The 288,358-nt window shown below is 37.6% G+C and overlaps 1 protein-coding gene across 9 annotated transcripts; it reads left to right on the top strand.

Moving 5' to 3' along the window:
• The first annotated feature begins 50,313 nt into the window (after nucleotides 1-50,313).
• Nucleotides 50,314-277,106, top strand: CFAP20DC (CFAP20 domain containing). 9 transcript variants are annotated; one of them, XM_058562089.1, is made up of 17 exons: nucleotides 50,314-50,634; nucleotides 53,045-53,134; nucleotides 55,872-55,965; nucleotides 63,407-63,479; nucleotides 134,299-134,413; nucleotides 154,161-154,317; nucleotides 170,823-170,987; nucleotides 184,873-185,009; nucleotides 185,687-185,849; nucleotides 187,234-187,350; nucleotides 188,505-188,627; nucleotides 191,268-191,602; nucleotides 201,513-201,890; nucleotides 219,051-219,254; nucleotides 228,664-228,725; nucleotides 264,068-264,162; nucleotides 275,949-277,106. In XM_058562089.1, exons 1-17 carry the CDS (start codon nucleotides 50,614-50,616, stop codon nucleotides 276,059-276,061), a joined length of 2,442 nt encoding a protein of 813 aa, XP_058418072.1. In that variant the 5' UTR covers nucleotides 50,314-50,613; the 3' UTR covers nucleotides 276,062-277,106. The 9 variants fall into 9 exon arrangements, with proteins under 9 accessions (XP_058418072.1, XP_058418078.1, XP_058418083.1 ...); XM_058562095.1 differs by lacking the exon at nucleotides 187,234-187,350; XM_058562100.1 differs by lacking the exon at nucleotides 188,505-188,627.
• Nucleotides 277,107-288,358: the final 11,252 nt, after the last annotated feature.

The raw sequence follows: 288,358 nt of genomic DNA, 5'->3' as shown, positions 1-288,358 counted from the left end.
AAATTTCCACAAGTGTCTGTCTCCTTTTCTATCGGTCTCTCTTTCTTTTCCCCTCCACTTTTTTCTTATAGTTTTTCTGTTAGAATCAAGATTCAAATAAGGTCAATACATTGCAATTGGTTGATATGTGCCCCTTCTTATCTCTTTTTTGTTCCTTGCAATTTATTTGTTTAAGACGTGTTTTTTACTCTCCTGTGGAGTATCCCACAGTATGGCTTTTGCCGATTGCATCCCCGTGGTGTAATTCAACATGTTCCTCTGCTTCTCGCATTGCCTGTAAATTGGTTGTTAGGTCTGGAGGCTTTTTAATTTCTTGGCAAGGATATCTCATAAGTGATGTCATGTTCTTCCATTAGGGGACACATAATGCGTGTTTGATTCTTTATATGGGATGTCAGCAACCATTGATGATCATTGCTGAGATCCATTAATTTATCAGGATTGCAAAATAGTGATACTCTAATTCTACCTTCTTCATTTATTAGCTAGAATACTCCTATAAATACACATTTCCCTTCATCAAATATTTGGATACCCAGGGATACAGTTTGAATAGGAAAAGAAGAATAAATGCTTAACACTTTCTCTTTATTAGCTATGTCTTCAGAAAAATGAGTTGATTACCTAGAATTCTCCAAAAGTGACCAATGATTTCTTTACTATCATTATGAACTCACGGATTTAAACCTATTTGATGTGCTCCAAATCACTGCAATTCTTTTCCTAGAGATGTTCAAAGTGTCTCGTATTTTGTCCAAAAAGAATCTGTTGAAGAGGGCTCTGCATCCTTTTGTCACAACGTTAGTTGTCTTTGATATTTATCTTACTTTCTGGTATAACAAGATGTTCCAGGCTTATCTTGTAAATTCTGAAATCTGCCATTTCTTCAAGCTCTGATTCCTTTTAATAGGAATTGATATACAGACCACAATCAGGACACTAGAGATATTCTTTGCTATGGAATCATCGTTGTTTTTCTGCCCATTTTAGTGGAAAGGGCTAGAAAGTACTTTTCTTAAAATGATAGAGTAGAGTATGTGTTCATATTGATAATTTCAATTCAAATTCAGGACTACAGGACTTTTATTAACCTCATCAATCTTATTATCTATATCTCTTTTCTCCTATGCAAAATATCCCAGCTCTCAATATCCCATTATTATATTATATCACATTTACTTTATCCCCCAATACACACTCCTCAGTCTCAGAACAGCATCTACATTACCACCAACAATATGATTACCAAAAACAGTTTAAGATTACTTTGTCTTGTCTGTTTTTTCCTTTGGATATAATTCACTAGGGATATACAGCCAATTTTAATTTAATTAACTATAATATAAATTTAATTGAAATAATTCCCTTATTTGCGGTTGTGCCACCAACTCAATACATTTAGATTTATCTATTTTATTTTGCTTCTGGTTTTTAGGGTTATTTTTAATTTCAATTTGTTTATAATTACATAAAATATTTATATTGCTACAAAGTCAAATCTGTAAATCATGTTCAGACAAGTCTAGCTTCTGTTTATCTCCTTCACGCTGTTTCCTCTCTCTCCCAAATAATAATCAAATTTTTGTTTATTTTTTCACTAAATATATACACACACACATACGTGTGTATTCCTATATTCTCCCCTTAAAAAAATGTAACATACAATGCACACTTTTCTCCACCTTACTTTTTTTTCGTTTATACTATATGTACTGGAGATCCTCCATGGAAGATATATCTCATTTTCTGTTACAGCTGCATGATAATTTATTGTGCAGCTGTAACGGAGATTATTCAACAAGTGCCCTGCTGATGAACATTTGGAAATTATCAGTCTTTGCTATCACAAATAATGCTGGAATGAAGAGCTTTTTGCGTATACTTTTTGTATTTTTGCTACTATACTGCATTTTGCTACTGTACCTTCTAGAGCTCTCTATAAGTCAGATTGCTGGATCAAGGTATAAACGTATATGCAATTTTGCTAGATATTGACAAATTCCCTTCCAAATTATTGTATTATTTTGATTCCTATGAGCAATTTATGAAAACATCCATTTTCCCATAGCTTCACCAATAGTGCAGGTTGTCAAACTTAGATTTTTGCCAAAATGATAGGTGAGAATTTTGTTTCAGTGTATTTTAATTTGCGTTTCTCGTATTACAAATGAGGTTGAGCATCATTTTTACAGGTAAGGACCATTTGCAGTTCTTTTCATGCACTGACTATTCGAGTTACCAGCTCATTTTTCTATAGAGTTGTTGGTCTTTTTTCTTTTGCATTTCAGAAGCTCTTTATATATTAATACTTGGTCTATGATAAAAGTTGCAATTTTTTAATTTGTCTTTTGTCTTTTTACAAGACAAATTAAAAAATTAATTTACAAAAAAGACAAAAGACATATGGTAAACATATTTCTTTTGTCTTGATGCAAAAGTTCTTTCTTTTTATTAGATTAAACTATATTTTCCCTTTTGAATTTCATGAGGATTTCACTCATTTTTTTTCTTCCACTACTCATATGATTTCTTTTGTTTTTTAACGTTTAAATCTCTAGTCTATTTGAAATTAGTCCTAATGTTCAATATGAGGAATAGTAATAATGACACATAATGACATTTTGGTCAATGACAGATCATATATACAACTATGGTCCCATGTAGCCTAGGCATGTAGTAGACTATGCCAGCTAGGTTTGTGTAAGTACATTCTATGATGTTTGCACAACAACAAAATTGCCTAATGATGCATTTCTCAGAACTCATCCCTGTTGTTAAGCAATGCATGACTTTATTCAATTTTATGTATTTCCACATAACTATTCAGTTTCCCACTGATTTGGAATGCAGCCTTTATAATGTATATGACAACATATAGTGTTGCCGTATGAAGTTAGGTCTACTTGTGGATTTTCCATCCTATTTCATTTTCTGTCTGTCTATTCAGGCACTATCATCACAATGTTGTAATTATGTTTTAATATATAGTAGGTCTTTCTCATCCCCATTGCTCTCTTTTCCAGTGATTTTCTACATATATTTGATTATTTATTTATTTAAATGAACTTTATAATCAACTTTTCTATCTCTGTGGAAAAAAAATCTGATAGTAGTTTTATTGGGATTGTATTAAATTTATTAGTTAACTTAGGGAAAATTGACATCTTTATAAGGTTTCTACTTTCTATCCAAGTATATGGTACATTTTTCCATGTGTTCAAGTTAATTTTTGTGTCTTTTAGGACTGTTTTATAGTTTTCTTCATTATATCTTTTGGATATCTCTTAATTTTGTGCTTAGTTATTTTATTTTGGCTTTAATAAATGAGGGCTTCTCTTCCATTACATCTTCTAAACAGTTTCTTTCTCTACATAATTAGGCTATTGTTTTCAATGTTGATTTTATAACCTACTACTTTACTAAATTCACTTATTACTTGTATTAGTTTTTCCACCAATGCTTTGGGCTTTCTGGATACAAAATAATATCGTTTGAAAATAGAGATCATTTTTCTTTTTTCAAATTCTTATGATTCCAATTTTTTTCTCTTATCTAAGTGCATTGGTTAATATCTCAACACAATGTAAAATAATTAGTGTGCTTAGGGTTGCCAGATAAAATACAGGATGCTCAATTAAATTTGAATTTCACATAAACAATTACTAATTTTTTAGTATAAACATGTCCAAAACATTGCCTTTTTATCTATAAGAATGTTATTCTGCTCATTATACTGTTTTTTTCTCTTGTAATAACTGTAGTCCTTTTTGGGTACTCATATTTAAGTGAAATGAGTTTTCCTACACTCAGTGAGGAGGGTGGGTCAGGATATTAATACGCAATTGTAAAGTAAAATTTAAGAAATAATACTAATAACCAAAGTATCAAAAAGCATAAAATATTTAGAAGTAAAATTAACAAAACATGTACAAGACTTCCACCTTGAGAATTACAAACACTGTTGTAGGAAATTAGAGAAAACTTGAGTAAATGGGGAGATATGCCATATTCATGATTGAGAGAAAATACTCTGTATGATACCATAATGCTGGATACATGTCATTATACATTTGTCCAAATCCATAGAACGTATAACATCAAGAGTGAATCCTAAGGTAAACTATGAACTTTTGGGTTATTATGATGTGTCAAAGTAAGTTCATCAATTGTAACAAATGTACCACTCTGGTGGGGGATGTTGATAATAGGAGAGGCTTAGCATATGCGAGGGCAGGGAGAATATGGGAAATCTCTGTACTTTCTGCTCAATATTGCTGTGAATTTACAACTGCTGTAAAAAAATTGTCTTAAAAAATTTATATGGAAATCTCAAGGATCTCAAATAGTGAAAACTATTTTTAAAAAATCAAAGGATTTTTGGAGGATTTACACCATCTGATTTCAAGACTTAATATAAAGCTATAGTAGTCAAGACAGTGCAGTATGGCATAAAGATAGACATATAGATCAATAATACAGTCCACAAATTGACCCACACAAATCTGATCAACAGATTTTTGGAAAACGTGCCAAGATAATTCAATGGTGAAATTATAGTTCTTTCAATAAATGGAGGTAGAACTAGATATCTGTATAGAAAAAAAAAAAAAACTCAAAAGATTCATACACACAAATTTAAAAGTTAAAACTATAAAACTTTAAGGAGAAAAAAAAGAGAAAAACTTTATATTTTCTGGATCAGAAGATATTTCATAAATTAAACACAAAAATCCCCAACTATAAAAGAAAAAAATGATAAATTGGACTCCATAAAAGTAAAAACTTCCACTCTTCAAAACACACAATCAAGAAAGTGAAACTGCTAACCACAGACTAAGAGAAAACATTCAAAATAAAAAATAAGAAAATACTCAAATAAATATATCAAAGATTTTGTATCCAGAATACATAAGGAACACTTACAACTCAATAAGACTAGCAACCAATAAAAATGAAGTTGATTTTATTAAAGAATTCAGTGAGACCTGTACCCTACACTCTTATGGACTGGTACCAAAATTGATCCCATGACCAGCTATTAGCTTAGCTGGACTTCTGACTGCTTGATACTGCCTAGAAGGCAAAGTATCCAGTTTCAGGAATATTGCTGAATTTGTTTCAATTCAACCTTTCACACACAGGAATCAGGAAAGGAAAATGAAAGTGGTTGCCTCGGGGGATGAGTTAGAAGACTGTTTTTTCATTTAAAATATTGCAGAACTATTTGAATCTTTAAGCTGCACGCATATATAACTTTGAAAATAATGAAATTAAATTTAAAATAATAAATTAGACAAATACATCAAGACAAAATAAGATAATGCCATATTCTATTTCTTGCTTATCTGAATTTATAAACTAAGATTCCTATCCACTTTTCATGTATTCACTCAACAAATATTTCTTTATTGAATACCACTATGTACCAGACAAAATTCTGGGTGCTGGGGATACAGTAGATAAAAATAGACCAAAAATAAATCCCTGCCCTAATGGAATTCAGATATATGAGGAAATGGGGCCCACAGGCCCCCCCCCAAAAAAAACATAAAATAGTTCCAGGTCACAAAGCTGGCAAATGGTTAAGGCAGGATTTGAAATAAGGCAGTATGATTCTAGAGCTCACTGATTTTTATTTTAATTATGAACAGATTGCGACCAGGGCAGAAAATGTCTAAAAGGAATCTGGAGTATCCTGTAATGCCAGAAAGTAAGAAAGTGCTCCAAAAAAGAAGGAACTCTATAAATGGGTGTATGTTAAAGGAACATAGGAGCCAACTGAAAGAGCTTACAATGGCCCAAGCTATAACAATTCGAGAAACAAAATAAACAAAGTAGTATTGGATTACAGCCCAAAGTATAAACTAAATATCCACAAGTTCGTGCTGACAGATATAAATAAATAAATAGGAGAGGAAAGACACATTTCCCATGAAGCAGAATTCCAAATAATTTATACAGCTACCCCACCCTCAAGGGAGGGGGAGCATAACTCCCCACTCCTTAAGTGTGGGCTATGAATAGTGACTTCCTTCCAAAGAGTGCAGTATGAAAAGGGGGGATAAAAAGAGTAACTTTACAGTGGAGAAACCTGACGAACACTACCTCAGCTAGGTGATCAGGGTCAACATCAACAGTGATAAAGCGCGTTGATAGTATTTACCGTTGATACGATGTGATGAAAATGGTACTTTATTTTTGTGGTCTTCCTACCAAAAACTCATAACTCCAGGCTAATCAGGAGAAAAACATAAAAATATCCCAACTGAAAGACATTCTACAAAATATATGACCAGTACTCCTCAAAACTGCTAAAGTCATCACAAACAAGGAAACTTGGAGAAACTGTCACATCCAAGAGGAGTCTAAGGAGGATGTGACTACTAAATATAACCTAGTATCCTGGATGGGATTCTGGAAGAAAGAAAGGCCATTAGGTAAAAACTGAGGAAACCTGAATAAAGTGTGAACTTTAGTTATTAATTATATATCAATATTAGTTCATTAATTGTAACAAACATACCATAGTAATGTAAGATGCTAATAGAGGAAATTGGGTACAGGATACATGGGAACTCTCTGTACTATCTTTGCCATTTTTCTGTGAATCTAAAACTGTTTTTAAAAATAAGGTTTATTTTAAAAATATTTGAACAAATGAAAAATATATGGACAGATTGGCAATTTGGTTCTGTTCAGTTTTGCAAAAATAACAACATAGACGGTAGGTGGCTAAGTCTACTTATTATGTGCTTTATGAAACAGCCTGTCTATAAGCCAGGGTTATGAATTCCAAATTGAATATTCTATTAAAAAAATGTGTTAAAAGGACATATACCTATCAAAAGTTGTTCTCTCCAGAGCGAGATCACAGGCTACCTTTCTGTGTTTTCCAAGTTACCTGCAGTGAGCATATATTACACATATAATTTCAAAAAGGAACATAATATTAACAAGAGAAAAGAAATGTGCTTTTTGGTAAAAATTGTAATTAAACAGCTTAAATAAGCTCATGTGCTGCAGAGGGCACCTTAGAAGAAGAGAAAGGAAGAACAATTACCCTGCAAATTCTAGATGCTAGTCACTGGGCAGGACACTTAGCATATATTATTTCATTTAGGTGTGTAAAGTACGAATGTCCTTGAATTGAATCACATTTGGAGAGTAATTTTACGTTTAGGAAGCCATTGTAAGTTTAAAGCAAAAGTGCTAAAGCATACCTTTTAGATTCTGATCGGGTATTTTTTGCTCTTACACTGAAATCACAATTAGTTACCTACCACCTAACATGTCAACTGTATTTTTTTCTTGTCACACACTTTTACTTGATCCACTTCTGAAGAGAAGCCAATACACCATGTCCTACCTGTATATGAATCTCTTAAACTAATTTTATGTCTCATTGTAAAATAATTGATTTGTGATTCACAGGACATTAATTAACTCATATAAACGTTTAATAGTAAGTAAATAATGAAGTTTAGAAAATGACAGCATGTAATTGTGTCTATAGGGATTCTTTTCCACAGTTTTTGTTTGTTTGCTTTTTATATTATATAAAATAAAGATGGACAAAACTTTTAATCACAAAAATTAAGATCACAAATTTCATATATATGTCAATATCTTTACGTAGGGCCCATTTTCTGTGAAATCATATCTCAAAATCAAAACTACAATCAATAATCAATATATATTGTTCTTACAAGTGATTGCAGAAAATGGATGCTCAGTAAATTTGTGTATTTGTGGACTGTTTTCTCTAAAGATTTCCAACAAACATAGAAAAACTGTTTCTTCCCCTGATACCTTTTTCTGGAGGTGATTGCTAAATTTCAGATAGTGACAATACTGTAATTATTGAATGCTGGCTCAGCATTTTGTCGTACATAGTCTGATTTAATCCCTATAATAACCTGTGATATAGGTATTATTATCCTCAACTTACAGGAATTTCTCCAAAGTCACACAGTAGGAGGTAGAAGAGCTATGTTTCAAACCTAGTTATGTCTGATTCCAAAGCCCGAAGTCTTAAGCATCCTGCTGCACTGCTTCTAAGCATCGGTTCCTGTCTGAGACTGAATTAGCTTTGGCTCCTCCACCTACTCAGCTCCTGCTGAGCAGTTAACTGACACTAGTTCTGTGCCACAGTGTCGAAACCACCCTCATCTCTCACCCCGACTACTGCAGTAGCCTCCTACTTATGGATCTTTAGGTCTTCCTAATCCTTTCTTTGTGTCTTCCCTCCATCCCCTCCTCCAGCCTCAGTCCCTCCTCCACACTATAACCACAATGATTTTTCTCAAACCATGTGGCCTACAAGCCATTACCTGTTTGTTACGTGACTCCCCCCCTTCATCTTGCACAATGCTACCTCTCACCCTCCGGGCTCCTGCCACGTTAGTCCTCTTTACATGTGAATATATACCATACTCCTTCCTACCACAGGGCCATTGTATATGCTGTTCCCTCTTCCTGGATCACTCTTTGCCTAGTTAACTCCTACTCACCCTTCACATAACAACTCACAATCATACCATCAGGAAGCCTTCCTTGACCTTCACCTCCATATCAAGACATAACTGCTCCTATTATAACACTCCAGCAACATGCATCTCTGTTACATTACATGCTGCCTTTACAATGTTACATTTGTTTTTGTGATTACTTGATTAATGTCTGATCTAAGCCCCTGTGCCCTATTGTGCAGTGGATTGTAAGCTCAGTGAGGGCAAGGACTCTTTTTTGCTTTTGCTCACCATGTTGTGGTTTTGCACACAGTAAGCTTTCAACAAATGCCTATAGATGAGTGACTGTTCCCACTGTCTACCACCATCATCATCTAGGGAAGACTACTCTTGCCTATAGGAAGAACGTTTCCTGCCCCTCCACAAGGTCAAAGGCAGAAGTAAAAACAGGGCAAGGAGGAAAGGGAAATATAATGGTGGTAGTGGCTGCAGAATAAACCTTCTGGGGTCTATGGACAAGAATTTCAACAGCCACTTTAAATTCTAGATGTTGGTTTCAAATGTACATCTCCAGCTTTCAATTATCCCCTGAACTACAAATTTCTATAAATGTCTATTCAGCATCTCCGCTTGAATTTCTAATAGGCGTTTCAAATTTAACATGCCTCATCCTGAGCTATTTTGATTTCTCCTCTAAACTCATTCCTCCCTAGTTTTCCCCACCTCAACAAATGGCATCACCATGCATCCAATTGCTCAGGTCAAAAACCTAGGAATCATGCCCGTTTCTCCTCTTTCAGAACATATACCCTAATCTAAATTCAAATCTGTCCCCTATTCAAAACCCTCCAATGGCTCCCCACCATACTTAGGATAAAATCCAAAATCTTTGTTTGACCTTAAAACCCTTCATAATGTGGCCCCTCATCACCTCTTTGATCACAGTTGCTCCATTGTTCCCATCCTCACATGAGTTCAACATCATTGGCTTCCTTGCTGTTCCTCAAAGATGCACATGACAACCTCATAATCTTTGTACTTGCTTCCCTATGCCTAGAAAGGCACATACCCCAGATATCTGCCCAGCTCACTCTCTCACTTCCTTCAGGGCAATGCTCACATGTTCCCTTACTGAGAGTCTTCCTTCATCACCCTCTTTGTTGCTCTATAGCTCTCTTTTTCCCTTTTCTTAATAGCACTTATCACTACTGATATTAAATTCTGTATTTGTGTGTTTATTCATTTGTGCCTCCACCACTATTTTGTAAACCCCTCAAGTGTTGTCTATCTTGGTAAGCATCTAGAAGCTTAATAATTATCCCATGAATAAATGAACATGATTGTCAACATCCAACTATTTTGAATTTTCTAACAGTTTGAATTTTTCATGTCAACTAGACTTTGAATAGGAAATAAATGAACTATTTAATAACTATGTTAAAAAGGACAGCAAAGCAAAATATAATGTTTTAATGGTTAGCTAAGAATGATTACAAATCTGTACAAACCAATTGCAAAAAAATAAAAGCTTTATTGTAGTGGTTTCTTAATTGGTTTAGGAAACTGTAGGATCAGACAAGTTATTTCCTTTATTGTTTCCCTTTAGCCTTCCTCTGCAAAGTGTGTCATCAACCTCTACTCATGACAGTATTATGACGCACATAATACTGTGTGTCAATGCAAAGATAATGTAATTTATAAGGAAAAAGACAATAATGTTCAAAGTAGTAAAATCATTAAATGGCTTACCCCATGATTACTCAGTAAGTAAAGCTTAAGACATATGGACAGAAGCTCACTGTTGATTTTTTTCTTCGTATTATCCTACCACTAGCACCAAAGAATTACAAATTTCTGATTCAGGCAAAAAAGAAAAAATGACAGGAAAATTAACACTGTATTTTCTGTTCTAGATGACAGATACTTCACCCTAAAATTGCCAGCATGCCAGAGGAGAACTAAGAGAACTCTTAAAAGGCCTCACATCCACTTATTTAAGCAGGTCAGAAAAGCTGCGAGTCAGCCTGGACGCTCCTCTACCCCATGCTCCATGCTATCCTCCCCCACTATCTAATCAATCACCAAGTTCTATCAGTTTTATCTACTAAATACGTCTCAAAGTCGTCAGTTTAGGGCTTTACGTAGTAGCCACTGCCCTAACCCTCTCACTTGGATTACAAAATAGCTTCCTGAAAGGTCTCCCCATATTCACCCTTTTTCCTTCAGATCCATTCTCCAGTCTGTAGTTGAGTGATATTTTAATAGGCAAATCCAATAATGTCCCTCTGTTCCTTAAAAACAGACAGTGGCCTCTCTTTGCTCTTAGGGGGAGAATTCTGGTCCTTAGAGTGACCTAAAGGCTGTACATGTTTTGGCCTCTGCCCAGTTCCTCAACCTCATTTTGAACCACTCTTGCCTTTACTCTTTCCATTAGAGCCACACTATCTTCTTGTTAATTCCTTGAAAGTGCCAAACTTCTTTTTGCCTCAGAGCCCCCTCTGAGGCATCATTCTGATTTCAGATCAAAGGTCGCTTCCTTGGGGGAAGTCTCCCAGCCCCTCCAGACTAGGAGAGGTTCTCCTGTTATAAATCCTCATAGTTCTCTGCACTTTTCCATCCCAACATGTGTCATAATTACACATTTAATTAATTTATTTGTTTAATATTTCTCTTCTAGTTTACACTGTAAGCACACGAAAGCAGGAACCATAGTAGTGTTGCTCACTATTATATCCTAACACCTAGCATAAAACCTAGTATATAGTGGAAATTCAGTAAATATTTATTGCATGATAACAGCATCAGATGAGAAGAAACAATCAAATGTTAGCATAGGGGGCCGGCCCCATGGCTTAGTGGTTAAGTGCTCGCGCTCCGCTGCTGGCAGCGTGGGTTCGGATCCCGGGCGCACACCAACACACTGCTTCTCTGGCCATGCTGAGGCCGCATCCCACATACAGCAACTAGAAGGATGTGCAGCTATGACATACAACTATCCACTGGGGCTTTGGGGGGAAAATAAATAAATAAAATCTTAAAAAAAATGTTAGCATAGGAAATTTCGGCTACATTTAAGAGCATTTTCTGAGCATCAATGAGTAATGGAATGGGGTCCCCAAAAAAGGTTGAAGAATGTGGAGACTCTTAAAAACAGGATATATTTATATATGTGTAGAGCCGCACTGTCTAACATGGTAGCCACTAGCCACATGCGGCTATTGAGTTCTTGGAATGTGACTAGTCCTAATTGAGATACGCTATAAATATAAAATGTGTAAATGCATAATGTAAATGTATAAATACATAAGTATAAAATGCATACCGGATTTCAGAAACCTGACCCAAACAAAAGTAAAATACCTCATTAATAATGTTTATATTGATTACATGTTGAAATAATATTTCAAATATATTGGGTTGAATAAAATATATTGTTAAACTTAATTTCACCCCTTTCTTTTTACCTTTTTTAATGTGATTACTAGGAAATTTAAAATATATTTTAATTTTATATTACCTTACATTATCTTTCTATTAGACCATGATGGTCTTTGTTATTTCCGGATGATACTGCCTGAAGATAGGCACAACATAGTGAGACAAGCTGTTGACATGGATTTGAATACTGTAAGAAGTCATGAAGAATCTTCTTGTGTTAGCAATCTGTTTCTGTTTCCCAATACCACTCAGCCCCACTTGGCTGTGCCTGTGCTACTTCACCACACATCCAAATATTTGTTCAATATATTGCCCTACTTGTTCAAATAATCTTTATAAACTGAATTTCCAAGACCTTCCTCATGCTTTTATTTAATCAGTATCCTAAAGGCTGACATAAAGTTTGCAAAGTTCAGCTTTCTTACTTCACTGAATTCTAAATGGTCAGTTTGTTGACAGAGGGCTTGTGACAAACTTTGGCATGATGAGTCATTTCTACCCAAGGTAACTAGGAACCAAACATTGCAAGCAGCAGCTCTGCTTAGAACTGTAGACACGAGGTTTTATGGATTCTCTTCATACCTCTGAAAGCTTTACCCCTCCTTGGAGTTTTCTTTGTATTCCTATGGCAGTTTGCCCATGTCATTTTCACATGCTGTCTTCCTTATAAGATCCTGAGGCAAGTGAACATGTAGATTTATCTTGGTCCCTAGCATCTAACCTAGCACAGTGCCTGGCACAAAGCAGGCACTCAATAAATCTTTTCTAGAATGTTTTCAACAAATGAACTTTTCCTAATTCTAATCATTCCTTGACTCTAACCTGAGCACTGACTACAGATTCAATTTATGGGCTTATACTTAAAGAACCATCATGCAGGGATTGTTTTAGGACAATTTCATGAGTATGCGTTTGGTGCGGCTAAATCAAAGACAGAGTCTTGAACCTCTTTGTAATGCCTAGGGCTATGCCTAAGCATTTCACAGGTTCAATATACACTAACTGGCCAACAAATTGTAATCCTTAGACCAAACACTACTCCCACATACAGGTGAAGGGCCAGACCAATGATTGCACTTAGCCTACCCTACTTCCTGCAACAGGCTAAGCTTAGGTATAAAATTATTGTTCACACAACTTAGCGAACGTACTTCCAAAATGTAAGCTACAGCTTAGGATAAGCTACTACCCCTGAAATATGAAAGCCAAGTGATTCCTTTTGAATGCAAACTCTACAGGACATAAAGATGATTGAAAAATACATCAGGAGTGTGAACCAAAAAATTTATCTTAGGCGATTAGGTCTGGTGAGTAGAGCAACAAAGTAGTTGTATGTACATAATGGACTAATATATACAATCTTCATGTTTGACCAGCCGCAACCAAGGCCTTGCTTCTGCACAAGGATGCTGAAAGGCACAGCAGTACGCCTGTTGACTGCCAGCAATCAACACAAGGAGACAGATAACCTTGGTACCTGGCAGCCCAAGAGAGTTGCTTTGTTTCAGCAAAAGCATCAGGCAGCATCACTAGGTGAAGGACAACGCAGCAAATATACATAGTTTTAGAAATTTTTGCTAATCAGAGGGCAGTCCAAGTGTACTCTTGGGCTGAGTCCAACATATGAATGAAATCTGAACATTAACCACTCAGGTATAAGTAAATTAGAAATTCAGTTTTGGAGATCTGAACTGGATGATTCTCAAGGCAGAAGAGATTTTGCATCACTGCAGGTTTTTCTTCCACATTGGTAGCCCAGGCAGCAGTACTATCACACGACGATTTTTAATTGTAAAAGGGGTGTGTGCGTGTGTGTGTGTGTAGACTCCTCCAAGTTTTGTAAACCTGAATAACCAACATATATACATATAAATGGCTGACTTGGCCTATATCCAGGCCATTATTACTTTTATGCTTGGTGACTATCACTGTTTTAGCAATGGTCTTAGAGAAAATGTATACGGAGAAATTGCAATGCCATTGCAGTAATTGATAGATAGTAGGTCATATGCATTGTGGCAGTCACAACTTCTAGCCATTCCATTTTTCCATAAACAAAGGAATAATCTATTGATGTAAATTCAACTAGGAGCATAAACATTATCTGTGCCAACACATTCACCTCTTGCTAAGAACTGCAATTTGCCATTTCCCAAAAAATCAGTGTTGCAAAGAGGTCCCATACAAACTCATAATAGCCTATTTAACCTATTATGTGGTTAAGATACCATGGAAGAAGAAAATGAGAGATACATAGGAAAAGGGTAGGAAGGAAAAATGGAATTCCATAGAGCAATGATAACACATAGGAAAATTCCAAGGCAAATTTTAAATTAATTTAAACTGTATTATGAATTAATTAGGATATTGGATTATCTGAGAACCCAACTATCATTTGTAATAAAGTTTCCACGAGGAATATGTCTGAAATGATTTTCTGAAATGGAATCTGCTTTATATCACTTTTTAACTAGAAAAAGATTAAATGAAGAGTAGTAAAAGGGTAGTTATAGCTAATAAAAAAGTCAAAGAGATTCATTCCTTCTCCTCTACTTATTGAGGATACAGGCAAGTAAACAAAGCATTTGGTGTGCTACGTGCTTTAATAGGATGTAGGGTGCCATGGAGCACAAAGGAGGGGCATCTAACCAATGTTGATAAAGGTACAGAGGTGGTCAAGGAAGGTGTTGGAGGAATAATTTGAGAGAATTGAAAGAAAGTAAAAGGCAGACAAGAGACTCTAGTCAAAATAATAATAATAATAATACTTCTGGAGTCAAGAGAAACAAAAGAGTCAAGGAAGACTCCAAAGATTCTGGTTTTAGCTCCAGGGAGATAGTGGTACCATTCATCAAGAGAAGGAACAAAGAGAAAGTCAAGCTTGAGGAGGAAGATGTAGAGTTTAGTTTTGAATGTGTAAACCTGAGGTACCTAAGGAACATAAGTGGTAATATCTAGGGGTCAGGTAGATATCTGGAGCTGAGGCTCATGAGAGATTTCTGGGCTGGAGGCACAGATCTTTAAGCCAAGGGATAGTAATTGGAAGCTTTGCAGAGGACAAGTCCCCCCCAGGAGCATACTGATGTGAGAAGGGACCTAGACCAGAACTCCAAAAAATAGGTTAACAAGAGAAATGGCCAGAACAATTGGAAGAAAAACAAAAGATGCCGCTGAGGCAAAATAAAAGGAGGACTTCAAGAAGGAAAGAGTGATCAACAAGGATGATCAAGTAAGTTGAGGATTGATAAGTGTCCACTGGATTTAGTTACATGGGGGCCACTGGCAACACTGGTAAGAGCAATACGGTGGAATAGTGCAGGAGGACAGAAACTGAATTGTGGTGAACTAAGAAGTAGAGGCAGGTAGGTGACAATTCTCAAAAAGTGCACCTGTCAAGCGGAAAATAAAAGTATGGATGTACTGGGAGGGTAACATGGGCTTGAAAGAGGGCTTTTGTTTCATTTTGCTTTGTTCACATACTCAAGTAGAGGAGTCAACAAGAGAAAGGAAGAATTTGAAGATACAAGAGGTAGAGGGATAATCAAGAAACTGAAAAAATTGTAAAGGAGGGGGAAAAAAATGGGATTCAGAGCCCAGGTGGAAGGCATCTGCCTTAGATAGGAAGAGCACCATATCCTTCATGGGAGGAGCAAGAGAAAGAGGAAAATGTAACAGTAGGATAAGTTAGAAAATAAGTTTGTTGGCTGGAGTCGAGGGCATTCTTTTTGACGATTTCTATTGTCTCTGTGCAGCATGAAATGAACTCATCGGATGACGAGAGGTGGGAGTAAGAAGGTATAGAGTGACTGCTTTGAGGAGAGTGGAGAGTGGGAGAGAGAGCTGATTTTACACACACGGAAAGCTTGCCAAACACTGCCAAGAGCCTAATAATGTTGTGCTGTTTTCATGCGCAACGGGTTGAAGTGTTGGCTCATGAGCTCTAAGCTCTAAGATTTATGGACTGGGAGAAAATAGAGAAGTGAAGAGACTGGAAGCTCCTACGAGATCAAAGAATAATTGTTAGGGGAAGAAATTGAGAGATCTGGAAGAATGAAACATTAAAATTTATTATGAAGGTAGAGAAATTCCAGGTGATGGCAAGATTCAGAGCTTGGCCACTGGAGTAGGTGGCTGAAGTTGAGTGGAGATAAGGATCACGGGAGTTGATAAAGTCACAGACTCGAGATAGTACTGCTGTTGGATAAGTTGTTCACACAGCCATGGAAGTCACTCAGGACAATGGTACAAATTGCAACAGGAAAAAAACAATGAACAGATTGTCTTTAATTAATGAATAGAAAATCTGTGATGAATGCCATAATTGAAGTGCTTAAAAAAAAAAAATAGACAGAAGAGGGAGATATCATAAAGACATAAAAACCAACTTGAAAAATTTCCAACGGCAAAGCCTTTTGAGCAACAAAACAACAATAGCTTCGGATTATAGCACAAAAAATAAAGTAAATATCCATGAGTTTATATTGATATAAATAGGTGATTAAATAAATAACTAGGGGAGAAGGGACAAATTTTTCATACAGAATAATTCTAAATAATAAATGTACAAGGAATGAGGAAAACAGAAAATCAGCACAGCAATATTTGCTTTAGGCAAGATCCACAGATGAATGCTAAAAGCAGCTGCCAAAACATTAAGGAGAGATAGAATATTTACATAGCCTCAAACTATCTTCCCCAATATATTCATTAATTACCATGGTGGTTTTAACATATGTCCAGAAAGTTTTCCATATTCCTCCTTCCAGGAGCTGGAGCTTAGTTTTCCTTCCTTTAAGAGTGAGCTAGACTTAGTGACTCACTTCTACTCAACAGAGTATGAACAGGGAAAAAAATAGTAACTTCACAATGGAGAAACCTGGCAGACACCACCTTAACCAAGTGATCCTGGTTTACATCACCAGCACTGAGTCATGATGACATCATACACCCACTAATACAATGTGATGGGAAGCGTACTTCACTTTTGTGGTAGTCTTCCTCAGAATTCGTAACAACAGCCTAATCATGAGAAAATATCAACCAAACTCAAATTGAGGGACATTTCACAAAACGTCTGACCTGTAATCTTCAGAAGTGTCAAAGTCATAAGAAATAAGGAAAGACAGATTAGAGGAGACTAAGGGGACATGACAACTAAGTGCAATGTGGTACTGGATTGGATCTTGGAAAAAGGACACTTGTGGAAAAACTGGTGAAATCCAAATAAAGTCTGTTGTTTAGTTAATAATGTTGTGCCAATGCTAATTTCTTAAAAGTTTTGATAAACTTGCCACAGTTAGATAAGAGGTTAATATCAGGGGAAGCTGGCTGAAATGTATATGGGGACTCTGTGCATTTCTTTACAACTCTTTTGTAAACATGAATTCTGTCAAAATAAAAAGTTTAAGAGAAAAGCTTTCATGAATAAATCAGTATATAGGAAACCAGTATATTATCAGTAAAAGATAGAGGGCGTAATGAGTATCAAAGCTGAATGGTATTAGGTTCAGTGGATTAGGAGGTTTTACAGAAAGGTGAAGAAGGAATTTTTTTTTTTTAATAATTTATTTACTTATTTCCCCCAAAGCCCCAGTAGATAGTTGTATGTCATAGTCGCACATCCTTCTAGTTGCTGTATGCGGGACGTGGCCTCAGCACGGCCGGAGAAGCAGTGCGTCCGTGCGCGCCCGGGATCCGAACCCGGGCTGCCAGCAGCCGAGCGCACGCACTTAACCGCTAAGCCACGGGGCCAGCCCCGAAGAAGGAATGTTTTGAAACAGTATTATGGGGTGAGGAGTACAGGCCAGATGATCAACTCTGCATTAGAACCTAACATTCATTTGTCTTGAAATGAATATAGCTGTTGCTACGTCTGGAGTTCAAATAAGAATTGAAAAGTGTTCACTACATTTGGTAATTATCTGATCCAAGTCTTATGTGGACCACTGGTCCTGACTGGAAAGGCCATCCTCCTTGAAATCTGTCAATATCAGTCAGCTACCTTCCATTATCCATAGCAGATCTATGCTATTTCCTGCTTCAAAGTTTACAGCCCCCCATGCCAAAGATTTATAAGTGATCTGAGGAATGCCTCAAGTCTTAAGTTGTTTTGCGTAATAGAGATGATTGACATATTTGGAACCTAGTAAATGATCAAGTTCTCTGCTCGTATTTCCAGCTTTTCTCACCTTTGACTGCCTGCTACAAGGGAGAGGTTTTTCTACAAAGTGTTTTAAACAGTAGGTCAAACCAGCAAAAAATTTAATAAGGAAAGGTATTTTAAAAAATACAACTAAAGTTTGTTGAGTGCCTGTAAAGTGTTCAAACTAGTAATAGATGGTTTTACACAAATTATCTCAATCAGGGATAATTTAAAAATGTGAATAAAAACATGTAAAATTAGAGAAGCTGGTAAATACTATTCACTGTACTAATTGGAAAAAATAAATAATGTACACTATTCTAAATGTAAGATTTAGGAAAAACAGGGGTCAAAAGAATGGGAAGGAAAAAGTTTTAAGGTACTGACAGTTGGACTCTTACACAATAGCTTTAGATATCTTTTCATCCAACCCCTGGTTTATTTATCATCGTTAAAGGCCAGCTCTCAACCATGGCAGAGTCACAACTGCAAACTGAGAGCCATGCAACAAAGGAGACCGGCAAAGGTACACAGAGTAAACACTGTTCATCACAACCAGCCAAACAACCCAACTCTGCATTAATATTCATCACAAAGTCCCAAAAAGAAAAAAATAAGAACTCCCAACTTTTCAGAAGGGTTTTACTTGATTTAGATCAGTCTGATAAATACAACTAGATTTAAAATGTAATGATGATAGATAAATGAAAGATATATAACAGATTAGATAGACACAGAGACAGATAAGATAAAATGATAATAAATGTGTTCTAGGAACCAGACCTGAAACTCCAGTTAATAAAAAGAAAAAAGACCTTTTATAAGACTAGCAATATTGGAGTGCTTAAATAAACAATAGAAAAACAACTGCAATAAAACAACATTACAGTTTTTTCAGCGCTTGACTTCTGAGAAGCTTAAAGTGCTTTATACGTAATGTCAGTTCCACTCCCAGAGAATTAACTTGGAATCAACATCATGAATAAATAAACTAATCTATTCAAAAGCACATAGCAAAAATGACTGGCCCAAATCAAATCCTAGTAGAGTGTATTATGCAGCATAGAAGAGTCACAGTGAAAACTTGGAAAGGCATGTTGAGATTGTCCTAAAAGTAACTTAAAGATTTTTTTTCAGTAGTAAAATATCGCAAGCTAGAAACAAAAGAAAATGAAGAATTTGAACAGATGAGGGACCTGTAAGTTTTTTTTTAGATAGTCTCTGACTAATAAAAGATACTTCGATCACCATCACATTCAGATTTCCCTAGTAATTGTCTCTGAAATAAATGCAGTATTCTCACACAACTCAAAATTTAAGTAAAATTTGATACATGCACTAGGCCATATAATTTATTGGGATAGGGAACATATAATATCTACATTTTAAATTATTCTAGCTAAATCACTAAAAATGTTCAGATAATTTTATGCAGTTTTGACATTGCAATAACCAGGATTTTAAAAAACTTTTTATTGAAATACACATATAGAGAAGCCCACATCTCTTTTTTTGTTTGTTTTGTTTTTAATAGACTTTATTTTTTAGAGCAGTTTCATGTTCACAGAAATATTGAGCAGAAGGTACAGAGATTTTCCATATTATCCCTGTCCCCACACATGTATAGCCCCTCTTCCTCCTTAATATCCCCCACCAGAGAGGTACATTGGTTACAACAGATGAGCCCACACTGACAAATCATTATCACCCAAAGTCCATAGTTTACATTAGGGTTCACTCTTCATGAATAAACATACCATGGATTTGGACAAATGTATAATGACATGTATCCATCATTCCAGTAACATGGAGCCCTTGTATAAAGAGAAAAGTGCCCCATTCTCTGGAAGACTTGGGGAGGTGGAGAGGAACTAGGCTGAATTTCGACCCCCACTGCTTCATCTTTGTTGAAAGCATAAGAGGTACAACCCTGGCTCAACCTGTAAGGATGAAGAATAATTATTTAAAAAGGAGCAAAAATCAGAACTTTTTTGCTATTTTGTTTTGTGTAATCATTTCGCTCAGGCCAGATTCTATTAATAAATGATATAATTAATAGTTGTAAAAACCACCTAATAGAATGTATTAAAATGTTAAAAATTCAGATTTCTCTCAAATTGTTTTTCAACCTATTCTTTCTTATCAATATGATTTTTCCTGAAGGCCAAGTGAGATAAAATCGTTAAAAGGATCATACATATGTAATATAACATGGTGACGAAAACTTTCTAGTGTAATCTAATGGAATTCTTTCCAATTAAAATGTTATTGCTACCCCGAAGATTAATTTTTTACTTCTCCTTTTGCATCAGTGAAGGTTATTTTGATTTCTTTCGCCTATAACTTCCCAATGGCTATTGTGATCAACTAAAGTCCCCCATTCTAATTCTAGGAGTCGGGATACACTCAGAGCAAGGAAAATGGGAAACCAGTGATGGAGAATGGTAATGGAATCTATTTTACCCTGAAGCAATAACAAAACGAATTCAATTTGCACAAAAGGATTCTGATTTGCAGCCAAAGGACTAAAAAGATCCTTCTGTTTACTTTTCATTAGGCAAGTATGCACGCCTCGTTCTTTCCTGGGTATCTTATAGCCGTGACACGAGCTTGCTCCTCCCAGCTGTGAGGCTTTTGCGAGCTGAGGCTTGTTCTGCACGTTGAAATGGGAAAAGCAGACTGTGAGCCAGGAGATCGAGTTTTGAGTTTCAGCTTTTGAACAACTCGTCTTACTCTTGGCAAATCACTGAATCTCTCCGTTTTCTTAGCTGTAAGATGGGGGATTGGGCCAAATAGGTGATTACGCTAACAATAAACTTTATTGACAGCCTGCTATGCACCTACCACCGGGTGAGCACTTGCAACTACATTACCTCACTTAACTCTTAGAAGTCCAGTAAAGTGAGTGATTTCACAGGAGAGACGCTGAAGCTCAGATGGGTTAAGTAACCTACCAGGGCCCTAGAGCTGTAGGTATCAGAGCCAGGATATGACCAGAGGTCTCACCTAAAAGTCTATCTTGAATTGCTTCTTGCATATTTACATGCTAACTGAAAAGCAATCTATGACACGAATCTCAGACGAGAGCTCTCTGCGGTTTTCTTTTTTTCACATCTCTAAGCTTATGAACTCCACAAGCATATGCTGAGTTTTCCAAACATGTTAGTGAAAAAGAAACACAACTGCGCTCTTAATGAGCATGCTAAGGGTGGCTCTCTGCAGACTTTGGGAATGTAAATTGTCACTGCCGAATCCACTGCTGTGTCAGATCATCAGGTGTTTACATGTCTCATACTGCAGGTTCAGATTTCATTTTGCACAACTCATATTTTTCTTAAGACTTGATATGATGCAAACAAAATGCCACAGGTTGTAAAGCCAATTCCAAAGGAAGAATTCTATAAACATTTTGAAAAAGATACCATCATGAAACAACGGGGTAGTTTCTAAAGTGGCTGCTCTAGCTGGGATAGGGTCTTTAAGTGGGTAGGTTTAGGCATTTTTGTTTTTTTTAAATCTATCACATGACTTCAAAGACAAATGGATATATGGTGAGTGTTTATTTATTCACTCATTCACTCAACAGAATGTATGCAGTATTTATTGTTCTGGGCACTAGACATACAACAGCAACCAAGATGCAAATGTTCCCTGACCTCATGGAACATGGAAAGACAGAAAATGAACAAGCAAATAAATACACAAAGTAACTACAGATTGGGATAAGTGCTGCAAAGGAAATAGGATGTTCTTCTAGAGAAAAATGAATGGAGGAGGCATCTACTTTAGCTGGGGTAGTCAGGAAAAGTTTTTCTGAAATTTGAAGGATGAGAAGAAGCCAAACATGAGAAGGACCATATTTGCAAAGGCCCTGAGATAGGAAAGTTTGGCAAGTTCTGGAGACTGCGTGTTGTTGGTGCATAAGAAACTAGAGGTAAAAACCCACAGCTAACATCACACTTACGGGTAAAAGACTCTTTTTTACTTTTTTGGTAGCTCTATGAGATAATGGATGTTAACTAAAATCATTGAAGTGATCATTTCACAACATATGTAAGTCAAATCATTATGTGGCATACCTTAAACTTATACAATGCTGTATGTTAATTATATCTCAATAAAACTGAGAGAGAGAGACAAATATTGTATGATTCCACTAAAAAAAATGGTGAAAGACTGAAAGCTTTCCTCCTAAGAACAGCAGAAAGACAAAGATTTTGGCTCTCACCACTTTTATCCAACATAGATTCTTAGGTTAGAAAACAATAAAATGCATCTGGATTGAAAGGGAAGAAGTAAAACTATCTCTGCAGATGACATGATCTTAGACATAGAAAATCCTAAGGTGTCCACAAAAAAAACTATTTGAGCTAATAAATAAGTATAGGAAAGTTGCAGGATACAAGACCAATATACAAAAATCAACTGTATTTCTATATACTTAGAATGAACAACGTGAAAATGAAATTAAAAAAACATTTATTTACAAAAGCACCAAAAGAAATAAAATGTTTAGGAATAAACTTAGCAAAGAAATGCAAGACTTGTACACTAAAAACTATAAAATATCACCGAAAGAAACTAAAGAAGATCTAAATAAATGGAAACACAGCCCATGTTGCAAGACTTAACATTATTGGAAGACCTAATATTGTTAAGATGGCAGTACTCCCCAAAATGATGGACAGAGTCAAGACAATTCCTACTAAAATCTTAGCTGCCTTTGCAGACATTGGCAAGTTGATCTAACAATTCATATAGAAATGCAAAGGAACCAGAATAGCCAAAACAATCTTGAAAAAGAAGAGCAAAGTAGGAGGACTCCCACTTCCCAATTTCAAAATTTACTACAAAGCCACAGTAATCAAGGTAGTGTGGCACTGACATAAGGATAGACTCACAGATTAATGGAATAGATTTGAGAAATAAACCCATGTGTGCATGATCAACTGATTTTTGACAAAGGCCAAGACCACTGAATGGGGCAAGAGTAGTCTTTTCAACAAATGGTGCTGGGATAACTGTATACCCACATGCAAAAGAATAAAGTTGAGCCCCCTCTTCATAACATATACAAATATTAACTCAAAATGGATCAAAGAGCTAAATGTAGGAACTAAACAATAAAACTCTTAGAAGAAAACACACGTTTAAATCTCCATGATCTTGGATTGGGCAATGGTTTCTTGGATATGACACCAAAAGCACAAGCCACAAAAGAAAAAGTAAATTGATCACCAAAACTACAAACATTTGGTCCTCAAAGGAATCTATCAAGAAAGGAAAAAGACAATCCACAGAATGGGAGAAAATATTTGAAAATCATTTATCTGATAAGAAACTTATATCTAGAACATATAAAGAACTCTTATGACTCATTAATAAAAAGGTAATCCAATTTTTTAAATTGGCAGAGGTTCTGAATTGACATTTCTCCTAAGAAGATATACAAATGGCCAATAAGCACGTGAAAAGATATTCAACATCATTCACCATCGGAGAAATGCAAATTAAACCCACAATAAGATACCATTTCCCACTAAGATGGCTATGATAAAAAAGACAGGTAGTGACAAGTGTTGGCAAGGATGTGGAGAAATTGGAACCCTCATACACAGCTGGTGGGAATATAAAATGGTGCAGCTGCTTTGGGAAACAATTTGGCAGTTCCTCAAAAGATTAACCACAGAACTACCATATGCACCAGTAATTAAACTCCTAGGTAGTATACATCAAAGAGAAATGAAAAGATATGTCCACACAAAAACTTGTACATGAATGTTCATAGCAGCATTATTCATAATAGCCAAACACTGGAGACAACGCAAATATCCATCAACTGGTGAATGGATACATAACATGTGATATATCTACACAATGGAGGTTTAAATTAATATTGAAATAAACTATAGTTACTTTTACAAATAATTTTGTTAAATACGTTTCTTAATTCATTTTTATCTTTATATGTAAAGAAAGTAAATTGTCAATGAAGTCAGGAATCAGTTTCTTCTCTATTAGATAAACTGACCATCCATGAAAAGTTTACATGGCTACTAGCAAAAATTTATAACTGAATTTAGACCAAAAAGAATGAATCAGATGTCTAGCAACTACAGCAACAGCACATTTATCTGGAAATGCTGAGGAATGAATTATGCCGTGCAAATAAATTTCACAAATAACCTTCTGTTATAATCAATTCATGGAGACTTTTTGTCTTAAACCATTTTTCACTAAAATCTCTCTAAATCTGCCTAAGGTACCACAGACTTCACTATCACAGCAAATAGATGAACATAATTTAAAAGTTGTTGATGAATCAGCATCATGATTTAAAACTTCCATACAATGATGCTAGTGAAGTGAATAAAAGTTAGCTTACTCACCCATTAAATATTTCCATAGACAACAGGTTTGATGGATTTAATTGCCACATTAGGTCCCCATAGAGGTGGTCTCATTTCGTTTTAGAAAGCCTCAAGGAAAAACTTTTGTGCCCCAATTATTTCAAAACTCTTCATCCTGATCTACTCTTTAGGTATACTCTCCTCAGGTTCATTGCAAAAATATTCTATCTATGAAAAGGGCATCTTCCTTGTACCGGAGATTCTCCTTTGACTCAGTCAAGGCTTTTAGTTGCAAGCAACAGAAACTAACTACAGCCAATTAATCAGAAGTAGTTCATAAAGAGATACGGGGAACTCATAGAATTGCTAGGAGGACTAGTGACTAGGACTAGGAGGACTAGGTTTAAGATCAAGATTCTAGAATAAAGGACTAAAACCACTATGCAAAACTGACATGAAAAACTAGCACTGCCGCTGCTACCCTACCAGTGTCATTACATACTCCAATATTCCCATACTTTCCAGCCAGAGCAGGGTTTTTTACATTTTGATATCACAGCATCAAACATATAGTAAATATTCAATACATGTTTATTCATTCAACAAATATGTATTGAACACCTATTATGTTTCTTGAATTAAAAATCCTTTAACATCCTTATGTATATGAGGAGATTCTACACAATTTATTAATGTATACTACATGTTCAAGCACAAAGTACTAAACTGACACCAACCGTGTAGGACTCTCGTGTTCCTTATGAACTAAAGAATTGAACTGAATTTGACAACAAGTAACCCAGCCTGAAATCAATGTACATCTGGATTGCATGAATCAGCTGTATCTTAAAATTAACTACCTAAGGGAGTAGGAATAAAATTACAATGTGGGTTACTATAAGGCCCAGTTTAAACTAATGAGAGAATCCTTGTAAGTACCCTACACCTGTTATGCATGAGTAGTTTCACTCAGATTGAAAGAGGTTGGTGCATAGCTACATTTTATGCTTGGTTAATGCTAAACTCAGTTAATTGTTCTGGATAAAAACGGATGTACAAGTGTTGATAGAGACTCATTCATTACTTTTCACCTTGAACTTGAGCTGTTTATTTCAAAGTTATATTATTTTGCAAACAATGAAGGCTTAAGATCTTCATACATACAAATCACTCGGATCCAAGTTGAAAAACCTGAAATGGACCCGGATATGAAACACTTGAAGGCCTGAACAGAGAATGAGTGCCTAGGTGAGAAGCCCTGGGAATAGGAGCTCAGATCGAATCAGCTGCTGTTATGGCAGAAAAAAAGGCAAGTCATTATCCTGTCCCCATCAGTGCCCTTGTCCTTTGGCCAGAGGTTTCTGGCCAAATTCCTGATCTTGCTGTACAACATAAGGAAACACATTTTTCCTTTTGCCTCAGGCTCCACTATGGCTTGGCACATCACTGCCTGGTTCATCATACTCTCCAACTCAACAGGGAAACAGACTATAGGTTGAACTACATGAAATTAATGTTTTTGTAGATCCAAAATGGCCAATTATCAGTAATTTCATATGGTTCAATCTAATATTTATACCTCAGATCCATTGGATTTAATCAATGCTAGTATTTCATAAAATTATAATTATCGTGCCTGACATTGGATCATAGAAGTGTACTTTTAATAATGTGAAAAATGAAGCCCAGGAAAATTAAAGTGCCAGGTGGTAGGTTAAAACTAAGACCAGAACTCAAGTCTTCTGATGGCCAGTTCCATGGGCTTCTCAGGATACTAGGATGCTTTATGATAGAACTCCTAATGCTTTGTTTGGCCAATATTATGTTTTAAAATTTTTTGAATAATTAGCCAACATATTTCAATGTGAGATTTCACAATAAATCTGGACTGTCAGCTTCTCTTTAAAAAGGGGGAAATTTGTCTTGGGTATAGGGCCAGGATTAGGGTGAGGCAAATGAGGTACTCTGCGGATATAAAATTTCAAGGGGTGCCAAAAAACTCAGTAATGAAGATAAATAATATTTTAATGCAATCTTTAAAGAATCAAAATTAATGCCAAAAATCCATGATGAACAAAATATCAAAATGTTAAATGAAGATAGGCTGTTGTTTGTTTGTTTTACAGCCCTCCATTATTGTACAATAGAAATAGTAATTTCCAATCAGCCCTCTGTTCTAGGGTCACTTGCCCGTCAAGTCATCCCACTGGGCAGATTTATGAGGGTTGACAATTATATGCAAACAGATTGAGCAACAAAGAGCTTTATATACAGTCATTTTTTTTGATTGTAGAGCCTTTTAAAACTTTTTACACTTAGTTCATAATATGGGAAGATATTTTGATAAGTGTATATAGAGATACACATTTTTCCTTTTACCTCAGGCTCCAATACGGCTTCACATGGTGGCAACAAACAGGTGTAGCTGAGTAGCAGGAAAGCCTTCGGCCAGAGATGTACTTTTCCGGCAGCATAGTCTCCATTCAACTCTCTTCACTCATTTGGCCTCCTTTGCTCTTCCTCTGCTATCTTTTAAATGTTGGTAAGCCCCAGACTTCAGAGCTGAGCCCTTTGCTCTTGCCCACGTAATCTCATCCAGAGATTGAAATTATGGCTTTCAATGCCATGTGTGTGCCAGTAACCCTCAGATATATGTGTCCAATCATGTGACCTTTCCTCTGAGCTCCGGATTTAAATATACAGCTGACTACTTGATATTCTACTAGGATGATGAATAGGATCATAAATTTGACCTATTCAAAACAGAAAAACTTTCGATTTTTTTCTTCCCAAACATGTTTCTCCTCCAATCTTCCCCATCTCAGTAAATGATACCACCATCCTCCCGGTTCTTGCGATCAAACATCTAAAAGTCCTGTTTGATTTATCTTATCTCCCCATCCTATACCTTTAACCCACTAAGAAGCACTATAACTCTAACTTTAAAAAAAAATTTTCAAATCTATTCATCTTTTTCCAACTCTACTGCGACTTTCATGGTCCAAGATACTACCATGTCTTTTCCTGACTATTGCAAAATCCTAATCAGTCTTTCTGTTTTAACTTTCCACTCCGTCTCCCTCCCCACTACATTTTCCATTTAACAGCCAAACTGATCTATCTAAAATATAAATCAGATTATCTTACCCTTCTTAAAAACCCTACAGTGTCTTTGTTGCAATTAGACAAAATCCATACTCCTTGCTATAACCTACAAAACATATGACTCCTGCATCATCACTTTAAACTACACTGGCTTCTATATTCACAGAAACACTCCAGGCACAATCTCTCCTAGAGGTCTTTTCTTTTATATTCTCTTGGCATGAAATGCTTTTTCCACAGATCTTCAAAGGGCTGGTTTCTTCTCATCATTCAGATCCTTGCTCACCTATCACTTCCCCACAGAGGTTTCTCTAACTAGTCTGTCTATAATAGGTCCTTTGGCCACTCTCTCTTGAATCACCTCCTGTCTTGTGAAATTACCCTGTTTGTTTCCTTGTTTATTTTTTTCTTTCCTCAAGTGGAGTTCACTGATATATTCTAGGTATCTAGCTTAGTGTTAGGTAAGAACAGAAGCTTAACAAATATTTGCTGGGTGAATGCCTAAGTCCATGAACAAGTAAATGAGACCAACTAAATCTCAAGCAAAAGACCTTAATAGGAGTATTAGCTATTATAAACGATCTAATAAGCCATCCAAATTAATTTTCTCTCCAGAAACACAATGCTTTGTTTTTTGTTTTCTTTTTTTTCTGTGAATGTCTTTGAGTTTATTTGTATGTGCCCTCATGCCCGTGTCCCTGCTCTTATCATCCTGTCAATTATCACTTCTTTTTTCAATTTTTTAAAATTAAGGTATAATTGACATATAACATTATGTTAGTTTCAGGTGTACAACATAATGATTTGATATTTGTATAGAGAAATGATCACCACAATAAGTCTAGTTGACATTTGTCACCTTTCATAGTTAACAAAAAAAATTTGTTTTCTTCTTGTGATGAGAACTTTTAAGATTTACTCCCTTAGCAATTTCCAAATATGCAATACAGTACTATTAACTATAGTCACCACAACGCTTTGTTTTTAAAATGGTTATCTCCATAAGCTTACTTCAGAGCAAAATATTTCAATTCAGAGAATATGCAAATACTTACTGGGAGACAATATCCGCGTCACAGAAAATGACCCTAGGGAAAATTAGAGTCAACGACAAGCACATGAAACTATGTGAATTATAAAGTAATGGACAAAATGAAGACCTAAAGAGATTTAGAAAATGGTAGCAGCTGGTGAAACTTTTGGAAGATAAAAAGATGCCCTTATACTGGCCCAGTGGCACAGCAGTTAAGTGTGCACTCTGCTTCGGCGGCCCGGGGCTCACAGGTTCAGAACCCAGGTGTGCACCGACACACCACTTGTCAAGCCATACTGTGGCGGCGTCCCATATAAAGTAGAGGAAAGATGGGCACAGATGTTAGCCCAGGGCCAATTTTCTTCAGCAAAAAAGAGGAGGATTGGCATCGGATGTTAGCTCAGGGCTGGTCTTCCTCTCAAGAAAAGAAAAGAAAGAAAGAAAGATGCCCTTATAGCATTTTTTTCTGTCACTTTCATTTTTCAATATATTCAGACAGCATCAGTCCCTGTGCACATTTATGGTTCCTAAATGACAAAGGCTATCCAGTCACCATGAAATCTGGCCACCAAAGACAGAAACACAGCATCGAAAGAGAAATTATTTTTAATCAGTTTGGTCTCATCTCATTGTTGTGATCCCTCTAAATTGGCAGCAAACTCAAGATACCATTTTTAATTGTTTTGTCTCCATTTCCTTGCTGAGTTTTGGCACATCACCATGTGTGTTTTTTAAAAACAGCTTTATTGGCATAAGGAAACTATATCATAAAATTCACCCATGTTAAGTGTACAATTTAAATGATTTTTAGCAGGTTTACTGAGAGGTGCAAACTTCACCATAAATCAGTTCTAGAACATTTTGATTCCCCTAATAAGATCCCCCATACTCATTTACAGTTAATCCAGATTCCCACTCCCTGACCCAGGCAATCACTAATCTACTTTCTATCTCTATAAATTTGTCTTTTCTGGACATATCATATAAATGGAATCATACAGCATGCGTTCACAATCATACAATGCATGCTTCTTTCACCTTATATTTTTGAGGTTTATCCATGATATAGAATGTGTAAGTAGTTCATTATTTTTATTGCTGAGTAATATTCAATTATATGGCTATATCATATTTTGTCTATTTATTAACTAATTGATGGACATTTGGGTTGTTTCCAGTTCTTGGCTGTTATAAAAAATGCTGCTATGAACATTCACATGCAAGTTTTTGTGTGGACATATGTTTTCACTTCTCTTGGTTAGATACCTAGGAGTGGATCTGCTGGTTTATTTGGTAATTTTATGCTTAACTTTTAGAGAGTGGCTACAGCATTTTACGTTCCCATCAGAAACATATGAGTGTTGCTATTTCTCTACATCCTCACAAACATTTGTTATTGTCTTATTTATTATAGCTATTCTAGTGGGTGTGAAATGGTGTCTCATTGTGGTTTTAATTTGCATTTCTTTAATGACTAATGCTACTGAGCATCTTTTCATGTGCTCAATAGCCATTCCTACATATTCTTCGATGAAATGTCTGTTCACATCTTTAGCTCATTTTTTGATTGGCTTGTTTTACTATTGAGTTTTAAGAGTTCTTTTCAAATTCCGGATGCAAGTCCTTCATCAGATACGTGTTTTCTCCCAGATTATTGCTTATCTTTCATTTTCTTTTTTTTTTCTTTTTTTTTTTTTTTTTTGGTGAGGAGGACCAGCCCTGAGCTAACATCCAATGCCAATTCTCCTCTTTCTTTGCTGAGGAAGACTGGCCCTGGGCTAACATCCATGCCCATCTTCCTCTACTTTATATGGGACGCCGCCACAGCATGGCTTAACAAGCGGTGCGTCGGTGCGCACCCGGGATCCGAACCGGCGAACCCCGGGCCGCCGCAGCGGAACGTGCGCACTTAACCGCTTGCGCCACCGGGCCGGCCCCTATCTTTCATTTTCTTAATGGAGACTTTTGAAGTGAAAAGTTTTGAATTTTGATGAAGTTCAATTTATCAATTTTTTCTTTTATGGGCTGGCTTTTGGTGTAGCTAAGAAATCTTTGCCTAACCCAAGATCTTCAAGATTTTCTCCTATGTTTTATTCTAAAAGCCTTATTGTTTTAGCTTACATTTAAGACTATGATTTTATGTATGGCATGAAGTAAGGGTATAAATTCATCTTTTTGCATGCTGGTATCCAGTTGTCCCAACACCATTTGTTGAAAAGATTATACTTTTCCCAATGAATTTCCTTGGCATATTGGTCAAAAATCAATTGACTAGGGCCGGCCCCGTGGCTTGGCGGTTAAGTGCACGCGCTCTGATGCTGGCGGCCTGGGTTCGGATCCCAGGCGCGCACCGACGCACCGCTTCTCCAGCCATGCTGAGGCCGAGTCCCACATACAGCAACTAGAAGGGTGTGCAACTATGACGTACAGCTATCTACTGGGGCTTTGGGGGGATAAATAAATAAATAAACTTTAAAAAAAAAAAAATTAAAAAAAAATACAGACAAAAGCTTATTTTCAAAAAAAAAAAAAATCAATTGACTATAAATGTAAAGATTTATTTCTGGATTCTCAATTGTACTCCATTCATCTATATGTCTATCCTCATGTCAGTACCACATGATAACTGTATATTTATAGCAAGTTCTGAAATGGAGAAGTAAAAGTCCTCCAACTTTTTCTTTTTCAAAATTATTTTGGCTATTGTAGGTGCTTTGCACTTCCATATAAATTTTAGGATCTGCTTGTCAATTTATGCAAAAAAGAGATTATATGGAATTTCCATCTTAACAACATTGAATCTTCCAATCCACAAACATGGAATGCCTCTCCATTTACTTAGATCTTCTTTAATTGCTCTCAACAAAATTTTTTAAAATTTTCTGTGTGTAAGTCTTGCACTTCTTTTGTTAAACTTATTCTGAAAATATTTTACTCTTTTTGATGATATTTTGAATAGAAAACTATTTTCTATTTTCTGATTTGTCACTGTATAGAAATACAATTGACTTTTTTTCAGTTTGCAAACATAGCGCTGCCTTTTTTTGTTTTATAGGTATATAATTCATATACCACAAAAATCCATTCTTTTAAAATTTATAATCCAGTGGTTTTTAGTATATTCAGAGTTGTGTAACCATCACAACTATCTAATTCCAGAATATTTTCACCATCCCCAAAAGAAACCCTGTGCCCATTAGCAGTCATTCCCCAGCCCCTGGCAACCATTAAACTAATTTTTGTCTCTATCGACTTGCCTACCCTAGGCATTTCATATAAATGGAAACATACAATATGTGGCCTTTCGTGTCTGGCTTCTTCCACTTAGCATTTTGTTTTCAAGTTTCATCCATATTGTAGCATGTATAAATACTTCATTCCTTTCTATGGCTGAATAATATTCCATTATATGGATATATCACGTTTATCCATTAAATAATTGTTGGATATTTGGTTTGTTTCCACTTTTTGGTTACTATGAATATTGCTGCTATGAACATTCATGTACAAGTTTTTGTGTGGACATAGGTTTTCATTTCTCTCGGTTATACATTTAGGAGTGGAATTGCTGGGTCATATGGTAACTCTACATTTAATCTTTAGAGGAACTACCAAACTGTTTTTCAAAGCAGCTGCACCATTTTACATTCCCACCAGCTGTGTCTGAGGGTTCTAATTTCTCCACATCCTCACCAACACTTGTCTTTTTTATTCTAGCCATCTTAGTGGGTGTGAAGTGATATATCACTACAGGTTTGATTTTTCTCTGGTGGCCAATGATGTTGAACATCTTTTCATGTGCATATTGGCCATTTGTACATCTTATTTGAATAAATGTCTATTCAGATCCTTTCCTTACTTTCAAATTGGGTTATTTATCTTTTTATTATTGATTTGTAATAATATTTTATATATTCTAGATATAAGTCCCTTATCAGATAAATGATTTGCAAATATTTTCTCTCATTCTTTTGATTGTCTTTTTATTTCTGGATTATGTTCTTTTTTGTTGTTGTTGAGGAAGATTGGCCTTGAGCTAACATCCACTGCCAATCTTCCTCTTTTTGCTGAGGAAGATTAGCCCTGAGCTAACATCTGTGCCCATCTTCCTCTATTTTGTATATGGGGCACCACTACAGCATGGCTTGAAGAGCAGTGCATAGGTCCACGCCTGCAATCCAAACCCAGGAACCCCGGGCCGCTGAAGCAGAGCACGTGATCTTAACCACTACACCATCAGGCCGGCCCCAATTATGTTTTTTGAAGCACAAAAATTTTTCACTTTGATGTTCTAATTATCTATTTTTTTTCTTTTGTGGCTTGTGCTTTTGGTGATATATCTAACCAATCGTTGCTTAATCCAGGGTCACAATGATTTACACACATGATTTCTTGTAAAAATTTGGTAGTTTTAGCTATTACATTTAGGTCTTTGGTCCATTGTGAGTTAATTTTTGAATATGGTGTGGTGTGAGATAGGGCTGCAACTTCATTCTTTTGCATGTGGATATCCAGTAGTCCCAGGATCATTTGTTCAAAAGATTATTCTTTCCCTATTGAATGACCTTCACACCATTGTAATCGATATCATGAGTCTTAAATAATAAAACATCGTTAGGATGTAATAATGGTAGTACTATATCACATTTGTTTCTGATAATTAAAAGTCTTTGAATAATCTTGTCATATTTTAGAGTAATACTTGAAAAGAATTTCAGAGGCAGTTTCCATTTTAGACTGTCTTAATAATCAATTTGATGCAGTCGTGGTCCAGCCTGAAGAAACTTCTTTGTCAGCGTTCTATTCGTATTACGGAAGAATTTGATACTAGATTTTTATAAATTAGAATGCTTTCTGCTGCATGTAAAAGAAACCTCAATCACATCGGCTTAAACAAAAATGAAATTTATTATCTCATATAAAATGAAGTCCAGAATAGGGCAGGCCCTTGAGTTAGTAGACTTAGTAGCAGGCTGAGGAAGGTGGACAGCCCCCAGGGAAGGCATATTCTCCAGTGCCCTCTTCAGGTGTGTCCAGGAACAATAATGAAAAAGAAGGTGGTCCAAAAGCCACGGAAAAAAATGTACTGAGGAGCTACTCCTGGAAAGCAGAAACAGTGACTAATCAAGGGATATTCCTCATGCCCGGGGCAAGAGGCCCTTGTGAAGTCTGTAGGATTTCAGAATATAATGACATAGCTATTGAGTGCTATTTCTCCCATTATTCCCCTTTTAGGAATAGGAGTACTTACTACAGTTTATTGCAGTTACCCATCCCTTTTTCTTCTTTGTCTATTGGATGTATGGTAAGTAAATAATTTACCTTGTTTAGTTCATAACTCTCTGGATTAAGAGTCACATCCATGCTTTACAGAGAAACTACCATAATATCTTGAAATTTGAGCCTGTTTCTGTGATTGGATGTGACTACTGAGTGGTCTACCTTGGGTATGGAATGATATTTTGCATGTAGAAGGGAAGGAAGGGAATATTTGTGACCAAGAGGGTGGAGTATGGTAGATTATATTGTATTATTATTCAAAATATGTGCTGCTTCTCCCTGAGGGATGATTATATATCCCTGTCCACTGACATCAGGCTTTGCCATGCGACTTCCTGTGGCCAATAAAATATGAGAAGCCACATAGCAGAAGTAGAAGCTTTAAGAGCCATTGCGTGATTCTACTACGTTCTTCATTTTCCTTTACCATGAGACCAGCAATGTTCTAGGTAGGGGCTGCTCCCTCAGCGTGGGTTCCAGAATGAAGACAACGTCAAGCTAAGCTGCAGCTAACCAATGTAAGAAATGTAACAAGATCAGGAAATAAACCTTTGCTGTTTTAAGATTCTGAGATTTTGGAATTGTTCTGTTACAGCAGCATAAATAACCTCAACTGACTAAAACGTGACTATTTTACAATTATTTCTGACCTTTTGATTCTTTAAATACATCTAATGAGGCCATAATATACAGAAGAACACTTTGTTTCCTTAATTAGACTTACTTGCAAAGTCTAAAAAATTAGAAAAAGACTTCTTTTTAGTCAAGGCCTGGCACAACTCATCTCTACCAATCTAAATCTACATAAATTAGTATCACCTTTCCTACTTAAACATCCGTAAGGTTCTAACATCTGAATAAATGATGCTATTATCCCAATATTCAACTAGAGAACTTGCAGTTCCCAATAAACTCAAACATTCAAAATTTACATTATAACACACAAGCCCTGTATACTATACATATTCATATTTGCATAAATGTTCCCAAATTAAAATAATTTGTTATAGATAAAAAGCCAAAATGCATCCATGGGGTTTCTTATACAGAAATGGTTTTTAATATACACTAAATATTTTTTATATACCAAAGAATCTTCTAAATTAAAGCTATTTAGTCCTCAGCATGTTGCAACTAAGTTCAACTACTTGAAATAGAAAGAGGAAACAGGTTACCTATAGCAATCTACATTTGGTTGAATACTGCAGCAAAAGGAAGTGGCTTGTTGAAGCAGCAACAGCATATTTATTGGTATATTCCAACCTGAAATGAAAATCATAATGTGTAAATTTCATATTTTCTTGGATTAGCATTATTTATGACAATACCTAGATGTTCTTATAGATTGAAAAGTTTACCTAAGATTAAGACATGTTATAGTTTTTTTAAAAATTCATAATTCCAACTGGTTCTACTGCTTATAAACAGGTTTACTTTCTGGCAACCTAACAAACTATTTCCTAAACAAGTACGTAAACAGAAAACAAAGCTACAAAAGTCCCTTTGCAGATTACGTTTTTCTATTTAGTGTTTACATTTTAGCCTAATGGAATTAGAAGGAATATTATTGTGAAAAATATAAGGATTGGGAAAAGCCCAAACAAGCCAACCAAGGAGATAAATAAATGGGGCAAAGAAGTGGGGAGAGAAAACCAAAAAGCTAAAACAATTCAATAAATATTAAGTAACTTAATTCTAATCCTATATCAGAAGAATAGCAGATTCCCTACGAAATATTACACAGAGATTAAATTTTTGTTCTATAGAAATGAGCCCTATTTTTAATAGAACCATTTTATTATCTAAATATAGCTATAATTAATTTTAATTTAGCTGAGTGCATTATCCATGATTATTCATTTGAAAGATTATCTTTAGCAACCTGTCAGGCCAAGAGAGAAAGAGTAGGACTGGGAAGAGACCAATGACAGCAGTGGACAGTACCCATTTGTAAATGTGGATATGCATTTTCAACCATGCACCCCAGCAAATACAACATAGCATTACTCACTTGAACTTTTTAGGATCTGAATTATAAAATATTTTTAAAATAATCTTGCTTTGTAGTTTTAGATATATAAAATAAAGCTAATGGATGACAGCAGTAACCAAAAAGAGACATGATTTTGTTTTGAGTAAATATGTTTCAATACTTGGCATATTATGTGCAAATGTACATCTTTTACTCTGCACTGTCCTCCCCATGCTCATATCCACATTTACAAATTTCATCCATTCTACAAGAGATGTCACTTCCTCCAAGAAAGCCCAACTTATACCTCTTTTATGGCATTTTTCAGAATAGTATAGGCAGCTTCTCATGGGTTTACATTTTACTGTACGACTTTGAGCAAGTTGTTTACCCTCTCTCTGCCCCACTCTGCTCATCTGTAAAATAGGGATTAAATTAACACCTACGTCTTAGGATTGTTGTGAGGATTACTAGAAAGAATACACATAAGGCACTTATAATAGGACCTGACACACACATTAAATTCTCAGTTAATTTTTGTTATTTTAAGCATAGGCAAGCAGAAGATAACTGAGCTGTTGTCTGTTATATCCCATACCTAACACAGTGCTTGGCACCTAGTAGTTCTCAAATATCTACTTTTTTTTTTGTGAGGAAGATCAGCCCTGAGCTAACATCCGTGCTAATCCTCTTCTTTTTGCTGAGGAAGACCGGCTCTCAGCTAACATCTATTGCCAACCCTCCTTCTTTTTTTCCCCAAAGCCCCAGTAGATAGTTGTATGTCATAGCTGCACATCCTTCTAGTTGCTGTACGTGGGACGCAGCCTCAGCATGGCCGGAGAAACGGTGCGTCGGTGCGCCCCCGGGATCCGAACCCGGGCCGCCGGTAGCAGAGCGCACGCTCTTAACCGCTAAGCCATGGGGCCGGCCCTCAAATATCTACTTTTGAATGAATAAAGAACTCTTCTTTGAGAAGTACTTCTAATTAAAGAGCAAGAGGAGGAAGAGCCAGCAAAGGAGTTGAAGGCAGAGGTGAGCAACAACAGTTTTTAAAACTGAAGGATGTTCAAACAGTGTGAGGACTAGGGAAAAAAGGCACTGGGTTCTATAGTCAATGCATTAAAGTAACTTGTGTCCCCCCAGGGAGTATATTAGGTATTTTATTAGGAAAAATGGGTCATAGTAATAAAATATAAACAGATCCCAAATCTCTAGTTAAATTTGATTGATTAATACAAATTTTAAATCAGAAAAGAGTAGCAAATTTATACAACCATAAAGTGTTGTTGTGTAATAAATATGGCTAGTATATACTTTAGATATACCTAAGACCATTTTTAAAATGCTTTTACAAAAAGTTTGTAAAACTTCACAGTCTTTTCAAGAAAGATTGTCTTAACCAAATCATCAGTGAAGAAACCTTTATCTTGTGTGTTTGCTTTGAAATTTTCTCCATTTTTCAAGGGCTTTTCAATCTATTAAGGTATATTTAAAGACTATGATTATGTTTATGTGTGTACACATGCATTATGCATGCACTATAAGCACATGCATGGAAGTCTATGAACTGAAATAAACATAACTTTTAACTTATCAAAAACATAACTATTAACTTATAGAAAACACACAAAGATATTAAATATCAGAAGACCATGCAAGATGAGTATCCTGGAGGCCTTTTCACTGCCTTTGACCCTCTTCTCTTGTCTTCTCTCTTTTTTGTGGACTTTTTTACCACTCTGAACTCTCTCCATGGTCCCAGCTCCATTCTAGAACAGTAACTCAAGAAGAATAAATAGCTCATTCTAAATTCTACCCCTGCCTCCATGCTGGTGGTCATGGCAAGTCATCCCGTGTCAATAGAAGGGAGGTGAAAGTTCTTTAGATTCTTCAGATTGGATCTTTTATGAGACAAACAAACTTTTCTCTTTATATTATCAACTAACTACACACCCATTGGAGCCCAGATGCTTTGGTCAATGAAGTTAGACAACTTCCTTTTCCATGTGTGTCAATTCTGTATTAGGATTAGATGTTTTGGAGTACTGGAGTGGAGTAAATTCCTTCATACATGTATCTATTTGCATCCTGTGTTTGCCCTGGGGCCAAGAGCCTTCCAGGAGAAAAATAATTAAACTCTATCCACTAGTGAGGTTCAGATATACCTAACTGACAGAGAATTGGGGGCCCTAATGGCAGTCAGAATTCAGGAAGGGATTCGCCAGAAAAGAATTCACCATAAGGGAAGAATATACAATGAGTTAGACCAGTAAAAGCACCTGAAATGATAGGAGAATATTGGTTATGGGTACGGCAAATAGCCAAACTTGTCCCAACCTAACCACCCTAGTGGAATAAGTCTGTGAGAGAGTGTGTGTGTGTGTGTGTGTGTGTGTGTGTGTGTGTGTGTGTGTGTGAATTTCTAAAATTATAGCACTTTGGAAATCAGTCAACTTCACTGTGGGGCCCTCCCTACACCCAACACCTTTTCTTACCTTGAAAAGACATTTTTGCCTGGGCGAATAAATAAAGACCTATATGAAAAAATCAGCTTCAACAGTGATGGAGGCAGGCAGTGTAAGTGGTACTCGGTGCAAGAGAATGTAGGTGACTCTATTGAAATAGTTCCATTTGGGGCCTTTGCTTCAAACTTAGGACTTGACTAGCTTCAGCATTTGAGTGAAAAAGCTTTATTGCTAGCCAACGAACAGTGAGACTCAAGTAACTTTCTGGAAGACTCTTTACCTCCAATTCTGGCAATTGAGTGGAATTTACAATAAACATTCTATTTGTTTCCTAAGAATGAAAACACAGAGCTCTATATTTATTGATGTTAATGCTCACCAGCCAAAGAACATCAGGAACATACCAGTAGTTGAACAAGTTGGGTTTATTGCTCGTTGCAACAAGAGAAAAAACACACCACTGGGGAACCATGGGTATCTCAGTAAGAGGATGTTAGAGCTCATTACAGGATTTTGGCTCATGTTTGCTGATTTAGGGGAGAGTATAGGGAAGTCTGGCTTCGCTCTAGATTGAATTCTATCAGGAAGCACGGGTAATTGAGCAATTTGGAATATTAATAAATCTTATGTATATGACAGGAGGAATGAAGTAAGGCTTAGCTATAATTGGTAAAGAAAGAGCAGTCATTCATATTAGCCAGGATAGGAAAATATTTGGTCATTTTTGCAGTTTAGACAAGGTTCATGTTTTTCTCTGTATTCAGACACACTATGGAATGGTCTTGTTTTTGTCTTGATTCATCACGGTCACAGAATGGCCTGTCTGATGTTGATATTCTGTGAAATTGTTCGTGCACAACAACAAGAACTCACCAAGGCCTAACTGCGAGTGGTAGGCCAGCTCCCAGATGTCTCTTTTTTATTGGTGACAACATTAACTAAAGTAGTTACATTCTAATTTCAACAACTTCAAATATGGCACATACTCATTGACAATAGTAGCAAGAGTGGCAACCAAGTGGAATCTTTCATAAAAATGTAGGATCTAAGGAAAAATGCAGCCAAGTAATCACTTCCAAAGTAATTCCTGGATACCTAGTATTTCCTTAAAGATCCTAGGAAATACATGGGCATCCAATAACATTTTGGATTTCCTGTGCCTATGCAGGTGGGGTCTTAGAGAATCTAAGAGTAGTGTGAAACCTGAAATAATTAAATGGGTGGTGACCTTTATGATATTTAGATTAAATATATGTACATTGAACCATTTAAAGAATGTTAGAGAACGTTTCTTTTTATTAAATTCTTCATTATTGTTGGAATAAAAAAATTTGTCTGTTTTTTCTAAAAAATCATATGCATGATGATGCTATAGTGGATATCTGCTTTTGGCTGCCCAACATTCACCCTCCTCCTTCCTTGTAAGAGGACCCAAAGTTTCCTTTGGGAAACAATCCCTCCCCATTCCCAGTCTGGGTTTAGGTGGGACCCCATTCCCAGTCAATCAACATATCTCATCTCCTTGGTTGCAGGGATTGGTTTAAAAATAGACACAATCCAGCCTTAAGCCAATTAGGACGCACATTTATCTGACCATAGTGATTGGTTCAGGAACAGGCATCTGACGTCAGCTGATGCAAACAAAGGTGAACTTCAGGACTTTGGCTCAAAATGCTCTACTTGGTTATATAAAGATATGAGATTGAGAATGCTGCAGCCATTTTGTGAGCCCAAGTAGAGCCAGCCTAGCAACTGTGCCATCCTAGAGAAAGGAGTATGGAGAAAGAAACCTCGGCAATGCTTTTTGAGGTCTGGATACAGCTGGATCTACTCTAGGTGGTTAAGTTATATGGACCAATTAATAATCAACTATCTATTGTTTGAGCCAGTTTCAGTTTAGTACTCAATCACTTTAAACACAAAGAGTGCTGATAGAACAAACATGCAAGTTAATAATTTCTGATTTGGAAAACTTACTCAAATAAGAGAAAAATTTCTATTATACAAAATAGTGATATAATAGCAAAATAATAACACCAAATCAGTTCAAACACCATCAAGGATGCCATAATCTGTTGTATGTTTGTTTTTTAACATTATGATCTAGTTCATTAGTAAACCATCTTCATAAAAGGGTGCTGATGCAACTTTCTCTCCAATACTAACAATGATTGAATTACTTTTAAAAGTATACAATAATCTGTTTTATAAGACAGTAAAATAGACTATTTTTAAACTGTGTAGGTTTAAAGTTTTTTGACAAAGTATGAAAAAGATAAGTTTCCTGAGAGAATTTACAATAAATAAATTTTATCCTCTGTCCTTTTGATTTTTAGATTAACCTGTTGCATAGTTTTGACCCTTCAAAAGTTCTTGCACTAAGCTTTTTAACTTCAATTGTAAATTTCCCTGTAGTTTTACAAAACTATGACAGAGGAACATTTCTTTAAAGATCAGCATATACATTTCTATACCTATCCTTGAACAAAAAGAGCCATTACAGTCTATAAAATGAGTCTTTAATACTCAATCAAACCACATTAATTTAAGGCTCTCATACAAAAGATTTTATTTTGTTTTTGTTCCTATTTTTGGAAAAAAGTATATTCTGATTGTAGCCTTCAAAAGACCCTCATACTAAAATTTTATTCAAGAATATAAAATTAAATTTCAAATAATCCCACAGGAAAATGTACTAAGAGTCCACATGCTAGTTTATCTACGAATTATACATTGTCTTTCATTAAAATGGATCATACACTCTTCCTCTAAGAATAATCTAAGTATAATCCTTCCATCTGTGCTCTAAGTCTCATTCACTTCTTCCTTTTCAGGGATCTCACAGTGATTATTCTCTCTCTGGTCTATATCTTCAAAATCCAAGTCTCTCCCATTAGGAACAAATAATAATTAAAAACTCTCTGTAAACTGCCTAACACTCTAGCTATTGGAGTTTCTCTCTCTCACTGTCAAATTTCTTGAGTATTGTCTTCCTTTGCTGTCACCACTTGCTAAACACTCCTCAATCTACTGGAATCGCGCTTCTACATGAATGGCTCTACTAAAGTAGTAATCTTATAGAGGTCGTTGTTGACTTCTGCGTTACTTTTCAAGCTTTATCTTACCTGACATCTTAGAAGCACAGACATTTGCTGACCTATCGCTCTTTCTTGAAAGACTCTTTTATACCGTTGGTACGAGAGTCACCAAATACACATAGTCTTTCTCCTACATTTTTGACTGCTCCCTTTTGACACTTTACCCATCAGTAACATGCCATTTCTGCCCAAGCCTTCTTTTCTTCTTACTCTGTACAGTCTCTTTAGTTTTTCTCCTCCACTATCTCCAAGTCTTTAACTACCATCTATATTTTGATAACTCTTAATTCTATATCTCTAACCCAAATCTCCATCTTGGGCTTTAGAGCCATATACCCAACTGCCTATTGAATAGCTCCAATTGTATGTACCACAGGCACCTCAAATTTAATCCATCTGAATTTAACTCATAATCTGTTCTGCCTCATGAATGACGCCACCATTCACCCAGTTATCTGAGTAATAAACTGGGACATGATGCTTGAATCCTCCCTTTTCCTTCTCTCTCACATCCAATCAACCACAAGTACGCCCATGCGAGTCAAGCCTTTGTCTTAGTAGCAGTAAGAAATCACTGAACGGCATTAAGCAGTGGACGGACAAGATCATATTTGTGTATTAGGAAGATCACTCTACATTATGGAAGATGGAGTGGACATAATCACAGGAAATTATTTTGACCTGAACTGAGGTAGAAGCCATAGGAGAAATGACACTTTAATGAATGTTACATGTCAAATATAAAAATAAACACATTGAGGGAAAGTGTTTTTTTTAAATCGTGTTAAATTAAATATACTAGAAATGACACATTTTTCTTCCTGCTACATCATCCCTTTAGAGAATCGGCTCCCTTATAGCCTTGTTTACACCCTATAACCACCCTGTACCATTCCCCCTTTGCCCTACCCTCAGCTGATTGGATCAGCTGTGGATACCTGACTTCAGAAAAACCTTATCATAGACTGAGTTAAGCCAGTTAAGACTTTTTATACTAGGTGCAGGGAATGGGGATAGTCAGTCTCTACTGGGTTCTTAAAGTAATTTGCTTATTCTGTTGAAACATTACACTCTTTACATTTGATGAGGAATTTTTGAGTACTATATACCCAACTAAAATCTCAGAGAGAATATAATATCAGAAAATGTGAAACAATCCTTGAAAAGTTAATACCTTTTAATCAAACAATTGACTTTTTAGAAATCCTACAGAAACAGTTTTTTAAAAATAGGGCAAAGATTTGAAATGGGGCAATGATGTTCACTACCAGGTTATTTACAATAGCAAAAAGTTGGAATAATTATTCAATAACAGAAGATTGCTAAAGGATATACATAAAAACATTAACAATGCTTATTTCTGTATGGTGAAATTATAGTGATTTTATTCTCTTTTGCGTTTTTCAAGTTTTCTGAAGTAAGCATGTATGCCTTTTCTAATTAGAAGCAAATAAAAAACATTAATAGAAAAGTCTACTCTCCACTTTAATTAACCAAGTAATCAATCTCGACATCACAATAATGGGACAAACTGACATTACGTATCTCCAAAATGGACGCATTACAACGCTTATGTGGTGTTTTTTGCCCTAAATGTTTAATTTAGTCATGAGGAAACAATTAGACAAATCCATATTGAGGGACATTCTTCAAACCAACCAGCCTGAACTCTCCAAAATGTCAATGTCTTGAAAGACCTCAATTGTTCTGGATTAAAGGAGACTAAAATGACATTACAACTAAATTTGAAGTATGATCCTTAATTGATCCTGTATGGTAAAAAAAATTACTAGGAGAACTAGAGGAATCTGAATATAGACTGTATACCAGAATATATTATTGTTCAATATTAAGTTTCTTGAGTGTGGTAATGATATTGAGGTATGGTATACATGTAGTGTTACGGTATATAATGGTATGTAGGAGATTATCCTTGTTCTTAGGAGATACATGCTGTTATACCATGTACTTAGCAGTAAAGTGTCATGATGCCTGCACACTACCTTTAAACAGTTGAGCTAAAATACACACACACACACGTATACTAGTGTTTCACAAACTGTTTCTAAGGATCCCTTTTTAGACATTTTTTTCCTAATTAGCTCCCCTTTCCCCATAAAATTTTTTTCAATTGTGGTAAAAAACACAAAAAATTCCCCATCTTAAGCATTTTTAAGTGTACAGTTCAGTATTGTTAAGCATATTCACATTGTTGTGCAATCAATCTCTGGAACTTTTTCATCTTACAAAACTGAAACTCTATACCCATTAAGCAACAACTCCCATTTGTCCCTCCCCCACTCATTCCCTGGCAACTACCACTCTACTTTCCAATTCTATGATTTTGACTGCTCTAGACACCTCATATAAGTAAAATCACACAGTACTCGTTTTTTTGGTGATTGGCTTATTTCACTTCACATGATGTCCTCAAGGTTCATCCATGCTGTGGCACGTGTCAGAATTTCCTTCCTTTTTAAGGCAGAATAATATTCCATTGTTTGTATATGCCACATTTTGTTTATCCATTCATCCATCCACGGACACTTGAGTTGCTTCCACCTTTTGACTATTGCGAATAATGCTGCTAAAAACATGGGTGTACAAATACCTCTTCAAGACCTCGCTTCCAATTTTTTTGGATATAAACCCAGAAATGGAATTGCTGCATCATATGGTAATCTATTTTAATTTCCTGAAGAACTGCCATACTGTTTTCCACAGCTGCGGCACCATTTTACATTGCCACCAACAGTGCACAAGGGGTCCAATTTCTCCACTTCCTCACCAACACTTATTATTTTCCATGTTTTTGATAGTAGCCATCCTAACAGTTGTGAGGTGATAGTTCACTGAGATTTTGATTTGCATTTCCCTAATGATTAGTGATGCTGAGCAATTTTTTGTGTGCTTATTGACCATTTGTATATCTTGTTTGGAGAAATGTCTCTTCATGTCCTTTGCCCATTTTTAATTGGGTTGTTTTTTTGTTGTTGTTGAGTTGTAGAAGTTCTTTGTATATTCTGAATATATACATTATCAGATATACGATTCCCATTCCATAGGTTGCCTTTTCACTCTGTTGATCATGTCCTTTGATGCATGGAAGTTTTAAATTTTGATGTAGTCTAATTTGTCTTTTTTTACTTTTGTTGCCTGTGCCTTTAGTTGTTATATCCAAGAAATAGTTGTCAAATCCAATGTCATGAAGCTTTTCCCCTATGTTTTCTTCTAAAAGTTTTATAGTTTTACGTTTAGGTCTTTGATCCATTTTGAGTTAATTTTTAAATATAGTATAAGGTAAGGATACAACTTCATTCTTTTGCACATGGATATCAAGTTTTCTATACCCTCCTTATCATGAATCAACACTAATTGGCTTTAAGTTAGGGATAATTATGTAAGAAAAACTTGCCACTTAGATTTAACTTAACTTTTTCTGATGAGGAGCATTTATGTCATTTAAAATAAACTGGTATTAAATATTAACTCACTTCATTTAATCTTTACAAAGATGCATTTTACAAATAGGTTCATTTTTCTAAACCTAAGAGCTTGCTATATAAACCATTTAGGGAAGTATTCATACCTAAATTCTCAACTACTAGAACAGTTTTTTTCCTAAGAAAATCTTTAACTAGTAGCTGGTTTTGGAAATTTCAAGTTTGTGAATAAAGTTTGAAGTATTTGGTCATCTAAAGGTACAGGCAGAAAATAGTCACTATAAAATCTCATAGACCAGAGGAAAAAAAATTTGAGGAGAAAATCTACAAACAGTAAACCCCTCAAAAACCTTCCTCATTCCACATCTTCTTAAAAAAAAGAAAACATCAATACTCTCAAATCAAAAGTCAAATGGATGACTCAGGTATCACTAATGTTTCTCAACTTGCTTAAAACTACAGTTTTTAAATTATTCTATCAACCTGGCATTATTGTCATTCATAAAATTATTCCATAATGTGCAAAAAGAATAAAACAACCTCCAAGTATTAAACATTTCTAAATTATTGTGTATCAAAACGAATTCTGAATCTTCTGATCTGATCATCAAACCAATATCTTTTTTCTCTTCTCATTATGCCAAATATTTTGATTATGAATTGCAACCAAAATATAAACTACAACTACATTGTAGTAAATACTGTACATCCTTAGTTCAAAAGAATACTATTTCTTGTCAAATTGATAATCATATCATCTACTTTGAATGATTACATTGGCATATAAAGACTCCGCCACCTTTTAAAAACTGTTTCTAGTCTATTTCATTTTAAATACCATCCAATATCCTTTAATAATATTAATACATCACCAAATTACTTTCTTTGTAGAACAAAGACAAGCACTTTAAAGCTTGCAAAGTGACTAATTCTTAATGTTGTCAAATTAAGTTAAGCAATTTAAGGCAATTACTAAATGTACCGACTTCTTTAAAAATTGTAGCAATTAGAGAAACTGTTTCACTGTCTTTTATAATGTACATAAATAACTTGGCTTAAGCAAAGTTGTTTGGGCAGGCTGGCTTTTTTTGGGGAAGGGGGCTGCTGAATTCTGGTAGCCATTCTTGAGCTCATAGCCAAATCCAAGTTGTTGGTCATAGCTTGCATTCATCCAAATCGAACAAGAGCATTTGCTATTATAAAATCAGATCTCTTCCTATCTCTGGTTTTGAGTTCACATTGTTAAAGAAGTGCACATTCTTATTTTGCTGTATAGCCACAACTGTCACAGACCAAACAACTCTGATCTGAGTGTTGGATAACCTTTAGAATTGCCCATTGCCTAGACAGGCCCTATACCACACTTGCTAATGAAAGTCCAACTATAAGCCTCCTGAACTTGTTAGGAGTTGGGAGGGTTAGATGACCAAACCCTTGGACAACTGGGCCTTGGACAATTACTTTCTCTCAAGGGAATAAGAAGATTGAAGTAGATGATACTGGTTCCTTCCAGCCTTAAAATGAGCAAACGGGTGATGAAAACAAAAACATCTATGTTATGAGACTTACTTATATACTGTGATTAATCATTTCAACTCTGTAACTAGTTTTTCCACCAATAAATTGAGGTTATTAATTCATCCTTTTGCCTTAATGTATTTTCACTTGCTTTCTCCTTGTTTTCTCAACACCAAAGTCTATGGCTGTCTTTTAAGAATATATTCAAACTTCACCTCCTCCTTCCCTCATTCCCTCATTCATTCAATTACTATTCTATTATACCAGGTACAAGATTGAACTAGTATACCAGGCACTAGGGATTTAAGGGTAAACAAAACAGACATAGTCCTTACTTTCTTGAAATCTACAGTCCAATAGAGATGGCCAATATTACAAACACATATAAAATTTCAATAATTATTTCAACAATACTAAGTACTAAGATGCTATGAGAGCCTATAAATAGGAGGATCTGATCAAGTCAGGGAGATCAAAGAGAGTGCCCCTGAGAAAGGGATCCTCCATCTAAACTCTCTATTTATAAGATAAGCGGGCCTTAACCAAAGAAAGGAGGGAGCAAAATAATCTATGCAAGAGAACAACAGAAAGGCCCTACAATGGAAGCAAATACGTTGAACACGAAGAATTGAAAGAAACCTCAATATGATTGAAATGAAGGGGGCTGCATAAGGTACAATGGAACTGGAGAGGAAGACAGACTCCATAGTCATGAAAGGGTTAGAAGCAGGGGACTGATATGACTGGACTTGTGTTTTATAAAGATGACTCTGACTGCAATGTGGAGATGGATTTGAAAGGGGGTCAATGTGGGGTATGAATTAGGAGTAGTTCAGGGAAGAGAAGATCATAGGTAAATCAGAGTATAGGCTACAGTGGAGGGAAAGTAGATAGATTCTAGAAGTATTTAGATAAAATGAACAGGTTTGGGTGATGGATTGGGTACAGGATGTGTATTAATTATCTATTGCTGTTTTAAAAAATTACCCTAAAACTCAGTAGTTTACAACAAATATCTCATAATTTCTGTGGGTCAGGAATCACGGTACAACTTAGCTGGGTGCCTCTGACCCAGGCTCAGTCGTAAGGCTGCAATCAAGGTCTTGACCAAGGATACAGTCACCTCAAGTCTTGACCAGGGATGGATTCACTTTCAAGCCCACTCATGCAGCTGTTGACAGGCCTCCAGTCCTATTCGCCTGTTGGTCAGAGACATGAGTTCCTTGCCACGTGGACCTCTCCAGGAGGCTACTCACAACATAGCAACTTGCTTTCTTCAGAGTGAGGACAGAGTAGGGGAGGGGAATCAGAGCAAGGGAGTGAAAGAAGGCAAGCAAGAAGGCAATCAAGTCTTGTTGTAACCTAATCTTGGAAATGACCTCTCAGTACTTTTGACATATTGTATTCATTAGAAGTGAGTCACTAGGTCAGTCCACACACAAGCAGAGAAGATTACCGAACAGGCACGCATACCAGAAGGTGGAGATCATTGGAGGCCACTTTAGAGGCTGCCCACCCTGAGGGAGTGAGGAAGCAGGAGGCATTGTGGTATTAGTGAGATTGGAAAGGATGGAAAAGGCCCAGGTGTGGAGAAGTTTTGTTTTGGACATGGTGAGTTTGAAAGGACAAGGTGCCTTTAATTCAATCAACAAATATGTGTTTATAAAATACCCACTACGTGCCAGGCACTACTCTATGAGATGGGATATAATGATGAACACAGAAAAAGTCCTTGCCCTCACGGAACTTACCTTCTAATAGCTGAAGATAGATGATAAACATTTAAACAAATAAATTCAGATAATGATAAGGGGTAGAAAGAAAACATAGCACAAAGTTGTGGGTTTCTCTTCAACTATGGTGTCAAAATATACTTTTCAGATATCCAAGTAGATTGTTAAAAGCCTTAAGATGTTCCCCTAGATTCCTCCTGTACTCTCATTGTACTTTTTGCCTCTCTCATAGCATTTATCAAAAACTGCTTTGTATTACAGTGCAAGTTACCCTTTGTGTTAGGTGAAAAAATTCCCCCATCCTCACCACTCCCAAGATATCTACATCTACTTCCTGGCATGTGTGAGTGTTTTCTTACTTGGAAAAAGGGTCTTGCAATAAGTAGAATACCTTGAACTAGCCAAGTGGGCCCTAAATGCCATCACAATTGTCCTTATAAGAGACACACACGGAAGAGGAAGAGGAAGTGTGACCATGGAGGCAGAGATTGGAGAGGCGCAGCCACAAGTCAAGGAATGCCAACAGCCACCAGAAGCCACAAGAGGGAAAGAGCAGATTCTTCTCTAAAGCCTCAAAGGGAGTGCTGCTGACACCCTGATTATGGACTTCTGGCCTCCAGAACTGTGACAGAATAAATTTCTGTTGTTTTAAGCCACCCAGTTTGTGGTCATTTGTTACAACAGACACAGGAAACTAATATACCCTTTCAATGCTATTACCTATCACTGGATTCATGGCATTTATCACAAGCTGTATTTATTTGTTTGTTCACTTATTTATTGTGTCTCATCCCATTAATATTCAAGCTCCAGGAAGATGGGGACTTCCCTGTACACCTAGCTCTTGGCATAGTGTCTAAAAAATACTGCATTTCTAGGAATTCTGTTAAATGAATGGATAAATGTCCCCCATGAGATAACAAGTCTTGTAAGTGAGAAAGCATGTCTATAGACCAGGATTCCCAAGCCCCCAGCACAGAGCCTTGCCAAAAACTGTTGTTGAACTTGGTTTGAGCTGCAGGAATCAGGAAGTCTGGATTCTAGAGATTGCACTACAATTTACAGCTGTGTGATAGCCCCACCTCTACCTTGTACACATCTAGTATTAGATTTAATGTATTCAATTAAGTTTGTTCCTTATCTGCTCTTCTTAGCCCTGACAAGGAGCACACCCAGATTGCATTCATTTTCTCATTCTGTACACGATCCAAGGTGCTTGGCATATTGTAGGGACAAGAAATATTTCAGACTTTTGGGTGAATTAAAATAACATCAGGCTCAGCCATAACCAAAAGTCAACACCGCATCCTTGAGTAAATTCCTAATCAACTCGGAACCTCAATGTTCTCAACTGAAAGAAGACTAACCCCTACCTCACAGAGGTATGAACCTGTGAACCTCTTGGCCTATGGTAGAGGCTCCATTAGCGATACCTAATCATTAATAACCCTATTCCACTGACCTAACCCAGCATCAGACAAGAGCTCCAAACCAGCACCATCACTTCTTGGCCATGTGATCCTTGGCAAGCTATTTCACCTCTCCAAGCCACAGTTCCTTGGCCCAAAGTTGACAATAATACCTACCTTGTAAGAGTGGTTCTGACAAAGAAACTAAATGAAGTAATCGAATAGTTCAACTTAGAGTGCTTGGCTCAATCACATATGTAGTTATTTGAGCAAAAATACTTGGCATTTTAATGCGTGCAGTGATCTTGAGTAAATAATCCTACTTCCTTGGGCCTTCTGAAATAACGAAAGGGCTAGAAGACCCTATTACTGCCTCGACGAACCCAAGTTTGGAAACCTTCGAACTAAAGGCCACGTCAGGGTTCCATGATTCTATGACTCTTTCTTCAGCAACCTACCCGTTATCAGTGTTTACAACGAAGAGAGACCAAGCCAACGTGACAGGTTTTCTAGAAGAGTGCAGCACCTCTGGCAGCTCTTAACCCAGCCTAAATTTAGGCATTTTCACAGATACAGGTCACGACCTAAGGAAAGTCCTGGCCCCTGCTTGGGCGGTTCACCACCTCCCGGAGCGTCCCCTGGTTGCCTGGGCAACGATGACGTCACCGCGTAGCCTCACGTGTTCGTCGCCACAGGCCCACGCAACGCAACGCACAGGAGCCTCGTGGGAGCCAATGGGCGCCGCCGGAACGTCGGCGCCGCTCGGCCCCGCCCTTGTCCGATCGGATGCGAGGGCGGGGCGGGGCGGCAGCGGGAGCGCGCCCGTCTTTCCCGGGCGAGCGGGCGGTTGTCCGTGGCTCCGTGACAGGGCGCCCCGTTACGTAGGTTACGCACACAATCACTGCCCCGGGGTCGCCCGGAGCCCGCCGAGGCAGCTGCGCCCTTCCAGACACGGGCACCCCGGAGGCGGGGGCCGCGATGGTGCGGGTCGGGGGCCCGAGGTGGAGCTGACCAGGCGCTGAGAAGAGCCTGGCCGAGTCCGGGCCAAGCACGGAGCCCTTCCCCGCCCATCGGGCTCTGGGGTTCCCGCCTGCCGATTTCCAGTCGTCAGGCTCACGCTTCTCGCTGGAAGCCCTGAACTCCCGGGCCCCCTGCGGGAATGTTCAAAAATGAGTACCAGGTAACCCGAAACGGCTCTCCAACCTGTGTGTAGCATTCTCCTCTTGGGTGAGGTAGGGTGTGTTAAGGGTGAAGACCAAGCTCCTTCCTCCCCACCCCCCAATAATACGGTCTTTTTCGAGGAGAAAAGGAATTAATGAATGAGTGGTCTTGACCCAAAAAGAAAAAAAAACAAAGCAACGACAGTCTGGGCACATGATTTGGCTTTTGTTCTATCTCCAGCTCAGTGCTTCTCAAAGCTTATGGATTGCCTGCGATTCTGATTAAAATGCGGATCTCAAACCCCAACCAGACCTTCTGAATCAGAATCTTGCAGGCAGGGCCCATAAATCTTCAGTTTTAACTAGCGCCTTGGGTACTCACTATCGGTGCTCACTGGTATGTCAGAAGCTGTTTAGAAGAGTGAATGAGTGAATGCATGAATGGGTTAAACCAAGAAAGAAAAGAAGCGTTTTGGCTGTGCTATTTTCTTTTGCCCCAAAACTGGGGGTCAGTGACTCTCAAACGCTGGGGTGCATTAGGATCACTTGGGATACTTCTAAAAATGCAGATTTCTGACCCTCACCCCAGATCTAGTGAATCACAATCTGTAGATGGGGCTAGTTAATTTACCTTTGTGACGACTTCCACCAGTGGATTCTGATGTAGATGGTCCGAAGATCACACTGGGGAAACTGCTTCTGGATCTTCCGCAGTCATCTTGAGTATCCTACATTGTCTACAGTGTGTGACCTGCTTTCCTGACCTCACTGGGCATCTCCCTTCCTGCTGTTCCTTGGCCCTAGCCTCTATCTGAGGTTACATTCTCTATTTACAATCTATTACCATCCTAGTCCTGCTATTATGATGAACAGTTTCATCCCCGTGCTGGAATAGTCCTCCACTGGTCACCTCTTTGTTGCTTCTACCTTTTCACCAATGCTACCTGCCTTCTAAGTGTCCTTGGAATATTCTGCAGTTCTCTTTCTTCTATTCCATTTGATATCATTAAATGTGTTAGAACAATTTTAGAGAGTTTCTCTCACTTAATATAGATAAAATATATTGTTATAAAAAGCCTATGCCCACTGTGGGAAATGTGGAAAGCAAGAGAAAGCAGAAAGAAATGGGGTGGGGTGGGGGTGGGATTCTATCTCATCAGGTATAAGGATTTTTCCCTTAAAAAGAAAAGGCTGCCACAAATTAAAATTCGTGGTGATAGATGACCTGACCCTGGAAGCTATTGTAATTCTGTCCCACACACAGTTTGCACATAATACTGCCTAACGAAGACGAAATTAAATGTCTTAATGGAAAGTGATTATGTGTTAAATATCAGAAGCAAAGGTATCTTTACATTATTGAGAAAAATTAAAAGCTGGAAGTTCTTTACAAACATCAGATGGGTTTGCTCACGTGCTGCTTATAATTCAAACAGGCCATAAAAGAAAACCATATTTAGTCTTCATTTCAGATTCTCAATTTCTTGCAATAAACAGTTTCTCAGAGATAATCATCTTGTTTAATTCTTCTCTTTTATAATTAAAGCTTTTGGATATTCAGTAATGTGTTTAGTGTTTTTACATAAGCATGTTCCTCCATGTTCTTCTCGGGTTGATAGCAGGGAACACGTAGCATGTCTATAGAAATGATTCTCTTTTTTCTTGTACAGATTTTATAGATCTCCAAATTAATTTGTGTTAAATATATAAAAAGATCTTATAGGAATGCTCAAAATAAGAACCACTCTCCCCCCCCATTCCCTCTCAACCTTTTTTATTGACCTTTTTTATTGACCTTTTATTAAGCTATTCAATTTGCCTCTTTTTTGAATAATCATTGCTGGCACGATTGAGCCCTTGTCATGTGCAAGGTATTGTGCTTGATGATTTATGTTTCCTAGCCTATGTAATCCAGCAGCCCATTTTACAGATGGAGAATCAAGAAGTTAAATAACTCTCAAATTCAGATAGTTAATAAATGTCAAAGCTAGTATTGGAGCTCAAGTCAATATGATTAGAAAGCTCATAGCCAGAGATAATTATCAGAATTTACTAGCCTGGCTCAAGAGTTTAGTTTAAATCCTTTGGTCAAGATTGAATAGAATGTTTTATAAGCATGTTCTATACATGTCAAGTAAATGAACTCCACATTGAGAGATTGTAAAGTTTGTGTGGCACAATTTATTTAATATTTATCATGCTTTAAAAAAAGTCCTTAAACCATTAATCCAAGGTGACCCAAATCAGAACAGTTGTGGCTTAGATACAATCAAGGTATAAAGTAGGAGTAATAACAGGGATAATGTTTCCTCCCAGATCTACTTAACTGACAGGTGCCTGGAACAGTGGTTATAGACTATGTGGTGGATAGTATTTCCTCCTCAGCATTGTCTTTCATTTTAATTTAAATATTTCGTTTTTGTTTGCTAGGGAGGTGCATTTGTTGAAATCTTCAGTGCCCAGGGAAAAAATCCTGGAGCGAAATGGAAGATCCTTGGCAGTCCATCTGTGATTTGGAAAGTAAGTATTAGAAATTAGAGCCACCTGGGCCGGCCCTGTGGCTTGGTGGTTAAGTGCGCGCGCTGCGATGCTGGTGGCCCCGGTTCGGATCCCGGTTGCGCATCGAGGCACCACTTCTCCGTCCATCCTGGGGCTGAGTCCCACGTGCAGCAACTGGAAGGATGTGCAGCTGTGACATACAGCTATCTACTGGGGCTTTGGGGGGAAAAAATAAATAAATAAATAAAATCTTTAAAAAAAAAAAAAGAAATTAGAGCCACCTAAATTCTGGATAGAAATGAGAAGGAAGGTTACAACAAAAAGGGCTTGATAAGATTTCAGCATTGTTTTTCCTGTTCATTCACTCCAAAACCCTTTCCTGACATTGTTAGCTGCAGCCCCCTATAGTCCTCAGTCCTTTAAGACTTTGGCACACGACTCATAACCCTTCTCTGTGTGCCAAGTCCTGCTGTTGTTTTAGGTGACGTCAGTATCTGTAAGGAAAATCTCTCCAAACCCTGGGCTTGTCAGTTTCTTGATTTCTTCATCTCCAGTGACCTCTTCCATTCCACTTCAGCACCCTGTCCCACTGTCACACCCTGTACCTTAGCACCACACACTGCGGGGCCTCTGAAATTACTAATTGAGACGTTGAGGCATCCCTTTCTGACCCCAGTCTTCAATTCTTAAGGCTGCTTGCCTAGTTGCTCCCATTATATTTATTCTTCAACCTAATTGAGACCCTCAGGCCGTTGACCATTCTACTGTCCCCTTTGTTTAGTTTTATGATTTATTTATTTTCTCTGTCGTCATGTCCTTTTCTCTCCAGCCCAGAGTCCACAGTCCATAATTTCAGTCACTTGCCAGTCAAGACCTTGAATGCCCTGCTCCTTGTCCTTTCGTTATGCCCACCTGGCAAACGCCACCCGTTTCTGAATCTCCGGTTGTCTGTGTTTTCTCTGCCTGCACCTGGGCTTCTCAGTGCCTTTGGAGGAAATATCCACAGCTCTAAGGTTGATAATACTATAAATTCAACCTGAGCAGCCCAGGAAATTCTCCTCTTCTGTTCTCTTAGTCTCTAAAATGATTATTTGTCCATTATCTACCAACTCCCTACCCCCACACCCAGGATAGGCCCCCTTCACTCACTCGCCAGAAGACCTCATGCCCCATTTCACGGGGAAATCCAATTTCATCAGGTAGAAACTACCTCGGCTTGCTGCCGCCAGACCTAAAAACCTGTATCCGTTCCTATCGTTTTCTGTTTCTCTTCTTCTCTCCTGTATAATCAAGAGAAAAATGCCTTTCTAGGGACCTTGTTCTATGGATAACTTTTTAAAGCTACTAGTAATTGAGTGCTTATTGTTTGCCAAGCACAGCATTTAAGCACATTACATATGTTACGTAGTCTAAACAATAGCCTTGTGAGATAGGTAACTTTGTGCCCTTTTTATAGACAATAAAACTGAGGCATGGAGAGGATAAGCGACTTGCTCAAAATCATATAGCTCTTACTATGAATGAGAGATAAATGGTGCTGTGAAAGTATATAGCAGGGAGGTTAGGAAAGGCTTCTCCAAGGAAATGACATTTGATCTCTAAGAGCTAACTAGGCACCAGGTGGGGTACATGTAGAGAAGAGTGTTTCAGGCAAAGGGAAAAGCATGTACAAAGTTCTTGTGTCCTGAGACAGCTTAGAATTTTTAAGAAACTGCAAGATGGCTACTAAGGCTAGGATGCAGAGAGAAGAGAGAATGCAAGGTAGGAAATGAGGTTTGAAAAACTGGGCAGGGACCAGACTATACAGAGGTTTATGGACCAGGTTGAAGATTCTAGGAAGCTATTGAAAGGTTTTAAGTATATGCCCAACTTGTGTGTAGATGGAATAAATAATCCACTTGGTGTATATATGTTCATTTCAAATACATAAGAGATGCTATCGTGATGGATATAATGCAAACTTATTTAAATGTTACTTAATTCTTAGCAGGCATTACTTATGTTTCTTAATATATACAAAAAGGAAGAGTGGGAGGATCTGTAAAATATTTTAATGTAAAGAAGGCCTCTTTATACTCAAAGATTGGGAATTTGCTCCAAGATAAAAAAATAACCGGTTACTTTACCACTTTGACTCATATAAATCGGACCCTCATGTATAACATGTTTTTCGTTTCCAGGTTTGTTTTGTTTTGTTTTCTGTTTCTCCTACCTTAGTTCTTTAGGTCACCTTAATTGTAACACTTTAATTCGTACTGATTTTAAGTAAATGATATATAGAACTTCAGGTTCCAGCACTAGTAAAGTAAGACCATGATTAATTCTGTAGGAACCATGGCCTGAAATCAAGGAACTTCCAGACTGGGTACAATATAGGTTAGATGATGTATTGTTCTGTACCAGGGAGTGATGTTCGGCCTGTGCTGTTAGACAGAAATACCTAGATTAAAGGAGAGGAAGGGTAACTAAACTCTGGAAACTCTAAATTAGTAACTTGGGAATCCCTGAAGTTGCAGAACTTCTTCTATTTGGAGGAAAAGTATCTTGATATAATAAGAGGATTCCCCCAGTGGCTTAGTGTGGCTTCTGTGTTCCGGTTCCCAGTGAGTCTCAGGGTAAGAGTATCATCGAGGCCTGAGCCTACTTTTAAGTCATTTGAATCTGGGACTTGTTTCCTGTGGGTTTGCAGCTCCAGTTTTATAACAGAAGCCAAATAAAATATGCTTCAGTTACTATCGTTTTTATTTTTATTCCATAGGAGTTTGACAAAGAAGTTAAAAGTTTTGTGTTTGTCCTGGAAGGCAGCAGCCAAACAAACAAAATTCAGTTACCAAAGGACAGTAAGCAGATCCGTAAGTAAGATTTTTAATATTGAAGCTTAACGTTTGATACTTAAAGTTATGCCGTTGTCTCATGAGCAGACGTGTTAGTTTGACTTTTACTCGCATCTGTTGACATAAAGTGATAAGATTTTTTTTAATATAGAAAGTGACTTTATGCCAGGCTTTTAAAAATACATTCTGCTTCATTGTTTATTAGAAATCTACTAGTATTTTTAAGAAGATTTGGAAGATTATTTAATAGCCATTAATTATAACAGTAATGGTATTTATAGCACACTTACTGTGTGCCAATGACTTTCTAAGCATTTCACATTTATTCTCTCTCTTATTCCTCACAATAGCTCTTTTACAGATGAACACACTGAGGTTGATTCCATCAAGAAATCAGGTAGTTAAGGCTTAGCTTTGAAATAAACTCAGGAGTTCCTAAATAATAGGAAATTAGTTTGTGAGAAAAAAATTTATGTAAAATACTATATAAGGCATTATTTAGTGACATATCAACTTATATACCTTTAGACATATTAATATCTAATAAGTATAGACATCAATGTGTGATTTAACAAAAGCATAGAGTAGATTTCAGTTCTTATTTACTTTGGAAATTAGGATCAGCATTGTAAAGCAGAAGAAACCCTGAGAGATCACCTAAAGTTTTGAACAGAAGCCCAGTTATTGGCAGAAGTGGGTTAAAATTCAAAGCTCTAGGCCGGCCCCCGTGGCTTGGCGGTTAAGTGCGCGTGCTCCGCTGCGGGCGGCCCCGGTTTGGATCCCAGGCCCGCACCACCGCACTGCTTCTCCGGCCATGCTGAGGCCGTGTCCCATATACAGCAACTAGAAGGATGTACAACTATGACATACAACTATCTACTGGGGCTTTGGGGCGGGGGGGGAAGGGAGGAGGATTGGCAATAGATGTTAGCTGAGAGCCCGTCTTGCTCAGCAAAAAGAGGAGGATTAGCACGGATGTTAGCTCAGGGCTGATCTTCCTCACAAAAAAAAAAAAAAAAGAGAAAATTCAAGGCTTTGCCACAAATTAGGCCTTGCTTAAACTGATATGATTTAAGAAATAGAATTTATCAAAATGATTAATCAGATTTTCATCAGCTTTGTCCTATTTTTTACCTATAGACTTCAGATGATTTAGCAAATATAAGTAGCCAGTTATATTTTACATTCATCTTTTGCTTATTCCTTCCTTTATTCATTAAGAACATTTATTGAATACCTACTGTATACCAGGTACTGTGAAAAGACCTGTTCTTGGTGTCTGATTTTCTCTTTTTCAATTAATTTTCTAAACTTTCTTAGGCTCTGTGCTTTATTCAAGCTACTGTGTGCATATTTTAGATTTCTAAGTAAACCAAGCCATAGAAATTATAGATGGAAGACGATTTATTTTAAAGTGATTTGCTAGTGTTTCTTTCTAAATAAAATAAGAAACAGAACCTCAGAGAGAAGGGATAATCATTGTTAGAAGAATTTTTATTAATTTACCACCATTTTAAAATCATGATTTCCTCATAGTTTCTGTTTGTTTGCTTTTTTAATAGCAGAGGGTTTTTTTTCATTTCCGCATAAATTTATACTTATAAATGAGGTGAACCAAGATGAGCCAGGGAAACATGTCTGAAACTGTAGGTTATTCTTCTTACAAGGGACGTGGTCCATCTTTTTTAAGGATGTTGACTTTGTGCGATAGATTACACTTGATTTGCAGGAACATGATTTTGTTCTAAAACAGTGTTCTTTTGTTTTTTTCTTTTTCTTGGCCTGTTCTTCCATGTAATGCCCTCAGCATCTATGCACGTGACCTCCTTATTGACAAAATCAAATCACTTCTGGTAACCTGTCTCAGTTGGCTCTGAGAAAGATTTCTCTTCTGCTCAGTGATTAAAGACAGCTCCCCTTTCCTACTTTTATCTAAAATCTTTTTTAGAAATAAAAAAAAATTAATGTGTTATAATTGCTTTTTAAATGGAAATATGATAGTTTTAATTGGAAGAAACAGTAGACTCTTTTAATGTATTTCTTGTACAATGCCCTGTGATTAAAAATTAACCTGGCTTTTCTGTAGCAAGTGCAGCATCATAGCAAATGAAACAGCTTTTGTAGTCTGCCGTATACTAATGCCTTTAAGATTCATTATTTGTAATTTTTGATAACAGAACTTGGTAGTTATTTTTACTTGTATAAAATGACCTTCTGTGTGAAGTTCTTATGGTTAAATTTAAATTAAATGGAATGCCTTGAAGAGAGAATTGGCTTTCAATTAACATTTATAAATTTATTTCAATTATTATTATGTATTCCTATTTTAAGAGTAAACATCCACTTTATTTATGCAAACTTGACGTTAAGTATCCCATATGTGTTTCTTACTATACTAGGTACTTATGAAGAAAGTTTAATAATGAAATTAAGTATGTTTAACTTTTCATTTTAAATAGTAATTTTTATGAATTATATTTGAGCATCTCTAAATATGTCCAAGTTTTTTTTTACTCAGCATCTTATTGAATAAAGGAAAGTATGGTATTGATTATCAGGTTGTACACTTCTCAAGGGCAGGAATCTTGCATCATCTACTTTGTACCTTGACTTAGTGTATTGTCTATAGTTGGTGTTTAATAAGTTTGTTAAATTTGCCATATTAAGAAACTATAAGAGTTTGTGTTGTAATTTCTAATTGTAACCAGCTGACGTTGATAATAAGACTTGAGTAAATCATTAGCCAGCTAAATAAATTAATCCATGCTACTCTTCACACTGGAACATGTTATGTAGAGTTGCCCATATGAGAAGCAGCTCTGTTGCACGTAAACATCTATCATTTGGATGGTCTGCCCCAGGACTTTCTGTTTGAGACTCATGTTAAAACCATTGTTTTCTCTGCCTGTGGCATCTGAATCCAATGGTGTGTCTCTTGGGATCAGCATCCCTTAAGCCTGTGTTAATCTGAGTTTTAGCTGCTCTGGAGGATGAGGTCATCTTTATAAGGCTCACCCCAGGCATCCCCATTGCCCCCACTTTGGTATTCTTTTTAAAATAAATTTCATTATGACTTCCTCATAATGAAATTTGAGGAAGGGTTCAAAACCCTTTAATGGCTTTGACCTCACCACTCTACTGATAGTGCTCTTGTCAAGGTCACTAGTGATCTCTGTATTTCTGAATTAAATGGCCAGTTTTCAGCCCTCTTCTCACGTAACGTATCAGCAACATTTGACAAAGTTCACATCCTCCTCCTTTATGTATATTCTTCATTCATCTTCCAGAATATTCACACTTGTAGTTTTCTTTCTACTTCACTGGTCTTCCTTCTTAGTTTCCTTCCATGGTTCTTCTCTTCTCCCCAACCCAACTTAATGTTGCAGTGCCCCTGGACCCAGTCCTTGGCTCTCTACATTTACTCCCTTGGTTATCGGCTCTAGTCTCATTACTTTAAATACCATCCTTGTCTTACTCCAGCATACATTTCCAGCTCAGACTTCTCGCCCAAACTCCAGGCTTGTATAGTCAATTGCTTACTTGACATTTCTACTTGGACAGCTTTACCCTAGAAATTCCTCCTCTTCTTCCTGCAGACAACCTCATCTCAGTTGCTAACAACTTGTCTTTTCAATTGCTCAGACCAAAAACTCTTAAATAAGCCTGATTTTTCTTCTCTTCATTCTCTTCATCAGGAAGATCTTGTTGGTTCTGTTTTTAAATTAGATTCAGAGTGACTACTCCTTGACTTCTCCAATGCTACCACACTGGTCCACACCACCATTATCTCGTGCTTGGATTATTGGGGTTGTCTTCACTTGGCCTCCCTGTTTCTGATTTGCTTCTCTACAGTCTGTTGTCAGCGGAGCAATACTTTTAAATGTAAGGTACTCCTCTGCTGAAAATGCCCCATTTCTCTCAGAGTAAAAACCAAAGATCTATAGGACCCTGGTGCCCTCTTACCTCTCTTACCTTGTCTTCTGTTACTCTGTCCCTTGTTCACTCTGCTCCAGCCATACAGGTCTTGCTGTTTTCAAGCATAGCCGGGTATCCTATCACCTTAGTGCCTGTGCACAAGCTGTACCCTATACCTAGAGCTTTCTTTTCCCAAATAGCTATGTGGCTCACTCTGTCTCCTTCTTCAGGCCTTTACTAAAATGTCACTTCTCAGTGGAGCCCGCCCTGACCTGTGCTTTATATATGCCTTCTGCACTCTTGATCCCTTTTACCTTGCTTTACTTTTTCCCATAGTACTTATCAGGATTTAACATGCTATTTATTTATTATGTCTTTCTACTGTTTTTCTCATCATTACCAGAAAGTAAGCCTTCTCAGCACAGAAATTTAGTCTATTTTGTTCACCTAGAACAGTGCCTGGCACATAGTAGACATTCAGTAAATCTTTGTTGACTAAATGAATGAATGTATAAGTGGCTTCCCATTGATTTTAGGATGATCTATAGCCTTCAGATAGCCTTCAAGACCCTATATGATTGAGTTTCTAGTTATTTGCCAGACTTACCTCCTACTGCTTTTCCCCTTCTGTCTCTTCTACCAGCCCTTTAGGCCTTTAAGTTCATCCAGTGTACTATGGCCTTTTCCATTACATAATGGAGTAGTTCCTCTCCCTATAATATTTGTTCTTCCTTCCTACTTCCATCTTCCTACTTATTCTTCCCTGCCGAATGCCAATTTTATTTCTTCAAGAAAACCTTCATTCATCATCCTCTTCCCTGCAAGGACCCAGGATTAGACGTTTTCATAGCATCCTGACCTTCTCCTTCATGAAACTAGAATATAAGTTCCGAGAGGGCAGAGACCATGTCTGTCTTATTCACTACAAAAACTTCAGCATTGAGTCTTGCACATAGTAGATGCTCAATAAATCTTTATTGAATGATAGATCTAATTTAGTCCATACAAATAATCCTGTGAGGTGTAAATCCAAGTTATTAACGCAATTTTACACCACAAAGGTAAAAGAGCCCATACAGGTTTTCTGATTTGCCCGAGGTATATGGAATAATGAAGGCATAACTGTTTCCTGTTTTTTATGCTAAGGTGAGAGAGGTGCACTTTAGTGTGCTGTTTGTGCCAGGGCTGCAGTAGGAACCAGGAAATAACTTCAGTCATGATTTATCAGGGTGCTTGTAAAGGATGACTGTACCTGATCTAGTCCCAACTCTTTGGACAATGCAACACTTGTAAAATGTATATGAGATGCACAGCTGTCATTTGCTATAATGAAACAACCGTAAAACCACTGTTTAAAAATCTAATGGTGTTTTACCAGTTAAATGTGTTTTAAATTATTCAAAAGAAAAAAGGACTGATCCCTTAAAAAATAGAGGTAGTTTGTCTCAGGCAGAGAACAGATTATAAAACTGCAGAAACCTGCATATTTCAGTGAAAAGACTAAATTTTTATCCATTTTATATATTTGATGGGCATTTTTTGACTAACAGTAGTTCCACATTCAGCATTATTTAGAGAGAGTGATTTTAGATATGGTATAGACATGAAGAGTCAGTTTAAATTTACTAGGCCACTGGAAAAAATATTGCTATAGAGTTTATTTAACATTTCTGACACACAGGATCAGTGTGTGTCAAACGTTATTAAAGTACTTTTTTCTTTGTCAGATCATCACCATATGGTATTGTCATACTTCTTTTAATTTTAGAAGTGAAGCCTTTTGGAAACTAGGGCTTCTGTGTATGAGAAAGTTGAATTATAAAGCTTTCTTTTTTCGAGGGCAGCTGTCTTTCATATCTAAAAATGTTCGTACGAAAATGCCCTATATGTGGGGCTCTTTGTGTTTGAAGAGAACAGTGCTGATTCAGTGAGATGTGTGGCATAAATTAGAGACCTGTGGTAAAGACTGATTTCGTTTATGCTGGTGCTCTCTCACCTCTATTTACAGAGGCTGTTGTGCCATGGAAAAATATCACAGGGCCAATCAATGGAAGACGCAAGAGAGATGTTGATTAACTGTGGTTTATTTAAGTTGGCCTCATTTTGGTATCTCACTTTGGTTTTGTAGGCCAGAATTCTAGTTACCTCACTGACTGTTCCCATAAATATAGTAGAATCCAATTCCTAGAGAATTTTCTAAGGTCAGAGCTTGTTATCTCCTATGTCTGTTATATTGCTTGCTCTACTAATGGTTCTCTGGAGCAGTTCATAAGCTTAGTATTTTAAGTAAAAGTTATTCTTGTTTGTTTTATTTAAAAAATATTAAGCATACTTTATCAAATATGTTCATTGTTTAGAAACTAAATTTTGGGTAAAATATGGGAACTGTTTATTTTGTCCACAAATGTTGCAAAACAGTTTACCAAAGGAATTATAAACCTGAAGGTCTTTATATAGACTGTTCAAACATGTATTGTTACTTTAAAAACTTATATTTGCTACACCTATTAAGTCAGAATAAATAGAGATTAACGTGCATTTTAGACCAGTTGCCTTCCTTGAAGTCCTTTATCCCTGTGTTGCCCTGTACTATTAGATTTGGAACAGAGGTTCACAGATAAATCAAAACATATCCATTTCCTATCCAAAGTCCTGCATCAGGAAAAAAGTTTCTAAAAGACATGTTTTAGGAGGAAGTGATACTAAACCATCCATTAAGAGCATCATAATTGAGAGATCAAGCAAAAGTTCAAAACCTAAAAGGACAGGAATGAAGTGGACGGGTCTGAAGAAGTGATATAAAATCAATTGATTTTTGAAGCAGCTGTAGACTTCAGCTGTCAAAAGTGCCATAACGATCGGTTTTTCTCCAAATGTTTTTAATCCGACTGAAGCTCTTGTTGGGGAATAAAAGCTATCAGTTCTTAATTTGTGAGCATTAAATTAATTAAAAGTATATTAAAATAACAAAAGGTATTATAAAAGAAAATATGTTCCTCCATCCATCTCAATGTGGACACATTTAAAACCATATGAACTAGATATGGCTCATCGAACCTTCAGTTGCAGTTGTCATGATTAGAGTTGTTTTTCTTGATCTATTGTTTTTTGTTAAGTTGTTTAGTACAGTTAAAACTGTCAGTGAATAAAAGTAATTGCCACATGCTTTTATGGCTGCCTTGATGGGAATCTATAGTTCAATTTTATATGTCTCTATTGAATGCACTTCTATGTGTACATTCTCTTGCAGCCTCATAAAAATAGTAAATAAAAAATTACTATTTTTTAAATTTTCATAAAAATTTCACCAAGCCCACAGATGGGACTTTAAAAGGTGACATTTGTTGTTAGAGATTGATTTGATTTTCATCAATTCTTTCGCTTTTGTAATGAGCTTGTGACTCATGGTTAGTGCTATTGCAGTTGTATATATCACTGAAAAGCTAAAAGCTTCAGCTTGTTGATGGCGTGTGATTGTGTTTGTTTGTATGCACATATAAATGGTTTGGACACATGAATGTATATTTTCCCCCTCTCATTCTAGTTGGACTGATCCAGAGGTTTCTTGTACTTCAGATTTACATACCCCTGGGACAAGACTTCTCCACTGAATTGCTGTAAGATATACAGAACTTGTTTCAATGTTTTATGTGTATTAGACATTTGATCAGTTGAAGCAGTACGAACAGTCATTAATTGTAAGTGGCAGTTTTTGCATTAAAGAGCAGTGACTTATCAAGTCGACATGAAGTAATTAAACTAATTTAATCTATTTCTCAGCTATCACTATGGTGTGGCATTTCCCTAGGGGAAGAAAGCAAATTTCGTCTATTTAAGAAAATATCAAAGGATTATGAATTTGACAATAAACAGCCTGTAACTTGAGGAAATAAATAATCCAAAACTTTGACATTTGTGGTTCAAATGAGGGGTGATGTTACGTTGTGTACTGTCTGCTATTGAAACTATGTTTGGTTTAAAATTGATTGAAATACCTCATTTTAATGTTATTTAGTTTAGAAATATTGATTCTTTCTGTTTATGTATAGGTGGCTTAGAATATATTTGTTTTAAGTTTGCCTTGCTGTTGAACAGATTGTTTAACAAAAATGAAAATACGGTTATATGCTGCATAACAACGTTTCAGTCAATGATGGACCATGTATACGATGGTCGTCCCATAAGATTAGTACTGTATAGCCTGGGTGTGTAGTAGGCTATACCATGTAGGTTTGTGTAAATATACTCTATGATGTTCACACAGTGACAAAAATCACCTAACGATGCAATTCTTAGAATGTACCCTGTCGTTAAGCGACACGTGACAATATACAACTTTTACTCAGTTGAGCTATCTGTTGTCTGAGATGATTCTGAGAATGAAGATAACATTTGATTTGTCACTCATATAGAATGGAATATTTTTTAAGTTTTCATTAATATATTTGTATACTTTCAATAAAACATTACATTTAAGGTATGCTATTTTCTAATTTTTCTTTGTAATTAATAGCTATCCAAGGTCTAAGCTTAGTCTTTTATTTTCCCTGCTGGAATAGATTCCTATTAATGAAGGTAATGTTGTGCTAGTTACACTAGTGCAAACTAAGAGGAAGGAAGAGCTTTCTTAATAAAATGGGAATACTATAAATTTGAGGTTATTCATTTTTCTTTGTTTATGTGAATTAGAACATTAATGATTTGTACGTATGTTGGTAAAATATGAATTTAAGCTAATAATATACAATCTTGTTTTTTTGAGTGATAAAGGATAGATAGTGTTGTTTTGCTCAACTTTAAACCTCAGTAAACTTCTAAGATTTTCTGTTATCATCTGCCATGGTCACTGAGATTCTTTAAAATAGTTCTTGCAGTAACAGGACGAAAGCATTATTTGATGTTCTTATGTATCTTTTTCTGGTTCTGCAGAAAAAGCATTTTCAAGACTCTAAAGATGTTCTAAAGGTACAGAGAGTACCATATAAAGCTTTATGTTCAATGTAAGGGAAAGTAGTTTCCTACCAAATGGAAGAAGGGAAAGTATATTTTATTTTTAAGTTTGTTAAGTTCCTTATGTAGCTTCAGGCCAACCCCTCTTATTCTCCTGATCTCTGCCACCTGTACTTCGAGATTCTTCAGATGCAGTGGTAGGGGTGCTGGTAGTTGGCCTTTTGATCAGAGCTGTGCAGGACACTTGGCTGAACCTTGGAACAGAATCCTTTGCTGACGAGCACTCTTTTCCTGTGCAAAATTAAGCTTTATTTGTGCCCCGAAACACTTGAGCTTATCACCTTAGCCTAGGCAATATACTGTTTTAACCAGGTTAAAAATAATGAAAGCTTTAATTATTGAGAAATTGACAGATATCTTAGGTTTAACTTAGTCCTAGCAAGAGAGCAGCCGATATAAGTAAGCCTGACTGCCCCTCTGTTACCCTGTTGTTATTGATCTTGGCCTCATTAAGGATGGGAAAACATTTTCAGGGGTGATGGAATTAATGATTAGATTTTGAATTCAGGTGACTGTAGTCATAGATTCTCTTGTTCTCCTATCCACATGGACAAATATTTGGATTTTCCAAATGGTTTTAGTTTTATAGTTTTAGCAAAATAAATGTCTTATGAACAAAAGTTCAAAATTATTAAATAACATGAGGAAGACATTCTCTGTCCTGACCTTGTGAATTTATTAGATTATAAGAAAATATATTAACTCCTCATTTGAATTTGTTGCTAATAGATAATCAAAATATTTTGCTGTTTTAGGAAGTAATGACAGAGACCATGTTTTTACCAGAAAGAAAGTAGAATGGCGAGTATAGATTGTCTAACTACAGCTTTTTTCTCTTAAATGCAAGGGCTTTCTTTCAGCACCCTACTGTTTTACTGTGTTTCTAGCAGCATAGCTCCAGGCTATTTTAAATAATACATTTCTCTGACAAGCTTGGAAAGTCACATAGCAGAAAAAATTTTCTGCTTCTAAAATTTTCCATTGTCAGAAAGGGAGAGGCATTTTGTTTCACAAAGATACGTTTACACATCAAGAGTTTTTCATAAGACTCCAGTTGGAGTCTTGGCAGCTGGTTTATGAATTTAATAATTATTTCTGGGCCGCCACGTGGCTTGGCGGTTAAGTGCGCGCGCTCTGCTACTGGCGGCCCGGATTCGGATCCCGGGTGCGCACCAACGCACCGCTTCTCCGGCCATGCTGAGGCCACGTCCCACATACAGCAACTAGAAGGATATGCAACTATGACATACAACTATCTACTGGGGCTTGGGGGCGGGGGGGAAAAGGAGGAGGATTGGCAATAGATGTTAGCTGAGAGCCGGTCTTCCTCAGCAAAAAGAGGAGGATTAGCACGGTTGTTAGCTCAGGGCTGATCTTCCTCACAAAAATAAATAAATAAATAAAAAATAAATAAATAATTATTTCTTCAACATCTTCCTGCGTCTCTCATGTCCCCTGGATGATTATACTGTTCAGGGGGAGGTCATGCATCTGTGGGTTAGTGGATACCTTAGAACCAACAACGGCTCTGCTTGAGGAATCACTCATTCATTCAGTCAACAAATTATTGAATTCATGTTATTGTCAGGCAGTGTGTTAGGCATGGGGGAGTCGATATACCCTGAATCTGTACACTTCTCCCCACCCTCACGACCTTCCTAGTCCCAAACCACCATCACATTTCCCCTGATCTACTGTTAGAGCATCCCACTGGAATTCCCCGAGTCTTCTCTTGTCCTTTTCCAGTCTAGTCTCCACACTGCAGCTAGAGTGATCTTTCTAAAAAACAGCTGGAGTTCCCATTGTACCGAGGATAAATTCCCAAATCTTTAATACTCCTATGTGCTCTGGTGTCTCACTTCTCCCTTCTCATCTCATACCACTCTGCCCTGAGCTCACCATCTGTCAGCCACAGTGGCTTCCCAGCCATACTGGCTCCTTTTCAGCCAATACTAACTTTCCCTTCTTCATACACTTGGTGAGGTCTCTTCTTAGGGTCCTGTGCACAAGAAGTGGTTTATATCCCTATTTCTTTGCCTTGCTAACTCCTACTCAGTCTTCTCATCTCAGCTTGTGCCCCTTCTTCAGAAAGACCTTCTTTGATCTCCCCCAAATAAATGAGGTTCATCTCTTATGCTCTTTTCTGGCACTCTGCTCTTTTCCTTTGTTACAGCTATAACAGTTTATAATTATATATTTATTTGAGTATCTGTCTTTTTGGGTAGACTTTGAGTTCCATGAGGACAGGGGCCTTGTCTGTTCTACTCAGCATATCCCAGGACCTAACACAATGCCTGGCGCAAAAGCTCTGAAATATGGAGGAGTAGCCAGGAGTGGAGAAACGGACTGAAATGAATAAACAGGACCCAGTCTCTGTCCTCATAAAGTTTACTCTGAAGGTGAAAGATCAGTTAAAAGCAATTTAAATACATCTTGATAAATGTTATAATGACATAAGAGCAAGACCTATGGGGAACATGTAAAATATTAGGTAGAAGTAAAAGCATAGACTTGGAACTAGGCAGATCCGGAGTCAAATCCTGCTTTACCTCTGTGAGACTTTGGGCCAATCCTAACCAATGGGACGAGAGTAATAATACCTACCTCATAGGTGTGTCATAAGAATTAAATGAGAAAGTTAACATAAAGTTAATAATGGCTAACATTTATTAAGCACTTAAAATATACTGGGCATTATTCTAAGCACTTTGATTGTTTTAACTCAATTAATCCCCCAAACAAGCCTGTATGGTGGTCATAATTATTGCCTCTATTTTACCACAGAGGAAACTGAAGTCCAGAAAGGTTAAGGAATTTACCAGAGGTTATGGACCTACTAACTCTTAGAGGCGGGATTCAGACTTGTAGTCTAAATCTAGAACCTGTGCTCTGCACCACCACACCGTTCTGCCATACTTGTAAATGTTGTTTTTCTTTCTAACTATACATATGTACATGTGTAGTAGGGGTGTTTTATTTGACTCTTAGTACAAGGAGAAAGTGCTGTCCTTCTACATCTTGAGGGGCTTCCCATAATACAGTGTGATCATTAGAGTCTCAGGAAGGAAAGGTCTTTTATTCAGAGATGTTTCTCTTCCTGTCTTTACCCTTTTAAGAAATAAATGCCTGAGAGTTAAAGGAAGAATTTTACCCAAATCTTTTTGGTTTTAGTATTTTGCATCTCAAATGTGACAATACTTGTGTTACACGTTTTTTAAAAAATGAGAGCTAAGACACAACTTCTTTGTTGATTCTCTGCTTTGGTCCTTGCCTAGGCGTTTGGTTTTTTTTTTTTTTTCCCCTTTAACATCTAAAAATTGTATTATTCAGAATCCTGCACCTGTGGGTAAGGTGGTGTTGGGGAGGGAGGAAACTCCCCCCTCCTACCCTTCTTGTGTTCTTATGGCTGGACTAATAATAAAATCGACACAATACCAGATTAACAGGAGAAAAACTCAGTCTAATACGTATTTAACAGAGATTATAGAGAAATGATCCTCAGAGAGTAAACAAAGCAGGCAGTACATATGTCTTTTACACAAAGAAACAAGTTTGTGAGGAATGACAGGATGAAGAAACTTAGGTTTGGGGTATGTAATTAGTGAGGAATTTCAGCAGAGTTTAGGTTTGAGGTAGTAAATTAGCAAGGTTTCTTTATGCAGGCTTCTTGGTCCTGAATTCCCTAGCTCTGTGATAAGGATGAAGGGAGAGCACCTTTCACTTGGGAGATTTATTTCCTGATTTCAGGGAGAACAGAGAGCAGAGGGTCAGAATGCCTTTTTTGGTTGTTGTTTTTTGCATTGGCTGCTTCTCAAGTATCTTTAATTCAAAATAATCAACCTGCCGTTGTGGGATATTTTGGGGTGGCCTGCCCGGGGCCCCAACAGTGACTTCAGAGCTTCATAACCTGACCAGCAATTATCCACACACATTACATTTTGCATGTAGAATAAAGGAAATGTTTACTATACTAACACATAGTATATTTAGCAATCAAGTAATGGAATTTTCTTATATTTTTCTTTTTCGGTGTCAACTCACAAAAGAAAATCCCCTCCCTTGCTTTTAACAAATAAATCCTTCATTTTCACTTGCTTATTTCTTAGTATTAGTTGCAGTTTTCATTTCCATAGTATTTTGGTTTACGTGTGTCTCACTGTTTGACCTGAAGTTAAATGATTTAATAAACAACAGATTTTTAAGAGTTCTTTCATTTTGTAGTCTCTGTATCATCATGGCAGTGGGAAGCCAACGGCTCCCCTGTGTGGGTGGTTAGGTGTTTCAGAGCCTAGAGGTAGACATCTGGTGTACGGGAGGAACACCATGAACCTGAGCTCTTGGAAAAGAACCAATTGCATCTTGAAATAAAAATCCATTTCACTATATTTGATACTGCTAATCACACTAAATGATTTTGAAATATTACATTTTTTGACAGGAATTGTATTAATTTTACTGAATATTGTTGAGCTGCATTAATTCCTTTCTCTATCCTGATTTTGTCATTATCTCAATGAATTCTGAGAGACATTTTGTACTGTTAATGCCTCTAGTGAATTGACATTGTTTTTCTCCCAGCTCAGCTAGTGCTTTCTCAATATGTAAGATGAAAACACTGTGAAAGCTGGTGGTGGGCATCATGTGCTATTTGGAGAGGTTGGGATGCTTAGCCTTCACATCCTAGGGAATATTATTGCAAGAAAGTTTCACATGTTGAATCCTTAGCTGTTTGGAGTACTGCTTTCATTTGGAATCTGATAAGATAAATTCTTCACAAGAGAGAGGCCCCTAAAAAGGTCCCTAGTCCTTACAAATTTTAACTGATCCTTTGTGATCTCTTCCTTGCAATATTCTAAATTTGAAGTTATATCTGAGTAGAGTTTAATGATTTTAACCTAGAATTCAATCTAGGAGTTATGGTGCTCATTCCAGAGTTTTTGACTTATCCTTTTGTTCTATCCCCTCATTATATGCCCTTGAGCCAGACACTTAAATTCTGTCTCGGTTTCCTCTTCAGTAAATGGTAATGCGAATTTTTTTCTTTTATTTTAATTGCCAGCGTTAATCACTGATACTGGTTTTTTCCTAAGAAATATATGGAGGGTTAGGTCCATGTGGATCTCAAAGCTTTTTTTCCCATTTCTTTAAAATGGAAAGTTGAAGCCTATCTATCCTATAAAACAAAGCTTTGACCTTTAATTTAATGAAAGGTACTCTTATATCACCTTTTCTGTATTGTTGCTAGGGAGCTAGACAAAGAGGTCAGGAGAGAAATCTAACAGAAGTTTCAGGTCCTTTTTCCCTATTGAATTTTGCTTCTATCTTCCCTTCTTCAGTGACGTTGGAGACAGTAGACTCCTTTGAAACTCTAAACCAAGTAAAATGAATATGGCCTCACAGCTGCAGACTTGTTTTTTCACATATCATCGTCTTCCTCAACCACTTTAAAGCCACCAGAGTTAAGAGAATACCTAAATTTGATATCTTTAGGTCAGAATGACATTAGTGAGAGCTTTTGAGATTGGATCCATTTAACCAAGCACAACTCTTCCTGTGGAAAATTTACTTTCTTATCTTTTTGGTCATTTTGATGCCTTCCTTTGAAGAAAATAGTGGTTGCTACACAGCTCTTAAGTTATTTGTAAAAAAAGATGTATCCAAGTGTAAAGCATTATATCATCCAAAGAAATCTTTTATGTTACTGGGTGAATACATGTCTAAACGATGTGTTTAGAACTGGGTGAAAATGGCCAGTGGTTGCTCTTTTTTAAACCAGAAGTATTGTGTACTAAAGTGGTAGTGACATTGCAGGTTTCATTAATATTTTGAATGCATCTCATGGCTAATTCCAACTTCTATTTTTTCTTTTTAAAATCATCAGTATTTAAATCTCATTATTTTAATTATATCCAATTAAATGTACCTGCATAATCAGTATATTTTGTTACATGCATTAGTAAAGAGAGCACTTTAAGATACTTTGCATACTGGCTTTCATAATATATTAAATTTGCATGCCTTAAAATAGGTTTTATGTGGAATTTTAGATAACACATGTGAAAGGTATATAAATCTGATGCCATATTCTTTATCTATTAAATAAATGTTCTTTGAGAAACCTTTTCTTCCTGATTCTTAGTTTGGATCATTTTACTTTTCCAAATAATTTTTACAATACTCTTTAGAAAACCTAGATACATGCTGAAAGCTAAAATAAAGTACTAGCAAAAGAAGAATTGCACATATGCAAATATTTAGATGTGTTCTTACTCTGTAAAATCATGATAAAAAGCCATACATTTGTTAAAGCACCTGTACAATTAAATGATTGCCATATCCACTATCAGGGCACAAGTCAGGGTTCTGTGATGGGTCAGGTTGTAGGCCTGGGAGTCCCTGGCTCTGCCATTTATTAGCTTGATGACCCTGGGAAAGTTGCTGAACCCCTTGTGTGTCACTCCCTCATCTGTTCCGTGGGGATGATATTTATACCTATTTATTGAGTAATTATGAGGATTACATTGGATAATGCCAAATAGTAACTGTACAGTAAATATTAATTTATAATTTGTACATCTGTAAGCATAGATAAGGGTGCAGGGATATTTAATTTTTAAATTGCTCTTCTGAAACATTTTGAGACAAGTTGGGCATGTGTATTTTCTCTGTGAAACTTTCATGGTACTCATCCCTGAAGAGAGGTGGAAAAGCGGCTTTTCCTTGGGAGCCTGCTTAACTAATGACTAATGCAGGTTCTCTATCTGGGAGGAAGTGATCAACATAAACGTGAGAAGAGAAGTGACTCCCATCATTGGAGTATGGATGCTAGCGATTTATTTAAAAGACAACTGTAGGAACTCCTGGCATCAGAATCTTGGTATGAAGGCAGTTACAGGTGACCAGGCCAAATGCAGAACCACAGATAGAGAGGAATGTTCATCTGTGAAGAAACAGGACCTTGGAAAAATAGAGAAAACAGGTAGACTTCCAATGACTAAAGGCATAGGAAACAGGCCTTGGCTGTTTCCCACTGCCTGTGTTCTCCTTCACTAACAGGGATGATTGAGGATGACTCACAGCAAATCGAAGATCTTCCAAATGCTCTCCCTTCTTTGATATGGCAGAGTCAGGAGGATGTTTCTTCAATGCCGTTGATATGTAGCTCACTTTTTGTTGTCAGGAGAAATATTTCCTCTGGTTTGGTTCTCTTTCCCTCTCACTGTATTTTATTTTTATTCTGGCAGTTAATTATTTTAATTATTCAAAATAAAAATAATTTTAAACATCTACAAAATAGAATATAATATGCATGTTATGGGACCTATATAGTCCCCAATTATAAAATTCATAATAATTTAGGACATTTTCATTAGTGGAGCATTCTAGAACTATTTAATATGCAGGAAAAATTCCTTGTTAGCAATTAAAATGTATCATGGAACTTTATAAAATCATTTGCCTTTGATTAAGTTGGCCAGTAATAAATATAAGGAGAAGGAAGGGTGGTGTCTCTAGCATGCCTGACTTTTGTAACTTTTTTCCATAAATTGGAGAGTTTCTTATTTGAATGTACAAATATTTTAGATCTTTATTTGGACTCACAGAAATGACTTTGGTGAAATCAAATATATATAGTAACTCACAAAGATATCTTATGATAGCACTTATGTGTAAGTTGTTATGGCATTTATCCCATAATGGTCTTATTTATGCATCTCCACAACCAGCTCTCCACCCTAATTAGACCATGAGATCTTCAGGGGCCAACACATTTGGATCCTGATGAGGCTATCACTGAACTTTGAATTTCTAAGACTCATGTGTAAAAGACATTGCCCAGATGTTACATTAGGCAGCGGCAAAGTTAATTGGACTTTAGGTTGTTTACAGAGACCTAACATAGTAGCTGGCACATAGCGCATGATCAGTAAATGTTCATTTCCTTCTTTTAGCGATTTCTAATTCCTTGCATTGTTAGACTCCTTTACGTTGGTTTCAGTGTGATATGGTATACTTCTTTTGGGGGAAGAAGTGAAGATATGGATGGTTTAAAATTGGTAAGATGGTGATACTCACATTTAGAATTTCCATTCATAGAAATGAAGTTTTGGAGCTAGTGGAAAGAACATTCAAAATGATCTAAACCATTAGTTTTTATACAGTTCTGAGTCACTTCTGTTACTTTGAACAGAACAGTCTGTCCTCCCGTTTTTCAATCTCGTACACATTTTGGGATGAAAATGTTTATGTGTTTTGTATGAACAGAGGATGCCATTGCTCCCTCAAATGGTGAAATCCTCTGATATGGTTCTACCTTCTCTTTAAAACTGGATAGTAATAACATAGTCAAATAAAGCTCACATTGCAAATTTCAACTACATTTAAGTTCTCTGTTGCCAGGAACTCTGCATCTGCTTTTACTTTTTTAATGATCAGTATTTGGATTTTAAGTTTTAGATTTTGGTCTTAGGCAGTCTAGGGCCGTGGGAAAAACCATCCGATTTGCTATAGCCCAAGCTTCTTTATCCAAATGCACCACAAGGTTGGTGGTCCCTGGGCACCCTAGGCTTTTCTGGATCTTTTCTCAGACACCTCTCCTTCCATACCTCTCATTCTGCTTCTTCTCCTTGCCATAGACACCATGGTTGCTCCACAACCCACAGGCTCTTATGCCTTTGGTTTAAGTTTTCATCCAACCTAATCCCATCTCTCCACCTTTTGAAACCCTAGTTATTTTTTAAGGTCACACTCAAATGCATATCCTTTGTGAATCCTTCCCATGTCCTCCAGTTACAGTAAGTCTCTCCTTTCTCAGTGTTCCCATACTTGTGTACATGATTACTTTGAAGGTAAGGATGTCATATTCATCATCATGATCCCCACGGCACTTAGAAGAGTTCTGTGTGCATGGTGGGTCCTCAGTAGTACTCGCTATATTGTACTGTACTGAAATGTGTTGATATACTGTCGAAGTGGTTCTTTGATTAGAAAAAGATAGGAAAAGAAACAAGAATTAGAGTAAGAAGCAGGTGAACAGGGTTAGGAAAGTATCTGGCTTTCCTTTTTTCAACGCTTAGTTCCTGGAAAACTAGTGACTGAGCCTTAATTTAACCTTTTATTTGCCCTGCCAAGTATAAAGTGCATTTCTCTTAGCCACACCTCTACTGGCAGGATGGTAACTATTGCAGAGTGAGGAAAGGCAGGAGAACTTAAGTAAGGAGAAATAAATTCTCTTGACTGTTCTCAAAATGGTTATGTGGGTAGGAGTATATGCAAATAAATTTTTCAAGACCCGGACTAAAGCTAAGGAACACCACACTCTTAGATGAAAACTCTGATTATAAGCCCATAATAGAACTCCCAAAGAACTTTAATTAAAACCAAGTCTGCCCTTTTTTATTGGAACACATTAGTGATCTTACATTTTGTATCTATTTCCTACTTAAAAAGCTATTAGAATAAACTGTTTGAAACAATGACAGTGAGATGAAGTTCTCAGTATAGTTGGAGGTTGGTTGCATTTGTTAACAGTAAATAGGAACAGCTGTTCTGTTTCATATACATAGGTATTACCATTCCCTTTTTTCTAAGGTTAAATGCCATTGATTTATAACTTGGAAAATAAAATATCTTTTACCATTATTAAAATCATATATGATTATTGATATACCATAAACATAGTGATTTGTAATAAATATACAGATTGACTATATTTTAGAAATTGATATGTTGGCATAAAATTTTAAAATATTTTAGCAGCTCAAGTCTCTGTTATTAAAGGGGATTTACAAGTCTTATCCAACTCCCTATTTTTTTATGGAAAAAACCCTTAGATCCAGAAAAGGGATGTGACATTCCTCAGGACACAAAGTTTCTTGGAGGCAAAGCCAACACTAAAATCCAGAACTCATGACTCTCTATCATCTTTTCTTGATATCTTTGCTGCCTTTTAGTGCTTGAGTTGGAAAAAGGTGAATATGTAGTATAATTTTATAATCATGGTTTCTGACACTTTTTAAAAGTGAAGCTATTTCTGCAAGTACTTTGGACTCTCAGTTGCAGAAAGTTAATTCTGTTACTGTAATCCAGATTTCTACTTCTCCCCTCCCATTGCCCTCTAAAATTCTCTGGAAATAACTTATAATTCTTTCTTTGGGTCAGGATTAGCAAGGTAAAATACACTTGCTTTTTTTAAGGATCATTTGGTTGTTAGGGACAGAAATCTCATTAAATTATGGCAAATCAAAAGATAAGTATTGGAAGAACGTGGAGAGATCTTATGGAACCTAACAGCAAAAGTTGATACAGGCCTCTTGGGAGGTGATGGTTGTCAGCAGCTTCTCTGTCTCTCTCTGGCAGCTACTCTCTCTTCTCTCATTCTGTTTGTAAGGCTGCTGTGTGCTTGTGTTTCATCCTGTGGACCAGGCTTTCTCTGATTGCCTGTCACTGTGCATGTGGGCAAATATGGCTATCAGTGCATCCCTCTATGGCCCTTCAACTCCAATACTCTTCACTCTCTGACCGGGTTCAGTCTGTGTATCTTCCAGTTCAAAGATTTGAAAGAATAATCAGAATTTGTCCTTGGCCAATTATCAGCTTGAAGCCAACTGCTCCATCTTTGGTTTCAGTTTCGGAGGTGGGAAGCTGGAGCAGATTCCCTGAGAAGAGGGTGTGGGCAGGGCGGGAGATGGACTGGTAGACCCACTGCACTGTTCTTTGAGTGTAGATACTTGCCAGTCAACTTAGAACCTCTTTCTTTCTCAGTCACCTGCCAATGACATGATATTCCTGAGCCCCTCTAGTGATATTTAGGGATAAATGATAGCCAGAATTTTTTTTATTAAAGTCACATCTACTTTGATGCCACTCTTGTCCTAGGACATGTACTTCATTTACCTGGAATCCTAAGGTTATCTCAGTGGTACTGTGTAAACTGTCTTAGTTAATCAGGGTAGGCTGTGCTTCGTGCACTCAAGGACAAAGCCACAGTTTTTTAGTGCTTCTCAAGCTAAATAATAACACTGATGAGAATGGTAAGGTTTACTGAACGTCTACAATATGTTAGGCTTGTTTCATACTGTATTTACCAGGTTTGCTAAGGTGGCTTACCACAGTTGCCTATATTTCTGTCTCACATTGCCTGAGAGCTGCAGGTGAGCTGCAACTCTGCTTTAGCTATGAGTCAACTATGTGTCTGTTCTGTGTCTTGTTGTTCCAGAACCTGGATCGAACAAACAGCCCTTCTCTGGGACATGCTGTTCATGAGGCAGGGGCAGAAGAGCAAGAGTCTGAGCAGAACCACACAACTGAATTTAAAATTTCAGCTCAGATATGTGTGGCACATGTCACTTCTTCTTACATCCGTTGGCCAGCCCAAGTCATACAGCCAAGCCTAGAGTCAGTGGGGTGGGGGTGTATAAACCTCCTACGTAAAAGGGGGATAGTGAATAATTGTGAACAATGATAATATACACAAACACATAACATGCATTATCTCATTTATCACAGCAGTCTCAAATGAGGATATCGTCACCATCGTACAATTTTTAATTTAACAATTATATATTGAGCACCTACCATGTCCTAGACATTGTGCTCTTGAGTTAATAAGGATCACCTGGGGACCCTCACTATCCTTTGTCTTGTATTTTAACAATATGGATTTTTTTTTTTTTAATGTCGTGACTATTGGATATACTCATATTTTGTTGTAAAACAGTGGTTCTCAAATTTTTTGGTCTCAGGACTCCTTTACACTCTTAAAAATTATTGAATACCCCAAAGAACTTTTGTTTATGTGGGTTATATATGTCAGTATTTACCATATTAGAAATTAAAACTGAATAATTTAAAAGGTATTTATTATTTAGAAATAATAACCCATTACATGTTAGCACAAGTAATTGTAAATAACTATAGCATAAAATATATTTTCCAAAGCAAAAAAATACAGCAAAGGGTAGCATTGTTTTACATTTTGGCAAATCTCTTCAATATCTGGCTAAATAGAAGACAGGTGTATTCTCATATCTGCTTCTGCATTCAATCTCTTATGATATAATACATCATGTCACCTCTGGAAAACTCCACTGTATATTGTGACAGAATGAGAGTGAAAGGATAAATAACGTCTTAGTATTGTTCTGAAAATAGTTTTGACCTCACAGAGCCCCTGAAAGGGTCTTGGAGACCCTCAAGGATCCTTTAACCACACTTTGAGAACTGCTATTCTAAAGTATATTCTGACAGCAAATACGTAACTTCCTCAGTGCATTTTCCTGGAGCATCACCTTTCTGTTAATCTATTTTATAAGTTAGGTAACTTTATTAGGTAGGCTAACTGCTATAACAGATAATCCCCCAAATCTCAGTGGTTGAACACAGTAAAGATTCTTTCTTGTTCATATCATAATCCAGTTCAGGTCAGTGTAGGGGCTCTGCGCCCCCACCCCTTCTCCCCCTACCCCCTGCAGGCTAGGGACCTAGGCTCCTTCCATCTTCCATCTAGGGCCTTGGAGTCCTCTACTGGATCCTCCGTATTGGTCCTCAGACAAAGAAGGAGAAAGCCTAGAGAATCACATGGGAGGACATTTGAGGTCATAGTTCTGTGGCCAGAACTCATGTACCACCCATAACAGCGTTGGAGGCTGGCTGTGTGCCCAGAAGTAAAGGAAACGACTGAGTTGGGCCAAGACAAAGCATCCTCTACCAGAATAATCAACTAAGGTTCTAATAAAAAAGTTAAAAGAAAACTTTATGATTTGTTGTCAGCTTTTTTGCACTTATGAAATTTAAGTGGTACAGTGCAAAATAGTAATACCTCCTGCTTTGAGAAAAGTTGTAGGGACGTGCAATCTAAAATTAATTTTAAAATATTTTTAACTTTTTATTTTGAAATAATTTCAAACTTAAAGCAAAGTTAAAAATAAAATTTTGTATGTACACACACACAGATATGTATATACACAATTTTTTCCCAAACTATTTGAGAGTAAGATGCAGACCTCATACCCCTTTACTGAATACTTCATTGTGTGTCTACTAAGAACAAAGACATTCATTTACATAACCACAGTACAATTTTCAAACTCAGGACATTCGACATTGATGCAATACTATTATCTATGGTATAGATCTACTGTCCTTTATAGCAATTATGTTTTTGGTCTAGGATTACACATTGCATTTAGTTTTCGTGTGTCTTTAGTCTCCATTAATTTGATGGTTCCTCAGCCTTTCTGTGTCTTTCACATCAATTACTTTTCTGAAAATTGCAGGCTAGTTATTTTATAGAATGCCCCTTAATTGAGTTTGTTTGGTGTTTTCCTTGTGATTAGATTCAGTTTATATGTTTTTGGCAGAAATACTATGAAAGAGATGTATCCTTCTCAGTGCAGTTTATCAGAAGGCATATGATGTCAATATACAGGAGATGTTAACTTTGATCACTTAGTTAAAGAGATGTCTGCCAGATTTCCTCATGGTAAAGTTACTATTTTCCTCTTTAAAATTAATGAGTCATTTGTGGGGACATACTTTGATACTATGTAAATATCTGGGTCCTCATCAAGCTTTCATTCACTAGTTTAGCGTGATGATTCCTTTTTTTTTTTTTTGGCTTATGGATTTTTTTTCTTTTTTTTTTTTTTTGGTGAGGAAGATCAGCCCTGAGGTAACATCCGTGCTAATCCTCCCTTTTTTTGCTGAGGAAGACCGGCTCTGAGCTAACATCTATTGCCAATCCTCCTCCTTTTTTTTTTTTTTCTCCCAAAGCCCCAGTAGATAGTTGTATGTCACAGTTGTACATCCTTCCAGCTGCTGTGTGGGACGTGGCCTCAGCATGGCCGGAGAAGCCGTGCGTCGGTGCGCGCCTGGGACCCAAACCCTGGGCCGCCAGCAGCGGAGCGCGCGCACCCAACTGCCAAGCGACGGGGCCGGCCCTGGCTTATGGATTTTCAAAATTTTTTTATTGAGGTAACATTGGTTTATAACATTATGTAAATTTCAGGTGTATGTTCCAGGTGTATGTGATATTTCGATTTCTGAATAGACTACACTGTCTTCACCACCAAAAGTCTAGTTGCCATCTGTCACCATACAAATGTGCCCTTTTACCCACTTTGCCCTCCCCACAGCCACCTTCCCCTCTGGTAATCACCAGTTTATTCTCTATATCTATGTGTTTGTTTGTTGTTGCTTTTTTATCTTCCACATATGAGTGAAATCATATGGTATTTGGCTTCCTCCATCTGACTTGTTTTGTTTAGCATAATACTCTCGAGGTCCCTCCTTGTTGTCACAAATGGCAAGATTCCATCTTTTTTTTATAGCTGAGTAGTATTCCATTGTAAATATATACCACATCTCCTTTATCCATTCATCCATTGTTGGGCACTTAGGTTGTTTACAGGTCTTGGCTATTGTGAATAATGCTGCAGTGAACATGAGGGTGCGTATGTCTTTTCGAATTAGTGTTTTCATGTTTCATATATGATTTGCAAATGTCTTATCCCACTTGGTAGGTTGTCTTTTTGTTTTGTTGATGATTTCTTTTGCCTTGCAAAAGCTTTTTAGTTTGATGTAGTCCCATTTGTTTATTTTTTCTTTTGTTTCCCTTACCTGAGGAGACATATTCAGAAAGATACTGCTAAGGCCGATGTCAGAGAGCTTACTGCCTGTGTATTCTTCTAGGTGTTTTATGGTTTCAGGTCTTAGATTCAAGTCTTTAAGCCATCTTGAGTTAGTTTTGTGTATGTTGTAAGATAGTGGCCTACTTTCATTGTTTTGTGTGTGACTGTCCAGTTTTCCAAATACCTTTTATTGAAGAGACTTTCCTTTCTCCGTTGTATGTTCTTGGCTCCTTTGTCAAAAATTTAGCTGTCTGTAAATGTGTGGGTTTATTTCTGGGCTCTCAGTTCTGTTCCATTGATCTGTGTGTCAGTACCATACTGTTTTGATTACTTAGCTTTGTAGTATACTTTGAAATCAGGGAGTGTGATGCCTCCAGCTTTGTTCTTTTTTCTCAGGATTGCTTTAGCTATTCAAGGTCTTTTATTGTTCCATGTAAATTTTAGGATTCTTTGTTCTATTTCCATGAAAAATGTCATTGGGACTTTGATAGGGATTGCATTGAATCTGTAGATTACTTTACATAGTATGGACATTTTAACTATGTTAATTCTTCCAGTTATTCTTCCAATTCTGAGCACGGAATATCTTTCCATTTCTTCGTGTCTAGCAGAATGATTCTTGCCTGAACCAATTATTACTATAATGTTTGCAAAATAAAATGAATTTTAAAGTTATTTTCCAATTACACATATAAGAAACAAGGGTGGTAGACATTTGTTGGTTCTCTGCCTGTTTTGCCACACTTTCCTTTTCCTAAAATTGTCTGAGTTTTGTTTGACTAGTTCCCCCTGCCTAATGGAAGCCTCTGTACTTCTAGTAAAACTGATCATAACATAGCCCCTGGTGTGGGCTTTGATTGATAGGTCAGTTAGCACATTCCATCCGTCTCATCACGTTTATTTTTTTAGGAGTGAGAATCTGATCTACTCTGGCCCAATCAGAGTGAATTTTAAGGCTCTTGTTTGGGATGATGGACTAGGAGGACTGTTTGCATCTGGCAGTCATCGCGTGACCATGAGGATAAAGCTGACCCAGGTGGCAGAAGAGGAGAAAAAGAAAGAAATTGGGTCATTGATGACTGTTTTGAGCTATTAAATCAGTCAACTCTGAAGCCTGCCCTACCTCTGTGGTTTCCAATTATGTGAGTTAATACATTTCATTTATTAAGTGAGCTAGCTTGAAGTGGGTTTTCTGTTAACTTTTGACATAAAGAGTTCTGATATTCCTAGTAATAAATATATAGTAATAGCTATTTTACCTGATATTAAAAAAATGTTAAGAAGGATATATGTATAAAACTTTTTTCAACATCCAACAAAAAGAAATGGGTGTAAGGGTTTTTTGTTTGTTTCCTCACCAGCTTGGTGATAGAACCCTGGAATAGGCTACTAAGGAAGGTTAAGGGATCAGATTCGGCCATGAGTATCCCATGTACCAAAGGGCACATGAGTTAATTTTAGTGGTAAAGTTGTTACAGTTGTGGAGAGGGGCTAGATTCATATGGACTCACTTCAGTTAACCACACCACTTGAGTGAATTAAAACACAGTGGGGGGGCCCAGCCCTGTGGCTTAGCGGTTAAGTGCACGCGCTTTGCTGCTGGCGGCCCGGGTTTGGATCCCGGGCGCGCACCGCTTGTCGGGCCATGCTGGGGCTGCGTCCCACATGCAGCAACTAGAAGGATGTGCAGCTGTGACATACAACTATCTACTGGCACTTTGGGGGGAAAAATAAATAAATAAAAAAAACACAGTGGGGGCATCAAACGCCAAGTATGTTGAGGTGTCACATGGAGCCCAAGGACAGTAATGCAGCTGGGTGTGGACGCCAGCACCGGACAGCCTCAAGCACCCTCTCTCTCTCTCCTCAGCCTTTCTGTGTTTCTGCTTCATTACCAATTCTACCAGGCAGTCTCAAAATACCTAGAGAGAGAGTATGATGGTGTTATTTTGGGTCAGGCATTCACCCCTGTTCAGTTCAGTTGTGCTCATTGGTATAAAAATGGTTTCAGAAGACCTAGTCGTGAGGGTACGGAGAAGATTGCAAGGGGTGACTCAGAAAGAGACTCCAGGGTTGGCTGCTAGAGAAACATGTGTGGATGCCACAGCCAGCTGAGGGCATAAATGTAAGCAGGAAAAAGTGGTCTGTGATGCCTTTCTTCTTCCCTCTCAGGACTTCTGCCCCTCATTGTTAGCCTGTATTTCTCTCATTTGAATTCTTGCCAAGATGCTCACCGATAAGGTCTTAAGGTTTGGGTTGTAATCATTTCCAGGATTTTTTTTTTTTTTTTTCCTTCACTATGGCAGTGTTTAACATCAGCAAACCTGGTAATTTGTTATTACTGCAAATTCTTGGGCCCAGTCCTGAAGGAGAAACTGAGGGCAGGGCCCAGCAATCCATGTTTTAACAAGTCCTCCAGGTGATACTGATGCACTTGGAGTTTGAAAACCACTTCCATAGGAAATTCCTGAAAACCCACAAGGCGGCCAGACCCCGGGATCTGTCTTCTTCCCAGCATCTGCTCCCAGCTGGGTACACTAATACTGCTTGAATAGAGAAACATGGCCAAGTTGTCCTCACCCATTGCTTCAAAAGAGAACCCTAATCTCTGGCCTCTAAAGAGGGAAAGACACTTTAGCAGAAAGGTTGCCGTCCCTGTGTGTCTTCACTTTAGCCCCAAGAGACCTCCATGTGTCCAGCATTTTTTGGACACTTGTCTGCCTGTGTGCAGAAGTCTGAATATCTCCTCCTCCTTCTCCGCCTCCCTGCTTTCCTGCTCCCCCTCTTCTTTCATCCTTCTTTTTTTCTCTCCTTTCCCTTCATCTTCTGTTTCTTCTTCCTCTTCCTCTACTTTCTCCTCTTTCCTTCCTTTTTCTTCTCTTTTCTCTCCATCTTTCTTTATTCTTGCCCTTTGCCTTCTACTTCTTTTTTCTTTTTCATTTTCTTTTTCCTTCTCTTTCTCATTTCTTGTAATTCTCCATCTGTTCCTCCTCTTTCTTCTCTCACTTCTGCTCCTAGCAGGGGTGAACTTAAGAAGAGAAGATGATTGCCTGAGGGCTATAGGAAGTGGCAAATGCCATTTCTCTAGTCCTGGTTGCTACCTACAGACATCGTTAGACACCCAAGGCACCTTCAGGATTATCCAGGGTCTGAGCCTGCCCACTCCTGCACCTGTTCAGCAAGACCTCAACCATACGCTTTTCAGCTCTTGGTCCCCTCAGCCTCCTAGCCCACCCCCACCCTGAGTCTAGGAATGAGCTCACACTGCCGCGTGCTGGTGAATGTTTACCAGTTAGCTCTAGGGTAGAGGTGGGGTTTTGAGGAGCCCTGATGTTTAACGTTTGCTAATTTCTGTGGTGTAAATATCCCCACCATGGCTGCTGTCAAGCTGCTAACTTGACATCACTGAATGAAGAGCTGGTAAGGGGTGCTAACAATGGACTCTCACAAACTACTCAAAACCCATTTTAGCACACACTGGGGAAGAGCCTCACTGGCCATAGTCCATAGGCAGTACTACTGCCTTCCCTCATTTATTTTTTTTTTCCCCCAAAGCCCCAGTAGATAGTTGTATGTCATAGCTGCACATTCTTCTAGTTGCTGTATGTGGGACGTGGCCTCAGCATGGCGGGAGAAGCAGTCCGTTGGTGCGCACCCGGGATCCGAACCCAGGCCGCCAGCAGCAGAGCGTGTGCACTTAACCGCTAAGCCACGGGGCCGGCCCCTGCCTTCCCTCATTAATGCAGATGTTTTGGAGTTAACCATTAATGAATGAATTACTGTAATTTGAAACATCAGATGTTTCTTCACTCCTTAACAGACTCATTTTGTAGGACAGCCATTGGAATAATTAAAAACAGCATTATATAATAATTGCCACAACACTACCGTTTAGTTTGATTAAATAAAATTTAACTGTAAATACTGCCAAAAAAATTGTAGCCCTTTCAATGATTTGTAAATTTTTTTACTTATGAGTCTGAACACGATCAAGATATCACTATAAATTGACAACAGTTTTGTATTATAGATATAATAAAGTTTCAGTTAATATTCAGTTAAAACTTAGAGTATCATCCAGTTACCCTTTCTTTTTATTTACATTCTATAGCGTCTCTGGTGGATTTTTATTGTTTTTAAGTAGCTTCACATGATGTTTTATGATACATTTCTTCCTGCAACAGTTTTGCATACAGATGGAAATGTTGGGAATCTAGTTTAAGGCTAATCTTATTTTTTTTTATTCTGTTATGTGATTGATCTGGTCAGTGAACAAGAAATTCTTCGAGGCCATCCATCACTCCAGGCAGCAGCTGAGCTAAACCTTCTAACTCACTGCTTCCAGTCAGTCATGCAAGATTTGGGTTATAAATATTGAATGTGCAAACAACTGTTTAAATTAGCTGTCCTATCTATTTTATGCAATTTCAGTAGAAAAGCAAGCTGATATATTGTTTAGTGGCAAGAAGTAGAAGACAGTGAATTCAGTATTATTCTTCCATACATCGTTGAATTCATCCTTTTGGCAAATATTTAAAATAGTTAGATCAAATTAATTCTGTTCCCTTAAGTTAAATTAGAAGGCAACTGAGCATGTAATTTATGTAGCTTTTTTAGTTTTTATATTCAAACAGTAGCAAGACTGTTAGTAATTGTAAATGTAGCCATCTGTCATAAATATAGTAGCCAATTGTTAAATGCTTAGTTTTGTGAATTTTGTTACCTCTTTGCAATAACAAAAATAGCTTAATATTTGGAAAATATTTGGGCAAGAAGAAAAGTAGCAGCTGGCTTATCCTACCATTCCTGGTAAGCATCTAGAATATTGAACATGTGCAGGTGTTTGTTCTTCTGCTACTTGGAGTTGTAACAAATGTGCCTACTTTCACTGGTGTTGATATACGCGATAGGTAACAGTGTGCCTACTTTCACTCGTGTTGATATACGTGATAGGTAAAATGCCAGACATTTGTATTGACTCCTAGGAGCCTTTTTGTATGTAATGAATTTAGGTAAACTTCCAAAATTGCTATCTGTGTTTAAAGTTTATTCTTCAAATTATATGATGCTGGAAACATTCTTTCAGGTAAAGGACATGTATCTAAGCCTACATTAATAGCATACATGGGCTGCTTACCAAAGAGAAAATCCTTTGTCTCCCTTAGTGCAGGGTGTTCATTAGTGTATGTCTCTTCGTAGTTGGATTGCAACCTAACAGAAAAGCTGGGCAAGATTTTATGTTACTTTCTGTGCCAAACACTGCTCATTGCTTACCCATATCCATCTTTCTCTTCTTCCTTTAGCAGAATTTCAGTGAGGATAGAGCGAGCCCAGCTGAGTAGACATACCTTCCTAAACTCCCTTATAGCTAGAGATGGCCACATGATCTCATTCTGGCCAATGAAATGTGAGTGGAATTCGCTTGATAGTACTCCTAGGAAAGCTTTTTAAAAGGGGCAGACTCAGCTTACTTGCTCCTTTAGCCCCATGTCCTTTGGCACTTTGCTCTTTCCTTATTTTCTGCCTAAAATGTACATATAATGCGTGGAAGTACAGCAGCTTTGTTTTTGTGTGTGTGTGAGGAAGGTTAGCCCTGAGCTAACATCCGTGCCCATCTTCCTCTACTTTATATGGGACGCCGCCACAGCATGGCTTGATGAGCGGTGCATAGGTCTGCTCCCGGGGTCTGAACCTGCGAACCCCGGGCCGCCGAAGCAGAGGGTGCAAACTTAACCACTAAGCCACCGGCCCAGCCCCTACAGCAGCTTTCTTGAGACCGTGAATGCCAAAGCTATATATTAAGGATGGCACGGTGGAAAAGTGGAGAAAAAAATCTGGGTCCCAGATAATAAAGAAAATAAATTTTATTTAGTAAAAAATAAAAAAAATTAAGCTTTCTACACCTCTCATTGAGTATGAGGACTATTTACCTGTTTATTAAATGTATCCCTGTGAAGGAAATGCTGCTGGTGATTAAAGACTATTCATCAATTATATAGCAAATAATTATCCATCTGGGTCATCTCTGCATCTTCCTTTATTGACCTGTGACTTTCTTGCTCCTTGTGTGTCTTTAATATTTGGATTGCATACCACACACTGCATGTAAAGAACAGTAAAGCCTGAAGTAAATAACATTTACCACCAGAAAAGAGCATGCCCCTTCTTCTTTTAGGCCAGTGGAGGCAGGGGCTGAGTCAGTCTGTGGTTGGGCTGGGGCCAGGGCAGTAGCTTCAGTGTGATTTAGTTTCTAACTAGTCTTTTGAGGGCAAGCTCAGATCTTCCCTTCAGCAGGGCTTGAGCTCTGACCACTGGCAAAATTTAGCAGGTTTACAGACGCATGGCTTTCCAAATTGTGAGAGATCTCTCTCTGCTTTGTAGCCCAGATACCAGGTCTTTGGGCCACTAGGGAGTTCTCTTTGTTGTCAGTCCTGCCCCTGGCTTTCTGTGCCTTGGGAGATCATTTTTTCCCTGGCTACCTGACCCAGCCTACTGAGGAAGGTTGCCCTACACTCTGTGCAGGCCTGGAATTCTTGGAAAAGTCTGTGTCAGCTCTGCTGGTCACCCCTAGCCTCTAGTAGCTGAGATCCCAGACAGCCTTAGATGAGTTTCTCTCGACTTTCCGGTTCCACCCATTACGTTCAGTATACTACCCCCCGCACTTAGTGAAGACCCATGAGAAAAAGTTGGCAGACAGCTGGAGGCTTGTTTTTTAGGGGGGCTTCTCAGAATTCTGGTCCATCATTCTACCCACACGCAGCTGTTAAAAGTTAGGCAGGTTTCTCCTTACCCCCACCCATGGCCGATTCTTTGTCTTCCTTCTGTCCTGCTAGAAATAAGAGCAGCTGTGGGTCTCTCCTTTCCTGTGAAGGGCTCATTCGTTTCTGGAATTTAGTTCATTTAGGTCTTTTTGCATCCTCAGCTCTCTGATGGGTTTTTAAATACTATGATTTTTAGTTTTTCAGGCTTGTTTTGGTTGTTGGGGTGAGAGTAACTAACAGTTTTTTGCCACTTTCTACATCCTAATCTCCCCCTCCCTCTCTCATCGTCCACCCATTCATCCATCCACGCTAATGTGTGTGTGTGTGTGTGGGGGGGGGATAATATATACTTAATGGAGGGATATTTTTAAATACTTTTCATTGATGAATAACTATCTCGTATATCATTTCCCTTCCTCTATGTCTCAAATTATCAAAAGATAGTTTCTTGTTATTTTATCTGTTACATGTAGAAGGAATTAGTTTCAGCTTTCCTAAGGAAATAAGAGATTCTTTTTACCGAAACCATATTTGTTTTACCTATTTTGGTGTGTAAATAGGGTATTTTGCAAATGAGGGTTTACTAGTTCATACTGTCTTTTAGACTTCATCAGATCTAGAAATGAGAATAATCAATACTTAAATTTGATTAGTTCACAAATAATGTAGTCTCTATTGACCACAAAGAAGATTAAGAATCAGATGATTAAAAACATTCAGTTACATGAATATACTGAAAATTTTATGACGAGAAGAGCTAATGATAGTTCTATGACAGTTATTGTCTGCCTAGAAATAGAGTATTGGGATATTAAACATGATGTTATCAGTATTATTTCATATCAGGTGAGTTTATCTAATGCTGCTAAAGTGATATAAAATGACTGAATACAAACAGGAAATTTAATTCATATAAAAATTACGTGAGAGCAAAATTCAAAAATTACATGGAACAAAATTCATAGGTGATACACTTTAGTATGTTATAGTTTCTCAATAGAGTGGTATTTACCACAGAACACAGTGTTGTGTAAGATGACTCTGTATCAGTTAGCTTTTTTTGCATAACAAACCACTCTAAGGTTTAGTGGCTTAAAAGTGTTATGCATTATTTCTCATGCATCTGTGCAGTGGGTTGGAGTTGGCTGATCTTGGCTGGAGCTGCCTGGACAACTGCGCTTAAAGCCATACAGGGCAGTTGGCCTGCACGCACCCATCTTGTGCTCTAGTAGAAGGACCCTGTCCTCTCCCCACAGGGAACTGATATGGTAGTGGGGTTGACCAGGTGCCATATGACACACATACTTAAGCGGAACAAAGAGGAGCACACACTGAGTCTGAAACAGGGAAAGATATTCCCATAGGTGACAAGTCCAACACAGGCTGTGAGGACTCTTGCTTTATTTCTTGGTAAGCAAGTGTTCCAGGCCCAAGGCCTATTCTTACGCAGCCTAGAGGGGGTTGAAAGATTACACACATGGGTCTGCCTTTCCCAACAGGTATGTTTCACAAAGAGAAGAGTGTCAGTTAATCCAATGGGTCTGTTAAGAGAGCTTCTTCTGTATTTAGTTTAAGCAAAAAGCAATTTTGAAAAGAGCCCTCAGTAACTGGGGGCAATGAAAGTAAAATTAGAAAACCTTCATCCTGTTGTATGTACTGTTTTGTCTTAATTACAGACTCCTCTGATTTCTTCCTGCAGGTTAGTTTCACACCTCTCCTGGAATGATGTACAGTGGTGAAATTAGGATTAACCAATTTTTACGATCATCGGGCATGGTCTATCACTTAGATACAGCGATTGTTCCGTTTTCGTATCATGTCTGGAAAATAGAAACAGATGTTTTCAGAATTTTGCCCCAGTAAAATGAGATTTCATCTGTCTGTGTCTAGACTTATTACCATCACCAACATTGTGTCTCTGATATTCTTAAATTGGATCTTTTATGGGGATACCTATGGATTGCTTTGGCATATATCTGACTGTTGGTTTAGAAAGGTAAAGAATACTACTATACAAGACGAGATCGGGTGCGTTCAGGGTGATATGGCCGTAGACAAGAATAGTACTATAAATATAGTCCAACTGTAAAAGCAGCCTTCAGCTATTCTGAAACACATCTAACTTTCCAAGTATTAACTCTGTGTCTGAATCTCTTAAATAGATTAGGTTACATAACACCTGTAAACGCCAACAAGTTTCTGGCAAATAGATCTGTGCAGCAAATCTTCATTTACTTCTCTCCTATTCAGAACTTCTGTAGAACTGTGACCTGCTTGCCCTGCATCCACTCATTCTATCTGTTGTCTTGAAAAAAAAGAGAGAGAGAAAAGAAACTAGGTTGTTATAATGCATAAAATGAATATCTACCTTCTGATGACTGAGAATCTTATCTACAGTGTTTTATAATTCTTAAAGCCTTTCAATTTTTTTCCTCTCTTCTGTGCTGCATTTTTATTGTGAATAATCAGTGCATTTCCCACCCCCTCCAAACTCTGGTAACTCTTGAAATGCTTATAAAATAAGGCTTTTGAGTCATCATACAACGGCAGGAAAGAACCTAATATTTTCAGTCAGAAATCCTGGATGTCTTACAGCTTTGTCATTAACCAAGACCTTGGGCAAGTGATTTAATTTTCTAGGAGCCCCAGTTTCTTTATATGTAAAAGGAGAAAATGCCTACTTAATGTGAGGATTAAGTTTGATGATAAAAAGGAAGTGCTTTTGAAGCTGTTCAAATGTTAGTTCTTGTTAAAAGAAGGTCACAAGTACTCTCCTGTTCATATAAACTTTAAGTAACAGCCCCTTGGGTAAGGGAGAAAGGTGACAAGAAATAGAGCCAATCCCAATTGATAAGCCCAAGAACATTGATTTGGCATCCATCACTACACCTGGGAGATCACACCAAGCATATCAGATTTGTGTTGCGAGTAGAAATAACAGAATGTCAAATTCAGTAGTTCTCTCTCTGGTGTTAATTTGTGAGTAACTTGTATTATTTTTTTCCTTATGGTATCCAGGAGGCACATCAGTATTTCTTGTAATCAAAATTGTAGTATCATCAATGATAGTTAATACATAAATTACTAAATAGGTGTTTTTTAGAATTTTGAATGAGATTTTAACAGTAAACAGTGCCTAGCACATGATAGTTGCTCAATAAAATGTACTGAACGAATGAGTGAATGATTTTACATTTAAAAAAACTTCTAGCTTTTCTTGCTTAACGTCATTTTAGTTATGCTGCCTATAAAGTATATTGTGAAGAAACATTAATTTTTCCCAATAACTTTTGTTTAGAAATTGGAGATATGACTCCTGCCGTGGGATCTTGTATCCCTTAGGAAGGAAGCTAATGTTTATTCAGCACATGTTAGCATATTCTCAACCACTCGGGTATAAGAGGTATTTATTAGTTCCCTTTTATAGATGAGGAAGTTGAGGTTCTAGGAGTATCTTTCCCAAGGCTTCTTAGTAGGTGACAGAACTGGGACCCCAGGCTCTGACAATCCATGCACTTTTTTTGTGTGTGTGTGAGGAAGATTAGCCCTGAGCTAACATCTGTTGCCAATCCTTCTCTTTTGCTGAGGAAGGTTGGCCCTGGGCTAACATCCATGCCCATCCTCCTCTACTTTATATGGGACACCACCACAGCATGGCTTGATAAGCAGTGTGCCAGTCCACACCCGGGATCCAAACCTGTGAACCCCAGGCCACCAAAGTGGAGCACACGAACTTAACCACTACGCCACTGGGCTGGCCCCAATCCATGCACCTTTAACTTAATTATTCTGCATCCTCAGCAAATGGTTAAGATGGTGGCCAATCACATGGCATTTTAGTACACTCCGGATATGTTAAAATGCCAAAAGTTACAGTCTTGTTTAGTAGTTCGCTTTTTCTATTTAGAATATTCTCAGTTTTGGAATCTTTTTTTTACCGTACATCGCCTTTTGTCCTTCCCCTCAAGCCACACTAATTGGCACGGGGCCTGGGGAGCCCCCCTGACTCCTGTGAGGCCAGACAGTAACATCAGGTACTTCCCCTTCCTCCCGGAGGCCACCCTGCATCAGAAGTGTGGTCTGGCTGGTTCTCTGCTTTCGAGAGATTAGAAGACTCTCCTTCAAAGGCCAAACCCCTGATCGTCAGGGTTACTACCCCTTTTCTCTTGTGGTGTGCCTTCTTGTCGATCCATGTTTGTTGTGTAGAGGCAGTATACCAGGCCCTGTATTTTTACAGTGGTATCAAAGAACATTTGAGTATAAAGTGTCCAGATGAAGTACATAAATTATAATTTACAGTGCTGTGTTAATTATTTTAACATTGATTTAGATATTCTGGGTCTCCTCTCTTCCTTTTTTTTCCTGTTTCCATTCAGCGGGCTTCAGCCCTTTGAATTTACTCTTTTTTTCTAACTCTCCTATTTCTTTGATTCCAATATGCAGCCTAGTTTTAGTAACATTTAATGTTTTTTTAAGCCTCTTGGAATTAAGAAAATAGGCGAATTCTTATTTTTCATCCTTTAATGTAAATCTGTTTTTCTCTATTTTTCCCCCATCAAGTTCACTTCACCCCATTTAACTCTCTCAATGGATAATGTCCTTTTATGGTTGAGTTTCTAGTCAATGGCCTCAATTTTAGTACAAAACAATGGTATTTTCCCTAAGTTATTCACCTAAGCCCCAACTCCATTAGTGCCTCTTGAACTCTGCCCCAGGAACTCCCCAAATGGGCCTTCCTTTTTGGAGGGACACGGCACTCTGCTCTGCACCCTAGAACAGAACCTCTAATACTGTTCTTCTCGTCCTGCAAGCCCTCCAGTTTGCCACCCGCTCTTCTGCCTCCATTTCTATGAGCCTGAATTCCCTAGCCCCTCAAATCCTCCAGGATTCTCCTTGAGTCCCTTCTGTCTCATGAACCGACAGGTCCTGAGACGTTTCCAGTTTCTACTGACACCTAGTTGAAGGACCTCCATCAGTGTTCCCAAATCTCCTAGCAGACATCACAGTCCCTCCCTGTTCACCTTCATAAGGATTTTCTTTCCAGATCTTATCATCAGGTCATTGTTTCCTCTACTGAAAAACTTAACACAGCATTAGTGTCCTTACCACTATCACAGTTCAGTTTCTCTGACTCCAGCCAAATTAGACTGCTAAAATTTTGACTGGCATTTTGAAGCTGAAACATCTCTTCTTCACCCCCATACCTCTACCTCGAGCTTTATCCACACCCCATTCCTGACCATTGCAGGGAACTCATGCAAGTGGAGAGTAGTGCAGCAATGAGTAGCATATGGTACAAAAGGGCAAAGAAGTAAAAATTCAGATGTGGTATTTTTATATTAAATTACAGAATTGAAACTGGATTTTCTGATGTTTCAAATACCAAATACCACTAGGTACAAACCCTAGAGCCCTCATAAGACCTGTTAAAACCTTTTCTGAGTTACCTCTAGTGACTAACCACAATGTGGTCCTTTTCTGGGAATAGCCCAATGAGAAAAATCAGAGATTTTGAAATTTAATTTAAATGTGCAAGATCTATATCTCCCAGGCCTGGGTACCATCATTATTGCAGTTCCGCAGCTGAAAATGAGGATATCAAGAGTACTAACTGATCCCCAAATCTCCATGGCTTATGACAACGAGGGTTTACTTCTTGCTCGTGGTACATGTGGGTTATGGGTAGGCAGCAGCTCTACTCTGTCTTTTTCATTCCAGGATGCAGGTCGACATGCCGTCATCAGGGTCAGTATTGTAATGGAAACTCTGGGTGCCTCTTAGAACTTCTGCTGGGATGGATCACACCTGCTCAGTTCCATGGGCAAAGTCTGTCTCATGGCCAACCCTAGAGTCATTGGAGCAGGGATGTATTCTTCTCCCACAGGGAAAGGAGCAGGGGATATTTGTGAATAATAATGTGGTCCACCATGCTGCCTCGTCAGGTTATTGCGAAGTGTAAATGAGTTAATAGGTGTGAGAGCTTACTCAGTAGGACTCTAGTTAGTAGGACACACAGTAAGGACTCTGTCAGTTGTTATTTGTATTGTTAAGTCTTGCGCCAGGTTTCTGTGCTAAGTGCTTTACGTGTATTATAGTCTACTCCTCAAGGTTGATATTTATTATCCCCATTTTACAAGAGTAAACTGAGGCTTACAGAGGATAGATAAATTGTCCACAGTCATACTGTTTGCAAGGGACAGAATGGGCATTTAAACCAGGCCTGCCAGACTTCAAAATCTTGGCTCCTAACAGTCTACTATTCTAGTAAACATGTACTGGGGAGACTCCTCCTAAACTTAATGAGCCTGTTTCCCTGCTGCCACTGCAGTCTCTCCCACCCCTGCAGACTCTGCCATGACCTTGAAGGATTTGCCTGTAGGCAGCTGCCCACCAAAGAAACACAGCTGCTCAAATAACAAGACTTTGGTTATAATGAACTTCAAATTTGCATTAGTGTCATTGGTTACTTTATTCAAGCAACATAAAGGTCACTTCTGTGGAAGACCAGCTGCGTGGTTGGTATCTGGACCCTGAAGCTCTCAATCCCATGCTTGGAGAGCTGAATTTATAAACCACTCTTGACTTTGCTTTCTGTGGGATCCTACTTGTCTAATTCCTTGCTGGGTCCCTCATGCCCTCTCCCCAAGGCAGAAGCCCGACCCCACAGGGAGTCCATGGGTAGACAATGTTATTGAGAAAGTTACCTATTTGTCCTTCTTCCCGTATCTCCTTAGGGGGCAAATGGTGGAATAAGGCGTGAGGGTGTTTGCAATCTTGTGAGATTAGACCTGTCCACCTTCAAGGCTTAGAGTTTGGAGTATGTTCTTAAAAGAACATGTTGGCCCTCACATTCACTCTTCCAAGCACAGGGCAGGGCGCGCCTTTCACCTTGCACTTGGTTTACTTATTGGTAGTATTTCTTCCATGAGGATGTGAGCTTGATGAGGGTAGAGACCATGTTTGGTGACCCTTCTGCGTTTCCTCACAATGCCTGTGAGCTCGGGGACAGCGTTAAAGGCTGGCAGAGAGAATATGCAGAGATGAATTAGGTATGACCCCTATCTTTGGGTGGCACACAGTCTAGGAGCATTGTCTCTCAACTCTAAAATGGAGACAGTTGTGTCTGCGTCACTGAATCGAGGACTCAGATTTAAGGAGAGGCAGTACAATGAAGTGGTAAGAGCATGCTCTAGAGCCAGACTGCCTAGTTTACATCCCAGCTTGCTGCTTACTATCTGTGAAAACTTTGAGCTTCAATTTTCTCATTTATAGGGGGGAATAATAATAGCACTTATTTCACAGGGTTGTTGTGAGGATTAAATTTTAGTACAAGTGTTGGACACATAACAAGAATTCAATAAATGTTAGCTATTATAAATAACAAAATAACTTGTGTGAAAGCACCTAGAATTGCGTAGAACAATGCTACTCAAAGTGGCCGTCTGCAGTGAGATAAGGAACTTGTGCCGTGACGTAAATCAACACTCTCCTTCCTTCTTTGAAAAACTCTTGTTAGGAAAAAAATGTGTGCGTGGTGATCAAGCTGACTTACGTTCTGGCCTAGCTGCCTGTCTTCTTTGTAGACAGTAACAAACAGCTCCCAGACCACACCTTTTGTTTCCCTGGCCCAGGACATAGTAGGCAGTCAATAAATTTGTTTAATTATGTGCTCTAGCCTGAAAAAACTCTCTATTTAAGGTGTCTGGTTAAGGTAAATAAATAAATTTCCTACTTAATGAATTTTGTAGATTTGAAGTTCCCTGTCTCACAGATTATAAATCTATATTATGATTGTTTATAGTCTTTCTGTATCTTCAAAGTTACAAGTAAAGTAGATCACAGCCATTTTTTTGGTAAAAGCTGTGAATATCTTTCAGTAGTGAGTAGATAAAGGCAGCCATATGGGTCGTCGTGTGAAGTCTAGAATGGGCTTTTCCAGACAGCAGGAAGACATAGAGGTGATAGCCTCATTTTCTTTTGTCATCACGTTAGCATTTACTTACAGAGTCAAAGATAAAAAACTAAGCACAGTTTTTACAGGTGAGATTTTTTTATGTAAATAAGTTTGGAAACTATGCCTATGGTTTACCAAAAAACCCAAGTATGGTGTTGTTACCTAGAAAGGAATTAATATTATAAGTCAACATTCTTTTTTTTTGCTTCCTTTATACCAAAACAATTTAACATGAAATTCATAAATGTATTAGTCTGGGTTCTCCAGAGAAACAGAACCAATAATATATATGTTATATATTATAATATTTTATATTATATATTACATATTATTAAAAATAATATATTTTATATATATATAAAGAGATTTACTGTAAGGAATTGGCTCAGACGGTTATGGAGGCTGAGAAGTCCCACGATCTGCAGTCAGCAAGCTGGAGACTCAGGAGAGCCCGTAGTGTAGGTCCAGTCTAAGTCCAGAGGCCTGAAAACCAGGAGATGGTGTAAGCTTCAGTTCTAGTCTGAGTCTGAGTCCAAGTCCAAGTCCAAAGGCAGGAGAAAACCAATGTCCCCGCTCAAAGACAGGCAGAGAGAGTGAGTTTTCCCTTCCTCTGCCTTTGGTTCTGTTCGGGCCTCCAACAGATTGGATGAGGCCCACGCACATTGGGAAGGGCAGTCTGCTTTATTCAGTCTGCTGATTCAAATGTTAATCTCATTCAGTAACGCTCTCACAGACACACCCAGAATAGTGTTTAACCAGGTATCTGGGTATCCTGTGGCCCAGTCAAGTTGACACATAAAATAACCATCACAGTAATATTAAACACAGTGCCCCCTATGTAAAGGTGAACCTCTTTGATTCCTATATACTCTTAAGGGTGAATTTTTTTCCTGCTCAAAATTAATTACTAGTTTTGGATTTTAATTCCTTATTTTTGAATAAAATTTGTTTTGTTCTCTTTTTGATTTCTACAAATAGCATATTTTTATGAGAGGTTATTAACAGTAATTTCTGCTGTATTATAATTGAAAACTTAAAGACATATGCCCGTGGTGGTTCTGGAAAATTTTCAGTTGCAGGAGAATCCTGTTTCCAAGCTAAAAAATAAATTTATAGATTATAGAGGAAACCTTTTGAGTGATGGGGCAGAGGAAAGCAGGCTGCTTTGTGCAACTGTATCTCCTAATATCCTCCCCAAAATGGCATGGAAAGAATATGCAGTGAAGGTGGTAACCCTCTGTCATTCTAGAAAAAAAGGAATGTAGGTAGTGCAGCCTGAAAGTTCTCAGGGCATGGAGGAAAAACGTTTTAAAAACAGAAAAGGACCATTTGAAAATGCAAAAGAAAATGGATATCCTAGAAACGAATTGGATTGTTTTTCACTTATAGCCTTCCTGTAACCCTAATGAATAGTACTGTAGCTCCCCCTACTGCGTGAAGAGGCACAGAGGCAAAACACTGTCCATGAAAAAGAACCTTCTTCCCTCACCCCAGGACTGTTTTTTTTTGTTATTTTTTAATCTTTTGGTTTTTCACCCAAGCAAAGTCATTGAAACTGTTCTTATTTTTCGCTTCCAAGCATCCTTTTTCTCCTCTTCCTACTAATTTCATGTTTGAAAGATTTATGGGTGTCATTTCAAAAGCTGACATTTCAAAGAAAACATAATAGGAAATTATAATTTGATGATTTGGTTGAGGTATCTGGCAATGCCTACACATAAAGTACAATTTATATATATATCATACTTGAATAAAATATATGTGAGAAAGACTGGAGAAGAGGGAAGGCAGTATTGTTATCTGATGAGAAGAGCAGGGTTTTTAAAGACCTGAATTTTCTGACACTAATTTGCTGGGTGCCTTGGGGAAGTAGCCTAACTTTCCTTCTGTGCTACAGTTTCTCCATTTAAAAAAAATATGAAGATAATGGCGTATGCCTTTTCTCTGCCTCATAGAATTCTTATCAGAATGATGGAAGATCAAGTAGTGCCCCACTTATCCAGACCTCATACTTCCAGCCTAAGCCATCTGTAACGAATCTCAGAAGCAGGAGGAAAAGGCCTGTGAGTCAGGAGAGCACTGCATGCTTGAGAAGAGGCAAATTCCGTGGACTTGAATTGTGTGTAAATTAAGCTCAGTGATTTAAAGCTGGTGTGCACGTGTGTGTGTGTCTGTGTGTGTGCAGGCATGCCTGGGTGTATGTGTGTTTCTTCTCTGTAGTTCTTCCCTCTCTGTAGTTACCTAGGGAAACAGATTTTTAAAAACGAAAAGGTAGGAAAAGATGATGGAAGTAAGTGCAAGTGTCTCCTTAGAAGTTCACGAGGAAGGTAACTGGAAAAGAGATCCTAGAAGCCCAGTGCCAGAATTGGGAGTAAACAGCTTACTGTGTTTCAGTTAATCACACCATGTTAGGTCTCTGTTTCAGACTTTATAGTCCTTAACAAAAGTTTTCTGAATCACGTCAAGAATGCTCTTTAACAGAGAAGTTTGTACTGCATTTTAGGGAGCATTCCATTAAAAAAAAGTCTTTAAAGGGATGTGTGTCATTTATGTTGAAAATCAATATGTATGGACTCTCTCATTGTTTCCTTTGTGATGGTAGATGTATTCAATATCACTGTATTATTTTAGACATATTTTGATTTTCTCAATCAAATGGAAGATTACTTTCTCAAATTTCCTTCCTTATGGTTTCTGATCTGATTTAAATCACTTTCCAAATAATTGTACAGACAAAACAAGGAGTTAGATTCTGGAAAACTGATTTTGAGGGTTAGAGAGTGTGTCTTACAGTTTAAAAATGTGAATTAAATATTTTTCATTGTATTTAGCCTTTTGTAAAAAGGCTTTCTTTTTGGAGGTGGAACTGAAAACAAAGTTGTGGATGGATGTATATGTAGGTATTTTTTACATACGTTAAATGAGTAAGCATTATATTTTCATGCAGTAAGGGCAACAAATTATTTATATATTTCATATTGAAATCCTTTTATATAACATCCTTGTTAAAATATGTACTAAATTTATAAATGTAAACTTGAACAAATCTCCAAATTCTTTCTGTATGTGTTGTCTGATGGAGGCAGGCAAAAAATGATGCCCCCAGTGTTCTTTCCCATCTGAGAGGGGAAAATTTTCTGAGAATTCAAATGAGGTTAGTGCAGATCAGCGCTTCTCAAACTATTTGAAGTACCACATGATATTTTTTTCCTTTTTTCTTTTATTTTACTTTTCCTGTTTGTCTAAGACCAGTATGTTGCTCAACTAACTGTAGGTAGTACCAGTGCGTAGTTAGGGCCACATGCTACTCATGTGCCTTTGACAACCCCTAAACTGGTCTGTACCCTGTCCAATAAGATGAGTCCAGCGATCACGTACTTGGATGTCACAGCAATGTCAAATTGCTGTGTAAGTTTCTGAATACTTACCCTCAGTTTTGGTACCTACCTGGTCATGGACCAGTAACAATCTGCTTGCGGGCAAGCACCTTAGAATAGCACTGGATGGATTAGTCATTAACCGCACACACATTGGAACCAGACTGCCTGGGTTTGAATCCCGGCCTTACCGTTTGCTGGCGGTGAGACCCCAGGCATGTCATTTAACTTCTCTGTGACCCAGGTTCCTTATTGGTGAAATGGAGGTAACCGTGCTAACCCATCTCATAGGGTTACCACAAGCATTACATGACCAAAGTACTTAGTCCCTTAAAACTTAGTAACTTAATAATTTGCTTACTGCATGTTCAACAGCAGTGATATTGTTACTAACCAGCCAAGCTGAATTTTGAACCTACTTGAAATTTCCATATTTTGCTGATTTATCTAGAATAGTTGTTTTGAAACCTAATTTACTTTTAAGGCTTATATTGTAAGCATATATAGACCATGAAAGTACGTAATCTAAGTCAAGGATATTATTTTGGGAGAGTGTGATTCACTCATTCAATATGAATGAATGATTCAAACATTGAAGAATAGTGAATATTTAATGACTATTTATTGAACACACCGTTTCATATTCAGCCTTTAGAGGACATCATTAGGTTCCTAGGAGGTAAACAGTTTGTCACTGAGCTTCTGTTGGAGGTCAGAGCTGAAGAAGTCTGCCTGGATATGGGTATATCTGTTTTCTTAGTCACAAAGATATTATTGTTAGTTCCTTAGCTTACGCTGTTTTACATGACCTCTAAAACAGTTGTCGGCATACTTGGTGCTGTGCAGACTAAAGCAAATGCTAGTCCTTTGAGTTATCCATAATGAAATATCGTTACTAGCTCTGCATTAGTGATATGCCACCGCCAGTGGTGAGTTCTCTTCTTTGGTAGGTAACTATTGATATTTCTTCTGGGAGAACTGATGAGTATTTGTTTCTTAAGGAAATAACTATAAATTCTTGAGGATGTGGGGCATAATTGGACTTTATACAATTTAGACCAAAAGGTATAGAAAATACTATAAATGTCTTCCTTTGAAGAAAGACTTATTCACTCATTCATTTGTTTGTGATTGTGTAAAAACATTTTTTAGTGTTTTTGCTCATTCATTCCTTTGATAAATATTTATTAGTGCCCACTATGTGCCAAGTATGGTTCTGGGTGCTGAGAATATTTTCAATGATCAAGGCAAATAAATCCCCTGTGCTCCTGAAGTTTACGTTCTAGTAGGGAGGCAGGAAACAAAAGCATGTTTCAAAAAACAAAATGGGCCGGCCAGGTGGCACAGTGGTTGGGTTCGCTCACTCCGCTTTGGCGGCCCCAGGTTCACAGGTTCGGATCCCGGACGCAGACCTATGCACTGCTTATCAGGCCATGCTGTAGCAGACATCCCACATAAAATAGAGGAAGATGGGCATGGATATTAGCTCAGGGCCAGTCTTCCTCAGCAAAAAGAGGAGGGTTGGCAACAGATGTTAGCTCAGGGATGATCTTCCTCACCAAAAAATAAAAAAATATAAGGTAAGTGTTATAGAGTAAATACACAGAGTGATAAGAAGGTACACAGAAAGGTCTACTTTAGGAAAAGTGGTCAGAATAAGCACCCCTAAGGAAGTAACATTTGAACTGAAACCCAAAGGACGAGAAGGGGCAAGCTCTGTGAAGAGCTGGAAGAACATTCCGGCAAGTGGGAAAGCTGTTGTTTACTCTGTGCAGTACCTCGCACTAGGCATTTCAAAGAACTCATCAGGAGTGGTAGATGCTGTGTCTTTTCTCCAGCTGTTTATAACCTGTAGTGGAAGAATACAGAAATAACTGCAAAAAAAAAAAAAAAAAGCCATTTCTACTATAATTTACTATGCCAGTATTTCCACCTCTTTGGAGTTGTTAATTTCTTCATCAACTACCACATCCTCCCAGAACCTCTCTGAGGGCTGATCAGGGCTGCAGTTTAGAGTTCCCAAGGCATTGTCAGAGCGCAAAACGCATTCCATGTGCTCTTGACTTTATTACATGCCATTCATCAGTACACTACAGGCACCTCTCAGGCATCTAATTCCATTGAGAGTTTTTCTTGATACAAATTACTTTCATTTATTGTAATTTTTATACACTATCCACAGGATTAGCTAGTTTTGAAACTCTTGACTAATACCTTTCTCAGAGGTCATAATTCTTTTCATTTCTGCTATATCTCCTGCCTTGCCTTGTGCTTTGCTAATAATTATTCAGCAAATTGCTTATTTCTTATTCTCATCCAAATGAAGCCATATATGGTAAGCATTATTTTTTAAAACTTTTTCTTCGTCCAAAAGTCCTACTGCTATTTGAAATTTTCATATAAGCCATGGAAATGAATTTACTTTCAATATTGAAAAATCATCATCTTCTTGTGAAATGTGAACTAAGGTTTGGTTTATTTTCTTGAAAGTAGTATGCAAGTCAAACGTTTTTATTTGTAAGTTAATTTTTATAGATTTGTTAAGGAACAGAGATTTATATATTATAGAATTTTATCTTCCTTGAGTAGACTGAGGAATACCTAGAAAAGTTCATTAATGAATCTTGAAAACTTTGATCATGAACTGCTCACAGTGTCCTCTTTGCATACTTCAGTGATCCTGAATACCTCTTAGACAGGATATGAGTAATGCCGTATCTAGTGAAACTCTAGGAAGAATTTAAAATGTAATCATCATTAGCAAAAATTCTAAAAACAGCATGTTCTTACTCAGTACTTTGGCTTCCTTACTATCTTAATTTTCTATATTTGCTTTCTTTACATAAGATGTGCTATTAGTATTGCAGATCTAGAGCCAATTATGGTAGGATGACCTGAATTCTGTGTGTCTTATACATACATCATCAACTAGATTTTTTAACTAGTCTCAATTTTAGTAACAGTAAATCTATAAACGGAAAAAGTAAAAATGATACAAATTTCAATTTTTAATTGATTTGAGTGATGAAAGACTTAAAAATATTCACTGACCTTTTTCCGTGATTTTCCTTTACTTATGCAGTTTATCATTAATTTTATGTTGAGTCTTGTTAAAATGTAATGCACTAATTTCATCTCCTGTTACCTAAGTCTAAGTTGGAAAAAAATGGTTTTAAGAGCAGCACAGAATGTAGATATTTTAGGGAGATTACTGTCTGAAAAGTTACTGCAACTCCTGGCAGAAGACAACATAATAACATTTAGAACCACAGGTAATGATGTTCTCTTGGCAAATTATTATTTTTTCTTTAGGCTTCTATTTGCAAACTAATAATAAAAAACAAATCTTACTAAAATCGGAAGTATTTTTTAAATGACAAATAATAATTTAGAAGAAGACTAAAGGTGGAAGAAAATTTAGAAGTAATGATGGCTAAATATTGTATATTTATATTTCCCTTTTAGTACCAACTAAAAGTACAGAAAAACAAAAGTAAATAATAGAATACAATGATTCTCAACTCTAGTATATATAGTACTCATCTGTCAAGCTTTTATGTGTGTGTGTGTGTGTGTGTGGTATGTGATAGTCTCAGATTCTCCGATACCACCTGGGCACTCAATAATTGAATTTAGTTCTGACGTTAACTCCTGGAGTTAGACATTAGACCCCACAGGTGAAGGGCTCAGTCCTGCAAGGCTGCCCCCGCGTTGGACGCCCACTGCAATAGGGTGCCCAGGCTCCCTGTACTTATGACCAATCAGCTACAAACCCCTCCTGAGGTTCAGTGATGGCTCTTTACTTACTATTACAGGTTTATTATAAAAGATACAACTCGGGAACAGCCAAATGGAAGAGATGCATAGGGCAAGGTATGGAGGAGTGGGGAGCAGAGTTTCCAAGTCCTCATAGGGCACACCACCCTCCCAGCACCTTGATGTGTTCACCAACCCAGAAGCTCTCTGAACCCCATTGGGTTGGCATTGTTATGAAGGTTCCATTAAGTAGGCACAGTTGATTAAATCACTGGCCCTTGGTGGTTGAAAGTTCCAACCCTTTAACCGCATGATTGGTTCCTCTGGCAACCAGCCCCCATCCTGATGTATCTAGAGGCCCACCAAGAGTCACCTTATTAGCATAAACTCAGGTAAGGTTAAAAGAGGCTTGTTATGAATAACAAAGAAATGTGCCTATCACTTTTATCACTCAGAAGATTCCGAGGATTTTACGAGCTCTGTGCCAGGAACTGAGGACAAAGACCAAATATATATTTCTTATTATACCACAGATAGTCATTGGGATTGTTTCCAAATATTACAGTTTTCCTTCCAGACGTATGGTAGAATTTCACTTTCCTACCCCTTTTATTAGGTTGGCCATGTGACTTGCTTTAGCTAGTAAAGATGAGCAGAAATGACATTGTCACTTCAGAAGGAAGGTTTAGAAATTAGTGTACCAGTCACCGTATTCCCATCTCAGTGCCCTGGTGATTATGGAAGAGTGTACCATTCTGGGTCCCTGAGTTACTAGAATTAAGCAGAACCTCTTGCTGCCCCGTGGGACTTGTAATGTGAACAAGAACTAATCTTTTGCTGTTATGTGAAGCTTCTGAGGTTGGGGGGTTATTTATTACTGTAGCCTAATCCATCCTGACTGATATAGGATTTAAAAATATAACTCAATCACAGATTAAAGTGCTTATTTTCCTACTTTGCTAAGACTTGTTATCATTAGTGAGTGTTGAATTTTATCGAATGCTTTTTTCCTGTTGAATTGATCATGTTTTTTAATTTTCATCTGTTAATGTCGTAGATTCCATTACAGATATTTTCATATTTAAACATCTTTCCATTCCTGAGGTAACCCCTATTGATTATTGTATATGGTATTTTTATACATTGCTAGATTCAGTTTTCTATTCTTTGTTTAGGACTTATAGAAATCTGTTCATTAATTAGATTAACATAACTTTTTCTTTCCATCCTTATATGGTTTTAGTAAAAAGTTATATTTGATAAATTAAGTTGGGGAGCTTTTAGTCTTTTTCTCATCCCAAACAATCTGTATTGAGTTCCTTAAAGGTTTAATAGAACTTGTCTTTAACACATCTGGACTTGGTGCTTTTTGGTGGATGGATTTTTGACCATTGATACCAATTGTTTAATGGTTATAAGTGTTTTTAGGTTTCCTATTTTTTCTTGAGTCAGTTTTAATAATTATATTATTCTAGAAAAGTTGTCACTTCATTTCAAATTTAGTAGCACAGATTTATAAAAGTTATATGAGTTTTATGTAGAGAGATAGTGTATATCATATATAGAAGTACATATAGTTTTTTAGTCTCTATTGTATCTGTACAATGTTAATGTTGTATTTTTATTTCTACTATTGTATACTTTTCTTAATCAGTCTTTCCAGAAGTTTTCTATTTCATCTCCAGTAGTCTCTTAAAGAATCAGATTTTTTGTTTAGTTGATACTCTAAAGTTTCTGTTTCGATTATTCTCTTAATTTTTACCTTCTTTCTACTTTTGTGAGTATATTATTTTCCTAACTTTTTGGAGTTGAATATTTAATTCAAGAAGCTTAATCTTACTTTTTCAATAGGCAATTTAAGGCTGTACATTTAGATGCATATCAAGTTTTTTTTTGTCGTACTTGATATTTAACCTTGGCTAGTTTGGAAGTTGTATGTTCCATTTCTATTCTTTTAGTGGTTATCTTTAAATTTATAACATTCTTGTTTGGCTTCACAAAGTTGAAATAAATAGCTCCTCCGCTTACAAAACGAGCGCCTCAGCTTCACTCCAGTTGTGCCTCACCTATCTTGTCATTTCTTCCTTTATCTCTCAGTGCTCCATTTTGAGTAATTTCTTCAGATCACTGATTTCTTAGCTGTATCTAATATGTTGTTTGCCTGTCCTTTTTTTTTAATGAAAAAATGTTTTTTAAATTCTAGAATTTTATTTGCTTCTTTTTCAAATCTATTGTTTATGGTATTCTATTTTTTTATTATGGTTTAAACATAATTGGTTTTCAGATTGCTCTATTATCTCAAGTTCTAAAGAAGCTAATCTTCCTATTCGTTATATGTGCTGCCTCTCCCTCATGGTATATCATTTCCTCCTGTTAGTGAGTAACTTTGGAATGTGCGTTTGTCTTCACTGGGGTTGTTTGTCAGTGGGAGTACCTGTAGCACGGATTGTTGAAGCGTCCCTCTGGAAAAGCTTTGCATTTTCTTCTGCTGGGAACTTCAAGGCTTTTACTGATAGAGAGCCAGTTTTTAAATGTCTTTCTTAGCTTGGCTTTTCCTCACCAGAAGGATAGTTTGTGGTCAGACTGCATTCACACACATGGCTTGAGTTTGGGGTTTTTTTGACTTCTCAGGGTAGACTTTTCCTCAACCCAGAGCCTGGCCAGAGACAAGCTTTTTTGCTGCCTAGATCAGTGAGCAGAGGTCTCTAGAACCCCTCTCACAGAGGCGGGCAGTCATTTCAGGGTCTGGCTTTATTCAGGAGTCTCAGTTCCAGCTTCTAATCTTATGTAAACCCAAGGCCACATAGGTGTTACAATTTTGAGGCCCCTTTCCATAATTTTACCCACACACACACACACAAGGATCGGATTCTTAGATATATTTAGGCCAGATCGCCAACTCCCCTCCCATCACACAGTTTGACATCAACTCATAGCTGATCAGCCCTGGCTTTTATTTCCTCTTCATTCTGACACTTGATCAACATACTCTTTTATCTTTTAAACTTCATTTTTCTTATATTTTCGAGACTGTGTGTGTTTGTAACAGGCAGAAAATACTCATTAGTTCAATCCACCACATTGATAGAATTCCTTAATTTCTAATAAAGGAAAAATAATGGTTAACCAAAATGTAGAAATGTAATAATGGCTAATGGCTGATAGGCTGAATCAGGGATGAGAATAAACTATTGGGGAAAGCTGCATGGACATTCTCTCATTTAATACCTATTTAGTATGTACTATATAAGATGCCAGAAACTGTTCTACACTCTGGAGATACAAAGATGAATAAGATATAATTTCTTTCCTTAGGGAGTACATAGCCTATCAAAGAGAATGATATAGAACAAATAGAGTGCAATGAGAGAGATGCTAATAGAAGTTTATGTGATTGCCATGGAGCCTTTAGTAAAATGCAGTTCTATTTTTTCCTTTTAGAGTTAGAGATGTGTTGAAAGAATAGATGATGTTTCTAAAAGGTCTTACAGAACAAGTAAAAACTCACAAAAGGTAACAAAGGCGTTTTAGGACAAGAGCAAAACCTGCGTAAAGGCCATGCCACTAACATGGTGTATTGGTTTGGTTAGAGGATCAGGAGTGAGTGAAGTGGTGACTGATGAATCTGGAGGAATAGGCACAGATTTCTGAACTTCATTCTGCTGGCAGGGGATTCATTGTTTTTGTAAATTAGGAAGATGACATTGGTGGTCATCTTTCTAAAGTTGGGTTAAGTGACTGAGAGAAAAACTAGAAGCAGTGAGTCAAGTTAGGAGGCTGTTGCAGTCAGGCCAGTGATGATGGATTTTGAAAAGCAAGAGTAGAGGTGAAGAGGAAGGAGAAGTGGATTTCAGAAGTGGGGACTCTAAGAGAAAATTTCAGAATTAGTATAAACAGTGAACAGAAAACCAAAATTTATTAAGCAATGACACCATGCCAGGCGTTTTACAAAGTTCCCTTAACTCTCACAACTCCATAAGATAACTGATAATTGGTAGAAGAGAAAACAGGCTCAGCAAAGAACATGAGTAGGCCAGCATCACACCTGTGGAGCTGTAACCTGGGGCCGTCTGGCTCCCAAGCTGGTTTTCTTTCCACTCCTTTTGTTGCCTCTCTGTAAGGAATTTTTTTTTTTAGTTCTAATCATTTTTTTCCAAAGAAGTCTGCCTCATATTGTAGTTTTATAAAGTAAAATGATGAACAATTCAAGAGCCTCTAAATAACTGTAATTTGAAGCTTCAAATTGCTTCTCAACTGTAAGCTAATTAAATCTTGCAAGGCCAGCCCCTCTAAAGTTTAAAACGATTTGGCATCTCTTTCCATGTCATTAGGCTACATCTATCTTTTCAGTGTGACGATTCTGCACTGTGCATTTTCTGTTGGTGTTGACATGTGGTGTGTGGGGCTGTGGGACTAAGGGTAATAATTATTCCCAGACCGTCTGGTGAAGTTTATCGGAAACTAATTCAGAAGCTGTACTCTCATCACTAAGCTAGTTCACAGTTCACAAAACAGTGATCATTCAGGGATGTCTGACAAATACAGTGACACCATAAATTGAAGAAATAGGAAGCCAGTAACAATTATTGATGGTTTATTGCAAGAGAAGTTCTTTTGGGCTTTTCAAAAGAAAGATTTTATATAAGTAAGTAGAGGAGATCTGATTATAATAAGCAGGATGGAATACTGTCACCAACTTTTCCTGCCAACTGGACTCTTTCTTTCTTCCCCAACCAAACTCACAAGCGTTCTTTCCCTTTTTCCCTTAAACGCTAATGATGGGAACTAAAGGGAGACTGAGAGGCAGTCATGAAGTTCAGAAATAGCCCGAGCTCACCCCTGAAATCCTTCTTTACACATAGGTTAAATTAGTATTTCTGGGTCAAAGGGGAAGTGAACCTATGTCATAGTGGTTTAGGGGACAGATGCTGGAGCCAGACAGCCTGCATTTGAATCCTGGTTCTGACACTCACTAGCCATGTGATCCTAGGCAAGTTCCTTACTGTCCTGGTGCCTCAGTTTCTTCATCTATAAAGTGGGAATAATAAGCAGACACATCTCATGGGGTTGTTTGAAGATTAAACAATATATGTAAAGAACTTAGAATAGTGCGTAACACAGAGTAAGCCCTATATAACTGTTTATTGTTGTTGCTATCATTCTTGATATTTATAAGCAATAACTTCTATTTCAGTGTATTAATGTGATTGTTATTAAACTTAAATAATAAAATATTTGATGTCTTATTTCCAGGGAGCAAATTTTTGAGTAGAATAAGAATAGACAGTCTCTTTTATGCTTACTCATTATGGTTTTCTGCTCTGATTTTGTTATGTAAATCTTTCAAATACAGAAGATTTAAAACTGAACCATAAGTTCTAAGACTGCTGTCTAAGTTGAATATGGCCTTTGTGCTTTTAAGAAAAGATATTTTCTTTGTTAAATTGGAAACAATTTAGTGCACCAACATTCCTTCTGGTTTAAGTAATCTGTAGAAAATTAAAATGACAAGAAAGGTGGGATTAACCAGATTTATGATTGGCAAAGGAAAGTTGCAAACAGCTTCCGTGTAGCAGGTGTAGCTATTTTAGTGGATGTACCAGACTGGTCCATAAACCCATCCAGTTGCTGCACTGTTCCACAGATGGCCCACTTAAACAATTTAATGTCACTAGAATGGTTTTGGTAAAGAATTCTTAAAACAAACTGCAATGATTTATCATTTTGAGCTGTCTGAAATGCCATCATTATCCTCATGGCCCATGGTCAGAACATTTTTCTTCAAATGTTTTTTTTTTCGTCCCTCTGGCTCTCCTTTTTCTGTTCAAAACTTCTTCATTCGTCTTCAACTTTCTTCTTTCATTGGTGGTATTCTTAATACCACTGATCAGGCTCATGTTTCATTCATGTTATCTAGCCTCCACTAGATTTCCTTGCCCTATTCTTTTGCCTTGATTTTGAGAAACACCCTGTCTTCTAATCTCATCTTTTGTTAGTTCATTTAAGTAACTTTTAGGGTGACCTCATCTTCAAGTTCTGAGGGCTACTTGATGGTAGGAGGAGGGCAACTTGACAAAGGGATTAATATGTAAAATGGCTCAGTGGTGAGAGGCTTATGGCATTGAACTTAAGAAGGGATTTGTACATTTGGCAGCTTCCCTGTGTAAGCACAGCATGTTGTACAATGTGCCGTGCTTTCAGCTGTGGTAATGGTAGCATGGGTAAGTATATGACAGAGGCACCACACTTGCTCGTTGGTGTCCATGGCAGACAATGCTAATCAATCATGCAATGCTACAGTCCTTCTTAACAGAGCACTCCAGACAATCACTACCAGTCATTTGATGTTGGAACTTAAGAGGAAGCCTATTTGCTGTCCAGGATATGATTTTTGCAAAAGACATAAAGTCCAAATGGATTTTTCTTATATTGATTCTCCATAAAAAAAGAAAGAAAGAAAAAGAACTGAGGACAAAACATTAAATCTCAACTTCGTGAAGGCATTTCTTTAGGGGGGAAATATAATATGGTTCAGAATATAAGACATCTCAAGCAAGCCTTTGGCAAGTGCTAGATCCAGTCAGTTCTTGGTTGAGTTTTTTGACAAGTGCCTAAAGTGCTGAAACTTCGTGCTGTTGCTTAAGGTGGGATCAATATACTTCAGATAGCAGACTGGAAGCAGAGTTGACATTCTGTGATAGAAGTTCAGACCCTGAATTTCATTCTTGTCAGACTGAAAGTCATTCTCTTTTTTGTGCAAAGGTGGATTAACAAGAGTGGCTCAGTTCTCAGGAGCTTTGATTATGATCAAGCACTTGGATATATACTTTGTTGTAACCTCAAAGTTCTTAAATATGAACAAAATTTAGTCAATAACAGCTAACACATAAAGCACATAGCCTTATTTAGACTAGGCTAAGCATTTTATGTACCTTATTATATTTAATCCTCATAGCAATTCTACAGGGTAGAGCCTATTTTTATTTCTAGGTTAAAGGTGAGGAAATTGAGAAGAGGGAGCCCTAACTTGCCCAAAGCACTACTGCTAATAAGAGGGAGAACCGTGATTGGTGTCCAGGCAGTCTGACTGCAACGCCTGTTCTCTTAACTTCCACACTGCCCCTCCTTCACTTGAATTGCAGGTTTTGTAATTCTCCTTGTTTGAAAGGATCGTATCATCCAGTCCTGCTTCTGGCTCCAGAGAAGCAAGCCCTTTGGTCATGTGGGACCTTCTGTTCTAAAGCTTTAGCCCTGGGTAAGGTACCCGATGAATCATAGCCTCACCACCACCACTGGGATAATAAAGAACCCTTTGAGCTTAGGCTTGAAGAATATAGCAAAGGTGCTTCAGGACCTGGGATTAGAGTGGATATTTCTGAGTTTAACCAAGAAGAGGCAGGGATTGACGAGAACTGAAAGCTGGAGGAGTGCTTTTCCAGTGAAATCAGCCATGTTTCTCAAAATGTGGTCTTTGCACCACCTGCATTAGAAGTGCTAGGAAGTCCCAAGTCCAGAAATTTCTCTCCCATATTGCTTTGTTTTAATTAACAAAGTAAGACTTTTCTTAACATGCACACTTTTGGGGCACTATGAACTATGAAGCAATTAGATTGCTTTTAGTTGAGATTTGCAGTCTGAGAAAGTAGGAACAGGGAAGAGCTTTTGGCTTCTGAAGCTTAGCAAGAAGATGGAAGTATGAAGGGTAAGGATGGGACGATGTTAGAATGCGGGGGAATGGGGGAGCCAGAGGCGGCACAAAAACATTGAGAACCTGAAAGAAGGATAGGAACATGGTGTAAGGGTACTGATGAGCTGCCTCCTGCTCCTTTTTTTTCTTGGTTTCTCCCTACTCCACCGCAAAACAGAGCCATGCAGGCATCTCCAGACCCTGTCCTCTTGGGTTCCATTAATTCTGGGAAGGAACCACCCATGCCTTTTTCCACTCAGTTCCTGAGAGGAGGGGGCTGGAATTTCCCCAAGCAAAATGCTCTTTGGTGACAGGTCACCCTCCTCTCCTTGCATCCGCCTTCTCACACTTCTTTCTGGTTCTTATGCCGATTTCTAGCTGGACTTTGCACCAGCGTGGAGTGGGGAAAGACAAAAAGCGGAAGCATGAGGCGGCTCCTTCTTGCCGAGGGGAGCTGGTTTCATGTTGTCTGCAGTTTCATATTATCTCTGCCAGTTTTCAAATCTGTTTCTTCCTTTCACCCCACTTCCCTTTTTTTGTCTTTACCACCCTAAATGTCGGACAAGAAGCTATAAAACTTTTACCAAGGAATAAACTATGTCCAGAATTTGTATATACTCAAAGTCTTGCCACATGGTAAGTAAGCCCTCAAAAAATGTTTGTTTTCAGGGAGCACTGTGACACACAGGATGCACAAGGCCAGTAGGCCAGCTACAAGCACACTATAGCTTCCTGGCTGCAGTCAGGACTTACTCCAGTGTCTGCTAGGATGGCTGGTATCTGCTTGCAGAAGCTATTCCTTATTTAATGATTACTGTTGCTCATGAAAAACATTTGCTTCAACTGTTTTACCTCCTTTAATTCTGATTGTAGGCCTTCATACATCCGCAGCGGAGTTTCTAGCTAAGAAAGACTAATCATCCAGGTATTTTGGTCCAATTTAAGTATCAAACATATTAAGCGCACAAGGGTTTGGTTGGGCATAGGAACAAATGATATTAAAGAAGCTGGCCTCCTGTTTTCATAATACCCTAGCAAGTTAGGTATTAGCCCCATTTTGCAGATGAAAAAAACAATGCTCTGAAAACTAATTACTTGCTCAAGTTTCACAGATAGTCAGTGGTAGAACCAGGATTTCCAGCCAAGTCGGTCGGTGTCTGTGGCCTGTGGTCATTCCACTTGCTCTTTCAGGATGCCGGGTGATGACAGTTATGGTCCTAATAACATGGACAGCTCTCTTCAGTGGTGCTGCCGCTCTTGCTTCTTCAGCAAGGGTGATGATGTCCTCAGGCCTGCTGGCGGCGACCCAGTGTCTTGACCACATTCTTTCTCATCCACTTCTTGGCCCTCCATTTTTCCTTGATCCTCCTCTATTGCCTGCCTACTTTTACTTCCACTGTTACCTTTTTCCAGAATTAGGGTGTTTCTTGGCTTTCTTTTTCCTGTCAACACTCAAAGATACTTTTAATCTCTGTTAATTGCTTAGAGGTTGAAGGGCACCTTGTTGAATGAATCTTAAGTGGAAGTTGCTTATTATAAATGCAGTTGTCTTTAAAAATAACGTGGTGTATAAGTGAAGCCAAAGGTTGCTTTTTACAGACTGTTTCTGCAAAAGCAAATAGGCCCTTGTCATTCATAACGAAGGTTAAAATGCTCTGAAATTTAGGATCGGCTGACGCTCCTCTTTCAGAAGAGGTAAGAGAAGCACACGATGTTTAAATGTACGATCATGTGAAAGTGTTGTCACCACTGTAGATTGTGCTTTGCAGTTGCCATCTAATCACTTCTGAAAAATGCTATCTACAGTCAAATGTCCCTACATTCAAAGCTACTCCCTGTTTCTCCGTTCCCTTTCTCCAATTAGAAGACAAAAGAAAAAAAGATGTTGAAATGACTAATCTTCTAGTACCAAGAGCATCACAGACCAAAACAGGTGATTTTATGCTATTGCTATAGAAACAGCAATAAAAGAAATGAGCATAAACCTTGCTTTTAAGTGATTCAGTTATTCTCTTTTAGACCATTGATGCCATAATAGACATTCTTCTTCTAAGTAAACAAGGAATAGAGCGTCTATCAATGTAGGTTTTTTACTTTACGTAAAGACTTTTCTTTTTTCTCTCTTTTTAGCTAAAACCATACCATATAGAAAAATAAAGATTAAGTGGGTTTTCCTAAATGCTGCCTCAGTTTAGAATTCATGCAGATGTTTCTATAAATCCATTGTCTCTAGACACAGTCTTAAGATTTTGCTATACAATTTGGCCAACATTCACTCAATTAATATTTCCTGAGCACCTACCATGTGTCAGGCATCTGCTAGACATATTGCCATTGCTCTCATATTCCGGAAGAGAAGACAGAGAAAAGCAGGTAAATAAAATACTTAGAAATTTTGGCAAGTACTCTGAAGAAAACAGACAAAGGATTAACCAAGGAGGTACCTGCTGCTAGATAGGGTGATAGGATATTTAAATTAAGACTTGAAGAAGGATGAAGAACTAGTCATGTGAAGAGTGGAAGAAAGAGGGTACCCACAGAAATAAAAAGCCTATGCAAATTCCTGTTACAAGAACACATTAAGTGTGAAGCTAGAGAGCAGTAAGGAGGAGGGACAGTGGCATGAATGAGATTGGCATGAATGCTGATGAATCTCCCTTCCATCCCTCCAGATCCGTGCACTGCCCTCTCTCATGTACTCTGTGTCCTGTGAAGTTGATTCCTCCTATTCTCCCACATCACACTGTGTTAATCACCCAGACCCCTTTGACCTCAAGGCTTCCCAGCCAATGGGAAGTACCAGCAGGAGATCAGAGGACAGGAAGAGAGAAGTCAGCATATTTCTCCCCTTTCCTCCTGTTGATGTCCCCTCCTCTGAAGATCCAGTTGCTCTGGCTCTAGTCTTCCCCTTGCCTCTGTAGACCTAGGAATGGTGATGGCTGCCCCTTGTTTGTTTCCTCGACCTTCCCCACACCTCTGTAAGGAGTTATTTCATGGCAGCCTCTCCGTTTGAACCGTGTGGAGTGAATTCTGTTTCCTTTGAGGTCCCTGACTATAGAGAATGAGGCCTGGTGACTGAGGCAGGGTAATTTATAGACCTTGTGAGCTAGGAATTTAGGTTGTATTCTCAGAGCAACATGAAGCCACTGAAATATGATGGCATAATAGATCCCCATTTAAGATGGTCACTCTCACTGCTGTTGAAGGGGGAAGAGAAGATAAGAATGGAAGCAGGGAAACCAATTGGAAGGCTGTGCAGGCAAGGAACAGTGGTGCTTGGGCCAGAGTGATAGTATAGGAGATAGAGAAATGAGTGGATTCAACATAGAACTGATAGACTTGCAGAGAGGAAATATGAATCAAGAATGACTCTTAGGTTTCTGATTTGAGCCACTGGGGAATGGTGAGGATGGGGAATTAGGGCTCCTGATGGGTTTCATTAGAAATGTCTGTGAAATATCCAGGAAGATTCAAGTAAGCATTTTGGAGTTCAAGGAATGAGTTATTAGGGCTAGAGATATAGATTGAATTGTCAAGATATAACATTTAACATTTAAATATAAGATAGCGTTTAAAATATGAAGTAGGAATGGAAAAAGTCCCCAAGGAAAAGAATGTTTAAAGAAAATAGAGAAGAGAACCCAGGAGCTCCTAGATTTGAAAGTCTTTAGGAGCCATTTGAATGCACACTTTAATTCCTCCCAAAATATTGCTTAAATAATATATAAATCCAGTTTTACAGAAAGAAAAAATGAAAATAATGAATGGTTCGAAAATTAAATGTGAAAATGCTAGGTATTATACTTTTCCCCATAAAATAAGCTTGATAGCTAATTGGACATATTTTTGAAATGAGCAATAGTTCCATACCTTCTAAGAACACTGCCTTACTTCTGCTCTGAACATTGGCACAAATATAGCTCATGTGACCACTTTAGCCTTGTGCTGGAAATTTGTAAATTAGCTATAGAACTGAGTGAGTTAATTTTCCTCCTCATCTCAAGCTCTTATTTTTAACCAGCAGGATTATGCTCAGGTGGTAAATTCTGCATATTGTCTAACTTAATTGGGAAATGTGTTTACATTGATAAGCTTCCAGCCTAATTCAAATGAAGGAAAGCTTTCTAATTTCACCTTTCATTTACTAGAATTTTTTAAGATAAAAGAATATATAAAAATGGCACCAATGTGTTACCACTAATGCAATCCATAATAACCAAATCTCTTTGCTTTTTAATTCAAAACAATCACCAGGCCCTGCAATGAGACATTTCTTGGTATTTTTCTTTAGATCTACAAATGATCATCCTCTGACACCAGGGACCTTTAAATTTTATTATATGGCCTTCCAGCTTGTATATTACAGCATTGAGCTGTCATCTATAGCATCCATTAGAATGTTATTGACAAAATGTCCACTCGTATTGAACTAAGCACTCGATAAACCACTATAAGTAAATTGTTGTGCTCTTACCTCGAAGGATAGTCTGTTGATTCCCCACATGAGTGTGGGCCTAGCAGAATGACCCCAGCTACAGTTCCCTCGTGGTACCTGTAAAATGTTGCATAATGTCTTTTTTTAGGTTCCCAGAAGTAAAGAATTTTTTTAAACATTCTTTTTTGTATATTGTTGTGTAAAATATTTATTTTATTTCAAATAAATAGTTAACCACTAATAATTGCTTTGTCCTTATGGGCTAAACTCTTCCATTTATAAACTATATTACATAATAAAAGTAATCCATTCCCATAGTAAGAAAATTTGGGATTATTCTCCAGAGGTAACTGCTTTTTGTTGTTGTTGTTGTTGTTAATTTTTTTATCGTGGTAACATTGGTTTATAACATCGTATAAATTTCAGGTGTACATTGTTATAATTCTCTTTCTGTGTAGATTACATTGTGTTCACCACCCAAAGACTAATTACAGTCTATCACCACACACATGTGCTTAATCATCTCTTTCCCCCTTCTCCCTCCCCCCTTCCCCTCTGGTAACCACCAATCTAACCTCTGTCTCTATGTGTTTGTTTGTTGTTGTTTTTATCTTCTACTTATGGATGAGATCATACGGTGTTTGACCTTCTCCCTCTGACTTATTTCGCTTAGCATAATACCCTCAATGTCCATCCGTGTTGTCACAAATGGCTGGATTTCATCGTTTCTTAAGCCTGAGTAATATTCCATAGTGTATATATGTACCACATCATCTTTATCCATTCGTCCCTTGATGGACACTTAGGTTGCTTCCAGGTCTTGGCTATTGTGAATAATGCTGCAGTGAACACAGGGGTGCATGTATCTTTACGCATTCATGTTTTCATGTTCTTTGGACAAATACCCAGCAGTGGAATAGCTGGATCATATGGTAATTCTGTTCTTAACTTTTTGAGGAATCTCCATACTGTTTTCCATAGTGGTTGCACCAGTTTGCGCTCCCATCAGCAGTGTATGAGAGTTCCCTTTGTTCCACATCCTCTCCAACACAATACGTGTTGTTTCCTGTCTTGTTAATTTTAGCCGTTCTGACAGGGGTGAGGTGATATCTCATTGTAGTTTTGATTTGCATTTCCCTGATAGTTAATGATGTTGAACATCTTTTCCTGTGCCTGTTGGCCATCTGTATATCTTCTTTGGACAAATGTCTATTCAGGTCTTTTGCCCATTTTTTAATTGGCTTGTTAGTTTTTTTGTTGTTGAGATGTATGAGTTCTTTATATTTTTTGGATATTAACCCCTTATCAGGTATATGGTTTGCAAATATCTTCTCCCAATTGTTAGGTTGTCTTTTCGTTTTGTTGATGGTTTCCTTTGCTGTGCAGAAGGTTTTTAGTTTGATGTAGTCAAAAACCTCCCAAAAAATAAAAGTCCAGGACCAGATGGCTTCCCTGGTTAATTCTACCAAACATTCAAAGAAGACTTAATACCTATCCTTCGTAAACTCTTCCAAAAAATTGAAGAGGAGGGGATACTTTGTAACTCATTCTACAAAACCAACATTACCGTGATACCAAAACAAGACAAGGACAACACAAAAAAAGAAAATTACAGGCCAATATTACTGATGAGCATCAATGCAAAAATCCTCAGCAAAATACTAGCAAATCACATACAACAGTACATTAAAAAGATCATACACCATGATCAAGTGGGATTTATTCCAGGGATGCAGGGATGGTTCAACATCCGCAAATCAATCAAAGTGTGATATACCACATTAACAAAATGAAAAATAAAAATCACATGATCATCTCAATAGATGCAGAGAAAGCATTTGACAAGATACAGCATCCATTTATGATAAAAACTCTGAATAAAATGGGTATAGAAGGAAAGTACCTCAACATAATAAAGCCCATATATGACAAACCCACAGCTAATATCATGCTCAATGGTGAAAAATTGAAAGCTATCCCTCTAAGAACAGGAACCAGACAAGGATGCCCACTTTCACCACTCCTATTTAACATAGTATTAGAAGTCCTAGCCAGAGCAGTCAGGCAAGAAGAAGAAATAAAAGGGATCCAAATTGGAAAGGAAGAAGTGAAACTGTCACTATTTGCAGATGATGTGATTTTATATATAGAAAACCCTAAAGAATCCACCAAAAAACTTTTAGAAATAATAAATGAATATGGTAAAGTTGCAGGATACAAAATCAACATTCAAAAATCAGTTGCATTTCTATACGCTAACAACGAAGTAGCGGAAAGAGAAATTAAGAATACAATCCTGTTTACAATTGCAACAAAAAGAGTAAAATACCTAGGAATAAACTTAACCAAAGAGGTAAGTGATCTGTACACTGAAAACAATAAAACATTGTTGAAAGAAATTGAAGAAGACACAAAGAAGTGGAAAGCTATTCTGTGCTCTTGGATTTGAAGAATTAACATAGTTAAAACGTCCATACTTCCTAAAGCAATCTATAGATTCAATGCAATCCCTATCAAAGTTCCAACAACATTTTTCACAGAAATAGAACAAAGAATCCTAAAATTTATATGGAACAACAAAAGACCTCGAATAGCCAAAGGAATCTTGAGTAAAAAGCACAAAGCTGGAAGTATCACACTCCCTGACTTCAAAATATACTACAAAGCCATAGTAACCAAACCAGCATGGTAATGGCACAAAAACAGACACACAGATCAATGGAACAGAATCGAGAGCCCAGAAATAAACCCACACATCTATCGACAGCTAATTTTCCACAAGGGAGCCAAGAACATATAGTGGAGAAAGGAAAGTCTCTTCAATAAATGGTATTGGGAAAACTGTACAGCCACATGCAAAAAAATGGAAGTAGACCATTATCTTACACCATACACAAAAATTAACTCAAAGTGGATTAAAGACGTGAATGTAAGACCTGAAACCATGAAACTTCTAGAAGAAAACATAGGTAGTATGCTTTTTGACATTGGTCTTAGCAACATGTTTTCAAGTACTGTGTCTGACCAGGCAAGGGAAACAATAGAAAAAATAAACAAATGGGACTACATCAGAGGTAACTGCTTTTAATAGTTTTTTGTGAGTCCCTTCAGAGGTTAATTGTGTGTGTGTGTATGTCTATATGATATTACAGTTCTTTTTTTCCACAAGTAGAATCGTACCATTCATACTCTTTGGAAATGGTTTAGTGTGGTGACAGTGGGGCTTTCTACTTTATCTGTCTTGGGAATCTTTCCATATTACTACATATTAATCTGTCTCATTCTTTTTAATAGCTGTCGTATACATCATTGCATGGGTATAGTATAGTGTGTTATTCTAGACCCTTATGGTGGACCTCTAAATTTTCCCTCTGTTTGTTTTTTTGTTTTCTTATTAGTGTTACAATGAACATCCATATAAGTGTATCTTCAAGTACTTATGAAATCTCCTCCATTTAAAGATAGGTGAGATTTTCATGTGAAAAACAGAATAAGAGAATGTATATATTACCCTAAGGAGTCAAATTTCTACAGCTATAGTGATACATTCAGGAGAGCAGAAGTGAGGAGAAAGAGAAAATCTAAAGAGTGAATGTGCTCAAAGACATTTGACAGATTTTCCCCTTTGTTGGATACTGTCAAATTTTCACTGACAGTCAACTTATAGCAAATTTTTAAAAAAGTTTTCAAGACTCCAAATAATTGGAAATCTTCAATAATCAGAGATTGTGTAGTATTTGCTATTGATAATTGAGCATCCTAACTGATTTGTGAAAAATGTACTTTATGGCCAAATGTATTCTTTATTGTGATCTTCAGAAAGTGATCACTTATGATGGTACTATTCTGTTCAACAGAGTAGTCTATTAACTAGAGCAAGCAATGCCCTAACCTTATGTATAAACAAAAAATTATAGTGTTTAGTGTTATATTTCCTAAAATGCCGGTGAGTTCATTGGCAATTTATAGCAAAGTGTATTTAGGGGAGGGTTAGGAGAGTGGGTGGTGTGAGAATTCCATAATTTGAATTCTCCCTTTTATGTTAAAGACGGTTATTTTTTTAAGTAGGCAACATACACCCAAACTGTAGCTTCTCTAGGGAAGAAAAATGTTGCTTGAAAACAGATGATTGTGAAGAAAGGGTGAGAGAAAACCCAAAAAATTAGAGTTGACAAATCAATTAGAAGCATACATCTGAAGGAGTAATATCCTATGTTTATAAAGCACTTCACAGTTTCTAAAGTGTTTTCGTGATCATTTTCTCAGCACAATGAATGGACAGATGTTATTAGACCCAATTTATAGGTGAAGGAATTGAGACTCCAAGAAGTTGACTCGAGTTCCTGTAACCCTTTGTCTTTAATAATAAAGATGTAAATATTACTATAGTAGTTTCCTAGGGCTGCCATTACAAATTACCACAAACTGAGTGGCTTAAAACAACAGAAATTTCTCATCTCGCAGTTCCAGAAGCTAAAAATCCAAATCAACGTGTCAGCCGGGTTGGTTCTTTCGGAAAGTACTGAACAAGAATCTGTACCATGCCTTTCTCCTAGCTTCTGTCAGTTACCAGCAGTCTTTGGCATTTCTTGGCTTATAGATGCATCACTCCAATTTCTGCCTCTGTTTGTCACATGGCATCCTCTCCCTGTCTTTGTATCAAAATTTCCCTCTTCTTATAAGGACACCAATCATTGGATTACAGCCCACTCTAATCCAGCATGACTTCATCTTAATTTGATTATATCTGTAAAGACCCTATTTCCAAGTAAGGACACAGTTACAGGTACCAGGGGTTAGGACTTGAGCATACCTTTCTGGGAGAGACAATTTAACCCACAACAATGACTGTAGGTCATTGAATGAATGTTTTCCAGGAGCACAAGAGCATCACCAAAAAACTTGTATGTTTCATATTAATGGAATAGAAATAATAGTTCTTATTCTTTTCTATACCTTTCTTCTAAATCTCCGTTTATCTAAAGTCCCATCACCAATAAGTGATTGAACTAGTAACAGCCCTTTTGTTTTCATTGAGATATAATTCGCATACTGTAAAATTCTCCCTTTTAAAGTGTATGATTCAGTGATTTTTAGTATATTTTACCGAGTTGTGTAACCATCACCACCATGTAATTTTAGAATGCTTCATTACCCCCAAGAGTACCTGTACCCATTAGTAGTTTCTTGCCACTCCCTGCCACCTGTCTTTCCATCTCTATGAATTTGCCTATTTTGAACATTTTATGTAAATGGAACCGTACAATATGTAGTCTTTTGTGTCTAGCTTCTTTGACTTACCATGTTTTCAACGTTTATCCATATTGTAGCATGTATCAGTGATTCATTCCTTTTTATGCCTGAATAAAAATCCACTGTATAGATTTGCCATATTTTGTTTACTTGCTTATCAGTTGATGAACATTTGGGTTGTTTCCACTTTTTGGCTATTATTAATAGTACTACTTTGAACATTCATTTGCAAGTTTTGTGTGAACATGTTTTCAGTCTTCTTGGGTATATACCTAGGAGTGAAATTGCTGGATCATATGGAACTCTACATTTAACTTTTGAGGAATTGCCAAACTGTTTCCAAAGTGGCTGTGCCACTTTATATTCCCACCAGCAGTGGATGAGGGTTCCAGTTTCTCCACATCCTCAGCAACACTTGTCATTATTAGTCTTTTTTATTATACCTATCCTAGTGGGTGTGAAACAGTATCTTGTGGTTTTGATTTGCATTTCCCTGTTGCCAATAATGTTGAGCATGTTTTCATTTGCTTATTGGCCATTTTTATATCTTCTTTGGAGAAATATCTATTCAAATTCTTTGCTCATTTTTTAATTAGCTTCTTTGTCTTTTTATTGTTGAGTTGTGTGAGTTCTTTATACATTTTGGACACTAGACCCTTATGAGATAAATCATTTGTAAAAATTGTCTCCCATTCTATGAGTTGTCTCCTTACATTCTTCATAGTATCCTTTGAAGGACAAAAGTTTTTAATTTTTATGAAGTCCAATTTATCTATTTTTTTCTTTTGTTCCTTATACTTTAGATGTCATATCTAAGAAACCATTGCCTAATCCAAAGGCATGAAGATTTTTACCTATGTTTCGTCTAAGAGATTTATAGTGTTAGCTCTTACATTTAAGTATTTGATCCATTTTGAGTTAGTGATAAAAAAACTAAGATAATAAAGGAATTTCCTCAACCTGATAAAGAGCATCTATGAAAAACATACAGCTTATCATACTTAATGGTGAAAGACTGAATGCTTTCCCCTAGGATCAGAACAAAGATAAGACTGTTTTCTCTCACCATTTCTATTCATCATTGTATTAGAGATTCTAGTCAATGCAATAGGCAAGAAAAAGAAATAAATAATATAAGTCATCTGTATTGGAAAGGAAAAAACAAAACTGTCTTTATTCACAAACAACATGAATATCTGTACAAAAATAATAAATGAGCTCAGCAAAGTTGAAGAATACAAAAATCAATATACAAAAATCATCTTTATGTACTAGCAAAGAACAATCTGAAAATGAAATTAAGAAAATAATTCCATTCACAATAACATCAAAAAATGCTTAGGAATAACTTTAACAAAATTAGTGCAAGATTTGTATACTGAAAATTAAAAAATACTGCTGAGAGAAATTAAAGATCTAAGTAAATGCAAAGCCATTCTTTGGAAGATTCGATATTGTTAAGTTGACAGTTCTCCCTAAATTGATCTAAAGATTTACCAAAAAGTGGTTGTTTTTTTGTTGTGGTTTTTTTTGGCAGAAATTGATGAGCTGATCCAAAAATTTATGTGAAAATTCAAAGGTATAGTAAACACTTTCATAAAAGAAGAACAAAGGTAGAGGACTTATACTTACTGATTTCAAAATTTACCATAAAGCTACAGTAATCAGAGCAGTATGGTATTGGCTTGAAGAAGATAGATCAGTGAAGCCGCATGCAGAGTTGAGAAATGAAACCTTACATTTATGGTCAGTTGATTTTTTACAAAAGTGCTAAGATAATTCAGTGGGTAAAAGAATAGTCTTTTCAACAAACGATGCTAGGACATTTGGATATCCACATGCAAAATAAATTAATTTAGACCCTTACCTAACATCATACCCCAAAATTAGCTCAAAATAGGTTGTAGACCTGAATGTAAAAGTTAAAAGTATAAAACTTCTAGAAGAAAACAGAAGGAAATTTTCATTACCCTGAGTTAGGTGGAGCATTTGTAGATATGACATCAAAATACAATTAATAATAGAAAAAATGATAAATTAAACTTCATAAAAATTTAAAAGCTTTGCATTTCAAGAGACACCATTAAGTAAATGGAAACAAGCCACAGACTGGTGAAAATATTTGCAGATCATATATATGAACAAGTTCTTGTATCCACAATATAAAAAGAACCCTTACTGTTCATTAATAAGGAATCATATCACCCACTTTAAAACTTGGTAAAAGATTTGAACGGGCATTTCATAAAAGAAGATGAAAGAATGGCTAAAAAGCACATTATAATATTCTCAACATCTTTTGTCATTAGGGAAATGTAAAATAAAACCACAGTGAGATACCACCTCATACCTACCACAGTGGCTATCTTCCTGGGTACATACCTAAGAGACATGAAACCATTATGTCCATACATGCAGCTGAACATGAATATTCTTAGTACCATTATTTAGATTGGTAAAACCTAGAGACAATCTACAGCTCCATTAACTCAGCTGATGAATGGGTAAACAAAATGTGGCATATCCATATATTGGAATACTATTTTGCAATAAAAAGTAATGATGCATGCTACAATATGGATGAATTCCAAAAACATTATGCCAAGTGAAAGAAGTCAGATGCAAAAGATTATATACTTTTATTCCATTTATATGAAATATCCAGAAAAGGCAAATATTTAGAGACCAAAACCACATTAGTGATAGCCTAGAGATGGGGGTAATAGTGGGGATTGACTGCAAACAGACATGAGGGATCTTTTTGGGATGATAGGAATGTTTGACAGCTGAATTCTGGTGATGGTTGTGTAACTCCTTAACTAAAAATGTACACCTAAAATGGTGAATTTTATGGCATGTAAGTTATACCTCAAAAAAGCCTCTTTTTAAAAAGAGGATCAAATGATATTCAGAGAAAGATTTCAAGAGCACCAGTTACTAATTTAAAATCAGTATGTGAAATAGTCATTGTAATGAATGTTAACTATAAAAAAAGAAAAACAAGGCTGCATTGTGTTTTAATAAGTATATGGAAGCATCTTAGATTCAGAATTACTACTCTTCTCTATTAAGGACAAAAGAATCCTCAATGAATTTAAACCTCAGCAGAAGGGATCCAGGAAAAACTAATGGAATAAAATTCCCTGTGAAGTATAGGAATGAATGTGTAAGGGAGGCCTTATACGTGGAACCACCTTCTTTCTGTGTGACTTCAAATTTTAATACACAGCCATATTAACTATATACCTAAACATCATTACGTGTATTTTATAATATACTGTTATGCAAACTCACTGTTGCCTTGTGATTATGCCTAGAGTTATTTGGTAGCATCACTGAAGATGTGCGTTCAAATTTGGTCATTTTGGGGTCATGATAAGAAAAATAAATACCATTTTGGCTTCAAGAACAAATGTTTTTATAAATGAATCAAATCATCAGAAATCTGACATCAGCCTTGCAAGTTCATTCTAACCTGAAGTGAACATTCACAAATGGTTGTAAATGATTGTACGTATGGAAGAAAAGTGAATAGGTAATCTGAATAGATGAGTTTATCTACACTCTTAGATGGTTGCTACCATTTACTCACATACTCACTGAGGTTGCCATTGTGAAAAAAAATTGTCAATCCAAGATGAAGATAGAAAAGCAAATTGAAAATTGAATTGAAAAGTAATTTTACTTTCAAATGGTTTGCAAATGTAGATGTTAAGTTTGGAATGAATGTCGTTAATGACCATAGCTAGGAGAGTTATACACCTGCTGATCACTAGAATATTATAATAAATGAGGTTGATTTTCCTGTTGACTACCCCATTTTTTCTCAACATGGTCTCATTACTGTTTCTATCACATTGCTGACCCGTAGCTATGAATGCTCACTTACAGATATAAAAATGTATTAAATCATATATGGTTTTTTAAAAAAATTGTATCTTTAAGTGCAAGAGGAGCAATGCCAGTGTTGCTTGTTTTTTCTGCTTTGTTAGGTCACAGGAGGTTTTAGATGGTGACAGTCAAGCCTGTATTACAAGTGAAGAACTGTTTTACAAGCAGCCTTCCTTACAGCAACTAAATTGTCCCCAAAAAAGCACATAAGCATAATGAAGCTTTTAAGTAGTCACACATATGAATTTATATTCTCTCTCTCATGAATGACTAATTTTAATTTTTTTAAAGTAGCAATTCAGCTTGCTTTCAGAACCATTTAAGCTTAGCACATGATTTTGTTTTCCCTCCAAAACCAACTATTCTTGATTATGAGATAGGAAAGGTTTGCATATTTATTTTTGCAAAGACAGTAGAATAAATCCTCATCACCATATGAGTGACTTAGTGCTGATATCTCTGTCCTGACCTGGGCACATGATCATTTAGAAATTCTTCCAGAGATCAGAGCCATAATGATCAGATTTAACTGAGAACTACATTGTGCAAACCAAAACCTGACTCCACGAGGGCAAAGTCATGCAATGTACTCATTGTGTGGTTCTTATCGAGCTTTACAGCCCAGGGTGCCCACCTCTCTTAATAAGTATTTGTTGGATTACATTGAAAGATCCACTATAAAGAGGAACAAATCTTTCTTTTGAATTTTCACATAGTCCTCAGGTCTGTTCTGTCTGGAATGCTCTTCTCCCAGATATCTACATTGTTCCAACCTTCGCTTCATTCAACTCTTCACTCAAGTGGCACCTTCTCTGGGAGACCTTCCCTAACCACCTTTTCTAAAATCACACTTCCCGCTCCTTCCCTCTTTCTTGCCTTGCTGTACTTTATTTTTCTACATAGCCCTTACTGAGAGCTGACATATTATGTGTGTACTTGTTTCTTTAATACTATCTTCCCCCATTAAAACACATGCTTTCTGAGGGTAGGGACTTTGTTTAATTCACTGTGATATCCCCAGTATCTCCTTCCAGGCTTGGCACCGAGTAGGTGCTCAATAAATAGATGAGCAAATTTTACTCTAGTAGAGCTTCAACAGAGACAGTTCAGCAGATATTTCCCAATTAACTACAAAGCTCTGAACGTAGCTCTGTGCGAGCACTATGATGATCAGGATGTGGTCTCAGCCCTTAGGAGCTTACAGGCTAGTAGAAGAGACAGATTGTAGGCAACAGCCTATGGTGACGCCCATACTTTTTTACCAAGACTCACTGTAGCACGATGAAAGATGTCCCACATAGGGGATGGCCTATAACCCCACCCATTCCCACTTTCCAGTATGTAGATTGGGACATCGATAGAGAATTATGTAGCCCTTTATGGGCCACTCAAATTTTAGTTATTAGGAAATTAAAGGCCAGAAATACACTGGATTCACTGAACAATCCACAGCCACCCACGTTGGTGATGGGTAGTGCTTAGGAGGAGCTTTCTTAGTGCCAGCCACTGTTCTAAGCATTTTTCATATCCTCATTTCTGCAGTCCTCACAACAATCCTATGAGTACTACTATTTTCCGCATTTTACTGATGAAGAAACTGAGGCACAAAAGGTTAAGTAACTTGCTCAGTGACACAGCTAAGAAATGTGAAGCCAGAATTTGAACCCAGAAAATCTGGCTTCAAAATTATTGCTCTTAACCACTGTGGCCTATTTTCCACACTTGTTGATAATGATTAGTCTAAAGTAATAGGAATTTATCACTAAAAAAAATAGCAGTACTTAAAAATTACAGTTAAGACAAAAACACTGATGATGAATTTGTAATAAATTGTCCTTCCCCCAAATTGCAGAAATTCCACCTCTCTTGTGTTTGTACATGTGCATACTAGGAACTCTACAAATTTTTCAAGCCTTTCAGGGCTGTTAGACTTCTTTGTGGAATTTAGAATGAGAGACTGCTTTAAACTCTAAAATGGGCTTTGGAATACCAAGCTCCAGTAACCCTTTTAAACTCAATTAGAATGTTACTAGCAAGTGGTAAAACTGAAATATGTGGGACCGCCTGTTATTCACCCATGAAAACAAAGGAAAAGATTTGCATATTTCCATCATATTATGGCCCATAAAGTGGACTATAGTTACTGACCTAAAACACCAAGGGAGAATGAAAAAAATCAGTAATAGAGGTCAAAAAACATCCTGTGGTTACTGAAAAAAAGATGTGATTATTTTTAATTTGGAGATCCGAGATGTTTTCAAGGAGGAGGTGGCATTTCAACTCAAACTGTGATGGATGAATATAATTTCAGTTGGCATAATGAGAGAAGGGGCTTTCCAAAGGAAGTGCATAAGCAAAGTCAGGAAAATACAAAAGGATAGAGTATGTTTAAGTAGCAGCAAGCATGCTAGTATTGTCATTGTGGCAGCCCGCCCCAGTGTCCCATGTCACGTCCTCTGGGTCCACGTCTGGTTGTAGCTGCAGCTGCAGTGGACAGTTTGGTGCGAGCTTACCTGGACGGTGTTCCGTATCAGGTGCCACTCAGGGCCCTCTCTGATGCTGTGGGAGCCTGCTCCACTCACAGATAAGCACAGCCTGGAAATACAGGGGAGTTAAGGCCCCCAGAGGCAACCCTTGAGTGTTGGGAGTCAGTGGATATATGCTCCCAACTTCCACTTTTCAGGTGGACAATTCTGGGAAGTGATCTGTACGTGTCTCCAGATGTCCTGATGGAATGGAGTCCCTGTGGCCTATAGCAGTGTCATTGACAGTGCATCCTTGTCTTGGCTTTTCTTCTTGTCTTACTCTCCCTGCTCCCTCATTCCTGCTTCATGGAATCACCTCTCCAATAAACTACTTGTACTCTGCTTTTGAGAGTGTGCTTCTTAAAGAGGCTGCACAATATAACCACAATAACCAGGGATATGAGATAGCACAAAGGATTGGACTGTCAAACAGACTCACAAGAGTCAGAGATCCTAACCAGTATTGAAACCCATGTGAAGCAGAAGGAGATTTGGGACTGCCATTGCAGCCCTTCAGTTCTTTCTAAATGCACTTTGGCCCAGATCTAACAGATGACTTCTCAAAGCAATACCTGAGAGAACAATACCTGCGAGAGTGTCACTCACCCAAAGGGAGCTGTTACATTTGCAGCGTGTGTGACATTTTCCAGGGAGCCATACCCCATAAGTGCATGGATTCCAGGTTTGTTAACCATAAACAATCCTAGACAGATCAGGTGCATCCTGCAAAAGGCATTTTATTAAGGACTTTCCTCCTAATAATTACCATTAGTGTATTTGCCAGAAGGTCAGTCCTGTTTACAAGGAGCTTTGGCTGGTCATCTTTCTCTTCTGGAATGCCCTTTAGTAAAGGGCGAGAATGGATTGCAGGCCTGTTACTCACCCTTTCTTTCCTAGTAAGCATGCAGCCTTTCAAAAACAGCCAGGCAACTACCATCCTCTGGAATTGTCAGAGGAATTTGTTCCTCTTGCTTTATCTTTTTAGATAGATTCCTGGCTCTGCCACAGACTAACTCTGAGACCTTGAAAAAGTGGCTCAATGTCTCTGAGCCTCTCCCTACATGGTTCAGATGTGAATATTAATTCCGATTTCACAGAGTTGCTGGGAAGAATAAATGAGATCACGTTGGTGCGACGGTGTGCCGGTTCTGGCACACGGTCACTCTTCCATTTCCCCTTCTTTTCTGTTTGTACTTATAGCCTTGATCTCTCCCCCACTGAGATTTTCTTGGTATCTCATGTAAGACACCCAACAACCAACCCTGGCGTTATTCTGCACTTCCGCTCTTTCTCTCACCCCAATTCTGATGTTCTCTCCTGGCGTCTCTGAAAACCTCTGGTTTTAGTCTTGCGTTCTTTGTTGTGTGAGGTCTGACCTGAGCAGAGGGTAAACAGAAGAATGTGGTGAAAGGTGATATTGGAGTAGTGGCTAGAGGCCAGATTCTGGAAGTCCTTGAATAACAAGACAAAGAACTTGGACTTCATTCCTTAGAGGACAGAATGCCAAAGAAGAAATTGGAGCCGAGGGGTGACATTCAGTCTCTGTGGCTGATCCACATGAAGAATGGACTGAGACAGAAAAGATTTAAGGTAGACAAACTAATAAGGGAGGGTATTTAAAGCAACAAATGACCTGAAGTAGCATTGCGGCTGTTGAAAACCAAAGGAAGAAACAGATATGAAACTGCTAGGAAAGTGACTTTGACTGGATATGACAGCTAGTTGGAGTGGTGAAGCCCAGATGTTCAGGACTGGGAGCAATCAGTGATTCTCAGAGGTCCTCACTAATAACTAAGAGGATTGTGAATAGCTATATGAGGCCTATGGTAAGACAGTAAAGTGACCCCAAAGAACGTGGGTGTGAGGAAAAATAAGGTTAGCCTCTGAGCTTTTAATTATGAGATAATAGTTCTTGGATCAGTTTTTTTACAAATCTAAAGCAAGAATTTGTCAGTGGAAAAAAGATAAGCACGTGTACACACACACACAAAGGCAAACATGGGCTCTGTCCTTCCAAACACAGTGAAGGGTAGGAGTCTTAGCCATCAAATATTAAATATTTTGTTTCCAGGAACAAAGATTTATCCGAGTATGGATATATTTATAGGCACCACCTGCCCCAAAGGAGTAAATCTGGACTCTGCTAGATGTGTGACTTTGGGAAAATCACTTAGCCTTACTAAGCCTTAGTTTCCTCCTCTGTTAAATAGAGATAATAATAGTAGATATCTTGTAGGGTTTACTGGAGGTTTAAGTGAGATAATACATATAGAGTGCATAATATAGTGTTGGCATATAGAAAAATTTTAATAGATAGTAGATATTTAATAATAATCATAATAATACCTTTCCTTTGGGGAACATATGCATCAGGTACTAAAGTCTAAGTCACTTGTTCTGATTATATGCTAAACAAACAACCTTCTGATACTTGAAAGGTTTTTTCTTCAGGTGAATCACCACATTCCAGCAGGTTACACTCCAGTCTTGCAGGCTTTGAGATCATCCTCTCAGGAGGCTTTACATGGGATCATGGTTGGAAGGCACATGTTTGTGACCTATTGGAAGACTGGATCCAGAGTGGAATCCAGAATGGAGCAGGAAACGATTCTAAAAGAATAAGGATGAGGGAGAAGAGAAAGGGTACGTGATTCATCAGATAAACAAGTGTTCTGTTGAAAGTATTTGGCTGTGGTTCTGCAAGGACAGAAAGAAACCAGGGCACTCTTGTTGCTGCCAGTGCAGCGTCTGATGAATAGTGGTCCCTCAGTATAAATGAATGAGAGAGGTTCAGCCTGGTGTAGTAGTGGACACACAGTTGTGTCACAGAAATGGCAGTGGATTTTAAAGAGACAAGTTTTAAACCTGTGTCTGCTACTTACTAGCTGTATATCCATGGACTAGTAGCTTCCTTAGTTTCTAGAGTCTAGTTTCCCCATCTACAAAATAAAGAATGAATATACTACCTACAGGGAAAGATTGTTGTGAGACTTAATAGGATAATGTCTATGAAATGTGCTAAAAACAGCTTCTTAAGAATGGTTATCCCCCCACCACCACCACCAACACTGGACTATGGTTTCCACGTCTCAGCTACTTCCGTGTCTCTAGTACCTTGTATTGTGCTACTAAGGCATTGACTAAATGTTAATTGAATGGATTAATTAATCAGGAGGAAAATTTGAATAGGAGATCTTGAAGTCAAGTAGTTCCTAGTGATGATGGGCTACAGACTAGGACTATTCCTGTAAGCTGCTAAAATGGAAGAGAAGTATTGGTTGTCATAGTGGAAAAGGTTTAGGTTTAGATTAAATCTTGCTCTCTGAGTGGATATTTCAAGTCACCCAGAATGATGGCAGAAGAGGAAAATAGTGACCCAGGGGCCAAAGTTGCCCAGAAATAGGAAGGAATGTCTTACAGATCAATAGATGATAGATCAGTATTGACTAGCTTTAGGGATAATACTTTTTAATGGCTTAAAGTTTTAAAATATTAGCATCAAAGAAATTCAAGGGCATATAGACCATCCACCAGTCAGATGCTGGGTCATAAAATGTCTTGTTACATTTTTTTTAAAAGGAAACTTTATGAAGTATGTTCTCTGACCACAGTGGAATTAAATTAAAAATCAATAGCAATGCAATATAGAGAAAAGACTGTACTGTTTGGAAATTAAATAGCACGCTTCTAAGTAACCCAAGATTCAAAGAAGAAATCACATGGGAAATTAGAAAATATTTCAAACTGAGTGAAAATTAAAATACAACATATCAGAATTTGTTAGATGCAGCTAACGTAATGCTTAGAGGAAATCTTATAGTTTTAAATGTTTGTATGAGAAAAGAGAAAGGTTTAAAATTAATGATCCAACGTTCCATCCTAAGAGGCCAAGGGGAAAAAAGAACAAATTAAACCCAAAATAAGTAGAGGGAAAGAAATAATAAAAATAAAATCAAGAATCAATAAAGTTGAGAACAAAGAATAGAGAAACTTTACAAAGCAGAAAGTTGTTTCTTTAAAAAGATAAACTTGATAAACCATAGCAGAATATCAATTAATAAAAAAAGAGAGAAGTCACAAATTACCATGATGTCAAGAATGAGAGGGGGCATACCACTACAGATCCTACTGATGTTAAAAAGATGATAAAGGGAATAATATGAAAAACTTTACAGCAATAAACTCAACAATTTTAAATGAAAATCACAGTATATCAAAACTGAAACAGGAAAAAATAGAAATTTGAATAACCCTGTAATCTATTAAAGAATTGAGCATGTAACCAAAACCTTCCCACAAAGAAAACTTCAGACATAGAAAAATTCTATTAACATTTGAAGAGTAACAAGAACCACTTTTAACAAGTTTTCAGACAATGGAGGAGGAGGAAACACTTCCCAAATCACTTTATGGGATTAGCTTAGCTCTGTTATCAAAACCTGACATAGATATTACAAAAAAATTACAGACCAATGTCCCTTGTGAACAGAGGTATAGAAATCCTCAACAAAATGCTAGCATAATTGAAATTTACACCAAGAATACAAGGTTGGTTTCACATTTGAAAATCAAATCAGCATAATTCAACATATGGACAGAATAATGAGAAAAACAATAAGATCATTTCAATCAATGCGGTAAACTTATTTGACAAAATTCCACACCCTTTCATGATTAAAAAAAAATCAAAAAACTAGAAATAGAAGAGAACATCTTCAATCTGATAAAGGAAACCTACATCTAACGTCATATTTAATAGAAATGTAATGAACACTTTCCCCCTATGATCAGGAACAAGGCAAGGTTTTCTCCTCTCATCACTTCTATTTAGTATATGCTGGAGGTCCTAGCCAGTGCAGTAAAGCAAGAAAAAGAAATAAAAGATACAGAGATCGAAAAAAGCACAAGTGAAAGTTTTTGTTCACTGAAGACATGATTGTTTATTTAGAAAATCTTCAGGAATCTACAAAACAACCACTAGAACTCATGAGTGAATTAAGCAAGGTCACAGAAAATGAGGTCTACATACAAAAATCAACAGTATTTCTATACACTTAGTAGCATTCGGCTGGTAAATGAAATTTTAAAATTCATTTTCAATGATGTCAAAAAACAAAATACTTAGGAATAAATTTAGCAAAAGAGGTGTAAGACTTCTAAAATGAAAACTATAAAACATTGTGAAAGGAATTAAACAAGACCTAAGTAGATGGAGAGATATATCATGTAAGTGGATTGGAAGACTCAATATTGTTCTTCACAAATTGATCTGTAGATTCAACACAATCCAAGTTAAACTTGCAACAACTTTTTTATAGAAAATGATAAGTGAATCCTAAAATTATATGGAAAAGCCAGGGCCAGACAAACCCTTCCCAATGAGGAAAGGGGAGTCTAAAGATATGGTGCTGGGACAACTAGATAAACATATAAGAAAGAAAAGAGCCACACCCACTACCTCACAATACACAAAAATTAATTTGGGATGGATCATAGACTAAATCTGAAAACTAAAACTGTGAAGATATAGAAGGAAACATAGGAAAGTATTTTTCCAACTTTGGGCTAGGCAAGGATTTTTTAAGACACAGAAAGCACTACTCTAAATAAAGATAAACTGGACTTCATGAAAACTAAAAACTTCTGCTAATCAAAAGTCGTCATTAAGCAATAAGCTAATCTAGATAAAGCGTATATGCATCTTCTGTGTACTATTCTTGATACTTTTCTCTAAGTTAGAAATTATTTCAAAATAAAAAGTTAAAAAAAAGATACCATTAAGATAATAGGCAAGGGGCCGGCCCCCTGGCTTAGCGGTTAAGTGCGCACGCTCTGCTACTGGCGGCCCCGGTTCGGATCCCGGGTGCGCACCGATGCACCGCTTCTCCGGCCATGCTGAGGCCGCGTCCCAAGTACAGCGACTAGAAGAACATGCAACTATGACATACAACTATCTACTCGGGCTTTAGGGGAAAAAAAAATGAGGAGGATTGACAATAGATGTTAGCTCAGAGCCGGTCTTCCTCAGCAAAAAAGAGGAGGATTAGCACGGATGTTAGCTCAGAGCTGATCTTCCTCACAAAAAAAAAAAAAAGATAATAGGCAAGAAAAACATATCTGACAAAAGACATGTATCCAACATATATAAAGAACTCTTACATTATAATAAGAAAACTCAATAAAAATTGAGCAAAAGACTTGAGATACTTCACAAGATATACCAGTAAACACTTATAAAGTATTCAATACCATTTTCCATAAGAGAAATACAAATAAAATCACAATGGTATCCATTTCATACCCACTAGAATTGTCTAACATTAAAGTCTGATAGCACCAAATGTTTGTGAGGATGTGGAACCACTGCAACCACTTTGGAGAAGTGATTCTATAAAGCTGTATGTATATCTTCCCCAATGACCCAGTAATCCCATTCCTACTTATCAAGAGAATAAAAATACATGTCCACAGGAAGACTCTACAAGCATGTTCATACAGATGTTATTCCTAAAAAACCAATATTGGAAACAAATATCCACTAACAGGAGAATGGATAAGTAAATTGGTGTATAGCCATACAAGACTCAGCAATTTAAAAAAAGAACTATTGATACATGCTATAACATGAATGAATCTCAAATACATCATGTTAAGTGAAAGAAGCCAGTCACAAAAGAGTATATTCTACACCATTCCATTTATAAGAAGTTTAAGAACAGACAAAACTTACCCATGGTAATAGAAATCAGGAATGAGGACTGACTAGAAGGGGCCAGGAGGGAACTTTCTAGAGTGATGGAAATATTTTATATTTGATCAGCAGGGTGATTACATAGGTGTATACATTTATCAAAACACCTGAAATTGTACACTAAAATCTGTGACTTTCAGAAGGTACACAAATTTTACCCCAATAAAGAAATAAAAGACACCATAGTTATTTATTTTTATGATATCCATTCATCATGCAAGGTAGAATGTTGACCCTCTAATAGCTTTCTATTATGAACAATGCATTTGTCAACCCCTTAGCTTGACGTAAACCCCTGCATGATTTGGCTCTTGCCCACCCTCCCGCCTCATGCCCCTCCCTTACCAATTAGATCCCAGCCTTGCTGGCTTCACTGTCTCAAGTAGGTCATTTCTTGATGCTTTCTAGTTGAATCTCTCATTTGTTTCCTTCATTGCGTGTAGTTATAACTTGCATTTGTTTTGTCTCTTTATACTGTTTTTCACCTGCCTTTTCCACTAGCATAGAAGCTCTAGGAGGGTAGGGACCTGCCTTTTTCAGAATTGTGTTCCTCAATGTATTCCTGGGATATTGCCTAGCTCAGTGAGTATTTGCTAAACATGTGAATGAATGAATGTTCCTGTTGTTCCATATGTCGATAAAGTGATAGTATACTCAAGTGTTCCTCCCTTTGGAGTTTGATCCTTACCAATTCAAATAAAAATGACATAGTCTTATCCCTATAAGCAAAGCAAACTTGTAATAAAACTGCCTCAAATGAGTTTTTGGTTGATGCAACAAAACTTTCTGTTTGATGCAAGGAAACTTCTTGTTTTCTTTCCCCTTCCACAATCTCTGTAGTCTTTCTTTCTATCCCCTAATCAGAACTTCTTACAAAAGAGAGCTAATAGCATCCTTTATGACAATGCTTTCTGAACATATTTGATCCTAAACCCTGTTGGTAAAATATTTGAGCACGCTAACCACATAGGTACGTTTATTTCAAAAATATATAAATATATTTCTGTACTACTACATATGAAACATGCACAAAAATAAAATTTTAAAGAATGAGATGAAAGATAGTTCTAATATTTTCCTTCTACAATTCAGTGGAGGGTTGTGTACCACCTCCCCATGTGCTCATCCCACTTTGAAGACACTACCTTGGGGCAAATATTATACTACTTTTACTTATACATCTAAGTGTAAAACTACAGTAGTATTAACACTTTTGCGTTTTAAACCTTACCTCTGACTATGGATTGAAAGGCTTTATTACTTTTTAAATGGAGTTATGGTATCGTTTAGTGCAGGTAAGGTAGAATTTTTAGGTCTAGGCCATACTCTGAAATCATCTCACCTAATTTTTACTGCACTTATTCTGAACACTGTTCAATGATAGTTTTTCTACAGAAAAATATGTAGAGTATGTTAGAGGGAGGAAATAATGAGATTAGAAAAGTACGAGAGGAGGCAAGGAAGAGCTATAGAAAAGGCTATGTTGATTTAAAAAGTAATTAATTACACTATAAATATTGGTAGCAGTGTATTTGAATGAAATTTTTGTCTCCTTGGGAGATTGCTAATTGTAGAAAATTAGCACTTAGTACATTTAGACAAAGTTGCTAAAAATGGGGGGAAAAATCACTGTTCTCCAATAAAAGGAAAGGCTTTAAGGAAGCATCAATTGTATAATATAGCAGCTTGAGACAGGTTTGGAGATTGTAAGCCTGCTGTCTTACCTCTGAGACCTAAAGGAAGCAGAACATAAAAATGAGCCTCTATCAATTTGAAGCAAACCTAATCTTTGTGATCACGGCTGTGGTCTAAATCTATTAAGGATGTTCAGATTCAGTGTCCTTGGTGTCACTGCGGTTTGACCTGAATAGTGAGCAATAAACTTGTGTATTATAATTCTGGTTCGAAGATATGTGCTTAGGAAGTGAAACCGACAGTCAGTGTTTTGTGTCTGTCTCTAAGCAGACTAAGAGCCTATATAAAATGACAGGTGCATTTTTAGGGAAAGAAACCCATATTGTTTTCCTATTTAGCAGGTGACAGTATGTCCCAAGATAACACAAGCTTAAGGGGCTGGAACAAGCATGGTTATTAAAGGCTAGCAGTTTCTCAGTTCATATAAATTGAATTTTTTCATAGGCTAGAAGACTGTGGAAATCTTGTGTAGAGTACTGAAATAAATTAGCATATTAAGTGAATTTATACATTCAGACTTGTGAGCCCTTTGCATCTATGGAAGGAATTTTATTACTTCTTGAAAGAAAAGGGCAATTTTTAAATTCTGTATTTGATCTCCCTATTGGAAAGGGCCTATATGATAAATTATATCATTTTGATGATTATCCAAAGAAGGGGTTATTGTATTGATGGGAATCTTTCTCTCTTCCCTCCTCTCTATTTCTTCAGAATTACTGATTTAGGGAACATCAAAAGAAGATTGTATTTATCAACGGTCCATAAAGAACTGTCCTCAACCCCTCTTCATGCAAAAATCCCACTCTTCATGATCAAGCGCAAAATTGTAAGTATCACATGAATGTTGCTTGAAATATTAAGTTTAATTCAGCAAATATTAATTATGGGCTTACTCGGTGTATAAGGCACTTTGTTAAGTACCATGGTGGTATAAAAAATGAATAAAATTCATGTTCTTCCTTTCTCTTTGGTGAAAGAGCTTAAAATCTACTAGGTGGGAGAGTATAATTATTTGAACATCTAGAATATCACCAAAACTGTGATAGGCAGCACAGTGGAAAGAGAGGTGCTATGGGTACTGTGAAAGGGGGAGAAATCCATCTGACTGTAGGATGAGGAAAGGCTTCATGAAGGAGAATGCACTTAGCATGGACTTTGAAGGACTATAGGATTTCAGTAGGAAGAGATGGGAAGCCGAACATTCTAAGCAGAAGGAACAGCGCCCGTGGAAGCATTGAGGCTGGAAAGTGGTACATATTTGGAGAACAGAAAACGATTGATCACTGTTGCCAGATTTTAAAAAAATAGCCTTAAGGAAACAAAAGTCCTACAATACAACAGCCTGATATGGGCTGGGAGATTTGTGTGACCCCTAAGGCCTAAAGCAGCATAACGTATAAGTAAGTGAGCAATAGGTTACAGGTCGAGAAGCTTGGGCCTGATATGACTGATGCGTCTTTCTCAAACATCAGTCATTTCAGTGCTACTCTCATGACTTTACCATGTCTGTGTACTACCTGTCCCAGTGTGTACTTAATACTTTCCTTTAAATCAACTCACCTTTTGGGGGGCTTAAATAAATTTATTTTGAAAGAAAACTTTATATCACACTTATAAATGGAAAACCAGTGTAACTTTCCAAAAATAAAATGTAACCACAGCAATAACTGAAAACAAAACAATATTTTAAAGTCCAGCTAAGTACCGTTTTCCTATTTAGGGCTCTGTCCTGAGGCCTGCTCTTTGTTATAAAGAGTTAATCAAGGGTTGGATACATGTTCAAGTTTTCTCTTGGACATAGTGAGGATTAGAAGAAAACTAATAAAGGGAAATTTTTATTCTGTAATGCAGAGTCATTTAACACCATGCCCGTGTACCATCTGAAATCACTTCACAAATGGTGCATGCGCCACTCTTTGGGAACCATGATAGTAGAGGAAAGGAAGCCATTAAAGCTTTTGATTTGAAGAGGAACACACAGTCAGTTCTGTGCTTTGGGAAGATTAATCTGGTAGTGATATTTGGAATGGTTTGGAGGGGGTAGAAAGTGGAGATGAGGAGAACATTTGCAATGATCCAGATTAGAGTTAATGAGGACGAAGGTGGTAGCAGTAGTAGTCAGATGAGCTAAGATGTATGTAAATAGACCTTTTCCATATCATGCGGTATCTGCAGTGAGAGCAGGAACCACAGCGGACTCTGGAGCACAAGGGGAGTGGTCAGAGTCCCAGTGGTCATCCCCTCTGAAAAGGGGATGCCTGAACTGGGCCTTGAAGAAGGAGAAGGAGTTAACCAGTTTAAGTGAGAGGAGTGTTCCTAGAACAGAAAGAGCAGCATTAAGAGTGGCTACATGAGGTGTGCAGGCAAGTCCAGTAATCCAGTGTTGCTGAGGAGAGGCCACAATAGTAGGGAAGTGGTAAGGCTAGAGAGGTAAGCAGGGGCAACCTCCTGGTGGGCTTGTATTTCTAGCCAGGGAGCCTGGACTCTTCTCATAGGTGATAGGAACCCATGGAAAGGCTTGCAGCAGCAGGGGGTGACATAGTGAGATTTGCATTTTAGGTAGAACATTGCTTTGGAGGATGGGTGGGAAAGATGAGACTGGAGGCCAGCAGGACCAGTTAGGAAGCCACTGCAATTGTCACAAGAAAGTAAGCTCCATGAGAGCAGGGGTTTTGTCTCATTTTCTCACTCTTATATCTCCAGTATGTATAGCAGTACCAGGCTTTCTAGGCACTCAACAAATGCATAAGTGGATGGATGGGTGGGTGGGTGGGTGGGTGGATGGGTAGGTGGATGTTCTAGGTAAAAGTGATGAGATCCTAAAGTTGGAAAATAGAAGTTAGGATGGAGAGGAGGGAACCGAGTTGAAAAATAACTAAAAGTCTTAAATGAATATTAATTAGATGTTAGAAATGAAGAAAAAGGAAAAGTCAAGGAAACTCAGGTTTTGAGTTTAGATGACTGATGATGCAATCAATATATAGAAAGAATCTAGGACAAATAGCAGATTTAGAAAGGGAAGATGGAAGTGTTGATTAAAGGGTCTCTGAGACATTCAGACTGAGAATTTTGAAGGTACATATATGTTCAAGTCTGAGAGAGAAGTCTGGCCTGGGTATTTGGGCTTCTTCAGCATGTAAGTGGCAGTTAAAGTCATGAATGGATGAACTGGCCTGCAGAGAGAGTGCAGAATGGCAACAATAACAACAACAAAAGAGGCTAGAGGAGGAAATACACGGGCCTACCCGATATAAGGGATGGGCAAAGGAAGAAGAATCCATGAAAGAGACAGCAACAATGAGAAAGTGATATGAAGCAGAGGGACGTATCGTGCAAACAAATGAAGTTTCCTTAAGGGAGAATAGTCAAGATATGAAAGTATTTGGCGGATGTAGCAATCAGGAGGCCATTAGTAACTCCATTGAGCAGTTTTAGTGTATCAGGAAGGAGACAGGGCAGCAGGCTAAGAGAGTGAAGGTGAAGACATTGTATGCCTGCTGACTGTTTCTTTCAATAGGCAGATCCTCTGGGCTTGATGTTGGAATAGATAGGAGTAGAGGAATCCAAGATAAGTTTGAGGTTTTGGTCTGGGAAACTTGGAAATCGGCAGCCCAGTAACAGATAGGAGCTGGATTGTGGAATAAATTGATGGTTTCTGTTTTAAGTAGAATTTTTTTTTAAATTCATTTTGTACTAAATATTCATAAATGCTTAAAGATTAAATTCAAATACTCAGTTATTAAAGTTAAATCATTTGAGACATTAAGGAAATGCCTTAATGCCTTACAAATAAAATCGTATTCATCCTCTTATGTTTAGATATTGATTTCCTTATTCTTCTCAGATTGTTTAGAGTTCAGTGTTAGGTCATTTCCAAGAGTTAAATCATATGTGAGACCAATACACTATTCTGTGTGTGGTTAATAAATCAAATTTATTACCTTGCTTTTGTGAGTTCAGTCACTCTTGTCAATTAACTAACTCTGAAGTTTCTGGATATTATGTTAAAGTCTAAACTGATCGTTCTGTGTGTGGCTATGATACACACACACACAGTGTACCCTTCATCCAGTGGCGTTTGTGGGAATATAGTATTTGAAAATAAAATATTGTCTTTCTATCACAAGGAAACCTTGCTGAGATAGGAAGTGAACTTGACTGAATGATCTTTCATATTTAATAAATGAGTTCTTCAGATGAATATATGCTGGCAGCACCAGATATCTAATGATGTAAGAAATGTACTATTTAAACTAAAAAATAAAAATTAAAAAATAACCGTAATAGGTCCTGTGGGACAGCATTCCGTAACTCATCTATCTACCTCATCCTTCCGTCCCCAACCAGATAACTTGATAGAGAATATAAAAGAAAGGAGGTGCAGACACAAGTTACATGTAGTTGTTTAAAAAGAAATCCTAGTGTAAAGAAATCAAACTGGTGTCTTTAGGTGACGTTAGCTGGTGCTAAATTTTAAAAAGTGAAACAATCACAACGTATCTGGAACTTTTCTTCTGAATGTGGTTGAATCTAGAAAGAATTGCTCACTTACATTCGCAACAGCCCTAAGCAATAAGAAAAGACAAGGTATTTGTTTCTATAGTATTCCCCGTCCCAGTGAAATCATCAGATCATAACTGCTTGTAGTATGTTCTAATTATTCTGTATTTTTTTCAATATAAACATGTAAAGAATATGTAGGAGTGAAGAGCATGGCATCTGAGTTCTGACACTTACTAGTTATGTGACTGGGCATGTTCCCTGCTCATTTTCCTCGTCTATAAAATGCAGATAATATGAGGTATGCATACTATTAAGGTTGTTGTGGGAATTTACATCGGTTAATAAACAGGGCTTTTAAGAACAATCCCTGGCATGGACTAAGCCCTAAATAAGGATTATAACTTCTGTTTGTTCTTTAGTTGCTGCTTCTTCCAGGAAGCCCTCTGTGATTTCCCCTCTGTGGATTAGACCTTTTGGGTACAGCTCATCATTGCCATTCACAAATTCATAATCCTCATAACACTTCTTCACCCTGCACTTTAATCATCTGTTTACTCATCTGTGTCCCCCTTTAGACTATAAGCATGTCTTATTTGGCTCTTATCCCTAGTCCCTATCAGTACATGGCACATAGAAAGTGCTCAATAAATGTTTGTTGAACAGATTGGCAAGTCTTAATATGCCTCCTGACATGGGAGATAAAATAATGAGTTTATGATGGACAAATTCTATAAGCTTTCTAAATGTGCTTGGCGATTCCAGAAATGTCCGGGAATATTCAACAAATGTTAAGAAATTCAGTTCTAAAACTTGCTCTCATTTCCCTCCATTTTCCTCCCAATCCACGAGATGCTACAGCAGCAGCAGTTCTTTTCCTTCCACTGCTAATATAGTCTGTTCCCAGTGAGCCCTTATTTTAATTCAAGGTCATATTTTAGGGGAACTTTCTACAGAGAGCAGCAAGGTGACAGAGAGTACTCCACCCATTCAAAATGCCATTCCTTGGGTCCTCCCAGGTGTTGGCGTGATGTTGGCCCCAATTCCCTGCTTTTTGCCAAAGCATTCTTCACTTCCTTCAGAAACTATGGATATTTTGGTGGTAAACCTCAAAACACAATATTGTACAAGTACTTCAGCTAACATTTAAAAATCAGGAGATTTCACATAAAATTCCTGATTTCTGACCTCTTTTTTTAAAGAATCAAGTTAACACTGAGTCTGTTTTCTTGCACAGCGAGCAGTTAGCTGGAGCTGGGGGCAACTGCACACTTTTATGGCGCTTTGAGCTCTCCCGTGGAGTTGAATCCTCTCCACTCGTAAGGAAGGCGGGTGCCTGCAGACCCCTCCTGCTTCCCTCATTTGAGTTACCCGCGTGTGCCCTCTAGGCGTATAGTTTGCAACCCCTGATTGCGAGTGTAATTGCCAGATGGTCCAGTTTGCCTTGGTTCTTGAGCTAAAGCCTTTACCTAGCCAGAGGCAGGAAATAAAGTTAATACTTTTATAGCCACACCAATATGAATACTTTATTTAGAGGCCACTTACTGTTCCAGTTACCATTAAATGTCCAACCTTTCAAATAAAAAATTTTGTTGTACAAGTTATTCTCAATTGTGAGGATTCACTTTAATATTTAAATTACAACGATTTATACTTTTAGGTTTTCAATGACAGGAACAGTTTTAAAAATTAATAACCATCAGATTAAACAATGGAGGTAGCCACTTAGTCAAAACTCACTGAAATCAATCTTACTTCTTCTTTAATTTAATTTCAGTTAGTTGGTGATAATATCAGATGAACATCAATGTCTTGCCACCAAAGAATGTATTAATGTACAGTAAATTTAATTCCATTTGAATAGGAAGTTCAGGTATGAGATACATCGAGAATGAAGCATTCATTGGAGATATAACAAAGTAATATGATAAATTACAATGCCAAAATCTTTTAGTAACCTTTACCACTCAAATACCCAGTGTTTGTCATTTAAATAGATAAAATTACTCTTTAGGAGTTGTACTTTGTTGCACCACAACTCTGGTGGAATATGTTATAGCTTTTATTACAAACTGAAAATGTGGCATAATGTTTTTAAAATTTCCCCTCAAAGATCATTTTTCCCATAGAGCCAAGGATTTGGAAGTTTTTGGTTTTTAACAGTATTTAATTTCTTGAGTGTCACTGAATGAACAGGGAATGAAGGAGGCAGATTTTTTTAGATACAAGATCATTTAGATAGACATTTAAGATACAATTAGAGAATATCTCTCAATGAAATCATTCTGACCTAGAATCCACAATGTTTATGGTGCTTATTTGAGGGTTTGTAAATGTTTTCATCTCACACCTATGCATGTCATTTAAAAATATCTGTTTTTCTCTCTCTACTCATCTGTCAGTCTAATATGTGTGTTGAAGAGATTTGGGGAAAGAAGAGCAGTTCCATGCCTTTCTCTGTCGGCCCTGAATGGTTATGGGAAGGTGGAACAACTACATAAAAATAAGTTTGTTCTGGAAAATGGATGATTAACTTGAGGTTCACCCTATTTCCAAATCACAGGAACAGGCAGGATATTGTTAAGAGTTGAAGTGTGGCCTCTAGAGCTAGATTGGAGGGGTTCGAATTCTGGTTGTCACTTCCTGTCTGTGGGCCCTTGGACAAATCAGTTAATCTCTCTCTGCCTCAGTTTCCCCATCTGTTAGGTAGTGACAGTTATAGAACCTGCATCACAGTGAAGTTGTTAGGATTAAATAATTATTACTTAGAAAAGTGCCAAGCTCATAGTAAGTGCTCAGTTAATGTTAGTTGATATTGTTATTATTTTACTATTTTCTCTTGACATGAATCAGTGTTTATTATCTTGCGAGTATGGTGTCATAATAAACTTCCAAACTTAGAGTTTATTTCAATTAGCAAATATTTATTGAGCCCCTGCTGTAGGCCAACATCTGTGCCAAATGATATGAATCCAAAGGTTAATGACACACGGTCTTTCTCATCAAGGAGATTATAATAGGCAGAGGAGGCAAACATATAAACAGTTAATGATAATGGGCTGTAGTATACACCAAACTAGTCTTGGGAACTAAATGCTGCCAAAGGAAAATATCAGACTTGTCCAGCCAAGTTGGGGATTGTCATAGTGGACATATTTGTGCTAAACTGAATACTCAAAACAAAAGCATGAAAGTTTATGTCACATTTGATCCCTTAACTGGGATTTATAATGGGAATGTACAGAATTACAATGCTGGAAAGAAGGAAGGCTAGATGATACCATGAAGGGCCTTGAAAGCCGTGTTAGGAAGTTTGAGTTTTTAGTCCATGGGAGACTTTTTTTAATTTTAACATGGAGAAGTTTCATTATATGATCTGTATTCTAGAAAATAAGTACAATGTCAGATGGAGAGAGCGAGAGGCAGAGATACCAATTAAGAGGCTATGCAGAAGTCCAGGTGACACGTATAAGACTGAATTAGCGTAGTAGCAAGGAAGTAGAAGAGGAGGACAATGTAAAAAATACTTCAGGTATAAAACCAATGAAAAACTGGAGAAAATGGCACTGAATTAACCTAGGGCTGGACATTAGCCAAGTAGATATGCTACCAACAGGGGAAATGTCTGGTAGGAGCTTAAATTTATATGACTGCTTAGATTGCTGTTTCTAACCATAACAGAGTATCTGGTACCCACTTATCCTGCCTGCTGTAAACAAATATAAAACTGGAAAAACTATTTGAAATAATACTTCTTGACTATTTAAACAACAGGCAACATACTTTAAAAAGAGAGAAACAAATGAGATAAGTCCCGCATTCCCAAGCTTTCTGAAGGCCCATTCTGGACTGCAGTACAGAGATGGGAACCCAGACAGAGCACAGCACCTTGCTGAACAGAGACAGAGATTGGAGTTAAGGACTACTGAGGTAGCTGGAATCTTAGGTTAGAGTGTCAGAGAGAAAGAACTCCAAAACTCTGCATCTTTGAATCTTTGTGTGTGCATACAGTGGGACCCCATGAAGCAAGCAAAGACCAGCCCCTGGGGATAGAATACCTGCTAAGCAGCTGTGAACACAGGGCTGGGAGATATTCGAGTTCTGGCCAGAGTGAAGCAATATTAAAAAAATACACAGAAATCACACCATGGTATATCATAACTAAATTGCTGAAAATCAATGATAAAGAGAAAATCTTAAAAAGTAGCCAGAAGAAAAAACTGCGTTATATAAAATATATCACCAGCTTCCCATCAGAAGTAACGAAAGCAAGAAGACAGTGGAATAGTGCTGGGGGAAAATTTTTTTTGAACTTATCAACCTAGAATTCTTTATCTAGTGAAAATATTCTTCAAAAACTGGAGCAAAATAAAACATTTTCATACTGAAAAGCTGAGAGAATTTCATTGCTAGCAAACCTTCACTACAAAAATATTAAAGGAGGTTCTTCAGCCTGAAAAAATATGTACCAGATAGAAATTTGGGTCTACGTGAGAGAATGAAGAGTGCCAGTAATGGTAAATATGTAGATTAATCTAAAAGATTCTTTATTCATATCATAATTTTTTAAAAGCATTTGATTGTTGAAAGCAAAAATAATAACAATGTAGAAGTAAAATACATGACAATAATAACATAAAGAATGGTAGAGATGGTAGTATGCTTTTATGAGGTTCTCACCCCTGAGATGTTCTAATATTACGCAAAGTTAAATTATGATAAGTTAAAGATTCATATTGCAAACTCTAGTGCAACCATTGAAAAAAATAAAACAAAGAAGTATAACTAATCAGCCAATTGAGGAAATTAATGGGACACTAAAAATATATTCAATCCAAAAGAAAGGAGAACTAAACAAAGAACAGAAGGGACAAATTGAAAACAAATAGCAAGATGGTAGCCTTAAACTCAAACACATCAAAAATAATTACATTAAGTGGAAATGGACTAACCACTCCAACTAAAAGACAGAGATTGTTAGATTGAATAAAAAGCAAGACACAATTGTATACTGTTTATAAGAAGTGCACATTAAGTCTAAAGACACAGATAGGTTAAAAATTGAAAAATGGAAAAAGATATACCGTGCAAACACCATAAAAAAGCTAGAGTGGCTATATTAATATCAGACAAAGTAGACTGCAGGACAAGGAATATTATTTAAGTAGGAATATCTCATAATGATAAGGGAGTGAAATCATGTAAAAGATATAACAGTTCTAAATGTGTACACACCTAGTAACAGTGCTTGAAAATGCATGAAACAAAAACTAAAAGAACTGAAGAAAGAAAAATGCACAATTATGGATGTAAATTTCAACACTCCCCTCTCAGAAATTGGCAGAAAATCAATAAAGTTGAAAAACACTATCAATCAACCTGACCTATTTGACATTTCTAGAACATTTCATCTAACAACTGCAGAATACACATTATGTTCAAGTACACGTTGAATGTTCACCAGTATGAATGATATGTTAGGCTGTATTAATCTCAACAAATTTAAAAAGATTGAAATCATACGAAGTATGTTCTGTGACTACAAGGGAATTAAATTGAAATTAATACCAAAAAGATAATCGAACAATCCCCAAGTACTTGGAAATAAAGCAACATACTTTTAAATAACCTATAAGTCAAAGAAAAATTATAGGGGATATTAGAAGGTATTTTTAACTGATATTTTAACTAATTTTAAATGGTAATGAAAATAAAGCATACCAACACTTGTGGGATGCATATGAATCATCTGAAGTATGCAGAAAGAAATAATCAAGAGAATAAATAAATTAGATAAAAAATGGACAATGGGGAAAATCAATGAAACCAAAAGTTAGGTCTTTGAAAAGACTTGGTAAGTGGAAACCACTAGAGAAAAACACAGACCACACACATTACCAATATCAAGAATGAAAGTAAGGAAAAAGGAAAATAAGGGAATATTATGAACAATTTCATGCCCGTAAGTTTGATAACTTAGATGAACTGGGAAAATTCTTTTAAAGACACAGAGTACTAAAACTGATACTAAAAGAAACAGAAAATCTGAATAGCCTTATATGTATTTTTAGAATGTGAATTTGTAGTTAAAAGCATTCCCACAAGGAAAATCCAGATTCAGATGGCTTTCTGGGTAATTCTAACCAAATATTTAAGAAAAAATATTACCCGTTTTAAACGCTCTCTTTCAGATAATAAAGGAGAAGGAACATTTCTCAATTCATTTGATAAAGTAAGGCCAGCATAATTCTGATACCAAAACCAGCAAAGACGGTATAATTCCCAAAAGAGAACTGAAAATCAGTATCACTCATGAATATGGACACATGGATCCTTAACATCATGATCAAGTGGTGTTTATTCCAGGAATTCAGTTAGTCTTACATTTGAAAATTAGTCAATGTAATTTATCACAATAGCAGAATAAAGGAGAAAAAATCATGAGATCATCTCAATAGATGTAGAAAACTCATGTGATGAAAATTCACTAGCCATTCATAATAAAAACCCACATCAGACTAGGAATAGAAGGAAGTTTCTTCAACCTGATAAAGGGCCTCTATAGAAAACCTAAAACTAAGTCATACTTAATGGTGAAATACTGCCTACCTACCCCCGAAAATGGGGAACAAGGCAAGAATATCCATTCTGTCCACTCTATTCAGTATTGTATTGGAGGTCTCAGCAAGTGCAATAAGACAATAGAGAGAAATAAAAAACATACAGATTGGAAAGGAAGAAGTAAAACTTTCTCTCTTTGCAGACAACATAATCATCTATGGAGAAAATTCTAAGCAATCTGCAAAAACGAAACAAAACCTACTAGAATAAGTGAGTTTAACAGCATCACAAAATACAGTATCAGTATACCAAAATCAATTGTATTTCTATATATTTCTATATAAATTTTGTATTTATAGCAATAAACAGTTGAAAATTTTAAATTTTAAAAATATTTACAATAACATCAATATGAAGTACTCAGGAATAAATTGAACAAAATATATGCTAGACCTTTATACTGAAAACTATAAAACATTGCTGAGAGAAATTGAAGAAGATCTAAATAAATGGAGACACGTTTATGGACCAGAAGACTATATTTGTTAAGATGCCAATACTCTCTCAGTAAATCTGTAGATTCAGTCTAATCCCAGTCAGAATCCTAGCAGGCTTTTTGTGTGTGTGTGAGGAAGATTGGCCCTGAGCTAACATCTGCCAATCCTCCTCTTTTTCCTGAGGAAGACTGGCCCTGGGCTAACATCCATGCCCATCTTCCTCCACTTTATATGGGACACCGGCATAGCATGGCTGACAGGCGGTGCGTCGGTGCACGCCCAGGATCCAAACCTGCAAACCCCGGGCCACCGCAGCAGAGCATGCGCACTTAACCGCTTACGCCACCAGGCCAGCCCGGCTTTTCTTTTTTTTTTTTGCAGAAATGAATAAGCTACTTCTAAAATTTATGTGGAAATTCAAAGGACCTAAAATAGTCAAGACAATTTTCAAAAAGTAAAATTTATACCTTGTGATTTCAAGACTTGGTATAAAGCTACAGTAATCAAGACAGTGTGTTATTGGTATAGATACCAATAGAAAATTTGGGTAGAAATAGAAAGTTCAGAAATAGAAAGTTCAGAACTCTCAATAGAAAGTTCAGAAGTAGACCCACATGTGTATAGTCAGTTGATTTTCAGCCAAGGCACCTGAACAATTCAATAGGGATAGGAGCATCTTTTTTCAAGAACTGAAACTTCTGAGTATCTGTCAGGGGAGAGGGAGAATCTCCCTCTGCCCTTTTCCTTAAGGTTCTTATGGCTGGCCAAATAATCAACAAGACAGGTTAGCAGGAGAAAATAATACCAAGTTTAATAACATGTATACATGGGAGAAACTCAGAAATGAGCAACTCGTCCCTCTGTCTAAGCTGCTTGCTTAAGTATTGCAGCTAAAGGCGAGGAACGTGTTGGGCGTGGGTAGTGGTCTGGGACTTCAGAGGCCAGGAAGACAATTCTTTTCAGGGTCATCTATAGATAATGTGGTCAGGGAGAGACAGAGTTTTTGATAAAAGAGGCTTGGTGCCTTTCCTATTGTAACCTCTATCCTACATTATCTTTACAGCCATCATGATAATAACTCCTTCCTGAAACAGATCTTTTGTTTTAAATTCTTTAGGCAGTTTGGGAGGGGAAACTCAAATATTCTTCCTGAGTTCTCTGAGTCCTTATTGTCTTCAGCTCGAAATAATCTGCATACCAGAATGGTGCCTCCTGGGGTAGCTTGCCCTGAGCACCATCATATCCATATGGAAGAAAAACAGTGAACTTCAACCCATGCTTCATACCGTTCACAAAAACTAATTTGAGATGAATCATAGATCTAAATGTAAATACTTTTCATTTAGAATATAAAAAATATAAAGCTACTTTAAGAGATTTCTAAGGACCTGGAAAGCATTAAAATTAATTGACAAAATGGGCTTCAACAACATTTAAAACTGCCCATCAAAAAGACATTATTAAGAAAATGAACAGACTGGGAGAAAATATTCCTAATACATATATCTGACAAAAGACTTGTATCTAGAATAGATCCTACAACTCCATAATAAAAAGATAACTTTTTTAAAAAAGGCAAAAATAATTGAACAAGCACTTCACAAAGATTATACAGTTGGTCAAAAAAGTATGTGGAGGGGGGCCGGCCCGGTGGCGCAAGCGGTTAAGTGCGCACGCTCCGCTGCGGCGGCCCGGGGTTCGCTGGTTCAGATCCCGGGCGCGCACCGACGCACTGCTTGGTAAGCCATGCTGTGGCGGCGTCCCATATAAAGTGGAGGAAGATGGGCACCGATGTTAGCCCAGGGCCGTCTTCCTCAGCAAAAAAAAAAAAAAAGAGGAGGATTGGCGGATGTTAGCTCAGGGCTGATCTCCTCACAAAAAAAAAAAAAAAAAAAAAAAAAGTATGTGGAGAAGAGCTCTATGCTATCAGTCAGGGAAATTCAAATTAAAAACACAGTTACCACTACTTCACTCACTAGAATGGCGAAAATAAGAGACAGGACGTACTAAATCTTGTTGAGATGTAAAGCAATTGTCATGTATTTCTAGTGGAAATGGAAAATGGTATAACCACTTTGGAAATATGTTTGGAAGTTTCTCATAAAGTTAAACATTTACCCTTTGATCCAACAGTTCCACTTCTTGGTGTATATCCAAGGAAATGAAAGTGTGTGTACACAAATCTGAATTTCACAACAGCTTTATTCATAATAGTCAAAATCTGGAACTAACCCAAATGTCCAACAACAGAAGAATGAACAGTCAAGTTGTGGTTTATTCACAGAGTGGGGTACTACTCAGCAAGACAATAGTGAATTACCAATACGTGCAGCAACATTGATGAACCGCAAATATTATGCCGAGTGAAAGAAGCCATTTACTGTGATTCCATTTATATAAAGTACTAGAGCAGACAATCTAAGGTGAAAGCTGTTGTGAGGGATGAGTGCTGAGACTGACTGGGAAGCTGCACAAAAGATCTGTCTGGGGTGATTGAAATGTCCTATATCTTGATGGGCTGTAGTATTCAGGTGTATGAGATCATCAAAACTCATTGAACTGTACCCTTAAAGTGTGTGGATTTCGTGATATGAAAGTCAAAAAGATTATATGGTTAGTATATGCTGAGTACTTACCATATGCTAGGCAGTAGTATAAGTGCTTACACGTACGTAAACATTTAATCCTAATGACTCTATGAGAGATGTGTTATTATTATCACCATTTTACAAATAAGGGAAGAGAGGCACAGGCAGGTTAAGTAACTGCAAAGATTATATAACTAGTGAATGGTGGAGCTGGAATCCAAACCCAGACAGTTTGGCTCCAGAGCCCAAACTCTGGCATCCGTGGGAGGAACATATTTATAAGGAGTTGCCAATAGGGTTTAGCTGGAGGGAGTTGCCAGACAGTTTAAGGAAAAGAATGTTGTGATTAAATAATAAAAAACAACTTCCAATTCCAGATTTTAAAAGTGCAGTATTTCAGGGTGATGAAGTTAAATGTCAGGATGTGGCCATGTGAGTGGATTACGGAGGGAAGCGGAGAGCAAGGCTTTTGAAGGAAAGGAGGTTAAGGGACTGTTAGGTGTTGAACAGTATGTCAGAAGGTAGGTGAACCTGATCCCAGTGTTTGTCAGGAATGTGAATACAGCTGGTGCAGCTGTGTCTAAGGGAGTAGAGGGAGTGACTGAGGAGTGATTTTAAGATGGATGAAGCTAAGGGTGGAACAGCCTATCTATGCAATGCCTCAGGCTTCAAAGAAGATAGAGTTTAGAGTCGGCAGCACAAACCCTCTCCTGATGCCACCCAGCCCCGTGGCCTCAAAATAGGAGGCCGTAGAAGCACAAGTGAACTCTGTAAGTGAACTTCAACTCCAGACTTGAAGGGGAAGTAGTACCTCAGAGAAAAGCCAGGTTTCAGTTAAGGTAGGGTGTGCAGGACCCTTAGAAAAATATAGAGGATATGAGTAGTTTTCAGTAGTAAGAATTTCAAAAGCACAGTGAAAGGATGACTTGAGGATTAGCATGAGAAAGATGGGGCTGCTGTTTCAGGAGGAGAGAGCTCGTTGGATGCTGGTAGGAATTGGGAGGCGGGGATCAATTGCTGAACAGGTATAATGACGATACTTCTACAAGGAACTTGCCTTTCCTTGATTCAGCCAAGAGCTGCAGTTTGGTAGCCCTCCCCTCCCCTCCTCAACTCCCCTCTCTCCATGTAAGGACTTGTCATGATTTGCTTTTCCTGGGGAAATTGTTTTTAATACAGTAGTAATAGGTAATTACTTCTCCAGATCATGTGAATATAAAATTACTATTTCAATCTCTGCTCACACCACTTAGTAAACATAATATGTTGGTGATAGAGATTAATAAAGTCATTGTAAGCAGATTTTCTATTGAGAAATTAAAACTAATGTGAAAAATTATTTTAAAAGGCACAAGAGTAAACGTCTTAAAACCCCATTCTTTGTTATTTTAGGAGCACAAAAACAGAATGAGGTTCTAAAATTCTGCGAAGAGATGTACTTTCAGATTGCTAGGTTATGAATTGTGGTTTCTTGTTTGTCATTTCCTTTTAGGAAGGCACTGCTGGCTAGAGCTGTGCACTGTTAGTGACCCCGGCTTTTTCTACACTGACAAAATGAATCAAATTACCTTCAGATCTTTCCTGCAGTAATGGCAGAGAATAGGGGCATGAGAAATCAAAAAAAGAGCTAGGACAACCAAGAACTTGTTATTGCATGCATTTGAGTGTGTGTGTCTGTGTGTGTGTGTGTGTGTGTGTGTGTGTGTGTGTATTTACAGAATATACCGTTATTTCACCATTATAATAAAGCCGTATTGCCAAAACATGAGTCAGTAAAATCTGGAAATTCAGGCTTTGAATCATTCTTTCACCCTTTGCCAGTTGACTACTTCATGCAAAATTCTATGCTGGAACTAAATAGCATAAACTGTCTTATTAACCAAGCAACAAACTAAGCCGTACTCTTTTCTCTCACAGATTGCTCTCTTTCTGGTGCATACTTCTTAAGGACCCATAATTATTAATATTTTAGATCAAGAGCTCTTCCCTGCTGGACTAGAGTTGCAAGTAGGAATAAAGTGATTACAGATCAAGAAAAATGTCAAAAAAGGGATTTTAAGAGTGGATGATATCATCAAGAATAATGAAAATAAATTTTGTAAAGATCAACTATAATTCAGATAATCCACCAGTTGATAGTAGCGAGTTCATACTCTTTTCCAAAACTTCAGAAAATATATCACAGAATTTATATGAGTAATAAGTTATTCGAAGTATATTTCATATATGAAAATTGAAACCTTTATCAATATCAGCTAAACCAAAAAATAATTTCTATTTCCTCTAGCCAAAGGAGATTTGTGAAAGTTATTTCCATCTTTTTTAGGGACTACTCCCCTCTGTACTTCTAAGAGATGGATTCACTAAATAAGTTATCAGTTCCCACACATTTATGGGGTTTGTTGAATGATTATAAAAGGAAAGATTTAAAGTATGTGTGTAGGCGTGTATATACATGCATGTCTTCATATATTCATACACATGCATACCATTATTTGTTGAGTACTTTCCATGAAGCCATGAGTTCAAGCAGAGGGAGTAAAAGCAGCTTGACTGTGATGGATAGGAAAAGTGTGTAAATCACACCTAAAGCACAAGCAACAAAATAAAAAATAAACAAGTGGGACTACATCAAACTAAAAAGCTTCTGCACAGCAAAAGAAATGATCAAAAAAGTGAAAAGACAACCTACAGCATGGGAAAATATATTTGCAAACCATATATCTGATAAGGGGTTGATATCCCACATATATAAAGAACTCATATAACTCAATAGCACAAAAAAACAAATAATCCAGTAAAAAAATGGGCAAAGGACCTAAATAGACATTTTTCCAAAGAAGATATACAGATTGCCAACAGGTACATGAAAAGATGCTCAACATCACTAGTCATTAGGGAAATACAAATTAAAAACCACTATGAGATATTAACCCATGCCTATTAGAATGGCTATCATCAAAAGGACAAGAGATAATAAATGCTGACATGGATGTGGAGAAAAGGGAACCCTTGTGCACTGTTGGTGGGATTGTAAATTTGTACAGCCACTATGGAAAACAGTATGGAGGTTCCTCAAAAAATTAAAAATAGAACTACCATATGATCTAGCAGTTCTACTTCTAGGAATATATCCAAAGGAAATGAAAACACTAACTTGAAAAGATATCTGTATCCCTGTGTTCATTGCAGCATTGTTTACAATACCCAAGATGTGGAAACAACCTAAGTGTCTATCAGTGGATGAATGGATAAAGAAGTAGTGGTATATAAATATTTATATATACTGTGGAACATTATTCAGCCCTGAAAAACAAAGAAATCCTGCCATTTGTGACAACACGGATGGACCTTGAAGGCATTATGCTAAGTGAAATAAGTCAGATGGAGAAGGACAAATACTGTATGCCCTCACTTATATGTGGAATCTAATCAAAACAAAACAAAAACTCATAGAAAAAGAGAGAACATTTGTGGTTACCAGAGGTGGGGGCAGTGGGGCCAGGAATTGGAGGAAGGTGGTCAAAAGGTACAAACTTCAGTTATAAAATAAGTACTAGGACTGTAATGTACAACATGGTGACTGTAGTTAACGCTGATGTATGATATACAGGAAAGGTGTTAAGAGAGTAGTAGATCCTCAGAGTTCTCATCACAGGGAGAAATTTTTTTTTTCTTTTCTTTTTATTGTGTCTATATGAGATGATGGATGTTAACTAAACCTATGTGGTAATCATTTAACAATATATGTGAATCAAACTATCATGCTGTATGCCTTAAACTTACACAGTGATGTATGTTAATTATTTCTCAATACAACTGGAAAAAAAGAAAAATGTGTAGTAGGTAAGGGCCTGGTTTCCTGGGAGTATTTGAAGGTGGACACCAATTCCCATACAGAGCTGACGGGGTCTGATGGGGTGTTCAGGTGCAGCTAGCTGGAGAATTCATCTAAGGAGGGAATAAAGCGGGGGGGGGGCCCCTGACCAGAAATGCCCAGCATGTTCCCATGGCCTTCCTGGGCCTGGAAGCGCTTATTCCTTGTTCAAAACCAAACTCAGATGTCACGTCCAAGCCTTTCCTAGATGTAGGAAGACTTAGATTCAAAGAAAATGAAGCAGATAATTTAAAAAGCAGTCATTAACTCTAAGGAAAGGAAAGGTAATCGTAAAGCGTCACTTGGCTCAGTTGTGTCCAGTATTTAGATAGTCACAATAAGGAAAACACAAAGTATGGATTTCAAGGGAAAAAGAGAAAGAGAACGAATGAGAGAGAATTGTCTAGGGAGGATGAAGCAGGGGAAGTAGGGTGTGTAAGAGAGCTATAAGTCTTATCTACCATGATAGGAAGTCAGTAGATGAAGTCTGAAGTTGATGAGTCAAGAGGTATTATTTAAAAATACAGAGAGATAGTTAAGATGGTATGATTAGATGAGTGGAGAGGTATCAAAAGACTACATTTTATGTTAAACTTTTGACGCTATTTGGCTTATATTGGCATCTAATATCATGATAAAATTTTTTAAATATTTTTTAAAAGAAGCCTTTCCTGAACTCCCCACCCTCCCACCTTGAGCCTCTGTGCTAACTGTATGTAATAGATGCCACACATCTGCCTCCCTTCCCAAACTGGAAGGACTGTCTCATTCAATGCTATATCCCAGCAGCCAAGCCCAGTCTCTAACACCTGATAAGTGCTTAGCCCCAACGGGGAAGAATGGATGAATGCGATTACTAATGGGACGAACCAGCTGAATGACTGGAATTGGGGCATAATGTTAAGTCCTTTAGGAATAGGAACCGCATTTATAACAACTATAACAATTGCTAATATAATAAATGTTAATAATTATTATTGGATAGCTGAAAACCCCCACACTTCCATCCCCTAGAACCTGGATTTTAGCAGGCCATGACGTTTCACCCTGTGGCATGCCTACTGGGTTTGTCGCTTACATTCCGCTTCCTACTCTAGCCTTCTAACCAGACCCTCCTCACTTCATGCCTAAATGACTGACAGAGACTAGCTTAGTCTTTCTATGCCTCAGTCTGTCTCTACTCTACCCCACTTTCCCCCACTGACCCCCTCTACCACCCCAAACATTCCTGCATCAGGGCTAGTCTAAACTTCTCAATACTTGACTTTTGTCACATTCCCCTTCAAGAACCACGGTGACACCTTACCCTCTGGAGTCCAAAGTTCTCTTCCTGATCTTCCAGTTCCTCCAGAACCTGGCCTCCCTGGCCCATCCCACTTAATTCCCATACCTCCCCAGAGCCCACCATCTCGCTGGTCGAGCCAATCTCATTATCACATCACACTCAGTCCTACCTCCTACCTCTTATTATGCCAGACTCCTCTTCCCCCGAAAAACCAGAGCATCCCCATGGCCTGGAAATATAATTTGACTGTTGAGACATCTACAAAGAAAATAATCTTCACGTATTTAATCAATAATTTATTGCAAGACTTTTCTACTATGGAAGTAACCTCAGATTCTCCTCCATATTAAATCAACATTCCTAAAAAGAACTGCCTTTAAAAAGTGACATTATTGTTTCCTCTACCAATGAATATAGCTTTCAATTTTGATAGATTAATAAAATGGACCTTATATAAACTGTGCTTCTAAACAAATAATGGAAAAGCCTATATTTTAAAAGAAGCGTAGACAATTTTAAATACTAGTTTTCTTTTAATTTCGAAAATTTTTTTCCTGCTTTCATCCTGCAGTCTTAAATATGTCTTAATTTCTTACTAAATGATTATTTTCTCCTTCTCTTTAACTCAGTCAGACCATTTTGAGAATTCATTTGATGAAGTATTGAGGGGTCTAATTGTTTAATGGGCAGAAATTAGTCCCTGCAAGAACACTTTAAAAACTGGCAAATACGAGGCATAATTACAAATTCTTTAGAAGAATCTATTTTTGTACAATAGGTTAATTGGTTATAAGTAGACAGCACTGACCACAATTTAAACCCAGCTTCTAATTTCGTCCATACTTTTTTTTTAAACAAATATAAGTGGCTAACTGTGATCAAATTAGTCCCATTGAAGGAACAATTGGCTACTTATCCCTGATTTTCAAGATTGAAGTGGTCTAACGCACCTGCACTTAGCTTCCCACCAGCATACTGCCTACAGATCTAGAGTTATTTCCCAAAGTTGTCAAAGCCTTGGCTCATGATGGGAACTCTGTAGTCAGATGACCAATGTGTAGTTTAGATTTCTTTGGAAGATTGAAGACAAATTTTAAGAAAATTGAAGCCAAAACAGATATAGATTTGCCTAAAGAGGAAAACTGGCTTGGGGCTGGTTGATCCAGATAATTGCCTCAACTCTCTGCACTTCTCCCATATAGATGGCTTGTTCATTTATGTGGTTATAGAAAGTACTTACTCTTCGTTCCTTTTCTTTATTTTAGTGGTGCAATCTATGCATTGACTTGGTGGCATTTACCAGTGAAATATTCAAGGGAGCGGTTTTCCAGTCATTGGATGGAATTATTGTCTCAGCTAACTGTAAGCTACGGAAGATCTTCACTTTAAAATACAAGCCTCAAGACACTGCTGATAAAGATGGTATGTTGAAGTTGCTATCAAGATTTTTAAATTCTCCAATATGTTTTTAAAATTAGACATGTCTTTGGATAGTATGAGTACATGGTACTGATTTTTTAAATTTATTTTATTTTATTTTATTGTGAAAAGAACACAATATGAGATCTTTCCTCTTAACACATTTTTAAATATACAATTATTATTATTGACTATGGGTACAGTGTTGCACAGCAGATGTCTAGAGCTTATTCATCTTGACTGAAACCTTTATGCCTATTGATTAATAACTCCCCCACTTTCCCCTCCCCTCAGCCCCTGGAAACCACTGTTCCACTCTGATTCCATGAATTTGACTATTTTAGATATAAGTAGAATCATACAGTATTTGTCTCTCTATTATTGGCTTATTCCACTTAGCATAAGTCCTCATGGTTCATCCATATTATAGCTTATGTCATTCTTTAATCTGGATCATGTGTTTATTTTTATTGTAGCTGAATGTCACAAAGATATTTTTTATTTTTGTGGTTATTTTTCTCGTTTGTTTATGGTAGCACTACCATCTGAATTAGTCAGTGTTCTTAGTTGTAAGCAACAGAATCCTCTCTAGGTAGTTGAAACAGAAAAAGGACTTATTTCAGGAAATTAGCCAGCTCATGGAATCTGAAGGATATCCAGAAAATCAGGCCTGGAGGCTACAGCCAAGAACAAACCCAGCCCCCACCACAAGACTGCTCCAAGGAAGACCCCAATAGCCACTGCCACTGAGCAAAGACTCCATAAGTCACACTGTAATGCTGGGCTCTGGGTTCCAGAATTTCTATTACTGTGGCCCTTGAAAATTGAATGTCTTCTTCCCTGCCACCCTCGCCAGAAGTGGATTTCTTCTTCTTCGTGTTTCTCTCTACTGAACAAAGGCTGACATGCCTGTGTCTGATTTGTAGAGCCTAGGTCACGTGCTGCAAGAGAGGCTGGCAAAGCAAGTGTCTGATTCCTAACTAGGGAGATAGGACTCATTGTGTAGGAAAGTCACCAGATTAGGAAGGGTATTCAAAAGATGTTGAACATCCAAAAAGCTCTACAGTTGCCCACGATACTATCTTATTACTCTGTGTACATTTTGTGAAGTCATTTGGGAGAGGTTATATTTATATACTAATTTTCTAATGATCATGTTAAAATAGAAAGATGGTTGAGTTATTCCTCATATTATTTCTAGAAAGACTGGAAGTATATACATTAATTATTCATTATATGAGTAATAAATATATTCTGCAAGTAACTAAGCCATCTAGAATTCATAAGTCAGCACAAACTCTGCTGCTAAGATAGTCTTAAACAACTGAAAGTATTGAGGGAATTCGGATGCTTCCTTTTGATTTTCGTCTGGGATTATTTTTAACAAAATCAATTCTCTTAGAAGCCCAGGAAACAGAGCTGCCCATAAGATGGCAAAGGTGATTTCTTAGAAGTTTGTACGTAGACTTTAAACTTGTGCTCCATCTGGATGAGTGTCTGAGAAATCCTTCCATGGTTCATTCTGTGGAACAGAACACTGTGCCTATAAATTTCATTTGATAATAAAACATAGCAGTGCATTAACAGCTCCCCAGATCACAAGCCAGGAAGTGTGGCCATTTGTCTTATGTACCACTTAAAGGCTATACAAGAAAGTGAAAGATTTCATTTAAAAAAATAGCACACAGCTGATAAGAAACATCAAAATTTATAGAAATATATGTGCATTCTACCTCAGATCATAGGAGATGAATCATAACCTGATTAATATTTTTAAATAAATGTAAGGAAAAAAACAAAATCAAAAGTTGGCAGATTAAATACCTGTTTTTATCTCTGATCCTTCGTCAAGCCCCACTAAAATTATAATATGGGAATAAAAGAGGTGTAAACTCACCAGGATGAAAAGGAGAAAACAACAGACAAAGATGTTCATAAATTTTGTAAGATTGAGGAGTGAGTGACAACTGACTTAGAAGAGCAGAGAAAGCTGAAACTTTGGGGTTTACAGAGAGGTTTGCTAATGAGATTTCAAAACGTAGAACCTCAGAGGGACCCAAGAATTGGCAGCCCTAGGTACTGCCAAGGCAGTGGTTAAGGGATGTGGTTAAAAACAAAGTGATGGTTAAAATTCTGTATAGGTTGCTGTAGGACCAGATCCCCTTTCCAACTCCATGTAACGAGGCAACAGGAGATTTATTCTCTGGAGAAACTGAGCCAGAGAGCTTCTGAATGCAAGTACATCAAGTACGTGGTAGATAGACACCAAAACTAATAGGAAGAAGGAAATAGATACGATAAGGAATGGATATGTTTTTCTCAGAGTTAACAAAAGATACTGCATCTATAAAATAAGAATAATTTGTTCCTACTTTACTTCAATAAATCTTTTATTGAAGTTCATTATATTGTACTATATATTTATAATATTTATTATATTATACATTATATTGTAAATGTTATTATATTATAAACTTCTTATGTACATATAGACACATTCACAAATAATAAATGTGTAGCTTGAGGAATTACCACAAAGTGAGCACATTTCTGTAACCACCACCCAGATCAAGAAATAGAACATTTCAGGTGTCCCAGAAGGCCTGCTTATGTCCCCTCCCAGTCATGACACTCTTCCTTCTGAGAGGTAACTCTATCCTGACTTCTAACACCACAGATTAATTGGGACCTGTTTTGTTTTGTTTTCTTTTGTTTTTGAGGAAGATTGGCCCTGAGCTAATATCTGTTGCCAATCTTCCTCCTTTTTTCCTTTGTTCTCCCCAAAGCCCCAGTAGATAGTTGTATGTCATAGTTATATATCCTTCTAGTTGCTCTGTATGGGATGCCACCACAGCATGGCTTGATGAGCAATGCATGGGTCTACACCCAGGATCCCAACCGGCGAACCCCGGGCCACTGAAGCGGAGCACTTAACTGCTATGCCACCAGGCCGGCCCTGGGACCTGTTTTCAAACTTTATATAAATGCAATCATATAGTACATATTCTTTCATATATGCATACTTTCACAAAACATGTTTGTGAGATTCATCTATGTCGTTGCTGATTTTCAATACTGTGTAGTATGCCATTTTATGAATATACCACAATTTAGTTATCCAGTTTAGGCTATTTTGAATAGTGCTGCTAGAATCATCCTGCATTTCTCTTGGAGCATCTATGTAGGCATTTATTTGGATATTTATTGAGAAGCTGAATGAATTACATACTTTAGCATTATTAATTTCAGTTATTATATTTTTTGATTCTAGAATTTCATTAGATTCTTTTTTATGGTTTCTATTCCTTAGCTGAAATTCTGTTTTGTTATCTAATTTCTCAGATATATTAATTAAAGTTATTTTAAAGGCCACAGCTCATAATTTCAATAGCGGGCTCTCCTGTGGATCTGTTCCTATTGCCTGTTTTTCTCTTGGTCTTGTCTCCTGGTGTGCCTGATAAGTTTTGAGTGAATGCTGGACATTGGGCATGAAAAACTATAGAGATATTTTGAGACTTTGTATTGTCTTCCTCTAAAGATATAGAACCAAAAACATAAAATAGAAAGCTCAAAAGACTGAAAATAGGATGGAAATGTTAAGAATATTAGAAGTTAGTCCAAGAGGTCCACCGTCAGAGTAAAGGATTCCAAGATGAGAGACTAGAGAAAAAAGAAAGGATGAAATAGAAGATTTCCTGAAATTGAAGGCTCTGTGTTTTCAGATTGACATAGCTCATCAAAAAAAGACTCACCATAATGTAATTTCAGAACAGTAGGGAAAAAGAGAAGATCCTTTAAACCTTCTAGTTTTTTTTTTTTTAAATACATGTTATGTACAAAGGATTAGGAATAAGCATGATGTCTGACTTCATACGGCAACATTAGGTGGTAGAAGACCTTGAATCTATACCTTCAAAAGTCTAAGGAAAAATTATTTTCAACTCAGAATTCTACACCCATTCAGTCTATCAATTAAATGAGGGCACCAGTGAAGATATTTGCAGACATGCAAGGTCTCCAAAATTTATTTACTTACATCCTTTCTCAGAAAAGATCTGGAAGATATTCTCCAATATTAAGATTAATTAAGAGTAAATAAGAAAAAAGCATATATGGGACCCAACAGAGGATTTCATCCAGGAGAAAAGCAAAGGAAATTTCTAGAATTATGGTTAAAGGAATTCAAAGGATGACATTTGTGCAGCATATCTAGAGGACAGTCAGTTCAGATTTTAGCAGAAACATGGAGGCTTTCAGGAGGAAAGTCTCCAGGAAAAGAATGTATCTGATAAGAGTATGATGTGTTTGAACGTGGAAAATAAATCAACTGTGATTTTTACAGTGCTAATGGGGGGTTTAGGAGGAATTAATGTTAGGAATGAAGAAAACCCGTGACAAAGCAGTGATCAACTCCAAGGAAAACAAAAAGTTGTATAACAGTAGAAATGTAATCGTGGTATCTCATGTGGCTCAGATGTACACAACCTTTTTTTTTAATAGACTGTTTTTTAGAGAAATTTTAGATTCACAGCAAAATTGAGTGGAAAGTGCAGAAAGTTTCCATTTGCTCCTGTCCACATGCATGCACATTCTCCCCAACTATGACCACCCACACCAGAGTGGTACATTTGTTACAATTGATGAGCCTAATTGACACGTCATTATCACCCAAAGTCCATAGTTTACATTTGGGTTCACTCAGTGTTATACATTCTGTGGGTTTTAACAAATGAATAATGACATGTATATACCATTATAGTATCATACAGAATAGTTTCACTGCCCTAAAATTCTTCTGTGTTTCACCTACTCATCCATCTCTCTCTGTTAATCCCTGGCAACTGTTGATCTTTTTACTGTCTCCATAGTTTTGCCTCTTCCAGTATGTCACATAGTTGGAATCAGGCAGCATGTAGCCTTTGGATTGACTTCTTTCACTTAGTAACATGCATTTAAGGTTCCTGAGTATCTTTTCATGGCTTTATAGCCTGTTTCATTTTAGCACTGAATGGTATTGCATTGTCTGAATGAACCAGTTTATTTATCCATTCATCTACTGAAGGACATTTTTAGTGGCTTCCAAGTTTGGGAAATTATGAATAAAGCTGCTATAAGTATTCTTGTGTGGACATAAATTTTCAACTCATTTGGGTAAATACCAAGGAGCACGACTGCTGGCTCATGTGGTGAGAGTATGTCTAGTTTTGTAAGAAACTGCCAACTCTTCCACAGTGGCTGTAACATTTGCATTCCCACCAGCAGTGAATGAGAGTTCCCATTGCTCCACATCCTTGCCAGCACTTGAGGTTGTCAGTGTTCTGGATTTTTGCTATTTTAATAGGAGTGTAGTGGCACAACGTTCTTACATAATCTTAATAATGTAAAATGTTGAAGGATAATTTGTCCCAAAATTATGAAAAATCATATTTGAAGGATGTGGGGAAGGAAGGAAGGTGGCATGGTGGTTTAACAGTGCCAAATCCTCTTTTTTCCAAAATAGAATATCAGCGATGTTACTTAAAACTATTAAGTGCAGAAATGTCAGTATAAGGCTACTATTTATAAATGTAGAAGTAAATACCAGAAGGGTTAGAAGATGTAGATGAAAGGCTTGAAAACAGTTGTCTCTGCATTGCAGGACTGGGGGATGAGTGAGCTGGGAGGGCAGCAGTTAGGGAGTGATGGTGTGATTTTTTTTCTCATAATTTTATAGTACTGTTTGAATTTTTGAAGAATATACCTGTCTTTTGTTTTATAATTAATTTTTTTAAGTGAATGGATAATGTGTAAAAGATCCCAGGAACAAGCATTGGTGTGATTTCTCTCAGGTTTTTAGAAGGCTGAAAAGAAGCCTTATGAATATGGCATATTAGATTACCTAAACTGTTCTGAATAGGGATTGGGGAAGCATGCCATGGTTCAGGATACTTCGCGTATAGCCCCGTATTCCTTATTTAGCTGCCAGTACTTAATCTTGTATAAGTATTCACCCTATCTTATGCTTCAGTTTCCTCATCAGTAAAACGAGGATAATAGTTGTTCCTTGGTTAGATAAATACCATCATTATATTTCCAGTAAAAGCATAATATGTGTAAACCAGGTACATCTTGGAGAAATTGAATTGATATTCTAGAGCCTAAAGATATGGTTTAATGTTTCCATAGTCCATTGCTGTGATCATGTACCAACTTTGTGGTTTTGTGTGAGTTCTGAACGTCCTTGAGCTTTGTTTCCTCATTAATTACTTTAAAGTGGTTGTGAAGATCCAGTCAAATACAAAAATATATGAAAAGACATAGACTATAATACAGTGTGTAGATAGATGCTAAATCTCTGTTTTCTATACATCAGGCACTGGGATGCACACAGCCCCTGCTTCGAGGAGCTCAGGGTCTCCCAGGGAAACTTACATGTACATGTAGATTATTGTACCTGGTGGAAACTTCTCTAATGGGCTTAATAAGCAGTGAGAGGAGAGTCTGGAGCACTGACCCCTTACCTGAGAGAGCCACTTGGTGAAGCGCTTGGACTTCACAGACCTGTCAAGTTAAGAAAAATTTTGAGGTCTAACATAAGGTTGCCAACTTTTGAATTTGCCAAATCAGAGCATTAAAACGGACAGACAAGAAAAACTACAATTATTCTGATTATTTCATTTAAAGGAAAGGACATTTAAACACACACACAGGGAAGGTCTTAATTTCAGAACAAAGGCTGAAATTTTCACCACAGACCAGTGAAAATGGCTTCATGGACTTCTGTCCATATACCAATGTTTGGTCTATATTAACCTAGAGAAATAAACTTTCCAAACTGTATCCTGAAGGAAAAATAATAATTTCCCAAGTAATGAAAGTGGACAATGAGAATAGAAAGCATTTCAGGCAAAGGAAAGAGCATATATATGTAAAGGCATGGCATCATGAAAGGATCTGATGTGTTCAAGGGACAAGTTCAGTATGGTACATGGCAGGGGTGGCAGGTATCATGTAACCTAATATTGCATTTCTAGGCTGCATGCTTTGGGTGACATGAGGATATAGAGCGAGGTTCCTGCATGCTTTGGGTGACATGAGGATATAGAGCGAGGTTCCTGTCCTCAGAGTTCTCTGTGTGATTATAGACACTAGAAAAGTTAACAATACAAGAGTTCCTTCTAAAGACAATTTGATAAAAGAGGACAAAAGATAACAAAGTATGGGGCAAACTGAGTGTCTCTGGTCAAGGAGGTTGACATCAGAAGTGATAATAGTGATGATGATGATGATAAGAGCAGTGGCTATTTTAAGCACTTTACATATATGAACTTAATTTAATGCTCATAACAACTCTATGAGGTAGATATTACTATCATCCCCATTTTACAAACAGGAAAACTGAGGCACAGAAAAGTCAGGGAATGTGCCCAATGTCACACAGCTCTTAAAATAGAAACAGGATTTGAACCCTGGTGGTGGGACTCCAGAGTTTATATTCCTAATTACTACAGTGTACTGCGTCTCGTGGAAGGGTAGAAGAGAGAGGAAATAATAAAAGGAAAGATACAAGAGATGGCAAGGAATAAGAATGCGAGGATTTGGTGACTGGCTGTGTTGAGGGTGTCTGCATTACAGTAAGTGATGGATGTCCATCTTTCTTTCTTACTGAAGGAGGGGCCATTTTCTTCTGTACAGACAGTTTAGTCAGTCATAGTGTGAGATTTTTACCATAAGAAACTTTTCTGCCTGCTTCTTACATTCCATTCTTGGACTCAATTTTTAAAAAATTGTATTAAATCCTTACTTGAGCTCGGTACTGTGTTGTCCTTGGCTTAAACTGCTACCACTTCACTCTAGAACCTCTTAAAATCACCCAAGCTAGGAAATTTTGCCTAATTCCTTTGCTATTCTCTGTTACACAGTGGGATATAATAAAAAGTGAATTATTGGAACCTTAAAACAAGCAATTAACCAGTTTCTCACTTGCTCAGAGGAATGACTTATGCTGGACAAATAGTAAAGCATGCTGATTCAATTTAGTTTATTACTTTTATGATTCCCAAGGGGACATGGACTGGCATTTTTAGGCATTTGCGTAACTAAATTATTGATTAACTTGTATCATTCTGCGTTTTTTTTTTAAAAACAGAATATATGTGTGGATAGTTACATAAGAGAAAGACGGAGAAGAGAAGAGAGGAAAGATCAAGTGATGATCCAAGCGTGGACTTATGCTATGCCAGTGATGATTTTACAGGTCTCCTGACTCCCCAGTTCAGTGTTCTTTCTAAAATACTAGGACTGGAGAGTATGTGTTCTGTGTTTAGAAATGCAAGAAGAAAAGAAGAATTAAAAGTCTGATTTCAGACTGAGAGCCCCTTGAGAGCGTAGACTGGGTCTCCACATTTTCATCTCTATCTAGCACATGACCTGGAACCAGTAACTTATCATAAATGTTTGATGAATTAATGAAGTAAGGATTAGTTAATTGTTTATTTGTTCAATTATTTATTCATTCACTGTCTCTATTCAATAAACCTTTACTGGGTGTCAAGCAATGTGAAGAAAATTATCCCTTGAAAGGCCACAGGAAAAACTAGAAATACTGACATCTTGCCTTAATAGACTCATTGATCAACAAGGGCCTTAGAGGTCATCTAATCCAAGTCTTAATTATACAAATGAGGAAAACAAGGCCCATGGAAATGAGGCCTCTTGTGCTGAGGTCACAGAAGGTGGAACTCGAGGCCAGGCTTCCGATTGTTCTTTCTTCAGCGACACACAAGTTTACCTTCCCCAATAACTGGAATGGTTTAGTGTTTTTAATAATTAACATTGTTGAGTGATTTCCCACCTCTCCGTCTCCAGGTCAGATGAGTGCACATTGTACGCAAATCTTGTCAGTTTAAGGCTGCATTCCTACTCCTTCCCTGAGTGGAGCTGAACTCAGAATGCCCTTGCCTAGCAAAGAAAGAAAGGGGCTAAGAAAGGGGATAAGATCTCGGCATAGCAGAGGTTCCCAGCAGCCAATAGTAGATCCCACAAAAATGGATCATGAATATCTGTATATCAAGACTCAGAGGGGCTGACCCAGTGGCATAGTGGTTAAGTTCGTGTGCTCCAGTTTGGTGGCACAGGGTCCGTGAGTTCAGGTCCTGGGTGCAGATGTACACACTGCTCATCAAGCCATGCTGTGACAGCATCCCATATACAAAGTAGAGGAAGACTGGCACAGATGTTAGCTCAGGGCCAATCTTCTTCACAAAAAAAAAAAAAGACTCAGAGTTATTCTGAATAAAATATCTATTAGATTTTATAATTAAATATTATAAGATATTATTTATAATAAAACTTCATATCTCAAAAACTCTGAGGACAATTCCATTTACAATACCATCCAAATAATTAAATACTTAGGAATAAATTTAACCAAGGAGGTGAAAGACTTTTACACTGAAAACTATAAAACATTGCTAAAAGAAATTAAAGAAGACCTAAATAAATGGAAAGACATCTTGCATTCATGGATTGGAAGACTTGATATTGTTAAGATGTTAGTATTACCCAAAGATATATAGAGATTCAATGCAATCTGTCTGAAAATTTCAATGGCTTTTTTTTTTGCAAAAATGAAAAAGCCAATCCTCAAATTCATATGGAATTGCAAGGGAATCTGAATAGCCAAAAACAGTCTTGAAAAAGAAGAACAAAGTTGGAGGATTCACACTTCCCAATTTCAAAACTTACCTCAAAGTTTACAGTAATCAAAGCAGTTTGCCCTTAGGACAGACATTTAGACTGATGGAATAGAATTGAGTCCAGAAGTGAACTTATACATATGATTTTGACAGGGGTGCTAAGAACATTCAATAGGGAGAGAATAGTCTCTTCAACAAATGGTCGTGGGACAACTGGATATCCACATACAAAAGAATGAGGTTGGACCCCTACCTCACACCGTATACAAAAATTAACTCAAAATGGATCAGAGTTAAAACCATAAAACTCTTAAGAAAAAAATAGAGATAAATCTTCATCACCTTGGATTTGGCAGTGGATTCTTAGATATGACACCAAAAGCACAGCAACAAAATTTTAAAAATAGATAAATTAGACTTCATCAAAATTAAAACTTTTGTGTATCAAAGGACACTGTTAAGAAAGTGAAAAGACAGCCTACGGAATGGGAGAAGATATTTGTAAATCATATATCTGATAGGATATATATTCTGGTTCTTATATAGAGAGAATATATATATAGAATATTCTGATATATTCTAGTATTTGGAATATATAAAAGACTCTTACAACTCAACAACAAAAAGACAACCCAATTAAAAAATGGTCAAAGGAGAGAGAACAGTTTGGTGGTTACCAGGGGGAAGAGAGTTGGGGGGTGGGCACAAGGAGTGAAGGGGCACATTTATATAGTGACTGACAAATAATAATATACAACTGGAATCTCACAATGTTATAAACTATTATGACATCAATTAAAAAAAATGGTCAAAGAACTTAAAATAGACATTTCTCCAAAGAAGATATACAAATGGCAGATAAACACAGGAAAAGATGCCCAACATCATTAGTCATTAGGGAAGTGCAAATTAAAACCACAGTGAGATACCACTTCGCACCCACTAAGATGGCTATAATTTTTTAATGAAAAATAAGTGTTAAGTACGTAGAGAAATTGGAACCTTTATACACTGCTGATGGGAATGCAGAACGTTTCACACACTGTGGAAGACATTTTGACAGTTCCTAAAAAAGTTAAACAGAATTACCGTATGACCCTGCAATTCCACTCCTAGGTATATACCCCAAAAAATGGAAAGCAGATACATTTGCATGTTCTTAGCAGCCTTATTTACAAAAGCCAAAATGTGAAAAGCCCACATGTTCAGCATGAGATGAATGAATTAACAAAATGTGGTATGTACTATTCACACAGACACAAAAGGTCAAACATTGTATGACTCCATTTATATGAAATAACCGGAATAGATGAGTCCATAGAGACAGAATGTAGATTGTGGCTGCCAGGGACTGAAGGCCGGAGGGACTGGGGAGAAATGGTTATTGGGTAAGGGATTTTAACTTTGGAGTGATGGAAGTGTTTTAGAACTAGATAGAGGTGGTGGTTGCTCAACATGAAGGTATTAAATGCCCCTGAATTGTTCACTTTAAAATGCTCAATTTTATGTTCATGTGAATTTCTCCTCAGTAAATTATTTTTTAAAGAAAGCTCTAAGGGCATGATTCCTTCAGGATAGCCATGTTTTTGGTGTAGTGCAGGCTTTAAACATCAAAACCTTTTATTATAAAAAACACATACTAAGATGTGGTGGTTTTGCCACCATTGTAATGAAATAATTTATATAAATATTTGTCTATTTTTAATAATAAGCACTTATGTAGCACTTGCTACATACCAGGCACTATTCTTAGCCCCTTATATACGTTAACTCATTCAATCGTCACAATAACCCTGTGAAGTGTTATTTTTATATCCGTGTTTTACGTAAGGATAAGGAGAGCAGGGCACTGCAAGGTAAATTACTATGCCAAAGTCGCATAGCTATTGGGTGATGTAGCCGGAATGTGAACCCAGGACACCTTGCTCCAGAGCCTGTGTGGTTTTTTTTTTTTTTTTTTGGTGAGGTAGATTGGCCCTGAACTAACATCTGTTGCCAGTCTTCCTCTTTTTGCTTGAGGAAGGTTGTTCCTGAGCTAACGTCCATGCCATTCTTCCTCTATTTTGTATGTGGGACGCCGCCACAGCATGGCTTGACGAGTGGTGTGTAGATCCGAGCCTGCGATCTGAACTGGCGGACCCCGGGCCACTGAAGTGGAGCGTGCAAACTTAACAACTACGCCACCAGGCTGGCCCCCAGAGCCTCTGCTTTTAACCACTATAATATACTGCTTCTTAAAATCTTTCTGCATTATACAGTAGACTCCATAAAGCAGAGATTTGAATCCATGCCAGGCCCAGAGAAAATCTGATAGTTATATGGTGAATGAATGAATGAACAGACAAAAAATCAACAGACTTTGTAGCAATATTGGTATATATTAAATGTTTGTGTCCTCCTAAAATTCATATGTTGAAACCTAATCCCTAATGTGATGGTATCTGGAGGTGGGACATTTGGGAGGTGATTAGATCATGAGGACAGAGCCCTCATGAATAGGATTAGTGACCTTATAAAAGAGACCCCAGAAAGCTCCCTTGCCCCTTCCTCTATGTGAGGTTATAGCAAGAAGATGGCCATCTATGAACTGGGAATAGGGCCCTCACCAGACACCAAGTCTGCTGGTGCCTTGATCTTGGACTTCTTAGCCTCCAGAACTGTGAGAAATAAATTTCGATTACACCACCCAGTCTGTAGTATTCTGTTATAGCAGCCCAAACAGACTATGATGTAATATCTCAGCAGTTAGAGACTTTTGTGTTTTCTGCTTGGCTCTCACTGGTGTTTCAGAGAGGTGAGATTTAATATAAATAAGGCACTGTGCTAGGTACTGCAGGCTTTTCCCAGATAAATAAGATGAATGTAGTTGAGTCTGGGACCAGTGAACTATTATAAAATTAGTACTTATTTAAGCTATATGAATTAGGAGAAGCCATAAACCAAAACGGAGCTATAAATCTTGTTATTTTATAAGGCATTTCCCCCCAGTAAAATGGGGATGATGATTTTTAATGCATAAAGTGCTTTGTATATGTATTAAAATTGATGACAATTTTTAAAGCTAGTTAAGATCCTCATCAAAGGTATTAAACACCTACAGAGTGGTTCATTTTATGATGGCTTTATGACAGAAGAAAGGCAAACAGGGTTACAGAGTCACTCAAACATTGTAATAATACACCAGCTCACACTGGGAGCAAAGACATCAAAAACCGACCATCTGTTTGTGTTTGGATGCTACATGGGCAAATCTGTCAGCTTTCTCAAAGCCTTTCCCTTCATTGTACCATTTCCCCATTCTAAGCTGACCATTCCAGCCAACATTATGTTCTTTCAGATCTGTTAGCAAAAGCATTTTAAATTCGACTATGTCACTTTTCAGACGTTGATCAAGCAGCCTGCATGTTTCCGTACACAGTTCCTTCCAGAAGATAGAACTTGTCTGAAAGAACAATGCAGACAGGCCCTGTCCTTTAGTATCTGATTGCCAGTTTGATTTGTTACTGGCTATCTGGGGAGAAAGATGTCCAAATAAAATGTGCATGGAGTACTTTGCAGGATATAGCTGAACAAAGGACAACCACAGAAGAAAAATGGAAGACTTGGAAGCTGCGTTTAATCTAGATCGGGCTGTTACTAAGGGGCTTTTATCTATGAACGTTTATTGAGCATCCCTTTTGAACCAGGTGCTGTACTAAATAGATAATTGGGATTCTCTCCCATTCTAGCAACTCTCAACTGTCTTTCAGTTCCTAGAATGCACCAGAGTCCTTCCGCCTTCAGAGTCTTCAAATGCTCTGTTCCCTCCACCTGAATTATCTCTCCCACCCCATTTCACCAGACCACTTTCTACTTATCCCTTTTGACTCAGCTTAAATGTCTCCTTATCAGAGAAGACTTTCCCTCACAGCCTATGCTGTTAGATTCCCCTATTACCTCTTTCATAACACGTTGGACTTTTCCTTCCAAGCATTTAACAAAATTATACTTAAAGAGTTATTTATGATATGATTTGTTTCCTATTCTCTGCTAGATGTAAGCTTCAAGAAGGCCAGGACAGAGTTGCTCTGGCTCACTGCTAGATTCCAAGCCACTCGATGAGTGCCTGGCACAGAGTGGAGACTCAATAAGTATTTGCTGAATGATAAAATGAGTAAATGAATGAAGACAGACCGTGCCGTCTATGTACTCACAGTTGGGCACTATTTAATTTTTGTAGAGGATCTATGCTATTCTCAAAATTCTTATTTTTAAATTAAGCTCTAAATGCTTAAAAAATAAAATTTAATGACCTAGTAATTGGATGTGGAGAAGTAGGGGTGGTTTTTGGTGAGGTGGGTGGTGGGAAGATGAATGAACTTTCATTTAAGTCTGTCGGAACATCCAATTACCAGAACGTAAAGCTCCTTCATAGATTGGTTTCACAAAAATGAGACTAAACCCCCTTCCCATGTATTCCTCCACAGAGTCTCAGAGAAAGTTTGAGAGTCAGTAGTTGCTAAATGGGCTTCATGATTAGTCTTTATTTAAAAAAAAATAAACCAATAGTTTTTTTCTTTGATTTCTCCTTTTATTGCAGGTTTTATACTGCCCAATTTCCCTCAATGAATAATCCAATAAATAGTGATACAGTTCTAGATGCAAAGGGAGAGTAGACATAGAAAGAAGAGATGACAAAGAGGGGATTTGAGCCTTTTAACGTGAAGTCTGATTTGCATGTCAGCCATGTTCCCGTGAGATTCAGATTGGAGTTTTGTAATCGTCTCTGCCTTGTTTCTGTCTTCCATAAAGGCTTGTGGATTTTGTGTTATCAGGGATTTGCTGTCTGTCCCTTGTTAGTTGGAAACTCAGGTTTTGTTTCAGATGCATTTCGAACTTCGTATGACATTGTACCCTGTACCATCCACACAAGCCCTATAAGCTAAAGTTTCCAATTTCTCTTTATAGAATTCAGAATACAGCATTTTACTTCAGGGTCTTATTAGCCTAAGAATTCTCTTCTTCTTTTAATATAAAATTTTAGTTTATCAATATTGGCATTGGTGTGGAAATTATCTTTTTCTACCTCAGGGGAGTTTGAAATGATATGTCAAATATATATCTGGAGTTAGTTTACTTATTTTTCCAAATGTGTTCTATTTTGAGAGTTTATTTTCTCAATTACTTTATATTGATTTTCTAAATTTCGATGACAAATAAGAAATAGATGATTAAAGAACACCTGCAAACTAAGATTTGTAAATCTAGTGCATTTTTAATGACTAGAGCATTAGGACACTTAGAAACCATTACATTGCTGATGAGTATTTAAGTTTTTAGTTAAATGATTCATTTTCTTTTTCAAGATTAGGACATTAGGATCTAATTAAGAAACTGCCATGACTTGGGTACATGTAAACCTAACGTCTTTTGCCTTTATGAACGTGGTTAGAGTTTATACTTACATAGGATGTTTTTTGAGGGATGATTGCTTCAATTTTTCGTACTACTCACGTTCACATACAGACACAAATTTTTCCACTAGATTCTAAAATTAGAAATTTTGCTCATAAAAATTAAACATATATAAACATTTTTATGAAGGAAAAAAACCTATGCTTAAGCTAACCATCGGAAGTTATTTTACATTTTAGTATATTTCCTTCTAATCTTTTTGTCATTCATACATTTTATTTATTGATTTTCTACAGTTGAGATAGAATTTTGTATATATTATTTTCATTTAATGTCTCATCTTGAGTCTTTCCCATATCGTTAAGACATCTTCATAAATGCGATTTCTTGTGACTCTTTACTGGAAATTCAAGTTGGTTTTTTTTTCAGAAATTATGTACACCTATTCACATAGATCTTTATCTGAGTTTCTGATTTTTTTTTTACATTAGAGTAGATTCATAAGGTGATATTACTGAGTAAAACAGCATGTACATTTTTAAGGCTTTTGATACATATAGTAAAATTGCTCTTTGGAATGCTAACACCAGTTTAATTCCTACTTGCTACAGCCATATATCTATATATAGATATATGCTTAATATATGTTAAGCCATATGACAAGGCTTAAAATCTTTGCCATGAAAGAGGTCATACAAATAAATAGGAAAAAATGTTCTAATAGTAAAATGGGTTAACTCATTTGAACAGTAAATTTACTAAAATGAAAATTTAAGTATTTATATAAATATATATGAATGATATCAAATCTCCTTAGAAATACAAATTATAATAATAAAAATACTGTTTTAATTATAATAAACTATTTTTTCTTTGAAAGTATTCAAAGGTAAGATGTTAACATTAGAGGAAGCTGGGTAAAGGGTATATAGGAACTCTGTACTATTTTTGTAGCTTTTCTCTGGGCCTAAAATTATTTCAAAATAAAAAGTTAAAAAATTAATTTTCCCATATAATGGCTCTAGGTGCTTATTTAATAATGTTATTGTACTTATTGATTTCCTATAAATGAGCCAGTGTACTCCCATAAATCTTCATTGGAGCATACCTAACTAGTTCTTCTTTTGAGTCACACTCTAGTATTGAAAAACAAATATAAAATATTTCAATGAATGCTCTCATTTATTGCACAGGTCTCTGAACCTGCTCCATATGTTATATACTTTATTTTATTCAATCCTTTCTACAGTCATAGAAAGTAAGCAGTAAAATTATCATGCTCATTTTACAGATGAAAAAACCAAGGCTGTAAGGTTAAGTAACTCATCCAGAGGCATACTCTCGAATGTTTTGCTTTGATTGGTTTCATTTATAAGATATGTCCATTTGGCCAAAATGGCTTCCATTTTGGGAATGAATGTTTGTCTTTATTTCCAGCTGGATATGGTGTTCCCCTTCCAACAGATGAACCTACAGACATTATTCCACGAAGCTGCCAACTAACAACAGATGTTCCACAAGTCACACAGCTGCTAAACATGACTAAACTCCGCCAAACTGACATAAAATTTGGAGATCATCCTCTAGGTTCAGCAGAATCAGGTATGCACTCAGGCACCTAAATTATATGCATATTTATTTGTAAGACCAAAAGAAGAAGGAAAAAAAACTTTGCAATGATGCTTTGTAGCTGGAAGTTAAATATTAAGTCACTTTAGCCTCAACTCATGTCAGTGATAAACCATTATTTTAAATTTCTCTTTAGCAACTAAAATATTTTCTAAATTTTTACGTCATAAAGCAAAACGTCCTTGGTTATTCTCCTTTTCCTGTATGCTTCCAAACCCTGCCAATTATACCTCCTAAACATCTCTCAAATCTGTCTCCTCCTCTATCCTATTGCTACTTCCATTGTACAGGGCCCCACTGCCACTCACCTTAGCCTCCCAGTCAGTCTCCAAATTGCTGTCAGAACTATCTTTCTGATAATAGAAATAGAAATGTGATCATGTCACTTTGATTAAAGACTTTTAATGCGTTTCCCACTATGTTGGAAGACAAATTGAAAAAACCCTTGGGAATTCAAACAGTGCCAACCTTCCTTATTCCAAACCTGCTCCACAGTTTCATCTCCAGACACCCCTCTCTCGTTCCCCATGTGTGATTTTCTCACCACTCCGTGGGCTTTCACACATTCGTATTTTGGGATTGCTGTTTTATTGACCTAAAATGGCTTCCTTGCCTTTCTGCCTGGAAAAACTCCTAGTTCATCTTTCTAGATACAACTTAAATGCCTCCTCATCTGTGCAAGCCTTCCCTAATTCTAATAAGCATTGCTCTCCTCTTTCTATGACTATTTTTTTTAATACTTTTTAATATGCCTGCATTCCCCAATAAAGTGTGACTTCCTCCAAAAAGGGCACTGTACCTCATTCTTCGCTATCCCTGGCCTCTAATGCAGTGCTTGCCATATACCAGACAGGGGCTGCAAACTCAAATTACTACAGAGGCCAGTCGGATAACACATGAATAAAGTGGCCTGGATGCCTGGAAATTTTACACATAGAAATATGTTCAACTTGAACAGTGAGCCTTACTGGAAGTGGAAGATACAGTTAGGAGAGAGGAATGAGATAGTGCTCAGAGAAATTGTCCTCTACTAATAAAACAGTAACATTAACAACAATGCAAGAGATATAATAAATGCCAATTAACACTCAGCCCCTGTGAGGGAGCTGTAGGGAGTGGTGAGGATTGTGGAAAACTAGAAGCTCCTTCTCAGTCTAGAAGGGGTAACTGCAATTTACTTCTAGCCAATGTTGCCTTGCAAGAATGCAGGCCCAGTCTCACCAGATCTTCCATTTTTTTTTCAAGAGGAGCTGGGTATCCCAATGTTGATGATAAATCTCCCAATTTTAAAATATTGTCTTTGGGGCCAGCCCAGTGGCATTGTGGTTAAGTTTGCCTGCTCTGCTTCAGCAGCCTGGGTTCGCAGGTTCAGATCCCGGGCACGGACTTACACCACTCATCAAGCCATGCTGTGGCAGCGGCCCACATAGAAAATAGAGGAAGATGGGCACAGATGTTAGCTCAGGGCCAATCTTCCTCAAGCAAAAAGAAGATTGGCAACAGGTGCTAGCTCAGGGCCAATCTTCCTCACCAAAAAACAAATATGTATATATATGTATAGTCTGAAGTCTGAAGTTTTTGGAAAGCACTCTATAGGCCAAACAAAACATGCCACAGCTGCCAGTTTTCTACCTCTGTAATAGACACCCATAGCTATTGACCAAATGAAGGAATAGTACTTATAAGTCAAGAAACCTGATATTATTTAGATGAGTAGTTCTCAACCTCCTATGTTAGAATCACCTGGGACATTTTAAAAATAACTGACATTAAAAAAATTTTTTTTCCTAATGTCTATACTTCACTCCCAGAGATTCTGATTTAATTGACCTGGGATGGATTTTTTTTTTTAACTGCCTCAGCGATTCTAATGTGCAGCCAGGGTTGAGAACCACTGGATCACTTCTCCCTACAAGAGTCCTGTGGTTCAGATGACACTCATAAACAGTGAAGTAATTCAGGGGAAGGTGAAATGGAGGACATTTATGGAGGAAGAAGTAGATCTTGAAAGTATTCGATAAATACTTGTATAAGTATTTATAATAAATACATATAAGGTATATGGAAGTGTAAGATGGTTCAGAAGACTGCGCAAAGGCAAGGAGACAGCAAAATGCATGGATGAGTTTACTGAGGGATTAATAAGAGGAATGGCCTGAGTAGGCAGAAAGGCTGTGTTGGAATAATACGGGAAGAGTATGCCTCATGTTCCTAAAGTAGAAGAAAGAGAACTTCTTTTTTAGGAAGTTGAATCTGACATCAGGATTCAAGATGAATTTTTAAGTCAAATGAGACTAGAGGTTAAGGCTTACAACTAAGACATCTTTGCAGCAATCTAGGCATAAAAGGACCAGTGGCTGTGAAAGTGGAAAGTGATGACCCTGAGAGAAGCTGCAGGGGAGAACTGACAGGACTTGTTGATTCTCAGGTGACAGGTGGGGAAGAGCGAGAGGTTGGAGTTGGAGGGAGGTCAAGAAAAAACAGGAGAAAGGAGATAGCAATGATGAAATGAATGAGTTGAAAAGTGGACTCAGTGTTACTCTCTCCATTTGTCTTCTATCCATTTATTCTTGGTGTGTGTTCTATATATCAATCCTCATCAGCATTACGTGTCTTAAATTGTATATTCCTAGAGAATTGGGATCTATTTTGTAACTTTTTCAGTATAAACCTTTTCAGAGGACTATGTGTAAATAGTTACTCCATTTTTAAACCCTTTATTAGGAAATTTTCAAACTTACAGAAAAGTAGAGAGAATGTATAATGAACCTCCGTGTCCCTATCACCTGCTTCCACAATTGCCAACTTTGGAAGGACTTTTTGATAGCAATGAGGGCACGAGTAGTGAAAATTTGTGTATTTATCATATACACCATCTTTAGACAGAGAGAGAGAGAATATATACAATCTATGTTCCTTAAAGAACTTTTAGAAAATATGTAAAAGGATGAAAAAGATCTCACTGCCTAGCCACTGTAAACACCTCGGGTCCCAATTCAATCTTAATGGAAGATTCGCCACAGAATGAAATGAGTAAGAAGAGTGTTTTCAATAACAAACACTCTGTCTGTATCTAGTAGGCTGTGATAGATTTCAGTAACAGAAATGACTAAGCTGTAAAGCCTATCAGATAACTCTTTGCGATTACAAATGCTCTTTTTTTCTTCTGTCTCTCTGGCTTAATGTTTTAAGAGTTAATTATGTCTTTAAATGAAAATGCAAGTCTATATCCAGATGTTTTGTGTCTTTTTTTAATTTAAATTTCAAGGACACCTGTAATGCCTGATATTAAAGAAGAATTTGAATAAATATTAATTGCATTATTAATTCGATATTATAATTAAGCAGAAACTTTTTCATAGGCCATATTTGATCCCAACTTGTAGAAGAGGGTATTAGTATATATTTTGCAAATTCCATAAGTGGGCTGTCAATGCATAATAGTCAACTTGAATCATATATATAGAAAGTTAGTAATCACCAGCTAATAGCATATTTCTTCTGCCCTGTGAAATCAGATCATATTTATATTCATTTATAACCACAAGGTTTATGATTGTTCCTCTTAAGTAAATCTCATTGCACATGTATGGCAGTTAAGATTATATGAACATACATTGAACTTTGTGTTTCTCTTTCTACAAATACTTTTCAATTGCTAATTTTCACATTTGTGGGCTTTGAAACTTACTACAGATGAATATAATAATAATAATTGTTCTCTGTCTAAGATACTTTATTTGAAAGGTGTAGCTAATGAATAACGCCCTAGGACAGACTTTTTAATTATGGAAAAGCCAGGAGATATTTCCTCATTTGAGCTATTTGTTTTTGTCTTTCTAAAAAACAGACTCCCCGTGATGAAATTTGAATTGCATGAGCAAATGACTGTGTGCTTTTGTAATTGGTTGTACAGTACGCATGTAAATTGTGAAATTTATTATAAATGTACATATTGAGAGACCCCAGAGAAGCCGCTACAGAAACAAGTACCTGCTTCCTATGGATGCTTTCTGGCGTGTTCACCTATGCGAAAAAGGAAAGCTTGAAACTTCTAATTATTTTAGAGTGCATGTTATTGAATGTCATATAACTTGATCAAGAGCATTTAATGAAATTCATAAAATAATTGTTTTTTCAAAAAGCCAGTGTTACCACACATTCGCACTGTTCACTTTTGTGCACTGTTCACTTTGTCAATTCCCGGTGCACACGAGCTAAAATGACTGTCGGTCTGCAGAGGACTGTGGGATCTGATGATGTTACTTTCATTAATGGGACTTCTGTTTAATTTAACCAGAGAATCAGGTCTGATTATTGAAGTTGAGCATTCAGCTACTAATGACAAGATGCAGTGGTCCACTAAGCACAAATCAAAACAAGTAGTTTACTTAAAAATTAGGAGGCAGTTTTCCCAAGTGCTCTCCTTTCCATGGCAGCAGTCTTATTGGACTTTTACTCCTTTTTAGATAAGAAGAGACTGACATCCCTATCTCCTAGCACAATTGCAAACAGGTAAATTAATGCATCTAGCAAAACCGTGAGATAGTCATCTAACTGTAGTTTGCATTGGTGAGATCCTTATTAGAATTTCTTCTCTGGGTTCCACATTATGAAAGCAAAATTCAAATCCAGCAACAAAATCTACTGTAAAGTAGAACCTAAAAGAAAAAGGAGTTAGATTCTGACTTCAGGAAAAAAAAAAAGACACTTTAATTTCTTCTTTTCTAAACTCAGACTTTTGATAAGCCTTGACTTAGGGCTGTGGGTTAAAGAGATGCCACAATTTCTAGTTCCAGTGTCTGATGATAATTCAAAGTAAACTCAGCTATCTCTCCTACATTTGAATTGTATATCTCTTCCCCCATCTGTAGTAAAAATGAGGCTTAACTGGTCACATTCCTTCCTGAAGAATTTTTTTAAATGTGAAAGGAATTTAGTATGGATATTGATCAGTATCTATGAAATCTATTACAGCAAAGATGTCAGAAATCATTTATAGAGTGAATTTTAATTTTTCTGTGATATTTTTGCCAAATATTGAAAAAACTTTAAGATATAAAACATAATTTTAAATATGAAAAATATATTTAATCAGATAATTGTGCTACTTTTGCAGGATTGACTCATTCCAACCTTTTACATTTCTCCTTTAGATGTCTTTTATAGCATTACTTGTAATGACAAAAACCTGGAGACAAACTACATGTGCATAATAGGGAATTGATTACATATCTACGCAATCAGATCCTGTGTGTGCAGTTGTACAGATAACCTGATCTGCCTGTGATGGTCTGGAAAGGTCTCAAAGCTGTGTCAGTCAGTGAAAAATGGACACCTAGAATACTGTTTCCATATGAGCCCCTTGATGTAAATAAAAAAGATAGTTACCTAGGGATGCTGGTATATGCGTACATTTTTTTTAAGGAAACACAAGAAACTTAATGATTGCCTTTAGGAACAGGAACTAGGAGAGTCTGGGACAGGGAGATAAAACTTTTACTTTTCCTATCATATTTTCTTTTATTAGAGAATTTTAATCTTCTAAATATATTCATGATTTATTATGTCAGCAGCTGTATTATGTTAGAGCAATTATGAGACATTTCTGGTTTCTTCTGTATATTTTTCTGTCTTTTGAAAAACCCAAAGAATTGCTCTAAAATTAAAATTATTTCTCTATTTAATGTCAATATTTGGATTTAAAATATTATAATGGGAAGGAAATCCAAAATTATTGGCAAAATAAAATTTTTACATATATAGTTAAATGTTAAACTTGTTTATTTATGGTATAATAGGGAAATATATATGATAATCCATACTATATCAGTACGAATTATGCTCACATAATTTTCACTAGTGGTAAACATGGGGCTCTAATTATCACTGACCTCCAGTAATGGCCAAGACACTCTCTCTGTAACATCACACTGTTTTTATTTTCATCACAGCACTTATCATTACCTGATATTTTCTTGTTTACTTAATTGTTTGCTTATTGCTGTCTCCCACTCTGGAATGTGAGCTTCAGAACTGCAGGGGTCCTGTTTATTGTTGTGTCCCTAGAACCTAGCTTAACACTTACCAGGAACTCAGTAAATATTTTTTGATTAAGTGATCAAATGAATGAATGAAATGCTAGCCAAATAATTTGAGCAGGTAAGTATATTAAGCAAAAATCATCATCATAACTAACATTTTGTGAGTTTCTACTGTATTCTAAGCACTAAACTTTTTACATAGTATATTAGGATTCTCCAGAGAAGAACATGTATATATATGTTTATATATATATATGTATATATATACACACCTATATCATATATATAAATAAATATATATGTATATATAGGTTTATATAAATATATATAAATAGAGAGACTTATTATTAGGAATCGGCTCATGCAATTATGGGACTGAGAAGTGCTAGGATCTGCAGTCAGATGCAGTCTACATCCAAGCTGGAGACCCGGGAGGGCCAATGGTGTAGTTCCTGTCCAAATCCAGAGACCTGAGAACCAGGAAAGCCGATGGTAAAAGTTCCAGTGTGATGGCAGCAGAAAACTAGTGTCCCAGCTCAAGGAGTCAGGCAGAGAGATCGAATTCTCCCTTCCTCCACCTTTTTGTTCTATTCACACCCTCAGTGGGTTGGATGATGCCCACCCACTTTAAGAAGGGCAATCTGCTTTACTCAGTCTACCAATTCAAATGTTGATAATAATGTTTAATCTGGGCACCCTGTGGCCCAGTCAAGTTGACACATAAAATTAACCATTACACAATTTGTCCCATTTAATCCTCTCACACACCTTTTTATGTAGAAACCATCATAATCACCATTTTGTAGATGAGGAAACTGAGGCTTACAGTGATTAAGTAATTAGTAAGTGGTAGAGCTGAGATGTGACTGGGCAGTCTGGTTTCAGAGATGCTTTCTTAACTGCTGACTCCCATTAAGCAATTTCTCACTACTAGTTTTAAGGATTATCTTCAGGGGAGCCTTCTGGTGTTATAGGAAACTGTCCTATTTCCAGGCCCAAATGATGGAAATTATCTACCAAGGCCTGTATTAATATGTAAGCTGTACTCTTTATTCAAAATGGAAAGTTTTCTTGAGATAAAATTGTTTCCCTAAAAAGGTTTCTTTATTCATTAATAGTAAAGGACAAAACTAGGCTAATTACAACTTTTTAATAAATTAAGAATTTGTGAAGAAAAGTAATATCTTGTGCTTTATTACTTTTTATCTCGTTGGCATAGCCTAACTTTACACACAGATGGTGTTTTTACATTGTCTAAGGTTCTATTCAAGTTCAGAGGAGAAAGAGAGATTCTAATTTTAGCTTATTGCCTTTCAAAAATGTCTTAAACTTTTTATTAATGAGATAAGGCTAAGTACTAGTTTTAATTATTTGCAGAAGTTGAACCGATTTGAATCACCTAGGGCCTTTCCTGCTTTAGTCATTTACCTAGCAACTTGTCTTTTCATCGTGCGTCCAGGGTTTACAGACTGACGGTCCTCCAACCATGTCTAAAAAGAGTTTTTAATTAAAATACTTTGCATAGGACATGCACCGTTAAATTAGCCACAGTTTCCCCTACATTCTGTACGTGTCTGCTTGTCACATGTGTCACCTGCCTGGCGTTGAAGCCCCTTCAGTTTGTCCCTTCCTCCCCCACTTTCTTTCCTCTGAAAAAGGATATTACAGTATTATGTTCTGTACCTGATTCCTCGTAAACCCGATTAGTCTTCATCCCATACATTAATTACCATTTTCATGAACTTTTGATACTTATCTATACAATCATTAATAGACCCACTTTTCAGATAGCAAAACAAAAGTTTTTAGTTAGATGGCTTCACAAAACTGCACAGAAAATAAATAGTGGCTATGGGAAGAATCCTCTGGATGCCCTCCTGGCCCACCAAGGACAGTATCATGTGTGGTGAAAAGAAGGCACAAAGAGGCCTCAGGTCACTTGGGTTCTGAACCCCTGCTGCTTTATGTGGATAGATTTCTAAACATCGTGAGCCTCGGTTTCTTCATGTATGGAGATGAGATAGTATCACGCTAAGTGATTGGAAATTGCATAGAGATCATGTACATATCCTCATTATCCATCATCCTTTAGATCTCGAGTTGAATATCATTTCCCTGACCTCAAAGACTAGATACCAGCCCCCATTAACACGCTTATGACCCTTTGAACTTTTCCTTCATAGCTCTTATCACAGTTGTAATCATGGAGTTATTTATGAATTACTTGCTTTAATATCTGTCTCCTCCATGAGACTGTGAGCTCCTTGAAGGAAATGAGGTGTCCACCTCATCCCCTGTCTTACTCAGTGCCTACAGCAGTGGCTGCCCAGACTAGGTGCCCAGTCATTACTGAAAGAATAAGTGAATGAAGGAATAAATGATTGTGAATGGACTTTGTAAATTGTTAAATGCTATTCAAGATGGAAGATATTAACAACATATCTACTAAGCGTTTACTTCCTACTAAGCATAATATTTAGCATGTTACATGCATTATTTCGTAGACTCTAACAAAAACACCATGGCTTAAGTACTATGATTATCTCAATCATATGAATGAAAAAATGAGGCTTGGAAAGGTTAAGTATCTTGTCTAAAATAATATTGCTCTACTAGATCAGCCTTTTTTGTATTTTTGACATTCTTTATAACAATGCACTTATAATAAAATAAAAATTAATCCACTTCAAAGTCTGGATTCTGGTAGCAGGTTTAATTCTGATTTGATTGTTAGCTAATAGATGTAAGTCTTGAGCATGACCCTTCAATGATTAGAATTGAAAATTCAGCAGATTTTTCTGGTTAAGCTTTGAAAACCCTGCAAACTTAAATGACTATAATAATTAGAACATTGTATCTTGAGACAAAAATGAATGTTTATTTTTCTAAAAGACAATTAGAGAGTAGACCCTCAGGTTTTATAATCTAACTACAAAGGCATGTACCCCTCAGTAAAATAGCAAAATAATTAATGGTAACATCTCTGACCTACACCAAGTTCATTTTCCGCAAACTCGAGAAAATGAAATGCCTAGAGCATGACTTTAATCTAACCTTGATTTTTAACCTTATATTATGCATATTGATATCAGCTCTTAAAAGAGCTCCTTTTAGAATTCAAAAGGCGTGCATTTCTGCTTGTAGTTTTCTTTTATTAAGATTTTCCTCATTATAGAACTTTTGTCTCTTCTACCTTTTATTTTAGGAACCAAAAGTCTAAATTGCTTTTCATTGTAGATTTTAATTAGGACCCTATTATATTAGCTACATAACATGATACATGTTTATAGAGATAATTATGACAATTAATATGATTATAAACAGAGAATTATTAAAGTGAAACAGGCTTTAAAAATGTGTTTGTGTTAATTATACTAACAAGTTTAAAGAGGTCTGTTAATTAAAGAGATACTAAATAATGGAGTATTGGTATACTTTGCTTTGTGAGAAAAAGTGTACTAAAATTTTTAATATTTAAAAAATAGATTTGAATTTAAATACACGGTGGTGGAGTACTCCTTAAAGAAATCCTATAGTGGATCTTCTTATAAAATACAGAATAACATCTAATTTTCTGTGATTTAGGGGAGTATATCATATCAAGTTTAGGTATAACTTTAATAGTCACTGGATATCCACTGCTAAGCAAGAGATTCCTCTAAGAAATTCAAGGTATTTAGGAATTTTAATTTTTTAAATAGCTATGAACTAGTTTAATATGCTCATTTTGTTGGAATTGTAGCTGCAATTGTCAGTATAATTTTTTTAAATACTCCCTCCCCCCAAAAAATCCTCCTTTTGGTGCCGGCCCAGTGGCATAGCAGTTGGGTTCGCACACTCTGCTTCTGTGGCCTGGGGTTCACGGGTTCGGATCCCGGGTGTGGACCTGCACACCACTTATCAAGCCATGCAGTGGCAGCATCCCATATAACGTAGAGGAAGATGGGCATGGATGTTAGCCCAGGGCCAATCTTCCTCAGAAAAAAAAGAGGAGGATTGGCCACAGATGTTAGCTCAGGGCTAATCTTCCTCAAAAAAAATCCTCCTTTTAATCTTGGATACTATCCACAATTTTGGTGAGATTTTTTCCATTGTCTACCATGTGCTATGCTGGGCTCAGCAGATGGGGGTACATACAGTATGAAATAAATGGTCTTTCTACTCAAAGAAGCTTTAAATTGATTGGGGGAACCTGCATATAGATAAAGAATATGAAAAAACATCAAGGAAATTGCCCCTGTAAGATGTTTGAACAGAAAGATATGCCCATACCCTAATGGTTGCCCTGACTGCAAGTAAAAAAAAAAAAAAGGCTCCTATTCCGGTACTGAAAATTCCCACGTTGGCCGATGCCATATCCCATATAGCCCTTCAGGATCCTCAGTGGCTATTTCTTTCTGGGAAAATCCACATTTGAGAACAAAATCAGTAGTCTAGGATTTGTTCTACTTGGTCACAAAAGGTACAAATGATGAGTCAATAATAGATTTTTCCAATTGGCCTGGAATTTGAGGGTCATTTTGTTCTGTTATTGATCCTAACAGTAAGAGACTAACAGTGTTTTGTTGACTCCAAATGGATGTTTATAAATGACTGGAAAAAAATACAGATGCACACATAGCCAAGTCTATTTGCTAACACTAGGAAATTTTACATGTAACCTGAGTAGGCATCTGATTGTGGTGCCATAGCACTGCTGCTGTTGAGAGCTACACCATTCATGTAAATATCAATGTCTTGGTCATTGTTGACCCTTCTCTCGCATCCCCCACATCCTGGCAATTGTCCTGTTCTGTCCAGTCTTCCTCCTCAATTCACACATAAAAACCCTTAGGTGGATTTTTCTTAACATGGAATTCCAATCGTAGTTAGAAATATTTAGTCATTTAATCCAACTTCCCCGCCGACCCATTACGTTTAATGGTTCATTCATTTGCTCAGCAAAGATCTATTACTCTGTGTCAGACACTTTGTGTCGGGCTAGGTGCTAGCAATGCAGGGTGACAGAGCAGGCACTGAGTTCATATCTACTGAAGCACACATTATTAGGGAATCCCATAAACACAAATGCAATTGTAAAAATGCAATTCTGACAAGTTCTGTGAGGGAAAGGTTATGGGAGTATCTATGCTGGGGAATTTACCCTAGTCAGAAAGGTCCGGGAAGACTTTTCTAAGGAAGTGATACATGAGCTGAAACATAAAGGCCAAGAGGAGAAGGAAGAGCCTTCTAGTCTTGGAGAACAGCATGTGCAAATGCTTTCATAGGCAGGGAGAACCGAGGAGGCCAATCTGTTCAGAGAGCAGAAAATGAGGGGTATAAGGTATGAACTGAAGCCAGAACACGCAGGATTTTTCAGGCAGTGTTAAGGACTTTCTTCTTAATCCTAAGAGCAGCAGGGAAGCCATTGAAAAGTTTTAAGTGAGGAAAGGGAATGATTCAATTTTATTTCTGTTGGTATAAGACCTCTCTGGCTGCATTTTGGAGAGGGCATCGGACAGGGAGCCATTGGAGAGGGCATGGGACAGGGAGCCAAAGTAGATGTAGTGGATCACTCAAGAGGCTTTGTGATCATCCAGGAGAGACATGATGGTCGCTTGGTTTGCAGTACTGGTAGAGGAGGTGGAGAGAAGTGGACATGGATCGGATATGCAGAGGATGGAGGGAGGTGTCAAGGATGACACCTAGATTCTGACTTTTCAAACTGGATGGATTGTGGTGCCATTCATTAGACCAAGTTTTCAATTTGAGGTGTCTTTGAGACATCGAAGAAGAGCTGGTTAGGAGGCCACTGGATACAAGGAGTGGAGTTCAGAAGAGACGATGAGGCTAGACATAGAAATTAGGGAGTCGTCTGATATCTGAGTCTGCCTTATAATATCCAGAATAGCTTTCCAGACTTCTGGTTGAACACCTTCAAAATGACAGAAATCACCACCAAAAGAACCAGAAACACTTTGGTTAAAGAAAGATGTTCCTTATGTTGGACTAAAAGCTTCTTGAAGTAAGTTCTACTCATTAGTTCTGATTCTGCCCTTTGAACAAATGGAATCTCTCGTCTACCTAATAAGCCTTCAAGAATTTGAAGCAAATTGGAATGCTGTATCTCCTCACCACTCTGCCAGCCACCTTGGATCTTCTGTCCAGCAAAAATCCTTTCAGATCAGTTCAGCAATCTGGCCCTTGCTCATCTCTTCAGCTTCATCTATTACAAACACAAAAACAGACCCAAAAAATACCCATATACCCACACACATTGCTTCCACTCAGATCTAAGTAGTTGGAACTTCCTAAGCAGGGTGTGTTTTCACAACCTTTTGTGCCTTTTCTCATGCTGTTGCATAGGTGTGGACTCCACCACACCTCCACCACATGTAGAATTACAGCTCTACAGCAGATGCTAATGAGACCAATTAGCTAACTATAGGAATTTTTTTTAGACAGGGGAATAGGTCAGACAGGAAGTGGCCAGTAAGTCATATATGTTCAAGGCTGTAGGACAAATGTGGACTTACTCAGGGCCAACATCATAATATTCAAGTTGGTCCTGTCTTGCAAGTGGGGCTCAGCAGAAGGCTTTCTAGGTTGTGGGCAGTGTTTTCAGTAAAGGGCTATCACTTGCACCTGCTTTTTTAGTCAAAGGACCTGCAGTCACAAAGAACCTCACATAGTCCTAGTCCAGTCAGGAGTCCCTTGGGCAGCCTTCCATATGGTCATTCGGAGTCCCAAGCTCCTTTCGTCTAGTGGCTCCTCTGGGGACCTTGAAGTCCTCCACTGGATCTCCTGCATCTTGTCAAGACACGAGGGAAGGGAGAGCGTGGGGGATTGTGCAGGAGGTTTTAGGGGCCAGACAGTGGTTTACACTTCTCACATTCCATTTCTCGTGTTCCGGTAACCAGAACTCAATCACATGACCCATATAACTGCAGGGAAGGCTCAGAATGTAATTTAGCTGTATGCCGGAGGAAAGGGAAGCAAGATTTGGCGAGCACACCTGCTGTATCCTGGAGGTGATACCCGTTTGCTCTCTTTCTCCCCAAACCTTCAGGGATTCCCTGTTGCCTACCAAATTTAGAATAGGCTTTTTAGCATTTTAAGGCTTTTTTCAGTGTGACCTTAGCCTATCCTTCCAGCTAAACTGGTAATTTCATTATTCCCCAAGCATACCCGACCATCTTCCATAGCTTTATTCAGGCACTTTCTTCTGCCTAGGCCACCCTACCTCTCATTCTTGAAATCTTACCAGTCATTCAAGGTCCGTCAAGAGGTCATTTATTCTTCACTCCCACTGGTCCGCCTTATGTTATAGTTACCTGTTTACCTGTACTGTCACCTCCCTCCAGACTACCTTATTTAGCTTGTGTCACTGATGACCTCTAGGAAATGCACCAGAGAGTGCTCAATCAACTATTTGTTCAATTGAGTTAGTTTTATTTAAATTATTTCCTTAAAGAGAAAATAAGATGTATTTTTTTAGTAGCTTTTCTTTCTTTTTTTTTTCTCTTTTTTCTGAGGAAAAACATTTGTGGTAGTGGTTCTCAGGTGATAGTGAGCACAAGAACCACTTTGGGGCACTTGTTAAAATTGTAGAGTTCTGCCACTGTTCCCTCCAACCCCCCACCCACAAATTCTAATTCTACAGATCTCATAGATCTGATGTTGGGCCCCAGTATCTACCTTTTTAATAAGTACCCTGTGGGGGAGGGGAAGATTCGGATCATATGACACCTGGATTGTACTTTCAGATGTATTGCAACATGGTGTTTGTCATTACACCGTTAATGGACTGTTATTACCTTCCTTTAACGAAACAGATCAGTTCATTAACAGAGGAACAGGCAGTGTACGGAACAGTAAAAATCAAGATGTTTGCCATATCGCCTTTGGATCCAAAGTTCTTGGACCACCTCCACTCTCTGGCAGAAGAAATAACATGAGGATATCCAGTGAGGTAGGAGCAAGGTTTGAAGAGCTTATTTAAGCATGAGTGGCTTGGGAAAGGAAGAGTTTTTTCCCTATCTAGGGGGAAGAAAAAGAGGGAGAGAGACCACGTGCCAAAAGCAGAAGGCTTGAGTAAATTTGGAACAGAAATTCTGGATTTTAAAAGACTTCAAAACTGTTTCCTTTTTGTCATGTCAACACAATTAACATTTTTCAGCATTCTTTTCTTTAAATATGTTCACAAACTTAAAGGCAAATATATGTGAGCACATTTTGTGGTCTCCCTCAAAAAGAAATTGGATCACCACCAGAAACCTTACAATGAACAGATTCTCAAATGTTATATTTTTATTTTTAGTTTCCTCTGAATTTCTGACATACACAGTGATTTTCAATTCAACTCCTACCTAGTAAAGGTGGAGTGTTGCAGATAAGCACATTTTAACTTATGTGTCTAGGAGACTTGCTTGTCTTCTATTTTATCTCACATTATATTTCTCCTTCCGTTTCTTTCTAATTTTCTACCATAATTTCCCTCTCCATCAACTTTTTAACTGCCCCATTTCTTCTAGTTTTTTTTTTGTCACTGTTTATTTGTCTAAATATTATTTCTTCTTTGTAGAGTCTACAGGAATAAATTCAACTCCTAAATTTTAAAATATACAGATTAATTTCTTTTTCTTATAGACAATAAGATCTGTTGGGTCCAGAAATAACCGATCGTGCCAGCAGTCTGTAGTAGAGAAGTGTGCTAACAGTGCAGAAATGTCAACCTTGCTGATATCTGAGTCTGAGGAGCAAGGATATAAAGAAAATATGCGCCAAATAAAGCAAACTGTACCTATTCATGGTAAGAATCATGCACAAAGATTGATAGCTAGTGAAAATACTGAGAAATGTTCTTGTTAAGATAAATCCAAAGTTATATTCTTGACTAGATCTTAAATTTGGAGAATTATCATTTAAATATGAAAAGGGTGGTGGATGTTGAAATACGTTTAGAATTCTTACACTCATCTTCTGTAACCTATTATTCTATTTATTCCATTATTTCAAATTGCCATAGTACTCTGTGTTTTTACTTTATGATGACTGGCGAGGAAATCATAGAGCATCTTATTACCACTATCTTTTGGAAACTCCATGTGCATTTTACGTTTTCTTAAATTTTTTTTAATTAATCTCTTCTATTTGTAAAGTGCTGTTTATTTTCCCTCATTGATACAAAAACAACTCTGTTAGTGAAGAAAAGACTTTTGTCCCATTTTATAGGTTGCAAGTTAAGACTAACAGAGAGGTAAAGTGATTTGCACTTTGTAATCATTGGAAAGAATTGAGACCAGAACCCAAGGCTTACCACTCCCTGTCAGTTTTTCCAGTCTTACTGGTCTGACTTTTGTGAGAGTTGAAAAGGGGGCATTTGGGTTCATTTTATCTGATTTAGAAATTAATGATCACTGTTACAGACTATATCTCCCATGGAGTATAAAACTGAGCTAAGGAAATGAATAACATAGATATTCAGTCCTGGCTCTACCACTATCTGTGAGACCTTGATCAAATTTCTTAAACCCTGTGAGCCTCGGTTTTCTCATCTGTAGCTTGGGAATATAATTACTACTGGCCCTAGTAGTATAATAAATAACAGTGGCCTTAAAGGGTCATTGTGAGGATTCAATGAGAACAATCAGTCAAGCATATCATATTGTGTCAAGAAATTAATCATTCAGTAAATATTTATTGCTGCTATGAATATTATTATTATTACAGAATTAAATTACACTTAAGAATTCTTCAGGTTTGATCTTAGTTCTCCAGGGTTCTTTTGGAAACTACCCTCTAAGCTCTTATTGAATCATACTTAGCTACACTTCCTCTTTTAAAGGAAGAAATAGTTTTTCTGTATTGGCTGTCAGTTTCATTTTTTATGTTTTTTAATATAGCATCTTGCATGATTAACATTAATTAAATTACTTGTAGCTCTCTATAAAGTTATATCGCATGAATAAAATGTATTAGTAATTTTGAAAGCCTGATGCAATCCTAATATTGGAATAGGAATAAAAAACTATTTCCTCTGAAGGAATAAATTGTGTTTTTGATACGGCATTACAGTATGTCAAAATGATACATGAACATTCTCATTATAGCTATCATTATATTTACTGAATTGTTTCAAACCATATAGTACTTTCTGTTCTGGCTTTTTGTTCTTTGATATGAAAATGTACCAGCCAATCTACACGCTATGCATCCACATCCCCCTCAAGAACCATCAACAGATAAGAATAATAACAGGAGAAGATTGCGGTTAAAAAGCACGAGCAGGGAAAAGACAGAGACACCCAGCGGTATGGCACTAATTCCATCCTATCTTATATCTGTATATTGTTCAGAGCAATGGAATCTCTCTCTGCAGGTTGTAAATTTCAAAGGATTATGAACCAATTCATTTAAAATATAAACGTCTATTCTACAGGGATTATGGAAATCAAATTTTCTGTAAAAGAATTGCTCTAGAGCCTTAACGGAGGTTTGCTGGATTAAATAGACAGTACCAAAGAAATAAAGGACTTCCTACTTTTACTCTCAAAGGCTGAATAAGCTTAAATTACTGTTTTTTAAAAACTGCCCAAATTTGATAGAGGAAGTTCCTGCCTGCAGACTTTACTAAAATTGAACTTAACTCATAATTTTTCATGTTTCATTTCTGTCTCCTCTTTTTTAAATTGGGCCTTTCCAGATTGTTTTACATTTGCTCTCTCTCCCTTTGGACTCCTTGCCATCTGGTATATAATGTAGGTTAAAATTTCAACTCTTTGCAACCAGTAAAGCATCAGACAAATATAGATGGCTATTATAGCTATTCCTTTATAAATATTGGATTTGGGGCATGTATGTATAGATGTGTATACACACGCATTTGTCTATCCTGAATCAAACCCAGAGTGTATCATGCATACATCTGTTAGCATAATTTCTCAAAAGTGTAGGGTTCTTGGATAGGCCAAAATTGAACTTGCTAAGTTTCATGTTATTTTTATAAAATAGTAGTTAGAAAAATTAGTTCTGTGTCCGATAATGCCTGTATCCATTTTCTTAAGGTGCTGAAGGAAAGAGCTTAGTTTAAAAGAGTTGAGTTCAGTAAGAATTGTAATTTAAAGAAAACACACTTCATTTTATGTGGAACCAAAGGAAAAAATATAGGACCCTTTAAAAATTATATGGGTTTTGGAATTCCTTTTATCACATATTGTAAAACTTAAATCTAAAATGTCCCCATGCAAATATCAAGGAATTTTAAGATGAACCCCTAAAAAAATGCAGCTGAGTTCATCTTAAAACATTTGAATATAAAAGAAAAAAACTGTATATAATATATGTAGTTACCTCTAACTTGCTTTTCAATAACTATAAAGTATACCACATTAATATCATTCTTCAAAAATTAATTTTTATAAATATCAAAAGAAGTAATATAGTGAACATATTTATTCCAATAAAGGCAGTTCTTCAGGAAATAACAGGAATGAAGGTAAAGCAACAACTGCCCTCACCACTGTGTCCCAACAAAGAGCAGAGACATTGAACCCCAGCTCTCCAGCACGCCAGTCTCCTGATCAAGCAGGTTGGCATCTTTATTATACCATAGTTGTTAATAATTAATAAAATATAAATATGTTAAACATTTCTAACCAAGTCATTTTGAAAAGTCATGATGCAGTCATTTGCTAAAATCTATCATTCTTTGTAAACCTCCTTTTAACCTCAATTTTTTTTTTTTTTTTTTTTTTTTTTTTTTGTGAGGAGATCAGCCCTGAGCTAACATCCGCCAATCCTCCTCTTTTTTCGCTGAGGAAGACGGCCCTGGGCTAACGTCGGTGCCTATCTTCCTCCACTTTATATGGGACGCCGCCACAGCATGGCTTACCAAGCAGTGCGTCGGTGCGCGCCCGGGATCCGAACCAGCGAACCCCGGGCCGCCGCAGCGGAGCGCGCGCACTTAACCGCTTGCGCCACCGGGCCGGCCCCTTAACCTCAATTTTATGTCAAACTTTAATGGATGAAAGAGTATTTTTATTTTCAAGTTTTAATGTACTGATTGTCCTGTTCAGAATAAAAGTTTAAAACTTTGAGATTTTCACACGACATTGTCACCCTCCCCAAAGATTATCTATTGTTGCATTTCTCCGGTCCTCTTGATAATGGAGTGTAGAGAATTGAACCCATCACCATATCTTTTATAGCAGGTGTGTGGTACTTTTACAAAGGCAAATTGTTTTTGAGCAAGGGAAAAAGGAAAATAAATGAAAATTGTTTATAGTTTGTCAGTCTTATTTATGCAATGTTGAAACCTTCATTAAAATGTTAGGCGCAATTAGTGTCTCTAGCATAAATCTGACTGTGTAGAAAAACTAATTAGATGTTTAGGTGATCATTCTTGCATTTATCTTGTTTGCTGCAATATTGTGATTACACAGTAATTTACATATTTTCCTAGGAAAACACACCAAATTATTCATTACAATTGATATGGAAATACTTGAGGTAAAACTACAAATTCAAAAAAAGCATGTGGTAGTGAGATAATTAGAGTTTATTTGGTGTAAAAACACTCCTTTTACTTTGACTTTTTGACTGTTAATACTATGTTTGGCAATAGGTCATACAAGTTGTTTAATTGCATGATGAAGATTCCCAGTGTCTTTTCATCCAATTTTCTTTACGTATCCACGTACATAATGCAACATTGGTTTTTGTAATCGTTTTCAACATTTATTAAAATACCTACTGTGTTTACAAAGCACCTGCTATGTGCTTAGCACCATGCAAAAGCGTTCGCTGTCCAAGGAGACAGCCCAATGCATCTATTCATTTCACCTGCCCACAGCTGCGCTGACTCCAGACCCTCCACGTCCCCTGTGAAGGTGGTCAGATGAAGTAGATTCAGCCTGCCATTGGCTGTTTATCTACAGACTCGGTCCCTGGAAATGTGAAAGCCTTGTCCCTAATAGATTTTCTCTAAGAAATGGACATTTATTGCCGTTTTACAGGCAAGTTATGTTATATAATGATAGTCTCAAGTTAAGAAACAGATGAATATAATTGTGATGAATACAATTTTATTTGTGCCATCAGTGTTATTTTTATTAAAGGTCGTTTTGTTTGCTGCTTGTGCTTTTGTAGTGTAGGCCTTAGAGTTTCAAGTTAGCAAATCTTAGCTATCTCTTGGTTACTTTTCTTGTGGTGATAAATATAATAGGATTCAAGAGTCAGGGGTAAAATTACCATGTCTACATTGTGGTTCTACAGAACACAGATTCTTGTAAGACTTTCACCATTGACATAATGCAGCAAAAAGTAAAAATTTCAAGAAAAATAGACTAAGTTGAGAAAATGCTCAACTTTTTCCTGTTGTCATTCTAAAGAAAAAAGTAAGCATACTTTTTATGATATTCATTATCAAGATTTGTCCTTTCCAATTTGCCTGGATCATAGAATTATAAAATCTATCTCAATGTTGAATAAAAGATTAAATTTTTTAATATTTTGATAAAAATGTATCTCAGTGGTAATATACAGTCTTTTTAAAGGAAATAAATAATGCTATGCAAAAAAATTTTCATATCAGAACATTTTCTCCTAAAATTAAACATAAAGGTCTTTTTCACCAGCAGAATTCACCAGTCACATTAGCAAATATTTCTGTGGATTTACTATTACTTGAGAAGTCTACTCAGTTTAGTCTGTGAATTGTCCTGTTTCAGTTAGTAGAATGGAGAGAAAAAGACCGTCAACCTTTTCATAGTTTCCTCTCCTCCATGATTTGTGATCTGAAAAATGCCCAGATATTTTGTTTAAAAAAACTTGTTCATTACTTAAGTGCTCTGTCTTCCTCTTGTCCTCTCTTAAAAGACGATATTAGTAACTCAAACCCTTTTAAATTTGGAAGATTTTCCCCCTCTGGAACATCAAATTAATGAGGCTGTACTATAAAGAATTTGCTGCAAGAAAGGTGATAATTATTTCACACTTAAAAATTTCCTGGCCAGTGTTTCAACTCAGATGGAGAGGAAGAGCAAATGAGTTGCCACTGATCTATGGGTTAAATGTTTAGCAGGGTACAAGGTGGTGGATAAATTGCCATCCTTGGCTTTTGCATTATTTGATAAATCTCTGTTTCAACAACAAGAAATTTTAACCTACCTACCTAGAATAACACTTATGGAACACTACTCTAATTTTTCTCATCTTTTCCAAATGTCAGATGAGTGGATATTTCCTGAAAATGGTCATCACATTGCCCATTTGGCGTCCAACAGACAGTCTCTACTTCTGGATGATAACTCCTGCCACACATCACACTTATGGCTAGAAGCCAGCAAGGAACGTGAACATGACCAACAGGCAGAGGAAACCCAGATTGTTGCAAAGGACATTTTCACTTTTTCATCAAGACCACGATCAGCACCTCATGGAAAGACTCAGAATGTGTCCCCAGAGGGGGGCTCATTTATTTTGGATCTGAAAGAGGATACCAGTGTGACAAGGAGTGACACCCAACTGGAGGATGATTTTTATGGCGGTGACAGCAGCGAAGAGGTACACTGCTTGATGAGTGAAGTAATTTTAAAGCACAGTTGTTCCCTTAGCTTCAGTAAGCACTAAAACTATTTGAAATGAAAGAGGGGAAATCAACTGCTATTTATAAAAATGCAGCAGATTGCAGTGTCAGTCAGCAGTTGCCTCAGGTTGTTATGGTAACTCTAAATTGCTGCCTTTTTTTATTAACAGTCAGCCAATTTCATTTTTAATTATGGAAACTAGTTTTTGGTTTGTTTTTATATTTTCATTTTAATCTTTGTCTCACAGAATGAGAAATAATATGCAGTTTAGTTATCTGATAGCAAGACCAGTAAAACATTGAGAACATTGTTCCAGATCTCTGGGGAAATTGTGTAGCAGTTGCTAAGCATTCTGAGTTGACAGTTTTCTGGCTTCTTTGCTCCCCTGCCATCCTTTCACCTTAGACCTATTAGGACTCATTATTTCCTGTATGGTCCCAGAATTTCAAGAGTTGTGCCAATTAAAGTTTAGATAATGAATCATGGATTAGTGCTGGGACTTGCCTTATAGGAGGTTTTCTGTTTGCAGTTATTTAGAATACAAATATATTTTATAAATTAGTAGATTCATAAAAAGTTTTAAAAAGGTTATTAAAAATCAAACTGAATATAGTTCTGAAACGTTTGTTTAAAACTTAATACATTATGGGGGCCGGCCCGGTGGCGCAAGCGGTTAAGTGCGCGCGCTCCGCTGCGGCGGCCCGGGGTTCGCTGGTTCGGATCCCGGGCGCTCACCGACGCACTGCTTGGTAAGCCATGCTGTGGCGGCGTCCCATATAAAGTGGAGGAAGATAGGCACAGATGTTAGCCCAGGGCCGTCTTCCTCAGCAAAAAAAGAGGAGAATTGGCGGATGTTAGCTCAGGGCTGATCTCCTCACAAAAAAAAAAAAAAAAAAAAAAAAACTTAATACATTATGATAACTCTTTTTTCCTCATATGAAATGAATTTATTTGAGAAATTTCTTTAGCTTTATTCTTTAATGAGGGGCATTTTATTTTTTAGAAAAAATAATTTTACAAGCAGATTACAGTCAAGTTATTGCTTAGTAAAATTATACAAATCATTTCTATGTAGAAATTATAGAAATAATTAGAAAAACTTTTTGTGTATGCTTACAAATAACTTTTTTTTAATAACTATAACTGATCAAGAATCTCCCTTTGGATAGTGAGATGTAGATTAAGTCCATAGCTCCTAACTTCAGAGCCAGTTGAGAATATAATGAGATTGTTCAGGCAGTAATTATGGTTCTTTGCAACTTTTAATGAGTTTCTGTAGCAAAGTACATGGGGAGATCCTTTTTTCATAATTTCCTTGCTTCTGAGTATGATGAAACAATTAGTCATACCAAACATAAACCTACTACAAACATTTTATTGCATAAATAGTACATTTGATGCCAGCATTTTGGATGTTGCTGTGGACGTCTTTGTCCCTTTCACCCTGAAGAACATTAAGCTATAAAACTGTAAAATGGACATTTATCTTCACCGTCTAGTGTTGCCTCCATCCCAGCTGTCAATTCTTCTACAGTATTAATTGGCTAATCTGATAAATTAATTCATTACGTTTCATTAATGCGATAAGCTCATCCCCTTGCCATATTCACAGCACCATCTTTCTTACCTAACCCAAAAGAATTACTGTAATGATGGAAATTTCACGGCAAGTGGGAAATGGTAGTTCTCTGGAAAACTTTGAGGGAGGTATTGTGGGGAAACTGCCCTTTACATAACACCACGTGAGGAACTTACCTCTTTCATCTGTACGAAGGATAAGCCTTGAGAAGAAGCAATAGAGCTTCATGGGAAACTGAAGAATACTAGTTCTGAATATTTTAATTTGTTATCACAATATGTGCTTTCTTTTAATACCAGCTACTCTACTTCTGACGTCCTTCAGCGTTTATTATGCAGACATGTACTTATTACCAACTACACGAAGTTGAAAATAAATTTACCGTACATTACCCAAGCTCTAACTGGCATAGCTATCTGGTCACCCCTGTTCCGTGACCATCATAATGACTAGTAGCTTATGGCTAGAGTCTGTAGTGAGACCATCTCATAGCTAACACCTGCCCTGGCCCCCCTGTAATCGAAGCCTGCTAAGGGTGGCAGCCAGAGAGAGAGGCAGAAACTTAGCCATATTATACAAGCTTTGGGGTTTGCTGTTAGAGGCAATAACAAGATACAAACTAAAATATAAAAATATGACCAACAAAAATGCCAGGCTAAACAAGTTCCGGAATTTGTAATGATCCTTTCTTTATCAAATTGGTTTGTTTGGGGTTTTTTTTATGAATTCTTTTCCTGTAGGATTACTTCTCCTGTTCATTATTGTATAAGTCAACAGGAAATTGGATTACATATTTAAAATGTTTATTTACATACAGTCTTTGAAGAAAAATCACTCTAGTTGATTTAGGCATCCTTACTATTACTTGTATTCTTTTAGAATATTATATCCTTAGAGTAACGTAATTATACTTAAGGAAAACATAATGTCATGTTATAAATAATGGTGGACGAATGAGTAATAGTTACTTTACTTATTATGCTTGAAGTTTATAACTTGTAGTTAAAAGACTTTATGTGATGTTAGACCATTGAGTATTTTTAAAGGGAAATTGGATGTATTCAGTAGCACATAAACTAGGCAAGATCAAATCATGTTATTATAATAGAGGAAAAGTACATACAATAGTAAAGGATAATTAAAATAAGTTTTCAGTGGTACATTGTCTTTGTAATTTAAGTTCCTAATAGTTAATTCACATCTGAGATCTTTATTGATGTGAGAGCCTCAAAAGTATGAATTTTTTTTGCATATGCACTTGTCTTTGTCTTTACTTTGCTATATATTTTATTCCCTAGGCAGCCATATATACTGATATTCCTGTTCTTATTTGAAAAGCATACTATGGAAATATATTTTGTGGTGAGCTGCAAAATCAAGACTACCATGTAAAATGAATTATTTTAGGAAAGCTATTAAAACAGCATGGCTTTCACACTATTGCAACATTTGAAAGGAAAAAATCATATTACTATTATCATCTCTATTTTGTATTTTATGCCATTATTCCCAATATGGCTTGGCTTCAAGTATATATACCTGGTTTGCAACTTGAAATAGCTTTATATTAATATTTTATTACTCCCCCAATTTAATTTATCATGTAGAAATACTGTCATTTTTTTCCCAAACTCTGGCCGTGTATCACATACTAAAGTAGATATTTGCAAGGCAAGGTAATTTGTCTTGTGTAACAGTCCAAATTGGAATATTTAAGCCAAAAAATTATCCATATTTTGACATAAATTATGTGGACTGACTACCTGTAGTGTTCAAATTAGCTAGGAAACTTCCAGATCTTCTCTCCATCTAACTCTGGAGGTTTACAAAGGACAAATTTACCAACAACAGATTAAAAGGACCATTTTAATCCTCTCTCTCAGCTTTCCTGGTATTGTTGCTTTCAAGATAATTTTTAGCACTCAGTAGTTAAGCTATTTCACTTCTTTTTTTTTACTGATAGCATATATTTCTGGGTTACACCATAAACCACTCACCCTTACCTACTTGACTAATGATTTTGAATTACTTGCTCATGCACACTTACATACGCATAATAGAAAGGATATTTACTCCGTGTGAGGCTCCTTATATTTCTATGTAGTATTTAAAAACTTTTAAATGTCAATTTATGTGTTGCAAAAAAAATGCCAGGACTCTATTTTGAATATACTGCCTTGCGTTTTTATTCCTGTATAGTGTGAATTACAACATAACATACTCTCTAAACCTACCAGGCAAATTTAATATTTATTCTGTGTGAGTTTTAAGTTGTTCTTTTAAGTGATTCACATCTACATGTCTTTATTATTATCTTTTGAAGCTCTCTTCTTCTCTGGAAAAGTCGCAGGCCCCTTGGTTCTTGTTACTTGGCTCTTCGTTGTTATAGGGAGGTAAAGAGGGTTATAAAATTCTTGTCTGCTTAGAGTAACATTCTTCCACTTTTGCTAAAAGATAAACCTCTTGCAGATAAATATTTTGTTGTAGATAGGAGTTTTCATCAGAAATCTTTAAAGTGTTAACAGTTAAAAGAGCATTAAGTCTGGAGCCATCCCGGTAGCATAGCAGTTAAGTTTGCACTCTCTGCTTCTGCGGCCTGGGGTTCACCAGTTAGGATCCTGGGCACGGACTTGCTCACCGCTCATCAAGCCAGGCTGAGGCGGTGTCCCACAGAGAAGAGCTACAACTCTACAACCAGAATACACAATTATGTATGTACTGGGGCTTTGGGGAGAAAAAAGAAAAAAAAAAGAAGAAGATTGGCAACAGATGTTAGTGCAGGGCCAATCTTCCTCCAAAAAAAAAAAAAAAGACCATGAAGTCTGATTTTTAGAAAAATATGTTTTTGTCTTGAACCATTAAAGGAGCCTCATCATTTTCCCCAAATATTCACATGATGATGGTTGCCCATCCCATACAGTCCCTATAACTTCTACTGTGATCTGTCTGTGAAGCATCATTGGCTACTGGTAAAGATGTTTACAAAAATGATTTGCCCAACGCTTTTTAATATCAAGCATGCTGCAGGTTAGTTACTTGTTAGAAACAGTCACATCTTCCTTTCATTTTATTTGTTTCTTAACTAGTAAAGTGCATTATAAGACACCACTATCTGTTACCTTTGCCACCCAGAGAGAACTGTTTGCTTTAGTAGTTGCCTATGAAATGCAAGAGGTAGAAGAAGAGACACTTCTTGGGGATGATTATTAGTGAAGACATTTAAGATACATCTGAATGGTCAACCTTGTTATCATCAAGAGAAAATTATTTTTTTATTCTGTTCTGGCTAGTGTCTTTAGCTATATTTGTTCAAATAACAGTGCTCTTTAGTTGACAACAGAAGTATCTACCTACAACATCCCTATTGTCTAGTGCTGTTGTCCAGCTAAAAGGTGCTGTCAGTTCACACATTTAGTCACTAAAATATTGGGCAAAAAGTAAAAACTCCTGCTGACTCGATCTCAATTACAAATTCAAAACTACCATCAAAAGTGTGTTTGGAATATTGCAGATGTATTTTGAACTTTTAAGAATATTATATAAGACATTTTTCACAGTGGACTGAATTAAAAAGTAAACTGAAATATTAATAAATATGATCGTCCACTTTTACAAAGGCTAAAACAGAATTCTATCCTGACTCACTCAACATTAAAGTTGTGATACAAAGAGCCTGGGTCCCATCTGCTCTAAGTAGGTGGCCCTCAAGAGTCATTAAAATTATCTTTTTAAAATTATAACTCAGCAAGAGCAATCTGTTTTGTGCATCTAGAAATTATTGTCCAAATGCCCATCTGCATGTCCTTTTAAGAGCGTAGTTCAGCAGAGGAAGTGCTGGCTCCTTGGGGAAATCATTCTCATCTTCCACGTACATATGCTGTGCTACAGTTAATCAGGCAAACTCTATTGATGTTCCTGGCACTGGGGCGTGATTGAATATTTAACAAACAAATGTTTCTGAGCACAGAAGACAAACGGTTCGAGAGATTTGGGACTTTTTAAAAAATATATTAAGTTAAATCAAAAGCATTTTGTATTTATTCTTCTGAGAAACAGATGAACAGATGATTGGAATGTGAAAATGGCATGACAATTTCTTTACTACTCTGACAAATTATATTCAATTGTTGTACAGGTTTTCAGTAGCTAAATCATAAACCAAAGGGAAAAAAGTGTTGTTTTTCAATCAGATCATCGTAAGCTAACTTCTTATGCATATAACAAATACATATGTTATATAGAAAAAGAATTAATCCAAAAGCATGTTGAGTCTAAATGACTTACATATGTGAAATCAATAAACATCATCTATACCTATATCATTTATTTTAGTAAGGCAAAAGCATTACTAAAGAAAGGAATAGGGTTTTACCAGTGTACCACTCATAATGAATACTATACTATTTTTTATTCTCCTTTTATTTCCCCTCTAAAAGAGAAGCTGACCCAACTTAAATCAAAATATTAGTCTCATATATCATCTTGCCTTTCTCATTTATCCTAATTCCCCTTTGAGAATCTGGGATAAACCAGAATTAGTGGTTCTGGGCAGCCAAAGTAAGCAAGTCTTTTGTACCCTGTCCAGATTCTCCAGTTATTTGTCCTTTCCATATCATATTTAAAATAGCATGAAAACATAGTAGTGTGGAAATGCAATACAACCAAGAGAATGCTCACCAGGGAACACAACTACATCTGTTTACTTCTTGGCCCATCTCGAAACCAGGGTATATCTGGGGAAAAATATGAGATGAATGTCCATATACGTACTCATGAATATTTCTGTGTATATAATCACTGCTCATGCCAAGCAAAAAGAAATATTTTACACCTGCATAAACTACTAGAAGGAAGAAAAGGCGGTACTCTGACCCACCCACAGGTGGAAAAAATAGACTTCCTATCAAATGGATTGATTTTTAAAGTGTTTTTGAATGATGTAGCAAACATCTGGTTTTCTGTGCACTCCTCAGTTCTCGTAATAGTACATCTGAAACTTTTTAAATGACGTTTGCTACCTTCTCCCTTATGAAATTATTACTTGTGCAGGTATCTATCTCTCTGCTTTATGCCTTTATGCCTCTTGAGGGCAGTGTCCATGTTGTTCTTACTTGTATATCTTATATAGTGCCTAGAAAATGCCTTACACATAGCAGGAGCTTAATAAATATTTATTGAATTAATGTTTATTGCAAAAGCTCCTAAATTTCTGCCTATGCCATATACACAGTGGAATCTCAGAGTGATCCAGAGACTGTGGCCTAAAGAATCATAAGTATACCTTTGCCACTTAAATCTATTTTTAGGGCTATTTTAAAGCCCTAAAAGCTATTTTCTGACTGTTTTAAAATCACACTCTACACATCTTTAATTTTTATTGTGAAAATATGATGGAAATGAATGAGTACAGGGTCTTTTGGTCACAGAAATCACACTGCCAATTGTATATAACAGTAACAGGAAATAAAATTGGAATTAAAAAAAAAAAAGTTGGAGAAGAGAGAGCACTGTCTAGAAGCCAGACTGAATTAAAAAGAAATCTGTCAGGGACAGCTCAGTGGCATAGTGGTTTAAGTTCACACACTTTGCTTCGGCGGCCCAGGGTTCACAGGGTCAGATCCCGGGCGCGGACCTACGCACCACTTATCAAGCCATGTTGTGGTGGTGTCTCATATAAAGTAGAGAAAGATGGGCACGGATGTTACCCCAGGGCCAATCTTCCTCAGCAAAAAAGAGGAGGATTGGCAACGGATGTTAGCTCAGGGCTAATCTTCCTCAAAAAAAAAAAAAAACGAAAGAAATCTATCCTAGTTCCACGAGTACTTTCTTAGAACTAAGGCTCAGGGGATGTTTGCTCTATTCTCTGTTTACCTTCTCTAGACAAGAGTAAACTTTTATTCTTTTTTTGTTTCTATGAAACAAAAATTACAGCAGTCACCACTCCATTCCCTAGTAGTTTGGAACACCGGGCGTTTCTTAGGTCTCTGGCACTCTTTCCAGTGTTCTGCCTGAAGGCAGAGTTCTTCAACCATATGCACATCCTCAGGGTTCCCAGAATGGTGGTGAAGGACAAGCACACTCAGTAGTGGTGTAGAGCAGAGAGAATCGCCGGTGCCTGCTGCTGAGGCCATGCGGTACTGTTGCCAGAGCACCAATATTCTCACCCTTCTTATTGTTTCACTTGGGACACAAAGGGCGGGCCTGTGGATTGACACCCAATCACCATCTTTTCCTTATCCTACCTGGGACTCTGAAAAATAAGTTTCATTTATTTTTCATTTATAAAAATCATTTATAAAGAAATATATGTATCAGAAGTCAAGCCAGCATAGACAAAGAAAATTTAGGCCCAGAATGAGTACCAAGAAGAAATGTTCATAAAAAATCCTTATACACGCCACAATTCTCATTCTTTACTACAGTTAGGCAATTAGGACTTAGAACTTCAGAGAGGTTCTAAGACCCAAGTGTACCTTTCTTGAGAGCCCAGTTGTCTGTTAATCCCAACTGCTTCCCACAAAAAGGGAAAATATAACATGACAGGATTAGGGATCTTAGACTCCATGTAAGAGCTTTCCAGAGTCACTAAGTACAGCCTACTCTGCCTTCTACAGAACTCTCAAATCAGCCCGGCCTCTCCATCATCACCACCATCACCTTAACGCAGCAACCTCAATACTTCTAATAATAATTTAATGGTCATCTAATTGGCCTCTCTTTCTGCTATCTCCACAAACACTCCAGATACCCCACAAACTATCTACACAAACTCATACCCGTGCCTTCTATTCTGTGCCATTGTGGCATTCCCGTGGGTCAGATCACTCAGTGACTCCTCAGTGCCTTCAGGATAAAGTCCCAGGATGGCGGGGATTATGTTCTGCTCTACCATTATATTCCCAGCATCTGCAGCACCTACAGCAATGCCTAGCCCTACGTATGAAGAAGAAGGAAGGAAAAGAGGCAGAACAATGAAAGACACACAGACAGACAGATCCCTTCTGCTTAAAAAATTTGATAAATTCCTCTCTTGTCCTGTGCCCAACCTAGAGCAGGCTTTCTTACCTTTACACTTACTTCACTTCTACTGAAAGGGAAATTTCACCTTAATGATCAGGATGTTCAGTGCATCTGATGGCCAAATATTCAGGAGGAAACTGGGCAGTTTAATTAGTCACTCAGATATTTCGTTTAAAAATGCCAAACTTTGGAAACTTTGGATCTTTGGTTCTGTGTGGCTATAAATGGAAGGGTGGGGGAATATCATACTGCAACTGAATGTGATATATACACTGTCAGACATCAAATAATGTCTTTAAAGTGTACTCTGCTTTTATTGGTTTTTTTCTGTTCTAAGTTTATCATTTTAACATCCATTTATTTATTATATATTTAAATAGATGTGTCAAATTGGAAAAATTTACCATGGCAAGTATAAGCAATGATCACATTAGCTTTTTCTTTAAATTTTTTTATTTTATAGCAGAAAAATCTACCAACTGAAATAGCACTATATTTCTCATTTCCATTATTTACTTTCATGGCCATTGATTTTATGTTTGTAATTTCTCCTTTCTCAGATATTAAAAATTTAAACGTTTTGCTTTCCTAGGGATAAATCCAGAACTATACACTTGTAAAATTCTTCTAGTTTTCACTTTCAGCTTTTCAAATAATTATATTTAATGAGGTTCATATCTTGTAGGAAAAACTTTTTCTATAATTGAAATTTTTGTGTAAGAAAAATATTTCATGAAACATGTTCTCTTATTTGTCACTTCTGAACAATAGAACTGCCCTATAATTATATAAAGCAAAAATCTTTGATAGGCCCCCTTGTTTGTAGAGTAGCATTTCCCAGCTTAAATAAGCTAAATACCATAAATTCTAATTCTTTCTCTTCCCGTGGAGTTAGCTTATCATGAAGTCAAAGTATACAATTCTTAGATGTTTTAGGTAACTTTCTATGGATCCTCTTCTTTTAGACATTCTTTGGAATGAATATATTTGAGTGACTGTTTCTTAAATATTCTCCTGTTATTCAGCAGTAAAAAATATGCCTTACCCAGACCAGATACCATATAACAGGGCATCTTAGCAAATGATTTATACCTATTTGCATTGCTGTTTTTAGTTTCTCATATTTTTATTGCAGAATAAAGTAAAATATGCATTTATAATATTTATATGTATATATATACTCTTGTTTTATTCATAGAATATATGAACTTATTAGGAAATTGTACTCAATAACTTATTCACCAAAAGTTTGGGCTCAAAATTATTTTCACTTTGTTCCCCTATGTAGGGTAACCACAGTGTCCAGGGTCCCTCAGGCCCAACAACTAGTTCTTCAAGGTTAACTCAGTTAACATTAGAGAGCGTGCTGGGGAAGGCTGCAAGGCGGACAAGTAAAGGATATCCAAGAGCTGCCTCCAAAGAAGCAGGAGCATCAGAAAGCCAGATTTCCTTGGAGAAGCAGATAGATAGAAACGACTTTCAAACAAGTTTGGTGCCTACACCCTGTCTTTCTCCCACTGGAAGAAGGAGTGAATCCTCTCGGAAAACTCCGGATCCCATTATCAAAGCAAAGGACCTACCAGCCCATCAAGTGCCAGCTTCAGTAAACAAAACGTCCCTCAAGGAAATCTTAGGGGAGAAGTTAAAACCGATTCCCGAAGTATCTGTAAGTGGTTTGACTCTGGTTCATGTGTGCGGACAGTACCTCCTGCTGTGTTCTGTTCTGTTTCACTGTGCACACGTTTTCAACAATGCCTATTTTTCATCATTTGGGTGATCAGTAATGGATTTTCTTTCCTGTTGAGATGTGCTTTAGCTCAGTAACAGCAGCTGTTAAAGAGTATATTGCACATCTCAACGATAATAGAATGCCTCATGTTTTTAATGAGAAAGATAATTATCATAATAGTTATTTTTTATTTCCCAGTTACTTCTCGTAATTTTAGTCATCGCTGCCTGCAAATTATAAATGAAGATCTTATTTTTGAGCCAAAGGCTTGCCAGTAAAATTGACAGATTTTCAATAACAGTCTACATTAGGAGCCATAAAAACATCATTATTCTATTCAGTTTCTGGTCTCTTTGCAGCAATTCCCCAATAATGAATGATATGAGTGAAGGTTAACAGTAAAGCAGTGTCACTGAGTCAATCCCCAGGCTAGTTTGGTGGCTATATTCATGTCCATCAGATTGGTTTTCTTCCTTTTTGTGTTAGTACTTTTCTTCCTTCAATTCCCCCATAGCTGTACTTAGAAACTAGAGAACAAATGAGGCTATGCAGAACACATGACGCTTATATTTCATTTTTTTTAAAGATTCCAGATTTTCTTTATTTTTGGTGTCCTAAGTCTTCTGTATGTGTTACAACGTAAAGTTTTGGTTCAATTATGTTCCAAGTAATTTAGAGTGGATTGTTGTCTAGTGCAGGTAATAGACATACACGTCATCATCAACAAAATCGAAATAGCTGATATTTCTTAAACATCTGCCATGTGCCAGTGACTATGCCAAGTCTTTTTCCATGAACTATTTCGTTCAGTCCTCATAATGACCCTGAGAGGTAGAGACTATCATCATCCCCATTTTTCAGCTGAGGAAACTGAGGTTCAGAATGGTTGTGCAGTTTGTTCAAGAACAGCTAGTTAGCTGGGGAGTCACAATGTGAACCTAGATTGTCGGAGTCTAGAGCTACGACCTATGTCCCCCATGCTGTGCTGCATCAACATGTGCTAAGTCATATAAAAGCAATGACCTCTCCTCAAGAAACATCCAAAGATAAAACAGTGTTTTCTTTTTATTTCTCATGCTTATGTGTGTGCCCATAGGTGTATGCGTGTACATTAAAAAATAGTAAGTCACTTAACCTAAGGAAAATGGATTTGTTTTGTGGTGATTTAGGATGAAAGGTGGTCTATAATATTTTTTTCATTTTTAAAAATGTTTCTAAAACAAATGTTCTTATTCTACCTAACTGTAATTTTTCCTTAGTTGTGCTAATAATTGGAGTACAGCTAGTAAACTAACCTTACAGATTTTTCTACAACGCTGCTTCACTTGACTGCAGCCAGTACTGGGCTGCCAAAAACAGAACCAAAACAAGTCTTTGAGAAGCATTCCACTTCGTTTTCCGCCTTATTTCTCTGCCACCACCTTCTATTACATAAAATCTGTCCTCCTATAGATCTAAAAAACTGTTTATTTTCCATCTTTTTATCTTTCTGTAGAAATAAAACCAGAGCATGAAAATCAGCTTGGGAACTTCAGGCACAAATGGACTTTAAGTACCTGGCCGTTCAGCAAAATAGACTGCCTGAAAAATAGTGCTCTCTGGTAATCCCAGGGGCTAATGAAAGGAGGGAAGGAAAGGACCAAGGTTTGGAGAGAGAGCGGGAGACTTTCCCTCACCCATGCCCTTCACTGAAGAGGCTTTTAGGATAAGATAGCTCCCAGAAATCATTTGGGTTATTTCAGGAGACCCTACTTACAGCTGCTCACTGCAGATTACAAAGTGCAAGCCTGACGTGTGTCTCGTCTGGGCAGGATCCCTCTGAGATATTACTGTTCCATTTTACAGCTAAAGAGACTGACAGAGCAGTCACTTCAAAGGGATGAAAGGGGGAATGAGCTTTACCCTTGGTGAGGGGATAAAGGCACAAGGGCATTGCTTCCCATTTGTGCAGAGAGGTTTGACCTCAGTGTCAAAATTCAAACTAATAATATTTGGTCTCTAATAACCCACATGATCATTACAATCTATGGCTCACATTTGTGAATGTGATCATCTCAGTTTAATAGGATACAAAATTATTGAAGGCATAGGCAGTCTGCCCCATTTCCAAGTGAATTTACAATGGGAATGGAGTGTTCTTCCAGAGACACCATGTAGGAAGGAAATTCATTATCGTAGTAAAAGGGTTCTCATAATCGACATTCTCTCCACTTGATATTTGTAGCTAAGAATCTGTGGAAACAAGTTTCCTCAAAGAGTGTTGTGTGCCTTCTAACTCCACAAACAGACTTTTTCCCAGATCCCGGAAACCCATAGGGGTGACATTTTTTTTAATAATTACTTTACCAATATTTAATTCACACAATATAGAATTCAGCCTTCTTTTTACTATATTCAGAGAGTTATGCAGCCATCACCACTGTCTAATTTTAGACCATTTTCATCACTCCAGAAGAAACTCTATAGTCACTCCCCGTGCCACCCCCCAACAAAGTTCTGGCAAGCACTAACCTACTTTTTGTCACTATGGATTTGCCTATTCTGGACATTTCATATAAATGGAATCATATAGTATGTGGCCTTTTGTGTCTGACTTCTTTCACTTAGCATAATGTTTTCAAGGTCCATCTATGTTGTAGCATTTCATTCCTTTTTATGCTCGAATAATAACCCATTATATGGATATGCCATATTTGTTTATTCATTTATCATTGGTAGATATTTGGTTGTTTCCACTTTTGTGGCTATTATGAATGATGTTGCTATGAACCTTCATGGACAAGTTTTTGTGTGGACACGTTTTCAGTCCTCATGGGTATACAGTGATGCACCGCATAACAACATTTTGGTCAGTGACGGACCGCATATACGACAGTGGTCCCCTTAGATTAGTACCATATAGCCTAGATGTGTAGTAGGCTATACCATCTAGGTTTGTGTAAGTACATTCTATGATGTTCGCACAACCACGAAATCACCTAATGACGCATTTCTCAGAGAATATCCCCATCATTAAGCAACGCATGACTGTATACCTTAGAGTGGAATTCCTGAGTCATATAGAATTTTTTATTTAACTTTTGAGAAACTGCCAAACTTTTTTCCAAAGTGCCTGTACCATTTTACATTCCCACTAGCAATATGGGGGAGGGGGCAATTTCTCCAAATCCTAGTCAACACTTCTTATTGTCTGTCTTTTTTATTTAAGCCATCCTAGTGTGTGTGAAGTGGTATCTCGTTGTGGTTTTGGTTTGCATTTCCCTAATGACTAAAGATGGTCCATCTTTTCATGCACTTATTAGCCATTTGTATATCTCCTTTGGAGAAATGACTATTCAAATCCTTTGCCTATTTTTAAATTGGATTATTTGTCTTTTTATTGTTCAGTTGTAAGAATTTGTTTTTTGGGTTTTTTTGTTTTTTTGTGAAAAGATCAGCCCTGAGCTAACATCCGTGCTAATCCTCCTCTTTTTGCTGAGGAAGACTGGCTCTGAGCTAACATCTATTGCCAATCCTCCTCCTTTTGTTTTTTCCCCAAGGCCCCAGTAGATAGTTGTATGTCATAGTTGCACATCCTTCTAGTTGCTGTTTGTGGGATGCGGCCTCAGCATGGCCGGAGAAGCAGTGCGTCGGTGCATGCCTGGGATCTGAACCCAGGCCGCTGTGCACTTAATCGCTAAGCCACAGGGCCGGCCCCTGTTGTAAGAATTTGGATACAAGTTCCTTGTCTAATATATGATATCATATATTTTCTCCCATTCTATAAGTTGTCTTTTCATTTCTTGCTGGTGTCTTTTGAAGTACAATAGTTTTTAATTTTGATGAAGTCCAGTTTGTCTATTTTTTTCCTATGTTGCTTGTGCTTTTGGTATTGTATCTAAGAAACCATTGCCTAATCCAGGGTCACAAAGGTTTACTCCTATGTTTTCTTCTAAGAGTTTTGTGGTTTTAGCTCTTAAATTTAGTCCTATGATTCATTTTGAGTTAATTTTTGGGTATAGTGGAAGTAGGGGTTCAACTACATTTTTTTGCATGTGGATATTCAGTTTTGCCAGCACCATTGGTTCAAAGACTATCTTTCCCCATTGAATTGTCTTGTCACTCTTTTTGAAAATCAGTTGACCATACATCTAAGGGTTTATTTCTGGCCTCTCAGTTCTATTCTGTTTGTTTATATGTGCCACACTGTCTTGATTACTGTAGTTTTGTAGTAGGCTTTGAAATCAGGAAGTGTGAGTCCTCTAACTTTGTTCTTCCTTTTCTTGATTGTTTCTACTATGCTGGATCCCTTGCATTTCCATAAAAATTTGAGGTTCAACTTGTCAGTTTCTGCAAAAAAGGCAGCTGGGATTTGATAGGGATTGCGTTGAATTTATAGATCAGTTTGGGGAATATTGCCATCTTAACAATATTAAGCCTTCCAATCTGTGAGATGTCTTTCCATATATTTATGTTTCTGATTTCTTTCAGCAATGTTTTGTAGTTTTCAGTGTACAAGTCTTGCACTTCTTTTGTTAAATTTATTCCTAAGTATTTTATTCTTTTTGATGCTATTGTGAATAGAATCATTTTCTTAATTTCATTTTTGATTTATTTATAGCTAGTATATAGAAATACAATTGATTTTTATATTGATTTTGTATCTTGCAACCTTGCTGAACCTTATTAGTTCTAATAGTGTTTTTGTGAATTCCTTAGGATTTTCTATATACAGGATCATGTCAATGCAAATAGAGATAGTTCTGCTTCCTTTCCAATCTGTCTTTTATTTCTTTTTCTTACCTAATTGCCTCCACAAATTGATTTAATTTGAATGGAAAACTTTTCTTTCTTTCAAGATATTTAAGATTTAATACTTCAATTAGTGTGGCCCCAGTATTGAATTCTAACATAGACACAGTCAGCTCAGTCAGGCCTAGAAGGATTCTGCTAGTATGACTCACAGGAAATGCACTTGATGTGAGAAGAAAGTTTTGAGAATTATCCTGGTACTAGAAGTCCATCTAATATGAATATGAATGCAGGTGTGAAATTACCTGTGCTGTCTAGCATTATAGTCCATCTATGTAGACTGGACTATATACATTATATGCATATATATCTATGGGGGTTTCTACCACCTAAGCTGGATTTCTAAAATAAAGGACCTTCAGGTGATGGGATACAGCTATTCTACTTCTACTTCTGGATAAGTAAGAGCATCCCCTCATCTGTGGAGTGCCTATCAGGCCAAGTATTCTTCCAGATACACTAGCTAGAGATACACTGACCAAGACAGATGAGGCCTCTCTTCTTATATCTGTTGGGAGATACAGACAATAAACAAACAAGCACATAAAATGATTATAAACTATGATAAAGGTATGGGAAGAAAAACAACAGGGTGATGTAATAGAGAAGCAGGGTTGGGAGGATTGGTAGGTACTTGAAATATTATCTGACTGAGTAGGTGACATTTGAACTGAGATCTAAAGTTTAAGATGAAGCCAGCCATGCAAAGAACCTGGGAATAATGTTTTAGGCATCAGGAACAGTAGGTACAAAGCTCCTAAATGGGCATCTTTGAGGAATAAAGGAGGCCTGTGTAGCTGGGACATATGGGCAAGGGAAAAGTAGAAGAGGCTGAGGTCAGAGAGAAACGGGGGCCAGATCATGTAAGGTCAGGAGGGCCATGGCGAGCAGGGTGGCCTTTATTCCAAATTCAGTGGCAAGTCTGTGAAAGGTTTTAAGCAAGGCAATGACATTTACGTTCAAAAAGTTTCCTCTGGCTGTGTCAAGAACGGCTGCAACAGAACAGGGATGGAAGCAGGGAGAGCAGTTGAGGCATTGCTCTGATAGTTCAGAGTAGAGATGAAGAGAAGTGGCAGATGACTGGAATAATTAAGAAGTAGGACTGACAGGATGCAGGGAAGAGGAAACAGGCAGAATTAAGGATGACTCTCAGGTTTGGGACTTGAGCAACCAGGCGAATGGTCATGTCCTTTACTGGGCTTCAGAAGACTGCGGGCAGATCTGAGCCATCAGTTAACTTAGCCATCAAGGTACTGCAATCAGGAATTGTAAGTGGACATCCCATTGAAAATCTGTGATCTCACAAAGTGCCAACATGAAGTGACTTTATGACAAAGGAAAATTAAAGGCTCCTACGAAAGGAGGTGCAGAAAAACTGTCTTTCTAATCCTCTGATATGGAAGAGTACTAGTAAATCTTAAGGAACGCTTACTGAAATTGATTTGCTAACTGCTTAGTAAACTTCTTCCTTGCAATGTTTTATTCATATTTTAATAGAGTTCTCTATTATTAAATTCACATATTTTTAATTAAGAAAGAAGTACAGCCCTCTGGGTAATATTCCAACCGTGTAGATAGCTGGTAATTAAACTTTTCCGCATGTATAACTGCATTCAAACAATTTCGAATGAGTCATTTTAAACCTGCACATGTTGTTATGTGCATCTTTAAACAAACAAACAAACAAAAAAGATGTATATAAAAGGCTTTGTGATTCCAGAAAAAGTTTGAGCTTATTGAAGAATGGTTATTTTCAATAAGAAAGACAAAATATGCTACCAATTATGAATTCAGGTACTTTCTTTATAAAAAAGACATGACTTTTTATAGGAAGAAATTGTAAAATGAATCATATATAACTTTTGTGTTTAATTTTCACATTTCCATTTTTGAAAATCAAAACTGAATTATGGAAGGACACTTTTAAAGATATTTTAGGCCATGGTATAATGTGAGCAAGTTTTTTCTGTTAATTGTCAAGCTTTTTCCTCTGGATAATGAAAAAGAACTAGTTTCACAGCCTCTCTGGTGAACTTGAGCCCAGTATTGGAATAGGGAATATCTATCCTCATATTTTTTAAAGTAGTGAAAGTTTACTCTTCTATGCAATTTGTGCTCTACGAACTTAAAGGAAAATGAATTTGTAAATTATTTTAGAGTTTTAAAGGCATTGTTCCATTACGTGAAGTTCTAGGGTATATAATACTCTTTGTTCAAAGGGAAGCCATCTGTCTCTCTTTGAATTTGCCACTCAAGTGTGCCCTTTGCAGCTGTCTTTCCAACAGTACCTCATTGTTTGAAGAATTCATAAATGTCTTTCAGACTCCTGACTTGCTTCAACTACGACAGTATTCCATTGTTGCAAAACACCAGTTTCAGGGTCAGGTTGCCCTGTGTATTACACATATGTCCATCTCCCTGGCCCAACTACGCAGGTTCACTGAGGAGTGACTGTCCCTCCTTTGGCAGCCTCCACCAACCACAGTGCCCACTGGCCTCATGCCCTGGGCCACGTGGTATGCTGCCTTCCCCATTGCCACCCTCAGGGCCTTCCCCAAACAGGGCTCTATGTCAAGTCTATCTACATTTTCATTCTTCAAAACTGAGAAGTCAAGAGCAGTGGACGCCACTGTTCAGAGCACCAGGTCAAATCAGACAGACCTGGATTTGAGTCCTGGCTTTGCTTCTTCTTAGTTATGTCACCTGGGACACATTTCTTAACATCTTTGAGCTTCGGTTACCTCATCTGTAAATTTGGAGAAAATAATGATACTTATTTCATAGGGTTGTTATGAGTATTAAATGAGACAGTGCATGTAGAACACTTAGCCTATAATCTGACAGGATATTTTCTTCTACCTATTTCTGAGGAGTTAGAAATGTAAACCAGTAAGCCTGGCATTCTAAAGCAAACCTTTTCAAATTCAATAAAATTTCAGAAATTAATTATTGGTACTGTTTAATAAGTGACAACTATATGTGCGTCTTGTCCTGTGTTTATAATTGAATCAAGGGCTAACCTAAGAGTAAATTAATGGGTCGCTTCTGCCAGGTAACGTATTGGTATTTTCTCAAGGATACACTGAAGAGAGAAAAATATTTAGAAGTAAGACATGGTATCTCCTCAGTCGTTCCCCAGAGACCATCCTCTGTGTGCCTACCATAATCCCAGAGCTAAATTGTAGATGCGTAGCTTCATGATTGATGGAGTGAATTGAACTTGGACGGGACTAGTAGCATTTCATTAACTATAGTGTTAACCATGGTAAGAATGTTTCATTTATTAAGCTGGACACTCCTAATAGCCTTTGGAAAAGAGTCTGATGTTTGATGTTTGTCAAAACTGTGCTCTTTCCATGCCTCTGAAAAAACAAGGTCATCATCTCAGTTTTATCTGTCAGTGTACTGCTGGGAATATTGCTGAAGCAACAGAATTTGGTGATTAAATGCATTTGTGCTACCAGGAAAAGTGTGTGCATCAGGCATAGAAATTTCCCGGGTGGAATTTTCTCCTAGCCCTCTGCCTTCATTTTGAATATTTTTCAGTCCAAACTCCTGCTGATGCTACAGAGTGGTTTGTTCCTTTCACATTCTTTGTATCTTGTATCTAATTTAGTTGTTGACCAAGACAAAACAGTCTAGAGTAGAAGTATGTTAAAATAATTTAAAATGGAATTATGGTCCAAAATTTGGGCAGTGATATGGAATTACAAAAATCATTAGGACATTTTGATATCCCATTTCGGAGCAGCTAGGTATGCAAACAATGTGCCAGTTACTCTAATGAAGAGGAGCAATTACAAATTCTCAAAAGTTTCAGAAATTATAGATAGAAAGACTTGACAAAAATTAAGACTCTATCGGAAGTATGAATCAATGAAAATACGTTGGTTGTTTAGCCAACACACTATAACATTTCACTGTCAGTTCTCCAATATTCTAATGCTAAGGTTAGCATCCTATTAGTCAAATGTTTATTGAAGAAATCCATCTTCTTCAATGTCTTGGATTTTTTTATTTTAAATAGGAGCAAATTGTTCTTGCCACTTTCCTGCTTTATGTAAGAGGTGCTAGGCTGACGGTATTTCCTAAACACGTTGAGATCAAGATCTTTGTTTAAGAACGTTGTTTGTGACTTCAAGGATTTGGGGTACTTGCCATGTGCCAGGCTCTCTACCAGGTGCCCCATAATTTGTCTCCAGTATCCATCTCCAGTCCTCACAAGAGGCCTTACTTATTCCTTTAGCTTGTTCACATTATTAAGTGACAAAGCAGTGTCAAACCCAGGAATTTTGGCCAGAAGAGCTGGTGCACCTTCCACCACACTAGACCACCACCCCCAATTAAAGGCCCCAATTAAAATCACGTGGCAACCTAACTTCTCTTGCCCCTTGAAGCTTTGCAGTATTTTAGTATACAGAAACATGCACAGGTGTTGGTATATCTGTCTTTACTGTATTACAACCAAACTGTTTTACATTCTAAAACAGTTCAAACTTACTTGAAGTTGTCATCTTCCCACTCCAGAAACATCCATTGGCTTACCTTTGGTATTTTCATGTCTATAAGCAGTCTCAGTAATTGTTTTCCTCCTGGTTCTTTAAATAATGTTTTAAACTACCATTTTTTGAATGGCTACTATGCTTGTCCCATATATGAGGCTATAGTCTCCTTGTAGATGGCATATCCTTGAATATAATATAAAACCTGTTCAATTTGGTTTTCCTAGATTCCTTCTAGTCTATAGTTTATTGTTAAACTCAGGAGGTACTCTGAACTCAGAAGGCAGGTGCTGGAAAATTACAAATTGTTTTTCAGCTCACTTTAAGGTTAATAAGAGTTTGGCTATATTTGTCAGAGAATTCTTTCTGAAAATTAGCAAGCTGACTATCAAGGCAAAATGTATGGAAGTATATTTCTATTTAGGTCATGGATTAAAAGGGTATTCTATACAAATATAGCACATCAGTATAAAGGTCTTAGGTCTTTCTTTAAAAATCCTTTCGTACCCCCCAAAAAAAAAACACACAAGAGAGCCACATATATGAGATAGAAAGTTATCTCTTTGCGAGGAATTTTGCCACTACTGGGTTTAATCACCCAAGAATTCTCTACTGAGAATTAGTGTGCATAGATGGTGAAGTATAGATTGAGTCAAAGGTTGTAAAGTGTCTCCAGGTCACATGCCAAATGTTTGTGACACACATCTCAGGGGCGGCATTGAGTCTGGTTACGCTGAGGTCCACTTGACTGCCATTGACATAAAGCACGATCTAGATTCTGACTGGTTGGTTCCTTTGAATGGCCTGGCTCCTGATTTATGCTGTGTAAGTTGACATAGCGTCCTTTAAATTTAGCAGAGTTTTTCAAGTTGTACCATGGCTTGGTCTTTAAGTTTTGATTTACTTCTTTGCATGGTGAAGACACATGCTGAAAGCTACCGTATACTGTGAATGAGTTATGTGCTCAAGTTATGTCACTTCCAGCTCGTGTTTGTGGCTTCTATCTTCTCTTCATTCTTATTGTTAATGGGCTGCATTCTCAATGAATCAGGACAAACTTTTGTGTGGGATACGAAGCTCAGAAATTTGAAACAAGTCTTCAAAGAGTGCTACTTAGTGAAGAGAAGCCCAAGATTTAATTTACCATCAGCTATTATTTAAATGTCAATGTAGAAATTAAACACTGTCTGCAAATAGCAATAGGGAAGAGATTAATCTTCAAATTAAAATGCCAATTAAAGTTTAAAATTAGCTTTGGAAAATGGACTTCTACTACTTTTCTTGCTGTCATGTTTGGGTTCAAAAAAACTTCCAAAACTTTCTAATTACAGCTTCGTAACTCTTAATAATAAATACAAATTTAAACTACCAGTACTGACTCCCCAGCCACATTTACAAAATGCTCCCCCCCCCCCGCACTAAGACAGTCCAGAGTAAGGTGTCAGTGATTAACAACTAATCACTGTGTAGGAAATCTTTTTTGAGTCTTAGACTTCTTTGCTGTTGTTGGTCATGGAGAAGTACATGTAACATAAACAGATACTTTGATGCATTTTTACAAACTGAACAAACCTATGTGACCACAATCCGAATCAAGAAAGAGAACAATACCAGCACCTGAGAAGCCCCATTGTGCTTCCTCCTGTCACCATCCCTTCTTGTCACTATCCCCACTGTACCTCCCCCAACCCCAAGACTAGTTTTACCAATGTATACTCCCTTGCGTCTGGCTTCTCTCACTTAGCATTTCCTTTGTGAGATTCCATATATCACTCATTTCATTGGTATATAGTGTCCTACTGTGTGACTATCACACCATTCGTTTATCCATTCTGCTGTTGATGGGCATTTGGGTAGTTTCCATTTGGGAGTCTTTTGGTAGAATCTTAGACTTTTTAATAAGACTTCGGCAGGGAAGTGGAAGCCATTTGCTCTTATAAAGTTTAGATTAAATTCTAGGTATTTCCATCCTTGTTACTTTGGAACAGTATTACTAATTTCATTTCTAAAACAGTATGTATAAATATTTCTAGTCTATTTAATGCTTTCTCTTAATATAAGCTCCATATTTCTAGCTTGCCCATGTTTTCCTGCCTGATGGTTAGAATATGCTGTCATATCACCTTTCTTATCCTTCAAGGCCCAGCTTAGAGACCATCTCCTCCATAAAGCCTTGACTGATCCTATAAGAAGTGACTTCTCTTTTCTGAAATGCCAGACTATTTGGTATATCTCCCTTTTCTCAGATTGCCTTTTATATTGTATTCTATTATAACAGCCACCATCCCCTTTGCAGTAGCACTTTTTCTGTCTTGGCGTAACTTAAAAGAATACACGGAGTCGGAGATTGTTTGGTAGAGCTTTTATTAAGAGTTTTTACAACATGATGCTCCCTATGCCATAGGTGGCAGGCACTGTCACAATGCAAACTTGATTCAGAAAGAGAGTCTCAGAGATTTTATAGGCTCCATAATGAGAATAACGGCCCAATTTTATCCCAATTCTATTACTCTCCCATCCATATAGAATAGAATGAGGTTCTTCATCTGATTTTTTTAATCCATGGCCGTGTCTCATTTTGGTTCTACACCAGCATTGTAAACTTAGCCTTATGTTATCCACAGTTCAGTAGAACTTGTTCTTATCTAAGGCTCACGAAGTTCCATTGGCAGACATTTGATCGATTAAGCTATTCTGTCTTAAAATCTTGAGAAAAGCGATTAGGCAAAGGGCATCAAGTTGAAAGGTTATTTTTGTTTGTTGTGTTTTATCATTTTTCTGGAGTTAACAGTTTTCCTTTTAATCATTATCAAGGCTCTGTGTGATTATTAATACTAGACCTCAATATTTGCTACCTTATTTTGTTGTTGCTCTCAAGTCGATTCTGACTCCTAGCAACCCTGTGTATAGCAGAGCAGAACCCTGCCCGGTCTCCTTGCGACATCCTCTCACCTTCCGGCACTGCATCAGGCAATGCTCTGCTGCTATTGCTAGGGTTTTCTTGGCCAATTAGTTGGAAGTGGGTGGCCAGGTCTTTCTTCCTCATCTATCTTAGTCTGGAAGCTCCACTGAAACCTGTCCACCATGGGTGACCCTGCTGGTATTTGAAATACCAGTGGCATAGCTTTCAGCGTCACAGCAACATGCAGCCACCACAGTATGACAACCAACAGACAGGTGGTGTGGTCCCCTGACCAGGAAACGAACCCTGGGCCACAGTCGTGAGTGCACCGAATCTTAGCCACTAGACCACCAGGGCTGGCACCTTACTCATTTCTTTATAGCTCTTAATTGCCCTGCTAGATTGTAAGGCCTGTGAAAGAAGGGACTACATCTTACTTGTCTTTGTAGCTTCACGGTCTTAGGCTCCCAATAATGTCTGAAGAAAAATCAGTGAAAATGAATGCCTTGAATGGCTTCGTAAGCAAAGGACTTGCCTGGGAATCTTAGCACAGGTGAATTGTATAGCCTTGAGCCATTGCTTTGTTCCTAAAACAAACCTGATTGATAATGTCTTCCTTCTTTCCTATAAAAGAGATGAAATTGGGTTATACATAACATTTTAAGACTTTTAGAGATAGAATTACATAAGGCACTTTGCCTCTCAGCAGTTGCATAATTTAGTTAGATGACATCTTGTGCTGGAGTCCACTTTACTGTGAAGACTTTATTGCAAGCCTTCTTTTAAAGAAAAACTTAATAAATGACTTAGCCTTTCTGGTGATTTTGAATGGTTTAAGAGATTGCAAATCAAGAATGTATCGGAGGACCAAGTTAATTACCTGTCTCTGCCACCAGTTGCTCTATTCATGACCCTCGAGAAAGTCGCTTCTTTGCTCATTTTGGCTGCCCCTTCCAGGGTGTTGTCGGAATACATTTTACTGTTGAATGAAATAAAATCATGGAAATACAGCATTCTAAGCAAACTTAGCACCAACAGTTCCTGGCACATAATAAGGTCTCAGTAAGGAATAAATTAATGGATCAATCAGTCCATCCATTTCCACCGCTGCAGATTACTGCAATAATCCAGCCAGGTATTATTTCCCCAGCCTCTGCTGTAATACTGCCAGTGGTGGAGAGCGTTCACTCCCTCTGAAGGCCACTCAATTCAGTTGTCAACAAATTTAATTACTGTCAAATGGCACCTTATACTTCTGTGAGGCTACTCTAATTCTACTGGGCAGTTAGTCACTTCTGTGCTGCGTTCCTCAAGCGTCTTAGTCATCCCTCTGTTGTAGTGTTGATCACATGGTACATTATAATGCCCTGTTATATAATACCTGTTACATCTCCCTTTCTAGACTGTGAGTCTTATTTTCTTTATACTCCCAGCTTCTAGCATAGTACAGAATGGACAAAAGACTGGGTGGAGAGGGACAGAGAAAATGAGAGGAAAGAATAAATAATAACAGGGAGCATACATATTGATTGCCAACTTGGTGGTCTTCTAAGAGGGACGTACTCACTCCAGGAGGTGTGTACCAATGACAATCCATTGAGCTTCAGGAAGAAAATTTTAAAACTATTTCCATTTATTTTTTAAAGCTCAACGATTTTAATTTCTATTTTCTTTTGGTGTATGTTTAATACTATACATACTGTTTTAATAGAGTTGTACGTGTGTCTAATTTATACATAAATATATATTGGAAGGTAGTTACTCAAATATTTTCTGCTAAAAGTGCAAATCATAAGTTTGGAGACCCCTAGTATAGCTGTTTGTCAGGTACTATGCTAAGCATTTGATATACATTATTTCATTTAGTCCACAAAAAATCCCATGAGGTATATGCTATGGTTCCTATTTTATAGGTGAAGAAACTGAGGCACAGAGAGGTAGGTAATTTGCCCAATCACATACAGCTGGTAAATGGTGGCACTAAGGCCCAGACTCAGATCTGTCCGTCTTAACCGCTGTCCCATTCTATCTTGTTTTTCTGTCCTAGCACCTAGGGTTGTACCTCAGGCACAGTACAGGCTTGTGGATTAAATTAATAAATTAAATGGATAAATCAATCAAAGTACATATTAAAGCTTTCTTCTTAAGAAAAATTGTGAAAAAGAAAATAAAATTTCCTTTTTCATTGTAAAAGCATGTATTGGCAATGACAAGCCAAATGACATACCTGTGTGACACATTAGAATGTTTGGTTCCATTTTTTTGACAGAAAAACTGAAGTGAAGGACAGATGTTGCTTGTTCGCTATTGAGCCTGAAGTCAGGCAATTGATCTCCTTCATGTCTGATTACTGAACTACTTTTTTTTTATTGAGATATAATTCATATACTGTAAAATTCACCCTCTTAAAATATACAATTCTGGAGTTTTTAGTATATTCACAATATTCTGTAACCATCACCACAACCAAAAGGAACATTTACATCACCCCAAAACCTCACACACATTAACAGTCAGTCTCCATTCCCTCTCCTCCCAGCCCCTGGCAACCACTAATTTACTTTCTGTCTTTATGTATTTTCTTCTTCTGGACATTTCATATAAATGGAATCATACAATCTGTGACCTTTTGTCTCTGACTTCTTTCACTTAGCATAGTGCTTTCAAGGTTCATCCATGTTGAGCATATATGAGTACTTCATTACTCTTTATGGCTGAATTATATTCCTTTATATGGATAAACAAAAATCCATTCATCAGTTGATGGACATTTAGTTGTTTCCTCGTTTTGACTATTATGAATAATGCTGCTGTGAACATTCATGTACAAATTTTTGTGTAAACGTATGTTTTCAGTTCTCTTGGACATATACCTAGGAGCGAATTGCTATGTTTAACATTTTGAGGAACTTTCAAACGTTCCAAAGTGGCTGCACCATTTTACATCCCCACCAGCCATGTATGAGGATTCCAATTTCTCCACATCCTCACCAATACTTGTTACCGTCTATCTTTTGTATTATAACCATCCTACTGGATGTGAGGGTATCTCATTGTGCTGTTGATTTGTATTTTCTAATAATGATGTTGAGCATCTTTTCTTGTGTATATTTTCCCCCAACTATTTCTTTTGAATTTAAATTATTTCTACTTCTCTTTTTTTTAATGTTTTTTATTGGAATGTAAATTTTGTTCTTCTTCGTGATATCTGTTTTGCCCCAAGAACTCTCAAAGCATATTAAATACTCATGAAATCTCCTATTAGAGATTGCATGGCCTCTCAGGGTGCCAAGCTGCTGGAGCCACGAACTGTAAGAATTTAAGTGAGTTTCCACCAGCAATTTTCCAGAAAATATCCACATCACATTATTAGATCACAAGCTTTCATTACCCCCAAATTATGATGATGATAATGCTTTATTAAAAAGCTTTTAATGTCACAGGAATGCCAAGAATTTTTTTCAAAATTATATTTTCTCAACTTTTTACATCCCTATGAGGCAAAAAAGAAGCAAGAGAAAGCAGTAGCTATCTCAAAGGGTCCTCTAAGAAAGTAAGTGTAGAGGTTTGTATATCTAAAAAATTCTACTATGTCATGGAAAAAAACCTTGTTGAGCACAACCAATGTTTCCAGATATGCAAGAAAACTTCAAAATTGTTTTTAAATTATATGTCATCCTGGATGTAACTCACACTGCTCATACGTAAATTTTAGCAATGTTGAAATTAACATTTGCTCTCAAATTTGGTTGAGGCCAGAGAGAAAGGAAAGGTTTTAAAAATTCCGTATGCCAATTTCAGTCCTGTACATTGAAAGAATATTTGTATTAGCCTCTAAAGATTTGTAGTAGTATTCTTGAAAAAAAAATGTGCCTGAGATTCCGTGCAAAGTCCTTATCAGTCTAAGTGTTTGTCGCAGCTGCAAGGTCTTTCTGGCTGTCAGACCTTACATGTTCCCATCTTCCGTTCACATTGTATTTGATGGCTTCCAATAGCATTAGTCATTCTCAATCTTACTGTAAGTTGAATGTATTTGGTCATAGTGTTCACAATGATGAAATGCATCAATTCCCTTTTAAACTGGACCTTTTTATGGAAGGTGATTTTTCTTTTTAAAAAAATTTCTTTGAATTTTTGTTTATTTAGTCAATCCTCAAATACTGGTTGAGGACCAGACATGGGAAATACAATGGGAGTAAGACTGTTATGGTGCTTGCCTTTGTAGAGCTCATAGACTACCTGTGAACTCCAAAAACAATTACATAACTGCAATTGTGATAAATGCTAAAAATGAACACTTTAAGATTCTATGAGGGCCAGCCCCATGGCTTAGCAGTTAAGTGCTCGCGCTCCGCTGCTGGCGGCCCGGGTTCAGATCCCGGGCGCACACCAACGCACCGCTTCTCTGGCCATGCTGAGGCCGCGTCCCACATACAGCAACTAGAAGGCTGTGCAACTATGACGTACAACTATCTACTGGGGCTTTGGGGGAAAAATTAATTAATTAATTAATTAAATTAAAAAAAAAAAAGATTCCATGAGAGCACGTCTTGTGGAAGAGCTGACCCAGTTTGTGGCTGTCAGAAAAGGCTTCCCTAAGGAAGTAGCACACAATTTGGGACCTAAAGGACCCCTAGGAGTTAGCCAGCACACGGGCACAGGGGACTAGCCTAGTTTGATGCTTTTGAGGACCTTAATGAAGGACAGTGTGTCTGATGTGTGAGGAGCAAAGGCAAGGTAGGTGGGGTAGGCGTTGTATAAAGGCAGGCTAAGGATCTGGGCCTCCGTCAGTGGGGAGCCATTGAAGGGATCAAGGCTGTGGAGTAGCATTTGTTGGTATCCTGTAAAATTAAGAAAGGCCAAGTGACCCTTTGCTCTGTCACTTTCTTCTGTCTTGGTCAGGAATATAACTGGAGAAACTATCAGCCCAGCCAGATGAGTGAATCCGAGTTGCAAATGCTGGCAAGCCTACGGCGGCAACAGAATGAAGAACTGGAGGACGCTGGGGCTTCCCATGGCCTGAGTGCATCCCAGGTTGACAACTGTAATGTCAGCATAAGTAGCAGCAGTGATGACACAACCACCTGGAACTCCTGTCTGCCACCCGTGAGTCCAGGGCTTTGTGTCTTTGTTTATTGCCTTAATGAGAGCAAGCTTCTTTCTAACAAAACCCAGCCTGGCCTGGGAAAACTAGAGCCAAAATGAGAATACTCCCTATGAGAAATATTCAGAGCCCATTCTGAAATAGCGTTTTAGGTCTGGGGGCATTGTCTTTTCTGAAATTGTCTTATTTACCTTCAGATAATGTACGTTAATTGTGTGGTGATATATAAAGCCATACTTTGAAAGAAAAAAGGATAATTTTACTATAGACTTGGGGTATCCCATTGCATCCCCAGCTCCTAGCATAAGCCCTGGCACATAGAAGGGGGTCAGTGTTATATGAATATGTGTTAAATGAATGAACAAAAAGGAAGAGACTATCAATATACTAAGTATTGATTGAATATAAGGACAGAAAAGAAGCTTCTGTAGAAGTCACCAGATGTTTACTGACTCCTCCCTGTGTCTCAGGGCCATGATAGGCACTGCAGATGGTTCAGCAGCTCATACTTTCCTGTGTGTTTATACAGTTAAAGCGCTTTTAAATATGGCCCATCATCCTCACCATGGACCGGCAGAGGAGTCGGAGCAGGTCAAAGTCTTCCTGTTTTTCAGGTGAAGAAGCCAAATCCTGGGCCCAAGCTTCCACACTTGGTCATTGGTGGAGCACAGAGCAGAGCCCAGTGTTTTGACTCAGTCCATTCTCCACAATACTGTCCTCAAAGATCTTGTGGCTTACTTGGAATGACAAAGCAGGAACATCAACAGAATAGTCCTACACAGCACAAGAAATGTCATGAGGCAGAAGAATAAAATCATTATTATAATAACGGTAATCAGAGCTACCATTTCTTCAAGCACCTAGAGACATTTTAAGACTTCTGTAGGCCCAAGGAACATCTCCTTATAAGGCCACGTTAAACATCAAATCAGACATGTTAAAATACACTTTTATCCACAGTAAATATAACTTTTACTTTATAATGTTTGAAAAGAAATATAAAATTATGTAAGTTCAATTCATGTTTATGTAAAATTATATAAAGGTTGGGTTCAAGTGTAGTTGACAGGGGATAACTTGTGTTTTAAGTGTTTAATTAAATATTTATTAATTTTGCAATTTTCTTTTTGTCTTTTTAAAGCCAGTTTTTTTCCAGGTCTCCACCATCTTTGTAAATCTTAGAAATCTCGGAGGCCCTGGCACACGTGTTATCTAGTTTACTCCTTACTGCTGTCCTGTGTGGTAAGCACTATTGAGTTCTCATTTCCAGATGAGAAAATTGAGGTTCTTGAGTAAAGTGATTCAGAACTAGCTTGGCATGACCCCCAAGTCTGAGCTCCTAAGCACCATGATATGGTGACTTCTTGATATGTGACTTAATTGTCAAGTGAGTGCTACCCATATCCAGCAGAAGGTGAGATTTCTGCTCTGGAGAGAACTTACAAGTCTTCATGGAGGAAGAATTCAAATTGTCTCTCAAGAGATGTAGGGGAAAAATGATGTTAATTTTTCATTAGTGTTCTTTATCCCCACCTTGCCTACTCTCCAGGTTTCTCTTGCCTTAGTTGTGCTTTCATTAAACTGAATAATCAAGCATGCATAATACCTCCAGCAGCCTTGGTGCCAAAGAGTATCTACTCATTCAGCAAAAATAGGCACGTGCTGGTTCCTCAGAGTATCCTAGTAGCCAGAGCTAAGAACATAAGAGTAAGTTGCAGATTTTTGCCAATGCAATTTACAATGGAATTGAAGCACTGCCTTTCTTATAAAACATTCCTCAGCAGTCACTTAAAATGAAAGTAAGAAAGAGAACAGTGGCCTCCTGAACGAGCTCATTCTGTCATGAAGTAGCTCAGAGACCAACATTACAAAAGGCAAGCTGAGGAATGATTATTTATGAACTGAAAACACTGAACTCTTGGTTGCCCTGGATACCGTGTTCTCATCACTGTCCTGTTCTGGCAAGGACTGAAGTCCTCATGCATGACAACTACTCTGCTCTGAAAGTATACGGCCAAAAATAACACCATTGGTAATGAACTTAATAACCCCTCTATTTGACCAAATGAGAAATTGAAAACAGTCTATTTTTTAGACAGAGAAAATAATTGAAAAGCCTACCTTTGGTATTCCTAAGATATGTTTATTATTGCATCAAATTCAGTCTATTTCAATATTGGAACTATCACCAAATGGAAAATTGCATTCCTTAATGAACTCTGCATCTTGTTGCTCATATAGAGTTTAAATAGAGCAATTTACAAGAATCATTGTGGTATTTCTGAGAGCTCACGCCTTTCTCTTTATAAGTTATACAGGGACAATGAAAAAGAAGAAATGAAAGAATTCATAACTTTATTTATCACAGTGATATCCTGCTTGTCTTGTATCTCAGTGATGGCACCACCATCCACACTGACAGTCAAACCAGAAATTGAAAGACATCTCCACTCCCCCCCGCTACTCCATTTTCCATACCCACTTGGTCTCCAAATCCCGAGAATCCTCTCTCCTTTGTACGTCTTAACCCTCCCTACCTAATACTATAGCCACTTTATTCTTCATCCAAATTCCTTCAGTAGTCTCCTACTGTCTGTACCTCCAGTCCAAGCACCATAGCCTGTCGGTTAGGAGCATCTGCTCTGAAGTCCAATTGCCAGGGTTCAAATCCAAACTGTGATCTTGTAAAGCACTTGGCACTGTGTCTGAGACATCAGAATCATTTAATAAATTGAGATTAGTTGTCTTTATTATTTACACTGTGATCTTTCTAAAGCCCAGATCTGATCTGATCTCTGCCCTGCATGACGCCCTTCCGTAACTCCCCATTGCCTCTTTAGTTTGGCGTACAGGGCCACCCATGATCTGAGACCTGCTCCTCCTCCAGTCTCATCTCTCACTGCTCCCCACCTTTCACTCCATGCTTTAGTCCAGGTTGTAATTCCCTAAATGCACTCTTCACGTATCGTTATACCTTATATCTGATTATCCCCCAAGACTTAGCTCAAAAGCCTTCTGTAGCCCTTCTCCAGCCTCATTGTGAGACATGTCCCTTCCTTTCTGCCACTAGATCCAGGAGTACCTTCATGATAACTCTTACCACAGTGTAGCTTGTCTGTCTCACATTAATTCTTTCCACATATTTTTTTTGAGTGGTACAATGTGCTGTGGACTATGCTGGGGATACAAACAAGGCTTTACTCAGCCTTGAGATGTTCACACTATTGGAGGGAAGCAGATAGTAAACAGCTCACCGTTAAGTCAGGGGAGTGAGTAACAATAGGATAGAGAGTTAGGGGAACATGTGAGAGGGAGCAATTAATTCTATCTGTTGGTTTCAGGGATGTTTCCACAGGAGGGCTACAGCTAAGCCAGGGTTCCAGAATGGGTGCAAGCTCACCATGTAGGAAGAGGGGGAAAGGAATTCCAAGTTCTGAAAAGGAACAGAATTAAGTCTGTGGAGGTGGGGGAGGAGACTCTCCTTTCACAAGATAACCTCCTCTCAGTGCCTTTGTTTCTCCGTCACCTTGAAGAGGCCTTGAAATGAATTTTTGCGTGTCTCACCATCACTACCCACCCCCACCCAGCATACACACAGAACTACTCCACACTCTAGCTGCACTGTGCAGCTTGCCCACCGGTGCCATGCCTTTTGTCCAGATCGTGTCAGTCATGCCATTGCTCATGTTCTTTCTTCTCCTCAAGACCCTCTGTCCTTCTTCTCTACCTAGAACACTGTGTTTTCCAAGGCCCAACTCAAATGTCACTGCTTCATGAAACCCTCTCTGACCCTCAGCTACCCTGCACAGAATTATCTGCTTCCTTCTCTGGGTCCCATTTTCTTCAGGCTCCATGATAGCACTTACTACATCAGGTAACCATTGTTACCAATATCCTCCCGGCCTGGTTGTGAGCTACCTGAAGGCAGGACCATGCCGAGCACAGAACTGGCATGAGGCACACCCAGTCACTGCTGGTAGTTAATCATTGGTTGAAGGAATCAATCAATAATATTAAAACATTCCTTTTTTTACTCTAAAGTAAGGTAGTTTTCATCAAAATTCCAAAATAAACATCAGCTTTGCTATGCTTAAATACATCTTGAATGATGCAGGTAATATTTTACAATCAAGATTTGATAAATAGGTATTAAATATATGCACAAAGGATAAAACTCCCTCTGGGCAGAGCTGGATGACCAATGGTTAAAAAAGGAGAATTAGGCAGGTCACATTCAGTTTAGCGTCTTTACCTAACGACTTCACATACATTGCAGTCTGAAACCAGAAAGGCTATACAGAGTAAAATGAAGAGTTTTTAGCAAAATCTATTGTGTTTGCTACCAGCTTTGATTCCTCAGCTTTCCTAGCATCTGTGCAGTTCAGAGTAATATGTACTGTTTAAAAGGTGTTTAGATATAATAAATTAGTCATTTAAAAGTGTAATTAAATGTAACCATATTTCTCATAGCAAATTGGCTTTTGTAAGCATCTCTTGCTAAATAAATCAAGCCTACTGAGAAATCTATTGGCCTTTGACAGACAAATTTTTCAAAGTTTCTAACTTAGAACCAAATTCAATTAAAACAATACTTTACAACTTCCGTGGAAACCCAGCTACAAGTAATCAGTTTTGGAGGGTTTCTGTTAGGAGTAGCCCTCATGAGATTTATTCAAAAACTGGGCTCTAGGCAGCCTTAGGAAGGGAGCTAGGAGTTGGTTATAATGGATTTTTAAGTGAATTTTATTTTGGTGAGAGATTTTGATTGACAGTAGCATAAAACCATGTCTTGGAGTGTGCGTGTGTCTGTGTGGTTTCTTTTTAAGGAAAAGAAATAGCTGTTAATGGAAACAGCTTCATGGGATGACCAAAAGAATGTAGACTCTGCACCAGCCAACCTGGGTTCAAATCCCAGCTCTGCTCTTTACTGGCACGATCGCCTATAAAATTGGAATGCTAAAGGGCCTTCCTCGTATTGGCGTGGTGAGAATTGAATGAGTGCGTGGAGTGCATGTGCCCCGTGCCTAACAGAGTAAGCTCAAGCTGATTGTAATCTGCAGCTCCCCCAAAATTATTCCCCTCAAAGGGCCACTTGAGTGATCAGAAAAGATTTCTAGGACAGTGTCCCTTTTTATGACCTCTGAGGTCTGTAAGGGTGGGCAGAGGTTCTGCTGTGCTTGTTTTTATGTGAGCTTCGCCATTAAAGTCCAGACTGACCCCCGCAGAGCTTTACAAATGAACTCCTGCATTATTTCATTATTTCAATGTTTCATTATTTCTCTGTCCTGCCTCTAACCTAGATTCAAGAAAAGCACGCCTGGTGTGCATGCTACCCTGTAAGTAGATGCCCCAGAGCCATCATTCCTTCAAGTTAAGAATTCCCATAATCTAATATCAAGCGCATACGTCTCCTCAGCTTATTTTAAAAAAAAAAAAAAAAAGCTCATCGCATGCATCCATCAACTTGGCACACTGCAAAGCGTAATATTTGGAGAAAAACGAGGCAAAATGCACTTGCTAAAATTACAAGCATATGGTGAGGTTCTCAGACAAGTTATTTATGGTCTTGATGAACCTTGCAACATTATTGCCATTTTCATGGGTTTTACATAACAACGTGAAAATATTATCTTTACCTTTTAACATGGCAGGATTATCTTTTCTCCTGTTCTTTTATTTAGCCTTCACTTCTCTCCCTTACACCAGAATGACTAGGCTGGATCACGGAAAAGCAAAGCTTCGTGCGCTCGGCGGTGGTTAATTTTATCGGAGTGCGGGTTTCCCAACACTAGTGCATAGCAACAGCACCACCAAAAGGACGAGGTCCCAGGTTTCTAGGATCTGTTGTCATTTCTTTTGTCATCAGCATATCAGCATTTCACATGATGATGGCTGGCTGCTGTGTGTTCAAAATATAATATATTGGCATTTGAGACTATTTATAGTTAATAGGTATTAATTTGTTCTGATCTGCAGATTAATTAACTTCTCAGCTCTCTGTGTGTGTAATGAGTTTTCTTTTAATCCTCCTGAACTAAAAAGGTAAGTAGTTGATTGTGCTAAGCTGCGGATAAATCAGATGAGCAGATGTTCTTATACCACTATCGAAATGATATACGAAAACTGACGTTAGAGTCAGTGTAGTGTCTGTGCTGTCAGGAGAAAGGATTGAAAGGTGGGAGTTGTTCTGTGTTTAGTGACTATGAAAGTCACCCCATGAAATAAACTTTACTCGTTCTCAGAGTAGTGTCTATTATGTCTTATGATTGTCCCAAATTTGGCAATGTGGCAAAGCTTATCTTCTTTAATTTTAAGTATATAGCGACATGTCGTAAGAATGAAATCAGATGAATTTAATTTATGATAAGGAGGTAGTCATATATTTCAAATAAATGTAATTCAGGACCACTTTTTTTTTCCTGCCATAAACTGAACTAAGTTTATCATATCTGTTATTCAAAAACTTAGGTGAACTCCTGAGGTGGATTAAGCACTGCAACCTAGTGGTTAAGAGGGTAACCTGTGCAATCAGACTGCCTGATCCTGGCTGCACTGTTTCCTGGCTATCAGGATCTTAGGTTACACCCAGTGTCTGAATTTCCTCTTCTGTTAGATGGAACTGTTAATTCTATGTATTTCATAGAATTGCTGTGAGAATCAAATGAGATAGTATCTATCAAGGATTTAACACAGAGTAAGTGTTCAATAAATAGCAGTTACTGCCATTATTATTATTGTCATAGTTATTTGTAGCTATCTGTTGCTATTTCTTTGCTGCTGCTTATGATATTCTCTAAATATGGCTGAATTCAAAAATCAATTTTATTGTTTTTAACTGGTGCTTTCACAGGATGTTACCTACCTAGAAATAGTAGAAATAGGTTTACTGCTGCATATATATAGAAACATGTCTATTTCTATTTGTGGATGGGGATATCTGGCTTCAGACAGCACATCATATTCCAACCCCACTCCCACCTCACCATGTTCAGAGAGCTTTTAGAAACCGTTAGGCACATTCTCATTCATTCTGATTTGGGCCTAGGAAAGCAAAAAGACCTCATCCAAGTGAAAGCTCTGCCTTTTCAAAGCATTAAAGCAAAGTTATGGGAACTGAAATATCTTGAAGAAGCTTTTTAGCTGCATCATTGCCATAATCCCTTCCTCCCCCTCAGTCTGATTGTGAAATTGGGAGACATGTACAGAGAAAAGGAATTGGGGCCACCCAGTTTTGTATGGCACCCACCCCAAAGCAAAACTTGCATCCTTCCCCAACTGGGTCATTAGCAGTTGGGGTTTATAAGTCAGTTTATAGCAGTTACATGTATAATAGCCATGATATGCTATTATTAAATTTAAGTTGGTTCTTGAATAAAATATTTTTGGGTAGCAACTTGGTAATTAGTTTTCAATAGTAAAAATTAAGTAAAGGAATCAGGTATTCAGACCAAGTTCCATTATCCTACAATTATTTTAAGTGAATTTTTTCATTTACCTCTCTATCTATTCATGTCAACAGTCCTTGCGACTTCGAAAAGTTTCCACTAGTTGTTTTTTTATTTTCTAACACTTAAAAATCACTATGAATGTGAATCTTGTATTGGTTGTGTTCTTATTCACTCTTGTATCATTGGATCTATAAACATGAGCAAACATGGAAAGAGTCAGTCTGTGTGGTCTAAGTGAGAGCTGAGTCACAAACGAGATGGGAGTCTGTAACCATTTGTGTTCCCCAGAGGATGGAGTAAATCATTTGGAATAAGGGGGTTGGGGACAGGTGTAAATAGAATTAATGGTATAAAAATAATAAAATGGAAATTTAGTTGAATATCAGGACTATGATGCTTAGAGTTATGGAAGTGCCTCTGAAAGTAAATAGGGGGAGGTCCATTCACTGGAGGCCTGAGTACAGCTGAAATACTGGACAAATACCAATGAATGTATTATCGGGAGCATTTCTGCACCAGTGTGAGTTGGTCTGGAGAACCTGTTATGCCTTTGCTTACTAATTCCTTTTTGGCTGTAAAATAATAAAGCCTAAATCATAGAACTAAATTTCACTTGCAAATTGCTGAAAGTCTTATTTCTCCAGTGAAATCAAATATGTCTCATGACATGTTTTTCCTTCCACTGCCCTCCCAGCTGTAGTTTCTTATTACTGAAATGGTGATGCATTGATATTGCTTCAATTACCAAAGTATCTGAGTACAGTACATTTAAATTCATGGTGCATCACAGAGAGCCAGGCTAAGTGACTGTGATTATCAGACAGGGTGTTTGATTTAAATTAAAGGAACACTTCCAAGAGTGTTACTTTATTTATGGAGGAAGACTGTTTACTGTAAAGAATTCCCATCACCCACATCGTTAATATTTTAGGACTCATCAAAATAAAAAATATGTGGAAAATAAGGAATACGTGCTCTATATGTACAGGCACCATTGCTACACTGTTTTCTTCGACTGGGGTTAGCACTGTGGGGCCACGTTATGGGTAGCAAAACCTCGACACCAACCCCATTGGGTAAGGAAGTAACTGAAGCCCTTTAAACGCAATTCAAAAATGTATACCAAATTCCAGTGGTTAATAAAATGAGAATGTTAGAAATTATTTTCATATTAGAATTTTATGGTTGTTAACCACATAAGAAAAATACTTTGAGCTGATGTTTGAGAATATAATTCTTATCAGATATAATGGAATTTTCTTCCTTTATAGAACAAAAGAAAAACATCATTTTTGTTAGAGGCAAGTGTTTAAGGCTTACATGGGATGTAGTTGTTTAGCTGTGTTTTGAGATAGACAGTAACTTAAAGGTTTCCTGTGAAGGGAACAATTGAGATTTCACTTTTTTTTTAGGTATTGGCATCACTTTTTTCAGTTCGTTGATTAATGCTTGAGGTTTTGTTACACACTTGGGGGAAATGACCACCTTGACTTCGGATTTACATGTGTAATTCCATTAATGAAAATAGCAGTTATCCTTGCATTAGATATAACACTGAGATATAAATATATATTCTATATCTCTGGGTCTCTGGGTTATTGCCGATACTTATTATGCAGCATTAATTCCATGAGACAACTTGCTTTGTTTTGCTGTATCTGGAAATATCAACTAATGTTAACAGCATAAAAATTCTTCAAGGAGGAGGATTCCACACATGAACTTTAATTACACCATAGATGCCATTTAGTCCAGTGACTGGCCATTAAAATAACCTGTTTTCTCATATATACCACTTTGTTATTTGCTGGATCTCCAAAACAGCCTTTGACTCTTCTGTAAAATAAACCAGCCCCTTGTTGCAGATTCTCAGGAAAAAGTTACAGTAATGAGAATGTATATGGAAGCAAATGTAAGAAGCATTCTGCTGATTAGTACCTCACAAATGTTTTGTCTTTTACAGCCTGTCAACCAGGGTCGTCACTATCAGAAGGAAATGAATCCACCTTCTCCTTCTAACCCCCGGTAAGAATCATTAATAATCTAAATTTTTTTTAAAAAAAAAAGATTATTTAGAAGATTTTGCATTTTTCTTGGTTTCATGAAATTGTTTTCCAAAACTTCCAAAGAGCTTCCAAAGTTCTTTCCTTTAGAAATTCTAGTTCAGTCTGCTTTTCTTATTTAGTCTATGGTGTAGTAGTTAACAGTCTACCTAGGTTTAATAGCACCTCTGCCTGTGGGACTTGGATCAAGTCATTTAACTCAAGTAATTCAGGCATAATAATTACCTCATAGTATTTTGGGAAGGATCATATGAATTAATACCTGAAAAATTCTTAGCACAGTTTCTGGCACATAGCAAGCTCTCTTTAAGTGTTAATTTCTTCACTATTATTTTATTTGCATAGATATTTCATTTTAATAGATAATTTGATGTTTAGTACATTCTAGGCATGAATCTTTTTTTGCATGACTTGGTGCCTTTAAATTTATCAAGATACTTATATGAATTCAAATAGCCATTCTCTTTTTTTATAATTTCATAAGTTCATAGTCTCAAAATTATTTCATCATTTCCACACATGTCGTTGACATAGGAGTCATTTGTCAATATAGAAAAACCTCATTATTTTAGGCTCATTAGAGACAAGCAAATCTGAATTTGAGTTTTGAAATATAAGTAGTGTTATATGGCTTTCAGTATCACTTTATTACTATTTATTAAATACTAGGAATTAATTGAAAATCAGTCTATCTTGAGCTCCACCCACAGGATCTTAGTTATTGGAATGCATCTCATTATCAAGCTCGCTCACCTGGTCTGTGGGTTGTCCGCTGTCCCGTGGAATGGACCAAAACACCAACAATAGCATTGTAGCTCTGGCTCCAGGGTGTGGTATCTGTTACACAGTGTCTGAATTAAGACTCGTTTGCTGCACATCAAAAACAACTTAGTATTAAAAGTGGGGGAAACAGAGAGAGGGAGGGAGGGACAGGAGGGATTTGTTAAATAAGAATACAGGACTGTATCCTGGAACCTGAGGGCAGCCAGGCCTCAGAAGGGGCCTGAAACTAGGAACTGGAAGGCTGAGAGGCAGCCAGGCAGTATCCTCGCTCCATCTCTGCTTGCTTCCTCCTGTCTCCTCCGTTCTTCTCTCTAAACATCAGCTTCCTCTGGTTCCCAGTCACATATGGCTGTCTGACAGCTTGGCTTTATATATTATAGTGCAAAGTACATGCCGAGGCTGACAGGTTATGTCTGAATCCCAATTCCTGCTTTCCAGGAGACAGAATGTGATTGGCCTAGCTTGGGCCAAGTATTCACTTCTGGTCCAGTCAGCAGTGAACAACCAACCAAGCCATGTAAAACTAGTGTGGCTGCCAGGAGACCACCTACATGGTTTATAGGACTTTCAATGGGGCCCAGAATATTCGTGACGTAGGTAGAGCAAATGTTCTTTATTAGTAATCTCTTCTAAGTGTTCCTGGTCTATGCACTTGATCTGATCATTCTTTCATGTTATCTAGTAGGGGGAATTGTCACTATCATAAATAGATATAATAAGGAGTTCAAAATTAAGATTATAATTTCAGTGTATGTAAAAAGGTGTTTTAACATTCCTAAAATCAGTTCTCTCTTGATATGTGAATATGTCTCTTTGCAATCTTGCAGCTCCTCTAGATTTAACCAACAAACTATTTTTATCTACATATGAGTAAACTTTCAAGTCCGCATTAGAACCAAGTCAGAATTTGCAGTCTGAACAAATGAAAGTGATGGTAAGATATGTTAGAAAGTGGAGGCTTTTGTTTCAATAAACGGAGAAAGGGGACCTAATTCTCATCTTAATTCTGCTACTCACCCCAGTATATGATCTCAGGCAAGCCACTCAGTCTGTCCAGACCTCATCTAATTATATGAACACCCTCATGTGTAAAGGAAAGGAATTGAGTGACATGCTCTCTGAGGTCACTTCCAGCTTTATGATTCTGTAACAGTAATGAGACTCATTACAGACTTTACATATGAAAACCAGTTCCACTATTGGAGGGAACACTGCCCTATATAGAAAACATACCTCATAATATTGGATTAATTAATTAACTAATTAACATTTAGATGTGGTAGTATGTGGCTTTAAATAGCTCTTTTAAAGTTTGATTTCCAAAGATAGAATATAAGAAAATTCACCAACTAAACAGATAGCTTATTTTACTTAACCAATTAAATGTTCACTCATTTAGGAAAAATTAATTTACATTTTTACATAATAAAATAAAAAGCCAAATTCTAAAGCAAAAAATAAAATGCCCCCAATCCCATTTGTCAGCAAGTTATCCAGCAGTTTCCTAGAAAATTATTGTATAGCTGTTCAGAAAACCTGCAGATTATGTGGCTTGGCTCTTGGCTCATAAATCCAATAGCTTGGAGAATTGGCAGAAGGGCATTATTGGGCCATAAATAAAGAAAATGATAAAATTATGAGATCAGCATAGATCATCATATAAAAATGGAATAAATTGAATCATGTAATACGCGTAATTTAACTTAAAATTGAGAGCTATGATTCTTAAGATTTGTATTTATTATATTTCTTACAAATAGTATCTCATGCGTTAGACCCTAAAATACAGAACTTTAAAGTTAAAAGATACTGATAATGCATATGAAAAAAATATATGAAAGGAAAAGATAAGTCTCTAAGTCTGCCCCCTTAGATAAACGAGCATCTAACCTGAATCCTGGATTAATAGTTTGGCGTACAGAGGCTCTGAACAATACAAGAGAAGCAAGTAGGCTCTTGATATCCTGAATTAAATGTGGTTGTGATCAGAGTAACACAAAAGTGGTGGGGATGTATATGCAGGTTCATACAGAAGCGAGCATGATGGCGCCCTTTGGGAGGTGAAATGGCCACATTAGCTTCAGTGAAATATCTGCAGCTACTCCCGAGACCTAAGAACCTAAGATTATAAAATTATGTATACTCATACCCACGTACGTACATATTTAGAGAGTCAACTTTCAATTAGCTTCATTAATGTAACAGAACAACCAGTATCCCCAGAGTCTTTCATTTACATTTTATTCTGAAAAGATTTTTGTTTCTGCACCATAATTACCTTCTTAGTTTTATGTGTTTATGGTTAAAGGTAAAGAGAGTAAATAGTATGCAATCCACAAAGCAGGCAAATTTGGGTTTGAAGAGTTGACTCTAGGATGAAAATAGCTAAAACACTGCATATATTCACATATTGTTTTCCTCAGAGTAGAAGAATTCACTTGCATTCATAGGGCAATGCTTGACATTGATTGGAGGTGGGATACAATGGTAATCATTTCCTGAGAAGTTTATAATCTGGAAATTGAAATACACATAGTTCGCTTCATCATATTCCCCTGTGTGTCTAGGTTTGCAACAAAGCCATTTCCCCTGCATTGTTAGGCGTGGGTGTGATGTTTTCCCTTATTTTTTGCCTAACATACTGACGGATATTTAGGCAGCATCTCAGATGCTGGGGCCCTTGCCTCCAGTGTTCACCCACACTGCCTCCTGGGGCACTGATAGCCTCTATGAGAAGGTGCAGAAATGGCTAACATAATCTAATGCAATTTAGAGGAGTGTTGGGTAGGAGGAAACAATTTCACAGTTCATTCATGTTGAGAAATGTTTCCTAGCATGTAAACTTACATGCTGCCAACAGAGTAAAATGAATGCTGTTTGCGGCCTTACGTCATTTATTTTAAAATGCCGTCTATTGGTTTGTGGGGTTTAGAGCTGTCCCTTAGGCACATCTATTTATAGGTTTATGTAGATTCTTCAGAACGGCTCAAGATATTTTTGCTCAGGAATAGGTTTTATAAAATAAGCTGTGGTTACATTCTGGTTGTCTGCTTATATGGATGGAGTCGATAACCGGTCTTTCACGTGATGATTATACTTGCTATTTTTACAACTCATTGGAAAATTGGGGGGAGGAGGGAATGTAGTCAAAGGCTCTGTAAGGTTCTAAATGTTTATGGAAATAAACAATATAGCAAATAATTCTAGAATGCCCGAACAGTAACGAATGGCATGGTTTTCTAAAGTGTTTGCTTTATGACTTATCACTTATCTGCAGGTTTTTAAATGTCATCGCAGATTGTGTGAGGTCTTGAATCCTTTGCAGCTTTGCCACGTGTTTGTGTGATGTAAACATACTCGTAGCTAGAATTGTCTGGTAAAGCCCCGCAGACTTTGACAAGCGATTAGCAACCGCCGACCTCAGTTCACGCTGGCCCAGCTGCCTGGACTGAGGCAAGCTGGCATGTCATCGTAACCCACAAACACTACTCTGGACTGATCACAGTGGCTTCATGTTTCTTTTCTCTCTAGTTGCTGGGCCTCAGCCCAATGGGCTTCTCCTCTATTGCTTAAGCTTTCACCGCTGCAAAACAAAAGAGAAAAAAAAATTTTTTTTTTAAATCACAAATAAGACTATTTTTTTATGGTCTTAGTCAGATTGAAAAACATCAACAACAGTAAACTCTTTAAAAAATTAACTTAAAAATGTTAGTTGTAATTTCAGTTATTCATTTTCTTTTTTTTTTTAACTTTTGTTTATTGCAGTAACATGGGTTTATAACAGTGTATAAATTTCAGGTGTACGTCATTGTACTTCTATTTCTGCATAGATTACATCATGTTCACCACCCGAATACTAATTACCATCCATCACCACACACATGTGCCTAATCTTCCCTTTTGCCCTTCTCCCTCCCCCCTTCCCCTCTGGTAACCACCAATCCAATCTCTGTCTCTAGGTGTTTGTTTGTTGTTTTTATCTTCTACTTATGAGTGAGATCATATGGTATTTGACCTTCTCCCTCTGACTTATTTCACTTAGCATAATACCCTCAATGACCATCCATGTCGTCACAAATGGCTGGATTTCATCATTACTTATGGCTGAGTAGTATTCCATTGTGTATATATACCACATCTTCTTTAACCATTCGTCCCTTGATGGGCACTTAGGTTGCTTCCAAGTCTTGGCTATTGTGAATAATGCTACAATGAACACAGCAATGCATGTATCTTTGCACATTGTTGTTTTCATGTTCTTTGGATAAATACCCAGCAGTGGAATAGCTGGATCGTGTGGTAGTTCTATCCTTAATTTTTTGAGAAATCTCCTTACTGTTTTCCTTAGTGGCTACACCAGTTTGCACTCCTACCAGCAGTGTATGAGAGTTCCCTTCTCCCCACATCAAGAGAAAATGTTTAAATAAATAGAATTATTTATTTATTTATATTTTTTTTGTGAGGAAGATCAGCCCTGAGCTAACATGCATGCTAATCCTCCTCTTTTTGCTGAGGAAGACCGGCTCTGAGCTAACATCTATTGCCAATCCTCCTTTTTTTTTCCCCCCAAAGCCCCAGTAGATAGTTGTATGTCATAGTTGCACATCCTTCTAGTTGCTGTATGTGGGACGCGGCCTCAGCATGGCCGAAGAAGCGGTGCATCGGTGCGCACCCAGGATCCGAACCCGGGCCGCCAGTAGCGGAGCACACGCACTTAACTGCTAAGCCACGGGGCCGGCCCCAATAAATAAAATCAAATACAGAACTTGCATGTCATGTTCCTCTTCAAATGTTTAAACTTGAATCATTTTAAAACAAGTAAGTTGGATTTTTAACAAATATTCCTCCTTCAGACCAAAGCACAATAGAGGATTTCCTGATTAACTATGCAAACAATTCATTTCTCTAAGTGTAGTGTTGTCATTGTTTTCTAATATCTATATTTTTGCATTAAATCTTAATGATTTGTTTTGTAAAACCAAAGGCATCACTTTTTACTTGCATCATTTCTCTTGTTAGCTTTAACTAGGAAAAGCTGTCGATATGGGTGCCTCTCATTTCACGATCTAGTTCGCACAAATTCCCACCTGCTCATTTGAGGGGAGTGATTTTCCATACTCAGAACCCTTGGGTCTGGTTCAAGCTCCTTGACTAAAGACACGGCAGTTCTCCTAGTTCCCCAGGCAGGGTCGTGTTGCTCTCTCCTCTCTGTGGAGTTCAGCACATGCCTGGCTTGGGTGGAGCTCCATCAGCATTTGAGCTGAGGGAGGGAGGGTAGAGGTATGCCCGGATACATTTCATGGAGAAATGAAAAACTTCATCCTGAATGTTAATCAGTTAAATTTCAAATTTCTTCCTACATCATTGCAAGAATTGCCCTTCCCTTTTCTGAAAATAGGAGGACAATGGTATTGCTTTCTTCACAACCAGGATAAAATCGTGTTTTTATGAGAGGCCCTTGTTTAGACAGCATCTAAATCTAATTTCCATGCATATTTCACTCCCTGCAAAACCAGAGATCCATAGACACTGGTAACTATTAGAATGGTCCTAATCTTTAATGTATAATATAATGTGTATTATTTATATAAGCTATTTAATAATAGCTTCCAATGCCTTCTGTATTCCAATGACTCTCAAAGTTTTATCTCCAGTCCTGACCCTCCCCTGAATGTCAGACTCATCGATCCAAACTGCCAACTTAACACATGTCCGCTTGGATATCTAATGCACCTCAAATGCAAACATTCAAAACATAACTTAGTTTTCTCTCCCTCTACACATCTGTTCTTTCTTCAGTCTTCCCCATCTCAGAAAATGCCACCATCATCCCCCTTTTGCTCAAGCCAGAAACCAAGAGTGATCTCTGGTTTCTGTCTCTAACTCACCCCATGTCCAGCCTCAACAAGTTGTACTGGTGCTCCCTCCAACCATAGTATGTGCCAGATCCAGCCACTGCCCTCTCTTCACTGCTACACTCCTAGCCCAAATTGCCATCATCTCTCACCTGGACAAATATCATAGCTTCCTACCTGCTTTCTCTGCTCCTTTGGCCCCTATAATCTGTTCTCTACTCAGCAACCAGAGTGGTGTTGTTATACCTCAACTGGACCCAGGCATTCCCCCATGTGAAACCTCCCAGAAGTTTCCCACTGCTCATAGCATCAAATCATGCTCCTCACCCTGGATGCCCACCTGTCAGACCGTGTGCGCCTTGCTCGCTGTGTATCAAACGCCATGGTCCTCTCTTTTTCTCAGACACTCCAGGCTTGGTTCCACCTTAAGAACTTTGCATGAGATGGCCCCTCTGCCTGGAGTTCCCTTACCCTAGAAAGGACATAGCGGCCTCCTCTTGTCATTCAGATCTCCACCTCAGTGTCATCTTCTCAGAGGGGCCCTTTCTTAGCATCCAACTAAAGTAGCCCCGGTCAGCCTTATTATATTATCTTTTTTGTTTTCACCATAGGTCTTCTTACTGCCTGATATTTTCTTGCTTGTTTGCTTATTGTCTACGCACACACACCCCCAGAATAGGCTAGAATGTAAACTGCATGAGCGTTGGGACTTTCTCTCTCTCACTGTATCCCTAGCTCCTCAATCAGTGACAAGCACAAAGGAAACACTCAAGAAATATGTGTTGAAGTCATTGAATCTCACCTCACAAAAATGAATATATATATGTATACATCTATGTGTATGTGTATATATGGGGGGCGGCCTGAGCCTGTGGTGCTGGTGCCCTCTTAAACTCAACTGACCCCCTGCCCCTTCTGCACCTGGAGAGGTCCTTAGTGCAGTGCAATGCACTGCTCTAACCTTTACAACAGAATTTAAAAACACCCGGTACAGAGAAACTCTGCTGGGCCCCTTTCCTCCCCAGTCTGAAGCAAAGGCCAGGCTCAGAATGGCTTCTCTACCTTCTCCAGTCCTGTCCTGTCCCAGAGAAAGCCTGAGCTAAAGGCACCCCTGGTAGCAAACTGAATCCCCTCAAAATCATCCTGCTTTTCACCTCTGACCACTCTGAACCTCTGATCACACCTTGCACAACCCCAGGGGGCACCATTCCCATTGGGTTCCAGAGGACCCAACAATTCACCGGCAATCCAATATGAATAGGCAGAGTTGGGCTGCTGGAGGTCCCCTGCCCCATCACTTCTCCTTCCTCCTCTGCTCTTGGCATTTGGCCTGCCCAGGCCACTTTCAGTCCTGGTTCTGATCGTTTATTCTGCCAGAGCCAGTGTGCTCAGATTGCACACCTGCTCCAATTACCCTGTGCCAGGCCCTAAGTAGCCGTCACCCCAGAAGACTCAGTACCACCCCTGCCCTCCTGACCATTATTTCCTTTTCTTCACTCTCTCCGCTTGTTCATTCAGGCCCTGCCTCCCTGAGCATCAGCTGACCTCACCCTCCTGTTTATTCAGTTGAGACGTCTGTCTGCACTCCGACCAGGTCATTCTTAGGCCACTTGGACATAGCACTTCAACCTGAGCCTCCTACTTTTTCAGTTGCTCTCCATGAGAGAATCTTAAGCCATCAGGGCTGGGGCAATACTAATCAATATTTTAGTTATCGTCACATTTTCGAGCATTACATATTCATGAAACCCATTTCCATGAGAGTTTCAGAACAACATATTGCATCTTCTTCCCCACCTTCCTAAAGCTTCTGTGTCCAAAATGGTGGATCTGTGAAGAATCTTAACATTTTTAACTAGCAGAATGTGGAGCTCCCATGATTACCCAGTCACTGCTATCCATCCAGATGGTGAACTCAGATTACCTTTGGCCCAGAATCCAGTGTAAAGAATTACCAAATTGGTAATTACCAAAGCAATTATTTACCATTCTAATGTTTTACAGTTTCAGCTTTTAATTAAAAGATTCAGCTTGTCCTTCTAGAGTAATGAGAACATTTAAAAAGTCATAGTACTAATTTCAATTTATAACATTCGCCTCTATTCTGTCTGAGGTGGAGGGAGAGAAACACAGGCTGAGGTGCAGGGTCATGACGTGACCCTAAGACATGGAAGACTGTAATTATGGTTAAATGGCCACAGCCAGTCACCTCTGTAGACTCACTGCCTCATCATTCGTTTTGTAACCTAATGCAGGATGGCTTCCCTTGTTGTTTAAGCAAAGAACCACTGCAGCACAAAATGATTGAAAGGGTATTGCAGTTCACGCTCTCAGCAACGTTCAATGAGTATTTTTGAAGCACCTGCTATGTACGGAGCACCATGGAGAGATGGCTTGAACGTGCTCTCGGCGAGCTTGCGCCCTCCCAGCACAGGCAAGTCCACGCTGCGTGTCGTCAAGGCAGCGTGTGAGTGTTTTAGGAAAGGTGCCGAGGGGCGTGTCAGCAGGTACTGAGCCTGGCGTGGAGAAACCGCAGCCTTTCCAAACCTGTGCCCGCTCACAGACTCCGCTTTTGTTGGCGGTTGGTTTTACTTCTTCCCTGTAATTCTCTTGTTAATGCAAAACATTACATTTTGAAATTGATTGAAGTTAAAACACATAACTTTTCACTCTAGCAATATACAGTACTATGTTTACGAGAGTTTACAGCTTCATATTAGGCTGTTCATTACCACATACAAACCGACTCGGTATAATAAATACCGTACGGGTCAAACGTCCAGCCTGTTTAAAATGACTTGAAGGAGGAAAGGCAAACACTTTTAGCTGATTTGATTGAATTAACACTAACATTATTGTTCTATTGACTCTTTCTTGTCCATTGATTTTTAAAAGCCTTTAGCTCCCTTGCCATCCGTTAAGACAAATCAGATGCAATTTAGTGCTCAGGACAAGAAGACACTGTTGGGTGTTGGGTGTACGCATGGAAAGAAATTATATTTGTGCTAAAACAAGACTGGTTAGAAGGCAGCTTCTCATATTTTGTTGTAAACAACTTCTTTGTTTTTGACTTTTGAGGTTAAAAATAGTGACCTTCACTTTATTATGTGAACACTTGGCTCAGTAACAAGTGAAGCCAAATGGTGATTTGTAGATGATGTGCTTTATCTCTTATTTAAGATTAAACTAGCTGGAATTTTACATATTCTCATATTTTTCAGTCCTTAATTCTCTTTATTTGCAGAATTTGTAGAGTAAGAAGCAACTGAATCAAAGCAAAAAAGGAGAGGAAAGTGTCTTCTGTTGAATTAATAGTGAACAATTTTTAAACAGCAGAACCATTTGTATTATCAAAATAGCAATGAACAAGAAACCTGAGATCTGGCCTGGCCTGAGGTCAGTCAACATGATGATAAAAATGAAGGTTTCGGCTTAAATAAAATCACAATGCGGCTATCAATTAAGCAGTGGTGTTTACACTAATGAAGCCTTGTCTTTTGTTGGGGGGCAGTTCATCCCTAAACTACTGGATTTTTCTTTTTTTTTATGATATATTTTTCTTACATCTTGGGATGGGGGTGAAGTGAGAATCTCTTCATTGGCCACTAGCATTGGAAAAAGATTCCGTTACGGTCAGTGTTTCGACTGGTGAAGGGCACACTTACGTTGTGTTTTTCCATTGGCCCTCTTCCGACCTCTTTAACAACACTTTTATTGAAACCTGAAATTCCCTTCGTTTTGGAAACACTATTAACTCACATTAAGAGTCCAGAAAAGTTTTAGTTTCTCCTCCTGGAATAATGGAAGAAATGGAAACAAACAAGAACAACCACCAGGTGACGTTCTCTAAATTTGCTTTTGCTTTTCTAAATTTCAGTGCCAGCAAAAAAGAAAGTTGCAGCAAAGCATACAGTAAATGAAGATATTATGTATTAGAGAAGGAATGAATCTGTCACTTTGACGGATTGTGAGGCGAAGAGCAGATTAACAGATTACTCATAGTCAGAAGGCAGCTCCGTGTGAAAAATGTGCAGGAAATGATAAGTGCAGGTTTGTGCTGATTTAATGATATTTTTAGACTACAATAACACTCTGGTAGTATAATAGAATAAAGCACTTTGCTTGCATTTTTAAATCATCAACATATTTCCAGTTTGACCTTAAAAACATTTTGGACCATTCTCTATTAAAATATGTAGCTTTCAAATTAGAAAAAAAGTACCATCTAAAATACCACAACAATGACCTTACAGGAAATATCATTAGCTTTTAAAATCAATTCTTTCCTAAACTAGCATTTGTAATACAAATTTTAATTATGTTTTAAGCACACTAACACAAAATGTACTTTTTCTTTGGGCATTTAAATCACTTGCAACAAGAAATTATCATCTTCTAACAGCCATTTCCATTGAAATACTTCATGGATGCCACTGATTTGTCTTCATATTTTCATTGCAGGTTTTTAGTTTTGTAGTTGAGATCATGGAGTACTTACGAATAAAACCACTATATTTTCCCACATATAGTGGATAAAAGTAGTTCAAATTTGAATTGAGTGCTCTGAGTCATAGCAAGAAATAAGATGAATTGCTTGTTTTATTTTATATTACTACAAGTATTTATCACAAAGCAAAACTTTTTAAGAGGTTTACATTTTTATATAAATAAGTTTGGAATTTGAATAGCACACTTTTAGTTAATTTGACAATGATGGACTGGCATTGCCAAGAATTTTCAGAATGAAATTTCTATAATGCATTTGAATGGTTTTTATTCTAACATCTTGATATTCAAAACCTAATGTAAGGCTTGAGTTGTTTCCTATTATCTTCTCTCAGCTCACCAATGATGGCTTTATGTAATTAGGTACAATGAAACTTGTAAGGGAGAAAAATATTACATTTTCTGTCTAAGCACTTGTAGCTAACCCAAGGGCAAATAAATATACTAATATGGCATGCCCAGGGCTTGAATCCTAGATATGATTAGGGTTCAAATTATGTTTTATATATACTGTGAAGACTTTTACCAGAATTCAGCATGTTTTGTACATTTCCCCTCTTCTAATATATTCATACTCTCAACTTAGGGTAAGTAAACAAGCTAATGTAAAGAGGTAGTCAATATTCTTCTTGGTAGAAATTCTGACATGTATGCAGCAAAAGTTGTTTGCATGTTTTCTGGCTTCCTTGCATATTTATTGTCTGCAGTAGTTACTCACATGATTTCCCAAATATTTCCAACTCTCCCAATTCCAAGCACATTGTTGGATTGCACTAAGTCTACTTAGAAGTTGGGTGGAGCCAATCAGCATAACTAGTTCTAACCAGTGGATTGTGAGCAAAACGGACTACATTGTTGCTTGACTGGAGCATTTAACAGTAGGTATAAAACCCTCCAGAGTTCTCTTTTCCTCTGATACTAACCAGAAACTTTCAAGATGGTGGTTGTTCTGTCAGTGCAGTCACTGAATGACTATGATAAACAGAATTCCCCTGCTCACGTCTTATGGACATTTAACATGAGCAAGAAAGAAACCTTTGTTGTTTTTAAGCCACTGAGATTTGGGGGTTGTTTGTTACCAAGCATAGGCTAGACTTATTCTGACTGACACAGTTACTAGCTATGACATTGAATATATTTTGTCATTGGAAATATGACATTTCATATACTTTTATATTTGAAGGTTCAGAAATTGGTTAAAATTGTTGAACTCAGTTTGCAATTCACTGGCATATAGTAGAATAAGTGGTTTTAGGAAGTGATATAGTGTGCTGGTCAAAAGCATGGTCTCTGGAATCAAAATGCCAGATTTGTATCCTTGTGACATTACTTTACCTCTCTAAGCCTCAATTAAGTTATCTAAAAAATAGGGATTGTATTTTACTACCTATTTTATTGTGTTATTATAAAGATTAAGTGAGATATTACATGTAAAGAGTTTTGCACAGGGCCTGGCATGTGTATTTTCATCAAATGGTAGAAAGTAATGGAATGATAGGGATATTAATAGGAACATTAGGAATAAAGTTTTCAAAAAAAGGTCACACTTTGAGAGAATCAGAGAATCCTAGAGAGTTGGAAGAGATTATAAAGATGATTTAACCCAGCCTGTCTTCAAAAGTCTCTTCTACACATCTTTGCCAAGGAAGCAGGCTCAGTGCAGCATAAGGCAGTCCATTCCATTACTGAGCATTCCTTATACTGAGCTGACTTAGGCTTCTCTATAACTTCTCCCCATTGGTCCTACTTCTCTTTCCAGAACAATAATTTGAATCCTCACTCTTTCACATAATACCCCTTAAAATTTTTGAATGTTGCTTTTTGGTTGTTCCATTTTCTCCTCTAGTCTCTCACTTCTCCAGCCTCAAGTTCATTTCTCCTCTAGTCTCTCACTTCTCCAGCCTCAAGTCCATTTTGCCATTCCTGGTCCTGGCATAGTCCTAATCGCCTTCTTTTGGACGTCTTTGAGTTTATCAAATTGGGGTTCTCTAAATTGAACAAAATAATCTAACAGTTTGGACTACAGTTAGACCATTGACCAGGGCACTGTGTATATTAGTGTAGCTTGAATCAAACTCCTTTTTTTAGTACCCATATCCCACTAATGATTTATCTTGGCTTTTGGTCACCTAAAACTATGACCATCTTTCTCTTGGACCATTGCTGTAGCCTGCATCCACATGTGCCTTTTCACCACAACCCGTACCCATTCCCTATGGAGCAGCCAGAGTAACCCTTTCTAAACACAGATCTGACTGGGACACCCCAGTATTAAAACTCTTCAATGGCTTCCCATTGCTCATAGGATAAAAACCAAAATCTTTCAGTGGCTTACAAGTCTTGAGTGGCTTGGCCATGCCTACTGGGCCAACCTTATATTGTACCATTTCCCTCTGGAGATTTGTGCTTTAGTCACATTGGCCTCCTTTCCTCTTCTCAAACCTGCCTGCCTCAGGGCCTTTGCCTGTTGTTCCCTCTTCCTAGAATGTTCTTCCCCTACCTTGCCTCCCACCTACCTGGTTAATACCTGTTCATCCATGAGATTTCCTCTCAAACACCTCTTCCCCGAGGGAACCCTCAAGTTCCTATCCATGTGTTCTCATAGCACTATTTAACTTCACAACACTTAGACATTTTTGTGTGATTATCTGATTGATGTTGGGCTCACCCTTCTGTAAGCTCTAAGAGGGCAGGAACTCTGTTTTTGCTCACCACTGCATTTCATGCCAGGACTTGACACAAAACTAGTCCTGACGCAAAACTTGGTAAATACTTGTGGGATAAATATTGGTGTCTGAACCAATTTTCTTGACTATCAAGATCATTCTGAATCTCAGTGCTGTCATCAAACCTATTCTCTCTCTCAGCCCAATGTCTTCCATAAATTTGAAAAGCATGCTCACTCCCCACAGGACATTTATTGCAACCTTAAATAGATCATAGCTGAATGTAAAGCCCTTTGGTCCTACATTAAAATCTTTCACCATGTTAATATTGATGTACGGCCAATTTTGAGTGGTGTGATTATAGGGAAGGAAAAACCTTTGTTTCCTCTACCTTCCTAGGTTCTGCACCTAGACCCTGAAAATTAAACTGTAAAAGGCAGATTAACAAGAGTAAAGCATACAAATTTTATTTATGTGTGCAGCGCACATACACATGGGAGAAACTCAGTGATGAGTAACTCAAAGGGGTGGTTAGAACTTGAGGCTTATATAGCATCTTAACACAGAACAATAAATTTGTAGAGAAGTGACAAGACAAAGGAAAGAGAGTTTAGGCTTTTAGGGGTGGCAGACTGTGGGAGAGTAAATTTATGGGGGAAACTAGTGGAAGATAGGGTTGTTTTAGTAAGGTTTGTTGTATAGATTCCTCTCAGTGCTCTCTCTGGGTTGATGAGCATCCCTTGGTGATTAAGAGTCATACCCTGTACCAGGAAGGGCTCCTTCCTCACAGAAAATTTTTTGTCCTGCTTCTAGATAGAGAGGGGGAGGTCAGAGAGCCCTTCTTGAATCTGCTGTTTCTCATGTGTCTTCAGCTCAAAATAATCAGTGTGCCAAAGCAGCATATTCGGAACCCCTAAATGATGAATCTAAATTATTTTATCTTACAAACATGCCAACACTATCATACTTTTGATGCATGATAATTCAGTCACTAGCACATGATCTCTGGGGTGTTCACACTCATGTGCAGCTATCCCCTACCCTTTGTCCATGGCAGACACTGCTTGTCAATCACAATCCTCTTGCCCTTTGATCCCCACTGTAAACTTAAAATCCTTCTCAATAAGGTACTCCAGGCAATACTACCAATCAGAATTAGCATGTGATTTATAATCCATTTGTCTTCTTTGAGCTAGAATTTCCACTATTCATTTAGTCAGCTAGGTCATCAAATAGAATCTATGCCTTGCCCTACCTGACACTCCCTAACCCTGGAATTATCGGCTTGCTAATATCTCCTATTCTAAAAGTCATCCTCCCTCTTGTGTAAAACCTTGATTGACTGAAGTGAGATTGGGACTGCTCCTTCTCCACCACCCTGACTCAGTTCTCCACATCAACCATGATTGAAATCCTACATTAAATGACAGGCATGATATATTTTTAAATTAATTAATATGAGTTCTGCCTCTGGCAGTGGCAGACTTGGTTGTTTCACACTGAACTTCCCTCTGAGAACAACCAGAAAAGCCAGACAAAATATGAGAATCATATGATTGAAGCCATTGGAGAGCTTCCAAGGTAATGAGAATTTATGAGGCCTTGCTCCAGAAGAGAAGAGAAGACAGGTGAGGCAGCACGTATATTGTGCCACTTTTCTCAGGAAAAATTCCACTTCACAAAGCGGAAGCTGAGAGGCTGAGGAGCCAAACATAGCCTTCAACAGCCTCATGGGCTTAGGGGACAAAAATCGGAGTTCAGGACCTATGAAGAGAAGGAGCCATAGTAAGCCCCAGTGTGGTACACCTTAGGTCGAAGAGTTGGTCAGACATAGACCAGCTCTCCGGAGGATTCAGACACATTTATTCTCAATCATCCCAATCACTGATGGCCCTCTGACCCTGCCCTGATTGCCTGCCAGAAGTGAAGGAATCACGTCTGGAGAAAGAAAACATCGTCTAGAGCTGCTGTCCAGTTGAGATAGAACGTGAGCCACATATGTTATTTAAAACTTTATAGTAACCACATTTAAAAATTTAAAAACAGGTGAAATTAATTTTAATAATATATTTTATTTGACCTGGTATATCCAAAATATTATTTCAACATGTACTTGTTAGGAGGAAAACTTTTTCTCTGCCAGTTAGGTTCAAGGGTTGGGATTGGGGAGCTGTGAATTAACTAACAACAGATTAACAGGGGAAAAAGTTTATTACACATGCACATGGAAGTGTTCTTTAAGGAATGGCTCTCTGAACAGCCGGGGGTGGGGGTTTATACATCAGCTTAATAAAGGGATGAGAGTAGCAGTTAGGGCTTCAGTGGGAAAGGCTGAAAGAATCTGATAAGGCTTGTTTATACAATTTCTTGGAATGTCCAGTTGCTAACGGTCATTTGCCTTCCTGACTGGAGACTTTCCCAGAGTGGGGGGTTTTGTAGCAGCTGACTCTTGAAAAGCTCTGCTTTAGTCAAATACAGGAAGTTCAGATAAGATTCCTTTCTGTATTTGCTATTTGTCCAAATGTTTTCTGTTTAAAGTCGTCTTTATGCCATTCTGGTTGTTTGTTGGCCCCTTCATAATCAGTATAAAATACTGTATTAATGAGATACTTTTTTTTTTCATATTAAGTCCTTGAAATCTGGTGTGTGTTTTATGTTCACAGCCCATCTCGATTCAGACTAGCTCCCTTTCAAGCCATCTGTGGCTGGTGACAACCATATTGAACAATGCAATTCTGGAAGGCAACTTCACAGAATAGCTTCATGGCCTTGGAGTAGGAAAAGAGTTCTTAAACAGTTCTCAGATTTCAGTAACCCCAAAGGAAAATATTGATAAATTGGACTATATTAAAATTAGGAACTTATTTTTTTTTTTTTTTTTTTGTGAGGAGATCAGCCCTGAGCTAACATCCGCCAATCCTCCTCTTTCTTTGCTGAGGAAGACGGCCCTGGGCTAACATCTGTGCCTATCTTCCTCCACTTTATATGGGACGCTGCCACAGCATGGCTTGCCAAGCAGTGCGTCTGTGCGCGCCCGGGATCCGAACCAGCGAACCCCGGGCCGCCGCAGCGGAGCGCGCGCACTTAACCGCTTGCGCCACGGGGCCGGCCCCAAAATTAGGAACTTATTAAGGGACACTACTTAAGAAGGAAAAAAGGCATGCCACAGAGTAAAAGAAGATATTTGCAACACAGGAAGGGCTCCAGAATATATAAAGAGCCACAAATCAGTAAGAAAAAAGAGGCAATCCAAAAGAAAGCAAAAATGGCCAAGAGACTTGAACAGGCATTTCACAAAAGAAGATATCCAAATGGCCAGTAAACATATAAAAGTGTGCGCAGACTCATTAAAAAATCAGAGAAATACAAACTAAAAGTACACTATACCCCATCACAATGGCTAAAATATAAAATATCAATAATTTTGGTGAGGATGTGGAGGAACTAGAACTCACACACTGCTGGTAGGAGTGTAAATTGTTATAACTGCTTTGGAAAACTGTTTTGACAGCATCTACGTAAGCTGAACATACTATATCACCCAACAGTTACCCTCCTCAATATATGGCCAGTACACTGCATACGTTGGTGTACCCAAAAACGTATATAACCTGTGGAGACCCACACAGACCCCCAGAGATGATATAAAGATTATTTTACAGTAAAAATATTTGGCTACAGAAGATGCAGAAAGAAACTGAACTTAATCTTATCTGACTAAAGCAGAGCCTCCCAAAAATACAGCTGCCATTTGGCTGCCATGAAGACAGACTGCCCATTCCCATTAGCATCAAAAAACCTAATAGAGGGTGCCAGCCCCATGGCATAGTGGTTAAATTCGCACGCTCCACTTCAGCGGCCCAGGGTTTGCTGGCCTAGATCCTGAGTGTGGACCTGTGTACCACTCGTCAAGCCATCCTGTAGTGGCATCCCAATACAAAGTAGGGGAAGATGCGCACAGATGTTAGCTCAGAGCTAATCTTCCTCAGCAAAAAGATGAGGATTGGCAATGGATGTTAGCTCAGAGCCAGTCTTCCTCACACACAAGCACAAAAAAACCAATAGAGGGGCCGGCCCGGTGGCGTAGCAGTTAAGTGCGCGCGCTCCACTTCATTGGCCCAGAATTTGCAGGTTCGGATCCTGGGCTTGCACCGATGCACCGCTTGTCCAGCCATGCTGTGGCGGCATCCCATATAAAGTAGAGGAGGATGGACACAGATGTTAGCCCAGAGCCAATCTTCCTCAGCAAAAAGAGGAGGATTGGCATTGGATGTTAGCTCAGGGCTAATCTTCCTCACAAAAAAAAACAAAAAACCAATAGAACCTTCCATACTTTCCCATTAAAGACCTAAATCCACTCCCCCTTGATAAGTTGGTATATAAACTTTTATTTGTGGCTATTCAGTGAGTCACTTATTACAAGCAACTCCCATGTGAATGTGTAAATAAACTTTGTCTTTTCTCCTTTTAATATGACTATTTTCAGTTAATTTGCAGGCCCCTAACTACTGGACCCAACTTGGAAAAGGAAAAAGTTTTTCCTCCGAACATAAACATATTCATGATAGCCTCAAATTGGAAACAACCCAATCTCCTTCTATAGTAGAAGGCATAAGTAAATTGTGATATATTCACACAATGGAATACTATTTACGCTCAAAAATGTGGATGAATTTTACAAAGGTAATATTCAGGGAAAGAAGCTAGATGACAGAGGAATACATATTGTATAATTCCACTCATACAAAGTTCAAAAACAGTCCAACTAATCTATAGTGTGAGAAGCCACTATCCACGCTACCTTGGGGGAGCAGGGAGAGTAATGATGAGGAGGAGGAGGAAGAGAAGCTTCTATTCTTGGTCCAGGTAGTGGTTATGGTCACTTTGAGATCATTCGTTGAGCTGTACATTTATTATTTGTGTACTTTTCTATGGGAATGTTACACTTTAATAAAAGAATTTATAAGAAGCATTAGTGTAATTCTTAGTCTAACATAGTCAGTTTGCTCTCTCTGGTATTTCAGTGTTTCTATATCTTCTTGTCTTTTTTTACAATTTAGCATGTAAACTTTGTATAGAACGAGGACCATATTTAGGTTGACTAGTACCTGGAGTAACACCATGAATAGTTGTGATGATGACGCTAGCTTGGCGATGTGAAAGAATTATTGCCCTCCCTGAAGGCCCAATTTACTCACTAGAATGGTCGGAGCAACAAAAGAATTCTATTTCCTCCCATTGTTTTAAAAATAGCATTTTACCATCGTATCTGTTCAAAAGTCCGTTTATCACCCACATCAGTGTTCTATCACAATATTTTTCATTAACTGAAATGTTACAATTAACACACCCTGCAACTGCTGGGAAATAAATCTAGTCAACTGAAGATCCTGTCAACTTTCTCGGTTCTTTATTTTCTTGTGCAGCCAGCCAACACTGGGGGAAAATTAAATTGTCATTCACCTCACAGAGCCTTCTCTTTAGCATATCATTGTTTCATTTGACTACTGAACATAAAGGAATAGCCAAACTTTGAAAAGAAAATGGAAATCAGTACATAAATATGGCATCTGATAATCTGACACACTTAATGATGAAAATGATACCCTGTAGTTATTCTTTACAAAAGCCCAGAGAGCTAAATTAGAGCATTAAATTAAACTCCACCTACTCTTTCTGCACCATTAAGTCCCATCATTCCACAGAAAGGTTTAGATGGTTTTATTTTGTATTCTAATATTAAGGCAATTATTCTCTAAAGTTAGGAAAGGCTGCAAAGTTTTCTGCTCTTGATTTGCTAATGACTTAGTTACAAAGCATTTAACACAGTTGTCTTATCACTCTGTAAAAGGTGTTAGATGAAGTTGCTTGAGAGTGCATCTTTTTCTGTAATGTCTAATACTAATAACTACTAACATTATTACTATTACTCGATCTATCACTAATTGGCCCTGTCTCTGTAGCAGGCACTGAGTTTCCTCAGTGAGTTTCCATAGGCTATCTTACTTTATTTAATCCTTGCCACAACCCGGTGTGGTCAGTTCTGTTATTCCCGTATTCCAGGTGAGGAAACAGAGACACAGAGTTTAACCCAAAGGTTGCAAGGCTAAAAGGAAATTTAAGCTCAAATCAAAAACTGTGCAACTTAAATTATGTTCTATGTTGGTACCCCAAACACATGTCTAATGTACAGCTCCATACTGGATTATTGAGGTGTTTTCTGTTGTGGGTGGTGACAGTTGTTGCTGTTGCTACAGTCCCACCCCAGCCACTTGTTCATCCGGATATGCAGCATAGGAATATCTTAGTGTCTCATTTTGTAACCAACCACGCCTTGCTGGGTTTTAGGAAATCGATCCTAGAAGCTGAGGTGGTCAATCTAAAGCCATGGAATTTTTCTGTCTGATCCCCTATTGCCGCCTCCCCGTTACTCCTTGTACAGTGTTCTCCATGCGTAGGAGCTTGCAAGTGTCTGTGGGCTCTCATTGATAGGATTTTCCTAGTAAACGTGGTTTAAATGTGAATTTAATTTGTTCATCTGAGAGGATCATTATATTAGAAACGTCCATCTGTATGAGATGGCCCCAAATCAGCCATTCTGTGGCTCCCATTCTCCCTGTGCATTTAGAATCAGTCTGTATGCAATAGGTTGGAGTTTTTATGAGAACCTATCTCCTTTACTCTGTGCTAGAGCTGTTAATGTGAAATACTCATTAAATCTTCTTTTATATTTGTATTTTTATAGCACTTTTTGCTATCTGAAATAATATTTTTTCTGTAGGGGACGAAAAACTTTTTACCTCTACCCTCCTAGGTTCTCCTGCAAATTAGACTGACAAAAGACAAATGAACAAGAGAAAAACAAACAGGAGCTTATCAATACCTGCAATGTGCATATACACAGAAGTACTCAGTGATGATTCCTCTGGTGCCGTCTCGATAAGAGTTTAGTGTTGTCTCAAATGTTTAAGAATTGTCCTACCCTTCCTGGTAGAGAGGGGGACGGCAGAGTTTTTCTTGTGTCTACTTCTTCTCATTGCCTTCAGCTCAAAATAATCCTTATGTCAAAGTGGCGTATTTTGAGGTATATTCTGAACCCTTTCACTTCTTCGTATGCTTATTTATTGTCTGTCTCTACCTCTAGGCTGTAAGCTCCATGTGAGCAAGAACTGTGGCTTTTCAATACCTAGAATTCTATTGTCAATACCTACAATAAAAGTATGAAGTGGCATAGAGCAGGCACGCGGATATTTTTTGAATGTTCCTCAAAGATACGAAGGTAAAACCTGTTATCTGGGGAGATAGTTATTTCCCCTGCATCTTCAATGATGCTGTGTTTATTTGTGAGAAGTCCTCATTCTATGTGCACCCTTCTGCTGGGTGAAACAACAATATTTGTCTCAGATAGAAATGTAGAGGTTCTAAAGGACCTCTTTAGAAATATCACAGCTTCCCAACATTTTCCTGTTGGGAAAATATACTCAATAAATGTCATTCAGATGTGCACATTTTGGTCAACATGGGTCAGGACCCTGCTTATAAACCCAGCAGAAGTCCAAGAGTGGACTCTGTCCTAGCTTGAGTCTCATGCCTGCCCCACTATGGGGAGTAAAGGAAGGCTTAGTCCCCCCAAACCACAGGAAGTAGGTTGACCATAGGAAAGAAGAGCTAGGTTCTCTGAAGAGGGAGAGGAAAGTGCCCAACCAGAATCATAGCTACCACAATATATTACTGGCAGGTAGCCTTTAATTCTTTAGTAGTTCACTCCATAAATATACATTGAGTGACTTCTGTATACCACGTACATTCTTTCCTTTCCACTTCTCTTCAAGGAAACATGTGAATGGGAATGGTATTGAGATTACCTTAAATTCTTTTTGATTTATTTTTTAGGTAAATTATTTACATATTTCCATAATGAAACTATTTTGGTGACATTACATGCAACAAATCTAATATCTGATTGCAAGACACTGGTTAGCAAGTATTAATTTGTGCTCTTACTAAATTCCAAACACACAAAAAAAGAGAATTTTTACCCCCAGAAGATTGAGAATTACTGTTTTAATGGATAAAACTCCAGACTGTATTGTGAAGATTGACTACACAAAATATAATCATTACTTTATAGTTTTAACCGTGGTTTTTAAGAGCAAGAAACAAACCATTAATAAGCCAATCTTGCATTAGACATCGTGACATTTAAATTGACTTCATGCAAATAAAATAAGCAAATGGAATTTTCCGATTTACTCATCAGACGCTATATAGATGCGTTTCACAGTCACGTCTTAAAAATGTAATAAGAAAAATTTCATCTCTTTGTGTCTGGCATGTCTGTTCCTGATGAATTCCATAACCAACTTGGATGACACTAAACTGAGAGAAATCTCACATCACTTTTTTGTCTTCATTTTATAATTGTGTGATCTTTCCAGGTAGCTCATTTTTTGTGTGTCTTCACTGAAAGTTACTACCCATTTCTACTTACTTAGATGAAACTTATTCTTGTAGCATGGAAATATCAAGGGGAAGAACTGAAATATTCATGCCCCTCCTAGTCTTCATCATAAGAACGAGAGTTTTCACTTTATCCTGACCTGACTTTGAATATTTAGGGAAAATTCTCAATTTGTAGCTTTAGCTAATAGCACTACAATGTCACACTTCTCTGTTTAACATTCAGCTTTGTTAATCAAGAAAACCAGATTGGCTCTCTGCATGTTGATTAAATTGATTACAGCTGTAGGCCTTGATAGCATTTTTTTCAAGTGTCTCTAATTAATCAGACAATGCTTGATTAGTTTTTTCTGTTTTGAGGCGATAAACTGACTTCCTTGAGAATTTTCACCCCAAAATGATTCCCCTCCAGTGAAAGGTAAAGGATAAATGAGTCATTGCTTAGTTTTCCATGACGCTGAGACCTTTTATCTTTCAGCAACTAAAAAAAAGAAATCCTTTGAAAAGCAGATTAAAACATAATTTTAAACTTCTTTTCACATACTCTCATGAATACGTCTCCTAGAATGAAAAATGGCTGTGTGTTCTTTCTGAGCTTTTAGCCTGGCCTCCACTCTATTGTAGAGCCTCTTCCACCTTTCCCATTGTAACCATTTTTTGTCAAGTCATATCATTGAGTTGTCAGATCTGACATTGCAGATTTCAGCCCAGGAACCGTTTTGTTTTAATAATCAGGCTCATGAATTGATGTGTTAAAAAAATAAATAGGGGCCGGCCCGGTGGCGCAAGCGGTTGAGTGCGCGCGCTCCGCTGCGGCGGCCCGGGGTTCGCTGGTTCGGATCCCGGGCGCGCACCGATGCACTGCTTGGTAAGCCATGCTGTGGTGGCGTCCCATATAAAGTGGAGGAAGATAGGCACAGATGTTAGCCCAGGGCCGTCTTCCTCAGCAAAAAAAAAGAGGAGGATTGGCGGATGTTAGCTCAGGGCTGATCTCCTCACAAAAAAAAAAATAAATAAATAAATAAATAAATAAGCCACCGCTTATTTTTTTAGTCATATCTATAGCATTAGATAAAGCAGCTGTTGTTTATGCAAATGAAAACTTGACAATTTCCAGGAACATTACCAACATTTATAAAGACTCAAAGCATTCTGCTTTCATCGTTGAAGTTGATGTTTTCAATGGGGAAGGCTGCTAGGATCAGCTCAGATGGCGCCTGTTGACATGAGGAAGGCACCCGTTTTTCTTTTGCTTTCTCTGTTGGTTGAGGGACCAGTCGAGACTCCAGTCTCCAGTAAGCACTTGTCACCTAAAACACTTTTTTAAAGGTATTTTGAAGCTTTATTTCAGAAGAGTTTTCTTATAGATGTCATCAAATTAGAAGCTCCTGAAGAGAAAGAATCTGCCTTTAAAAAAGAAAGCAGAGCAGAAAGATAGAAAGTGAGAAGAAGGTCTTAGTCCTCCCACCCCAGCCCCACATTCCTATTCCCAGGTGTGATGACGGTTAACAGTTGCTCAGGCATCCTTCAGAAACCTTCTGCGCATATACAGGAAAATGTGTTTTATTTATATATTTTTTCAGAATAAATGGGATGAGACTATACTGTTCTACAACTTGCTTTGTAGATTTTTACTGAATAGATTTTGGACATCTTTCTGAATTTGCACATATAAATCAACACATTCCTCTTTAACTGCTAGATATCATTTCGTTGTTTGGATGTACCGTCATTTATTCAGCCAGTTATCTGCCGTTGGACATTTAGGTGGTTTCCAGCTTTTTGTTACTGTAAACAGTGCTGTAATAAACATCCTCATGTACATATCTTTGTGAGGTTGGGCAAGTATGTGTTTACAATAAATTAGCAGAGAAATTACTTGGTCAAAAGGTAATTTTGATAGATATTACCAAATTGTTCACTGATTTACATTCTACCAGCTCACACCGAGTTTCATGAAACTTTAGAACTTTTGCCAAGCTGCTATGTGTCAATAGTATCTCATTATTTTAATTTGCATTTCTATAATTTTATACATGGTCAAACATTTTTCCATGGGGCCAGGGGTTGGGGGGGGCTGACATTTATATGTCTTTTCTTCTGACCTGCCTATTCATATCTTTGCCTACTTTTCTGGGACCATGTCTTGTATTTGTTTGGTGTCCTTATATATCCATCACAGCGTTGGGCACATGGACCCTCAACAACTATTTGAATTTGACTTAGATAGTGTATGGGACACACAGAAAGAATCTAAAATATTCCTTATTAGAGTGTAAGATCCTTAAACTGCCATCTCTAGAGACCTTCACTCTCACAGGATGACAAAAACAAGATGTCTTCTCAGATTTCTGTACATTACAACCTTATTTTGATACAGTGGGAAATGGATTTTGTCAAGGGGAAGGTTCTGTGTTCCTCATATGTATTTTCATACACATATGTACTAAATTTCCAAAATAACACCATTATTTCTTGCCTAGATTATACAGCAACAAGCTTCTAATTGATCTTTATAGCCCCTCCCTTTTCCCCACCAATCTGTTCTGCACACAACTGCCACTATGATCTTTGTAAAATGCAAATCCAAGATTCTTCTAGCTTAAAATCCTTCAATAGATCTCCAGGGCCTTCAGAATAAAGTGGGAACTCCTTAGTTTGCCATCTAAGACCCCTGCTTTCTTCAGCAATTGACTACAGTCTCATCATCCAACACAGATGTACACCCATTGCCCGTCATTTCACACTGCTAGGGTTACCCCAAGCTCTCCACACCTTTCTGCTGCAGTGCGTGCTGTTCTTTCCAGAATATCCTTCCTTCTTTTCTCTATCTTGTTGCCTCATTCTCACCCTTCAGGAACAACCCTTTCATCACTTTTGCTAGAAAGCCTTACCTGAACCCTTCTCCTAACTGTAAGAGGTTCCCTGGGCTTATCTCTATCTAACAATACTTACTTTACTTTCTTATAAGTGTTGGTCTAATGATCTGTCTCCAGGAGACTGAATTACTCAAAGACAGAATTATGTCTTACTCCTTAGTACTCAGCATAAAGTCTGTGACACTGCAGGGGCTCAATAAACATCTATTCAACGTAAAATTATAAAGCAGCTATGCTGATAACAGTATAGAGAAGGTAAGGAAGGGGTCAACCTTTTTCCATGTTCTCTCAAGTAGTTAGGATATTACTGTTTACGTGTTGTAGTTGAATTTGATGACCAATGCCTGGATTTGTGCCTCCAGAGTTGAATTATGTACCGTATCTAATGAGTCAGTGTCTGTAAAATGGTCCCAAGGTGCTGTGTCATTAATGTTTTCTTAACCTGAGGGAAAATACTGCCAAACAAGAAAGATATCCAGTTCTGCAGAAAATGTATAAAGTATATTTAATTCAGTAAAAGAAGTTAATGATTTTTATGATTTCTTGGAGCATTGAGCACTTGGAGGAAGCTGGGTCCTTTCTGTTTTATGGATTTTTCTGACAAAGATGTGGGCAGGGGAGGTGATTTTGTAGAGGCCAGCAGAAGACAGAGTATGTTCCTCTTTGTATGAGCGTTTGTTGAATGTCTCCAAATAAACATGGATTGATGTGAAATGAAAATACAATACTTGTTTATGCAATGTGTTTCCCAACTTTTGCAATGGAAGAGATGTGATCCTATTCCAGATATCATCATAATGTAAACATCCTCTGGGAGCACTTTCAGGAGGAGCAGAGAAGAAATGTCTGGAAAGACTAATTCTCATATCATTCTCAACTAGCTGCCTTTTTTGGCTCCTGCTATTCCTTCCACTGCTCTCAGAGCATGTTCTCCTGACCTCCTCTCTACCAGGGCTTTCTCAGAGGACTCATCCATTTCCCAATCTTTTCACTCTCACCTGTAGGTCTTTCTCTTATAGCCCTGGCCTTCCAAGTATTCATTCATTCATCCATTCAACATTTATTGAGCAACTAATACACGTGAAGCCCAAGGTGAAGAAGAGCGACATGATTGCCTGCCTCATGGAGCTTATAGTATGGCCACAGCTCTTCTTCCTGGTTCATAGATGGTCTTATTCTCACTGTAACCTCACGTGGCAAAAGGGGCAAGGGATCTCTCTGGGGTCTTCTTTATAAGGGCACTAATCCCATTTATGAGGGCTCCACTCTCATGACCTAAGCACCTCCCAAAGGCCCCACATTCAGACACCATCACAATGGGGATTAGGCTTCAACATATGAATTTTGGGGGGAATACAAACATTCATTGGGGGGAAAGGCACAAAAATATTCTGTAGAGATAGTAAGGACCAGACCATGCAAAGCTTTAAGCCAACGTAATGATTTTGGATTTTGCCTTAAGAGCATATTTTGAAAAGCTCCTTCTGGATTTAATTAGAGGAAGTCCAGACTGGCTGGGGGAAGAACAAGGGAAAGATTCTAGAAACATAGACTAGGATGGTGGCAATGGGTATGGAAATATGTTGACATATTCAAGAGCTAAATCTAAGACCTACTAATGGATCCCTAAATATTTCTAGCACACTTTCTCTGTGAGAAACTACCAAAACCTCAGATTCCTCATATGCTAAACCAGACTCCTATACCACACCAAAGTGGTTTGCTCTCCCCATTTTCCCGTTCAGTGGTACCAACACTGTTTCATTCCCGGAATCTAGACTTTAAGCTTCCTGATTCCCTCTTTATACTAGCTTCCTCTATGTGACAGGAAATATGGTAACCAGTGACATCTGAGTTTCACTTCTTTTGGCTTCCATCTTTATTGGGGACTGTCTCATTTTCTGATTCAATTTCAGAAATTCTAGGGAAGCACAGTGATTAGTCCAGATTAGGTCAGGTGTCCACATCTGGACCAATCAACTGAGGCTGTGGGCGCATGGAGGAAGATGGGAACTCCCAGAAAGCCATGTGGTTAGAGGCAGCTGTTCCAAAGAAAGGGGGAAGAAGAAGTTCTGGACAGACAGTCCCTTAGCTCTCTCCTACTATGTCTTGAAGAGAGATTAGAATTGTTCCTTGGAAGTGCCAAGGGGTAAAGATAGGAGAAACAAGTAGAGAAGAAAAGAACACAGATTTCACCTCAACATGAGGAAAAACTTTTTAACAGTCAAAGCTATTTAAAGATGAAATGTGGTCTTTGAAAGTAGTAGGTGCACAGTTACTGATGCCAATCAAGTATGGACTAGATAACCACTTGGTGGGAATGTTGTAGAAGACAACCCCCAAAACTTAGATGGGAGTTGTCTTCCAACGCTGAGATTCTGGTTAGAGACCTCCTGCAGAAAACAAACCAAAATTAAACAAAAGCATCTTAATATTTATTCCAGTCCATCTTAAGAGATTTGCAAGAGTTCCCCACTTATAGTCTATGTTTCCAAGAGATAATTTGAGCTTCCTAGTTCAAATGGGAGATGAATCCTATGAAGAAAAGTTATTGAGAGCTCTTTTTGTGTGTTTAATTTTAAAAAAACAAGAAACATATATTTTCTCAGTTTTCTTGTACTAGTAAACATATTTCTGAACTAGCATTCTGTTTTCTGAGGCAGAAAATTAAATTTTTCTGTCTTGGCTATAAAGAAGCAAGGTGTGTGTCCTCAGATTCACTCCAAATTGTGTGTGTACCAAGCACATGATAAGGGAACAACAGCATGCTCCTGGCAGGTGGAGAAAGAGCAAGGTGGAGGGAAAATACAGCACAGCTTGCCACAGCAGCATTGTTTATTGTTATGGAAGCTTTCAACACTGGGTGGCAGGCAGTATTCTGGACTGACAAAGGGACTCTTTCAATGGTCGTATATTTGATAAATATTGAGGAAGTGCCTACTCTGGGCCAGGCCTTCTGCTAGGTACTTGCTAGAGTCAAATGGGGGAGACTGCATTCATCAGATGATCAAACAAATGAGGATGTAATTATGAGCTGAGACAAGAACTCTTAGTGAGAAGATCACAGTTGTTCTATTAGAAGCAGTAACAAGAACTCAGCTGGATTGGAGAGGGAGTGTCAGGGAAGACTTCCCAAAAGAGTGATACTTGAGCCAAAATCTGAAGTTTGGGTATGATTTCACCAGGCCAAGGGAGGGTCGGAACAGCAGAGGAGAGCATGATCTAGACAAAGGGGCACAGCCTGGGCAGAGGCCCCGTGATAGCAGGGAGCATGGCGTATTCCAAGAATTGAGAGATGACCAGGGTTGGTAAAGCATCGTGAGTGAGAGGGAGAATAAGGCAAGATGAGGTTGGAAAAATACGTAGAGACTAGTCTATGCAAAGCCTCGAAGGCGAGGGTAAAGATTCTGGTCTTTCTCCCAAGTACAGTAGCTTCCCAATGACATTGAAGGGTTTTAAACAAGAGATTGACATAATCAGATTAGAATTGTGGCTACAGTGTGGACAACAGAGAAGTGAAGCCAGAATGAATGACTATGAGGGGATCGATTAAGAGCTTTTGCTACAAATGACAGGAGGCAAGATAGTCTCTTGGACTTTGGTGGTGGAGTTGGTGAGAAAGGTGGATTCAGAAGTCATGTTGGAGGAAAATTGACGGGAATTTTCCTAAGAGCCTTGAGAATGTTCCACTTCACAGTTCCTTCCTCTAAGACAGAGGTCATTCAACTATAGCCTATGGGCCAAATCCTGCCCATTGCAGGATTTTTTTTGTAAATAAGATCTTATTGGAACACGGCCATGCCCATTCATTTACTTATTTATGTCTGCTTTCACACTACAGTAGCAGAGTTAAATAGTTGTGACAGAGACCTTATGGCTTGTGAAGCCTAACATATTTACTGTCAGGCCCTTTACAGAAAAACTTTTCTGATTGTACACTACTGGAAACATCACCTTCATGATATTCCAAGGTGCAGAAGTTCTTAATTTGGGGGTCCAGAAGTCCATGAATGGGCTTCAGATGATCTCTGACCTCCTGAATCAGGAAATAAAATTTGGTATTTATATACATTTTTGTGGGAAAACAGTTTTCACCAACCTTTAAAAAGAATCTGTGAATTCCCCCCAAAGTGAGATATTTCCCAGTCCTCTCGCCAGTCTGTTCCCTGGCCATAGAAGATTTTTAAAAGACAAACTTGTTTCAGTGAATAAGAAATGTGTGCTGGTACCAAATGATAAATATCATTAAGTATTGGATGGAAATTGCTGTAAATTGCCAAATTCCTGATGTAAGATCTATAGAAGTATATCACTGGACTGGCTCCTCTGACCCAGAGCTTTATGATAGCTCAGTGCTGTAAATGAGAGCCATATAATAGTCATTGTCATGTTTTAGATTTCTCAAATAATTACTCCCCCAAATAAAGATTTAAATGTGTACAAGATTATAGATTGTCTCATTACAAAGGAATTCCTTCAAGGGAATGAATGGATGATCTTATCAACCCACAGCGGCCTTTGTGTATAGCCCATGTTCTAGTGTCATTTTCTGTTCTAGTGTCATAGTCTCTGTTAGCTAGGATGCTTCTTCTGTCTGACTGTGAGCTCTTTGATTCCCCAGGACCTGGCACAGTAAATGGTTACTGTGTATGTGGAGAGATGATTAAGCTAACTGTTGGTCTCATATCGTGTATTTGTATATGTGTGTATATGTGTGCACACATATATAAAGTATTTGTAGGAAACACATTAATGAAATAAATGTATGTAAAGTTGCCTTGTAAACAAAATCTTATTTTTAAATGAAGGAACTAAACCATAATCTATCTTAACTGAGAACATTATCCTCATTTATAAAAATATCTGACTCAGTTAATGCTCATTGCCTAGCTTTAAAAATCTAGCATGCAAGTGGGATGAAAACAGCGTGGTATTCTTTTTTGGCCAGGAGTTTAATATTAGATAAATCTGGCCGTTGTGAAAATTCACAAGATGGTATTTATTCTTCCTCTGCAGTATATTTTTATATGTGCCATTTAATGTGAATCCATTGTCTTGACTCTTAAATAAAATACATTTTCTGGTGACAGTACTCAGCATGTATAGGTGTGCCTAGAAGTCTTTTCTCTCTAGTTTCAAGAGGAGAGGCAGGGATGGGAGGCCTGCCTGAGTCCACGAGAGGAAGGAGGAGGAATAAGAAGCATGCTCAGAGAGCAGGCCTGACTGAGAAGGATGTTTATCCACCAAAGGAGCTAAGGGCTTTCATAACAGGTAGATAGAGTCAGTCCTTGGGAGAAAAGGATTGTAGTGCGAGCTGAGGAAAGCAACCAAAACAGAGTATCCAATACAGAGGACAAGGCAAGTACGGAAATGGTGGAACAAAGAGCAAGAACAGATTCCAGAGCACAGGTAGCCGGGGTAAGAAACAGGCCAAGGAAATGGTTCAGAACTAAAGCTAGGGCTGGCGTGCTGTGAGTGAGCCCTTCGTTAGATGTTTGCTGCTTGCGTTGGGAAGGCATGGAGGTTTAAAGGAGTTGCTCAAGAGTCAAGACAATGAGTTAGCATTAAATATCACACATAAAAATGTAAACATGTAAGATACAGGTGCTAGACTACACATTTCTGCTTATTAACCAGTCACAAAAAAAGAATGCTCTTGAAAAAATGAAATTATTAAATATATATAACATAAAATAAAAACAAAACAAACGAAAACAAGGTCACCAGGATGGGAAAATGGTACCTGCAGCAGCATTTCTCAAAGTGTGGTCTGTGGACTCCTGATCCCAAGAGCTGTCACAGTTCCAGATGCTTTCCTGTGGGCAGTGCTGCGTACTCTCTCCTCTCGGGAGAGGCACGGTGTGCTAAAGGCTCTCGAAGTCCTGCAAGGAAAAGTCCTGGTTGACCTCGTTTACCCCACTATTTTCCATACTTGATAGTTAACATGGAACTCTGTTTTTCAAAAAATACTTTGTAAATGCTTACTTAGTAGAAAGCCAAACAAATGGGTTGCTTTGATAAATTTCTTACTTGTATAAAATCTCCTACATCTTGAGTTAAAATAACATCACTTGTTGAGAACCCTGCATTCATTTTTAGAAGATAAAATTAGATGTACCACCAGAATAAACTCACACCATATACTATGACTCAAAATACAGAGGCAATAAAAGAAAAATATTGACTACAGAAAAATTAAAAAAAAAACTTTTGCATGGCAAAATCACCACAAGTGAACACAAATGACAAAGTGAAAAAACCTGATAAAAAAAGGGCAAAAGACATGAACAAAAAAATATAGAGATCTAGATATAAAATACACACGTGCATATACGTATGTGTTACATAAATGGCGTTAGGTGTATGAAAGGACAGTCAAGTCCGCTCATCATGCTCATAATGAGAACAAATGCAAATCACAACTGCTTTAAGATACCAGTTCTCATGTGTCAGATTAGAAAGTATTAAAAACTTGACAACATATTCTTTTGACATGGCTGTAGAGAAACCAGCACTCTCATACATTACTGGTGGGAATGCACTTGGGTACAACCTTGTGGAAGGAATTTGTCAATATCTGATGAAACCAAGTATGTATTTATCTTTTGTTCTAGAAATCCCACTTCTAGGAATTTATCTTGAAGATATATCTCCAAATATACAAAAACAGATATTCTCAAGGTTATTCATTGCAACATTAATTGCAATAATTGCAAAATATTGAAAACAGGCCCAAATACAGGAGAGCAGGGAAATAAATGACAATGCACCCATGTAGTGGAGTACTGTGCAGATGTGAAAAATAATGAGGAAGCTCTCTGTGAACTAGTATGAGTGATTTCCAGGATATGTTTTAAGTTGAAAAAAGTAGTTATAGTATGCTACCTTTTGCATTAGAAAGAAGAGGAATAAAAAAATAGACATGTATCTGCTAATTTTTTCACAAGAAACAGAAAGGAGATACCAGAACTAATGAAATTGATTACCTATAGTGGGGTAGGTGGAGATGGCATGAAAGTGATAAGAGGGTGGGAACAAAGTAGAAGGGATGGGGGAAACGTAACTCTTAGCTGATTGTGCCTTTCTGTGTAGTTTTGACTTTTGAACTATTGTTTTACTCAACAACTACAAAAGTAATAAAAATCAACAAAAATGGAGGAAAAAACCCTAAAATGTAATACAAACAGAAGCAGATGCCTCTAATTATATTTCAAATGAATGATATAATCACACTGAAGGGAAGGGGGAGGAACTAACCCAAGTAAATTTTGAACATAGCATTTTCACTAAAGAATAAAAAGAACCGTAGAGAGTAGGTTTGGGGTTTTCTACTGGTTGTTTTGTTTTGTTTGCTTAGCAATTCTGAAACTACTTTTGGTGTGTTCTATAGTTCAGAAAATAAGTAAATATGTTGAGAATAATGGGAGCCAGGTTCCTCACTGTCGGAAGGGAATTACAAATGTGGAAAGAGGAAAGATGAGAATGAATCTGTGGTATTGTATTAGTATTGGAGAAATCAATATGAGCCCATGGTCATAGATCAGGGATCATCAAACTTTTTCTGTAAAGGGCCAGATAACAAATACTTAACTCTGTCGTTGTAGCACAAAAGCAGCCATAAGGTAAACATGGCTGTATTCCAATAAAACTTTATTTATGGATGCTGAAATTTGAATTTTATATAATTATCATGCATCAAAAAACATTATTATTATTTTAATTTTTTTCAACCATTTAAAAATGTAAAAACCATTCTTGTTTTGCAGGCTGTATGAAAACAGGCAGTGGGCCAGACTTTGCCCATAGGCCTTGGTTTGCCAACCTCTGTTTAGATAGAGGAATGATGATTGATAGAGAGAGAGATAGCAAGCAAATGTGATAAAATGTTTAAATTGGGAAATCTGGGTGAAGGATATATAGGAATTCTTTGTACTCTTTCTGCAACTTTTCTATAAATCTGAAATTATTTTAAAACAAACAAAAAATCACAGAAGAACCACCCTGTACTTTTTGTAACTACTGCTGAAAAGGAAAAACAATCAAATCATTGGCCTAAAAAGTGAATATCTTGCCTTTTATAACAGTCACACAACAACCCCCACCTACATTTTTCCCCATGTCCATGGACCATGAGTAGGAGCTACTGTTGCCGTTATGTAGAGTTTCTAATTTGTCACTGAGGGTGTCATCATATGATAACATTATTTTTCTCCTGTTCATCCTTGTTCTCCATTGCTCTTACTGAGTAATGAGGTCACTGGGCTGGTAATTTGTATGTGACCTTGTAATTTTCTATGATGTAGGAATTTTTTGGTCTACTATAATTAAATGGACTAAATAAAAGGTGCTTATCAGAAAATGCCCCATTAGCTTGGAAGTCTGTGACAAATCCTTTCTGATGTCCTTAATGTGTTATTATGAAATTCAATTACACAGCACGCTCACCTTGCTTATTTCACTAGCCGTAATCTAGTAATAGCTAAGGTGAGCAGTGACTGAAAGTATCTTAAAATATTACAAATAGGAATTGGGTAATTTTTACATTAAGATACTTTTTATAAAGGAAGAGTTACTGGTTTAATTTCGACTGAATCCAATTCCTACCTTGGTTTATCATTGTAGGTAAAGCCACACTGTGATCTTCATTGAAAATGAAGATGGTGGTCATAGCTGAAATTTATTGAATGCAACTCTGTACCCAATACCATGCCAAATGTTTTTCATCTATTTTTTTTCATTTAATCCTAACAAAAAAAGTCTGAGGTACTATCATTATCTCCTTTTTATAGATGAGGCTTCCAATGTTAAGTGACTTGGCCAAGTTCTTACATTTGGAAACATGGAGCTGGGATTTGCCTGGAGAGCGAGTGCTCTTAGTTACCGGTTGAGACCGACTCCCACTGTAGATAAAGAGGATAGGAAATACAAAAATTTAGAAAGAGATTGTTTAGACATCAGGACATGCTCCTGTTGAGAAGAATAGGTAAACAATACAGGCTGCTAGTATCAATGTAAGAAATAGAATCACATTGGAAAATCCTTCACATTCCCCTCCCTGCTCCCTTCCCTTGAAGAAGCTCAGTAGTAAGTGTAGAGATGAGAAGGGCTTGAGGTAGAATAGAGTGACTCATACCTTCTGGATGTCACCCACTTGCATCACACCCACACAGGTATCTACTAGAGGGAGCAGGAAGATTAGAAAAAAATGGAGGAGGAAGGAAAGGAAAGAGATTGGGAAATGAGGTTGGCAGTTGGAGGCAGATCACAGGGAATGTAGGAGGTGCTTTCTAGAGTGGTTTTGCCCGCATTGGTAATGGGAGAACTGAAGTAATGAGTTACTCAAGGGCCCAGCTCTCTCACTCTCCCTTTTTTTGCCCTTCGCTGCTCTACAGCCCTGAGTTAGTGCATACTGACTCCCACCATTGAGACTGGTCCATGACCTCTCCACGACTAACTTCTGTTTTGAATCACCATTTGGAATGTTGTCATCCATGACATGTGACTTTGTCAGACTTTCTTACCCAAAAGTCATAAGGAGCTTTGTCTCTGTTGCATTTCTTCTGAGTTATTGAAATAATTTTCTTATGTGAGAGGAACAGTGCTACAGTTTAATAACAACAGTAATAAACTTATTTATTTATTTATTTTTTTGCTGAGGAAGAGTTGCCCTGAGCTAACATCTATTGCCAATCTTCCTCTTTTTTTTTTTTGGTGAGGAAGATTCGCCCAGAACTAACGTCTGTGCCAGTCTTCCTCTATTTTGGTTGTGGGTCACCGCCACAGCATGGCTGAGAAGTGGTGTAGGTCCGCACCCAGGATCCAAACCCATGAACCCAGGCCACCGAAGCAGAGTGTGCCAAACTTAACCATTACGCCGCCAGACTGGCCCCAACAGTAATAAACTTTTGAGAGGAATAGTCATTTTTATTTACTTGATGTATTTACTGGGAAACTAGTTAATTAAGTGATTGACTCTATATTAACCAATTTATTAAACTAAATATTAATTTCTGAACATCTTGTCTCTCTGAATTATGAAGAAGAGAAAATGTTTCTTTGTGGACGCCCCAGGGAATTAAAAATCCAGGTGAAAGGTAAAATCTATGTATGGAATTACAGACATGTTGTTCATTTACTTCCTTCTTTTCTTTTTAGGGACTGGTTAAATATGTTGAGCCCACCAATTGTTCCTCCCAGTCAACAGCCAGCAGAGCAGCATCCAGATTCTTCTGGAAGTTTGAGTGCTCAAGGTGGGAATATGAAAAATGCTGTGCATAAAAAAATAAAAGTAATTAACTATAAATAGAGAAAATCAGTCACTCTGAGATGCCACTGTTTTTATTAAATGCTGATCACTCAGGCTCACACACCCAATATGAGGTAACCTTTACCTCATTTTACAGAGTGATAGGTTCTTTGCAACTAAAAAGAATATAAGAGAGAAATTGTCCTTGTTCTTCTAAAGGTTAATCCCAGGGCGAAATACAGTTTAAGCCATAAGAGCATGGCTTTGGTGTCAAATTGACCTTCCTCTGAATTCCAGCTGTACCAATTCCCACTGTGTGACCTTTATGAATTTTGGTTACCTCATTTGTAAAATAAGACTAATGATAGATAGTATCCACCTGAAAGTTTTTCATGACGATTCAATGAGGTATACTGTATACGAAGCACTTAGAATAGGGCCTACCAAATACTAGCTGTTTGCATTACTATAAAGCAGACCCAACAGTCCAACATCACGGGGATACATGTTTTCGTTAATACAGAGATATGGCCTCTTTGTTAAACGAAAGGCTGGCGCAGAGCTACCATAAGGAGTGTTAGTAATGGAAAAATTGGAAGGAAGCAGGAATGAAAATTTGTCTGGGGTTCCATTCGTTGGTGAGAGCCGTAAAGATGAACCATTAGTTTCTGGTTGTGAGCAGGGAGCATGATTGTCAGGAGTCCATAGAGGAGGAACGGAAAAGAATCTTCATTGGAAACAGTGGGGTTGGGATGGGAGGGCTGGAGGGGAATCTAAAGTGCATAATTGGAGTGACAACCTCAGAGTAGGACTCCCTGAGACAGTTTTCTGAGTTGGATTTTGAAGATGGAAGCACTATGGCTGAAGTTTAAAAAAAAAAAGAAGAAGAACTGAAACCAATCTAAATGGCTCCAACAAAGGTGCCAGTTTTTTCGTGTTTTTTTTTTCCTAACTGCCCCAGGGAGAAAGTGGAGCATCCCATTTTTCTTCAGGTGTGGAGAATTCAGAGTGAGAGCTCATACATCTGAATGGTACATTTTGGCTGCCCAAGGGATGGATATGTCTCTGTGATTTACTGCCTGAAATAGATTATGCCCCTCAAATTGGGAATCTTTAGAGGTGTACATTTATAATTACTTATGACAGAAAAATAGAATCTTGGCTGTCAGGAGGAGACCTTGCTGTGAGGGAACAAATAATATGTTATGTGAAATGTCCTAAATAAGCCACAGGAACCGAGAGCGTAGTCCTTGAGCAAAGGCACTCAAGATACATGTTAGTGATAAGTGGCTGAAAGGATGTCTTAAGTCGCCATTGCAAAGTGATGTTTTGACAGCAGGAGCTCAATTATATTGAAGGTAAACAGAACTTCCATCGGGGGCAAATTAACAAATTAAATTCAGAAGATTATAGAAATGTTCTGGCCAGCGTTAACCAGATCTGGCACCCTTCTTCCTGTCACCCTAGATTTTTATCAGCTGTCCCTTTCCCCTTTTCTGATATGCTTGGGTAGTTTGTAGCTAATTAATACCATCAAATATTAGTGTTTCCTATTTCGTTAATCTTTACATGTTACTGGCTTTTAGACAGCCATAGCACAGTCCATACTCACCAATATACAGAGATAGTGCTTCCATCTGTTCTTATAAAGTGTTTGTCAAAGAAAAATAATGGGTTCAAGTCTCCAGTTTATATCATCAGAAGGAGAAGGGAGGCACAGTTGTGGGCAGTCTGGGACTTTTCCTGAGTTTCCGTTGCATAATACCATTAATTTAGCACTTACTGTATACCGGACACTGTGCTCAGTCATTACATGCAACACCATGAGGAAGGTACTATTTGTATGTGTGTGTAGTTGTTTTTTACAGCTAAGGAAACTGAGGCACAAAGTTCTTGAGTAACTTGACCAGGGTCACACAACTAGTTATTGGCAGAGCCGGGATATGAATCTAAGCAGCCTGGCCCCAGAGCCCAACCACTGTTTTTATACTTTTTTGGTTTTGAACCAAGTAAATAGATTACCTACTCAATAATATAGATAAAATCAGGAGCTGAAAAATCATTTTTCTATTGAGAGTTCCTGATCTATAGGAAAAACAAATTAAAATATCTCGAGGGCTAAGTAAAGTTCTTTAAGGGAAAAAAAAAAAAAGCAGACCTCTGGGCACCTGTTTCAGCCCTGGACCTGCCTCCCCCTCCCCCCACACTTGTCAGAAGTGACAGGTGGCCACCCTTCCTCCCTGGGAGTGCAGCGGTGAGGAGTGCAGTTACTGTGTTGACAGGATCTGGGGCAAGGCCCAGGGAGTCAGGAGCTGAATGGAGGACAGGACCACTGGGTTGCGGAACTGCCAAGCCCGGGTATTTGCTTGCTGGCTTACCTTCTTAAAGGCCTTTCTAGCCAATCTTATCTAAGTAGGTCAGTCTCTCTCACTTCACTTTGTACATTTTCTTCACGGCCTTTTCACAGTTTATAATTCGTGATGTGTTTACTTCTCTGTTGTCTTTTGTCCTAAGTAGCCTATGAGTTTTTATGAGCAGAGACTGTCAGTTTGCTCACTCCTAGATCCCTAGCACCCTATGCAGTTTCTGGCATATATTAGCTACTCTCTAAATTCTCATTAGAAGGAAGAAAGGAAGGGAGGAAAAGAGGGAGAGAAATGTTCTTCAACTGGTCATTTCTTGTAACAGCCTTGAAAAAAAAAAGTAAGGTAATTCATTGAAATCTGACTTTCAGTTTCCCCCCATTTCCAGTTTTTTAGTATATTTCTAAAATTCAACATTGAGAGTATTTAACTTAGACACATACATTTTAGCAATTAAAAGTTATAGGTCACCTTATGCAATGGCTCTTAAACTTTATTTATAAGCGGTAGAAACTTTTCTTTCAAATGAAATCGCATATGGAATCCCAATATATAAAAGAGATAAAAGCAGAATTGCTCTGGCTAAAGGGAGAATTAGGGTTTCAGAGCCCTGTCCTGGGGCTCTGATGAACCAGGTTAAAACAGTTAGTGTAGTCTAACCCCTTCAATTTGACCTTGCCCAAGATCAAACGCGCAGTCAGAGCTTGAGCTAGGGTTAGGACCCAGGCTTCCTCCACATCATGCCTTTCTGCAGAACCATTGCACTGGGATGTGAAGGTGGTTTTGAAGGCTGGTTCACAGGGAAAGGGAAGTCTCACATCTTCAGACTTACAGGATAAAAATAATAATAGCTGACATTTGTTTCATGCCTGTGACCCAGGCCTACATGTGCACTTTACCTCTCATAATAGCCTACTGAGGTGCGTGTACTATTATTACCCCCATTTTACACGTGGTCACGGGGACTTAGAGCAGTGAAGTGATGCGCTGGACCATCACGTCTCCATCAGAGATGGAGAGGCCAAGATGCATCCATGCAGCTGGATTTATAAGTGCATTTTAACAGGGAACGAGGGCCTGACCAACACACAATTCTAGAAAACTTGCCCCAGGCCATACAAAAATAAGTGCATGCATTATACCTGGCCCTGGAGTTCCTACTTTATTCAGTACAAGTTTGTGTCACAGCCACAGTTTCTGCTCCGCCAGAATGCCTCAAGTGTATAAATGCCACCTTAAAGAGAACAGCCCAGCTTGCAGCAGAGCCGGTCAGTGGGCAGGAACAAGACTGTGCTCTGTGCCATTCGGCTGGGTGGGCAAACAGGCAGCTCTTCACAGTTCCTCCTGCGCCGTAATATACTTGCCGAATATCAATTACCTGGGGCGCGGCTGCCCTTAACACTTACTAAAAATGTGTTTTCCTGGAGCTCGTGTGAAATATAAAAATGGGAAGTTAAGATTTCAGAGCTTGCTCAAGAAAACTACCAAACTGACCTTTTGAAAATGAACCGGACTTTCCTCGAAAAATAGTTGTCAATTTGTTTTTGACATTTGTTCCTTTATAAAGATGACCCTTAAATTATTCATGCCTACCAGCTCAAAAGTGGAATCCTAATGACCTCTCTCTTCAGGCTTGCAAACCTCTCTTGCAGTTTACACAGATTTTCAGTAAGAAAGGCATTCAGGAGGGCTTTTGGAGTTGCTGGAGTCTCATAAAAATAACATTCTTGTGGCTTTTATATGACCAAGCCGCATAGGATATTCCTTTATGAACATTGATTAATCTCCCACGAGACATAAATAGGCAGGAGATGCTTATTTTATAGATGGAATAACCAAGTTAGTCATGAAGAATTTACAGAATCTCATGGCTCCTCACAGCCAACCTGAGCGAGGGGATCTGGCTGCCTGCTCTGGCTGTGACAGAGGAATCCTTCACAGGCCTATTTCCTGCCATGCGGTTATTTGACACTTACCTAATACTCTGAGTCTAAAAGCAGTCTTCTAAAATCTGTTCTTGTAGTTAGCTTGCCAGACATTATACTTCATTGAACAGCTATGGTACCCCCAGTGATTGACGTGGCACCTAGGAATGATAGGCACTCCATAAGTGTTTGATGAATGAATGAGTTAATCTCCTGCTGGTGGGAAACGGGAGGAAGATTTGGTCTACTCTGAATCTTCCCTTTATCTTGAAGATTTATTTAAGATGCAAAAGAGACCTCCCGAAAAAGCAATATTGGTGATTAAAAGTAATAAGAGAAGCCAGCATTAATAAAGCACCCACTGTGTGTCCAGCACTGTGTCATGTTTTCTGTGCAGTATCTAACGATGACTTGTGCCATCACTCCCAGGCATGGGGCTATGTTATGTCCCCACCGTACAGGTGAGGTGAAGGTCACAGCCTGGGTCACAGACCCACTGAGTGTGGAGCAGGACACTGACCCAGGCCTGGCTGACCAGGCAGTCCGCACCCTTAACCCCCACACTGCAATAGGACCACAGAATTACCATTTCAATTGGTAAGAACTATACGACTGAAATGTCCACTGCAGTTCTTTAAATTTAGAAAGTTCTCTTTCTTGAAGCTTTCTGGATAGAATATTACTCTCTTTAATACTCTCCTTAGACTCATAGCGCCCCCACCTCAACTCTGAGCTTGTAAAATGATTTGTTAGTCTTGATGACATTCTTGAATCCAGAGTCCCCGCACCTTCCCCTTCTGTTCTCTCACTAACCTTGGTGCAGGGAGATATTTTCTCTCATGCAGCTATCAGGGTCCCAGGGATGTCTCCTCTGCGTAGAAGTGATGGAGGGGGGATCAACACTCTCCCTAGTATAAAGAGATGCCTTCTTTCCAGGAGTGCTAGACATGAACCCTCCAGTAGAGAAGTAAACACATTGCTGGTGTCTGAGGTTCTCTCCCTTATTCCAGAACCACACCCACCTACTTACTCCCCAAATGCACGCCAGAAGGGGCCCTGGCCCGAGATGTGGTTTGAGCTTCCCTTACTGGAATTGGGATGCGTTTTCCCCCAGCTGCAGCATTGCCACCTTGCCTAAAATCAGGACCTTGAGGCACTGTGGGCTCTGTAGGCTTCAGAGCTCAATAGTCTGGCTAGGGACTGTAGGGGAGCAGAATTTCCTACCCCAAAATGTGTCTCTTTGGCTTGATTATTTTTTAGAACAAAAGACTCAGGAAGAAACTTTGACCTTCCCCCTAACTGCCTAAAAGAATTGAAGATAGAAAGCCTATTTCAGCAAGGAGGTAATATCATAGATAACTATGGTATAATATGAACTAGGTGTGCTAGACAGGGAGGAACCTAGCAAGACCCATTTGATCAAAGTCCTCTCCATGTCTCATTGTCTCTGCAAGGCATGGCAAACATTTGTCTACCAAACATTTGCTGTTCCATCTCCATGTGAATTGCCTCCCTCCCCTTTGAAGTCCCAAACTACTATCCCCAACATCTTCCCTTGTCTTTAGCTGAAGATGGTATTTAAGGTGTTGGCTTCAGCCATTTTGGCAAGTTACTCAGTTTTCCTGGCTTTCTCCCATGTATACACGTTATTACGTTTGCTTGATTTTCTCCTGTTATTCTGTTTCATGTCAATTTAATTCTTAGACCAGCCAGAAGAACCTAGAGGGTAGAGGAGTATTTCTTCCTCCCCTACGGGACCTTCCTTCATGTGTAACAAAATGCATTCAGAGTTATAAGCCACACATTTATAAACGCACATTTGTTTTGTGGGTTTTTTCCCAGCTTTATTGAGATATAATTGACATATAACATGGTGTAAGTTTAGAGTATACCTGATGCTTTGATATACAAGTACACATTTGAATCACTGCACATTTATAAGTAGAGACTGCCTAGAAAGAATGAAATTGCAGTAATTCCTAATTAACCATCCAGATCATTCAACATCTTGCTTTAACTGGCATTTTCCAAGTAAAATATAGCCACTGGTTTTTACAAAAGGGGTGATATACTTGTTTCCCAAATGAAACCTGAGCTATAATCATGACATGTTATTTGCCTGCCAAAAAACAATATCGCTTTCTAATAGAAGAAACTATCTTTTCATCCTTTTTATCCCATTGTTAGTCATTTATCTTTTTCCCATTTGGGGGCACATATTTGCTGAAAAAACAAAATTCATCAGTTCATAGTGGATTTTCTCAGGTTTTAGTGCAAGTTAATTTTGCCCTACTGTGAGATATGTTGGTGAAAGAGTTTGCAAGTATCTGGTACTCAGCAGAATCTTATCTAAAATGTCATCTTTATCGATCCTAAGGCTGACTGTTCTAAATGGTGATCCCTCACCATCGAGTTGTTTAAACAATAGTGTATTAGTATGCACATAAAAACACAGTCAATCAGTTCTCAAGATCTATAAGAGAGAAAATGCATTAACTTTTAAAAAAATTCTAGATGGCAGCATCAGAAAATCGAAAATCAAGTACACTGTCTTGATTCAGAGATTTTAAATCTGATAAACTGGTGACACATCATTTATTTTCAAGCTTGAAGACTTAGCTTGCGCATATAGGTTTTCTATTATCTACGGTTAAAATGCGTTAAATATAGATAATTAAGCATTTATATTAATCGACTTTTAAAAAGTGAACTGGAGGGATTATCTGCCCAAGCTGATCTAATGAGGAAAGGGCAGCTAATATTGCTGCGTTTGGTCTGGCTCTGTTGGTTTTTCTTATGTTATTGCTGTTAACAAATTTCAAAGTGAATGAAGCTGAAAGTTGGTAAATAGATTATTATCTGAAAGGCAATTTTACTTCACTAGAAATGACTTTATTACGTGGAGAAGAGTAAAAATGTAATTTGGACCCCCATCCAGATGCTCTTAGTGTGGTAGCAGAGAATGGTTTTATTTGTTAATTTGTCCTTTTAGAGTTTCTGTAGCCAGTCTTTAAATAGAGCAATTTAGCATGTTGGGGAAAAACAAACTCTGCACTATCCAAGAATATAATTGAAAATTACCCCATACCCATGCACTATAATTACCTTTCAAAACATTTCCCATTGCTTGACATCATAGTGGTAATTGCTTAATGATATTATAATTTCATTACGTAGGGATTACATGGGCAAAATGATGTAAGTTGGAGGCTTTGAAAATTAAGTTATAATGAAAACAAAACCTTTTATGCAAGTTGAAAGCACTTATTTCCATGTAAAATTATACATAATGTCACCCAATTTTTGTACAGATGTCATTGTTGGTAGAGTTTTAAAATTCATCCATTTAAAGCTTTCGTACTAAAAACCACAAAACCTGCCTTAGCCCCATGGTTATAATGCATGAGGTTCCAGTTCTGTAGTGAATGTGTATTGGAACAAATGCATTTATATAGCAGTTATTGCTTCAGTTTGTATGCACCATGTAGCAAAACCTCTGCTAATGAATTGGATCCACCTCGATCCCTTTGCAGTTGAGTGATAAAGACCCATGACCCATTACAACGGTTATTTTCATCTTGAAAGATTCCTGACTGGTTGTAAAATGTATTGAGTTTTCTAATTTAATAGCACCAGCTTAAAATTTTGTCTTTTTGAAAAATACAGGCACAGAATCACTAAACAATTCCATAGTGTATAGCTCTTATGTGCCAGAGGTCAGAATTGCCCCCAATATGTTGATGGAGTAAAAACAAGACATTGGGTAGCAGATCTCTGAGGTAGCTGGACTCATAATCATTTACCTTAGTGATGAGGTTTTCACATTACACCTGATGGAAAAATTAGTTTTACTTTTTGAAAAATACATGATTTTCAGTATGAGAACTGTTTTTATTTAAAGATGAATTCATCATAATGTCCTGTGTAAAACTAGGTGGGGGCTTTGTGTTTCATTCAAATCCACTATTTATTTTTCTTTTGGTAGGAAAAAATCAAACAGATATAGTTCTGAGGTAGAGAATAAGATATAAATGAACATACCCCTCTCGTGTCTAACTCAGATATCTTATGTTTTTCATGATGATGATTATAACAACTCACTGTGTGTGTGCTGAGTGCTATCTTATTTAGTTCTCATAGGTACTATAACAGGTACTGTTACTATCCTTACTTTACATATGAGGAAACTGAGGCTCAGAATGGTGTGTTTTCCTAAAATCCCACAGCTGTGAAGTGGTAGAAATGGGATTTGGAGCCAAGTCTGTGTGACTCTATTGTCTAAATGTCATGCTGCCTGTCTCTGTGAAGCCTTTGCTTCGTACTTTAAGTTTTATCAATGCTCCTGTTCTGAGTTACTAAAAAAGTTATAGCCTGTAGTTCATGATTTGTTTTATTATTGTTATTGTCCTTAATAGTAATAGTAACGATCATTTATTGAACAACTACTGTGTGCACTGTGCTGTGCATATTATCCATCCAATTTAGTCTTCCACAAAACCCTATGAAATAGGCTTTAGTATTCCCATTTTATAAATGAGGAAAGGAAGGTCCACTGAGGTGAGATGACCTATAATGGACCTAATGTCATTCAGGAGTAAACAGCGGAGCTCCCATCCACCCCTAAGTTTGTTGGATTCTAGAACCCAGGGGTGCTATTAGCCACCCTGCAGCTGCAACTCCCAGTTTAACTCCTTGTTAATCTTTAGTAGCTGCTTTTGTTTCGTGTGTCTGTGTAACGTCCACAACCAGACTGTCACATCCACAGCTAGACTGCTCAATCACAGAGCAGGCACACGGTAGTTACCTATTGATAAACTGATTTTGTTCTGTTGTCTGAAGAAGCCTAAATATGGAAGGGATGATGGACTGAATATCTGAAAGTAAAGGACATGCACACTTTCCTTTGTGCAGAAGTGACCTAAAGGGGGTCGTCTTTGATATGAAACAGCCACTTGAAAAGCATTCTCAACCTCTCCTACTTAGAGGAAGAGGGTGGAGGCAGGGCCCTGGGGACCACTCTTAAGGTAACAACAGAAAATAAAGGAAAGGCAGCCTGCCTTCTCTGAGTTCCTGTTCTTAATTAGAAACTGTGCAGGGTGTTCAGGTCAGCTACCACTATTAACGTGACCATTAGCAAAGTTCTGTCATACTTCAAGGCCATAAGCCACTGCAGCCAAGTCACAGAAACTCCTCAAAGGCACAGCAGGGATCATTGGATCTGGTCCCCTGTCCTATGCAGAGTTCGTCTACAAAATCTCACACAAATGGTTGCCCCAGTCCCTACTTCACCCTCCACAGAGTCTACATTTCATTTTCTGGTCATTAATGTTTAGAATATTCTCCCTTGTGCTGAATCAAAATCTGGCTCCTTGCAACTTTCACTCAATGATCCTATTGCTTCCTCCTGGAACCCCACAGAATCTTCTGAGCTTCTCACTCATTTCCCACCCTTCATACACTATATGAAGCCAGAAGGGCTGCTATCACCTCCCTCAAACTATCTCTTTTCTGGAGTTAATCAGCTCAGTTTCTTTGCACTTACTGAGCTGTTTGCCTCTGCCTTCCCGCATGGACTTGCTCATCTTTGCCAGTGGTTTTTGAAATGTGAGAAATCAAATTTCTTTTGTTTCCAAACCTGATTTTTTAAAATGTAGGACACAGTTACAGTTTTTTACTCTTTTCCGTGTTTAAATTCCCTTAATATAATAGTTCCCAACAGAATGTGTTACACCACCTTCTTAACAAAAACATGGAGCAGGTATGGTCAGAAGAACTCTGAGCTGAGTGAGAGTCTAGAAACCCGAGTTCATCCCTGAATCTGCCTCTCACTCACCAGGTGACCTCAGATGAGCTGTTTCACTTTGCAGACCCAGGCTTCCTCGGCCATAAATGAGCATAATTCCTGCCTGTTTCACAGGCTCATGAGGGTCAAATGAGCTACTGCACGAGAAAGTGCTTTCTAAACCATTGAAGGCTCTACCAGTTGAGATGTTGGTAAGGAAGGCAAACGTAATCATTCCTCTGTTAAACTCTACTTTTTAAGGACTGCTAGCACTGCATGCAACTCACAAGAGAGTCAACTGATTTCATGTTTTGCCCACGTCACTGCACACTCCTTGAGAACAGGGCCTGTTTCTTATCTCACATCCCCAACACCTGGCTCAGTGCCTATTGCAGGGAAGGACCACGGTAAGTGTTTTTGGATGGTTAGAAGAAGGGTGGGCAGAGGAACGGCTGTGGTACGGTTTCAGAGCCCCCCTTCGCCATCTTGGCTCCACTTCTCTGGACTTAACTCTAGTTTGTTTCTCTCCTGACAGTGTCCGTGCACCAGCTTGGTCTGATTTTGTTTGGGTAAGATGGAGTCCCACCAGCACCACCACCTTCCCTTACTCTGGGCAGTGACACTATTTCAGTATTTTTCAGTATTTTTTGAGCCTCTATAACGTGCCAGCCCTGGCCCGTACCCACCATCCATGTCCTTCCAAAACTGACCCTGGTGAGCTCGCAGCCCAAAGGTTTGGTTTTCTTTGGTCCTTAGTCGCCTGTGCTAAGGCAGAGAGAGCAGTGTTAATCACCCCTCCTCCCTGAGCCTGCTCTGATCTTCTCCGGCTCAGGGAGGTCTTGCCCTTCCGGCCTCTGAATTCCTGTTACATGGATTTTCAGAAGTACTCAGTACTTAAAAGGACTTACTGGCTAGTGATGGCGTCAAGTACCCAAGTGCTTAGCACGACACTGGGCACAAATAAGGTACTCAGAAACATCTTAGTAAATCAATTTTTTTCATTCCATGCCGTTTGTTGGAAACCAGCCAAACTTTGCTAATAACTTAGGCAGTAGGAGTTCTCTTCATCCAAACCATCTAAATGGCTGTCACAAGAAAAAAACATTAAGCCATGTTCATGTTCTAGCAAACTTGACAGACCTTCCTACCACTAATAAAATTACAGATCACCTGACATTGTTTTCCATATGTGTTCTATGCTTTGTGTACCTTATATTTCTAAAAAACACTGTTATTTTAATTCATATTTATTTGGTAGCCTTTTTAGGATGTATGCATGGGGATTGAGTTCTTTATTATATCTTTTAATTTGCACCGTTTTGCATTTGTACAGCTCTGGCCCATGAAGAAGTCTAGAACTGTGACGGTTAAGTTTTGAATCCTGCTCAAGTTTCCCTAATCCTAATTAGCATAATTCTTTAGTCCTTTGGCCCTCTCCCTTGCCCCTTTCCCCTCTCTGCCAGTTCTCACACTCCATTTTTCTTATCCTTTATAGCAAAGCTGGCCCTTGATATCACTGTTTCTTCTCTGTGTTACTCTACACGTGTAGAGTCTCATCACATCCACAGCGCTCCTTCATTCCAACATCAACGTTCTGCTTGCATAAAGAAAATCACCAAGGAGAGATAGTGATTCCTCCTTGGTTGCCCTTCTGCTGTTGCAGTTTAGGAATCCCAGGCGAGGCTGGCAGCTAACATGTCTGTGGTTCCCCTTCCCACAGGTGAAGAAGGCCTGAGTGCGGAAGAGGACGAGGAGGTGCTGACTCTGCTGTATGACCCATGTCTGAACTGTTACTTTGATCCTCAGACTGGGAAATACTACGAATTGGTGTAACCCCTCCTTCCAAGGCAAAGAATGGCCACCCCCATGCAGAGCAGGATAGGACCTCTGACTCTCTTAAGTTGGCATCACAGTGTATGTGTTGGGCAGGCCCCATGGAATCAAAAGTAACTGAGAGAAATGAATGTTTTTGTAAATAATGTTCAATTTTAAGAATACCTATGTTCTTTTTGTAAATGCGTGTGATTTTTTTTTGGAACTGTGAAGGAATTAATACAGGGACAAGATTTTAGGACTTTGAATTGGTTCTTATTTGTTGGTTCTCATTCTACATATAATTTTTTTTATTTCATATAATTTTGTGTAAGCAAATTAAGAGTTATTAATTCAAATGTTTGCAGTGTTAATCTGTAAATGATGGCTTGATATACAAAAATGTATTCTTGTTTAAAAGATATCTGGGTACCTTTTATTTTATTACCTATTTGTATTAAAAATAAAGTATGATGGTCAGAAGAATACCTTTTAAACTGCTTCTTTTTATATACCCCATTTTCTTTTCCAGAATGTTCCTAGATGACATTTATCTTTCCTTAGACTTTTAGGAAAAGAAACATTGTGAACTGATCAGACTTTATGATCACATTTTATTGGCACTGGCTCCACTATTTCCATTTCATTATAGTTCATCCAGAGTTTGCCTAAGATCACAACATTGTTAATCACTTAAGTTGCTTAACGCTGTGCTTTGCTTTTTTTTTTTTTTTTTTTACCAATTATCTCTGAATTTTAATAATAGGATCCAAATCTAGCTCCATGGATCCAGATTTAACAAGAAGTCACCTATTTGAACACCCCACACACCTCACCATTTCTGTGATGAGCCTGGAGAAATGGAAGAGGCTTCCTTTGGTCTTTAAGTTTATGTCACTGAACCCTGCTTGCTGCATCACAAGGAAAAAACCGTGTGCTTCTTGAATTCAAGTAGACGGCTTTGAATTGTGTGCCAAGTACATTAATGTTGAGCTCAAGGAAGTACTTATTATATTAACTGGCATATTTTGTTATTTAATAAAGATTTTTTAATAAAGAAGAGTACCATTGGAAATGAAAAATTATTGGTGTACAGTTGGATTTAATGGCAGTACTATAATTTCATTTAATGTTGCTTGATAGAGGAAATAAGAACTCTTTTTTCAGGAGTTGATTTGGGCTCCCGTTCAAAGGATCATACATTATTTAGAACCATGTTTATGTTGGATAAGCTTTTAATCCTATTGTTCACAAAGTATACCTTTCTTATGAAATTTTCTCCAAGATCTTCATACTTACAAAATGTAAATAAATAACTGAGGCTTCAGAAGCATGCAGAATGATAAAATAGTGGAGTTATCTTGATTATGACCTTAAAGATTGGAGTAGGGCTTGGAAAGCCTTGTTCCTGCTTTAGTCAGTCTCAGGACCATCCGCATAAATAGTGGAGTCAATTAAAAGTCTGGACTAGTTAAGACGTGTAGTTACAAATGTCAGAAACATCATGAAGTAAAAATACTTAAGGATCCAAGAATGCCTCTTGAACCCCAAAACAGAATGCTACAAGGCCCCCAAAAGGATTCGAGCTAGGACCTAGAAAACTCCGTTGGGATTCTTGAATTGCAAGCAACAGACACCCTTGATCCCAGAATTCAAAGACTTCTTGAACAATCAGACCCCAGAAGGCACAGGAATTGAGGCAACTCCAGGGATCCTATAGCAGGAACTAACAGTTTCTCCCGATGACAGTGTCACCAAAATGACAGTGCCACTTTCTTCTGCCCTGAGTCTCTGCTCAAGGATCAAGAGTCTGGAAAACTTGCATTGTCAGTTATCCCCAGGACCACATGGAATGTGAATGAGATAGTCCCTGAAGAAGAGGATGCTGTTAGCAAAATGCAAAGGGATGCCAAGCAGGCAAAAGTGACAGATGTCTACCCTGGGAGTCTAGAAGCATAGTCTCTGCTGCTCCCCTCTGGTTCATTTTGCCAATCTTTTCTCTCCTCTTTCTCTCCCCCCATAACTTTCTCAGCTGCTTAGTCCACCTGCCAGAACACTCACCCATTCCACAGCCCATATATCCAACCACACAGAAATATTAACTCTCAATTGCAATTTTAAAAATCCCAGACTTGGGATTCCAGTTGGCCCAGTTTGGTCCACTGGCCACCAGAACCCTCTACTGTGAGTGGGGGAGGAAGGCAGCTAAGGAGTTTCTTGTGAACCAAGCAGACACTCTAAAAGATATCTGCCACAAGGTCTTATTATCCACTTTTTACATTTTATTTGACTTTTTAAAAAGAGTAGTTTCATTTCTGTTGAGATTTCTACAGAAGAGTTGAAAAATAGAAATAGATGTGCTTCACACTGCCAATTTTAAACCGAAATGTACAGCCAGTTTACTTGGAGATTCATTGACTGGGCTATACTGCTTCACAGGTTATCAAATTTGGCTGCGTATTAGAATCTCCTAGATAGTTTATAAAAATACTGATGCCTAGGTTCCACCCCCAGGGAGTCTGATTTGATTGGCCTCAGGTGCAACCTGGTCGTCGGAAATTTTTAAAACCTCCCCTGGCAAGTCTAATGTGCAGTCATGCTTAAGAACCACTGCTATAGATTAGATCCAACATGATGAGAAGGCAGATTGCACGTGTATCAGTAGGGAAGAGTCTATATTGTTGTTAGTGTCCATTTTCAAGAACTTGATTTCTACTTTTCTAATCAAATGTGTACTGAACATTATATCTGAAACTGGCTACTGCAAATGGATCCTGAAAAAAAGAGCTTGATTCAATATGGAAATACATCTTAAGATAATTTGGTATCAATTTTGGGACTGATTTAGTTTCTTGTTCCATATAATTCGGGATGCAACTTGCAATTGACTTTAAGTCTTCAATCTCTAAATTATTATTTAATTACAGAGCCTGGGAATGGGAATGATGAAAAACAACTGTCAGCTAATACATGACATCAGATCAATGACTTTGCTTCCCTGGCAATTATGAGTTCTCTCTCTAATTAATTTAATTTTATTTTCTATTAAAGGAAAATACTGACATATGCAAAATACATAGACACTTTTGCATAATAATGTGCCCTATTGTATTTCTCCATATTTTTAGATTAGCTTCATTTAAATCAGTCGTTTCAACCACATCTTGATTTTTTTTGAAGTGCAAACTGTGTTTAATAACCAAGAATAGTGTAGTCACAGATTGTACAACCTGAAGGACAATTAATTAAAAGAACTAACTTTAAAGTTGCCCTTTGGCTTTAATTAAAGATCTAGCTGCTGAAAGTTTCTGGACTTTTTTAAAAATGTTTAATGACAGCAAGTACAGTACTAAAACTAGGTTTGTTCCAGATTGCCTCCTGTGACTCTCAATCTTCAATCAAAATGGCCAGAATAATGAGGATTAAAGATACCTATCCACATATGTGGTTGTATTATACGATTTCTATTTCATACATCGTTCATTTTGCATTCCAGAAAAGTTAGTCATGAAGAGAATTCTTGTCAAGCAAATCCTATTTTCTCTTTTTCTTCCATTATAATAGTTGAGGTAGAATCACCTAATTGGGCCTAGAAAGGACAATCAAGATCATTTCTTTAAACTCCGTAACTCCACACTTCCAACCCAGTTCTTTTCCCACTCTGAGGGAATTAAGATGAGGATTCAAATGGCAAGAGTCAGATGGCCATCACAGACTCTGTGCGGTGGTCACCAGAGGAAACTAGTGCCTTGCCAGGAATTTGGGTTCTCTGCTTCCCACTCAGTGTTTCTTCTCTTTTGCTCTGTGCAGATTCTTTCTTCCCTCCATTGTCAGCCTTTACACTTCAAGGATCAGCATTTCCCCAAGTGTGTTTCAAGAAACAAATTCCATTCAGTGTTAATAAATTTAATGGGAGTAGGGAAGAAGCCCATGGTCAAACAATGTTGGAAAATACTGGAGAAGCAGAAATGGTCATCTGTCTTTACTGGAGAAGTTCTCAATGGCTTTAATAGACTAACATGCATAGGGAGTGTCTAAGGAGGAGTGGAATACGCAGCACTTCTCAAATTTCCTTGTCCCCAGAATCTTTTTGCAGTAAATCATCTCAAGGGGCTCATTCACCCACAGAACCTCCTTTGAGAAATGCTGCAGTAGATCACTTCTCCAGTGCCTGCGAGCCTTGACTCCACCAGAACTCCCAGAAAGGCGTCTCCCTGGCTTGGTGTGGGTTTTTTGCTTTTCGGTTTTGTTTTGCCCAGATATTTCACAGACTCCTGACCACGTTGCAAGGTTATTCTTCAAACTCACTTTTTGTCTAAAACAAGGTATGTTGAAGCCTGAACTTTCTTTAAGTTAGAGACTTTGGTCACCTAAGATGAAGAAATTTTCTTTCTCATTTTAAATTATACAAAGTTATAACTGTAGGTAATACAGTTAACTTACGACAAAGGATGAATCTAAGTTACAGTTCAGTCGTCATGAATATTGGAGCTTTCCATCTTAACGAATATTTTGGTTCTGGGTTGGGTGGCTTTAATATAATTTAGAATCACATTAAGTCAAAATAATTTGACTTATAAGAATTAAATAACCAATAAACATGGGCCACAGATAACACTAATTTTTACTGCTGACATATTCTTCTGTAGTTAATCACCTCTAATCTTGTGAAGCATTACAGAAATGAAGTGTGGGAAATGCTATTGATTGGTTTTCATCAGCCCAACTTATCATTGTCAATGTTTATGCTGAACCTGGCAAGATTTAAGCATATAAACTTGCTCCTAATAATAAGTATCGCCAATATTTTAAAAACCTGTGGATCAGGAGAAATTATCTCTAATTTGCTGTAAAGGATACTTCCAAAGGCTTGGGGAGGGGGTGCCCCTGGGACCTTAATAATGGAGATAAACACAATCATCTCGGAGTATTTGGCTTAAGAAGTCCAGGAGAGGAAATTACTCTTTATATCTGATATTATGCCATTCTGAAATATAATTTCTGTTAATGATGGAGTTTCAATAATCTATAAATATATCATGGGATGGGATTAAAATCATCCCCAGTTTTGCTTTACAGCTTCCTGAACTCGAGATTATCTTAATTAAAGAAAATCAATCAAAATTTCATCCTTTGTTTTTCGTACTACATGCGAAAGTGATTCCAACATTTCAAACCCGAACTTAGAAACTTTTTAGTCAACTGAATTGAAGAGAGCCTTCCTTTTCCTTTAAAACCTTTTGGCTGACCAAAGAAGTTGATAGCATTTTATTGTGGGCTAATTCTAGTAAGCAGAATATCTTTTTACCCCTAATTCTTGTCTTGTCTTTGACTTTCGATATCTAAATATTTGTAAAATTCATCTAGGTATCTAGGTCTGCACAATATACTTATAATACCTTTCTATTCGCTTATTTCAAAAGGTTTTAATCCTTTTAGGTCAAATACTTCTCAAGAACATCTGCTGTTATCAAAAGAAATTTGATTTAAGAAAAAAAATGATGGCTTCATCTGTCAGCTAAACACAAGAATCTGTGGATGCTTCAAAGTCCAGATAAACAGAAAATTAATTCCCAAGATTCCGGTTATAATTTGCTCTGATCAGCAAATACATTTCCCTGATAATGTCTATAGCCTTAATTTAAAAGGGATATCAGTGTTGGCATTTCTCATATAATTTTTGAGATCCCTTTCCATGTGTTGCCAATTGTTCCTTTCAGGCTAACCTGAAAACTCAACCTTGCCTGCGCATTGCAGTATCTGGGGACTTTAAAAAATGCTGCTGCCTGGGTCCCACCCCTGGAAATTTCCACGTCCTCTAGCCTGGGCTGTGACCTAGGCGTCACAATGTTTAAAAGCAACCAAGGCTGAAACCCTCTGGCCTAACCTATTCTCATTTCTTGTCTTTACCTCTCCTCTTTACTTCCTGTGGTACCAGAATGAGCGGTTTGAAGATTCCCAAGAGCATATGGTGTCAGTGACATTCGACACTTTCAATCAACAAACTAACCGTGACTTGATGGATTTCATCTGTTGGCAATCCAATAATGTTCTAACAACTTGCTTTAGTCCCATGTGGTTGATGACCACTAGAATAGAAAATATGACTTGTTTTGTTTTGTTTTGCTTTCTGTACTCTGTCTTGTATACATTTCAAGCTAAACTACTCATTCTCCTTCCTGAGTGTCAGATTATATTTTATGTCAATGAACATATCTGGGTTCCAGCTTCCAAATCAACAAAGGGAGGAAGGTTTATCAAGTGGTCGTGTAAAAGTGGTTAGAGCCTCTGTCTTAGGCTATTGAAATTAGTATGTGTGTGCATATTTTATAGCTAGAATCCATCAGTTCACAAAACCATTCATGACTTAGTATCATTAACTTAAATACTATCAAGAAATTTGGAGTCTTCCCATTTATAGTAGCTCTTAGTGAGTCAGATGTATTTTTCTTCCACATAAAAATACCATTTTTTCCAATCTGAGCAAAGGTGTAGAGCAGTGGCTTTCAATTTTCTTGTATATATGGCATACTTCCAAATATGAGACTACAGGAGAAGCACTAAGAATTAAAAACCTTGCTTAAATTACTCCCTTAAGAGTCATAAACCTTTTGTAAAGTCTGTTTTGTACACAGCCTTGAATGGGAGGTGCTTTGGGCTGTGAAGGAATGAAGACAATTGCTGTACGGTGGGATGACACGGTGCAGAAAAGAGAGGGAAAGAGCAGGAAGGGAAAACAAGAATGGAGCTCAAGAAACCAGTAAGCTTTCTTCTCAGATCAGGAGGGGACTTGGAGGAGCAGAGGCCCTTGCCCAAAGATCTTTACAGAGTGCAAATTGGGTGACAGCCATTTGTGGGTTGAGACTGTAGGTTAGTTTTTTCCTAAAATCTTGAAGGATGATTTGACCCCAGCAGTCTGGAGAACTTGGAGACATTCAGGATGCAGATAAATGAACTACCTATGAAAAAACACTTAGCACGTAATGAGTACTCAGAAACGTTTGCTGTTGTGAGGATTATTTATGCCTAGGCCTAGTGGACCAAGGGCTTTCAGATTTGGACCTCTAGTGATATACAATGGCTATGGCATTATTCCTAAAAGTGTAAATGGTACATATATACATTTATGTATGTAAAATAGAATTTCATATTTTGCTATAAAACTAAGCTAAAAAATGTTTTATCAGTACTCTGAAATTTCCTAAGAACTGAGGGAAATATGACCAACAACAGTTACAGATTTGACACCTGGGGCCATGTAGTTGGAAAATGGACACTCCAGAAATTCTTCAAAGCCGTATTTATTCAATATTTGTAACAACTCGGATATGACCCATATAGTTGAAATAATTGACTCCACTATGAATTTTCAGAGTCTTACTCCTGAGTAAAGACCAAATCAAGAGCTCCTTTTCAAAACAAAGATTTCAGAAGTGATCAACTCCACGCCAAACAGCTCATGTATGTTAAAGGTTTTTACTTATTCTTCATGGTGTGGTGTAGGATTATTCCAGCAGTCTGTCTAGCTCATCTCATTTTATCTGTGAATACACATTTTAGGGCATATGAAAAATATTCGAAATAATTAAACTATGTTCGTTTAAACAAAGTCTGTAATCCAGATCTTGTATAATTTTAGTCTGGCTTTCTTCCCCTTAGGATAAATTAATGAAGTTTTTCTAATGTTTAGATAAGATTATGTGAAGAAGTTATAGAAATAATCATTTTTCAGCTTTGCCTTTATTTGCTATTTGGAAAGTCAGCCATCTTCTACAAATGTTTCTACCCCAAATTTCTATGTCATCACAAGTTACAGGTACAAAACAGTTCGCCAAAGAAATACCAATGTCTTAAAAACTCGTGGTTTTCTACCCCTTTTGGTGGTGTTTGCTGCCTCTGACAACTGAGAAGAGGAGGGAAATTCACAGTCCCCCTCGGTAGCTGTTTTCACCACGGCTTGCATGCCCCGTCAGGTGTTATAAACCGTTAGGGTGAGAAACAGTTTTTCTCCTCACTCTTGTTACTCTCCTAATTCCAGCACCATCAGGTTTTATTTCCATTTCCAATACCAAGCTGTAAAAAAATTGTACGTGTCAGCTTCTGAAACAATGTGTACAGTAAATTTCTCATAATCCTCTCTGAAAGTCGTAATTTCATCCACCTGAAGTGAGAAAGGGTGTTTAAAGCATCTCTTGATTAATCCTAGACCACTCAGGGTTCTGGTGTCACTCTGCCACATGGTCATGTTCCGTAAACAGCATCTACATCTTTATCATAACAATTACTGCTTCAGGTTTATATGCAAAACTCAATGGTTTTTAAAGTGCATTCCTATAGTTTCCTATAGCATTTCTACTGACCTGAATTTGCCAAATACCATCAGATTAGATATCAAAGGGAAAATGGTCCATTTTTTTCATTTAACCTAATGATTCTTTAGGATGGGCTTTGGACTATGACTCTCCTCAATGCCTTATTCTGCCCCAGAAATTCCACCATTACCACTGGGTGAAAATGACTTTCTTGAAAATTGTCCTCATCATCTTTATTGTCATCACTACAACCATTTATTGAGCTCTCACTGTGTTCCTAAGCATCACACTGAACTGTATGTATACATTTTCTCATTTAATCCTCATAACAACTTTTTGAAATAGGCATTACCCTACTTTATAAATTAGGAAACCGAGGCACAGACAGGTTCGGGAACTCTCCTGAGTGATAATGCAGGGATCTATCAGGCCTAGGTGACATCAAATCTCATGACTTAACTGTGGGCAGCACACTGACCAGCAATTGTTCTTGTGATGACTAAAATCCATATTGCTCATTAATAGAGGAAAGTGTTCATCATGACACCTTGCTTCCTGCTTAGGGAGGCAGCTTGAAAAATATTTTTCATGTTTATCTGTTGCACCTTACACTAAAAAAAAGAGTCTACATTTTAAAAAAAATTTTTAAGTCCGTGTGAATTTACTACATGTACCTAAATACATTTTAAGGTTATTGATATTTTTGCATATGAGGAGCATTCCTTCCTCTTATCTATACATTTTGTAAAAGGAAAATGTTAGACATGGTGTGCAGGTAGCATTTCAAAAATCTATTTCTTCTCCACAAGGCATCCTTCTTACTCTTCCCATTCCTCTGGTGTTTCTATAGTAACCTGGCATCTTCAGCTACCACCTTTTTGTTGGCACTAAAAGATCATTTATAATCAGTCCTCCACTTCTTCCGAAATGCGCCCTTCAATTCATAACACAACAGATAGTGTGTAAGTTTAACAGGACCTGAAGCATTTCTTATCTTGAATTAAACTCACATGTTCAGAGGAGTGAAAATATCAAGAAATGTGGTGTTGTAGGCTTCAGGCTTCAGCTTTCAGCTTCACGACTAATAAAAAGAACCAAGCTGGTTTCTGGGATCTTGGGAGTCAACCTAGGCCCCTTCACATCCATTACCTTCTCCTCCTACTTTCACAATAAAGACTATAACTGACCAGGGATACAGTCACATCCAAGAAAGGAAAGTTTCAGAAACTTGTCTTTTCTAAAGTCAGTGTTTTGGGATTTTTTTCTCCTAAAGGGCCTCTAACGCTTCCATCTCCAGAAGAGGATGTTACAAGGCTTTTTGGCACATCAATAATCAAACTCTATATTCAGGGCCTGTCATGGCAGAGGCAGGAGTGTCATTCGAGCTTGGCCTCATGATCACGAAGGCATTTGCATTATCTCCAAGTGAGGTTAGACACACACTCACAGGGACACTCCACAGCCTCCAGCAAAGAAGGTCATCCTTCCTCTTCAAAATGAACTCTCATTACTGAACCATCTCACTTGAAGTGTATGAGGAATTACTTTTTAAAAAATAAACTCTGTAATTATTTTATGAATAGTTTAATTAAATTGCATTTGTCATTTGGGAAGATTGAAAGAGTTAATTTGTCAAATGTAAACAATCAAAATTCACCAGACCAGCTCCATTCATAGTCTTTCTCCAGCCATAGTCTCCCCCGTCTAAACTGAGGACAAATCCATCTTTCTGTTTGCAGACCAGAAAACTGGAAGCAACCTTGATTCTCCCCTTTCTCTCACACTCCACTTTCAGACCGCCAGGAAATCCTACAGGCTTTACCCTCAATATATCCAGAATCCAACGACCATTCACCATGCTCACCATTATCAGCCTGGACCGATACCACTGTCCTCTCTCAGTGTCTCATTACAGTAGTCTACTAACTGTTGTCCTTGTTTCAACCATTGTCCTGGCTCCCCACCACCAATCAATGTTCAACATGGCAGCCAGAATGAACCCTTAAAAATATAACATATCACGTCACTAGTCTGCTCAAAACCTTCCAGGGGATTTCAACTTCCAATAATGGTGGACTAATTTGGTATAGATGAATCCTCTCAATGGGAACAACGGAAAAACCACCAAAAAAAAAAAAAACTGGTCTTAGTCAGTTCAGGCTGCTATAACAGAATACCATAGACTGGGTGGCTTAAACAACAAGCATTTATTTCTCCTAGTTCTGGAAGCTGAGCAGTCCAAGATCAAAGTACTGGCAGATTCAGTGTCTGGTGAGGGCCCTCTTCCTGGTCTGCAGACAACCAGACAGAGCAATGGGCAAATATCAGTGATGCCAACATTCAATACTACTTTTTTCCTTGCTGAGTCATGAGCAGTGACCAGCATCCAGAGAATATGAGCAGAGGTTTCTGAAATCTTATCTTCTGGAGAGAAAAAAAGTCCAGGGTCTACCAGTGAGGAAGGGCTCTGTTAATTACCACCAGCTTGCAAGAGAATCCTAAAAAGCAATGCTCTAGTTATAGAAGTGGAACTGGTTATGTAGTTCAGGCCTCACAAAGACTAAAACCCACCTTTCCATCTCTGATTGCCTGAAGGTGGTCTACCCCTACCTTAACTGCCACCACAGCAAATATAAATCCTCTTTGTAGGAAGATAATACCGTCTAGAGCCTCAAATTAGCCTTTACGATTTTTCCAAAATTTAATCCAAAAAAACTGTGCATACAAAGAGACAAAAAAAACTGCATACAAAATGACAACCAAGAGAGAAAAAAGTCAATAGGAATAGATCTAAGGAAGACGTATAGGAAGGAAGTACAGATATTGGAGTTATCAGACCTGGACTCTAAAATAACTGTAAATCATATGGGCATAACATTAGATGGCAGGTGAAGAATTTAATCAAAGTAGAAACTGTACAAAAAAGAAAGAAAGGAAAAAGAAATTAACAAATGAGAAAGCAAATGTACAATAGAAAGAATTAACAAAAATAATAGTTCATTGTAAAAAACTAATAAAACTAGTAAAATTGATCTTTAAAAAACAATCATTACGAGACTATTCATGACAAAAATAAAAGTTGAGAGGGCAAAAGTTACCAATATGAGGAATGAAAAAGGGGATATTACTACATAAAGGTCCTATACCCATTTAAAATATAAGAAGACATGTACAACTTTATGATGGGACATATGAAAATTTAGTTAAAATAAAGTCCTAGAAAAACACACCTTACCAAAAGTAATACAAGAATTAGTAGAAAATTTTAAAAGTTCTATGTAACTGTTAAAAAATTAAATTGGTAATTTAAAATCTTCTCATAAAGAAAACTCCAGGCCCAATTGGCTTCACTAGTGACTTCTTCTGAACATTTAAAAGGAAGAAATAATACTATCTTATACATACTCTTCTAGAAAATAGAAAGAACACTTTCTAACTTGTATTTTGAGGCTAACATAACCTTGATACCAAAACTTCACAAGAACATTACAATAAAAATTATACACTGTTCCTTCTCTTCAACATAGATGCAGAATTACTAAACAAAATATTAAAAGACCAAATTCAATGATACATAAATAGGAATAAACCGAACATCATGATGAAGTCAGGTTTATTTCAGGAATGCAGGTTTGGTTTAACATTCAAAAATCAATCCATTTAATTCACTATATTAACCGGAAAAAAAGGAGAAAAATCATACAATCACTTAGATGCAAAAAAGGCATTTGATAAAATTCAACATTTGTTCATGATAAACTCTCTTAGAAACTAGGAATGGAAGAAAATGTCCTTAACCTAATAATATCTACAAAAAAACTACAGCAAACCTCTCACTTAATGTTGAAATATTGAAAGATTTCCCCCTGGTGTTGAGAATGTCAAAAGAATGCCCGCTATTACCACCTCAACATTGTACTGGTAAAGTGAACCAGTACAATAAGGCAAGAAAAAGAAACAAAAGCCATATGAGTTGGAAAGGAAGATACAACACTGTCATTATTTG

This window comes from Diceros bicornis, chromosome 2 (genome assembly GCF_020826845.1).
Source record: "Diceros bicornis minor isolate mBicDic1 chromosome 2, mDicBic1.mat.cur, whole genome shotgun sequence".
Lineage (NCBI taxonomy): Eukaryota > Metazoa > Chordata > Mammalia > Perissodactyla > Rhinocerotidae > Diceros > Diceros bicornis.
This window is presented reverse-complemented; position numbering and strand designations above follow the sequence as displayed.

Bases quoted from the DNA above. Each gene is read 5' to 3' on its own strand.
- CFAP20DC (XM_058562089.1), top strand. From the start codon at position 50,614: ATGTTCAAAAATGAGTACCAG. The intron at 154,318-170,822 runs GTATGTTGAAGT...CTTTATTTCCAG, and splicing joins AGACACTGCTGATAAAGATG to CTGGATATGGTGTTCCCCTT. The intron at 201,891-219,050 runs GTAAGTGGTTTG...TGTCTTGGTCAG, and splicing joins AACCGATTCCCGAAGTATCT to GAATATAACTGGAGAAACTA.